The sequence below is a fragment of the Dromiciops gliroides genome, chromosome 6 (assembly GCF_019393635.1).
Source record: "Dromiciops gliroides isolate mDroGli1 chromosome 6, mDroGli1.pri, whole genome shotgun sequence".
Lineage (NCBI taxonomy): Eukaryota > Metazoa > Chordata > Mammalia > Microbiotheria > Microbiotheriidae > Dromiciops > Dromiciops gliroides.
In genome coordinates, this window is record NC_057866.1 from 1,660,021 (window position 1) to 1,883,021 (window position 223,001).

The window sequence follows — 223,001 nt, forward strand, 5'->3', positions numbered from 1 at the left end:
TCATCTCCCACTAGGCCAAAGCCCAGACTTCTCCATCATGCCCCTCACGGGGCACCCTCTCTACTGTGAGTGAGCGGGCTGTCTTCCCCCATTAGAAAGGAAGCACGTTGAGGACAGGGAATGTCTCTTTATTTGCATTTGTATTCCCAGAGTTGAAGATAGTGCCTGGCACACAGTAAGTGTTTAATAAATGCTTGTTGATGCTGGGCACTGGAAGAGGGGAGGGGAGGCTCTGCCACTTGGGCACTGGGGCATTTGAATATTTCTCTGTGACATTTCACCCAAAGAGGCTTCACACCAGCATGAAGACACCACAAAAACTGCCCCCGGGACAGCGAGTCGGGCCAGTGCTGCTTCCTGCTGAGGACACCAGGAACCTAGGAAGGTGTGGGTGTGGGTGGATATGTGTGTTTGTGTGTGTGTGAGCATGAGTGTGTGTGCGCGTGTGTATGTGAGCATGAGTGTGTGTAGTCATGTGCGCATGTGTGTGTGCCTATTGTGGGAGAGTGTGAGTGTGTGTATGTGAGCATGAGTGTGTGTACGCGCATGTGTGTGTGTGTGTGTGCACGCCTATTGTGTGAGAGTGTGAGTGTAAGTGTGTGTAGCACCAGGGCATGGCCATAAATTAAGGATCATGGAGGTGAAGAGCTGCATCTTCTCCAGCATAGTTCTTTTCCTCCGTTATGTCTCAGTGGACCTGTAGAGACAGCCAATGGAGAAGCCAGTCCATCCAGAGAGCTAGCAGGAGCCTCAGGTGCCATGTGGCCCATCGCTCTCATTTTATAGATGAAGAACTTGACAGGCAATAAGCTTGGGAAGTACGATTTGAACCCAAATCCTCTGTCAATGACCCTGGGGAAGTCTCCCAACCTTTCTCTCTGCCTCAGTTTCCATCATCTGTAAAACAGAGATTAAAAATAGCACCTACCTCCTAGAGTCGTTGTAAGAATTAAGTGAGAGGGGGCCGCTAGGGGGCTCGGCAGTGGATAAAGCACCAACCCTGGATTGAGGAGGACTGAGTTCAAATTTGACCTCAGACACTTAGCTAGCTGTGTGACTCTGGGCAAATCACTTAATCCTCATTGCCCACCCCCCCCCAAGAAAAACAACAAAACAAAACAAAAAAGAATAAAATGAGAAAACACATGTTTTCTGATCTTAACTTCTAGTTTATTTGTGTTCTCCGGAGCCAGAGCCCTTCCTCTCCTGTCTGTCTTCTCATTTCTCTCCGTTCCCCAGAAAGTGCACTCTATCCCCTCCTTTCTAAGGCTGCTCTGACCTCAGCACCTGTCTGCTCCAGGACTAAGGTCCCTTCACAGTCTGAGATCTCTAGCAGGGAATGTTTTCTCCCTGAGCTCCTTCCCATCTGCCTGCAGGTCCTCCGGGTCCTTCCTGTCTTGAATGCTCCTTTGCTTGAACCTGATGGCCCCTCTAGCTTCTGTCTGGTTTCCTCTCCTTTTATGCCAAGCTTCTTTTTAAGTTTTATTGATTCACTTATTAAAAACTTCACAGACACACCTGCCACGGGCCCTTTTTGCCACACATACATCCAGTAAACCTTCCCTTTTAACAACTACCAAAAAACCCAAGTGGTCAAGTCAGCTCAAGCAAGAATCCTGGTGGAAGACCCTGTTCAGACCAACCTTCTGACCACCACTTCCTGTTCATGGCATCATAATCGCCCTGAGTTCTCCTCTTCCAAGCAGAGGACCTACCCTTCTCTTCTTCATTCCTCCTCTTCCCCCTAACCCCCAGATGTATATATTCCCCAGGATCCAGTCCTCTACTCTTTTCTGGTCTCTACTTGCCTTTCTTGGGGGTCTCCTCCACTCACAGATTCATTACTCACGTGCCTATGGGATAGGCAGATACCTTTGTCAATGCAGGTATTTGGGTCTGTTGGATAAAGTGAGTCCTGAGGCAAGGAGTAGAGGTGGCCTGGGGGGCGGGGGAGAGATGGAAAATTAGTCAACCTCCTCCTCTTTCAATGTTTCTGCTGGGGAGAAGGGAGAGTGGGCTGGTCAGAAAAAAAATACCCATGAATGAAGGAATGAAGGAAGGAATGAAGGAATGAAGGAATGAAAAGATTTATTAAATGCTCACTATGTAGTGGGCATTATAATGGACATTGTACTTCCTGTATACTATGTCTTGAAATGGAGTTTAGACTCACTCCAAACTTCAGTCCCTGCATCTTGGTCTGAAGCAGTGACAGAGATGACAGGGCTACTGGTGTTTGCTGGAAAAGCACGAAGTCTAACTGAGCTTACCTGGGAACTCCTCCATCTGCCGGGCATCCTGTTGGATCAGATCGGTCTCAACTCTAGTTAATTGCCTGAAGGGCAATCATCTATTTCCTGCTTTAACTGTCTATTCCATCTACTGCCTCTACCTCATCAGAGCAGCTGTTTTCTGAATGGGGAATTTGGTTTTCTGGGATCCCAGTGTATTCCTGTGTCTCGTTCATGGCCAAGCTGGATCAAGGAAGCAGTTGCTTTCCATCTAAAAGAAGCCCCATAGGGAAATCAAGGGGAGTGTGTGTGTATTGAGAGCCATCTCAAGCTTGGGGCATCATCCTGGCTTTACAGGTAAACAAAATCTAGTTGTTCATGACTGGCTCTCAAACGTTTCTTTTTTTCCTTTTCCATTCCCATGGCTACCAACTTTGTTTGGTTCCTTCCCAGCTCAGACTTGACCATTTCACCAGTTGCTTAGCTGGTCTCCCAGCTGCCAGTCTGTTCTTCTCTAATCTCCTCAATGTGATCTCTTAGTAGTGTCACAGGGGACAGAGGTTGGGGGGAGAGTCCTTAGATAGTCTTCTTTAAAGAATTACACCCTCTTGCACACAATTCAATTAGAATAAAATAGTCTTTTATTTTGGGTGCTTAGAGAAAGGGACCAAGAGCAACGTCTCTCAAGGGGAGGATATATCTTAGAGACATTTTGGTCATCCAAGAGAAGAAAGGCCAAAGCTTTTAGAGACTATAGATAGGGTGACCACCACCTGACCATCCCTTCAGGGGTGAGGAAAGCTTGAGTGAGGTGGGGGCCCGGACTTCTGGAGTTATCTCTGTCCCCTGACAGGCAGCAGCCACATCTAATGGGCTTATCTCTCTTACTTTTCAAGGTATGTCCATCCTTTAGCTAGTAGGCCAGTTTAAACTTTAATAGTCCCAACTCCTATGTCAATAGTCACCAGTCACCTGCCAGTGGCCAAATCATTGTCCTGTTTCAGTGTGTACCTTCCTTGACCTCTTCCTCCCTCCCTCCCTTGCTTCCTCCCTATACTCTTTCCTTCCTCTCTCCCTTCCTTCCTTCTTTCCTTCCATCCACCCTTTCCTTCTCTCCCTCTCCCCTCTCCTTCTGACCATATAAGGAATCATACCCTTACCTGTGGGTGCTCTTCCCAAAGAAATATAAACTTTGACGAAACCTCACAAGATATCTTGAGGTTTATGGGCTAGATTTCTTTTTTCTCTCTCTCTCTCTTTTTTTTTTTTTTGGTGAGGCAATTGGGGTTAAGTGACTTGCCCAGGGTCACACAGCTAGTAAGTATTAAGTGTCTGAGGCCAGATTTGAACTCAGGCCCTCCTGACTTCAGAGCCGGTGCTCTATCCACTGCACTACCTAGCTGCCCTAGATTTCTTTTTTAAGGACCAAGTCTTAAACCTAAGTCACTCACATGCTCATCCAAGCCTTTTTTGGTTATTGTGCTTCCAATGACGGCAATTGCTTCTGTTTTGAACAGAAGCCCTGAGGGGCTTCCCTTCCCAGATTGATTTTTTTAAAGACTAGGTAGAAGAGGCCATTCTTTGCCTCATTTCTTACCTAGCCTTCATCATTGAATGGGTGTTGCCTCAGTCAAACTGAGACCTAGGAGGCCAAGGTCTCCCACTGCATCAGGGTCATCTCCAGTTGTCCTATATGTATCTTGAAACTAGACCCAGATGGCTCTGGAAGAGAGAGTCAGGTTTGTGACCTTGCACAGCCCTCCCTCACTTCAATCCAATCCACTGCAAATTATGACATCACCCCGATGTCCTGGTCTTCTTTGAGAACAAAGGACAAACAACAACCACAATAACAACAACCCTAATAGGAGATTATTGCTGCCAGGAAACATTGTATTCAGTGGATTTGTGCAGTCATTTTAAAATGTAGAAAGAAAAGTGATTCATGAAAATAACCCCTCAGTGAATCCCTTTGTAAAGGGGGGAGAATGTACATAGTCCCTAGGGCCCCCTCATACATGTGCCCCTAGAGATCCCAGTTGTGAGGTATTCTATGGGTGTGTATTCACAACCATAGCTCACAAGCCCCTACTCATGCATTTCCTTTTAACAATCAGCCAGAGTATGTGTTAGCTCAAAAGTAGAGACTTTTAATTAAAAAGCAAAGGAAATAAAGCTACAAGATACACATGCACATACCCTAAGGGTGTGCACCTTCTGAACCACACCTAGAACACCTAGAAAAAGAAAGCATGTGACCAAGGAACACACGTGATGAACATGTGTGTAGGCCTGGGATCCCATTGAGAGGTTGTACCCCAGGAAATGTATGGGTGACACGCACAGAGGGATTTGTCTAGCCAGTGCACATCTGCAGTCACACCTCAAATGTCAAAGGACTGCCTGTATCCTCCTGCCGAATCAGGCTACTTTCTGTAAGGCACCAACTACTGTGTGATCTCTTGGGCTCCTTCCTGTGTGGGGCGTCTACTAGGACTATCTGTTGCTTTCCCTGAGACCTCCTGTTGGGGTGTAATAGCTAGAAATCCTCTCCCTGAAAGGGGCAGCTCTGACTGTCGAGCACCATTGGAGATTGGGGGCCACCACACACTGCCAAGCATGCAGCAAGGACCAGAAGAAAGCCAAGATTAAGTATGTTTTTTAAACAACTTTTCTCTGAGGGCTTTGGTTCCATCGCCGAGTCACAGACCCACGATTCTCAGAGACAGAAAGGACCCTGGAGGCTGTCATTTAATGCCCTCCTCTGTACCATGTCTGACAAGGGGACATCCAGCATCAGCTCGAAGACCTCTGGTGAGGGGAAAACAGCTCCTCCATCCCACTCCAATCCTCCTCTGTGCCTTCTACCCATTGCTCCGCCCTCTGGGACCAAGAATATCAAGCCCTCTAATCCCCTGCAGACATCTGATGGCAGCCCTTAGATCCCCACTTCCTTCAAACAATTTTCATGTTGCGTGCTCTTGGAGCTGTACTGTTACCCTCCTCTGGCTACCTTCTGGCTGTTCAGTATTGTTCCCAAAATGCAAAGTCCAGAACCAAGCACACGGAAAGACCACACCGCACTGTGGCAGGCTGCTTCACTTAGGTTCCCCTTCCCATCATCCCACACTCACACCACATCCCCGCCTTCATGGACAGCTCCCTGGACTCTGATTGAGAGAGGAAGCCCACCTAGTCTAATGGCAGGGTCCAAGACCATGGATCTTCTTTACTCTAAGGCATCTTAAAACCACGGGAAAGAAAAAGTTGAGAAGGAAAAACCCCTCTTCTCCTACCAGATGAGAGAATGTAGTTGGGACACCCCCCACCCATGTGAACTCCCTCTGGAGGAATTAGGGGTGAGATGCTCAAGAACACAGCCCAGGCTATGAACCGAAGTCCTGGAAGGACCTCCCTCCAAGGGCAGATGGGCCACATAGCAGCACACTTATTGTCCTTATTTGCTGCACCCACAGAGTCACCTTTTTCATTTCTCAATAGATAAACAAAGGCTCCCAACTCTCATTCCTCAAGACTCCCTCAGTAAACATGACCAACACAGACTTCCAAAGGAATTAGCAGGTGCACATTTGCACTCTGAGATTTCTGTTTGCCTTACTCCACTGGAGGAGAAAAGGGCAAACTGCCCCAGTGTTTGGAACCCAAATGTGGTCACAAAGAGTCAAACATGACTAATCGACTGAACAAAAAGAATAAATGTTTGTTGACTGATTTCCATTTCTCTGTCCTAATCTAGTTCTCCAGGATCTTAGATCCTTCCTAGACTCCTCCATCCCAATGGCAAACCACTTTGGTTCCTTGTAGGAATCCCATGGGGTGCACCTGTTATCAGCCTTTACCCTTATTCGGTCTGTTTGTCCTGTGTTCTGCATTTTGAGAGCCAGTCAGTCAGCCATTGAACATCGATCCAATGTCTCCTCTGTGCCAGGCACGGAACTAAGTTCTAGGGAAATGAAGAAAAGCAGAAGAGAACTCGGTCTAATGAGGGAGGCTCCATGCAAGCAAGATGGATGGGAGGGAATCTCTGAAGGAAGATGAGGGCTGACGTGGGGCTTAGGACATATGGAGGAATCCAGGGACTATTAAAGTTTGGATTCAGAACAGACACGCCTGAAAAGTTGGGGGAGATAAAATCCCACAGCAGGAAAGTCAATGAGGTGTAGCTACTACCTGGGGCAGGGAAGAGACAACTCCAGAAGTCAGGATCACTGCCCCCCACATTCAAGCTTTCCCCACCCCACCCCCACATCCTCCAGAAAAACTTCAGCCTTTCTTCTGTTCTCGGAGGAGAATGTTTCTAAGTCATCTCCTTTCCTTAAGGCAAGGTCTTCTACTTCCTTCTGTCACTTTCTCCAGTGCCCAAATAAAAGACCATTTTATTCTAATTGGATTGTGTGTGAGAGTGCAATTCTTTACAGAGGAATACCTAAGGACCCCCACCTTTACCTGGTGACAGAGGGATGGGGGAGAAGGGCTGCTAGGGACTTGTTTTCCTTCTAGCTGATGGATCCCAGGGGTTGCTGTTGTTTCCAGGGTTGTCCTGGATTTGGTCTCAGGGCCCCCGGAGGCTCAGCTTTGTCACCTTGGTTGGCGTACCCCTGCTTTGCCTATCACACCACCATGGTACAGACAACAGACTGGTCTTTGAGGTGATTGTTGTGGCTGATTTGTTCATATTTAATGGTGTTAATGTGATGATGATGAAGGACATTTTCCACATGGAAAATGTGGAGGGGCGTGCTGCCGGGTTGGGAAGGACATTAGGCCCATGCCAAATGAGGATCAGTTAAAGGAAAAGGGGGATGCAATCCAGGGAAGGGAAAATGCAGCATGTCTAAACTTTCACAAGGAAGAGGGACGTGCCTTGTTTTATGGGGCCCTGAGGCAGAGCTAAAAGGGGAAGAGCCAGACAAAACTTTGGAGTGACTATCCTTGTCCAGAGGCGAAGTAGGAAGCAGGTCCCCAGAGGCCTGTAGACAGAGATAGCATTTATGAAGCTCTTGTTCTGTGGCAGGCTTGTGCTACCTTTTCAGGCTGGATACTAACTTCTCTGAGTCTGGGGAGGGGATCACTGTTCTGGGGGTGGAGGGGCAGATGCAGTGACCTCTAATTCTTTCCCAGATCCGTGCTTCTGTAATTCTGTGATGAGGGAGGGTCTGGATGGGGTTTGCTGGGGTGGTAGTGTGGGAAATGGAGAGCCCTGGGGGACATAAGGGAAGTGAGGGTATAGACACACCCCTGACAGAGGCCTTGCTGAGTCTTGGTTTCCCCATCTGTAAAATGTTAATTTCTCTGCATGGGTGATAGCAATGCCCTGGCATCACATCCTCATTTTGAGGTCCAAGTGAAAGGGCAGAAGGATCTGAAAGAGCTAACAGCCCAGAACCAAGGCCTCCTGGGGCCCAGGATCCCGCATTTTAATCAGTAGGTCTATCCTATTAGAATTTAAATCCGAAACAGTCCATTGGATGCATGATTTATTGGGTAATGGAGACTTCCCTTCTTTATTAATGGGTCATTGCTGAGAACACAAAGCGTCCCCTCCCCATTTCTACGTGCCCAGGGGCTCAACCTGCCCCCTCCCAGAGAGGGAATTAAGTCTGGGGCCCAGCTGGAGAGCTCTGATGGGCTTTTAATGACAGGGCCAGTGCACAAGGCCCAGGGAAGATGGGCCAGAGCACCAGCTGGCTGCTTTGTCCCTTTTGTTTCCTAGGCTGCTCCGCCCCCCCCCCCAAAGTCATTTTCTTGGGCTGCCAGGCCTTCCCAGTGAGAGGCAGGTCTGGGAGGGGCGAGCCTCTTCGAGCTGGAGGAAATTAGAATTTCAAGTGGGAGGGGGGCAGACAATGGGAAGTGAGGACACACTTCTCTTTCCCTGACCCTTGTTGGGGAAGCCTGCTAAGTCAGCCACACACCCCCCCCCCCCCCCGGCCCAGGCTGCCCAGGTCATTTGGGCCCCAGGGTAGGCCACATTTCCTTTGCCCCTCATGACCACACATAGACTTTCATTTTGGCTTCTTGGTCTGGAGATCACTGTGCTTGTGTCCTCTACTGGGGCCTTGGTGGGGGAGGGAGGTGGGTCCTCAAAAGCCACACCAGCAGGGCCCAAGATCAAGACTTTGGGGTAGTTCTTGAGGCTGGTATGGGCCTAGCACCCCAGAAGTTCTCTGGGGTCTATCACAGAATCCTCTCCTGGAGAAATTAAACCATACATAGGACAGACACACCTACAGAGATAAGTGGAACCTGATCAGGACTGAGTTAGCTCCAGGACCCCCACCCTTCATTCCAGTCTCCCTCACCCCTGGAGAGACAAGATTAGGTGTGGCTGCTGCCTTTGTAGTGTGAGGAGCAGAGAGATGGCTTGAGAGATCCAGAGCCACCCCTCACCCAACTCCCCCAGCCACCACCAGTGGGGGATGGTCCTCCCCCAATAGGGGAACTTTCCACAGTCAGATGATCACCTCATCAGACCACGATCGAACCTCTATAAAAGTATCTGCTGGTCTCCTGCTTGAGGAGGCCATGCTCTGTGCCATGCCTTCTCCCCATGAGAAGTCCAGAGATTTCTCTCTTGGTTTACCCTAGCTCCTAAATATACTATTATTTTATTCTAATTGGCTTTGTGTGCAAGAGGGTGTAATACTTTAGAGGAATTCCTAAGGACCCCTACCCCAAACCCCAATCTATTTTCACCATAACAAGGTTATGCCCAGAACTGGCCACCAGGGGATACCCATAGCACCAGGATTGCCAACCCAGGGCTGCACTGCCAATGGAGACCACAAGGGACAGAAGTCGCAGGGGTGGGACTAGGGGTGGAATCTCAGCTTGGCAGATTGTTTCCCACTCCGGCCTCAGCTTCCTCACTTCAAAACAGAGGGGATTAGGGGCAGCTAGGTGGTGCAGTGGATAGAGCACTGGCTCTGCATTCAGGAGTACCTGAGTTCAAATCCAGCCTCAGACACTTGACACTTACTAGCTGTGTGACCCTGGGCAAGTCACTTAACCCCCATTGCCCGCAAAAAACAAAACAAAACAAAACAAAAAAACAGAGGGGATTAAAATAGATGACCTGCAAGGGTTCTTCCCAGCTTTAAATCTTACAGCAGAGATGGAACATTGTTAGAAACAGGTAAACTGAGGCACAACTGATTCCTGTTCTGGTGTAAAGAAGGAAGGCCATTTTATTCAATCTTGCAAGAAAGGGTAGGCACTCCAAAGGAGTGGTGCGACTTGCCTCAGTGAAGTTCCCCTTTTTATCCTAGATCTAATGCAAGGTCCCTCCCCCATCTGGGTTCACATTCTTTGCAACACTTCTAAACATGTAGACCACCCCCCCAGATGTGGCACCACTGGTTCCCCCACCCCATGGGACAACCAGACCCTGAGATTTTACGATTCTTTGTTCTCTAACTTTAGAAAACCTCTGTTGACTCAGCAGGGAAAGGAAGGAAAATTTTGGGGAGTGGAGATAAGCCTTTAGGGCTCGAATTACACAGTTTGTTCTTATCTGAGAGGAACATCCTCTACTGGTTAACTGGGGTTTTTTTTTGTTTTTTTTTGGTTGGTTTTGTTGGTTTTGTTTTTGTTTTTGCAGGGCTATGGGGGTTAAGTGACTTGCCCAGAGTCACACAGCTAGTAAGTGTCAAGTGTCTGAGGTCAAATTTGAACTCAGGTACTCCTGAATCCAGGACCGGTGCTTTATCCACTGTGCCACCTAGCTGCCCCCAACTGGTTAACTGTTAACTCAGCAGGAAAAAGGAAGGAATGGTGGAGATGGGGAGAGGGAAGAAACTCCCAGGACTTGAATAATGTATCCTGCCTTCTGAGGAGGACACACCATTCTTCTCACACATGTGGGAATTCTTCCTCCTCCTCTCCCTGCTCCTTCTCCCTCTCCCCCTTATGCTTCCCCACCCCCTCCCCTCCCCTTCTTCTTCCTTTTCCTCCCCCTCCCTTTCCTCCAATGCCTTCCCCTTCTCCTTCCTCCTCCCCTCCCCTTCCCCTTCTTCTTCCTTTTTCTCCTCTTCCTCCTCCTCCTCCTCCTCCTCCTCCTCCTCTTCTTTCTTCCCAGATTCTTTCAGTAGGCCATCTCTCCTCTACCACTCTTGCTCCTTCAGAGCCTTCCATTTACTTGCCTCCTCCATGAAAGAGCTGCCTGGGACTCTCATCATGGTAAGCAGGTGGTCTCAGGCTCTGACCACAAGCTCAAGAAGCTTCCTTCAGTCAAACTGGAAGAGCTTCAGGTGGTTACTCCTGGTAACAGATCGTGCCTCCTGCCCCAGTGCCAGGCTGGAGCCACTCCCCACCAGCATCAGGCACCAGGGGGTTTATTGTCTGTAGTAACTCAGGTAACGAAAACTCTTGAAGACAGCTCAGATTTGAGGTAGCCCCGGGGCTCACAGGGTTCAGCATGGAGCAGGCATTGTACAAATATCTCCTAAATTGTATCACTGACCTGACTCCTGGCTTCCATTGTGCCTCATCATGCCATCCATTTACCTTACTATTTCCCTATTCCTTCCATCTCAGGTGCTTCTCTCTAGCTGTGGAAACAAGGCCCCAACTGGTCTGTGGTGACACTGCCCTGTGCTAGCCTAACAAGTCAGCCTTGGGAGAGAGAAAGACCTCTTGATTTGGAGGAAAAGAGACCACTTACTCCTTGTTTGACCTCAAACTGGGCACTCTCCCCTCCTGAGCCCCATTTCCCTTATTTGTACAATGGGCCCAATAATCCTGGTCCTGCTCCTCTGACAGGGAAAAAGAGGCTCAAACAGTTGTGATCAGTCCAGTCCCTCACAGCTGGTCGGCACCTGAGGTCAGTTTTAAATCCAGGTATTCCTGACTCCAAGTCCGGTACACTACCCACTATGCTGTGCTCTTCACTAAGTGAATGACTTATAACCCAATTCTTAACACTCAGCTTAAAAACTCCACTCCACAAATGCAAGATACCCTAACCACCCCAGTGTCCTCAGTCCTGGCCAGACTACCTCTGAAGGCCTGTGCTCAGGTCTGGGCACCACAACTTAGGAAAGACATTGAGAAGCTGGAGAGTGTCCAGCAGGGGCCAGCAGGAGAGTGAAAAGCCTCTGGCCCATGCCCTATGATGATCAGGTGAAAGAAAGGGGAGTGTCTAGCCAGGAGAAGAAAAGGTTCCCTGTGGTTGAAGGGCTATGATGCAGAAGATCAGGTGTAAAGGGATAAAGGTGCCAAGAGGCACTTTGAGGTATGATGGAAGGAAGCACTTGCTAGGGAGCATGGCTGTCCCCAAGCAAAAGTGGCTGCCTCTGAGGTAGCAGGTTCCCTGCCTGTAGTCCTTCAGGCACAGGATGAGTGGATGCTTGTCTGACATGACAAAGAGGGGAGATGGGACGAGGAGCCTTCCAGGTCCCTCCCAGCTCTGGGGGTGTGTGATAATAGAATGATTCACACCCTCAGTATCCCATCTTATGAGAAAGCTCATCAATTTCCTTTCTTGACCTATGTTTGTTTACATGATGCCCACTGTGTCTTGGACTTCTCAGGTCTCTTCATGAAACAGCTATTCTGGGTATACAGGTGGGAGGCTTCTGACTATGGGGACCAGTATTTGGTCTTTTTCCTTTCAGATCCTGAACCATATTTTCCCAAAGTTTTTCATTACCTTCTCCTGTGTCCGCCTGGGTCACTAAATTATTTTATTTGAAGACCTCATTGAGTTCTTCCTAACACTGTTCCTTAATTCTCTAGCAGAAGGGGCCCATGAACAGCAATTCTTTCCATGCTAGTCCCCTCACCTCTGCTCACCATGAACATGGCAAGAGGCTGACCACCTGCTCCACAAAATCATTGTTTCTCATCACCTACCTGTGGGTGATGAAACCCACTCCACTAACTTTTTTTTTTTTTTTTAGTGAGGCAATTGGGGTTAAGTGACTTGCCCAGGGTCACACAGCTAGTAAGTGTTAAGTGTCTAAGGCCGGATTTGAACTCAGATACTCCTGACTCCAGGGCCGGTGCTCTATCCACTGCGCCACCTAGCTGCCCCTCCACTAACTTTTTTATTCCCACCCACCCCCAGAAATCTGAGACCATCCTTTCCATCCATATGTGACTTCTTTATGTGTTCTAGATTCATTAATATTGTGAGGCTAAACCATGGCCTTAGTAAATCAGGAAACACTCACAGATGGAGGAAAAAGTCTTGGAAATAGATCAAAGTAAAAGAACCTGGGGGGAGAAAGAGAAGGGGATAAAATATGGAAGACAGAGAGAGAGAGAGAGAGAGAGAGAGAGAGAGAGAGAGAGAGAGAGAGAGAGAGAGAGAGATTTTAATATAACTTTTTATTCATAGCTTCCCTTTCTGGGGTTCAGGACCATGGCCAGAGGATTTCAGTCTCTTCTCAAACCTCCAGAGATACGCCCTATCCTGTGTTTTAGCTGTGGCCAACTTGGCTTTTTGGGGATTCCTTGCTCAGTTTCCCCTACCTGTCACTTCCCTACCTTCAAGGACTAGCTGAAGTATGACCAATTCCACAAAGCCTTCCCTGAGAAACCCTGCTTGAAAGGCATCCCTCCCCTGCCCAAATGTCCTGATGTGCTGTTCTTCTGTGACACCCTGAGCATATTCTAATTTATATTAAATTCCGTTTATCTGCAGCTTCCTCCTCCTCCTCCTCCTCTTCCTCCTCCTCCTCAGACTATTAATTCCTTTAAGTCAGGGACTTTATCAGCCAGGCCTTGCACATAGAAGACATTTAGCAGGTTTGTTATTCATTGGGTAAAGAGAAGAATGGTGGCCTTCTCCTCCCTCACAAGGGAACCTGCCACTCCTCCTCCTAAAACCACTCAATCTCACCTCATGACTGACAGCACCGAGGTACACAGTCACCTATTCTTTGTCTACTATGGGTAGGAGGTGGAGAGGGGTAAGGGAGGACACCGAGGTGGCACACAGAAGCAAAATAACAGTCCTCATATCTCAGGGGTTTGCTGTAGGCTGGGGTAAGCAGGGAAGGCTTCATGGAGGTAGCACTGGAGTTGGGCTTGGAAGGACGGGCACCATCTGGGGAATGGAGCGCATTCTAAGTGAGAGAACAGTAGAAGCAAAGATCCACAGAAGAGCCAAATGAGGTTGGCCACTCACTGAATCTGGCATAATCTCACAGTGTTGCTACCCGTGTGATATAGTGACTAGAAGTTTGGACTGGGGATCAAGATGACCTCAGTTCAAATCTTCCTTCTTTCCTTCCTTCCTAGCTGTGTGACAAGTCCCTTCTCCTCTCCAGCTCGGTTTCCTGATATGTAAAGTGGGGGGGGGTGTTGGTGGTGTCTAATATTCTCTGATCCTATAAGCCTCTGAGGTATGGACCCCTCCTGGGTCTCTCATTCAGGAAGGGAATGGAGGAGCACCCATGTTCATGCCACTGACTCCATTGTAGATGGGGTTTTGTGACTCTCATATGGTCAGACATTGCCCTTTATACTGTAACTTATAGGCTGCACAGTTTAGTGGGCAGAGAGCTGATCTTAGACTAAGTAAGCCCTGAGTTTGAATCCTACCTCAGACATTCACTACCCGAGTCACACTGACTGAGACCTTAATGTTTGTCTGCCTCAGCTTCTTCATCTGTAAAATGGTGAGAAAAACAGCACCTATCTCCCAGGTGGTTTGTGATGCCCGAATGAGTTAATATATGTGAAGTGCTTTGCAAACTTTAATGTGCGATATAAATGCTAGCTATCATCACCATTGTTGATATTACTGCCACCACCACCACTACCACTACTACACTAAACCAGCCTGAAAAATAACCACTTGTTTCCATGTCTGAGGGCAAACACATTAGCACCAGTTAGAGGAGACAAGGTTGGAGATCCACTCCCAACACCAAGACAATGAGAAACCCCAAGGCTTCAGGGCTGGAAGCAAAAAGGATGGAACCTTGGAACATGAAGGGAAGTGAGAGGTCACTTAGTCCAAGGAGAATCCCCTCTACCACATCTCAAACATCATTCATCATATCCCACCTTGAACACTTTTCAAGATGGAGAACTCACTACCATAAGAGAGGACTCTTTTCTTTCTTGGTAAGCTCTTGTGGTTAGAAAGTTCTTACTTATAGTAAGCAGGAATTAGACCTCCCCTATAACTTCCTCCTGGTCCTCTCCCTCACCCCATATCCATTCAGTCTTGTTGGCTCTGCACCTACCCAACATCTCTCACATCCAGCCCCACACATTCACTCACACACCTCCCACCTTAGTTCAGACTCACACCACCTCTTCCCTGCCCCCAATTGGCCTCCCACTCTTTGTCCTCCTCCTGTACTTCTGCATGGCTGTCAAAGTGATTTCATGAGACATGTCTGACCTTGTTACTTCAATGAGCCTCAGTGGTCCTCTGTGAGCTCCAGGATCAAATGAAAATTCCTTTGTTTGGCATTGAAAGCTCTGGAGGATCTGACCCTTTGCTCCATCTCTCCCCTTCACTCCCTTTCTGTTATTCCTCCCACAGGACCCTTCATCTCTCGTGTCATTAACAACCTTTGTGCAGGCTCCTCCTCCACGCCCTCCTTCTTCAGCCTCTCTGAATCCCTAGCTCCCTGCCAAGCTTAACTCAAAGCCCCTTTTCCTCCATGGTAAGCTACAAAGGTGTACTGAGCATGTAACCCCTTGGACGTCCTGTCCCCCATTCCCAGTTCCTTGCATCTCTCCCTTCAAATTACCTTGTATTTACTCTCGGTGGGTTTTGTATTTCCTGATGTTCAGGTACTTTGAATAGAAGGTAAGGTCCTGGGGGGGGTGGCATTTTCATCCTTGCATTCCCAGAAGCAAGGCCAGTGCTGGCATAAGGTGAGGGCTTAAAGGAAAGATCAGTTAGTCTTCAGTCAGTGTCTGAAAAGCCAAGTGTTCAGGGGTGCTATATGAACCCTGTGACTCCATTCCCTCTTTGGTTATATTTAGCTCATGATCTGAGGCTACTCTCCTGATCCCCCATTCACACTGGCAGGCTGGGTCCCCAGAGGGTAGTTACTAAGTGTTCTCAGAGTTTCAGGGGATTCCTGAGTTTTTGGAGGGTTGTTTTCCCACTGCTGTGGCTCACAAGTCTTCACCAGCATGTCTCTTTCCCCTGTGATTATCAGTTAATATTAATCAATCATCTAGACTTTAATTAGCTATAATAATAATAATAGCTAGCAATTATACAGAACTTTTTGGTTTGCAAAACTCTTTTCAAATATCATCTCATTTTATCCTCACAACAATTCTGGGATGTAGATGCTATTATTTTCCCATAGGAGGGAGGTGCTTCTATTATCTTCATTTTACAGATGAAGAAACTGAGGCAGACAAGTTAAATGGCTTGCCTAGGGTCACATAACTAGTGTCTAAGGCTGCATTTGAACTCAGGTCTTCCAGGTTCCAGGCCCAGCCCTCTCTCTAGTAAGCTACCAGCTGTGTTTTAGAAAAAGGGACATATTAACTTGGTGTAACAAGAGCAGCTGATAGAAAACATTTTCCAAAATTCTGTGGGTACAGCCTCCCACAAGTACATACAGAATCCAGGGAAGCATGTGTTCAAATTAAGAGAGCATAAGGGATAGGGTGCAGTTCTTGGTCTCTGGAAGAGCTTGCTGCTCTTCATGGGGTGCTTCATGGTCATAGGGTAACTGCTTTCCCCAGAGAATCTTGAGGCTGCTTCAGCATCCCTTTTGTCTTCTATTCCCAGTGCTATTAGCTGTCCAGGGACATTCCTAGGGTTAGGACCCTGATTAGAAATCCAAAGTTCTCCAAGCCTTGACCCTCTGAAGTTCATATAAGCGTGGGGGTCATCCTACACAATTATTCCCCCTTCACTTAAAATAAATGACAAGATTCTATACCTTAAAATGACAACACACCTCAGTTGTTCAGTAAGGGTGAACAGCAAGGTTCACAGGCACCTTGGTTATAACATCTATGAAAAGTCCTCCATCAATTTGGAATTTCTTCAAAGTAATGGACAATGAGTAGCGCTGCACAGTAATTCTGTTTAGATTAGTTGAAAGACTTTGTTGTGCCCTTTGAGTGATCCACAAGATAGAGACTCAATCCAGAACTCAAAGATTTGAATGGTGATCCAGGAGAGAGCAGTTCTAGCCAAGGCCCTGGGAAGGGGGAAAGTATTTTGGTCTCAGCCTTGGTCTACTCTCCAATGTGTAGGCCAGCGAAATGAGGATTTTGTAAATATGAAGGGCCAAAGGTTTTTAAAAAAAATAATAAATATTTTTACTTAAAGTTTTGAATTCTAAATTCTATCTCTTCCTCCTTCTCCTCTCCCTCCCTGAGGCAGTAAGCAATCAGATATAGGTTATACATGTGCAATTATGTAAAACATTGCCATATTAGTTATTTTGTATATGAAAATGTGAATAAAAGAAAAAATTGAAAGAAAGTGAAAAATAGCCTGCTTCAATCTGTGTTCAATCAATATAGTTCTTTCTCTGGAGGTGGATAGTATGCTTTATCATTAGTACTTTGGGATTGTCTTGGATCCTTGTATTTCTGAGAAAAGCTAAGTCATTCACAGTTCTTCATCAAACAATATTGCTGTCTGTGTGCACAACATTCTCCTGGTTCTGTTCACTTCACTATATATAAGTTCATACAAGTCTTTCCAGGCCTTTCTGAAATCACCCTGCTTGTCACAATAATATTCTGTCACCATCATATACTACAGCTTGTTTAACTATTCCTCAATTTATGGACATTCCTTTGACTTCCAATTTTTATTTTTTAAAATTTTTTTTGTTGGTGCCACAATGAGGGTTAAGTGACTTGCCCAGGGTCACACAGCTAGTAAGTGTTAAGTGTCTGAGCCCGGATTTGAACTCAGGTCCTCCTGAATCCAGGGCCTGTGCTCTATCCACTGCACCACCTAGCTGCCCCTCACATATCATTTCTTATAGTCCATCACAGTGATATGCCACAATTTGATCAGCAATTCCCCAGTTGATGGGCAATTTTCAATTCTTTGCCACCACAAAAAATGCTGCTATAAATATTTTTGTACATGTGGGTCCTTTTCTTTTTATCTTGTTGAGGTAAAAATCTTAGTAGTGGTAAAGCTGACTCAAAGAGTATGCACAGTTTTATATAGGTGTTTTTGTGTACTTCAACTTGTTCTTCAGAATGGTTGGATTAGTTCAAAGTTACTCACATGCCCTCCAACATTTGTCATTTTCCTTTTCTGTCATCTTAGCCTATCTAATGGGAGTGAAGTGGTACCTCACTCAGTTGTTTTAATTTGCATTTCTCTAGTGATTAGTGGTTTAGAACATTTTTTTCATATGTGTGATCTTTAAAATCTAAATGTGTGGTTACCTTAAATTAGAAGCTTTAGCACCAGTCTTTGGGCATTAAGCATTTATTAAAGCATACTAGGTATTACTAAAAGGAGAATATGTAGAGTTCAGAAAGTTTAAAAAAAGGCCTATTTAGCCTACAATTCCAGCCTGCTCTGGTTCTTCCTCAAGTCCTCCACCATGAGCCTGCTTCAGCCATGAACTGCCCAGCAAACTGAATATAGAAGCTTTTTATAGGTCTGGAGCAAAGGCAGCCTTTACACACTGCTTCAAGCTGATTGGTTAGCATCATCCAAAACCATTGGTTTACTGGACTTGAAAGTGGTCTCTTGTTGAGTTCAAAGTCCTTAGCTTCTGAGAACAATACATTCTTAAGTGCCAGCCAGACGTGGTTACAATCTAATTAACTTTAAGTAGGATAATAAGCAAAGTTAATCATTCTCACTTAATTCAGTTTAGATTAATCATTAATCTCCAGGTGGGGCCTTTGAGTATCTGCCAAATCCCATTATTTTCTATAAAACTGTGCATACACTTTGATCAAGCAATACCACTGCTAGATCTGTATCTCAAAGACATCCTCCAAAAGAGAAAAAGACTTATTTGTACAAAACTATTTCTAGCAGATCTTTTTTTGGTGGCTAAGAATTGGATACCAAAGGAATGCCCATCAATGGGGGAATGGCTAAACAAGCTATGCTATACGATTGTGATGGAATATTATTGTGCTATAAGAAATGACAAGTGGGATGATTCTAGAAAGACCTGGAAAGACTTGTATGAACTGATGTATAGTGAAGTGAAGAGAACCAAGAGAAGATTGTGCACAGTGACAGCAATGTTGTCTGATGAAGAACTGTGAATGACTTAACTATTCTTAGAAATACAATGATCCAAGACAATCCCAAAGGACTAATAATAAAGTATATTATCCACCTCCAGAGAAAGAACTGATATTGATTGAACACAGACTGAAACATGCTATTTTCCCTTTCATTTTTATTCAAATTTTCTTATACAAAATCACTAATATGGTAATTTTTTACATATTTGCACATGTATAACCTATATCTGATTGCTTACGCTTCAGGGAGTGGGCAGGGGAGGGAGGAAAGGAGGGATAGAATTTGGAACTCAAAACCTTAAATCAAAATATTTATAATTTTTTTAAAAAGTTATGCTTTTGTTTCCTTGATGCCTATTCTTATTTCTTTGATTTCTTTTTCTTGTTTTATTAATATAGCCAACACTTCTATTATGATGTTGAATAGTAATAGTGTTAATGGGTATCCTTGCTTCATCCATGATCTTATTAGGAAGGCTTCTAGTTTATGTCCTTTAAAATAATGCTTCCTCTTGGTTTAATATAGATCCTACTTATCACTTTAAGAGAAACTACATTGATTCCCATCCTTCCTAGTGCTTTTAATAGGAATAAGTGTGGTATTTTGTCAAAAACATGTTCTTCATCTATTAATCATAGAATTTTTGTTGTTTTGTTATTGATATAGTCATTTATACTGATAGTTTTCCTAACGTTGGCAATCCTACATTCCTGGTCATAGTGGATGATGTTTGTGGTAAAGGTCACAGAGGATTTTTCATCAGTGTCCTGGCAACATTTCCAGTGACTGTAGATGGTGCCAGCATTGGGAAGAGAGTTGGGACTGTGAGTGATGAACAGATGCAGATTCAAGAGTTTGCAGAGGTCCAAAGTGACACTAGATTTAAGGGGAACTTCAATTGTACTCCAGAAGAGGCTGCTTGTATTCTAAGTTTGAGCTCAGTTTTCCCATTCTGTCAATCAGTGAGAAGGAGAGCAGGAGAAGCCATGAAACAGAGGAGAGAAGAAAGATGCTTGGCTCTGGAGTCATCCATATCCCATTTCTCATATGCACTATCTATGTGACCCTGGGCAAGTTCCTGGGCCTCAGTTTCCTCCTCTGTAAAATGAGAGTATTGGCCCTTGGCCCCCAATGGATTTGTATGGCACCCTTGACTCTCTACCTCCCTTTGTCTCTCTCTCCCTCAGTCTCTCTCTGTTTTCCTCAGTTCTGCTCAGATGAACTCAGAAGTGATGGTCTATTAATCCTGGGTTATTTTTTTTTCTTTCTCGCCAGTGGCTTATTTTCTTCTTGTTTAAAACCAGTTAGAGAGCATGTGGAATTGCAGGACAAGCTGCATGGTCAGAACAAGGGTGGTGGTTGTTTTTTTTTTCTTCCCATTGCAGGCTTCCTTTGGCCAGTTACATAATCCCCTCCTTCTGAATCGCTTATTCTCCCATTTTATGCTGTTCTACCATGAAATTACTAAGCCCCATGCGTCAAATTAGGTCCCTGTAGCTACAGCGGGCACATCAATAAGGCCAATTTTGCCTCATCTCAGGAATTGCCCAAAGCTAGTGCCACCTGAAGTGGATGTCCATAAAAACCATGGAAGGACAAAGGCAGAGGGGTAGGGGGGAGAGACGACTCAGAAACAGAGCAGAAATGAGGCTCAAATTAACTTCTGCTTAAACAAGTGCAAGGTTCATATTGCTCTTCAAAGTCCTTTCAGAACACCTTCAGAATGTAGGTCAAAGAAGAGGGGGTTCAACACAGGATGTCATCACAACCAAGGTGGGGGTAAAGAATAGGGCTTGAACCTGGGGAATCTCACCTTCAGTGAGTAGAAATTGTGCCACATGCCTAGGTAGCCTGGAGGAGAGGCAGACAGCGGTGTGCCCCTTCTTGATGATGAGGCATGAGGAAACTGCCTTGTAAAGCCTCTCTCTCATTTACCAACAGCTTGGTGATGCCAACTCTCACTGTTCCCACAAGCATGCAGGAATAAGCAGGATGTTTCCCCCAGACATTCATGATGCCAGAGGTCTACAGAGCAAGGAGCATCCTTAACACCCATGCCAAAGATTGGGGATGGGGAATGGCCCCGCTAGAACTCATAGGGATGGTACTAAGGGAGGCAGATACATCCTCATATCCTGGATCTAGAAGAGAGACAGTCAGAAGTAGATACATGGATAAAAGGTGTGAGAAGCATGACTGACCAAGAGAGCTGGGACCACGGAGAGAGGGATGCAGTAAAGACAGAGACTCTGACAGAGAAGCAGACTGCTGAGGACTGGTCCTCATGCTATTTAACTAAAATTCATAGAGTCGGGTCACTGAATACCTCTCTCTGAACTCTAGTTCCCTTCTGTGCCAAATAGGGAGAGTAATCTTCCACTAACCCACTTAGAAGAACTATGGTGACAAAAATGCTAGGTGAAAGTCCTTCAGAAACTCTCTAAACCTGAGCTTTCACCATGTGGGTGTTGATATGTTGTGGGCTTGCAAAGCACAGGGCTAAGTTGGCCCGGGGGGCAACGAACCTGGGTTTCACCTGGGAAAGCAGGTTAATAAAAGGGGGCTGACAGAGACGGAGGGGACAGATATACAGAGCTAGTGAGACAGTGAAGCGGGGACGCCAGAGGACTAGGAGGACGCAGGGAGGCCAGAAGATTGAGAGAACAGAAGGACGTCTGAGGATAGAGAAAGCGAGAGGAGACTAGAGACCCTGAGAGGTCTGTGAGAAGGGGGTGCTAGAGACGCTGAGGAGGAGACGGAAAAAAAAAAAACTAAGAGCAAGGAAGGAGAATAGAACAGTAAGAGCCTTTTCAGGGGGGCGGACAAAGTGAAAGGGGCTTGGAGTTAGAAGAAAGCAGCTAAGCAGTGAAAGCACAGGGAAGCTGGAGTGAAGGAGAAAAAGAATGAAAGTTGGAGAAAGCTGGAGCATACCCTAAGGCAAGAGGCAGCAAAGGCCCTTATTATATTAAAAGAAGACAGGTTGTATAATTTGCATTTCTTAACCCTTATCTCTTACATTTATTTTTATAAATAAATTCTGCTTTGATTATTTAATTAAGAGGCTTCTTAATTGTTTGCTTATCAATTTTGGGAGTGGAGCAGTGTGGAGAAATTTTATAAATGGCTCATATTAAATTAATAGCAGTCAAGGGGCAGCTAGGTGGCACAGTGGATAGAGCACTGGCCCTGGAGTCAGGAGTACCTGAGTTCAAATCCAGCCTCAGACACTTAACACTTACTAGCTGTGTGACCCTGGGCAAGTCACTTAACCCCAATTGCCTCACTAAAAAAAAAAAAATAATAGCAGTCAGATAGCCAGACAGTCAAAAGTCCCCAGATTAGCCCCTGCAGATAGATTAGTCCCCACAAATTAGGCCTAGTTAGCAAAAATATTCTTATATTTGAATGGCGACCACGGCAGGACTCATGGCCAAATTATAATTTTTCTAAAGCTATATTTTTTCATATAATTATAATTTTTCATATAGTGCACAATTATAAAATTTTCCAGATTGGATATAATAATTTTTTTACAACCATACTAATATTCTGATGATTTCTACTAGCTCAAGCCCCACATCCCCCAAGCCAGGGACTCCCATGAGCTAGGGCAAAGTCAGGAATTCTTTGAATCATTCTGCCCCCTCACAGTTATGCTGGAAATCTCCCAACATGCTCATCCAAGTTTCCACAAATATGGAAAGTAGCCTCCCAAGCTCCTGTATAAGTGCATAAGGAAACAAATGCATGCGAGATCGAGGAAAGTCTTTATTTCACCCACAGAAAGAATGCAGAAGGTGCAAAGGACTCACAAGGTCCCAACAAATACAAAACATATATTTCCTTAGAAGGGAGCTGAACTAGGGTTGCCAGTGGGGAATCACTCAGACACCCTAGGGAAACCTCTCTCGTCAGGTCTTGTATAGTCCTCCCAGGACTTGTGGTTGTACCCTTGTTTTGGCATGGTTTCTATGGGTTCAGTCCAAAGAGGGAAAAGCAAGACAATGGAGGGGCAGAGAGTAAGGTGACCAAGGTGGGTAGATGGCTCATTGAGTTGCTCCCCTGTGCTGTGTACCCTGCCTCCTGACAGAGACCTGGGGTTCCTGCTTTCATGCATGGATCAGCACCGTTGTCTGCCCAGCCCAGGCTTCTGTGGCCAACAGAGTCCCAAGGAACATGCTATGGGTTGGGGAGGGGGATGGGTCAGGGGTGGTAGGGACTGGTTGTCTATTCTTGTGCCAGTCTAAGAGGTTCTCTCTCTTTAAAATGTTTTCCCCGTTTATGTATAATTTTATTTTTCCCCAATTATATGTAAAAACAATTTTTTCAATTTTTAAAACTTTGTGTTCCAAATTGCCTTCCTCCCTCCCTCCCCCCTCACCCCTCTTAAGAACACAAGCAATTCAATATAAGTTATGCCTGTGTAGTCATGCAAAACATTTCCACATTAGTCAGGTTGTGAAAGAAAACAGGCAAAAAAAAAATTAAGAAAAAGGAACTAAAATAAAATTATGCTTCAATCTGTATTCAGACACCATTAGTTCTTTCTCAGTAGATGGGTTGCATTTTTCATAAATCCTTCAGAATTGTCTTGGATCGTTGTATTGCTAAAAATAGCTAAGTCATCATCTTACAATATTGCTGTTACTTTGTATACAGTACATTTCACTTTGCATCAGTTCATGTAATTCTTTCCCAGCCAGGGCCCTTTCCATGGCTCCGAACCAGGGCCCGACAAGGAAGCTGGTCCCTATCTGAGGAGCAGCTCAAGAGATGAACGAGCTTTCAGCTGAGTGAGGGATTAGCACAAGGGATTAGCTGACAAACCTCCAAGAAAAATTCACTTATTAGGAGCAAATTTCAGGAGGAAAAAATAATATTGGGGAAATAGAAATCTCCCAGTGACTTAAATAGGGGCATTGATTTATTGGCCAACAGCACGATGGGGCTGGCAGATTCCAAGAACTATCATCTCAATTCATTGAACTTGAGTTACTTTAATTATTAACATTCCACATAATTATCAGATATTTTTCTTGGGCTTGTAAGGAAGGAGCAAGCATGGCTCTGCTCCCCATGCTTTCCTGCCCCGTGATCTGGAGGTGGGAACGCATTTGATGTACTACTAATTTGGAAAAACAAATAAAAAATAAATTGAAAACATAAATAGTGAACCTGTTATGGGAAAGAAAAGAGATGGAGCTGGGGACAGGCTGGGCTGGGCTGACCTCAACCTTTCTTCCTGCCCAGGCTCTCAGGCCAGGCCGCTCTCTCAGGGCTTGGGAGCTATATGTTTCCTTAGACAAGTAAATGCAGACGGTCCAGCTCAAACTGCGTGGAATATTAAATCCCCAGTCACCAGAGTACAAACATGATTAGGTCTTGATATGCCCATTATGAATCAGATGAGCATGCACAACAATGTTTATTTTCTGCTCAATTGAATTTTTGATGGTTCCTTTGGACAGCAGTTCTGGTGGGAGGCTTAGAAAGGCATGTAGGGGAATGTGCCTGGACCTCGGCATTTCCCCTGAGGACCCCCAAGTAGGCCTGCAGGTGGACTGGACAGCCCATCTCCTGTGCACCTGCTCAGATCTGTCGCTGGCTCTGTGCTGTAGCTAATGGCTGCTGGTTTCCAGAGAGAGAAAGTCTGGTTGCCCAGCAAGGAAGGGGATCAATGCGCCCCAATACCAGGCCCAGCCCACAGGCCACTCTCTCAAACCAAACCCTGCTGCAGAGCTCCCTATCCTTTGAGCCAGGACAGAAAAAATGCCCCTAGTGAGGGCCCAATTCTGCACCTCACCCTGTGTCAGCTTGAGAGCCGGAGGCAGGCCAGAGATCAGGAGGCACAGGCCACAGAAACCCAGCTGCTTACTCTGGCCCAGGAAAACCTGCAGCCCAAACAGCCTGTCTGTGGCTGCTTTGCCAAGGGGCAGACAAACACCAGAAGGCTGAGGAAGGACGGGGGGGGGGGGGAGCCACCCCCAATCTGCTGCCAGATTGATACTAAGGCAGCACCAAAACAACGAAAGCAGGATCTTTGACCTCTTCCCAGAGCTAGCCCAGCTGAGGGCACTCTCTCCCAGCTTCCAGATACAAAATCGCTTCTGGGGCTGGAGGAATGACCTAGAATTCCTAGACCCTCAGTGTTGAAGGCAGCCCTGTGGGTCTTCTGGTGTCAACTCCTGATCCACACGGGGTTTCCCTCTTCAAGTTCCATTAGGCTTTCCTTGAATCTCTCCAATAACAAAGAGGTCCCAACTTTTTAAGGCAACCTATCTCATTGTTGGGACTCAAAGTATTAGAAACTTTCCCCCACTCTTGAGTTGAAACCTCTCTCTGCAATTTAGGGATGTAGATTGAGAGCTGAAAGAGGCTGGAGAGCTCCTTTGGTCCAACACCACATTTTGAAGATTGCAATTTTTTACAATTGACAAAAAAAAAAAAAGTTTCACTCCTCGCACTCAATTGGAAAAGGGAGAAAGAAAAAGAATGCCTTGAAATAAATTGGTCTGGTCAAGGAAAACAAATTCCACATTGGCCATGTCCAAAAACCTATGTGCCATTCTGTTCTCTGCGTCTACCCCACTTGGTCAAGGGGGGAGAGGTATATTCCATCCGGAATCCTCTGGAGGGATGGTTGGCTGTCACCTTGGTCAGACATCCTCAGTCTTTCCGGGCTCTTTATCTCGGCAGCATGGATGCTCTAGTATATGTTTTTCTCCTGGTTCTGCCCTATTGACATGTGGTGGTTTGTTCAGATCCTTCTCTGCCACCCCAAAAGAGCTCCCACAAATGTTCTTGCACATCTGGGTCCTTTTCATCTTTCGGTGTTTTCTTTGTGGAATAAGCCTAGGTTGGTATCCCTGGGTCAAGGACACATGCAGGGCGGTACCTTTGTAGGGACAGTCCCAAATTGCTCTCTAGGATCACTGGACGACACCACTAGGTCTCCTAGAGCCTCACCCCTGCCTGCCCGTCTGAGAATCAGGACCATTCTTCCTTTCAGTGGGGAGGACCAAGGCTGTTCTCCATCTGCTCTGCACAGGCTGGGATGGGAGATGGGCTGGAGGCCTTTCTCAGGGTTTCTCTATCTGGGAATTGTCCTTCCAGGGACTACAGTCCCATCTTCAGATGAGCCCCAGGCCAAGCCGAGCTGAGGGGACCTTCCAAGTTACCCAGCCCCGCCCCTCAGTTTATAGATGAGGAGAGGAGGGGCCCTTGCTCTGGAGCTAGGAGGCCTCCTGAGACCATCTGATCTCCCTCTTTCTCCTCCTGGTCTATAGATAGATAAGGCTCAAGGAGATTGACCTTCTTAAATCACACAGGTCATTCAGAAGCAGAGCCGAATTCAGTTATAAGTGTGTTTACTCCCAAAAGGAGATTCCTTGACCTAAAAATGTTGGAACACAGAATAGTCTTACTTAATTACTGCCCAGAGACATAAAAACATTGTTGGTAGTGCAGGTGCAGGATCTCTGTTAGAAGCCTCACTTTGACTTAGAACTAAAATTTCCTTGTGGTTCCCTGCTTAATCTCTGAACTGCGCCAAATCAACAAAAGGTTAGGGGGTGCTCTTCCTATAAACTCTTAAGGGCTCTCAGGCTCCAGGGTATTCCATTTTGTGACTCCCAAATTCCTTTGGTTTTCCATGCAAATGAAAAAGAGAAAAAAAGATAAAGACCAAATGCTAAGCCCAGGGGGCAAAGTCATTTTTTCCCCCTATCCTACCTGGCCACATTCTTGCCTTTATTACATTGTAGGCACTACCCTTGAAAATAGCTCTCCTATCCCAGTGATTCCTCTTGTCCAGGCTCCACATACCAAGTTCCCTCAACCAGTTTGTTTCTGGCATAAACTTGAGGCCTGTTGTCTGCCCCTCTCTGGATGCCTTGCAGCTTGGCCTTTCTAAACTCTGCAGGCCTCCACACAACCCTCTGGATGTGGTCTGGCCAGGGCAGAGGTCTAAAGAACTCTCTCAATCTTATCTTTGGAAATCTTTCTTAATCAGCTTTTAAAAAAGGCTATGACATCACACTATTGACTTATATTGAGCTTAGAGTCCACTATGAGGCCCAGATTTTTTTCAAATAAATTAATGTCCAGCTGTATGTACTAGTACCAGTGAAATTGACTTCTTCACCCAAAGTGTAAGATTTTACATTTATTTCTATTGAAATGCATCCCACCTTTCTAGCACATCAAGATCTTTTAAAACACTGGCTCTGGGGCAGCTAGGTGGCACAGTGGATAGAGCACTGGCCCTGGAGTCAGGAGTACCTGAGTTCAAATCCAGCCTCAGACACTTGACATGTTGTAGTTGTGTGACCCTGAGCAAGTCACTTAACCCCAATTGCCTCAAAAAACAAAACAAAACAAAACAAAAAAAAGCCCACTGGCTCTGCCTTACAGCATATTATCTCTTCCTGCCAACTTTGTGTTATTTGCAAATTTAAGAATCATCCTGCTTATGCCACATGATCAGAGTTCTTGATAAAAACTTTAAAGAGCCACACACAGATTCCTAAGGTACTCCATTGGGGACCTTCTGCTAAACTGACGCTGAAGCTGAATCATTAACAGCTGCCCTTGAGGTCTGGCCATTCACCCAGTTCTGAATTTACCTAGGTTTATTATCATCTGGTGCAGCTTTCCCAAACATTTTGGAGTTGATTCTTCTTACATTCTTAGAAATAATTGAGGACCTTCCAAAGAACTTGACTTTGCGAAGGTTATAGTGATTGGAATTTACTGTATCATAAATGAAGCTCTTTTCATATGATTAGACTAAGTTCTGACCTCACGGACCCCCTGACATGGCAGAAGGGACCCTTAAGTGTCTCCAGACACCACCTGGAGAACTGGAAGGATGTCTAGTCCACATCTCTTCAGCCTCTGGAATAAGAGCATGAGGGACTGTGAGATACTTTGCTAAACTCTAGGTAAACTCTACCTACAGCCTCTCTTCCTCTCCCTCACCTCCACCTCCCACTTTTTCTCCCTCCCTCCATGTATAGTTGATTTAGCCACCCTGGCAAAGATGGGAATAATATTAGTCTGGCCAGATGTGTTCTTGGCAAAACCATGCTGGATCTTGGTGACCACAGTCTCCCTTTTTTCTTCACTAAGCATCCTTTGGATGATATGTTCTAGAATTTTGCAGAGAATCAATGCTCTTTAGTTTAGAATGCTCAGTTGCTTTTAGTTTGCAGGTTCTATTCTCTTCCCATTGTTTGAAAAGGGGACATTTACGCTTCTTCAATTCTGTAATATCTTCCCTTTTCTCTTACAATGATTCATTTTTTCCTTTCTTTGCCTGTCTTCCTTTTAAATTGGTCTATTGATTCTCCTTTGTTCACATCCTTGGCATTTCCCAGTGACTCTACCATGCCTCCCAAATATCCACCCCTCCCTTGTCAAATAAGCACAAACAAAACAATCAACTTTGGCCAAGTCCAAAAAGGGTTCCTGCATTCCTCTTTCACAGACCTCATCCTCTCTGCTAAGAGGTGGCCAGTTGTCTTCTTTGTCAACCCTCCAAGTCCCACAGTTGTTATTGTTGAGTTGTTTCAGTCACATCTGACTCTTTGTGACCCCATTTGGGGGTTTTCTTGACAAAGATCCTGAAGTGGTTTTCTGTTTCTTTCTCCAGCTCATCTGACACATGAGGAAACTGAGGCACACAGTCTGAGGCCAGATTTGAACTGACAAAGAGAACACTTCCTGACTTCAAAGACTTACTGTAATAACAATAATGACTCATTCTCCCATAGTGTGCTAAAGTTTGCAAAGCACTGTATACAGATTGTCTCTCTCCTTTGACCTTCACAATAACTCAAGGAGGTAGGTCGTATTAGTGATGTCCATTTTACAGATGAGGAAACAGAATCTGAGAGAGGTTGAGTCACTTACCCAGGGACATACAATGAGCAAGTGCCCAAGGTGGGCTTTGAAATTGTGTTAATTAAATTACTGGGGGGCTAGACTGGATTTTCCAAAATATTGCTACTTATAAATTAATCAATATTGCACTCATTTAGGCAGTAAGCATTTATTATTAAAGTATATTAAATATTAGTAAAGAATTGACTGCATGGCTTTTAACAGAAGCAGAACCATACCGCCCCCTTCCCTGCCCCCACCCCTGGAAGGGGCTAAAATTCTAGCTAGTCTGTCTAAAATATCTAATGACTGGTCACCAATAAATTATAAGCTTTAACAAGAGTTTAGACCTTTTTTTTAGAGATTTTTTTTTGGAGGGGGGCAGGGCAATGAGGGCTAAGTGACTTGCCCAGGGTCACACAGCTAGTAACTGTCAAGTGTCTGAGACTGGATTTGAACTCAGGTCCTCCTGACTCCAGGGCCAGTGCTTTATCCACTGCGCCACCTAGCTGCCCAAGAGTTTAGACTTTTAAGCATTTATTAAGGAGAATAAGAATTTGATGAAGAGAGAAAAAGAGGCCTAGGTGCCTACATCTGTCTATCTCAGGGAGCGTGCATTTTAGCTCCGTTCTCCATGAGAGTCCTGGTGAAAGAGAGTGAGTCCAAACCTTACCCCCTTCTTCATCCCACAAGCCTCCTGTGAAACTGGGAACATCCCATCCACATGCACACACATCTCCAAGCTAATTGGCTGGTAGCTTTGATAGACAGTACCCACGAGCAAATGTCACTTCCTGATGCCAAGGAAAGCCGAATGGTTTGCTCTCAGATGCCTTCTCCTCATGGCGGAGCTTTCCTACAGTAACTCTCCAGCAGGTGTCATCACTCCAATCATTACACCCCCCTGCCAGCACTATTTTGTCTCTAATTACCCATATTGGCCTGAGAGAAGAGTGCTCACCAACAGGACAGCACATTGAGCCTAGAGTACAAGCCAAGAATGGTGACTGCCTTGCGGTCAGACTTTTTCCTCCTTTCCTTACACATGGGTCAAAGCTAATTGACTAGTATCATTCAATTCCAATGACTGATGTGACTTGAGGGTGGTCCATATTAAAATGAGCTCTACAGAGATGACATCAGGGTCTAATGGGAGACAGAGCCCCTGAGGGGCAACTTGAATTTCACATAGGTGTGCCTTAATCTTCTTAGTTCATTGAGCTAGTCAAAGACTATTCTCCACCTCTACTGGACACCCTGCACAGGATTAGAACTCCCTCCTAAAAAATTGCCTCTCTAAAGTTGGGGGGGGAGAGAGAAAGGGTCCCCCCAAAATCCATTATCAATAATTTTCTCACAAACTCAGATCTTCATGACTCCATGTTCAGCATCCTTACCCATTGTATTACCCACCTGTTGAGATACTTTGACTAGTGTTCTGAAGTTTTGCATTGTTCAGTCATTCTTCAATCGACTATTACAAAAAATGTACCTATCAATATTGGGTGGGGGGTACCTAGGACCTTTTCCTCTCTCTTTGATCTCTTTGGGCTGGATGCCTTGCAGTGATATCACTGCATCAGAGGCTATATATAATTCAGTGACTTTTCCAGTTGAATCCCAGTTTGGGTTTCAGAAGAGTTGGCCCAATTAACAGCTTTTGTCACAGTGCATTCATTCATCATGGATTCCATGAGTTATCCAAGATCCCTGGCAGTGTTAGTGGCTCGGAGATCACATCTCCCAGTTCCTTGTGGATAGGAGGGAGTAGTTCACCTGGCCAGGTGACTTGAGTATATCTACTTACAGCTAGCTTGTCTTGCTTTATCTGATTATTTATCTTGGGCATCAATGATTTTGCTTTTCCTCTTCCCCTGTAAAGTGTGGGAAAATAATGGGTTTTGGAATGCCCAAGGGGATTGATTGGATTGACTGAGATTGACTGATTTAGCTGATTAACTTAAAGTTAATTCAATTAAAACCACACCTGCCTGGCTCTCAAGAGGGTGTGTTCTCAGAGGCTGTAGACCTTGACCTCAACAGGGGATCACCCTCAAGTCCAGTGAACCAATGGATTTGGGTGATGCAAGCCAATTAGCTTGAAGCAGCAAAAGGACCAACTCTCCTTGGGATGCAGAAGGAGCTTCCACAGCAGTTCATCTCTCAAATAGGCTGGAGATGGAGGACTTGAGGAAGAACCAAGAGAGGCTGGAGCTCTAGGCTAGAGAGGCCTTTTCTTAGCTTTCTGACCCAGGTGTTCTCTTTTACTAAGACCTGTCATGCTTTAGTAAATGCTTAATGCCCCAAAGTGGTGCTAAAGCTTCTCATTTAGAAGTAAACCCTACATTTGGGACAGGAATAAGGTGACCACACATTAAATTTTAGACATCACAAAAGGTCATTATCCTTGGCAGAAAAAAAAGAAGCAAAATAAGCAATGAGCAGCTTTATCTTGTGTTTACACACAGTTATCATCATTCCACCCCCTGTTGCAGAGTCAGTGCCTGACACATAGTAGGTGCTATAAAAATGCTTATTTCCATTCCCTCCCTCCTTCCACTTCCTAAACAGTGGTTCATTTTCTTCTTTGTTCCTCCTATTTCTCCCAAGGTAACTTAAATAACATTTGTGTTCACACCTTTTCTCACCACCCTCAGCTCATTTTGAGCTTTACAACCCCTGGTATTTTTTTTTAGCATTAAGAGACAAGGAGATGTTTATGTATTTTGTCTAATTTTTGACACAGATTATACCATATTTAAATAAATACATTACATTTAAAAGCACTTTTGATTTCAATTTTGAACCCTAGACATGATGTCAAATACTTGTCCACCCATAATTACTTCCCTAGATTGTTCTTTCACTTATCTTTGTTAAAAATGTAGGGGAGGCTAGGTGGCGCAGTGGATAGAGCACCGGCCCTGGATTCAGGAGTTCCTGAGTTCAAATCCGGCCTCAGACACATGACACTTACTAGCTGTGTGACCTTGGGCAAGTCACTTAACCCCAATTGCCCTGCAAAAAACAAAACAAAACAAAACAAAAAGGTAGGGGCAGCTAGGTGGTGAAGTGGATAGAGCACCAGTCCTGGAGTCAGGAGTACCTGAGTTCAAATCCAGCCTCAGACACTTAACACTTACTAGCTGCGTGACCCTGGGCAAGTCACTTAACCCCAATTGCCTCACTAAAAAAAAATGTAATAAACATTTTTATTTATAGTTTTGGGTTCTGTGGTAAAAAATGAAAGTTTTTAACTAAAATTTAAGAGTTGAATGCACATTACTGAAGGACCGCCAGTTTTTGAAGGACCGCCCTTTGGGGAGGAGACCATGACGAACAGGCGTGCGCCTGCTGCTGTTCGGGAGAGTGTGACCAAGCACGTGAGACTTCTGGGACTCAAGCTTAAAAATGAGGAGAGAACGGAAGTGGGCTCTGGCTCTCGGCACACACATGCTGGCTCAGGTTTGATGGGTGTTCGGGTGATCGGCCCTGGTCCTCGGTGGCAGCACATGCTTGACGCCGTTCTCAGCCTGAGAGGTAGCTTTGGGATTCGGTGAGTTTTATAAAAGAATATAGACTAAGCTTAGATCTAAGACTATTTATTTGAATTTCTACTTTCCTATTTCTCTAATCAGCATCACCTGTTTGTTGGCTAATTAATTCCCAAACAATAAAAGCTAAGTAATCCATCTCTAATTAAAGCTCAGAGGTTCTTTCTCTTACTGGTCTGGGAGATATATAAGGGAAAGGTTAAAGGGGAGTTAATGCTCTTATATCCAATTTTAAATCTCACAGTTCTAATTTTTATCCCTCCTCTCCTTCTCCTGCCCCCTCCCTGATGAGGCAAGCAATAAGATATGGGTATTACATGTACGATTATATAAAACATGACCATATTTGTCATTTTGTACAAGCAAACTTGATTAAAAGAAAAAAATAAAAGTAAAAAATAGCCTGCTTCAGTCTGTGTTCCATCAATATCAGTTCTTTCTTTGGAGGTGGATAGTATGTTTCATCAATAATCCTTTCAGATTGTCTTGGATCACTGTACTACTCTGTCACTTTTTAAAACAAGTTACAGATGACAAAGTTTGACAATTCACTTGTGAAATATTTTCCTTTCTGTTAACACTTCATAATTGAATCAAGTACATACTTAACATGTCATAACATGAAACTTGACTTACAAAAAATAATAAGCTCATGATTTGAGAGTGTTCCATAACTTTTTTGTTTCTTTGTAAGGTAAGAGTTCTTACATTTCACCTAAGAGGTATATTCAGAAAAGTTTACAAAATGATATTACAAAATATTGGAAGTGAGCTGTCAAAACAAAATGCCAAAAACCAAGCAGAGGTTCTATTGAAAATCAAATCTTTTCATTGTTTTAAATCTTCAGTGTGCCCAAACTAAGAAGAAAAGGAGAGGAGAGGAGAGGAGAGGAGAGGAGAGGAGGGGAGGGGAGGGGAGGGGAGGGGAGAGGCTCCAAAAAATCATTCTAGAAAACCCCCAGCGATTCCATGGTGCACAATGTTTTTCTTCAATGATAGCCTTTAAAAAAAAAGCCACATGGATGCAATCAGAGCCAGAGGCCAACCTAAACCCAATTAACAGGGCACACTTGAGCATCTGTTTGACCCAGGTACCCTTCATTATAACTATCACCATGAACCTGACTGTTGGACACTGCATTAATCATGAGGAAGGCAAGAGCTGCTTCAACCCCACAGGCATGGGAAGAGTGGTGGAAGTCTTCCACAGAGGGATCAATAACAGCTGCACCTATGATTATACACCAACCTGTAAAAAACAAGAATCCAGCTGCAATAGTACTACACATTTCCCCCCAATCAATGCATTCTGAGCATCAAATGCCTTCCAGCTATCTAGACATTTTTCGGAGTATCTAGGAAAGACACCCTGCCCTCCCTCCCCACATCCTCAGCAGGAGGCATGGACTTAGCCAACCATCCACTACTCAATTCAACAGTCTGTGGTCACTCAGTGACTCCAGATATTATTCTAACAAGAATGCTTTTGTATTATTCAGCTTCTGTTACACGTCCACATATCCCTCTCCTCCACATATCTTTTATGAATTTTTTTTGGGGGGGGGGTGAGGCAATTGGGGTTAAGTGACTTGCCCAGGGTCACACATCTAGTAAGTGTCAAGTGTCTGAGATCAGATTTGAACTCAGTTCCTCCTGACTCCAGGGCTGGTGCTCTATCCACTGAGTCACCTAGCTGCCCCTCTACATTTCTTTTAAAGTGGAAACTGGCTGCTGAGTTCCACAGGGTACACATATCAATATGTTTAGACAGCCCTCTTCCTCATCAGTATTTTTGTTTACTTTGTGTCTTGAGAATTTCTTGATTGGATACTTTGCATCTCTTTGGACTTGGCTTCTCTGTTTGAGAATTTTAGTTCAGAGATCCTACCTACCTTTCTTCCAAAGCTTTTGAAACCCTCTCTGCTCAAATCAAGGCTGTATTGGGTTTCCTTGTCTTCATTTTTATCACAAAGTCTAAGATGATGTGGCCATCCATTTCCTTAAGGTTCAAATTATTGTTTTCTCAGTGACCATTTTGTCTCTGTTGGTGAGAGTCTGATACAACATAGAAGTTCTCCTGTTTGGTATCTCTACCTCTTGAAGGTAAAAGTAATTTTAATAAAACAATGGACTGTTATGCTGGCAAGGTTGCAGAGAAAAACGGTACACTCATTTATTGCTGGCAAAATTCCAACTAGTAGGATCTTTCTGAAGAGCAATCTGGCTCTGAAGCCTAGTATGCAGTGAAAGTTACAGAAATAATCAGACCCTTTGACCCAGTAATTCCATTTGGGGAAATAGACTCTAGAAGTGTTCTTCAGGGGAGCTGCCAGTGAGGAAAGACCGAGTATCTCACTTTCAGTGTGTATGTAGAGCATGAAAACTTTTGCATTGATCTGCCTTGAAGGAATGATAACTGTATTTTCTCCACAGTTAACTGATTTCTATTGATGCTCAAAATGCAAGCTGGCCTCCCTGCTAGATAAGAAGGTAAAGGGCCTCAAGGAATGTTTCTTCACTCTCAAGTTGTGGGGGATGAGCAAGTGTTCCTTTAAAGATGTGTAAGAGGCAATTAATATAACTAACAAGATGCTCTAAGCCCTGATACCTTTATCCGGTGAGAACACGTCTTTTATTGAGTTATAGAATTAATCAAGAATCAAAACTGTAAGCTAGTGAGAATAATTCCTCGACACCTGTACTAAATCAATCAGCCAAAGGTGTAAACAATGTGGAAGGAAACCACATTGTGTTTGACTAAAGAGAATCATCGCAACTTGTCACTACAAGCTAAAACAGCAAGGCAGTTCAAAATGGTGCAACACCTCCAACCAAGTCCCTGAGAAGAAGTCACCGGTGGGAGGAGATAATCCCTGTCTTTTCTCTCTACTCCAACCGCATTCCTACCAGAGCATGACCTTGTGAACTTTGAAAAAGTCAGAACATTGGGGTTTCCCAACAGTGTCCCCAAAAAGCATTGTTTGATGGCAGTATTTTCACTAGGAGTTGAGGAAAAAACTAGACAGACTGAAGACAGATTGTGTCAGACTCTACAAGAGCACCAACCCTCAGAGCTTAGAAGAGAGCTGCAGAAATGTTGGGGAATTTCATGAAGACACCACTAAGACAGAAAAAGAGTCTATGCCCTATGCTCTCTCTCTGCTCTGTCCACTTTCCCCAGGAATATTGAATGCACCAAGTAAAAAGTGGAACAAAGACTTCTGAGGTTGTTCTAGTACGAACCGTTCTTACTTTATTATCTTAATAAATTCCCCTTTCTAAAAGATAATCTAGTCTGGCTTCATTATTCTCCACGGGGAATACCTTGCTGGGAGAACACAAGAAAACACCTTAAAAGCTACCATCAGATCTTGCTTGTTGACTGACTGCCAGAAGAACTCTCAAAAGCATTAGTAAAGATTGCAAAGTTTTGGGCAAGAGACCGAAGACTTCAGGGGCAGAGGTGTTGTTTCTATCATTACTGTCCCTCAGAGCTGAGGCACGCAAAGAAGAAAAACAGACATGGAAGGGAACAGTTAGTTAAGAAGAGTGCCGTCCACATCATCAATGGAATATAGGAAGGGCAGGTTCCTGACAAGGGCTGAAGGACACACAACAGGCATTCATAAGAACTCAGCTTTTAGATGCCTCGTGAATCAAGCCAAAAGACCTTCCAACTGAAAAGGAAAGTGGAGGGGAAAACTGCCTATGGATATTCACTGAAGCAATTCAATTCAATAAATAGTATTTGGCTTACTAAATGAAAGGCACTGTCCTAGGTACGAGAACAGAAAAAAGACAAAAATGGCACAACCGTGTCTTCAAGGAACATATGTTCCACTTGGGAAAGACAACAGGCATGAAGATAAGTAATACAACATGTAACATGTAAGTATGTATGTATGCATTATACACACATGCATATATATCAGGGAGCAGCTAGGTGGTGCAGTGGATAGAGCACTAGCCCTGAATATTGGGAGGCTCTGAATTCAAATTTGACCTGACACATACTAGCTGTGTGACCTTGGGGGCAAGTCACTTAATCCCAATTGCCTTAAATATCCGGGGCCACCTCCAGTAGTCCCGATGTCTATCTTGCCACTGGACCCCAATGGCTCTGGAGGAGAGAGGTGAAGTTGGTGACTTTGCACAGCCCTCCCTCATTTAAATTCAATTGACTGCAAGTAATGACATTACACTAATATCATGGTCCTCTTTGAGAACAAAGGACAAACAACAAAATGTATGTATGTGTGCATATATGTAAAATACTGAGTGTGATTATATACAAAATGCAGAGTAGTTTTGCTTCATGTTGTGTGGGGAAAGGGCTAGCAAATAGAGAATGAGGAAAGACTTGGTGTAGGAGGGAGGACCTGAGTTGAACCTTGAAAGAAGAGGGAGATTGATTCCTAAGGATGGAGGGGAGGAGGGAGAACAAAAGCACAAGGTGGGAGATGGAATGTCATGTATGGGGAGCAGCAAGTGAGCCTATTGGGCTAGAATGCTTAAAGGGAAGTGACATCAAATCAATCTAGAAAGACAGATTGGAACCAGGCTGTGAAAAACTTTAAATGCCAATAAAGGCAGTAATTTCTTTTTAAACATCAATTTCAATGACATTTTTTTGTTTCTTCATCTCCTGTATTTCCCACCATATTCTTCCCTCAGGAAGGGAATGACCATCTTTATGATTAAGAAGAACACACAGCTCAGCAAAAGTAGAGCACTCATCCACAAAGCACAATGAAATCTGTAGTGTCCAGACTCAGGGTCCTCCCCCCCCACTGCCAAGGAGCGGCCGCAGAGGTGTTCCCAGCTCTCCTTTGAGGCCAGGCTTGGTCCTGATCATCTGTCAGCACTCAACTTTCTCCTATATGTCATGGTGGTCATTGTGGCAGCAAGGTGGCCCAGTGGACAGCGTTTGACTTGTGTTCAAGGAAACCTGAATTCAAATCTTTACTCAGAGACACTAACTGTATGAACCTGAGCAAATCACTTGATTTCTCTCATCCTCAGTTTCTTCATCTATAAAGTGGGAATAATAATCATCTCTACCTCCTAGGGCTTTTTTCAGAGGTTCAAATGAAAGAACATATGTAAAGCCAGCCTTAAAGGGACAGATAAATATTGGCTGTTGTTGTTACATCAGGTTCCTAGTTCTGCTCTCACTTTGCCTATCAGTCCATATAAACTTTCCATATACCTCTGAATTCATCCTATTCATCTCTTTATTCACTACAGAGACCATGAAAGATCATCAGGGCAACTGTATCAATAGGAAAGAATGCATCCAGCCTAGAAAGGGGAAATGCACTGAGGACAGACTCAGAGGTGGAGATAGGCACCTGAATGAGCTAGCAGCTCAAGGAGAGTAACCCCTTACAGCAGAGAAGAATGTCAGGTATGGACCCAAGAAATATGTGCATCCTGGGACACAGATAAGCAACCAGCCCATACAAACCTCATTGAGGAAGTAGGGAGAGTGTTCTGTGGATTTATGCACTATGATAAAGGATAATCCTCAATTCTTGCTACTAGAAGGTCTTTCTCTCTTTGTCAAGTCCTCACCCAGTTCCCCTTGATCTAACTCTCTGATGAGCTGGCTACATACATGTTGATGCTCAATCAATACCCTGACTTTTCAATTGCTTGAGCTGCTCATTCCCCATGACTTGTTCCTCCATTCTGCCACACACACACATACACACACAGTTAGATCCTTTGGTCTTGCTATCACCCACCACTGTCCCATGTTCATAAACTCTAAAAAACCGTTATCTGATCCTACTTGTTTATCAGTCCTTTCCTTTGTTATTGCAACTCATATTCTGTTCTTTATCCTCCATCTGCATTCCAATTCTTGTACCCCTCCGTCCTTTCCAAGTCCATCACCTGCACTGGCCACCTCTCCTACCTTTCGTATCTAGGTAAAGTGACTCAACTTTGAACTCTTTTACCACTGAGTGAATCCCTTGCCTCTGCTCTTTGGCAGATCATGCTTTGATAAATTCCCAATCCTGCATTACTCCCACATTTCACCTCCTCTGTACCTACTAATGAAGCTGGAGAAAGTCACAACACTGCATGTGAATACAAATTTACATTCTCTAATCTTAAACCAGGACCTCTCTATAGCGAGACAAATATTGTAGGTGTAACAGTGAATAGTAAGGGGGGTCTAGAGTCAGGAAAATTATAGTTCAAATACAGCCTCGGACACTTACCAGTTGTGTGACCCTGGGTAAGTCACTTAATGTCTGTCTGTCTCAATTTATTCATATGTAAAATAGTGATTAATAATAGTGTTTGTTGGTCAGAGCCAAGATGGCAGCTAAATTCTTGCGACATTTCCCTGCAAACAACCTTAGAATAACTGCTCAGGTCAAATTTTGGAATGACAGAGTCAACGAAAGGCAAAAGGAAAGCATTTTTTCAGCCTCAGACAACTGAGGTCAGAAGCAGAGGCCTTGGACCCTGAGCTGGGCCTTGGAGGCAGCTGCAGTAGCAGCAGGAGCCCCGCTTTGGGAGCTCTCAGCCCAGAGATGAGAGTAAGACAACTGGACAACTGGTTAGAGAGAGATGACAGGGGACCCTTTGCTGGCACTGGGTGCAGCCTTATTGACCACAAGCAATTCTGGGTCACAGTGCCAGGGCAGAAAAGAACACTTGTGATTGGTCACAAAGGAGCAAGGGCCCTGGTCACAGTTCCTCGGCAGAGAGGAGCACTAGCTCTTGCAGCTTCAAGAGGTACAGTGGACCTAATCATAGTTTCAAGGCCAGGAGGAGTGCTAGCGCTTGTTGCTTCAGTGGATGAGGGGGACTTGCTGGGTAAAAAGCAGAGTGCACACCAGGAAATCAGCAACCATACCTCTCCTTAGATCACACCACCTTGGAAGCACCCAAAATTTGCAGACCTCCAGAACTCACTCTGAAAATAGCAGCACAAAAAAGCCTCAAGTTTGGGACAATGCTTCTCCACTCTCAAGAGAGCAGATCCCAAATTTAATATAAAGTTCAATGGAAAAAAATAGGATGAAAAAATGAGCAAGCAAACAAACAAACAAACAAAAGAACTCCTCCAAAAATGCTACTATGGTGACAGGGAAGATCAAGACATAAAATCACAAGAAGACAACAATGTAAAACCAGCTACAAGCAACACCCCAAAGGAAAGTTAATTGGACCAAAGTCCAACATGAATTCCTGGAAAAAAATTAAAGAAAGAAATAATAGTGGTAGAGGAAAAATTGGAAAAAGAAATTAGAGTGATGCAAAAACATTATGAAAAAAGAATTAACAGTTTAGTTAAAGAGGCACAAAAAATACTGAAAATAGTAACTTAAAAACAAAAATTGGCCAGATAGAAAATGACATCCAAAAATTCACTGAAAAGAAGAACCCTTTAAAAAGAAGAATTAAACAAATGGAAAAAAGGTGGCACAAAAGCTCACTAAAGAAAATAATCCCTTAATGATTAGAATTGGACAAGTAGAAGTTGATGTCTCCATGAAACATCAAAAACCAATAAAACAATATCCAAAGAATAAAAAAAAAACAAAATATCTCATCAGACAGACAGCTTACCTGAAAAAAATGAGGGGAGATAATTTAAGAATTATTGGACTACCTGAATGACATTATCATAAAAAGAGTCTGGACATCATCTTTGAAGAAATTATCAAGGAAAATAGCTCAAATATCTTAGATCCAGAGGGTAAAACAGAAATCGAAAAACTTCACTGATCACCTCCTGAGATTGCAAAATGAAAACTCCCAGGAATATTATAGCCAAATTTCAGAGCTCCCAGGTCAAGGAGAAAATACTGCAAGCAGCCATAAAGAAACAATTCAAATATCATAGAGCCACAGTCAAGATAACACAAGATTTAGCAGCTTCCACATTAAAGGATTATAGGGCTTTGAATATGATATTACAGAGGGCAAAGGAGCTAGGATTACAACCAAGAATAGCCTACCCAGAAAAACTGAGTATAATCCTTGGTGGGGGGGGGATGGATATTTAATGAAATAGAGGACTTCTAAGCATTCCTGATGAAAAGGCCAGAGCTGAATAGAAAATGTGACATTCAAACACAAGACTCAGGAGAAGCACAAAAAAGATAAACATGAAAGAATAAACAAAAGGGACTCAATAAAGTTAAACTGTTTATATCCGTATGTGGGAAGATGTTATATGTAACCCCTAAGAATGCTACCATTATTAAGGCAGTTAGAAGGAGGCTACATAGACTGAGGGCATGAACATGATGCCATTATGTTGGTATGATCTCCAAAAGAAATGAAGGGGTGATTGAGAAGGATGCACTGGAGGAAGGGGGAAGGGGGAAGGGGGAAGGGAAAGGTAGAGCAGAGAAAAGTTCCTCACATAAATGAGGCTTTTATAGAGAAGGGAGAATTGAAGGGTGGCAGGCAATGCTTGAACCTCACTCTCATTGGAATTGATTCAAAGAAAGAAGAATACACACACAAAACACACGCGTGCATGTGTGCACACACATATGTATATGTGTGCATGTGTGTATGTGTGTATGTATATGTGTGTGTATTCAATTCAGTATAGAAACCTATCTTACCCCATAGGGAAATAGGAAAGAAAGGGAATAAGAGAGGTGGGCCAGGGGATGATAAAAGGGAGGGTGGAATTAAGGGAGACAGTGGTGAGAAGCAAAACAGATTTTTGAGGAGGGAAAGAAAAAAAGAGAGAGAAGGATAAACAGAAGAAAATGTGATGGAGAGAAGTACACAATAATCATAATTGGGGTTTTTAATGGATGAATATTTACTTTTAATATATTTTATTTTCCCAAATTAATTTTTAAGCAATTTTAAACTTTTTTTAACATTTTGAGTTCTAATTCTATCCCTCCCTTTATTCCCTCCCCATTCCCTGAGATGGGAATCAATCAGATATAGGTTAAACATATGCAATAATGTAGAACATTTCCATATTAGTTGTTTTGTATAAGAAGACTTGAATAAAAGAAAAAAAGAAAGAAGGTGAAAATAGTCTGTGTTCTATCAATATCGGTTTCTTTCTTTGGAGGTGGATAAGATATTTCATCATTAGTCCTTTTGGAGTTGTGTTGGATTTTTATTTCTTAGAATAGCTAAGTAATTTAGAATTCTTCATCATAAAATATTGTTGTTACTGTGTACAATGTTCTCCTTGTTCTGTTCAATTCCCTTTGCATCAGTTTATGTAAGTCTTTCCAGGTTTTTCTGAATCATCCTGCTTGTCACTTTTTCTGATATTCCATCACAATCATATACTACAACTTGTTTAGCTATTCCCCAATTGATCACATCCCAGTGATTTCCAATTCTTAGCCACCACAAAAAAAAATTTGCTGCTATAAATAAGGAATCACAATTGTGAATATGAAAGGGATTAATTCACCCATAAGACAGAATTGGATAGCAGAATGAATCAGACACCAGAATCCAACAATATGTTGTTTATAATAGACACACTTGAAACTGGATAGACAGAAAGTTAAAATAAAGGGCTGGAGCAGAATCTATTATGCTTCAGTAGAAGTTAAAAAAGAGGGGATAGCAATCATGATCTCACACAAGTAAAAGCAAAAATAAATCTAATTAAAGGGGATAATCAGGGAAATTACACTTTGCCAAAAAGTGCCATAGAAAATGAAGTAATATAAAAAATCATAGCAAATTTCGCTGATAAAGTTCTCATTTTTCAAAAATATAAGGAACTGAGTCAAATTCATAATAAGGGCCATTCCTCAATTGATAAATGGTCAAAGTATATGAACGGGCAGTTTTCCGAAGAAATCAAGGCTATCTATAGTCACATGAAAAACTGTTCTAAATCTCTATTGTTTAGAGAAATGCAAATTAAAATAAATGAGATAACGCCTCACACCAAGTAGAAATGACAGATGCTGGAAGGGATGGGGGAAAATAGGTACACTAATCAACTATGTTGAGTTCTGAACTGGTCCGAGTATTCTGGAGAATAATTTGGAACTATGACCACAGGGCTATAAAAACTGTACATACCATTTGATACAGCAATACCACTACTGGATCTGCACCCCAAAAAGATCAAAGGAAAAAGAAAAAGGCCTATATGTATAAAAATATTGATAGCATCTCTTTGTGAGGGGATGCTCATCAATTGGGGAATGACTGAACAAGCTGTGGCATATGATTATGATGGAACTCAATTGGGCTATAAGAAATGATGAAGGGGTGATTTCAGAAAAAAATGTCAAACCTATATGAACTCATGCAAAGTAAAGTTAGAATTGGCACATCTTTGAGTACAGTCAAACAGCAATGTAAGGATGATCAACTGTGAAAACCTTGATTACTCTGATCAATGCAATGATCTTAGGCAATTCCGAAGGATTTATAATGAAAAAAATGCTACCCTTATCCAGAGAGAGAATTGACAAATTCTGGTTACCAATTGAATATAATTTTCTTTATTTTTGTTATATAACTAATAATATGGAAATGTTTGGCATGATTTCACATGTGTAGTTGGTATTTTGCTTGTCTTCACAGTGAGTGGGGTAGGGGTAGGAGGAAGGAAGAGAATTTGCTTTAAAAGAATGCTAAAACATATAATAAGCTGGGGGAGGGATAAAAATAATAGCACTGATCTCCCAGATTTCTTAGGATGATAAAAATGAGATAATAATTATAAAGCTCTTTGTAAACCTTTAAGTGCTATACACATTCTAGAAAACAACAACAATTACAGTAGATTTACTATCCCTCCTCCCAGGGGGATTGTTCCAAATTTTCTCATGTCTCTCCCTCTTCAAGCATCGGAGAAATTTGTGTCGCTCCCTCAGCCCTGTTAGCCAAGGATTTTGTCACTTGTTTCACCAAAAATGTTGAAGCTACTGGCTGAGAGCTCCCTTTTCTCCCTCCTTGTCATTGTATAGCATTCAGATATCTTCCCCCACCCTCTCCTCTTTCACTGTTCAGAGTCAATTCTTCTACATATACCCTTGATTCAATCCTCTCCTGACTTCTCCAGCAGATGGCTCCCATTATCATTCCCAAACACTCTTCGATTGCTTCCTATCAATTGTCTGTTTTCCTGCTGCCTACAAGTATGCCCATGGTGCCCCATGCTTCAAAATAATAATAATAATAAAACTTGTCCAACCACCCCAACTAACTATTGTGCTATATACCCTTTCTCCCAGTTGTGGCTGAACCAAGGAACTTAGAGAAATCTGTCCACTCTACTCCCTCTCTTCTTTCTCCCTTTTAAACTCTCAGCAATACCCTTCCACATCACCATTCAACTGAACCTGCTCTCCCCAGTCCAGTCAACAAGCATTTATTAAGTACTTACTATATACCAGGTATAATTCTAGGGGATAACCCAATAAAGGCAGCCCTGTCCCCTCAAAGTCTGGTAATGGTAAGGGCAGGGAACAAAGCTAGTGATATGTAAACCCTCTCATGCAAGAAGAGGCTGAAGCAGTTTTGCCTTTTGGTCTGGGATATACCACCAGTAAATGGAGAGGAATTGGAAAAGGAATAAAGGGGCTAAGACACTGAAGATTTTAAGAGGGAGAAAATAATAAAAACTCAGAGCAAAAGCAGACAAACAAGTAAACCTGCCCCTGACCTCAAAGAGCTTACATTCCAGTGGGGACAGCAACACATGACAGGGTATTGGAAAGAAGGAGGCACCTTTGGGGACTGTGGCAGGGAGGCTTCCAGAAGCCATGTGGAGACCCGTGCCCCAACAAGACAAGACAAACAGTTTACCTCTCAGAGTTGGAAGGGGCCAAGGGGCCACATGGATGATAACCCAGTGATGGAGGATGAAAAGGACTAGCCACAATTAGGGAGAGAAGCCAGAGAGAATCCTGTGTGTTACAAGAGCCAAGGGAAGTGATAGCACGTAGGAGAATGGTTAAAAGTTATAGAGATGTCAGACCCCTGGCTTCTCTCTAGACTGCGGCTTTCCACATTTGTGATATTAGGCAGCTCTGCATGGAGGCTCCTAGGATTTAGAAGAGGCCACCGGATTAAGCAATTAAGAGATCACAGGAAAGCTGGGAGAGGAGTTTCAAAGAGTGGTTGGGAAGGTCAGACCACAAGTTTGAGAAGTCAGGAGGAGAGGAGCCACGACACAAGGGGATAGAAGTTCACAGTGTGGGGACCAATTTTTAATTGGGGAGTGTTAGCTAAGCTGCTCACCGCAATATTGGGGCAAGGAAGAAGACTGGCAGCCTCCCTCAAAACAGAACAGGATTTATTTTAACAAGAACAAACTTAAAAAAAATACAAACAGGATCAGTAGGATCAAGGAAAAGGAAATAAAATGGGGAAAGGGAAATTATACAACCTGAAAAAATACCACTGCCCAGGAATCAGCTGAGAATACACAGCAGAGCTCCTGTTTCCTTCCAGCTTCCAGCCAGAATGCCGGAAAGAAAAAAAACCTCCTTCCTCCCCGCACACTCCACACAGTCCTCAGCCAATTGGATGGCTGCTCTAACAGTCACATGACTGCCCTCACTAGGCTTCCAATCATTATAATTTTGCCAGGCCCATGTAGGTGTCGGTGAGTGGTGATGAGGTGAGGTGCCAGTGCCATGGCAACGGCTACAACCAGTGGGTAAAGCACCGTGTGGTTTGCAGAGCCCCAGGCCAGTGTGCGCCAGGCATAAAAACCTCAAATAACAATTAATTCTTTACAACAGGGACACAATCTAAGAAAGGAGCCAGCACTCCAGCCCATGACCACCTATGTTGATGCAGAGATGTACAAAGCTTGGACACAGAAAATGCCAATCAGCAAGCCTCTTGCAAGAAGACAAGTCTTACCTGCCACGGATCTCACAGACTTGGTGAGAAGAGGCCCCTGGCCAGTGTGGCTCTGGAGGGGTCCGCCTCACAGGAGGGCGTGACTGAGGGTGGGTAGACAGCAATGGGAGTCAGGGATCATCACTTTAACTCAGGCAGTAAAATCCAGGAACCAAAGGGAGTGTTGGGGGTTGGGGGGAGTCTGGCAGAGGCAGAAACAGAAACAATATTGCTCTTTACTTCTACTTCAGACAACCAGGACAGAAAGAGGAAATGGATGCTCAGTTCAAGAAAGAGATCATGAGACTGGCAGGGGTCTAATGGATCTAGAGATGGGGAGCTTCCATTATCTGATCATCTCTGTGCAAAAAGTACAGAAGCAAAGAATTTCTGAACTCGCACTGAAGGAGACCTTGTCTCTCGGAAGGCAAAGGAACCAGTGAGGAAAAATGCTGGTCTCCATCTCATTCACTCAAAGGAGAAGCCGGTCAGTGGAGTGAAAACAATGGGAAATGTTGGAGATGGGAAGTGACACTCCATCTAACTGTCTGGGAGAGAAGAGGAAAGGAAGGTCCAGGTAATTTGCTAGAGTTTAGGACTGGAGCCAACGGATGTAAATGGGTTCAGAAAAGGTAGGAGAACACAGCCTAAAATCCAAAGCCAAGCTCAGAGGGACAGAGGAGTGCACAGGAGCCATCTTGAACCCGCTAAAGAATCAAGAGTGATTGTTACACATAGGAAATCGACAAACAAATCGCGCTTCGTTTATTGTTTTGTTGATTGTCTAGACCTAAAATAATGAGGGGATGAATGTTAGCAATGCAGATTAAACCTAAAAGTGTGTCAAGGGCACTCCCCCTGCCACTACCCTCTATAGGTTGTTAAACAATGGAAAGCTTGAGGTTGAAATTCTAAAGACACAAAGAAAATTTGGAGCAACACACATCAAAGACTTGGAAGGGGTAGGAAGTGATCACCAATATCATCAGTTCTCACTTCCTCATTGTACAGTATAGGGGAGAGGAACGCATTCCACACAAAGATCACACCAAGCTGAAATCTGAGCCCAGGGCTTCTGACTTCAAACCCAGGACTCTCTATGAAGTGGGAACAAAAATAGGTAGCTGTTTAAAGAGACAGCTGTGGCTGCACAGGGAACTCATCCACCAATTTGGATCTTAAAAGACACACCCAGAAAATGGAAGTCATGTAAACAGGATGAATAGAACTCGGGTCCTGGTCCTGGGTAGGGAAGTAGGGAGGGGAGGGTCAAGCTCAGAGAGCTGAAGCTGCCGGGGAAAGTGACATTCATCCAAAGCAGGGAACTTTGGCAATATTAGGAAACACATCAAAGAAGATACAAAATGGCTTAGCACTCAGAATGGAAAGGAGGATAATAGCTAACCATGGAGCAGAGGCAGAACTGATCCCATCTATTGTGGCTCCTGTTTTGTCTGACTGCATTGGAAAGGATAGAACAAATGGGGCAGCTAATAGGGAGTTAGTACTTGAGTCGAAAGATAGGACCTGGCTACCTTTGAGAAATTCAAGTACTTTGTCCCCAAAGAGCTCCCTTCTCAGGTACTGAAAGAACTACTGGGTGTGAATCCTGAGTCTCTCTACATGAATAGAGAAGTATCACACGTTCAAAAAGTGGAAAATGCTGCCTTCATTTTCTGAGAGACAGACAGACTGAGACAGAGACCAAGATAGGGAGAGTGAGACAGAAAGAGGGAGATAGAAAGGGGGAGAGAGAGAGGGGAGAGAGGGAGACACACAGAGAGAGGGGGAGGGCGGTTCCTGGCAAAAATCCAGACTGTTATTTAAGTGAAAGTCAGTGAATTTCTATCTAGAAAAGGAAGCAATGGTTGCAATGTGTCTTCCTGAATTCATCAAGTAGAGGTCATGCCAAATGGATTTCATTTTTTTCCTTCCTTCCTTTCTTTTGACAGGATGATTAGACTGGTTGATTAGGAGAATACTGTACATTTAATTTGCTTAAAATTTGGAAAAGCATTGAACAAAAGATCTCTTGTGATTCTTGTGGACAAGATAGAGAGATTTAGGTTAAATGATGATGCAATTAGATGAATTTGGAGGTGGTTAAGTAGCTGGACCCAAAGAGGTCTCATAAATGAGCAAATATGGACTTGGAAGGAGGTCTCCAATGGAAGATCTGAACTACTTGACATTTTTATTGATGACTTGGATAAGTTCTAGATGGTGTACTTAAAACTTGCTGATCACTTAAATGCTGGGAGGGAGAGTTAATGATCTAGATGACAAGGCAGGCTTTTGACACTTAGAGAAGTGCCTGGCAGAAATGGGGCTTTCAATAAAGCTAACTGACTGACCAGTTGACCAAAAAGGCAGATGCCCATGTTGAGCTAAATCTAAAAGATGAAATTCAATAAGTTTAAAAGCCCAGTTTTAACTGCAAGCTCAGTGTGAGTTGATGGTGGGACACAGCTGCCCCAAAGCTTGCAGAGCCTTGGTCTTTACCCAGAGAGGCTGGATAAGGCAGGGATAAGGAGGTGATCTGCTCTGGACCACTGTGGCCCATTCTGGCCACATAACCAAGGAAGGGAGTTCGTCAGCTGGAAAGCCCCAGAGAAGGTCAATTGTGCTGGGAAAGGGCCTGATATCTTGCTAAAAGAAGGTGGGTGACACTTACTAGCTGTGTGATCCTGGGCAAGTCACTTAACCCTTATTGCCCCAGAAGAAAAAAAGGAAGGTAGGTTAAAATGCTTAATTAGAGGAGATTCTTGGTGGGGGCAGGGTTGGACAGCAGAAGGGAGAAGATGAAAAACTGTCTTCGAATATTGAAGGCCTAATCTGGGGAGGAGAGATCAATCAGCCTTGTCTTTCTTGGCCCCAGGGGGCAAAACCAGGAAGGGGCGGGGGAGACACACCAGGAGGCTGGTGTGGTTTCGGCTCTTTCAGGAGCTGGTGAGCTCCCTGGAGGTCTGCAAACAGAGACTGGAAGACCAAGGGTCTGGGGTGACACAGAAGGGATTTTTGGTCAGATCCAGGCTGGACTCATTGTCTCCCAGCTCCACTTGAGCCCAGAGAATCTGGGGTTCTGTGAATTAGCATCACAAGGCAGATGCATACAGGAATATTCAGCCCTGCCTGGCAGCAGACCCCAGATGCCTCTGACCTTAAGAGGCTTCCAAGAGAGTGAGTGTCATGAGAATGAGGGGGATACCAAGTCCAGAGCCCCCACTTATCACCCCCATCTCTCCTCACCAGAGCCAGGGCTACCAGAACAGCAAACAGCTCCCCCTTTAGGGCTGATGGTCTGTGGTTGCCTCGAATGCCCGGTATGTTGTCCAGTACATCCGGGGCCTGGGCTTCAGCTCTGCCTTCCCTTCAAGTCCCAACCTCTCCTCACTAGCCACCAGGTTTCCCCCAGATATACCCCTCCAGCTCCCCCAGGCTGCAACCCTAATCAAATCAGCTCTGTCATTGGTCCTGGGGCGGTGTGTGTGTGTGTGTGTGTGTGTGTGTGTGTGTGTGTGTGTGTGTGTGAGTGAATCCACTCCCTTACAGCCCCCTGGCTACAACTCTCCAGGCAATAATACTCCAGTAAGTTATTTTCTTTGATTAGCATGTAAGATGCTTGAGGACAGGGACTGTCTTTTTATATTAATGATAACAATTAATAACTAGCACTTACGTAGCACTCTAAGCCTTGCTGAGCACTTTACAAACTTTATCTCTCTTTTTCCTTATCACAACAATCCTGGGAAGTAGATGCTATTATTAGCCCCATTTTAAGATTTAGTCAAGTAGCAGTTAAGTGACTTGCCCAGGGTCTCCCAGCTAGTGTCTGGGGCTGGACTTGAATTCAGGTCTTCCCACCCTTGCATTTGTAGCCTCAGTGCCTGGCACACAAGAGAGTTTGTTTTGTCGGGGAAGGACATCCCCCATAATGGGAAGCACAAAGCATCAGGTGGTGTAGGGGTGGGGAGAGCAGCTCTAAGCTTGGCTCTATTCCTCAGCCTTCTCCACAAATAGCTTCTTTCTCACCTGGGCCAACCCTAGAGCTGTCAGGATGCTGCAGCTCTGGGCTACCATCAGCCATCCATGGTGTTTCGAAGCTGGAGGCCCAAAATGTATAATTATCTCACCCAGGGAAGGACGCACCTGTCTGGATAGTATTTAAAGGGCTTCGCACCCTAAGGAAAGCCTTTCTAAAAATGCCAGGCTCACCCTCCTAGCCTCTCTGGAATAGCTCCTGCCTCCAACAGGGTCTCCAAGGAATAGGGGATGCTTTCTGAGGCAGCCTCCTGTGCCCTGGGCCAGCCCTCTGAGGGCCGGTGTTTTCTTCCTCCATCAGCCTGATGGCCGCATCCACAGTCTGCCCACCCCAGGCCCTGTGCCTCTACAAGGGGCCCTGTGGTGGAGCTAAGTGATTCTCTGCTCTATCCACAATTATCTCTGGCCCAAGACTTCCCAGCATCCATACATGAAGCAAGAATTAATTAAGTGACTGTTGTGTGCAGGACACCAAGACAGGCACAGAGAAAGCTCTTCAGCTCAAGGAACTTGAGTTCAGATGTGGTTGAGAGCATCGAGGCATGAACACAAGAAAAGGAGAGCTCTGACATTGTTACCGGAGGGTCCTGGGTGATGGAGAACTCCCTGTCAGCTGGGGCCTCATGGGAAAGGGCAGCCCTGAGCTGGGCCCTGGAGGGAGGGCAAGATTTTGGCACTAAGGCCCTTGGGAGGACCCCCTTCCAAGCACAGCACATGAAGGCAGAGAGGGCAGGGCATGACTGGGAAAGGGGATGGGTCCCATGGGCCAGAGCACAGCCTTCATGAAGGGCAGCAGTATGTGCCAAGGCTGGGAGGACAGGAGCCATCTTATCCAGCTCTCTCATTCTGCAGATGAGATGGCTGAGACCCATAGAGGTTAGGCCATGTGGCCAAGGTCACACAGGGAAGAGGATTGGAACCCACATCCTCTCATTCGAAAGATAGTGCTCCTTCCATCCCACCACTTGGCCTCATAGCCAGACTGCAGAAAGCCTTGAATGTAAAGTTAAGTTAGATCACCAGCTCCATTCATAAGCAACAAGGTGCTGCTAAAGAAAGGAGAAATACCTGATCAGACAATGCACTGAGAGGATTCCTGCACATGGGTGCAGAGGACAGAGAACAGAGGCAAAGCGACAACACAAGGGTCTGTTTAATAGCCAGGTAAGACATGAACTGGGAAACAATCTTACATCCAGGGTCTCTGAAAAAGGCCTTGTTCCCCAAATATATAGAGAACTGAGCCAAATTTATAGGAATACAAGTCATTCCTCGACTGAGAAATGGTAAAAGAATATGAACAGGCAGTTTTCAGATGAAGAAATTGAAGTTATCTACAATCATGAAAAAAATGTCCTTAATCACTACTGATTAGAGAAATGCAAATTAAAACAACTCTGAGATGCCACCTCATACCTATCCAATTGGCTAATATGACACAAAAAGGAAAATGATAATGTTGAAGATGTGGGAAAATCGGAACACTAATGCATTGCTGGTGGAGTTGTAAACTGATCCAACCATTCTGGAGAGCAATTTGGAACTATGCCCAAAGGGCTTTGGGACTGTGCATACCCTTTGACCCAGTAATATATATCATTACTAGATCTATAACCCAAAGAGATCATAAAAAAGGGAAAAGGACCCACTTATACAAAAATATTTTATAGCTGCTCTTTTTGTGGTGGCAAAGAATTGGAAATTGAGGGGACACCCATCAGTTGGGGAATAGCTGAACAAGTTGTAGTATATAAATGTAATGAAATACTATTGTGCTATAAGAAATGATGGGAGGCAGTTAGGTGACGTGGGTAAAACACTAGCCCTGGATTCAGGAGAACCTGAATTCAAATCCAGCCTCAGACACTTGACACTTACTAGTTCTGTGACCCTAGGCAAGTCACTTAACCCTCATTGCCCCTCAAAAAAGAAAAGAAAAGAAAAGAAAAAAAAGAAAAAAGAAAAAAAAGAAATGATGAACAGGCAGATTTCAGAAAAACCTGGAAAGACTTATATGAACTGATGCTGAGTGAAGTGAGCAGAACCAGGAGAACATGGTATATAGTATCAACAACATTGTGTGATGAGCAACTGTGAAAGACTTAACTCTTCTCAGAAATACAATCATGCAAGACAGTTCCAAAAACTCATGATGGAAATTGCTCTCCACATCTAGAGAAAGAACAATGGAATCTGAATGCAGATCAAAGCAGATTATTTTCACTTTTTTGTTGTTTTTTTTTTCTTTCGTGTGGTCTTTCTCTTTTGTTCTGATTCTTCTTTCACAACATGACTAATATGGAAATAGGTTTAACATGATTGTGATGTATAACCTATATCTGATTGCTTGCTGACTTTGGGAGGGGGGAGGGAAGGTAGCAGAAAAGTTTGGAACTCAAAATCTTACAAAAATGTATGTTGAAAATTATCTTTACATGTAATTAGGAAAAATACTATTAAGAAAAAAATGCTTTTTCAATTGAATTCAATTGAATTGGCTCCACTCAGCTGCTTGTTTTCTGTGGGGTGTGAGGGAAGAGTGAGGATGATCCCCAGTAGTATCTGGGTGACTAGCAGGATACTGGTGCCCTCCACAGAAACAGGGAAGGAGGAAATAGCATTTATTAAGCATCTACTATATGTCAGGTGCTAAGTGCAAAGTGCTTTACAAATACAATCTCATTGGTAATAACTCACAGAAGTGAGTTCCTATCTGGAGCCTTCACTTCCAGAGTCGATGCTTGGAATTAGGGTATTCTGACCCCCTAAGGCATTCTCCATTCTGATTTGGTCAAGGTGTGTCCACTTCTCCCATCCCAGAGACAGAGACCAGATGAGGCAGGGAGCTGGCTGCCTGTCTGCCCCCGGGTAACCCTGAGGGTCAGGATCACCTGCACTTCCCACCCTTTTTTCTGAATGGCAGATGATACAAACATGTTCTGGGTTAACATCTGCACATCCACTCTCTCATCCCTCTTATAGCACAATAGTATTCCTTCACATTCATATCCTACAACTTGTTCAACCATTCCCCAATTGATGGGCATCCCCTCGATTTCCATTTTTTTTTTGCCACCAGAAAAGAGCTGCTATAAAATAGTTTTGTACATACAGGTCCTTTTCCTTTTTGTCTTTTATCTCCTTGGGATACAGACCTAAGAGTGGTATTGTTGTGTCAAACAGTATGCATGGTTTTATAGCCCTTTGGGCATAGTTCCAAATTGCTTCTCCAGAATGGTTAAATCACTTCACAACTTCACCAATAGTGCATTAGTGTCTCAGTTTTCCCACATCCCCTCCAACATAAGTCACTTTCTTTTTCTATCATAATTAGCTGATCTGCTAAGTGTGAGGTGGTACCTCAGAGTTGTTTTAATTTGCATTTCTCTAATCAATAATGATTTACAGCATTTTTCATATGACTATAGATAGCTTTGATTACTTCATCTGAAAACTACCTCTTCCCATCCGTTGCCCATCTATCAATTGGAGAACAGTGCTTATTTTTACAAATTTGACTCAGTTCTCTTTGTGTTTGAGAAATGAGGCTTCTATCAGAGAAACCTGCAGTAAAAATTTTTCAGTTATGACTACTGTTTTTCCGTCCATCCTATTTTTCCCCCATTTATTCTACTCTCTCTCCTTTCACCCTGTCCATTCTCAAAAGAGTTTTGCTTCTGACTTTTATACCTCCCAATCTGCCCTCTATTACTCCCCATCCCTTTTCTTTTATTCCTTCCCCTCCCACTTTTCTGTAGGGTAAGATAGATCTCTACACCCTCTTTGAGTCAATTCTGATGAGAGTAAGGTTCATGTCCCCCTCTCACTCCCCCATCTGCAGCATCTCCCATATATGCCCCCTTCTCTCTTCTGACCCTTCCCCCACCCTCTTGCACCTGGACCACCATTATGGCTACTGGGGGAGGGGAGGTCTGCTGGCCTCAAGGCTCTCCCCTTTCCAGTCCATCTTTCATTCAGCCACCAAAGTGAAGATCCAACCATGTCACCCCTACTCAATGGACTCTACTGATTCCCTCTGAGCCCCAGGGTCAAGTATACAGTGCTCTGGCTCTCAAAGCCCTTCAGAACCTGCCCCTTCCCTCTTCCTAGTCACTGCTGAATAGTGACACTGACCTTTTGGCTATCCCACCCACAAGACCCCTCATCTTCCAATCTTCCAGGCCTGCCATTTTCTCCCTCCCTCCTCATCTTCATTTCTAGCTTCCCTCAATTCCTTCATATCTCAGCTAAAATCTGAGCCTCTTCAAGATTTTCTCGACTTCTCTTCATGCCAATACTTTCCCTCTGTGGATTATGTCCAAATTCACCCTGTCTGTATCTCGTTGTATGTAGTTGTTTACATGTTTTCTCCCCAATAGACCATGAGATTCTTGAGGCAGGACCTTTCTTCTTATCCCCAGAACCTAGTCGAATGCCTGGCACATAGTAGGTGCTTAATAATGATGGCTGACAATTTGGCTTTTCTTGATTACCTTGGCCCTGGGACTTACTAACTAAATAAGCTCTGAACAGACATGGCCTTTCTTCTCATGGGTCCAACCTCTCCCCTTGCAGAGACACCCCCCGCCCCCGCTTAGATCCCTTAAAACCTGACGACACTGGGACTCAGTGAAATCTCAGGCTTTGGGATTCCCAAGGTGGGCACCTGCTGACACATGTTAGGGGCCTGACAGAACCCTTTGTCTGCAGATTGCACAGACCTACACTTACAATGCAGCTTGAGGAAGACTCTGAGTGGTCTTGTGGAGGGGGCGAGGCCTTTTTCTCTGCTGGGATGGCAGTAGCTCATTTTCTTTTTTGTGGAACTTCAAGTTTCTGGGACAACTGCCCTGGGAAGGGGGTAGGGCAATTGTTTTGATTCATACTATACAGATGAGGAAACAGGCTTAGGAAGTGAGGCTTGTGCCTAAGGTCTGTCCCACAAGGGAACCTAGGTCTGCCGGAATAGATCCCAATGTGCCAACTGATCTGACCTGTTGCCCAGCTTCACAAGTCCAAGAGGGAGGTGGCAGGGGCTGCAGAGGGGCGCTTCTGGGAAAAACCTGTGGGGTTTGGTGTCCTGTGAGCCTGTGGCAGAAGGTGGTGTGGTCCTTGGCTGTAGACGGCCATTGTCCCTCTGTCCTCTGCCCTTCTCAGGCCTCAGCTGAGTGTGAGGTTCTCTTCCAGCCCCACAGGCTAAGAAGAGATTGGGAGGCTGGAAATTATCCCAAGGAAGGTGACCAGGCCAGCAAGTGGCCGGCCCAAGGCGGGGGAGGGCATGATGGCTGCCCTGTGGGGGAGGAGGGGCAAACGATGGGGTGAGGTTGTAAAGAGAGGTCCCAGCGTGGAAGAGCCTGACCCAGGAGGTGGTGGCCTCCCCTTCTTGGAGGCCAGAGGGCAGAGGCCAGAGGGCCACGCATCAGATCTGGGAGAGATGGGATTCCTTTCCAGGAGACGTTGGACTGGAGGCTGCTCAGCTCCCTCCAAAAGTCCATTTCTGTAAATCTGTAATTTTATGAGATGGCTTAGCCCTGGAAGAGAAGGGCCACCTCTCCAGAGAAACTGCTACAAAGTGAGTGAGAGTAGAGGGGGTGATGCTGAGGGGCAGAGGAGGGGAAACGGCAGGGAGCTCATGGCTTTGATGTTCTCAGCAAAGGAGCAGCAAGATCCTTTGTTGAGAGAAAGGTAGAGGTCTTTCAGGACACAGAAAGAAGGTTTGGGATGGCTGTTGAGTGGAGTGACAGAGACACAGAGGCAGAGGCAGAGACAGAAAGAGAAATACAGAGAGATCGAGACAAAGACACAGAAACAGAAACAGAGAGGGAGAGGAAGGGAGGGAGAGGGGGAGACAAAGAAAGAGAGAGAGAAAGAGACAGAGACAGACAGAAAGAGAGGGGGAGACAGAGAGAGAAGAAGGGGAGGAGGGGGAGAAAGACAGAGAGAGAGACAGAGACACAGAGAGGGAGGGAGAGACAGACAGAGGAAAGGAGGGAAAGAGAGACAGGACAAAGGAGGAGGAGGAGGAGGAAGAGAGAGAGAGAGAGAGAGAGAGAGAGAGAGAGAGAGATCAGCTGAGATTAAATAAAATAAATGTGTGGGCACAGCTGGGCAACTTCCTTCCCTAGAGTTCGGCAGCATGAGAGAAAGCAGGAGTGGGGAAGTTGGTGCTTAGGGTAAAGGCAGTTGGAGAGAAGTTTCTTGAGGCATCATGGGGCACAGCATCCCAGAGCAGAGCGCTGGGGATCCCTAGCTGTGTGTCCAGTTTGGGAAGGGAAGAGCCTTAGGTCAGAGCAAGGAGGGACAGACAGATGGGAGGCCCTGGAGAAGTGAGACACAAAGTGATGGGGAGACAGGAGGTTGTGATCAGAGGGGAGATCCCATCTCTCTCCCTCCTCCACCAATGAAAACAAAATGAAAAAAACAGAGAGAGGCGTTGCTAAGTTCCAGATCATGGGAAGCAGAGAGTTACAGATGATGGTGCATCCAGGATCCAACTGTTCTTGTGTAACCAGGAGGAACAGAGAGTACTTGGGAATCGAGACTGAGGAGCTGGGAGGCCAAGGTGTGTGTACTGAACTCACCTATTAAGATCTCCAAGTCTGAGGACAGGGGTTGGCTGTGGGGGAGGAAGACTGAATCCCGGGCACTGAATTCCCTGGGAGGAAGAAATGACCTGGGTCATGGGAGTCCTACCCCCAGGATCTGGATGGGGAGGGGCGGGTGGAGAGGACCAGAGAGTGAGCAGATTCTTCCTCTTCCTCATCTGTCCTCTTGGGGACACTAGAGAAGGAGTCTTAGAATCAACATGTATGGGTTGGAAGGACCTCAGAGGGTGGGCTAGTCCAGCCCATGCCTGAACAGAAGCCCCAATAAACTCTCCTGGTGAATGGTCAGCCAGCCTTGAAACTCTCTGGGGAGGCCAGGCCAGGGCCCCAGCAAGCCTGATGCCTGCCTCCTCTGAGGACATGGGGGGCTCTCAGTGTGGAGTTGCTGATGGGCTCAGATCCAGTCACTGAACTGCTTGGGTTTGCATAACAGAATCACAGAATGTTCAAGCCAGTGGGGATTTCCGTGACCCCTAGCCTAAGCCATATGTTAAGGCATCCCCACAGTGACACATACCTCTGAAAAGTGGTTAAAGGCCTCTGAGCCAAGGCTCTGAATGGACACAGTGCCTGGAATCTCGGTGCTTTCCAGCTGGGGGCATCCCAAGGGCCAAATATGAGCAAGGCCAGGGAGCTTAGCATGGGGTGGGCCCCACCTGGCCCAGATCTGTTCATTTTGGGGTGATCTTTATCAGTGCCAGCCAGGCCCCTTCCCACACCAGATGGGCAGTGTCCTGGCTATTCCTGTGTGACCAGTGGCCACCTTTTGTAGCTGTCCTCAGTAGGGTGACTCATTCCCATAATGAAGGATTGAGAGAGAGGCAGGGCCTATGATTCATGGACATAGGTGAGGAAACCACATTTACCAATGATGGCCAGGCGCTTTTCTGCGACAAATAGTCTTAAAAACTTCTCTAGAGCAGCGAGAAGTTAGGGAACTCGCCCTAGGTCACACTGTGTGTGTGTGTGTGTGTGTGTGTGTGTGTGTGTATCTGTGAGTGTATATTTGTGTGTGTATGAGAATGTGTGTCAGTGTGTGAATGTGTATATGTGTGTGAGTGGATTTGCGTGTGTCAGGGTGTCTGTGAGGGTGTGTGTGAGTGTGTATAGGTGTGTGCATGTGCATGCATGAGTATGTATCAGTGTGTTAATGTGTGTATGTGTGTGAGTGGATTTGTGTGTGTCAGGGTATGAGTGTGGGTGTATGTGTGAGGCATGACCTAAACCCAGATATTCCCGTCTTTAAGGCCGGCTCTCCATTCACTCGGGAATATTCCTTTACCTGAAGAAGCCTTTTGCTTAGTGATATTGAGGGTTAAGCCCTGAAATCATGGACTTGAGCAGTTTGCAGATGGGCCGGCTCCTCCCCAAAGAGTCCATGGGTGCTGCCCATAGTTCCCGGCACACAGCAGGTGCACCATCAATGCTCCAAGACCAGGAGGGACGTGGGCAAGCAGATATGCCCGGCAGTGACTGTGTCCATGAATGTGTCAGAATCGGCCCCTCTCCAGCACTTTCCTAATCAGACTTTAGCCTCTCTTTCTTCTCCACTCCAGCCAACCCAGGCAGACTGGCCTCATGGTGGTTCCTCCTCAATGACCTCTCATCTCCTGTCTCCATGTCTTTGTGCAAGCTGTGCTCCAAACTTGGAAACCTCTCCCTTCCCCACTCTGGCAGCTGGAGTCCTTCATGTTCTCCTCATCGCACAAGCAAAGCAAACCGATTCCATGTGTACTTGGTTTGTACAGTCCTCCAATATGGGTCACTTCTTCCTTATCAAAGGCAAGCCTGCTGTAGGCTGTAACGGTTTTTGTCCTGGCAGCTTCTCCGAGCACCAGACGTACAGTATTGTTGTTGTTCAATCATTTCAGTCATATCTGACCCTCCATGACTCCATTTGGGGTTTTCTTGCCAGAGATAATGGAGTGGTTTGTTTTTCCTTCTCCAGCTCATTTTATGGATAAGGAAACTGAGGCCAACAGGGTGAAGTGACTTGCTCAGGGTCACACAGCTAGGAAGAATCTGAGGTCAGATTTGAACTCAGGAAGAGGAGTCTGTCCGATTCCAGGTCCAGGCCTTGTTGATTGTGGTGCCACCTGATAAATGACACGCATCCATCAAGAATGACTTTTTTATGATGCAGACATGCTTTTCTCTAGCTAATGTTAATAGGCCCTGGCATTCCCTGACTTCAGGCTGAGGAGGCTTGGGAGTGAGCTGGCTGGCAAAGGGAAGCCATGAAAACGACCCACATGCCATGGTTAATCCTTCTGTGGATAGTTGAGCCTTCTACCGAAAAGCAACAGTCGTTTTGCATTCACCCACTGGTCAAAGATTATGAACACGTAGTTTCAAAAGAACTATGAACTTCAAACCACCACATGAAATACTGCCCTAAGTCAAGAATACGAAGAGGTGTATAAATCCAGACAACTGTTTCGTTACCTCACACCCATCCAGTTAGCCAAGATGTACAAGGATGGGAAGAGCTAATGCTGGAGGGGCTGCAGGGAGACAGGCACATCAGGCATTTGAGTGGAGCTAGGGAATGGCCCGACAACTTAGAAGACCCTCTGATGGGACTACTCTATCACTACAAGGCAGGCTCCCCAAGGAAATCAAAGGCAGAGAAAAAAAGGTCCAGATTAACAAAAATACTTTAGTAGCATATTTGTTGGTACCTTCATTTAGGGAGTGGTTGGCCAAGCAGTGGCCGGTGCACATCATAGTTTTAGTGTGAGACAGGTGGTAGATTACAGTGCAATCCAAGGCATAGGAAATCAGGTACAGCCAGTGTGAGGACTTGTTTTGCTGAATGAAATCAAATCAATAAGAGCATAAGCATTTACTAAGTACCTCCCCACTGTGTGCCGGACACTAAGTATTATGATATGAAGAAAGACATAAAGTAGCCCTTGCTCTTAAGTAGCCCATTCTAATGGAGCAGGAAGAACAAAACAAAGCAACTATGTACACACATACACACACAGGATAAATTAATATCCATATCTCTATATCTGCATGGACATATAGATATTAGACAGTCAGATAGATAGCCAGATAATAGATGGACTGATGGATGGATAATAATGTTCCCTACAGTCATAAGAAAGGTAGGAGGTAGGGATGGTATAGATATAGCTGAAGATGTCGGAGAGGCTGGAGGTCAGGAGACTAGGGCTGGATAATAGATCTGAGATTCACCTGCATAGGGATGGTAATTGAATTTAGGGGAGTCGATTATCTTATCATGGGGGATAATACAGAGCATGAAAAGAAGAGGGCCCAGGGCAGAGCCTTGGGAAACTCCCTTTGGTTATCAAGTTGGATGAAGATTCAGCAAAGGAGACAGAGAAAGAAGAGTTGAGTAGGCAGAAGGAGAACTAGGAGAAAAGTGTCACACACAAAAAACTGGTGAGAAGAGGGTATCCAGGAGACAAGGCTGCAGAGTCAAAGACTTCCAGCATCAAAGGCTGCAGAGAGGTCAATAAGGATGAAGACTGAGAAAAGCCCATTGGATTTGACAATTAAGAAATCCTCAGTGATTTTAGAGAGAGCAGTTTCAGTTGAATGATGAGGTCAGAAGCCAAACTGTGGAGATTTTTAAAAAGTGAGAGGAGAAAGAGTGGAGGCAGTGACTGTAGATGGACTTCTCAAGGAGTTTGCCCACAAAAGGGAGGAGAGACATGAGACAGTAGTTAGTGGAGATAGATGGATCAATGGAGAAGGTTTTTTAAATTGTTTTTGAGGACTGGGAAGATGTGGACACATTTATAGGTAGGAGGGAAGCAATCAGTAGACAGGGTTTGATTGAAAATAAGGTATTTTTTTAAAGTAGGGATAGGATTCAGTCAGGTTTAAAGCCTGTACATATTTAATAGCAGAGTAAGATTTTCAGGAAGTAGCCATGAGGCTTTTTAAAAGTATCGATTTAAAAATTTGCTAAAATCAAATCCGCCCCAATAAAATCAAACTGTGCCTCCCCTTTGACTCAGCAATACCACTGCTAGGTCTACATACTAAAGAGATAAAAGAAAAATGTAAAGGACCTGTTTGTACAAAAACCTTTAGAGCAGCTCTTCTTGTGGTGGCTAAGGATTGGAAATCGAGGGGATGCCCATCCACTGGTGAATGGCTGAACAAGTTGTGGTAGATGAATGTCATTGAATACTATTGTGCTGTAAGAAATGACAAACGGGCGTATTTCAGAGAACCCTGGAAAGACTTAAGTGGGCGGATGCTGAGTAAAGTGAGCAGAACCAGGAGAACATTGTACACAGTAACAGACCCATTGTGTGGATGATCAACTGAGAGTAAACTTAGCTTCCCTCAGCAATACAATGATCCAAAACATTTCCAAGGACTCATGATGAAAAATGTTCTCCCCATCCAGAAAAGAACTGCGGGATCTGAATGCAGACGGAACCAAGCTCTTTTTTACTTTCTTTTTCTTTTCTTTTTTGTGGGGAAATGAGGATTAAGTGACTTGCCCAAGGTCACACAGCTAGTAAGTGTTAAGTGTCTGAATCTGGATTTGAACTCAGGACCTCCTGAATCCAGAGCTGGTGCTTTATCCACTGCGCCACCTAGCTGCCCCCACTTTCTTTGGTTTTTAATGTGTGGGTTGTTTTTTTTTCTGGTCTGGGTTTTTCTTTCACAGCATGACTAAAGTGGAAATGTTTTGTGTCACTGAACATGTCTAACCTGTATCAAATTGCTTACCATGGTGGGGGGAGGAGAGGGAGAGAATTTGGAACTGAAATTTTTTAAAATTAATGTTAAAAATTATCTTTACAGGTGATTGGAAGAGAAGAAAAGATTTTTTTCAAAGCTTCCAAAGCCCTGTACAAACATTCTCCTCACAACAGCCCTGGAAGGTGCGTGTGAATATGATTCCCATTTTACAGATGAGGAACTAAGGCAGAGACTTGCTTTGGGTTCCACAGCTGATCCCATCACTTAGCACAAATCCAAGCACATAGCAAGTGATTAGTAAATGTCCTATTGAATGATTGAAGTGTTCGTGCTGGATTTAAATTCAGGTCTTCTTGACTCCAGACCCAGCACTCTGCATTATGGTGCTCCTAGTTTTCTTTCAGGAGGCCATTGCAATACTGTTTAAAGATGATGAGGGCCTGGACTCACAAGAGGTGATGAGTGTGAGGAAATATCAGGGTGTGGGATGACTTGGGGATATGGGGGAGATAGAGCAAGCTTTCTAGTTATGAGATGTCTATGGAAGGACCTTGTAGAGGGTGGCTGGGGCCAGTTGACAGTTTGGGGCTGGATGAGTAGATCTAAGAATCATGGGCATCAAGATGATAATTAAATCCACAGGAGCTAGTGAGATCTGAGAGACAGAGAGACAGAGACAGAGACAGACCAAGAGAGAGAGAGACAGAGAGAGGAGGAGGAGGAGGAGGAGGAGAAGGAGAGGACCCACAACAGAGCCTTAGAGGACACCCATACACAGGGGCTGGGACATGATCCAGCAAAGGAAACTTGGGTTGTCATGACAGCTTGGAGGACTGTGTCTAGGAAAGAGGGATGGTCAGTAGTGTCAAAGGCTACAGAGCTTCCTAGAAGGAGGAGAGTTAAGAAAAGGCCTTTGGAGTTTGCAATAATGAGCTAGATTATTGGTAACTTTGAAGAGACCAGTTTTTTTTTTATTTTTTTTTTTTAGCGAGGCAATTGGGGTTAAGTGACTTGCCCAGGGTCACACAGCTAGTAAGTGTGTGTTAAGTGTCTGAGGCCGGATTTGAACTCAGGTCCTCCTGACTCCAGGGCCGGTGCTCTCTCCACTGCGCCACCTAGCCACCCTGAAGAGACCAGTTTTATGGGTGGAGGGGGTAGAGGCCGGGTTGCAAGGCACTGACAAAGTGGAGATCAAGAGCAGAGAAAACTTCTCCTGAGTTTAGCTGTGAGAGTAAAGTGAGAGATGGAACTATAGCTTGAAGGGATGGCTCCATTTTTTTTAAAAGATGGTGGAGACCCAGGCATGTTTGTAGGGAACAGGGAAGAAGTCAGTGAATGGAGAGTGATGTGAACTTGGAAAGTGAAAGTGAGCTGTTCCAAAGAAGAGCAGGAATAAATGGCACCATCAAGGAATCCCGGGATCCATAGAAATGGGTTGATGGGGCAGCTAGGTGGCACAGTGGATAGAGCACCGGCCCTGAATTCAGGAGGACCTGAGTTCAAATCCGGCCTCAGACACTTAACACGTACTAGCTGTGTGACCCTGGGCAAGTCACTTAACCCCAATTGCCTCACTTAAAAAAAAGAAATGGGTTGATCATGTAACAAAAGCAAGAGATGATAGGGTGGCTAGCCAGAGCATTCTCCTGGCCCCTAGTTCACACGTGGAGGCTATCAGAAAGCCTTGACCTGTTGAATTGGATGCCGCTAGAGGGAAACACTTGGGAGGGCATGATCGAGACTAACACAGGATAGTCCTTTTCATCTGTATCATTGTAGAAACCTCTGAATCCTGGGGGCAGCTGGTGGCTCAGTGGGTAGAGCACCGGCCCTGGATTCAGGAGGACATGAGTTCAAATCCGACCTCAAAACACTTGACCACTTACTAGCTGTGTGGACCCTGGGCAACTCACTTAACCCTCATTGCCTGGAAAAAGAAAGAAAGAAAAAGAAAGAAACCCCCAAATCCTTTAGAACATGGGTGTGTGGGGGCAGGAGGGAAAGAGATGATGAGAAGGACAGGGGGCTCTGGGAGGATACAGGATTGGATGGGATCATGGGCACAAAGAGGGAGATGAGAACTTCCCACAGCTTTACTGATGCTGATGCACAGGAGGTGAGGAGAGAAGAAAATGTCAAGGTGACTGGAAGAGTACCATTGGGTAAGAGAGGGAGCTCTCCTGCCCAGGGTCCCCTCTGTCTCCCAAAGCTTGTGCACATGTATACACACCCCTCTACTTCTGGCATTGTACATTGGTGGCAGAGGGAAACAGGTCTAGAGAACAAATACTGGCTGTCTTCTGAATCTGCCTCTGTTCCTTTACTATGACATGGTGGTGAGCCCAGGCTCCTGTAGGCTAAGCCAGTGGGGTGTGAGTTCTAGCAAGGAAGGAAGGATCTACTGGGACAGTGTTGCCGTTGGGACCAGCTTGGCTAAGTCTGGAGGACAAAACCAGGCTCCTCAAAGTCCTCAGCAGCTTCATCTCCTGAGGTGAGGAAGGGTTGGGATCTGGGCTGGGGTAGGGAGAGCGCCTTCCCCCACCAGCTTAACTGTTGTAAGATGGTGCTGCTGTTTGTTGGGAGACCTTGGGCAAGCTGCCTGATGTCTCTTGCCTGGGTCCCTCCCTTTCTTCCTTGTGGGAGAGAACTGTCCGTGCCCTCCCTTCTGAAGCCAAACAGGCAAAATGCTCCTGCGGGAGTTGGGACCTCTGTCGTAGTAGCTCTCTCTCCCTGCGACAGCCTGAGCAGTGGCGCTGATCGCTGGGGATTCTCCTCTTCCAATGGCATCCCTGTTCACCAGAACTGAACCAAGCATTCCTTCCAAACAGGCCCCCCTGGGCTATGAAGGTTAGGCTGGAGAAAACACCTCTGTGTACCCAGTTCTCGTGCTGGACGCTGAGCCCAGGGGCCAGGGATCCTAAGGATACCCAGCTCCCCCCAAGTCTGTGCCAGCAGCTAGGAAGACTTTCCCAGTCCTACTGGTTCCTCCCTGGTAAGCCTTCAGCTGCGGTTGGGCAGGGGCAAGGCTGCCCAGGGGTCCTCCTTCGGCTGAAGCCCCGGAGCCTCCTCTTTTTATACCACGGAGTCGGCCCTGGCTGGCTGGCTGGGTGCCCGCTAGTGAAGATTCTCTGGGCCCAGGCTCAGTGGCCCCAAGACAGGGGTCAGGGCCTTGGCAGAGCTGCCGCTTCCAAGGGCGCTCGGGGCCAGGCCAGGGAGGATGCTCAGCGCTCTCCCTCCGTCCCGGCCCCTCCTCCCTGGGTTGGAGAGCTCCCGGGCCGGGCGGGGATAGAAGAGCAGAAGCAGGGAGAGGAGGGGGGTTCAGGGGAGGGAAGAGGGGGCAGGGGGAGGGTGGAGGTTGGCACTGATTGGCTGACTCTGATGCCTGTCGCTGCCTCGGTCCCAGCCGCTTCCGCCTGCTCGCGCTCTCTGGCCCCCCCTCCTCCGCTCTTCTCCCCCTCCCTCTCTCCCTCCTTCCTCGTTCTCTCTCTCTCCCTGGCTCTCTCACGCTCGCTCCGCGCTCGGGGAGCAGCTGCCGGGCGGTGGAACAAGGAGCGCGGGCGGGCGGGCGGGCGGTGCGAGGCTCCTGTGTCCGGTCCTTGCGGGCGTCCGCCAGGGACCATGCAGCTGCGGGAACATCACCAGCAGCAGCAGCAGCAGCGGCAGCGGCGGCAGCATCACCAGCAGCAGCAGCAGGCACAGCAGAGGAGGGGGCTTCTCGGCGCCTAGGCGGCCCCAGCCCCGCGCTCTCCCGGGGAAGGAGCCTTGGCCACCTGGGCTGGCCGCCGGGCGGCCGTCCAGCAAAGCTTCTCCAACCAGAGCTTTCGCGCGAGGAGGAGGAGGAGGAGGAAGAGGAGGAGGAGGAGGAGGAGGGCGAGCGGAGGAGCAGAGCCAGGTAGCAGCCCCAGCAGCAGCCCAGGCCCCGGCCCCAGCCCCGGCAGCAGCCCCAGCCGCCCCAGCCGCGGCAGCGGCCGAACGCGCCGCGCGTCCGGGAGGGACGGCGGAGCGGGCTTACCAGGAGGAGAAGCCGGGGGCCCCCCGCCCCCGCCCCGCAGACGGGCCCCCGCCGCCGCTCTCACCCCAGCCCTCGCCCCGCAGCCTTGCCGGCCAGCGATGACATCAACGGGGAAAAGAGGCAGCGGGGCCGCAGCACGCGCAGTATGTGGGACCCTACCGCCTATGAGAAGACGCTGGGCAAGGGACAGACAGGTGCGTGGGGCCGGCACAGGGATGCACGGCTGGAGGGCCGCACTGGTTTGGCTGGGGGGGGGGGGGCGGACGAGGGATGATGCGGCCTGCCTGCGGGGCGGGGGCAGGGGGGGTGGGGGTGGGGGGGGGGGGGGGGGGGCTGGATCCGAGAACTACCGGACTGCTGGGCGTGCGCTGACCCGGGCGGGCGCGACGGCCGCAGCGGGAATGCGGGCAGGCGGGCCGGCCCAGGGGCGGGCGTGGAGAAGCTGGCTGCGGCGGCATGGGGGGCCCGCGGTGCCCGGCGCCCCATCTGCATCCGCCAAGAGCGGCGCGGCTGGGCGCGGGTGGGGGTGGGGGAGGATTCAGGCGGCGGCGGCGGTGGCGCAGCCCGTCTGTCATGACATCATGATGGAGAAGGGTGTAGTCCGTCGTGAAACCGAGGAGCAGTGGGATGCGGACGGATGGCCTGACAGCCGGGCGGGACGGGCCCAGCGTCGGGGGGCGGGGCTAGGTCTAGGCCTCCCCCCTCCCCCAGCTCCGGTCCCGAACCCAGGCCCTGGCGGTGCAGAGGCCGGGCTGCGGCACGGCTATGTTTCCGCAGGCTTCCCCATCTCCCGCGCCTCCCCCCCCCCCCCCACGCCAATCTCCTTCTCCTTCTTCAGGTTCCCTCGCCTCCTTTCTCCGGAGGGTGGGCGTGCAGGCAGGCTGGCGGGCGGGCGGGCGGGCGGGCAGGCGGGCAGGCGGCAGGCCCTGCGGCAGGGGAAACAATGGTCTGGAGGCGAGGTGGCGCGGTGGTTCAATCCGTCTGTTCGTCCACCCGTCCAGCTGCACAGGGCCGGCCTGGCATGGGAAGGGGGGAGGGGAACGGGCTGCGGGCAGCTGGGGCGCGGCCGGGCCCAGGGCCCCGAGGGAGGGCAGGCCGAAGGGGACTGTGCTGCGCCCTGTGGGAGGACGGAGCATGGACGGATGTATTCGGGCACCCGTCAGCACCGCGAGGACAGGTGCAAACCGCAGTCGGTCATCCGGCTGGAGAAGGGACGGGCCCACTGCTCTGGTCCAACACGCCCAGGCCCATTGTGCGGGATGTGTGTGTATGGCGAGGTGTGGGGGGGCGGCAGCCGGGCTGGGATGGGGCTGAGCCCCCATCTGCTGGAGGCAGCTTCGCTATAGGCGTGCTGGCCCCGCAGCTGCGCCCCCTGGGCCCCCAGCGGCCTCCAGCACCTCCGCCCAAGCAGCCCTCCCCTCTCCTCGGCCAGCTGGGTGCTGGCTGAGCCGTTGGGACAAAGATCTGGAGGGACAAAGGTGAGACCGCCTTCCTCGCCCTCCTCGGGCTGCCCGCTCGCGCGCTGCGGTCTGCTCAGCCCCAGCCCCCGGCAGGTTGCCCACCGTCGTTCACAGGGCCACCAAGGCCGTCCCGAGGCTCTGTCTGGGCGCCGCCGTGTTCCTGGGGTGCTCTCTGAGAGCTATTAAGCCGGGGTCTGGCCTTTGTGTGCGTGGGGGTGAGGGGGAAGGAGGAGCCACGAGGCCCCCTTGGAGTCCAGTTTATCCCTGGAGTGGGGTTGATTTGAGCCCCAGCTCCACCCTCGAACGGAGATGAGGCGGATGTTCCTTTAGTTTGGGGCTCGGAGGGGGATTGGCAGATCATTCTATTCATTTCATCACCATCTATTCAGTGCCCACGGTGATTGGAGGTCGGTTCAGGGCCTAGGAGACCAAAGCAGAGAGCCCTGTCCTGGGGGAGCTCCCAGTCTGGAGGGGTCAAAGGAGAGATCCCCAGCATCTCCAGACCATTTTCCTATCCCTGACCAGAACTCCCGAGGGGGGCCGGCAGGCAGGCCAGAAGGAAGAAAGGGATCTATTGTACCACCAGGGGGTCTTTGAGGGGTCTCGGCCAGGGTCCAGCCCCAGGCACACAAAAAGCACCTGGTCCGATTTTTGAGAAACAGCCAAGCCAGCACCTCGTCGCACAGCCCACCCACCTGCCCCCGGCTCAGATGCCCCTTCCTCCGTGGTTTCCGACTCAGCCATTTTGTTTAAGTTGAAAACCACACACAGAGCTCTCTCGCTGGTAGGCATGTTTCCCCCTACTCAGCAGAGCAGGAAAGCCTGGCATTTTCCTTAGTATCTTCTGATTCCCCTCCCCTCCCCCACCACTTAGCCAGGCTGGCAACCCCAGTGTCATCCTCTGGGTCTTCTTACTCATTCAACCGCTTGCTGAGGATGGTGGCCTCTATCACCCATAGTCTCCCAACTTCTTCATGCCCAAGGCTCTAGTCTCCCTCACCACCTGATTCTCCCAATAGCCCCTCATTGCTTACTCTGCCTCAAGTTTGCCCTCCCCCATCCCACCCTCTGCATATAGTAGCTACTGAGGTGATCTTCCTAACACCCAGGGTGACCTTGTTACTCCCTGCTCAAGAATTGCACCGGCTCCCTCTTGCTGATGCTCCATATAGCCCCTATGTCTCTGTGCCTGGCAAGCTCTCCCTCCTCTTTTGAGCCCTTCAGCGCTTGCCAGGAGGCCTTGCCTGTTTTCAGGTCAGCTCAGTGGTTGGTGTTCCCCATCCCCCAATGACTGCGGACACACTTTGTAGACATTTTGAATGTGCTGCCTATGTATGGCACTTTCTCCCAATAAGTCCCTGTTTTCCCATTTGGTTCTGCATCACTTGTTCCTAGTCCAGTGCCTGACACCCCTTTCTATGTGCAATGGATGTTTGTTCGTTTCAAACCAGGAGATCCCCAGGCCTGAGAGGAAGAAGAGAGGAGTCACTCATCCTTGTGGGTACCCGCATGCAGCCTGGTCAGCTCCAGGAAGGCTAGCAGCATCACTGGATTCCATTCGTCCAGCATCAATCCCCATGCTTCCCCCTGTGTGCCAGGCTCTGGGTGAGACCTGCAGAAATAAAGTGCCCCAAACCAAAGCATGCCACTCCCCTCAGAGATTCCTGCTTGGGAGGATGGGGTGGGCATCTGCTTCTCCTCCTCCTGTCTCTCTTCTCCTCTCCCTCTCCCTCCTCAATGTTCTGGGCTCTCTACCAGGAGAGGGCTTTGGGTAACTTTGGGCCTCCCCAAATTGGTTCCTTTCTGGCACATGCACTACCTCCCAAGCTGAAAAGTTGCCCCTTCCATGCCCTGGCTTGCCCTGAAGCCCTGATTGCCATAGGCCAGCCTGATAGCACCCCAGTGCCAGGCAGCGGAAAGGAGAGACAGAGAGAGGGTAAGGGCCCGGGAAGCCCACGGCACCCGTCCTGTTCCATTCCGCAGCTCCCATCAGTGATCTGTTTGTTTCCGGCAGAGCCCCGAGGTGGGGGTGGGGAGCAACGAAGCCCCTCCCAGGAGGGAGGCTATGAAATCATCTAATTATCTTCCGATCAAATTGTATTATCAGGAAACATCCCCGTCAAGGGCTGCCGGCTGCTGGGAACGGGGGCGCTTCTTTAAGTTCCACTGAATCCCACTGTACTACAGTTAATTATAGGAGGGTTCCACTGTAATTAACAGTAATGAACAAGAAAAGATGTGCCTTGTGTTCCAATAACATACTGCAAGGATCATGTTTAGAAAACATTGGATTTGAACACAAAGCAGACAAGAGTCTTCCCTCCCCCAGCCCCTCCCTTGCCTGGGCCTCAAACTCCTCCTTTTGGGGTGCCAGGAACAAAGATTCCTGCCTTTATTTTGGCTTCATTAACCCGGAGGACTTTAGAAATCGGCTGTCCTGGGATTCTGGCGCACTAACGAGAATAGTGAGAAGGGAGCTTTGCTTGTGTGTAGTCCAGGGGGAGACTGCACTTGGTCCTGCTGGGTACCCAGTGAAGAAGTCTGAATGTCCACACACCCATTTCCCCATCTCTCCATCTGTCCGTCCATCGGGCCCCTGGATTAGCTGCTCTGTTGATTTTCAGATAGCCTGCTACATCACATTGTGTGTGTCTTTAACACCAAGTGCTGGGGGACTTGTATTTTCCCAAGCTGGGACTGGGCCAGTGACCACAGTGAGGAGACTTATCTCCTGACCTGAAAGGCCCTGTTCACTGCCCTGACCACCAGGTTTCTCTCTTAGGCTCTTCCCTGATCCATTGGGCGGTGAGAAAGGCTCAACTCTGTGACCAGAAAGCGCCAAGGAAGTTACCGAGTGCCAGGCCAGGCTAGGCCAGAGCTGCATCTCACAGGGGAGGAGGGAGAGGTAGCTAGCACCTCCACCCCTCATTTTTGCCTCTGTGACACCCCTGAGGTGCCACCAGTCACAGATGTTTCTGTTGTCTGCTCCTCCAGTTCTTAAGATGTGGGAAGTGACCTTCCCTGTAGCCACTGAGAAGGAAGCTTTGTGGGGAGCTTCATGTGCTAGAGAAGTCTTTCTCAGCAGAGGCTCAGAATCTCTGGGAAGTCTTTATTAAGAGCATCCTATGTTCCAGGCATTGTGTTGAACACTGGGGACCCAAATACAAGCAAAAACTCACAGACGTCCCTGCCCTCAAGGACCTTACAGTCTAATGGAAGAAAACAAAGACAAAAGGAAGCCAAAAAGGGGGTGGGAGTGGAAGTAAGCCGGGGCTTGGTGCAAGGTCCAAAAAAATCAGAAGCAAGGGGAGAATGAAGGTTGGCAACCTTGGCCCATGCTCCAATAGGAGACTCCAGGAGGAGCTCACCAATAACCAAAGGGGGCTGGAGAGACCCAGGTGCTGAGGGCAGTCCCAGGCAGGGGATGCAGCTGAGGTGTGTGGGAAAGTTCAAAAAGGAGCCGAGGAGAGGACCTTGTTTGGTTCCTGCTGGAACCTCTTTGGGGGTGCCCACTTATTAAAGTGGACAAGAGACTCAGCAGAGGGAGGTACTCTGTGAGTTGGTGGTGTGAGAAGTAGTGACTTGAGGCTACAATTCCAGCCTCTTCAAAAATGAGGTGTAAAAAGGGAAATTTGCAAATCCCATCTCTTCTCATTACTACCTGTATGACCAAAGATACCTTCTTTCTGGGCCTTTGCCTCCCCATGTCTCCACACATCCCTCCCAATGCCAAATCTAGGATGTTTTTGTTGTTGTTAATCCCTCCTCAAGAAAGCTCAGACCCAGAACCTCTTTGTAGAGGCCCATGCCCAGGTCCCATCAAAAAGGCCTCTCTTCAGGGAGGGCACAAGCAGAGGTCAGCCTGGAATCTATAGGAAGCAAAGGATCTCTCAGGTATCAGTTTTGCTGGACAGGTGAACTGTATGCGAAGGCCAAAGGGACATCTGACCTAGGTACCTGAGGTGGGGACTTCAGCTCGAGGTTCTTGCTCTCTCCCAGGCAGGTCAGCTGTTTGACATGCACGAGGCAGATTCAATTATATATTTATATCCAAATAGTTACATATGCATTCCCTATTTATACCCAAATCTTGCATCGGCGGGGCTAGCAGAACCCAAGTTGTTCCCCACTCAGCTCCTTCATAGTGCGTCAGAGCTTGGGTGGCGTGTTGGTGTCACTATAGAAGGAGAGAACCGGTGGGCAGGAGGATGAGGAGAGAAGCACAAAATTAAACATTTTACAGCAACCATTTTTCTCCCCCCATATTTATTCCTGGCTTGAGTCAGCAAGGGCCCCATTGAGGGAATGCTGATCTAGCCCAGATCTCGCCCCGAGCATGTGTGTGTGCTGTGGGTGTGTGTGGTGTGGTGTGTGTGTGTGTGTCTGTGTATGTATGTGTGCGCACTGCTGCGCAGAAGGACTCGTGTGTTCCGTCCCTCTCCTATCTATTCAAGCCGTCAGCTTCACATGGTCAGTCACCAGAAGAATCCCTCTCATCAATCCAGGAATACTTCTTGCCAAAAAACTGTTTTCTTAAATTCGTCCTCCAACTTAGCAGGTATCGTAGGGGGGGTGGGGGTGGGGTGACGCAGCTCCATCTGCCGAAGCAGCTCCCAGGCGTGAGAGTGAGAGTCCCTTCTGTCCCACCCTGCCTTGCAAGTCAGGAGGCGTCTAAGCAGGCTCTGTCCCCTCAAGGACCTCTCCCAGGGTGCTGATGGACCTCATTCAGGCATCTACACAGTTGAAGTCACATTGTTCTGTTACGGAGGGAGACTTGTGATTTCACTGATTAAAGAGAACTTCAGCGTGAAAAACTCCCTTATTCCAACGAGACACTGACAAGTGAAACAGCTGGCCAATGGTCAATCACACAGCCGAGCTGAGCTGAGTGGAGACAGGGCGTGAGACCTGGGTTCCTAACTATAACCACAAGGCTACACTGCCTCCCAGCATACGAAATTAAATGAGAGCCCCCAGCCTACTGGATGAGTGCCATGGAGTGTTGCCAATAGGAAGGGCCAATGGCAGAAGTGTCTTCTCTCTCTAATAGTGAGAAATAAGAGTGCTTCATTCATAAGATGGTGGGCGATGATCCCTACCCCTTTTTTCAATGACAGATGGACAAACTGCTGTAAACCTATAGCAGACAAGACTCCTGGGAAGGAGAGGGGGGTGGGCAGGATTTTTAGAGATGCCTTTAGTTGGGCAGTGTGCCAGACAGAGGGCACAGTGTTGTCAAAGACATGGAGGTGGGAATGAATACAACATGCCCCCTGGGGAGGTGGCTGAATGGAATCAGGGATAATGTGTGCTAGAGAGTAGTGAAATGTGAAGTAGGATGGAGGCCTCACCCTCCTTCTGGGAGAGCTTCTTGCAGGGGCTAGACATCACTTCTCCAGCATGTTGGAGGAATTCCTTTCCGGTATGGGTGGGACTGAGTGTCACAGGGATCCTTTCTCAATCTCAGATTCTGTGAGTCTGTGAATGCCAGGCAGAGAGGATTGGGGACTGTGCTGAGACATCCAGGTGGCTCACTGGTTAAAATGCTAGACTTAGCATCAGGAAGTTTTGTTGTTGTTCAGTTGTTTTCAGTACTGTATGACTCTTCTGTATGGCAGATTCTGCAGTGGGTTGCCACTTCCTTCTCTAGTTCATTGTACAAATGAAGAAACTGAGGCAAACAGAGTTAAAGGACTTTCCCAGGGTCATACAACTAGTGAGTATCTGAAGCTGGATTTGAACTCAGGTCTTTCTGACTCCAAACCTGGCACTCTATGTACCACCTACCTTCCCTGCTCTCAAGAATACCTGAGTGCAAATCTAGCCTCACTATCTGTGATACCCTGACTGTTGATTGACTCAGTTTCCTCATTTGTAAAATGGAGATAGTGACAAATCCCTCTCAAGGCTGTAGTGAGGATGCAGTTAATGCAGATGAAGCACTTTGCCAGCCTTAGAATACTATAGAAATGCTAGCTATTGTTATCATTATTGTTATTATTGTGAATAAACAATTTATTAAGCATCTTCAATGTGCACAGCATAAGGAGCACAAATGGGAAATCATGACAGTCCCTGCTCTCCAGGAGCTGCCACGTAATGGGCAGACAGCGCCCAGAGAAGAGTCCTGGGGTGCTTAGGGTGCAGCAGCACCGTATTATCCTAGACATAATACTATCTGTTATTCCGTAGACACTGCAGGATTTTGAAGGGGGGAAGCCTGGCATCCTGAAAAGCTTCCTAAGGAAACACTTGTAAGGTATTTCAAAGACAGGGAAGACTGGAAATGGGGAAGGGAGCTGGTCAGGGAAGATTTGGGGGGCATGTCTTGGTGAGGCAATAAGGACCTAGACTGAGCTGCTCAAGGGGTCGTTGCCTGGGGAGGCTGATAGGGGCATCGCAGTCTCTCAGAAGACAGCTAGTTGCCAAGACCTCAGAAAGATGCTTCGACATGCCTGGGGACTGCTGCCCAGAGGGAGTAGTCCAGGAGCAGAGGGTGGGGCCCCAACAAACTGACAAAAATGCAAATAGGTCATGGGAAAGCTGGAGACAAAGTCATTCCCACAGTGGCAAGACTTTCTGGAGAAAGTAGCTTTAAGTGGGGGTGCTGGGGCAGGAGATCAGTGGGCAAAGATGGGGAGAAGGGGAATTTCTGAACAAAGTTCTGGGGGTGGGGTAGGGCGCAGGGTATAGGTCATAGGTCATGCTTAGGAGTCAGAGAGAATATGCAATCGAGAATGGGTGGAGGATTCATGAGACCAGATTGGAAGGGGGAGCCCCAGATTGTGGAGCGGTTTCACTTTCAAGGAAGGAGGACAGTATAGGGCAGCTGAAAGACCTGAGGATGTGAGTTCAAATCCTGACTCAGGCCCTTACCACCTCTGCAGCTCTGGGCCTCATGTCCTCTAGCCCCTCAGGTCCCTTCTAGCACTGAGTTTATCTATGGCGTTTGTGGCTCTTCCTCCAGGTCATAGCCACTAAGCACAGTTGACCTCCAAGGTTGAGTCCTGGACCCCCTTCTCTCCCCCTGACCTATTTTATTTGCCAACCTCCTCAGCAAACACAGATTCCATGATCATCCCTATGCAGATGAATCTCAGATCTACTTGTCCAGCCCTAATCTCATCCTGCTCGCCAGTCTCATCTCCAGCTGCCTATTGGACGTCTCAGACTGGATGTCCCAGAGACAGCTAAACTCAACCTATTCAAGCAGGACTCAGCATCATCCCCAAACCCTCTCCTCTCCTCACTTCCCTATCGTGGCAGAGATGTCATCCTCACCTCCTCTCTCCCACCCCCACGCCCCCATTCTACTGTCACAACATCCTGGACTTCTGCCCTTCTCTCCTCTGTCCCTGGCCTGCCAGCCTAGTGCAGCTCCTCATCTCTTCGTGCCTGGACTGTGATAACTGAGCTTGCTGGTCGGCTTCCCTGCCTCAGTCTCTCCCCACTACAGCCCACTCAGCTATCTGTGAGCTTCCTAAAGCACAAGTCTGGCACTGTAACCCCACTACTTCGCCATCCTGACTCACTTGTCAAACCTCTCACCACGCTCCTTTCCTCCCTTTCTGGTCTTGCACCTCATTCACCCTCACAATCGGCCTCTTTACTGTTTTCTTCTCCCACTCTCTTCCCTGCCTTCCCCCATGCCTGGAATGTTCTTCATCTCTTCCTCCTGGATAGCTTTGAGTCTCATCTAAAATCCCATCTTCTACCAGAAACCTTTCCTAATCCTTAGTCCCTAACCCTTGACCTTAGTTCCTTCTCTCTGAGGTCATCAACTTATCCTGCCTGTACCTTGTTTGGGCATAAGGTTCACACATTGTTTTCCCCATTGGACTTTGTAGACTGAGTGCTTAGCCCAGTGCCTAGCATATCATAGACACTTAGTACATGGTTATTGACTGACTGAGTGATCAACAGGGAGCCACTGAAGGTTTGGGGGCAGAGGAGAGGAATTCAATTCCAGTGACTAACCTTTCTCAAGTCCCTGGGCCACACCAAACACACCAGGACTGCCTGGAGCTTATATTCCCTTGGTGGAGGCACAGAGAAATGCAAAGCAGGGGAAGTGAAAAAGGAATATCGGGCATCAATAGTCAGTCAGTCAGCATTTATTAAGCACCTCCTATGTGCAAGGCATTGTGCTAAGTGCTGGGGACACAAAGAAAAGTGACAAAAGTCTCTGCTCTCAAGAAGCTCCCAGTCTAATGAGGGGAGGGAACCAATTTGCCAACAACCATGGACAAACAAGACCTATGCAGCATAAACAGGACAATTCAGGGAAGGAAAACACTAAGATGGAGAACCACAACAGGTTTCCTGTGGAGGATGGAATTTTGCCCAGGACTTAGAGGAAGTCAGGAAATCCAGGCAGCATCAAGGAAGAGGAGGGTACTCCAGGAACGGAGGGCAGCAAGGGAAAGTGGCCAGAGTCTGAAGGTGACGGCCGGGGCCAGTGTTGCTGCCCTATAGGGTATGAATGTAGAGGGGAGGGAGTGGAAGGCCTAAGACTGGAAAAATCAGAAGGCTGGGTGATGAAGAACTTTAAATGCCAAACAAGAGGACTTTGTTTTGATTCTAAAGGGCATAGGGAGCCACTTGAGTTCACTGATAGGAGATGGGAGCGTGCTGCGTGGAGGACCGTGGAAGGCTAACCCTGGAGGAAGAAGAAGATTCTGAAAGGCAGGGATGAAGGCAGAGCAGATACTCTGAGCCTGGGCTCCATCTTCTAGGGGCAAATTGAGGAGGGATGTGAAATGTGAAGTTTGGGGGGTAGGGGATGGGCCAGTGTGGTTAGAACTTGGAGCATATGAAGGGCAGCAATGTGCAATAAGGTCACCGAGAAGGATGGATGGCAGATGGCTTAGGGAAGGCTGCAAATGCCGAGCTGAGGAGCTTGGATCAATCTGACAGTGGGCGCAGTGGTTAACCTCTGAAGCTTTTTGAATAGGGGAATGATAGGATCATATCTGTACCCTTGGAATATTTTTTTTGGCATCTGATTGCAGAATGGATTGGAGTGGGGAGAGACTGAAGGCAAGGAAACCAGTTAGGAAGCTTTTGTAATGGTCTATGTAATTAGTTGTGACCCTGTGCAAGTCACTTAACCCTGTTTGCCTCAGTTTCCTCATCTGTAAAATGGGCTGGAGAAGGAAATGGCAAAGTCCTCCAGGATCTCTGCCAAGAAAACCCCCAAAATGGGGTCACAAAGAGTCAGACATGACTGAAAAATGATTGAACGACAACAGGTAATTAGTAATTTGGTGTAACCCTAATTCCAATCAAATGAGACAATATTTGTAAAGCATTTAGCACAGTGCCTAGAACATAGCAGGTACTTAATAAATGTTTTCTTCCTTCCTTTCCTCCTGCTCTCTCTCTCTTTTTTCCCTCCTCCCTCCTTCCTCCCTCCCTCCGTCCCTCCTTCCTCTCCTTTCCTTCTTTCCTCCCTCCCTCCCTTCCTTTATCCCTCCCTCTGTCCCTCCCTCCATCCCTCTGTCCCTCCCTCCTTTTCTTCTTTCTTCCCTTCATCCCTCCCTTCCTTCCTCTGTCTCTCCCTCCTTTCCTTTCCTTCCTTCTTCCCTTTCCTTCCTTCCTTCCTTCCTTCCTTCCTTCCTTCCTTCCTTCCTTCCTTCCTTCCTTCCTTCCTTCCTTCCTTCCTTCCTTCCTTCCTCCCTCCCTCCCTCCTCCCTCCTTCCCTTCCTCCTTTCATTCCTCCCTCCATCCTGCCGTGCCTCCCTCCCTCCTTCCTTCCTCCCTCCCTTCCTTCCAATGATGATGGCATGAGCCAGGGTGGCTGCTGTTTGAGTAGCATGAACAGAACAGATGTTAGTGAACTGATGCAGACAAGTCAGGGACACCTTTGTTCAAAACAAGGAGGGCTCTGGCAGTGCTCTGCTGGAAGGGTTGGAAGATGAGAATGGAGGAAGGGATGTCTGTGAGGAGGCCATGGCTATGCATGCCCTCGGCCTGGGAGAAGAGAAGCTCCACCTTGGAGGTGCCGCCAAGACCTCCCCAGGAGGGCAGGGCCAGCTAGCAGGGCGAGAGCTAAGGCTTGGCCACAGGTAGACTAGAGCTGAGCCAGGAGGGAGTGTGACCAAGGATCGCGGTGAGGATACTTGGCCACCAGGGCGAGGTGAGAGATGAGAGGGGTTGGGAACTTTGTGGGTAGAAGGTTTGAATGAAGGACTTTTTGGAGCGAGGAAGCCTGTTTGGAAGAGAGTGAAGGTTGATGGGACGGAACTGGAAGGGCTATAAAGGATGGAAGAGGGAGGAGAGGGGACCCCCGGGTTATGTGCCTTGGAAATGAGGCACTGGATGCATCACCACCAAGAGGGTCTGGAGGGGAGTTTGGTTTGAGTTCCCTCAATTTGGGGGTGATTGTGGCACCAGAGAGGAGATGGGTCTGGCAAATACAAGAGAAAGGATATTGGAGACCCAGAGTGAGGACCAAGGGCAGTCAGTCACTGCCCTGACTTCGAGGCAAGAGGCTGCCCATGGGCCTGTGTCAGGGCAGCTTCCACACCAAAGGACAGTTGGCTCCACTGGCTAGAGCAGAGCATGGGGCTAAAGAGAGTGAAAGGCAATTTGGCTGGGATAGAGGTACAGTCTGACACTTGGCCCCAAAGCACCTTCAGTATAGGAGGAGGTGGCCAGGCACACTGAAAGAGGAAGACCCCGGCCCTGAGGAACAACCATATCTAGCCTTTGGGGGCCCAGAGCTTGATCCCCTCCCATCATTTCCCCAACCACTTGGGGGTGGGGTATGTGGCTGCAGCAAGACCATGTCTCCCTGTATGATAGGCCAAAGGAGGATAGAGGTTTGCGGGTCTTGGGGACAAGGTGGGGAGCCATGCTGACTTCAGGTCGGGGGACGATGGTATGGTGGCTCAGTGTCAGTGAGGCAGGAGGTTTCGGGCAGGCTGAGGACTGCAGGGATGTGTGCTCTGGGAAGGGAAGGCAGAGATGGGAAAGAGAGCAGGGTCCCTGGATGACCAGCCTGGAGCCCCAGGGGTGTGGTGGCCACTTTCCCCAGCTCTGTCTAGCTCCTGGGTCTGGACAGCCGCTGGCCTTGGGGGGAAGGCAGGGCAAGACCCCAGTTTGGGAAAGTCTCTTCCCCTTTAGGCCTTTTATTGTGTATCTGTAGCCACTGCCCCTGGGGAAATAGGAGCATTCTAGGAAATTGGGGAGCTGGGTATGGAGGCAGGTAGACCTGAGTTCAAATTTGACCTCACACTAGCTGTGTGACCCTGGCAAGTCACTTAACCCATTTGTCTCCATTTCCTCAAGCCTCCCAGGTGAAAATAATTGTAAAGTACCTAACACAGTGCCTAGCACATAGTAGGCTCTCAATAAATATCATTATCAACTTATATGGCAACGCTCTACATAATTGCACGTGTATAACCAATATCTGATCGCTCCCCGCCTCAGGGAGGGGAGGATAGACTTTGGAATCAAAACTTTCAATTACAGTGTTTATTAAAACAAAAACAAATAAATATTATTAACTATAAAGGCAGTTGGTGCAGTGGATAGAACTCCAGACCTGAGTCAAGAAGATCTGATGCCAAATCTGGCCTTAGACATTTACTAGCAAGTCACATCACCCTTGTTTGCCTCAGTTTCTTCACCTGTGAAATGGGGATAGTAACAAAACCTACTTCCCAGGGTTGTTGTTGTATCATATTTGTAGAGTGCTTGGCACTGTGCATGGCACACAGTAGGTGTCACATAATTGCTTGTTTCCTTCCCTATTAAGCCCCACCTGTGTCCAGAGCACTGTGCTAGGCATAGGTATTAGGGAGCCACTGCATTATTAGAGAAGAGGCTGGAAGGTGTTGGGCAGGGGGGTGGGGTAGATGCCTGGGCAGGCCCAGAGGCACCCTCTGTCACCTGCCTCCACAGAGGCCCTCCCTGGATTCAGTGCCTAGTGAAGGTGGGTCTGGGATGGGGGCAATGGAAGGTCAGAAGCCCCAGGACCTGCTGTTCCATCACCTGGGTGACCTTGGACCTGTCCATTCCACCCTCTGGGCCTCCTCAGTTTTCCTACCCATGAACAGAAAGGGCTAGAAGAGAAGCTCTGAAACCACCCCTCTCTCCTCTGCCCAGTGTTGAGGCCAGCCTGGGGAGGGGCCCAACTTGCCTCTGCCCGTGAGACCCTTCCTGGGGGCAGGAAGATGGAGGGGCCTTAGGCCTCCCCCAAAGAGGGCAGACAGAGAGGCCTACTATGGGACCTGGGCGAGGAGGGGGTTCCTGCTTTCTCCCTCCTTCACTCCCTCCCTGCCCGTGTCGCCAAGTCCCCAAGACAAAGCAGGGGATTGTGCTCCTGCTTGGCAGCAGTGGCCGGGCACAAGGCTGCTTCAACACAGGCATTTGTTCCTCTGGCCTTCTGAGAATCCCTGTGTTCTGGGACCCGAGCAGCTGGGAGCCAGCCCCTGCCCCCCCCCCATGGCCTCTGAGACCAGCGGCCCTGGAAGGACATCAGCCCTGAGAAGAAGCAGGCCGGGACCTTTTCTTCCAGATTTTTCTCTTGGTCTCTTGTCCCTGAAAAGGGCTCAGTTAGAAGAGGCTGGTGTGGGCCTAGACCTGGCTCCCTGGTCAGTTCCTGAGACACCAAGGAGTCTTTCTCTTCTCCAGCCGGAAGAATCCTTGATACCTCGCTGCCCCTCTGGCTGTTGGAGGCTGGGGTGGAGTGGGGTTGGTCCACAGCTAAGAACCCCGAGGTAGACTGTGCTCCCATTTTATGGGTTTGGAACCTGAGGCCCAAGGGGGGCAGGGACTCTCCACTCTCCCACCGCCTCATCAGGAAAACATTCGAAACGTGTGGATTATTTTCCTTTTGCCCCTAATCATTTTTGGAAACAGACCAAGTAGGGTATTGTCGGCTCACAGGGTAGTTTCATCAGTAGAATCCACAGCTGGGGCCAAGCAGGGATCCAGCTATGACTGACCCAGGCCCCAGAGAAGGGCCCATCCCACTGCTGGAGCTTGTCTTCCTGACTCCCAGCATGACCTTGGCCTCCATGGAGGCGGCTGGGAGGGACGCCCAGTCCCTGAATGCCAGAGTCAGTGCTATGACAACCAGGCACCCTGTCAGAGGGTTTGTGTGCCCCCAAATGTCACTGGGGCAGGGTGTGGGTGTGCAGGCATTTGTGAGGGGAAGAAGGCTTCGAAGATCACACAGACTGAGAGCTGGGAGGACCCTAGACATTGTTGAGCTCAACCCACACATTTTACAGAAGAGGAAATTGGGGCCCAAGGAGGCTGAAGGGACCTGCCCCAGCCCCACAGGTAGCAACTGGCAGAGGTGGGATTAAGGATTTGGACAGCGAGGGATCACAGAGTTCAGGATTGGGAGGCAGGGCAGCTGATTTAGTGATTTGTCTGAAAAAGATCTGAGAGTCTGAGTGGACAGCAAACTCTAGAAGCATGAGCAGCAGGGTGAAATCCCAGGCAAAGAAACTCATGAATTTGAAGTGAGTCCTACTGTTCTCACCTTGTTGGCCACACTAACCAGTCCTTAGGAAGGTTTTCCTTAGAGTAGCCCCACCTCCCCTCCTGATGCACCATCTCATCTCTTACCTTCTCCTGGCTTCTCTGTCTTTTCTTCCCTGCCTGGTCAGCCTGCACTTCTTCTGCTACTGCCCTGGCTGTTGGGGTCCAGCCTGAATAAGACCTTGTCACTGTTTCCTCTGCACACTCTTTCTGGCCCCCTTTCTGGTCTGTGCTTGCAGCAGGAAGGTAGGCTGGGAGAGTAGCTCCACAAACAGGAAATGTTTCCTACATGATTTCCTTCTGTAACCTCTTCTGAGCTGGGCCAAGACCTGGGTGCAGTGCCACCCGAGGAGGTGGAGGGACTACTGAGGCAAGACACATGGTGAAGCAACTCTTTTAGGTGGACCCGCTTCGGCACCGTCATGAGAACATGTGGCTGGTGCTCAGGGTGATTCTTGAGAGTCCCTGGCTCTAGTCTCAGAGGGGGAAGCAGAAACCAGGCTCGCCACCAGACCAGTGCTTGTGGACTTCGGACTGGTTTGGGGCCCATCAGAGACAAGGCCATGTGGCCCCTGGGAGAGCCAGGGCTGTCCAAGACAAGTGTGGTGCTGGCTCCTTGTTGGAGCTCACATGTCTGCCGAGTTCCACTGTCACGGCTGCATAGCCCATCTTCTGCCTGCCCCTTCCTGGGACAGGGGTTGCTTGGTCTCCCTGACGGGTGTCATGGCTCTTCTTTCAGCATCTTGTGAGTGACAGGCCACGTTGGTGCCTCTGGACCCACCCGTGGTTTTTGCATTGGTTTGGAAGCTCCGAGGAGTGTGTGTATGGAGTGGAAAACTTTCTTCATGATCGATCTGGAGGAGCTCAGGGAAAGGACAGGGACATGACCACTATGACCCAGGTCTCCTCCCCAGACCCTAGGCCAGGCACCAGTTGGAGCTCAGAGAGGGGACAGTTCTTGTGGGTTCCTGGCTCAGCTGTATGGACAGTGCTCATATTGATTTACATCTCAGACTTCCTCCTCTCCATCCATTTAGTGTAGTTGTCAAGGCTTTATTGACTGGAGCTGCAGAGACAGCTGGCAGAAGCTTCTAGATGGATGAGAGACACCCTGGGCCTTGGGCTGGTTGGGAACCTTTGGGAATGTGGCTGTGGGTCCAGCCCTGAACTCCGTAGGAGGAGAGAACAGCCTCCCTCTTACGCAGCCAGGCCATGGCTCAGATGGCTGGAGACCTGGGGCTGGGGACTCTTAGGATCCAAGGTCATTGGCACTTGTTAGCTTTCACTGAATATTTGCAAGGAAGGATTCCTGCACAGTAGTGTGGCACAGCCTGGGAAAGGATGCAGGTGTACAGCTAACTGGCAGGATGGGATGCCAGGCCTAGGGCCTGGCGAGGAGACCCAGGTCACCATGTTCTTGTCACTGCCCTCACCTGGGCTGTTCCTCTGGCTCCCTAGCTCTGGGCATTACTTTTATATCGCTTATGTTTTTTGGGGGGGGGCGGGGTTGGTTTTTTGCAGGGAAATAAGGGTTAAGTGACTTGCCCAAGGTCGCACAGCTAGTGTCAAGTGTCTGAGGTCAGATTGAACTCAGGTCCTCCTGAATCCAAGGCCAGTGCTTTATCCACTGTGCCACCTAGCTGCCCCTGGGCATTACTTTTAATGCGCCTCATGTAAGGAGGCTAGACCACGCCCTGTGAGGCAGTCAGCTCAGCTCCTGGAGGGCAGGGCCACACCCAGGGCTGAGCTCACCCCCTGTAGCCTTGGGCATGAAGAGGGAGTGAGAAATAGGGAGATCCTGAGCTGGACATCTAGAAAGAACAGGCGCCTGTGGCCAGGACAGTGGAACATGGGCAGTGACTCGGGAAGGCAGGCAGCAAAGGTCAGGAGGAGACATGAATGTGTGGGTATTTCCATCTTCTCCAGAGAACCATGGGTGGCACACAAAGCCCTGGGGATGCCAAGGCACCTTGGAGAAAGGTGCCTGTTCTCAGAGAGCTTCCTTCTATCCAAGAGGGGAAAACCGTGCTGGGAGGGTGGGGGGCATGTCTGTGTGTGTGAGTGCGTGTCTGCATGTGAGTGTGTCTGTGAGTGTGTGTGTCTCTGTGTCTGTGTGCATTTCTGTCTCTGTCTGTGTGTATATTTCTGTCTGTGTGTGTCTGCGTGAGTGTGTGTCTCTGTGTCTGTGTGTGAATTTCTGTCTGTGTGTGAGTGTGTGCATGTGAGTGTGTGTCTCTGTGTGTCTGTGTGTGAATTTCTGTCTGTGTATGACTATGTGTGTGTCTGAGTGTGTATGTGAGTGTGTGTCTCTGTGCATTTCTGTCTGTGTGTAAGTGTATGTGAGTGTGTGTCTCTGTGTGTCTGCTCTGTGTGTGTATGTGAGTGTGTGTCTCTGTGTCTATGTGTGTGCATTTCTGTGTGTGAGTGTGTCTCTGTGTCTGTGTGTGCATTTCTGTCTGTGTGTGAGTATGTGTGAGTGTGTGTATGTGAGTGTGTGTCTCTGTGTCTCGGTGTGTCTGTGTGTGCATTTCTGTGTGTGTGAGTATGTGTGTGTATGTGAGTGTGTGTCTCTGTGTCTATGTGTGCATTTCTGTCTGTGTGTGAGTATGTGTGTATGTGTGTGTCTCTGTGTGTCTGTGTGTACATTTCTGTGTGTGTGAGTATGTGTGTATGTGTGTATGTGTGTGTGTCTCTGTGTGTCTGTGTGTACATTTCTGTGTGTGTGAGTATGTGTGTGTGTGTCTCTGTGTCTATGTGTGCATTTCTGTCTGTGTGTGAGTATGTGTGTCTGTGTGAGTGTGTGTCTCTGTGTGTCTGTGTGTGCATTTCTGTGTGTGTGAGTATGTCTGCATGTATGTGAATGTGTGCCTCTCTGTATCTGTGTGTATGAGTGTGTGTCTCTGTGTATGTGTGTCTCTGTGTGTCACTCTGTGTGTGAGTGTGTGTCTCTGTGTCTGTGTGTGCATTTCTGTCTGTGTGTGAGTATGTGTGTCTGTGTGAGTGTGTGTCTCTGTGTGTCTGTGTGTGCATTTCTGTGTGTGTGAGTATGTCTGCATGTATGTGAATGTGTGCCTCTCTGTATCTGTGTGTATGAGTGTGTGTCTCTGTGTGTCACTCTGTGTGTGAGTGTGTGTCTCTGTGTCTCTGTGCGCATGTGTCTGTGGAGGGAGGACAAGGCACAATGACACACTTGAGGACTTTGAAATGGAAGAGGTCTTCGAGGTCATTTGCTCCAACTTCATTTTACAGTTGAGGAAACAGAGGCTCAGAGCCAAGATTGGAACCCAGAACTCCTTCCGCCACCGGGTCTGGGTATCACAGGGGCTGTGTGGCCCAGCTCTGTCCCAGCCAGAGAGCATCACTGTTTAATGGCTCTGCCCTTCCTTTCCCTCCCCTCTGTCCTTGCTGCTGCAGAGTTCTGCTGGCATGGGCTTGGCCGCTGGCCAGCCTGCAGCCCCGGGTAGCCTCGTTCTGAGCTCACATTGGCAGGAGGGGAGGAGAAGAGTGTCCCCAGACCCACTGGCCAGCACGACCTCCCCGTGGTTTAGGCCTCGGTGCTCAGCCCAGACCCCTGCTCAGCCTTGCGTCCTTCCCCTTCCTCCCTTTGGGGGGGCCTTCCCCAGAGGAGGGGGTCCCTCCCCGCCCCGTTTGTCATGAGGGGCCTGTGCCCTGGGAGGAGAGTGCTGGGCACCAGCACCCTTCACCGCCTGTCCTTTGGCCCCAGTCTTGGCCCTGAGGTCCCAGGCGCATGGAGCCTCCATCCTGGGGTTCTCTGTTATCATTGCCCTTCCTCTGTCCCAGCTCACTCTGAGAAGCCTGTCTGCCCCCCACCCCGGGCCCTGCACAGGCTGCTGGTCACCTCTTCTTCATTCCCGCTGATGGCCTCTGCAGACCCCTGCCCCGAGCTTCCTCCATTTCCCCTCCAGCCCACACTCTTCCACACTGGCTCTCCCAGTGGCCTGGGCCACCCTTCCCTTCCCCCCTGCCCGCTGTGAAGGCTCAGAGGGAGAACAATCTCTCCTCCCTGCCAGGGGGGAGGACAGAGCTGAAGAGTCATTAGCGGAACCCACAGAAGGGTGAGGGGAGGTCACATGTCCTTAACCTTTCTGACCAAGGATGGGGCCCGATGGCTCAGTGAGCTGCGTGGTCAGCTATGTTCCCTCAGTGAGAGGCTTCAAATCAGAGCTGAGGGAGCCCGGAGCCTTTGGCTTGCAGCCTTCTGTCGGCGGGGAGCTCACCACCTTCTGGGGCAGCTCCTTCCTCTTCGGGGCAATTTCTTGGTGTTCTAGACAGCGCCCAAAGACACCCCCCCAACCATGGCTCATACCTTCCAGGGGCCGGCGGCCTCGTCCAGCCATCCCCAGCTCCTCCTCCCCATGTTGGTCACTGTCCCCAGCCTCGGTGAGCCACGTTCTCCTGAGCACGTGTTGGCCAGGACCAAAGGCCACTCTCCAGATGCCGGTGCAAGAAGGTGCACAGAGGGAACTCTTCTCAGGAAACTGCTTCTGTTGATTCAATCCACAATCCTTGAACTGGGGGGGGGGGCGCGGGGAAGGGGTCTCCTGTTAACTCACTGAGCTGGTAGTCCACAGCTACCTCAGCAAGTCCTCCCTCAGACGTGAGTAGCTGATTTTTAGGCCCCCAAGGGTAAGCTATCCCCTGCATCTCTATTAAATGTTGCCCCCATTAGATGCAATCAATTCATCCAGCTAGGTGATGCAATGGCTTAGTGTTCCACACTTGGAGTCAGGAAGATCCGAGTTCAAATCTGGCCTCAGATGTTAGCTGTGTGACCTTGGGCAAGACACTTAACTTGGTTAACCTTGGTTTTCTCATCTGTAAAATGAGCTGGAGAAGGAAATGGCCCACCACTCCAGTGTCTCTGCCAAGAGAACCCCAAATGGGGCCACAAAGAGGGCAGCCACCACCACCACCACCAAGTTGTCGGGCTGTTGAGAGCTCTTGGGATCCTAACCCAGCTCTGCTGGTTTGCTGGTGTTTGCGCCCTAGAACCCCAGAGAGATTTTACAATATTTCTCCATCCTTGAAGGCCGCGTGGGGGCCTCTGGCCCAGCCAGGGAAGGGAGATGAACAGGTAGGCCATGGCCCTCTGTTAAATGCCCACCGTTCCAGGCCCTGTGCTAAGCATGGGCAGAAGACAGGCCCTGCCCTCACGGAGCTCCCATAAATGGTGGCAAACAGTGGGCGCACAAGCCTAGGCAGGATAAACAGCAATAATGACCAGAGGGAAGGCACAGGCATGGGGGGCGGGGGCTGGGAATGTGAGGCAGTCCCAAGAGCGCCAGCCTCAAGGGGATGGGGGCGTGTCCATCCATGCCCCCCCCCCACAAGGCGCATGTCCAGACACATGTGGGTCACTCTGGGTCTGGAGCGGACCTTTGTGGCTACCCTGAGCAGCCCCCTCCCCCGGGGCCCCTCAGCATCCCTGGAGCATTTTCACCAGAGTCCCCGGCATGGACAGGCGCAATAGTATATAGTCCCACTGTACACAGGAGAAAACTGAGGGTATGCGGTCAAGGGACTTGCCTGTGGCCGCATAGCTAATAAATGTCTAAGGCAGGACTTGAACCCAGGACTTTCCTGACACCCATCTTAGCTCTCCTGACTCATACTACCTTGTGTTTGGGGTCTGATGCACCTTAGCCCAAAGGTGTGTGTGCCAGTGGAGGTGCGGTGCTTGGCAGCAAGGTTGGCATCAGTGAGTGCCTGCTCCAGACGACCCCTCAGTATCTTCAAGCACTGTGCCCACATGTGTGACTGGCTGGCACGTGCCAGGACCTACCCCAGGGAAGCCTCCCATGAAGGATGGGGCTCTACATCAGGTACCCCTTGGAGCTGGACGATGACCTCTGAGGGTGGGGCACTGTGGCAACAAGGTTCTGACTTTTAGTCACCGGATCTGGGGAAAATCCAGAAGCACCTCCAGGCTCCAAAGCTTCAGGGCCTTCTTCCTGACATTTGCCTAATGTCCGGGACAGCAAGCAGAGCTGGGGTGCAGCCAAAGCCCATCCACTGACCTGCACCCCGTCTTTTCCCATCCCACCCCCCACCCCACCTCACACACACACCCCACCCACCTCACCCATCCCATCCCAACCCTCTCCTGTCCCATCTCCTGTCACCTATCTTGTCCCCTCCTATTCCATCCCGGCCCATTTTGTTCCATCCCATTCCATCTCATCTTGCCCAGTGTGTCCCCATGCCATGGCCAGTGCCCAGCATAATACCTAGCACACATTGAATCTGAACTTGCTCATGTGCTTTGTCAGGATGATTGGTGATTCCCCAGCCTCCCTCACAGGAAACAGCAATGAAAAGCCACGTCTCTGAGGAAGGATTTCCATGCCCAGGGAGAGAACACTCCAGAGCGGGCCAGATAAGTGTTTGCACACCAGCCCATGTGGCCAGCTCTGTGCTGGGGCTGGGTGGGGGGAGCAGGAGTCTGGAGTCCAGCACAGTCCGGGCTGAGTCCCAGATGCTGGGCTTCACTGGCATCGACCTTTGACTTAGGAAGGAAGGGTAGTCATTGATGAAGGAAGGGTGTGGGCAATGCCAGATGCATCTACCCACCTCACTCAGCTGGCTGACCCCAACTAGCGGCCAGGCCCACTCCTGTGGAGCTCAGGTTAGGGGTCTGCTTCACGGCCGGTCTGGGGCTCATTCCTTGGATCTCCACTAGTCAGAAGAACAGATGACCAGATGCCAAAGGCATCCAGGAAGAGGGTCCTGCCCGGTATGACCACAGCAGAGATCAGATCAGGGACTGGGAAGTTAACCCGGTTAGGTGAGAGCATGAGGCAAATAGCTATCCAGGAGGGTGTGGGGGCAGAGAGGGAGCTCATGGGGTCATACTGACCCATGCCCTGCTACAAACCACCCCAGCTGGGGCTGGACCCGCCACCCATGTGCCTCCCTTCAGCCTCCCCTCTCTCCTGCTGAGCTCTGGCGATGAGGGCCTGGCACCTGGGTCAGAGGGTTTGTCTGGGGCCAATCGGGGGGCAAAGGACCAGCAGGCAAGACTGAGTCTTTTCCACTCCACTAGCCTGGGCTCCGGAGCAGGACTGAGGGTCCTGGGGCCCATGAGGGTAGGGCTGTGGTTGGCCTTGGCCATGCTCAGTGAGCCATCCAGCCCCACAGAATGGGCCGACCTCAGATTACCGGCTGGTGCCTGTCTGCTCCATTCTGCCCTGAGGGCAGATGTGGGAGAGGCCGGCAGGCTTGTGACTGGCTGACGAGCCAAGCTCTCTCGGGCTGTGACACCTGTGGGAGAGTCTGGAGGCCCGTGAGCCTCAGAGATGGCCACCATCCCATCGCCCCATACACACTGCGGCAGCTCTTCCCCTTACAACCCTGTGAAGGAGCCAGCACGGATCATGACCCCCTCCTCAGAGAGGAGTAAGCTCAGACCCAGAGGGCAAAAGGGATTGGGTATGGGTTACACAGCTGGAGCAGCAAGCTTGGAGTCAGGAGGACTCAGATCCAGCCCCAGACACTCCCTGGCTGTATGACCCTGGGCAAGTCACAGCATCCTGCTTGCCTCAGTTGCCTCATGTGTAAAATGAGCTGGAGAAGTAAATGGCAAACCACCCCCACATCTCTGCCAAGAAAACCCCAAATGGGGTCACAGAGAGTCAGACACAACTCACCACCACCAACACAACTAGAAGGTCAGAGCCAGGATCAAAACCCAGGTCTTCTTATCTCCAAGTTGCTGGTCTTGTATCTTGCAAAATACCACAGATGAGTGGGACCAGTGGGATGAGGGAAAGAGCCCCGGCTGGGGTGTCCAACCCTCACTCACTGAGTTATGTTGCCCTGCTGGGCCTCAGTTTATTCATCTGTGAAATGGGGGCACTGGCCTCCCCAACCCTAAGAAGACGGATTCCTTGACGTAAGAAATCCCTTTGTCCCCATGAGCTTGTTGTGCTGCACATGTTGAAGGAGGAGCTCAGCAGGCATCTCTCCACTGGTGTCTAGGCCACAGCCAGAAAGGCTGCCCAGAGACGTCTCCCCGAGGCTGGTCTTGGCTTACCCTGGCGGGCCCAGGGCGTGATGCTGATAGTGGACGGGGCTGTGATCTGCCTATTGTGAGACCTTTGATTCTGTGTGCAAATGCAAGTATGTGTGTCTCTGTGTGCACATGTGTGTGCAAGTGTGTCTCTGCGTACACACACGCGTGTGTCTGTGCATACATGCGTGTATATGTGTGTGCATGTGTGTCTCTGTTTGCACATGCATGTGCGTGTGCATATGTGTATATGTAGGGAGGTGTGGTGTGCATATGTGCATGGGTGCCTGTGCGTTTGGACTCTCTGCAGAGGATACATGGCAGTTTTCCTTTGATTTAGTTGTGTGTGCATAAGGCAAGTTGAGAGAAATAAATCTCTGTCTCTCTCCCCCCTTGTCTCTCTGGTCTTTCTGTCTCTGTCTCTCTCTGTCTTTCTCTCTCCCTTGTTTCTCTGTCTCTCTGATCTCTCTCTCTCTCTGTCTCTCTCCCCCCTTGTCTCTCTGGTCTTTCTGTCTCTGCCTCTCTCTGTCTCTGTCTCTCTTTCTCTCTCCCTTGTTTCTCTGTCTCTCTCTGATCTCTCTCTCTTTCTGTCTCTCTCCCCCCTTGTCCCTCTGGTCTTTCTGTCTCTGTCTCTCTCTGTCTCTCTCCCCCCTTGTCTCTCTGGTCTTTCTGTCTCTGTCTCTCTCTGACTTTCTCTCTCCCTTGTTTCTCTGTCTCTCTCTGATCTCTCTCTCTCTCTGTCTGTCTCTCTCCCCCCTTGTCTATCTCTCTGTGTCTCTCATGGTGCAAACATGTGTGCAGCATCAGTGGGCATGGTCTCCACCCCCAGACGTTCTACTTGCTGTCCAGGGTTCTTGAGCACTTAACTTTCTTGACTCTATCCAGTTGAGGCTGACCTCTTTTTCGGTGACAAATGGCTTCATGTCAGTTTGCCTCAGTTTCCTCATCTGTAAAATGGAGGTGATAACAGTGGGCCTCAGAGCTGAGCTCTCCCTGCCCTCACACAGCCCACGGGCCTTTTTGGAATTAGAGATTTTTTAAAAGGGAACATTAGCATCCGGGCCCTTAGTAAATGAGCCAACGGAAGTGGAACAAGCTCCGACTGGCATTTCGGGAGCACAGAGACCCAGCAGACCCCGGCAACCAGGCCGCCGTGTGCCCCCATGATCCAGAGATGCCCCCCCGCCCAGGGCAGCCACCTTGTCTGTCAGGCAGAGAAGGGAAGTCCAGGGGAGAAAGGAACTTAAAGGCCCCTGTGCTGAGACTCCAGGAAGAAGGGGCCTTACAGAAGCAAGGTAGCCCAGCTAAGATCCATTCAGCTGATCTCTAAGGTTCCTCAAGCCCCAGTCCTGAGGACCCCCCACGCCCCCCTCCCCCACGGGCCTCTCGTGAGCTGCTCCCCGGAAGGTGTGGGTGACCCCTCCCCAGCCCCAGCTCGTCAGCATCCCCACGAGGGGGTTTTCTGGGGATAGGAGAGCGGGATGCAGGCGCCCTGCCCGTGGGGAAGATGGGGAGGAGGATGGCAGCCCTTCTGCTCCTGCTGGCTGCCTCCTCCCCAGCCTGCCGCCTGCTAAGCAGGTTCTATTATTAACCAGCTCGAGGAGATTATGTCTAGAGATGCACCCCACCGAGAGCCCGCCTCGGTCGTCCCTGAGCGTCCTGGGCCAGAGCAGGGCCCCCAAGCGGGCCAGCCCCAGGCTCCGGCCATCTGCCCCTCACCAGCTCCAGCTTGTGGGGGCTGCCCTGGGGACCGTTCTCTCTTGACCCTGAGGCAGGGAGTTCAGAGGATGATCCCTGGTAGAAGGAAGCAGCTCCCCACCCCCGCCCCTCTAGGGAAGTTGGAGACCTATCTTGGCTGAGGGATGGGGGTGTCCGGTCACTTGGAGCTGCCTCTGTGTCCTCATGCCCCCTCTCAGCGAGAGGCCCAGGGAGGCCACATCGGGGTGGGGTGGCCAAGGGAGACCAGCAAGAAGAGAGAGTCCCTCTGCTCTCTGCCCCCTGCCCCCCAAGCCGGTTAGAAACTGTCGTGGCTTCTGAAAGCGCCATTGTGGTGGTGGTGGTGGTGTGATGTGGGGGGCCCTCCCCCATCGTCTGCAATGAGAGCCATCTATGAATCATATTAGATGGAAATGGGGGGGGGGTGAAACAGGACAGAACTGAGCTGGAACGAGGCCAGGAGGGGCAGGGTCTTGGCCCTAGAAACATGCAGGGCTTCTTCTACCCCTCGCCCACACCCCCTCTCCCCCTGCCCCCGCCCAGGCTGGGAGGGATGGTTCTGAGAAGCGGACCAAAGGCAGCTGCTGGTGCTTATTTGTCTAAAGGATTTCTATTTTGACGTATTTAAGGAAAATGTTTTGAAAATCTAATCTCTGCTTGCCGCTCACAGGGGAATGTGCTTTAGATTAAAAACCATGATTTGTGCCGGTCCTAATGAAGCACTAGCGCAGAGGGAGGAGCAGGGGGGCTGGAATGGGCCTGACCTGGCCTGGGGCTCTGCTGGGCACCTGGAGAAAGGGGCCGCACTCTCGGGGGAGGGGAGAAGAGATGTTCCCCATCCAGCCTTCCTGCCACCCTCTGGCTTGAGCAGATTGGGCTAAACTCGGGCCAGACTCAGTGCTCGTGATGGGCTGCCTCCACTCTTCCCAATGAGGTGACAGAGACACCGGGTGGGGCCAGGCCTCCCTCTTCCAGGGGTGCCGTCCAGAGCCAGAACTACCAAGGGAGGACAAGCCGATGGCTCCCGTCTGCAGGCGTTCTAGGCTCGGTGGGTGCGTTCTCCCAGGGGATTTCCGGGGAAGGAGTGACGCAGGTGGGGTTATCACTGGTTTATTCGACAAGCATTGATTGAATATCTCCTACATACCCATTGTGAGAGACAGAAAGAAGGAGCTGGCATTTTCCTAGGGAATCCCCACTTTCCAGATAACAAAAAGGAAATACAGTAAGGTTAAGTGACCTGCCCATGGCCATACAGATATCGAGGGCCAGAGTTGGAATTGGCATGCAGAGCTTCCTGACCCCAGATCCAGCCCACTGCCCACCGGGCAGCCCTGCCTCTCGGCAGTGGCACCATTACGAAGCATCCTAAACAATTTGGGTGCTTTTGCCTGGGTGGCCACAAATGATGGAAAGATGACTCCTGGGAGCCCGGGGTAGCTTTGGCACTCCTGGGTGGGGTGGGTCATCTCTACATGCCTGTCTTTATTCTACAATTCAATGCCATAAACATGTCTAAAGCACCTACTATGTGCCATGCACACAGGATCCAAAGACACAGATGACTGGGGCCTTGACCCAGCCACAGAGGTGACAATACAAGGTCAAGAGTGACATGAGGGACCAGGAGAGGCCCAGGAAAAATGCTTCAGGAGATCTGAGGAGGGCGGGCAGTCAAGGAAGGCTAAGTGGTGGAGGAGTGAGATGAACCATGGGAGGAAAAGCATGATTCTAATGGGAGGGATGAAGGGGGGCACCCCAGCTGCAGGGCTGTGATGCTCAGTCCTTATTTTGAGCCTTTGCTGAGGAAATGGTGCGGCTGTCCTGGCTGGCTCCTGTCACTTGGGCCGGCGCCTGTGGCGGGGCGGGGGGGGGGGGGGTGGCTCCTCCGAGGACTGTGGGCAGCTAGAACAATATTGCAGAACCAGGGAAGGGCAGATGTCCCACTTTCCCAAAAGAGAGTCTTCAAACTCCAGCCCAAGTTCTTAGATACATGGTTCTGAAATGTTAGGCAGAGCTCTTGTTTTTAATGTCACTTCAGTTTCTAGTTATCCCTCCCCAGTCAGCTCCCAGCTAGCAAGAAGAAAAAAAGAATCAAACATGTCGGCCAAGTTTCCTACATTATATTATATACCCATAGCCCCCCACCCACAAAGAAAGGAGGGAGACGTATTGTTTCTTTTCTTTGGGCCCAAGCTTGGTCATTATAATTTCACAGAATTTTGTTGTTTTGGGATGTGGATAATCTTTCCCTGGTTCTGTCTAATTCAAACAACAAAAATAATTATTAGTAGAAATAACGACGATGGCATTAGTTCTTCATTTACTCTGCGTTAGTTCTGAGGGCTGTTATTAGTTTTGTTTTGTTTTGAATCTTTTATTATGTGACTGCACCTGTATAAACGATATCAGATTGCTTAATGTTGCAGGGACGGGGAGGGAAGGGACAGAGGCATAGAATTTGGAACTCAAAACTTGAAGGAGAACAACAAATCTCAATTGTTTTACATTAATTGGGGGAAATAAAATATTATTTTAAGAACATCTTTCTTCTGAGCCTAACCATCAGCAAAGATGAACATTTCACTTTACAAAGAACAGGAAAGAAGGAAACACAAAAGTGCCGCATAGGGTGGTAACACCCCCCTGTTTCTGCCCTCTCCTCGGCTTTCCATGCTGTTTAAAGCACACCATTGGCCCTTTCCTTTGGCATCTCCACGATTACCCACTTAGTCACTCCCACCTCCCACGCAAAAGTTCTTCCTCCCTTTCCGCTGAGGAGAATGGTCTCATCCTGCACCTCTTGTCCATCCCTCTAGTCTGGGGTGGGCAGGTGGCTTCCTCTCTCCCAATCATATCCACGGCTCCCTGTACCAAGCCAAGGTCTGGAGCCCCATCTACACCCCTTGGCACTCATTGATTCTAGAACATGGTTGAAGTGCTGGCTGGACAATGTGCAGAAAGGAAAGCCAAGGAGCTGGCTCATCTCTATCCAGTCCAGGCCAGACCCGACTGGCCTCATTTCCTCTTTGGACAGTGAGAAAACTACTCTTTGACTGCAGAGGATGCTGGAGATAGAGCTGACTGGGATTTTGGTAAAGCACTGGACCAAGACTTTCTTTTTTAAAAAAATATTTATTTCATCATTTCCCAATTATATGGAGAAAATTTTAACAATAACTTTTTTAAACATTTTGAGTTCCAAATTTGCTCTCTTCCTCCTGTCCCTCCCCCCTCCTTGAAAGGCAAGCAATTTGATATTGATTATACATGTGAAGTCATGAAAACCGTATTTCCACAGTAGACATGTTGCAAAAGAAAACAAATAAACTGAAACCGTCCAAATGAAGAGGTTTTTTACAATCTGCTTCCCTCTGCACTCAGAGCTCCTCAGTGATTTCTCTGGAGGTAGATAGCACTTTTCATGGTGATTCCTGTGGAATTGTCTTGGGTCTTTGTCTTTTTTTTTTTATGTATGAAGTATTTTATTTTTTCCATTACATGTAAAGATAGTTCTCAACTTTTGTTTATACATGCTTTACAATTTCAGATTTTTCTCCCTCCCTCCCCTCCCTCCCCCCTCCCCTAGACAGCAGGTAATCTGATATAGGTTATATCTATATATCTCTATACATATACATATATATACACACATATATATACACATAATAACATTAATCCTATTTCTGCATTAATCCTGTTACAAGAGAAAGAATCGGAGCAATGATGCAAAACCTCAAAATAGAAAGAAAAAAAAACAACAGCACCCAAAACAAAAGAAATAATATGGTTCAATCAGCATCTATACTCCACAGTTCTTTCTTTCTTTTTTTTTCTTGGATTTGGAGATCCTCTTCTATCATGAGTTCCCTGGAACTCTTCTGTACCATTGCATTGGTGAGAAGAATCTAGTCCATCACAGTAGGTCAACACTCAATGTTGATGATACTGTGTACAATGTTCTTCTGGTTCTGCTCATCTCACTCATCATCAGCTCACGTAAGATTGGGTCTTTGTCTTGATCAGAAGAGCTAAGTCTTTCACAGACGATCATCCTTACAATATTGTTGTTACTGTTTGACCAAGACTCTCATGAAATTCTTGTGGACAAAGTGGCATGGTGCAGGTCAGATGATTGAGTAGCTAAGTGGCATCGATGGTCCCAAAGAGCGGTTGGTTATCAATGGCTCCATGTTAGCTTGGAATGAGGTCTCCAGCAGAATGCCCAGGGATCTGTGTTGGGCCTTCTTCTCACTGATTCAGATAAAAGCATGGAGGACATGCTGGTGAGGGCAGCATGGTGGATAGGAGAGTGAGAATCTCAAAAGACCATTGTCAGCACTGGGGTTGTGACGCAGCGAGTGCTGGACCTGGCCTCTGACCCTGACAATTGGTAGCTCTCGATGGACCTCAGATTTCCTCTTCAAAGATGCCTTCTGTGGTTCTTTCCAGCTCTGAATCCCATAATGACCAGACACCCAGGGAACTGAGTCTGGATTCACATAAATAGAGGAAGCAGGGGCAGCTAGGTGGCACAGTGGATAGAGCACTAGCCCTGGATTCAGGAGGACCTGAGTTCAAATCTGGCCTCAGACACTTGACACTTACTAGCTGTGTGACCCTGGGCAAATCACTTAACCCTCATTGCCCCACCAAAACAAAATTTAAAAAAAAGAACAAAAAACAGGAAGTGTAACGATTGGAATGACACTACCTGCTGGATACTTACTGTAGAAAAGCTCAGCCATGAGGTGAAGGTCTCTGAGGGCAAGACCATGCATCTTTTCTTTGGTGTCAGGAAGTGACTACTAGTGGGAGGAAGAAGGGGGAGCCTGGCGCTCTGACTCTCGCTCTTTCCTGTGGATTCTGGTGGAGAGCGGAGCTAGGAATACTCTCTCCCTTTAATAGATAGATGAATGTAGGCCTTTCTCTCTCTCTTTACCAAATTCTTATTCTACTTAACAAATGCTTAAAAGCCTAACTCTTGCCAAAGTTTATAATTTATTGGCGACCACTCATTAGATATTTTAGACAGACTAACTAGAATTTTACCCTTTACAGAAGCAATACCACCTCCCTGCAAGGAAGACTCTGTGGCATTGTCTAACTTCCTTCACCATGGGCTCAGCCTCCCTCCTTCCTCCACTGTCAGCACTGACAGTCACAAGCCCACTCTGAGTCTTGGTGTCCTCATCTGTAAAATGGGAACAAGATCGATTTCCTTTCAGGGTTGTTGTAATACTCAAATAAAAGAGGTTGCATGATACAGTGGAGAATGTGCTCTAGATTGGAGTCAGGAAGACCTGGGTTCAAATCTCACTCCTAGCTATGGGACATTGGGCAAGTCCCTTAAACTCTTTTTCAGTTTCTTCACCTGCAAAATGGGGCGTAATGGCGGCTGCAGTGCTGCAAGCACAGTGAGAGTGTTGAGGGTATCCATGGACAGGTCCTGCCTCTGGTGGACCTGTATTTGGAGGAAGTAGACAGGAGGGAGTTTCTCGTGCAAGCCTCTGGCTAGATTATCATGTCCTTACCAACTGCAAAGGCAGAGGGCAGGTCTCCCAAGGAGCCTCATGTAGCCCAGAAAGAGGGTGAGAACAGAAGAACTAGGCTTTATCTTAGTGAGGGGCTTTGGGGCCCTCTTGTTTGTCTCCCCAGTGAAGCTCAGAATCACTCTCTCCTCACCCTCTCTCTAAAGCATCCAGTTTTGTAGACTATGGGTTACCTCTCTCAAACTTGGCCAGGACTCAGTCTTGCCCACCTGTGTACACCTTCTATCTGCTGACCACCACCTCCTCTCCCATTGTGTCACCTACCCCCCAAGATTCAGCTCTTATTCTATATAGGAGTACCACACTCATGGGATGTGGCCAGGTGGGTCTGAAGGTCATGTATTGTGGGGGTGGCCCTGGGATAGGAGACCAGGCAGACCCCAATACCTGAACTCACTCATGATGTTGCTGAATATGATACATATAATCCAAAGTCAAGCCCAGAGGGTCCCCAAGTTGGGTAGAGTGGGAGGGCTAGGCCAGAGAAGATTAGGTCAGAGCTGGTGGAGGGCAGGACCCCTGGAGTTAGTGGGCTGCTCTGACACTAGAGGCAGTCCAACAGCCTCAGTCCCACACAGGACTGTCTTAGCAACGGGGATAGAAGCCCAGGCCCAGGAGGCCATACCCCACCCCAGGAGGCTCTGGCAGGACTGGCTGCCTCTCATGTTGTCCAGCTTGGTACAGCTTCCTTTCTGGCAGGTCCAATACTCCTGGACCACAGGTAGGCTGGGAGAGCTCTGTCCAGCCCCTCCTTCCACTCCCAGCTGGTACTTAGGAGAGGGTGTGTCCCAGGTTAGGTTAAGGTAGAGGCCGAGCAGTCCTCACACAGATTAGATGAAGGACCTGGGTATTTGGAGTGCAGTCTGCTCAGGGGATGGGGGGCAGATCTGAAAGCGGTGTCCCATATGTGAAGGGCTGTCTTGTGGGGAAAGGATGGTGGAGCCCTGTTCTGCTCGGCGCCAGCAACAGCAAGAAGAAGGTGCAAGAGACTGAGTGATAGAAGCCTGAGTCTCCTGTGAGGGCTGTTGGGGAGGCTGCAGAAGGGCTTGTTGGACCCTTCCTTGCAGGATTTGCCTTGGCAAAGTCAATTACATTCCAGAAATATTTATTAAGTTCCAACAACAAGCAAGAGGGCGTGAGAGCTCAGAGACAGAAATGAACCAGGAGCTGCCCTCAAAGAACTTCTGCTCTACTGAGAGAGTTCAATTTGGATCCAGTTGATTCCATGTCAAACTATTCATGTAGAGAGAGCCTATGAAGAGTGTCTTCCCAGAGAAGGCAGCAGGGGAGTGGAGCCTGGAGGAAGGCAAGCCTCCTAGAAGGAGGGAGCAAGCACGGAGGAGTGCAAACACCCTGAGTCAGGCAATTCTTGGTAGGCAGCTGCTGGTCTTCCAGGGGAGGGGGTCAAGAGAGCTGGAAAGGCGGGACTGTGAGGGTCTTCAGTGCCAGGCAGGGATGTTTGCATTGGATCCTAGACAGGGAAGGGAGCCACAGAAGGCTTTTGAGCAGGGACAGGACTGGATCATTTTTCCTTAGAAAGGTTATTTTGGCAGCTATGTCAGGTAGATTGCCAATAAGCAAGACAAGAGGGGCAGCTAGGTGGCACAGTGGATAGAGCACTGGCCTTGGATTCAGGAGGACCTGAGTTCAAATGCGGCCTCAGACACTTAGCACTTACTAGCTATGTGACCCTAGGCAAGTCATTTAACCCCAACTGCCTCACCACAAAAAAAAAAAAAATGAGCAAGACAAGAGTCTGCTGAGAGAGTCCAGGCAAGGTGGGAGGGTCTGCAACAAGTGGGCAGCTGTGGGAAATGATAAGAAGGAAGAGGGATGCCAGAGAAATTGTGGAAGAGATGCCCCACCCAGTGCTCTTAATTAGAGCCTGCTCCTCTGCGGCTCAGGGGCAGGGTCCTATTCAGGAGGCTTTCCCCTTAGTCTTGGTGCTTTGGCACCTTCTGGGCTTCTCGCTGTCAGTCGGTCATTGACTCTTTCTTGTAGTGCTTGGGGATGTGGCTGCCTAGGGTAGGCGCCTGGTCTCATTGTTGTTGGGCTTCTGCAGTGCCAGAGAGGTTGGGGAGGGGTCCAGGATGTGTGGTACTCAGGTAGCCTATGGGAGTCATTCATCTTGATCGAAGCCTGACCAACAGCCACTTTGCCAGTATCCCCTGACCTCAGTCCTGAGAGGCAGAGTCTCTTCCTGGGACCAAACCAGAGTGAAATCTGGCTGCCCTTGGTGAGCCCACCTTGGGTGAGGAGAGAACCTCACTGGTGCTCTCCAGGCAGGGGCTGAAAACCCATGTGTCAGGGGCTGTGTGCAAGGGACACTTTAGGGAGGGACCAGACTGGAGTTCCCTCCATCTCAGGGCAGCCGGGATCATTGGCAATAGGCTGGACTCTGCTTCTCATTCCAGAGCTTGTGCCTTTTGCTTTTTAATAGAAACAGGGCCTCTGTTTTTGATGACAGAGGGGCTAATCTTTGTGTGCCTGGGGGGGATGATGAGGTGCAGGAGACATAGCTCATGAGAGCTGAGTGGGGGGGGGGTCTCAGAAACTGGAACAAAGGGAGATGGGGTATTTCCCCCAATCAGTCACTATGTATTCCAAGGCTCTTGTCAAAGGGGTAGAGAGCAGCCAGCACATGCCTAGCCCAATCCCAGTCTAGGCACAGGAGGAGGAAGCTGCCAGCCTGGTGTGAGCATCCCATGTAGCCAGTGCACCTTTTAGCCATGATCCATCCTTTCTGGTATAGTCTCTGCAGAGTTCATGTGACCCATCTCCATCCGCACCCCCAGCTCCCTCCCTCCCCCCCATCCATATCCCCAACCCCTTCCCCATTCCCATCCCTGCCCCCATCCCCACCTCCACCCCATATCGATCCCCAAACCCATCCCCATCCCCATCCCCATCTCCCTCCCCACCCCCATCCTCAAGCCCAGCAGGATCTGAACCTTTTGGGCTGAGGGATCATCTCCCTGTGACTCCTCCTCCAGGAACCCTACCTGATAACAACCAAGTATAGTCAGGCCACCAGATCCACATACCTTGTTCCCCAAGGTGGTGTGTGCCTCACCAGAAGTCCCCTTCACCATGAATGGCTGCAGCATTGATCAACCTCTTGATGTTTTTCAATGCTATTTTCCTTGACACGTCTGTGGGCATTGGGTAACTCCTGGCTCTGCTTCCTTCACTCTGTACCCAGTCTTCCCAAGTTCCTCTGAATTCTTTGTACCCATTTAGTGCAGTTCCATTGTGCTCATCTGCCAGTTTGTTCAGCAGTGGTCCAATCAATGGGCTCTCTCTCTTACCCCAGAAAGGGCTCCTCTCAGCATTTTGGCCCATCTGGACCCTCTCCCTGGCTTCCACCTCTGTGCAATATCTTCCTGGCTGTGGTAGCTCTGGATCAAAGGGTTTGGACAGTTTGAGGAATTTTCTGGAGTAGTTCTAGAATTTTTCTAGATTGGTTGGACCAGTCCCCAGTGCTTCTGGGGGCACATTGGTATTGGAGCACCCTCATCCCACCTGACTCCTCCATAGACCAGGGAGCTCAGGAATGAGTGTTACTGTCCCCAGGTTACAGATGAGGAGCTGGGGGCTCAGGGAGGTGAATTCCCTTGCCCAGGGTTGTATGACTTGTAAGTGTTAGAGCCCAGGCTAGAACACAGAGCACCATACTGCCTTTTCCCAGGGTGGCTGTTGGAGACAGCTACTGAGGATGGAAAGCAATTATCAGCACACTGACATGGATTTACTCTGCACCTGCTGGGCCCAGCCCTGTGCCAAGCCTGGGGGAGACATGTCAGACAAGGGCCAGCACTGGCACCAGTGGAGTACACACACTGGTGAGGACCAAGACAAAGATACATGGGGAATTAGGAAAGGTCACCCAACAGGCAACAGGGGAGCTCAGACCCCATATCGCCAGAGTATTCTAGGTCATAAGAGAGCAGTTCATGGGTGTGTTTTCTATAGAAAAGGGGATTCATGCTGGATCAGGGGCTGACAGGACCCGAGGCTGGGTCCCAGCAGGGTTTTCCACAGTGTGACTGGACTGTGTCCTTGCTCCTAGGAGCCTGTTCACGAGTGGGTGGGCACAGTTTTAGAAGCTGATCCCATTCACTGGAGGCAGCAGAGGTATTTGACCACCGGCCATCCTTGTTTACCTATTGGTAACGGGGGAATCTGTGACTCATAGGAGACAGGGATCAATACAGGGAGGAGACCTGGTCCAGGGGTAAGGTCACCTAAAAGATATCTCCTGGTTTGCTGCTTTAGCTTAGCATGGGGGTCAGACTAGCAGTCAGGAGGTAGAGTGGGGCTGTTCTGGCCTGATAGATGGGTATGTCAGAAGGATTCAGGTGGATAAGAGCTGGTGATTCAGAGCAATGCTGGATTAGAGCCCTCCTCTCCTCTCCTCTCCTCTCCTCTCCTCTCCTCTCCTCTCCTCTCCTCTCCTCTCCTCTCCTCTCCTCTCCTCTCCTCTCCTCTCCTCCTGGGGAAATTGCAGAGCTGGGTGTGGTGGGGCAGCCCAGGAACCCCCCCTGCCCTCAGCTAGAAAAGGGAATCAGCACCACTGGAACCCAGTATCTGGAGAGAGGGATGAGTGAGACAGGGTTGGAGGAAGAATGCTCACCATGACCTAGAATGCAGAAAAGTCTGTGTGAGCTGGTGCCCAGCAAGAAGGACTAAGGAGCAGACAATAGGCAGCCACTTGGACATCTAAAGACCGTGTCCAGTTCTAGGTGCCACCATTGAAGAAGGTATTTGATAGTCCAGAGAGGGTCTAGAGGAGGACAACCAGGCTTGGAAAGGCCTTAGGTCCATGTCATGAGGAGCAGGTAAAGGACTTGGGAGGGTGAGCAAGAAGAGGAGGCTCAGGGAGCAATAAGGGCTATAGGCAAGGATCTGAAGAGTGGTCTTAGGAAGAGTTAGTCCAGCTCTCCTTGGAATCAGGGGACTCTTAATTAGACACTGGCTGGACTAGACCCTGACAAGGCTCCTTCCACCTCTGGAATTTGGGGACATCCTATGTTGGAACCTTGAATTCTCATCAGCCAATGTTGAGACCCCCAAATCTGTGAGTCCAGGCTCTGGGTCAGCAGCCCTTGTGTCAGGCTGGCTGCTCAGGGGCTAGTCCTCTGTGAGGGAGCACAGAGAGAGGCTTCTCAGGCATAGCTCTGTTCCAGTCCCAGACTCTAGGATACATACTTAGGGAAGCAGCCATTGCCCTGATGCACCACACCTAGGGGATATCTTTGGGAAGGAGTAACCACAGCAGGGACCTCGCTCCAGTGATAGCCAGCTCCCAGGGCTGTGCATTCTCTTGTTATCTCCAACAGTCTCACCTTCTAGAGGAAATTCTTGGCAGCCAGGTGCCTCAGTTTCCCTATCTGTAGTCAAAGAAGGTTCTAGTACCTACCCACACAGAATGAAGGCACTGGCTGTTCAGATTCTCAGCTCCAGGGCTGCCCTGGAGTGTCTTCAAATGACAGCAATACTTATAACTCCGGACTGGGGCATTCCTCCCAACTGTACCTCCATGGTCCCTTGTAGGAGAGAGAAGCTGCTGAGTCTTCACTTTGTACTCTAACCACTGAGCCACTTTGCTCCTCTCCTACAGACCACTTCAGGGACCTTGGGGCCAGAGGTAGTCCGCTCATACTCAGGAGACCTTTGATAAGTAGTCAGTTTTGTGCCTTCCCTGAAAGGCTAGAGATGCAGAGAAGCTTAATTGGAAAGCACCAGAGCCAGTGCAGCTGAATACCAGCTGGGAGGACTAGGGGCACAACTGCCCTTGGAGCTAGGAGCTCATTGTCCTAGGCTTCCTTCCAAGGCAGGAGCTGGGAGCTGGGTCAGGGACTGAGGCTGGGAGAGGAGAGACCCTGGCCCGCGATGCTGAACAGAGGGAGGGAGCCTCTTCTCAGGTGAGGGGGCAGGATCTCCTGCCCCTGCTGCTCATAGCTGGGAGAGGACCCAGGCCACTGTAAGCTCCAGAGGAGCAGGGAGTTCTGAAGGGGGGCTGGACTTCCCCAGCCTGAGCACCGTGGCTGGAAGAGAAGGCTCACCCTAGACCATTCCCTATCCTGCTTGCCTCTTTTAGAGCTGACAGGGACCCCTGAAGTCATGGGCCCTTCTTCCACAGAAGAGGAAACTCAGGCCTTGAGAAGGGCAGGGGTTTGCTCACCCAGGTGCTCGGTCACAAGGACCGAATCGGAGGCCTCTGGCTTCTTCAGGCCTGTGGCTCTCTCCCCTGGATCCTGGGTGCCTGTGGACCCTGGCCTTCCTGACCAGGGACACAGAGCTCTTCTAAAACTCTGTGGGGTTTGGGGCAATAACCACCATCATCATCTCAGGAGGAGGAAGAGAGGGTGGGGGTCATCACAGCAGGCTTCACACAGAGAGGGCAGCACCTGAGCTGAGCCTGAGGAGCCCAGAGTTCTCAGAGGTGGAAATCACAGCAGGGAGGCCGCTGTGTCTGAAACATAGGGTATGTACAAGGCAGCTTGTGAGATAGAGATGTGGACCACGAAGGGCTTAGACACAGGGCAGAGGAGCCTGTATCTTGTGCTGGAGACCACAGGGAGCCAGGGAGTGATGTGGTCAGCTGTGGCAGGGCCAGATGGATGATTTCTGGGGCCCCTCCCAGTTACAAATCTTGTCTGTACATAGTTGTCTGCATTTTGTCTCCCCCATCACACTGGGAGCTCATTGAGGTTGGGCTGTCTTTTGCCTTTCTTTGTATTCCCAGCCCTTACCACAGGACCTAGCACACAGTAGGTGCCTAATAAATGCTTGCTGACTTCACTTGAAGATCCAGCAGAGGGACTAAGAAGAAGTGGTCAGACATGGGGGAGGGGCCATGGTCATTGGTGGGCTTTCTCCCCCATTGGACTGTGAGATCCTCGAGGGTAGGCTGTGTCTTACCTCTTTGTGCCTCGAGCCCTTAGCACAGTCCCCGGCATGCAGTAGGCTCTTATAATAAATAAAAATTGACTGAGTCAAAGCAGGAAAGGCCACCTTGGCATGAGCTTCCTCAGAGGGCATCGGCTACCCCTCCCAGAGACTTTCAATCAGAGATTGGGGGAACTTCTTGTCAAGAATAATAGTGATAATATTATCATTATAGCAATAATAGCTGGCAGTTATGTAGCACCTCAAAGGGTCTGAAGTGCTTTAAAATTATTATCTCAGGAAAACTTCCCAATAATCCTGTGGGGCAGACTATTATTACCCCCATTTTACAGTTCAAGAAACTGAGGCAAATAGAGGATAAGCAACTTGCCCAGGGTGACAAAGTCAGGAAGTGTCTGAGTAAGGATTTTAATTCAGGTCGAGCAACTCTTGTGCCACCTCTGATACTATATCAAGGATTCCTTAAAGGGTATACTTTGGACCAGAGGCCACAGAGGTCCTTTTTGTTTCTGGAATTCTGTGTGGGATTAGGTAAACACCAGGTACACTGAAGAGGGAGAGAGTGCTAATTAGCAATTGGGCGGGGGGGGGGGGGGCAGATTCTAGACATAGTTTAACCAGAGACAGACAGACAGACAGAGACAGAGAAACAGAGACAGGCAGAGAGACAGAGAGAAACAGAGAGAGACAGAGACACAGAGAGAGAGCTAGTGCAGGCATGCACTTGATCTAGTATTTTCAGCCTATTTCACAGATGAGAAAATTAGTGCAGGACTGATCTGAGGGTGATCCCCTTACTGCTTTCAAGAATGGGTGAGACCAGGCTTCCATGTGAGGTGGGCGTGGGGAGGAGAGGATGAAGTTCCTTAGGGAGTGACCTCACTTGTTGCCCAAGGGCCAGCAGAACAGGAAGGGAGAACAGCTGAGTATAGGAAGATGCTCCTAGATGCCTAGAAAGCTGAGCCCCTCTCCAACCATCCCTGTCTCCTCTTTGCACCATGGACAGCTCACTAGCTTATTCCAGAGGAGAACTGACTTCGACCCTTCTGGGTCCTTGGGTTTGTTGCCTCTTAGCAGGGGTGGCCCCTCTGAGTACCCAAGCCCAGTGCTGCCAGGCAGGTGCCTCACACTTAGAATTGGCCGCTGCCGCTGCTGGGTCAGAGACTCCCTTGACTTAAGAGCCAAAATTCAACTCCAGGTTTCTTCCAATAAGGGAATAAAGATGGAAGCCCATAGCAAGTAGTTAGCATGAAACGCCACGAAAACACAAGGGGTCGTCATTTTCACCACCCAACTCCATTCTTTAGGATTTATGGAAATATGCAAGAAATGCCCTTGGCGGCCAGTCCACACTGGCTTTCTGCCATGGCCCAGACATGCCCGGATTGGGGAGAGGCGTTAAGTCAGCTAAAAGTCTCTTCTGCTTCCCAGAGCCTTCCACTGGGACTCCAGATTGTTTGTGGGGGAAGGCTGTTGGACAAGCAAACAGGACCTGAGGTCCCACCACATGGGAACCTGGGGAAGGGGTTGTTCCGATGGGGAAGCAGGGGCCCCAGCTCAGCCCTTAGAAAGGAAGAGGGAGGGCAGAGCAGGACCTTGGAGAGCCCTGGCATGTCTGGGCAGGCTCCAGCCATGCCCCGGGAGCTTAGCTTGCTGGGGGAGGATAAGCTGCTTGGGCAAATCACAGGACGGGGCACCACTGGGCCTGTGCTTCCCTCCGAGACCCTGGGCCTCTTTCTCCCTCTGTGTTCAAATCCTTCCAGCCTTTGCCTAGTGACCAGTACCTTAGATCACAGGCCATGGGATCATAAGAGCTACAGCTGGGGGAGGGGGACGCGAGAGGTCCCTAGCCATCACCGGCCAGTGTTTTACAGAGGAGGACACTGAGGCAGGCCAGAAAGGGGAAGGGACCCTAGAGGCATTGAATTCAACCAGGAATGGAATTAGAATCCCTTCTATTATGTCATTAAAAACCCACAAAACTCTGCTTGAACACTTCCAGGGATAGGGAGCTCACTGCTTGTCAAGGCACACCAGGTCACTCTTGGACCCCTTCACATTGCTAAGTCGTGGTTTGTTTTTTTTCCCTAGACACTGAACCTAGAGTCATTTCGGTGCAGCTTCCCTTTGTTTGTCCTTGGCCTCTCTGGGGTCACAGGTTAATACTGCCTCAAATATTTGAGGACAGTTATCAGTCCCCTACCCATCCCAGGGGCACTGAGTCTGCTCCAGGTTAAACTTCCTTTAGTGATCTCCAGACCTGAGGAGGCTGGTCTCTTCATGGCCTAGGGCTAGGATTCCATGACCTCTTCCTCCCATTCCCTTCCTCTTTGTGCTCTCCAGTTTATTCACATCACTTATATTTTCAACAAAGTATTTCTTCATCAATCAATGTTTCTCAAGCACCCCCTGTGTGCCAAGCACTGTGCTAAGCCTGGGGGGTGGTTACCAAGAGAAAAATGAGGTATTCCCTGCCCTGCAGAAGTTTCCATTCTATTGAGGAAGCCACCCAGACCCAGAGCAGCAAAAGCCATGTGTTGGAGAGGGATTGAGTGGAGCCTTGAAAGGACTAAGGTTCCTAGTGAAAGAGAAAATAGGCCATTGCTCTTAGGGGCAGGGTTCCTCTTTATCAGCCCCAACCCACTTCTGTCTTGCCCAGAATCCCACAGAGACTTGGTGGGAACATCAGGTCCAAACCCAGGTGCTCTGACCTTACATCTACTGTTTGTGACTTTCTTATGGGGCTTCTCTGCCAGCATGGGTTCTGTCTCACAAGGGTTAGTTAACCTAAGTGAGGCTTAGCAGGAAAGAGTAGCCTGGCACCCAAGGGAGAGGTGGGCCAGCTCGCCAGAGACCAAGAGTCAGAGGATCTGAGGGAGTCAGCTGGGGCTCCAAACTCTTCTTCCTTTGGTAGTGGCTGAGTCCCCCAGGTCAGTGCAGATTCCCTCATTGTCCTTCCTTCCTTCCTTCCTACCTTCCTTCCTTCCTTCCTTCTTTCCTTCTTTCCTTCTTTCCTTCTTTCTTTCCTTCTTCCTGTCACAGGGGAAATAGGTGGTGGGGGTTCTTGAGTATTCCTCTGTAAAGAATTAGAACTCTCAAAAAAATTAAATAAAATTAAATTAAGAATTAGAACTCTCACACACAGTCCAATTAGAATAAGATGGTCTTTTATTTGGGCACTGGAGAAAGTGACCAAGAGGAAAGTCAAAGACTTCACTTCAAGGGGAGGAGATGACTTAGTGACATCTTTCTCCTCCAATGGAAGAAAGGCCAGAGCTCTTATATAGGGTAGATGGGGTGACCACCTGACAATTAAAAGTTCCTTTTGGGGGTGGGAAAAGCTTGAATGAGGGGTGGTGGTGCTGACTTCTGGGGCTGTGTCCCTGACAGTTACTTATCTCCCCCTACTTCTCATGTGTGTCTGTCCTTCAGTTTAGCTTCTCGAGAAAACCTCTGAGTTAGCCCACACCCATATCACCTCCTTCCTTCCTTCCTTCCTTCCTTCTTTCCTTCCTTCCTTCCTTCCTTCCTTCCTTCCTTCCTTCCTTCCTTCCTTCCTTCCTTCTTTCCTTCTTTCCTTCCTTCCTCCATTGCCAGGGTTTTCCACTCCCCAGCCCAACCACCAACGGTCTCCACTCAACTCCAGCTTGGCCTTTTCTTCAAGATTCTTTGGGTGTCCATATGTGTCTTTGCAGCCCCTTCATTCTCTGCTTCAAGGGCCCTCCCCCTCCTTGCCTACTCTGATTCTCCAAGTTCTGTTCAGCCTCAGCTCAAACCCTCTGGCTCACTTCTATCTTGTCACTTTCTTCGACCCTCTCACTGCCTGTGACTTCTGCTCTCAGTGTGAGTCTTGCTCCTTGCTGGACTGGGATCCCTGAAGGGAGGGCCTGGGTCCGATTTGGCTTTGTGTTTACTACAGCTGCTGGTCAATGAGGCCTCAATGGGGACAGAGGTGATGTTGAGCCTCCCCAGTGGTGCGGGAGCACATAACCTGCCACCTCTTCACTTGAGCCACTGTGGTGGGCTGACCTGGCCATGGCTGGGCCCTGCTGGATGCCAATCTAGGGTAGTAGGAAGGCTGCCTTATGTGGGCTGTTGCCCAGAGGCCACCCGGGGCTTTCTGTGTGAGTGTATTTGTGTGAAAGAGATAAAAACAGACAAAGAGAGCGACAAAAACAAAGAGACAAAGAAGGAGGGAGGAGAGGAATAAGAGAAAGGAATGGGAAAAGAGGAGAGAAAGAAGAGAGAAACAGGAGAGAGAAGAAAAAGAAAAGGTGAAACAGAAGAAAGGAAAAGGAAACAGGAATGGAAGGGAAAAGAGAGGAAGGGAAAGGAATGAGCACTTATATAGCACCAGCTATGTATTATCTTCATTCTACAGTTGAAGAAACTGAGGCAGAGTCAACATATTGACTTGCCTAAGGTCACACAGTTAAGTGTCTGAGGTTGGATTTGAACTCAGATCTTCCATCTCCCAATCTCCCCTCTTGGGTGAAGGGAACCGAGGCGAACAGAAAAGGAAACATTAGGGAAAAGCTTCTAGGCTCCCAGCCTGCCCATCTGCATCTTCTCTGGTTCAAGTCCCTGGCCCAGGGCTCTGAGTGCAGAAAGTGAGCTTGGTGCTAAGAAGGAAGGAAATGAGGGAAGGAGGGAGGAAAGAAGGGAGGGAGGGAACGGAGGAGGGAAGGAGGGGGGAAGAATAAAGATGACAAGGAGGGACACAGACCCACACAGTGTGCCTAGGCCCGTGCCGCGCTGGGAGCTGGGAAAGTGCACAGAGATCATCTCTTCCAAACCCCTCAAGTTACAGATGAAGAGACCTACAGCCAGGCCCCCACACCCGCGGTTAGGAGGAAGCAGGGCCGGGAGCAGATCCCCAGCTCCGGCTTTTCCTTGTCTGCTCGCATCCCGCCCTCTCGGTGCAGGCAAGTGGAGGGGGCTGGGCGTTCAGACCCTGGGCTTCTTCCCCGGTCCCTGAGCCTGCACGTGGACGGAGCGTTGGCAGTGGGGGGACGGAGGGAGGCCGCAGCCCCCAGGACGGACGTGAGGGGAGCGTTCCTGCCAGGCTCGGTCTCCGTGACCCGTCAGTCACGCTCACGTCAGAGCCATTAGTGCCCGGACATCTCTCCGGCAGAGAGGGCTGTGGCTGCTCGTTCTCCAGGGCCTGTTTTGGTCTCCATAGCAACGGACTGGCGTGATTCCTGGGGCCCCTGCGCTGCCGAGATGCTGTGGACGGCTCGGCTGCTAATTTTGCAGAAGCAGGAAAGGGGGAATTCCACCTGAGACGTTTCAGGCCGTGTCCCCCTCTCTCCGCACGAAGGCGGGACAGGGGCCTCGGGAATGCGGATCGCTTCCCCGCCCGCTCCGGAGCAGCGAGACAAGGAGGGGGGAGGGGCTGCGCCTGGCCAGGGAGGGCCTGGACCTCCCGGTTCCCTCCCACCCCATTGGTTGTGCTTTTCTCCTTTTGGACACCCCGCCCTAGTGGCCTTCCTGGGACCTAATCCGCTCTTAACCTCCTGTGCTTATCTGTAGCTGGCCCTAGCCCAAGTCTGTATGTGATGCCTCCCTGGGCGTTAGGCCCAGGGGGGTGTCGGCTTTGTGGGCTCCGGTCACTCCTGTGGCGGTTAAGAAGCAAAAAGGAAACACCCTCACCCCTACCCCAGTAGAGATGAGTGAGAGGAGAGTGTGTATGAATATGTGTGTGTATGGTGGTGGGGGGGTGTCACTCCCATCCCCCTTCTTGGATTTAGAACCCCTCCAAATATCCACGTTGATCCTTTTTCTTTGTCTGAGGAACAGGGGCAAGGGGTGGCAGAATCTAAGGCAGGCTGGGCCGATAGAGAGACAGAGAAAGCTGCCCTTCCCCCCCCCAATCCCAGGACAGGGATTCTTCTCCGGAAAATCCAAGTTGGCGTCTATTTTCCTGTTACCCCACTCCTCCACTGTGGGGGAGCTGTGCCAGCCTCCAAGGCTGCCCTGGCCAGGTGGGATTCTCCACCACTGGGGAGGGACTGACTGGGCTCAGAGGGCCCAACAATTGACTTCTCCTGTCCTTCAGGACCCATTTGCATCCTTTTTAACCTTCCAAGCTGTAAGTTCACCCTTCAGTGCCCCACGAGAGCACTGGTTGAGCTGTGGGGGGATATGGAGACAGGAAAGAACATCAGAGACCAGATCACTGAGTCCCAGCTCCCAACCAGTGCACCAAGGCCTTCTGAGGAATCTCTGCACAGCCTCTGAGAGACCATTCCCCTCCCCTCCCAGCCCCCCCACCAAAGCTTGCTCTGAACTCCTGTAAACCTGGTCCCCAGAACCTGAGCTGCCCTTCCCAGAAGCCCTTTCCAATTCTGCTGTGGTCTCCAAAAAGGGACCAGTGAGTCCAGTGACATGCATTTGCTTAGGATTAGCAGTGTGCTCGTAAGCAGCTAACTTGGGCAAGGAGGCAAAAAAGAAATCCCTTATCCCCACCATGGGAGGCAAGACACCCACTGTTCACTTGCCACAATCTGAGCAGGGCAGGGCGGGAAGGGGTTTGCCTTTGGGTCCCCAGTGCTTATCACCAGTATAGGCAGAGAAGTAAGCCCTCAGTAAATGCTCGGTGCCTTGGCAGGAATTTCTATCGATCCCTCTGGGGTCCTTCCATCTCTGAGAATCTTGGGATGCTGATGCAACTCTTGGGGTTTGGCAGACTGGGGAGCAAGAGAGGCTGAGGAGCCCACAGCTTGTTGGATTGCTCACTCTGGTTTGACTTGGACCAGATTGTCCTTGAGTCTCCTTCTAGCCCTAAGATTCAGGTGCTGAGGAGCCCCCTGACGGAGGCAAAGGAGGGGTCCAAGCAAAGAGCTGGGAGGAAGCAGAGGCAGGAGGGATGATAAGCCCTGTCCTGGGGAGCTCAGTCTGTGGAGGGGGGGGGTCCTGTCAGGTCACGCTATAAGTAAATGCTGAAAGAGAAGGAGTTCCCTCAAAGCAAGAAGGAGCCCTAGGGGGAACTCACTGAGGAAGACTGTTGGGATAGTATTCTGAAAGGGTCAGGATCATGAGGCGGAGGGGCAAATGCCCAGAGGTGGGAATATGGCCCTGAGTGAGGGGTCAGGACTGGGATGAGGGGGTCTGGCATCTCTGGGGTTTCTATGCAGGAGAGGATGAGGGAAGAGCACTTGGGTGGGGTCGTGGAGGCTGAGGGTCCAGGCTGGGCCGGGCCTCCGCAGGAGGAAGCTGCAAAGAGGAGAGAAGAGGAGAAGGGGGCGGGAAGAGCGAAGGACACAGACTGCCTTTCCACTCCAGTTGCCATGGAAACAGATGGTGGCTTGGCCAAATTAAAAAAGGGAGGGGAGGGCTTTGTAAGGACTGTGGCTTGGGGTTGGCGAGCGTCCTGGCACACACGACCACTCCCCAGCCTGTTCCCCCATGGAGACCCCCCCTTTAGATGAGGCAGGGACAAAGAAGGCTGATGGCCCAGCCCAGTGCCGCCATTGTGGACGGGCACGCTGGGGACCTTCCCCCTCCCTGCTAGAGGAAGGCGGCCCATGTGACCAGGGCTAAGGTTCCAGCCTGGGGCTATGGTCACTGTCCTTCCCCTCCCCCCTGTAGAAGTAGTCTGGTCTGTTCTCCTCAGGCTCCTGTCTGCCTCCCCACCTCCCATCCCAACCAGAAAGCCAGCGCGTGGGGGCTGCCCCTGTGAATGATGCAGGAAGAGCGCAGGGGGCTGAGTGGCCTCCAGCAGCCTTCCCCCAACACTCAGGAAGGAGGGCTTACTCTCCTCTCCTCCCCTCCCCCCCCCCATCTCTGCCTCCTCTCCTCACTCTTTCTTGCTCCCTGTACTTATTGCTTAATCAGCTGGGCACTGTCCTACATTCTGCACGTTGGAGCCCCTTTGCCACCCAGCCTATCCCCAAAAGTAGGGGGTATGAGACAGCCTCCCATCCACTACATCTGGATCAAAGGGCCAGAGGACTGAAGGGTAGGGTGTAGAGCACAGCTAGCCAGCACTGGCCACCCTTGCCCACCCCAGCCAGTCACCCTCTCCCCAGGCTCTGAGATTTCTCAAGTTGGGAGCACTAGGGAGCAAGGAGAGTAATCTGGCCCAGCCCAGCCCCCTAAAACAACAGACCCACCTTGACTGATCCAAGGCTGGATGTGGTGGTTAGTCTGAGCACGGGACAGAAAAGAAGTCAGGTACTATGAGGCTGAAAGACCACACAGACTGGGGACACAGTGTGGAAGACCGGAAGGGCCAAATGGAAGGATCCCTATGTATTTCTGGAGGCAATAAGGGGCCCCTAGGGTTTGCCGAGTGTGGGGTGGTGGTGCCAGGATCAGAACGGCACTTTAGGGAAATCACATTAGTAGCCAAACAGACTGGAGGGAGAAGAAACTTGGGACAGGCAGACCCCCACCCCAACAGCTATTGCGGTAGTGCAGGTGTGAGGGAATGGGGGGAGAGAGGAAGGAGAGGTGGATGCCAGGAATGAGGTGACTGGTTCTCCTAGATTTTATTAAAAACATTTGCAAAGCCTTTCAGGCCCTCCTTTGCAGAAAAGATGGAGAAACCCAAACTGGAAAGTATCACGGGGCAGTGAATCCAACATAGTCATGGCTTGAACCTTGGGGAAGGAGGCCTCCTGGGGAGAGATCCAGGGAACTGCGGGGGGCCTGGGCTATTTGGCATCATCTCTCCATTGTTTGGCATCTTCCTTTCCAAAATGTACCTCCTCCCTCCCTCTCCTGCAGGTCCATCCCTTATAACAAATAACAAAAGCTAAGCACCATCTCAGTCATGGATGGTGTCAGATGCATCCCTCCCTCCAGACTGTTCCCTGCCCCCCAGGAGAGAGGGAGGAGCCCTCTCACCTTCGGGGCTGAGCTTTGTCACCAGAGTGATAGCCGGCACTCACATAGTGCCTCCTTTAATCCTCATAACCCCAGGAGAGAGGGAGGTGATTCTTCCCACTTTACAGCTGAGAAAATGGAAGCAAAGGATAAGTGACTTGCCCAGACTCATAGAGCTTGTAAATGCCTGTGGCTGAATTTGAACTCAGGGTTTCCTGACTCCAAGCCCAGCGCTCTGTGGCGTCTCCTCTCAGCCACTGTCACGATGCCTTATTTGAGGATTGGGGGTGTTAGGGGCTTGGCCAGTTGGTGTCCTGTGTTCTTGGCTCTGCTCACTTCCCTCCACATCAGTGCATGGCTGTCTTTCCGGGCTTCTCTATTCATTGCCACACAGGAATATTCTGTGACAGTGACAGACCACCATTCGCTCCCGCTCTTTGATACCACAGAAAGTGTTGCTATAAATATTTTGGTGAATAGGAAGCCTTCACCTTTATCCCTGACCTCCTTGGAAGTGTAGATTCTCTGAGAGTCCCTGGGTCAAAGCCCCACCAGTGATGTGCGGCAGCATGCCCCGACTCTCACTGGTGCTGACCCTGCCCATCCTTGGTCATCCCAGCCAGTAGCGGGGTGAAGAGAGAGTTTGGGGGACAGTTGCCCATGCAAAGGCATGGAGGTGGGAAATGGTATCATGGTCCTGCCTATGTTTAGACACATAGTATCCCTCACTGAGTGAATGAACATGTGGCAAAGATGTCTGAGAGGCTAGAGTGAAATGTGTGTGTGTGCCTGTGTGTGTGCACGTGCACGTGCAAGTGTATGCGTGCTGGGGATAGGGGCCTGGGAAGGAATCTGTGCCATGTTTCCCTAGCCCTCCTTCTCCAGGACCCTGTCCCCCTCCCCCACCCCATGCACACACCCCTAACTACAGGTCCCAGCCTCAGAGTCAGCACGAAGCTTTTTGTCACAGCAACCCCAAGACAGACTCTGGAATGTAGAGCCCCCCCACTCCCTTCAACATCTATTTGGAGTTCTCCCCCCAATCCAGTGTAGCCCACTGTGCCTCCGGTGACAGTGGGGAGCAGGGCAGAGGGGCTGGGAGCAGTAACACTGATGCTGAGGCGGGGAGGGAGATGGAGCTAAAAATAGACTCTCTCCATCTTCAGCTCCCCAGGGCCTGCTGCAGCCGGCCCGGATTAGGAAGACCAAGTAGAGTGGATTTCTCCATGACATCACCAGCAGCCAAGGCTGAGGTCTTCTGGTGCCCCTGGGAGAAGGCTCTGCTTGGCCTGGTGGCTGGGAGGCCCCCCAGGGTCAAGGGAGGCTGCAGAGAGGAGGAGGGCCTGGCCAGACAGCTGAGGTTACTGCCTTGGGGGCCTCCTTGCCCACTGTGTGCCTCACTCTTCCCATTCATACTGTGAATGCTTTGGGCTGGAAGACATCCCTCCCAGGCACTTCTCAGGCTCCCAACGGTTCATCTTTGACCTCACACTTTCTCTTTCTGCCCATTTCATCTGCTCATCACTGGCTGGGCATGTGGCCCCCAGACTAGCCAGAGCTCAGGTGCCACTGCCTCCAAGGGGTCCTCCTATCCTTCTAGGCACAAGGGCTCCCTTCCGCCTCTTCCAGGACCTGACCTGGGTCTCTTCTGTGTACTTCTCATACTCCTGACATTGTCATATCCCTGAGCTTTTCCAACTGGTCAGGCAATGACTCTGGCAGCAGCATAGATGTGCAGTGGCCAGTGCTGGACCTGTATTTAGGAAGATGAGTTCAATCCAGCCTCAGACCCTTATTAGCCATGGGACCTGGAAAGTTATTTGACTTTCTCTCTGTCTCAGTTTCCTCAACTGTAAAATAGGTGATAATCTAATCTAACCTCTCAAGTTAGTTGTGAGGGTACAATGAGATAATATTTGTCCATTGCTTATCCCAGCGGTTGGTACATAGTAGGAACTTCATAAGTGCTTGTTTCCTTGCTTCCTTCCAGGACTCTGCACACAGTAGGTGTTTGGCAACTGTCAGGTGCCTGTGTACAGTGCTCACCTTGGGGGGAAAGGGCTCCCTGAGGTTGGAGGCAGATATTTCTAGGGAAGAGGAAGGTGGGAGGAAGCCTTAGGGAGCTGCCCCCAGGCTGTGCCACAGTTGAAGAAGAGCTATGGCCTTCTGCCTTTGGAGAGCTCCTGTCTAATGAACAAAGTGTAAGCATGTTGACATTCATTCATTCATTCATTCATTCATTCATTCATTCAGGAAGCATTTACCCAGAGCCCGGATTTCAGGCATACTATCAAGGCCTCAGTTTCTCCCATGCATCCAGTAAGTTCATATCAGTTGTAAAATGCAGAGTTTCAAAGACTTAGCCAAGGGATTTAAGATTGCAGTCACCCATTCTGCACATGGACACTGCAATTATCAAAAAGCACTTTGGAACCTTTTATCTCCTTTGACCCTCTGAACAAACCCAGGAGGAGGCTGAGCAAAACGTCAGAGATTAGGATCTATTTCTGGATTTTCAAGTGTGGAGGGCTTTAGCAGCTGCCTCCCCAGCTCTTCCCCATCTTTCCCTCCCATCCTCTGCTAGAGAGGAGCCCCAAACAGGGAGAGTGGGGGCCACCTGCCTGTGGGGGCCATGCCATTGGCCCTGGCCTGGCTGAGATGAGCTGAGCTGGACTGGGCTGCCTGAGGGGAGAAGGTCAGGCTAATGGCTAATGGTGCAGCAGTCAAGGCACATGGAGCTGAGCCACTGACATGCCCATCTTTCCCCATATACTGCGCCTGAGACCCGATGCAGGCAGGGCTAGGAGCTGATAAGGCCTCAGGATGGGTTGCAATCTCCAGAGATCACAAACCAGGTGGGTATGGAGCAGATAAGCATTAATCTGTCCTGAGAGAGAATTAATCAGGCAAAAGATGACGACCTCTAGGCAGAGGGAGAGCCAGCTGGGGCAGGGTGCCCGGTGCGGGACTGGGGGAAGGGGGTGGGGGTGGGGCTGTCACCGAGCAGCTCTCTGGGTGAAGGCTAGAGGCGCTTGTCTCTTCCACATGGGCCGCCAAGGGCTGCTTCCAGTGTCTCCTGGAAATGGCTTCTCCTTTGTAATCGCTTCCCCCACCCCAGCTGCCAGCTTTATCTCCATGGGGTGAGGGAGGAAGAAGAGGGAGAAGCTCCCTGAGCCTCTGGGCTAAGGGGGTGGGGAGCGCACTTGGATCGGGTCCCGGCGTCCCAGGGGTCCAAGAGGTCCCAGGTCCCTAGGGTCCCAGGGCCAGCCTCTGAGCCTCCTCCCTTTCCCTGGGTCCCCTCAGCTTTTTCCTGTGTACACTGAGGGTGTTTGCAGTCCTGGCCTCTTCCAGCTGCATCCTGCTCATGGGACTGTGCCTGGAGGCCCCGGGACCCAGGCAGAATCCTTCCCTCTGGGAAGCCTGGCTCTGGTTTGCAGGATTTACAGGTCTCTCACCACCCAGCCACTGTCCTTGGAGCCCTCCTGGATCTCACTTGCCTTGGCCAGGGGCGCCTTCGCTCTCCAAGGTACTGACCTGAGCTTCCTGCCGTGCTCTTTGGCCCAGAGCTTCGCCTTCTCTTCCAGGGTCTGGAAGACAAGGGCCGGGGAAAGAAGCACTGGAAACACTGGGTTATTTAAAAGCCAGGGGGGTCATGCTGGGAAAATAAATTACCCCCAGCATAGCACCAAAGGAGAAACTTTGTAACTCGCTGACTCTCTGGGGGAGGGAAGAGAGTGCTGGGTTATGTCTGGTGCATCCTACGGGGTGGAGGTTTGGCACTTACACCAGATGGAGAGAAGGAAGGTACTGCGCCCCTCCTCCTCACCCGGCTCCCCTCCTGACATCTTAGCAGACAAAAGGCATGGGGTGGGCCATGGTGGGCAGATCATAGAACTAGAGCTGGCAGAGATCCTCTCATTTTACAGCTGAGGAAATGAGGCTCTGTGGCCTGATTCCAACCTTGTCACTTTACAGAGGAGAGAAACTGACGGTCCCACGGAAGAAGGGACTGAGTCCGTGGCAAGCTGGGGACTGGAATGCAGGGTCCTCTGCCTCTGCCCCAGGCCGGTTCCCATCCCTAGCCAGAGGATCTGGCTCTTCCAAATCATTGAGTGGGAAGTCAGTCCTCTTTTGTGGCCTTCCCTGCAGTCAGCTAATAAACATTTATAAAACAGGTCCTGGGTTCCCGGCACTGTGCTTAAGTGCTGGGGACACAGAGGAAGGGTAAAGGACAGGCCCTGCTCTCAGGGGGCTCACCAGTCTAATGGGGGAGAGAACCTGAAGGCAGCTGAGTACAACAAAGCTTGGTGTAGGAGGAGTAGGGATGGTCAGAGAGAGGGCTTGGAAATTGTTGGGGGGGGTTGGAGAGGCTTCTTTATAGGGTGGGATTCTCACCCAGGGCCTGAGGGAAGCTGGAGGCAGACCAGGAAGGAGAGTGCCCAGGCGGGAGGGACCGATCCACAGGACGGAGGTGAAGGGTCTTGTCCACGGAGTTTCAGAGACCCCAGTGTCTCAGAGCCCACATGGGACTTGGGGGCCCAGGGACAAGATGTCAGAAGGTTTGGAAAGGTGGCACTGGCAGGTTATGACAGGGTTCTGAATGACAAACAGAGGAGTTTGCATTTGATCCCGGGAAGCATAGGGAGCCACTGAAGCTGAGTGAGTAGGGGAGAGGACATGGTTAAACCTGTACTCTAGGAAGGTCAGAGTTGACAGCTGATTAATGGACTGAAGTGAGGAGAGCTGTGAGGCAGGCGGATGCAACCCAGCAGTAGCCCAGGCATGAGGTGGTGAGTGTTTGGACCAGGGTAAGGAAGCTCCATCCCCTCTGCCCCCCCATTGTCTGGGTGAAGGGGCCCAGCAACTCCCAGCCGGGAAACTTAGAGCAGGTTCTGTTGCTGGGCTGCCCTCCCCCTCCCTGGGTCTATGTCCCCCTCTTTCAAAGAGCCTCATCCCCTCCAGAGGCTGATGGCATCCTTGCCCATATCCAGGGAAGCAGAACATCCTCCCAGTCATGTTCTATGGGCCATAATGACTGCTCCAGGGTCATTCTTCCTTTCAGGGTCCCCAGGGGTCCTCAACCTTTCCACGAGCCCCCAAAGACTTGGCTTATACCCATGCCCGATCATCTCTGCCTCGGGCACCAACTCCCTGCAAAGAAAGGAGCCCAGGAGGAATTGCCTGGGAGAGGTTAGTGACTGATCTCGGTGCCTGAACACTAAGCCCAGTATGAGGAGGGGGATGGGATGCACTGTGGGTTGAGCCCAGGTTCCCAGTGGGCCACTCTTCCTTCCCAAGACTACTCTGCCTTCGTGTGTCCAGTATGCAGTTGACACAGCGAATGTTTCTCTCCAACCTTGTCTGTCTCAGTCCTGTCTCTCTATCATCCCACCTTTCCCTTCTGTCTGTCTGAGAGACATTCTCAGGGAAAGGCCTGGCCTAGTAGAGGCTGGGGGAGGCCTGGCCTGAGTCCCTTTTCGAGGCCCACCCAAACAGGCTTATATCAAGGGGGACAGTGCCCCCCAGGAGTGGCTCTGGACTCTTCTCTCCCATCATTTTTCCTCAGGCCATTGTCTGTGGGTTTCTGACTCCCCCTGGTTGGAAATGTCATGTTGGCTACTTCTTAGCAATGCTCCCCTCACTGGGTTAATGCAACAGTTTCTCAAGCAAAATGAATTTCATGGCTGGCTTGTAAAATGCTCCCATTTTATGGGTAGCTTTAATTGGACTGTTTTCTATTTAAGAAAATTGTTTTCAGAAAGCAGGGAGGGAGGGCACTCACCATGTGGGAAGGGGGCACAGGAGCGTAATGCCACAGAATAGAGCCAGGAATCCTGTGTCAGGGAGGCTGATGTTTCTATGTTGTCTCTAAGAGAGTTTGTCCATGAATCTAGACTGTGCCTGGCCTTGGTGCCCCTCTCATTGCCACCAGAAATGCCAGCTACTTTCTCACCAGATCCTGAGGCATCCCTTTGGGGGGGGGTGTACCCTGCCCAGCCCAGAGGACCCCAAAGTCCATCATCCCCCAAGGTTTGTCGCCATGTCCTGCTGCATGCCAGCTGCCTCCTTCCTTTCTCTCTTTGTTCTCTGCCTGGAGTATTTGGGAACCCCAGTTACGGGGAGACAAGTCCCCTTATAGTTCACTGGTGCCCCAGCAGGGTACCTTCTCAACCCTGCTCAGCCAGAACCCAGGAACCCAGATTGATGTGAATGGAACTTCAGCTGCAAAGCGCAGTGGGTGGAATTGGCATCCACTCCGAGTGTGTGTGGTGGCTCAGGGCTCCTGGTCCGAACCATTTGGTCAATCACGTCACCCTCCACCTCCCACTTTGGATTTTCAGGGCTCACTGAGCACGTTAGTCACTGTCACTAACATCAATGACTAAGGAGTGTGGTCCTCAATGCCCTCCCCAGAACCACTGTCCCATAAGTCAGATCCCAACCCCAGGTTCTGCTCCTGCAGGTTAGGAGATACCCCATCACATTTTCTGTCTTGACTAGTTGGGATGAGTCCTTCCTCCCATGGGACCAAGGAAGGCCCCTGGCTAGGAACACCTTCAGGGCTCCTAGAAGGGACTTTAGGCTCTGTTTTCAGGTGGCAGGGATGGGGGGCAGGGAAAACAGGGGAGCGGAAATTCCCATTGAGCATGACCTCAGCACCTCAGAGAGATGCGTCCAGCAGGTCTCTTTCCACCACGGACAATCTCAGTCCCTTTGGTCCTCAGGAGACAATTTCTTGAGTTTCTGAGGTAACAAAATCATGTCCTTGTCTATCTATGGCCCATCCTAGGAAGCCCCGTCCCGTTCTATGCACCACTGGGAAAAGCCCCCCCTCCAGGGGCATGGCCTGAAGAGCCAGGGGCACTGGTTGCCGTGAGGCATCAAGGGAAGGCATGTGGGAGGGAAGGAGGCTAGCTTTGGGTCTAAGGAAATTCTGGTGGCTTCTGGGTCCAGAGTCAGCAGTGCCCCTTAGACATACCTGTGGCAGATGGGACAGAGAGCCCAGGGAGTTTGTGACCAGTGCTAGGTCCCTAATGGGCTGCTGTCAAAGGTCATGTGTGGCCCTTGGGGGGGGGGGTGTCTCCTCACATGTCCAGGCAACCTCACACACCAAAACCCCAAGAGCTTCCTCTATCCACCAGGATGCCCTCCCTGCACCAAGCTCATCCCTCTCCCAGGGCCCTCTCTGAGGCCCAGTTCTGGTCCTGCTGCCTCTGGAAGTGTTCTGGGCAGCCCTAGTGATGGGTTTCCTTCTTCCACAGACCTGTCTGTTCACAAACTCCAATATTGGCACTGCCCATCTCTGCCATCATCCATCTGTACTGATCGGACTGATGCCCCTGCTGGAGACTTACTGTAGGAAAGCTCCACCATGAGGAGCAGGCCTCTGAGGGCAAGGGCCATGCGGCTTTTCTCTTGGTGTCAGGAAGTGATGTTTGCTTGTGGGAGGAAGAAGGGGCAAGGCTGGCACTCTGACTGGCTCTCTTTCGCCAGGACTCAGTGGAGAGCAGAGGAGGCGAAACAGTAGCTCCCCGAGATCGATAGATGAATCTAGGCTTTCTCTCTTTACCAACATCCTTATTCTCTTAACTAAATGCTTAAAAGTCTAAAACTATTGCTAAAGCTTATAATTTATTGGTGACCCACTCATTAGATTTTGGATAGTATAGGTAGAATTTTAGCACTTACACATGGAGGTACCTCAGGATGAGAACCAAGGCTTTGGTGATGAGAAGCTGTGGAATAGCTAACCCCCTTACCCATCTGATGTTGTAGGGCCCCCACCCTTGGAGTATGGGGGTTTGGCATGAAGATCGGCTTTCTGAAGGGGAGGAGCAGAAGGCATTGTGGCAAAGGGCAGGGAGAGCAGAAGCTATGGATGTGATGGTCGGCTTATGGGAAAAGACATGCCTTCAGTCCCAATTCATTGAGCCTTGGCTATGGGTCACCATGTGCTGGGTGCTGGGCCTTGAGAGGCCCCCCGCCTCAAAGAGCTGCCATCTACTGGGAGCAGGGGAGGAACAACCATCCATAGAGAGAGAGATGCAAGTGCTTCCAGTGGCCTGAGAACAGGAATGAGGGGAGAGGGCCTCCTGGGGAGGCTGAGCATCTCCAAAGGCAGAGAGACCAGGACAGAAGGCATCCTGGGCATGAGGAGCAAGCAGAGGCATTAGGGAAGAGATTGAATCATCATAAATTGGTGAATTTGGCTGTAATTCAGAGTGAGTGAAGGGCAATCTGGGAAATTAGATTAGAAAGATCATTTGGAGCCAGGTTGGGAGCGGCTCTAGAGGCCAGGCAGCCTCTGGTACTGTGTGATCTTGGACAAGTCATTTGTCTTCCCCGGGTGCTGGCTTCCTTATCTGTAAAAGAAGAGGTGGGAGGTGGATAGGAGCCACGTTGGCAGAGGAAGAACCCCGAGGCTCAGCCCCCCACTACGCCACAGGTCTGGGGGGGATTAGGCAGGATAAGCCTTTACGAGCACCATGACGACCTGGATGGCTAGGCCAGGAGTCATGATCTGGGGTAGCACTAAGGGTGACTGCTGGGCTGGGCAGCACTTGGCAACGCCCGAGGGAGTTCCTTCCCTCCTGTTCAGACCTCCTGGGTGGGCAGTCTGGCCAAGCCTCTGGGCCTCTTCTCACAGGCTTTTAATCATTAGAGGCAGTGCTGAGTTTGACTGGAGAAGACAGATATCCTATTTCCTCTCTCATCTCAGGCCACAGCGTCCCCGACCAACCCTCCAGAGCCCCCTGAGGGGGGGGGGACTCCACTAAAAGATGCTGCTTGAGATGGGTCGCGGGTAGAGATATTGGGGGGTAGGGAGGTGGGCTGAGGCTGTTGTGGGCAGGAGATTCAGACCAGTGGAGTGTGGGACCTCAAGCCAAGCTTGTCCAGAGCGGGCCATCCACCTGCACCAAGCCACTCTTCTGAGCCTGCCCAGGCTGACTCTCATTCAAGAAGCCTCCTGTGCTGGCTGGTTAAGGCTAACAGCTTTTGGGACGAGTTCATGGCCTCTGCACCCTGGAGACTGGAACAGCAACAGGCCTTCTCACCAGTGAGGCGGGGCCTGGGGCTGGGCCGAGGGTCCGAGGTCTTGTCTCGAGTAGGGTTCTTCCCCTTGTGTCACATATCCCTTAGGTGGTTAGTCCCAAGGACCCTTTCCCAACATCAAGTATTTTAAAATATACGACCATAAGATTGTCAAGAAATCTGCTTTGATTGAAATAGAATTGCTCAAATGCTTTAAATGAGCTCCGGGCCCCAAGGTAAGACTCCTGGTGTGACGGGAGGACCCCTCCTAACTATTTGTCTGGTGGATGGAGCCCTCACCCACAACTGGCGCAGACCTGGGGTTCTTTCGCGCCCAACATTAGGCTCGGGAGCACAAAAGGATGCCGGAGGTGTGCAGAGCAGCGATGGGGAGCAGCTCTTCGCTTCTTCCCACTGCCCAGGCTCGGCAGGAGCCAGGTCCCCGGTTCTCTTCCCTTTCCCCCCTTCTCCCTGCCTTTACTTCTGCCTCACCTTCCTATGGCATGGGCCACCCCGAGGAAGCTTCCCCCTCATCCCCAGGATGCCGAGTGCTCAAAGCTGGACCAGGGTCCCCCCCCTCGGCCCAGCTGGGAGCCTAGGCGTCTGAGGCTGCTGGGCTTATGCACCCTGACTCTCCTTCCTCTGCCTTCCTCCCCTGGACCCCTCACCGGCCTCTGTGTCCAGCTGGTATGTATGGGTGCCAGGCAGGGAGGTGCAGCCCTAAGCCGGCACATCGAGGCCAGCCCGGCTGCTCTAGCCAGGGCCGGTACTCCAGGCCCAGCGTGTGTGAAATATTTCCGGGTATAATTAATTAATTTGATAGGTTCCTTCTCAGAGTGTGAAACAGTTTTCTCCAGGGGACACTCCCTCCCGCCTGCAGCTTGAGGGTGGAGGACGAAGAAAGAGGCGAAGGCATGGAGATTGAGACTCATTCTGCCAGCCCGGGAGGATGGTTCTCCCTGTGCCCTACCCCGCCCTGGGGGCGCTGAACCAGAGGTAGAGGTAGATGTACTGGAGAACCATGCTGGGGACTGGAGCCGGGAGGGGCCCCCCCCCTGAGTCCACACCCCTTAATCGACAGAGGAGGAAACTGAGGCAGCTGAGCCAGGATCTGAACCCGTGGTCCTCTAAATCCACTGTCCTCTTCCCAATAGCACAACTTCCTCCCACTAGCACAGCCTCCTCTGGGAACGCTTGGGGAGGCAGGGACCTGACCTGCGGGAGCTGCTGCCCCACAGGAGGGCCCAGGGAGGCAGCGAATCCCATCCATGTCCGTGTCCCCACCCCGCACTCCAGGGCTGGATGACTGTGTCTGGAGGTCAGCAGCCCTTGCCTATTCTTAGTTCAGAAGTGCCCACCTTCCTCTTTGGGGCCCTCGACCTCCTCTTCGTCCCCTCTCTCGGGCACCACCCCACCTTCTGCCGGGTTCTAGCTGCCACCACCCCCAGACCAGGTCCTGAGGCCCTTGAGGAGGAATAGAAGGAAGCATGAACTCTGCTTGGGACAGTCCCTCCTCCCCCCTGAGCCTCAGTGTGCCTCCTGTTCCTCGAGGAGGCCTGGCCCTGCCGTAGGCCCAGGAGCAGCTGTGCTCAGGATTCCTGGACACCGCCGCCTCTCTCTGCTCCTCCCTCACTCCATGGCCAAGGCCAGATGGAGGGTGCAGGCTGTGGGCCGGCTTCCCCTCTTCATTGCCTGAGCTGAAGGCTACTCCCTTTGACACGCAGCAGCCACAGGGGCAAGGGAGGGCCACTGTCTGAGACCCCGTCAGGAAGCTGGGGCCACGCCCTCGGTCCCCCTTCCCGGGCAGGGTGAACACTGACATTGGCGCTCTTCTTCGCGTGGGGGCTGGCAGGGACTGGCTGCTGATCCGGCCCCTAGCACAGTCCCAGCACGTCACGGGACCGTGTGGTCCCGAAGTGAGTGGTGGGAACACCGAGGCCCAGGGAAGGCAAAGGAAAGATCAGAACCTTGGCTCCCTGAGTCCCAGGTGTCGGCCATTTTTCAGCCATCGTGTGTCTGGCTCCGGAGGTAACTGGAGCTCGTGAAGAGCTTCCTGACTTGGAGTCAGGGAGGTAGGAAGGATGAGGGATCTGAATTTTGCTCTGGCGACCTGCCGTTGCTCTTAGCCACCTGTGCAACAACACTCGACCTCCGTCCCCTGTAAATAGCCTGACTTTCCCTCTCTTTGTGACCCGTTCTCACCTTGCACCCGCACCTGGTTTCGCGGGGGCCATCTGAGGCCTGGGTCATCTGCCTTGTGGGCAGCTGGGAAGGGAGGACTGGGGGAGGGGCAAGCCCAGCTGGGAGGACAGCATCGTGCTGCCCTCCCAAGGTTAGTGTATCCTGGTGGTTAGTAGAATTGCACAGCTGGCCGACAGTGTGGTGCTTGTAGGGGAGGGGGGTCGCAGGCCGGACCCTGCAAATACACTGTGACATAAACAATCTGGAAGGAGGCAAGGTCTGCAGGGGCCTCCTCAGCATGCTGGGACCAGCTCAAAACCGTTTTGCCCACCACGCTAATGATCTGGATACACAAGTCGACCCCTTTGATGTGGAGGAGACATCAAAAGCATAGCCTGGTTTCTCCGAACTCCTGCTGCATCCAAGCCAGGCCGCCAGGCTGGGGTGGGGGAGGAGTGGGCAGATCTGATGGAACTACAAGGGAACTTAGGAAGATCATCTCCCCACATGGCCTGGGCCTGCAGCCCTCCCCCATGCCGCCACCCCTGCTGCAGGAGTCACTGTGGGAGCTGCCCTGGATCAGCCCCTTATCAAAACCCCACAATTTCTGGCTTTCTCCCTCCTTGAGAGTTGGGGCTCCAAGATCTCCCATTCCACCCGGCCCTTTAGAAGTGCCTCCATGCTCCAGGCTCTGGGTTTAGGTGGGGGCACTGGAGGTGCACAAATGGAAGTAGGCCCCCAGACCTCACTGTTCTCTGGGTAAGGGTTTCAGAGAACACCCCCTGGGCAGCAGGAATGGCTGGCCCCTCTGACAACTTTAGAGAGTTAGGGGGCCAGGCCTTAGGCACCTGCCCCTAGTCCCAGCCTTGAGGTGGCCAGTGCTGCCTGCTCCCGCCTGCAAAGCTCTGTCCCTCCTGCAACCCCCTTCCCACCGCCTTTCCTTACCTCTGAAAGTCCCTGGCCATTGTCCTGCACACACGTGAGTGCCCATGTGTGTGTTCATTGTTTCCCTGACTCAAATTGTGTGCTCCCTGAAGGAAGCTCGTCTCTCATGCTGCTTTCCTTCTCTATAAGGTAGCCCAGCCAGGGCTGAGTGTGCAGCAAGGCACTCCGTTAAGTCTGGCATGTGAGTGAATGAGTGATGACTCTGATTCCAGGGTGCTCCGGGGTAGGGGACAGGTAAATGCCTCCTCTTCAACCTGGGAAGCTGTACCCTTCTGGCCCTACCTGGGGCCTACCTTGCAGGGTGGTTATATGGATGAGTGAGCTGGATCTGAAGTACGAGGAGCTGGGCTGGGACCCCAACTCTGGTACTTACTAGCCTTGTGTTCTGGGGCAAAGGCAGCTAGCCTCACTTGGCTGCCTCTTTCTTCATCACCAAGGGGGTTGGCCAGAGTGTCTCCCTTTGGGCTCACCATCCCTAAGATCACCACTCCCCTACCCATCTTCTCCTGTCTTTGGTGCTCCTTCAAATACATGTGCAGGAGACATGTTCACATGCACACACCCATGCAGAGTGGGCTCCAGCCGCTCCAGCGGGGCCCTTCCTGCGAGGAAGGCACAGTGTGTCCTGGGGCCTCCGAGGTCCTGATGGCTCTGGGCCAGTGAGCTACAGGACCCCTGTTATCTGCCTGGCTGCATCTCTTGGCACTCACTGAAAATGTCACTGCTTCTGCCTGGTGAGGGGAAAAGATACCCTTCATGCAAAAGGCTGGTGGCCACGCTCCATAGCCCCCAGCTCTGTGTCTGACAGGAGGGGTGTGTGTGTGTGTGTGTGTGTGTGTGTGTGTGTGTGTGTGTGCCCCCGCATGCGCATGCCCAGGCACACTGACTGGGGAGTTCCAGCCCCTCCAGGACAGCCCCCAAATCAAGCCAAGATGTGTTTCTCTGTCCTGGTCAGTCTGTCAGTCTCTGAGGTCACAGAACCCCAGAAGCTGAGGGCTGAACAGGACTTCTGAGCCTATACTTAACAGAGAATCCCTTCTACAAAGCCCCTTCCCCCATAAGTGGTCCTGGAGGACTTTGCATGAAGCCCTCCTGAAAAGGTGAGCCACCAGCATCTTGGGCAGAACCTTTCACACTGGGATACCTTAAACCATTATGGAATTTTCCTGATATCAAAGCCAAACGTATCATCACTTCATTCTGTCTGAAGAACGGTCACCTTCTCCTTCTGGAAAGCTTGGCCTCTCTCTGAAGTCAGTCTCAGGTGACCCTAGCATTTTCTCACTGCCAACCAACATTGTTGATGTCAAACAGAACACTGGAACACCAGATTTTACTTAAATGAGCAGCCTTGCCTATAATTTACTCATGAAGTAGGTTTATTGAACCCAGGTGTGAGACTGTACGTCTATTCCCCACTGATTCATTGGCAGTAAATCTGTAGCCCATGTTATGGCCCACCAAGTTCTTCATGACCTTGACATTTAGACTGGAGCTCCTTGGGGGTGAGCACACACCCTCTGCCCATGCTGGGGACCCGAGAGCCATGGAATCTTGGTGCTGGCTCTTGTCAGCTCAGCTTTCTTTTTGAGACATTCAGCAAACCTCTCTCTCAGACTATTGTCCAGAAATTTGCCCCTGAATCAAAGCAAGACATGGGCTTCTAGTGTGCAGACTCCATTCCCTTTCCTTTTGGGGAAAGCAGCATCCACTCGCTTCCTTTGGTGTGTTAGCCTCTCCCCCTTCCCCCAGTGCTTCAGAGATCTCTGCTGTTTCCCTCACACACCTTGGGCTGGTGGTCATGTGGACCAGGCATCCTGAGCTCCTCCGGGCACTTGCTGCTCTCCTGATCTCTTGGCTTCTCTTGAGTATCCCCTTCCTGTGTCCTTTCCAGTCCAACAGATCTTTCTCTCGGCAGTGGAACTAGGCACACAATAAACAGCAGCGCCGCTTTTATCGTTGTCCATTGAGCATGGGAGTGACGCGCTCCAGACCTCTGTTATAGGAATACTAATTTGGCAGCTGTGTGGAGGACAGATTGAAGAAGGGGGAGGCCTGGAGGGCTGGGAGAGCTACGAGGAGTTAATTTTAGTTACCCCGAGCAAGATGGGATGGAGTAAGGACTAAGGTGGGGGTGGGGGCTTGTGAATTGAGAGGAGGGGACAGGTGCAAAAGATATCGAGGAAGTAAGATTGACAAGACTTGGAAATTGATTGAATAGGGAGAGAGAAAATGAGGGAAGAGTCAAGGATTATTGAATAGTTGTGAGCTTGGGAGATGGGAAGGATGATGGTGCCCTCAACAGACACAGGGAAATTGGAAGGAGGGATGGGTTTAAGCAGGAAACCTAAGTTCCAGATTGGAAGTGTTGATTGGATTTGAGCCACCAATGGAACATGAAGGTGGACCTTTTCAATGGGCAGGAGTGCAAAAGGAAAGTGCAAATTGACTGTAGCCTTGGGAGCAATCTACAGAGCAAGGATATTTGGCCCCTTGGAGATTGATGAGATCCTGGAGAGAGTGAGTGTAGACAGAGCAGAAGAGGGCAGAGGGCAGAGCCTGGGGGAATACCAGCACCGAGGGTAATGATCCAGCAAAGGGGACTGCATAGGGGTGACCAGACAGGTTCGAGGAAAGCCATCAGAGAGTCACAGAGGCAGTGGCTTAAGGGGGTCTCTGGGAGTCAGGAGGCGTTACGTGTCCGAAGCTGCAGAGCAACTCAAGCCGGATAAGCAGTGAGAAAAAGCTTGTGATGCCTCATAGCCTCGCCGCCTCTCTGCTGGGCATGGAAGGAAACATTTCCCTTATTTCAGTGGGGGAAGAAGCAGATGGGCATCAAACTCCCATCACACAGACTGGATGGACAAAGGCATACAGGCTGTGTTGGCTCCCAGCTCCTGCTTCTGTTTATATATGGACCATCTCCCTCCCTCTTTCATCTATTCCTCTCTCCTTCCCTTCCATGCATCCGTATTGTCATCTATCCAGATACCACCGTACCTGACTACATAGCTGTTTTCTATCACTCTCAGACTTGGTGACTCGGTTGTCCGCACCATGGACGCCAAGATCCCAACCCCTAGAACTCCTAGACAATCCTGAACTTGGACCCTCAACAGCACAACCCCTATGGCATAATCTGGAGCCCATTTCCCACACCCCCACCCTTAATCCTATCTTGCATTCTCTGAGTCACTCAGATGAGTGGTCAGTGGCCAGCATAAGCCTGTGGGCACATTACCTGGCCCCAAGACCCTAAAGAAAGTCTTCCCCCCTCCTTATCTTCTTCTTCCCATCCCTTTCATCCTCTTTCTCCTCCTTTTTCCTCTCTTCCCTACCCCTCCCCCCGACTTGCACCACATTTGTGAGCTGATTCTCAACATGGTCCAAGGACAGTGGGATCAGCTGTGTAAAACACCCCATTGTTGGCAAGCTCCCTGCTTGGTGGAGATGCAGCAGGGGGGATGCTACTTCAAGAGGACACCAAGAATCATAGGATTTAAACCTAGACGGAACTCAGACAGCTTGAATTCTACCACCCCCTTACAGAGATAAGAAAACTGAGGCACTAGAGGGGAGCTGACTCACTCCCAGGTCACACAAGAAATAAGTAGCAAAGCCAGAATTTGCACCAGGTCTTGACTTTTTCCACTACATCATCCCTGTTTCTCAAGACACTTCCCCTGCAACCCCTGAGATTCTAGGATTCGAGAATTTTCCTTATAACTCCTACCTTGAAGTGCCTATGTCTACCCAGGGAGCCTTTCTAGGAGGACAAGAGATAGGAAGTAGGCTCACAAGCTAGGAGCACTTATAGCTTGTGGCTTTCTAGACAAGGTCTGAGCTTTTTCTCTCTTGCAGATTCTTTGAGAGCCCCATGCCCCCAAGCACACCCCACACTCCCACCTCTCCCATCCAGACAGCTAGATGGTGCAGTAGATGGAAGTGCCTGACTTGAAGCATCAGGAAGACTCAAGTTCAAATCTAGCCCCTGAGTTTACCTAGCTGTGTGGCCTTGAGCAAAGCATTAACCTCTCTGAGATGCACAAATTTAACAGAATCCAATCCAAAATTCACATGGATTATTTGTTCCCAGCCTGTGGTAAAGCCCTTCTGAGTTTGTCTTGGTCCAGCAACCCACAGATGGACACACCGGACCTTGACCTAACATCGCGATATCATTATGGTCCCCTTGGAGAATGAAGGACCAAAACACCCCACCCACCCAACTTCTCTCTGATCAGTTTCCTCAACTCTAAAATAATAATAGTATAGGATCCTAATAGGCAATCATTACATGCGTATAATACATAAATAGGGGATCCAGATAGTACCAATTCCCAGGGTGATGGTACAGATCACAATCTGATAATCTTTTACACAGCCACAGGCATGGTGTCTGGCATACAGTCGGCACCTTGCAGAATGTTTATTCCTTCTCCTTTCCACCCACGTATTCTTGGACCCCTCCATAGCCTCAGGCAGTCCCTGGAGAGGACCACACCATTCCCACAATGAGTATAGCAGACACCTCTCCATCAGAAGGACGTGGCCAATTTCCTCTAACTCCTGAGGTCACCAGCTGTCCCGCCAGTTTTAGGCTTATCCTGAATCCAGCTAGAGAGGATAAGGGGCACTGCCAGCCTATTCTCTGTCTCCTGGCAGAGGGTGATGTACCAACATGCTAGAGTTCCCCCTCCAGACTTTGTGCAAATGACATTGGAGGGGGGAAGAGACTTGTATTTCGACCAGGCCACAGATGCTGTTTTTGGCCATTGTCTCCATCCCCACCCTCCCCCTGCCCAGTCTCTTTGTTGGGCCGTGTGGATGAGTGAATGGCAGGTGGGCGGGCATAGCCAGTCACTGAGACCAAGGGCTGATCTATATCCCTAGCTTGAGCAGAGGCTGCTTTGAGTGTGGGGCCCACTTCCCTGGGGAAGGGGACAGCAGTGATGGAGGCAAAGGAGACCTGCTTGGAATCCCTAATCATCTCCTCCCAGCCCCAGCTGTTGTCTGGCTGCCAACGGCCAAGCCCACATGCCGGGCAGGAGAGACCCTCCCTGGCATAATATCACCCCCTCCCCACCCTCCCTCAGTGCAGACCTAGGATGGGTCACCCTAGTGAGAAGACATCCCTGCTTTCTCCAGTCCTTTAACAGACTCACAAACCATCTGCGAAATGGACTCCATAGAATTTCAGAAGCCCTTTGACTCAGCTGGAGGGCTTTGCTCTCAGTGACTCTGTCCTCAGAGTCTGAGCCTTCTCTTCTGTCTTCCAGAGGTACATGAGCTCAGGCACTCTGGCAGACTCCCCCCACACTGGAGATGGGGGCTGCCGGTGCAGCCCATGTCTGAGGCATCGCCTCGCTGAGCCCACATACCTGTCCCGCTACCTTCTGGAGGCTGTTTGGCAGGGCGGATGATCTGCCATCCTGGAGGCCCACCTCACATGAAGCATCCTTATCAGGGCATGCTTGGGTTTGGAAATGGAGATCTCCAGGATGACTTCCTCCTTGTAACATGTCCACGGTATGCCCAGGACGGGAGTGTCAGAGTTGGGCCTGTGACTCCACAACATGGATGCCCTTGACATCAGCCACATACTTCTGGAAGGATCAGTCAGTAGGCTGAATGACCTAGAGGGGATCCTCAAGGGGGTGTTACTGAGGAGCTGCTGGGAGGCGCAGACGAAGCCCCCGACACTGGGCCCTGGAGTCTGTTCTACGGCTGGCTTGCCTAGGGGTTCCTGTGGTGTTGGGTTCAAGTGCCCGTTTGGGCTATTTATACGCTTTGTGACATTGGCCAGTCTCTTTCTGCCTCTGGGCCTCAGCTTTCTCTTCCCAACCACTAAAGGAGCCAGACCAGAGGGTTTCCAAGGTCCTCTCAGCCAGATACTCAGTTTTGGCTATTCCCCCCACAACACTTCAGACCAGGGTCGAACTGCCCTCCTTCTATCTACCCCAACCCCAGTGCGGAGGGATACGCTGACCAGAGGGAGGCTGGGGAGCGGATGGGAGAGACACTCTGTCCCCTCCAGTCCGCTTTGAGAGTCTAGGATCCTGGGTAATGCATTCATTCCTTGGTACTTTTGGCTTCCTGAGGAGGCATGCCACTGCTAGACCCATTGGGAGAGAGGTCCTTGCATGAGAGTATAGGAAAGGGGGCTAGAAATTATGCTAAGCTCTTTACAACTATAATCTCACTTGATCTTCACAATGATTTTGGGAGGTAGGTGCTATTGCTACCCCCATTTTAAGATAAGGGTTAAGGTTAAATGAGGTAAGCAGAAGTTAAATGACTTGACCAGGGTCACATAACTGATAAGTGTCTGAGGAAGGATTAGAACTCAGGTATTGGGCAAAGTTAGGTGGCACAATGAATAAGGCACCAGCCCTGGATTCAGGAGGACCTGAGTTCAGGTCCAGCCTCGGACACTGGACAATTACTAGCTGTGTGACCCTGGGCAAGTCACTTAATCCTCATTACCCTACAAGAAAAATAAAGAACTCAGGTCTTCCTGGCCTCAGGCCCAGCATTCTATCCATTGCACCATCTAGCTGCCTAGGAGAAGTAGCTCCTTCCCTTCTGCTGCTATGGTTGTGTGGGTGACAACCCAACCTCAAGTCCACAGACCTAGGAAATCAGCAAATAGTAGTGGTCTGAGAAGGCCCTACCTCAGTTGCAGAGAGAAAGCCAAGATCTAAACTAGCTCAGTGACTTCAGGTTTTCCCATAAATAGACAGTTTGGAGGAAAAGAAAGCTAGCCCAGAGCCAAAGCTAGCCCAGAGTTGGGGGAGGGGGGCGGAATGAGAGTAGCCAGGAAAATGTCTGTGTGCCCGCGTGAGGCCACGTGCTGATCTCTGCTTCCTCCCACATGTATATCTCGGTTTGTACGGCCAAATTATCTCTACCATCTCAACTTTGTTGCAGTGGGGGCGAGGGGAAGGCTTTTTCAGCTTAACAACGCACAAGAATCTGAGGAAGGAATAAAGGATGTTTAGCCTGAAGAACAGAAGTCTCAGGGGGTTGATAAGCTGTCCTCAAGTGTCTGGAAGCCTGGTATAGGAAGAAGAGTTATGCTTGTCCTGATCTGCCCCAAAGGAGAGAGCAGAGATCAATGGCTTCAAGCTTTGGAAAGATCACTTTTTGGCTTAGTTTAAGAAACCAGCTTCAACAATTATTGCTGTCCCAACGTTAATGGACTGCCTGTATGGTGAGGTGTTGAAGCAGAGGCTGGTTGAGCCCTTATCTGCAAGCCTTCTGCCCTGAGTGGGCAGATAGGCCAGGAGCCCTCCAGGCTCCATTCCAGCTAAGAGCTCCTATGCTTGACAACGTACCTGCAGATGACGGTCCAGGAATGCTGACGGCCAGCCGTGCCATCAGAGCTCTCTGTGACCAAGTGCAGGGGGATGGATGGTAGGCGAGCAGGCCAGACTCATCATTACCACTACTTGGAGATCACCTGAGAGAGTTCAGTATCCAACCACTCCTCAAGTGCTCTTGACCTGTTCCACAGAGGGGGAAAGAAGTCCCAGCTAGGAGATGGGAGATCTGGGCTCTCGTTCCAGCTCTGGAAGACCTTGATACTCGGACCTTGGGCAAGCCCTCCACATCTCTGACCCTCAGCATTACACCTAGGAAATGGTTCCATCACCCCTGCCCTGCCTCCTCATGGCTTAGTGGGTGACCACATGAAGGAGAGGATTGCAAAGAAGGCACTTTGTACCATTTGGGAATAGGGGGAGAAGGTGATTATATTCAGGTAATTCACAATAATTAAAGTTCACGTCCTACCTCCCTGATTCTGCCACACCTCCATACAGACTGGAGATGGTGGCCGGGGGGGGGGGGGGGGGGAGCGAGAGAGACGGAGAGAGATGAGAGAGGAGAGAGAGAGAGAGAGAGAGGAGAGCGAAGATGCTCCTGCAATGAAGGAAGGGAGCCTGAGGCCCTGCGAAGGTGGGGTAAGCATGATGGGGCACCCTAGGTGGAGAGCATTTCAGGAACTTTCAGGACCTGGAAAACGAATCTGTTCCCTAGAAATCCCTTCCTTAATAGATTGAGCTCAGGCTTGAAACAAGAGACTAGGTACTTTCATTACCATAGAGGGACCTTTTCTGTGTGCAGGGGTGAATGGGAGAAAGGACAGAGAGCAAGGGTCCTAGGGTGAGACTGAGAAGTGGGCAGTAAAAGAGCGGTTCCTGATGTTTTGGGACGTGACAGTTTTGCACTGAGGATTCAATCTGACTGCATGGGGCTTCTGTCCGCGGTCCTGAATGGGACCTTTCTCCTCCTCAGCATACCTGCTTGTCTTTCCAGAGCTTCCTCTGCAGCAGTGACTCCTTCCGGGACTAGTTCCGGGACAGCATGTTCAAGACTCGTGAATCCCTAGGACCATAGGACTTTAGAGCTGGAAGGGACCTTAGGGAGCCTGTGATCCAGCACCCCTTTTTACAGAACAGAAATCTAAAGGTCAGAGAAATGAGGAGACTATCCCAAGGCCATCCAGACAGTATCAGAGCTGAGATTTGAAGCTAATTCTCTGATTCCAGATATTATTCTCGGAAGCATCTGTAGTATTTAGATTTTGTGTGGAGGATAGATGATAAAAGGGAGAAACTGGAGGCAAGGAAACCAAAGTGGAAGCGATTGCAATGATCCAGGTGAGAGGCGAACGGTGCGAGAGCTACGTGGAGGCCTCGTGACTGGAACAGAGGGACCGAGACAGTACATAAATGGGGGCATCAATTTGACAAGATTTGGCCCAATGGTTGGGCTAGCAAAGCAGGGGCGAGGGAAGAACTGGGTATTCCTCCAAGACGATGTAGAGAGCCAGGACCCCTCTACATCTCGTTTGATTCAGATGAACCCTGTGCTAACATAAGCAGAGAATCTCTGAATGGCCATAAAGTTCAATCCATACTGACCCCAGAAATCCCTAACAATAAGTAGGCAGCGGACTTCACGGGCAGGGACACTTCTACATATCAAGGTAGCTTATATCTCTCTCACCATAGCTTTGATTGTTGGGACATTTTCTGTCATGGATTGGAACTATGTACCTTTGCAACATCCCCACTTACTCCTAGTTCTGCCTCCTAGGTTCAAGGTTATTGCCTCTTCCCAGTTAGGCCCTTCAGATTCTTGAAGACAGTTATCATGCCCACCTTCCCTGTATCTTCTCTTCGCTAAATAGCCCTGGTTCCTTCAATTCTCTTATTCTTGTGTGACATGATTTCAAGACCTTTCTTTATCCTCATCACCCCTCTAATAATCACCCTTGGGATTCTGCTCCAGATACAGTCAGCAGAGGCAATTTTCAAGTGGGGCTCAAGGAATGATCCACTATACTGAAAGCTGAGAAAATGAGTCCAAGCTCCCACTGGACCCAAGAGCCAGCTGGGGTCCCCAGTCAGAGCCCTCAGTGATCCAAAGGGCTTTCCAGAGGTCAGTAACCACCAGAGACTATTCCTCTCTTTTTCCATGGCTCTCATGTGAGGACTGCCTTCAGACCTACTTCTGCCATGACAGGCTGAGCCAGCAGGGAAATGCTAAGAGATGTATACTGTATGCTCATGATAGGAATTTGAAGCTCCTCTGACATCATGATGAGTCCTACTCCCAGGGAGGAAGATTGGCACAGACACTGCTGGCCCCAACATCAGAGCCCAGATGCCAGCTGACTCGGCAACCCAAACGTGAATGTGAGCAAATGAGATAGGAATCCAGTAGGAAAAGGAATCTAGTCAAGCTGCAAAAAGCAGTTACTGTCTCCCTGAGTGGGGTGCATGGACAAAGGGGTGTGCAGGAGATCGCTTTTGCACCCATGCCAAATTAACCTCTCTTTTCCCCAAAGACCTATCTCTAGCTTGTCCTCCACTAGGCATGTGGTCTCTAGAGAGAGAGAATGCACCAGCCTGGAAGCCACAGTCTTCTTGCCCTCATCCATTTCAGAACCATGGACAATCCCAGTGTCTTGTCCAACTTCCTCTCCAGCCCCATAGGTGTGATGTGTCAGAAGGGAAATGGGATGTTCATCTTGTTCATCCCCCCTTTCCCATGCCTGGGCTGATAAAGGCTTTAAAATGAGACTCAGAATTCCTGAAACTTTGAATCCCTCCCCTGTCCCAACATCTCTGACAAGTGGGAAACCCATTTCACTTTGGGATGGTTCTACCTTACAGCATCCAAAACTGCAAAGTCGGAAGGACTTCATTGCACCATCTACTCCAGCTCATGCCCCCAAGAGAATCTACACTGCTATCCTTTCCCTTTTACATTATCCCTACAAGGATCTGTGATCTCATTGCTTTGAGGATTCTCTCCAAACTGTTCTGTTTCCTCTGAGTGCTCCAGGAAGGGCCTGTTGGTTCTTTTTTTTTTTTTTTTTTTTTGCACAGGGCAATGGGGGTTAAGTGACTTGTCCAGGGTCACACAGCTAGTAAGTGTTATGTGTCCAAGGCTGGATTTGAACTCAGGTCCTCCTTATTCCAGGGCTGGTGCTGTATCCACTGAGCCACCTAGCTGCCCCCTTGTCGGTTCTTTCTTAAGGCCAAAGTTACATGTCTGTATTCTGATGCTGGGGTTTCCACCTGCTCCTGCAACCCTAATCATGCTTCTCTGTGTAGCCTTTCCATATTTAGGTTTCCCACAGCACTTTGCATGTCCTTCTGCTGGGCACTGCTCATACCTGGTTTTGTGTTAGGCTGATTTGGGTTTCTATCACATTCCTCCCTCACCACCATCACCACTATTTATTCTGTAAGTGCCAGAATTAGATTGGGTTTAGGCTGATTGGAATGTGTTTAGAGAAATATTGTTGAATTCTTTTGGTGGTGGCCAACTCTCCGTGACCTCATTTGGGACTTTCTTGGCAAAGATAGTGGAGTGATGTGCCATTTCCTTTTCCAGCATATTTTACAGAGGAGGAAACTGAGGCAAACAGGGATAAGTGACTTACCCAGGGTCACACAGCTAGTGAGTGTCTGAAGCCAAATTTGAACTCAGTTACTCCTGACTCCAGGGCCAGCACTCTATCTACTTTGCCACCTAAATGCTTCAGAACAAATAGTGACCCAAAATTCCATAAGAAACTTCAGGGAAGAGAGCTCTCTTTCAGGTGGAGAGGGACAGGGAAGAAACATCTAGCACTGCAAAGAACCTCAGAGGTCATCAAGTTCAATCCCCTCACTTTGCATGTGAGGAAACTGAGTCCCAGAGAAGTGAAGTGACTTGTCCAAAGTCACACAGCTAATGAGGGTCAGAAGTGGCATTCAAACCCAGGTCTTCCCACTTTAAGGTTCCTGGAGGAACTTTAGGACTTCGATTAGGACTTTAACAGAAGAGAAGGATTTCCTCATGGGGACTAGAGGGAAGGGTCTTCTGAGCAATGAAAGGTAAGGGTTTGATGATGACTTGGGGGATCTGGTTCAGCTGGAATACACAGTGTGAGATGGAAAGAAATGGGAAAAGGGATGGCAAGGTAGGCTGGGTCCTGAGCCAGGAGGGCCCAAAGGACTGGGAACTATTGTTGTATCTTAGAGGGGATTGTGCAGCACTAAAACGTATAACAAGGTCAGACTGTGCCTTAGACAATTATTTTGGCAGCTGAGTGGAGAATGGATTAGAAAGTGAAGAGGCTTTATGCAGGGAGAGCAATTAGGAGACTATTGCAATGCTTCAGGTGAGAGGTGGTGAAGTCCTGAATGAGGGTGGTGGTTATTGAGTGGAGAGGATACCAATGGCAGAGATGGTGTGGGGGTACAATTGACAATATTTAACAACTGATTGAATATTGGAGGTGAGAGAGAGGGAAGATTCAAGGAAGTGCCCAAAGTTGGGAACCTGGATGACTGGAATGAAGGTGGTGCTCTAGATACTAAATTAGACAGTTTAGAGAAAGAGGAAGTTAGCTTATGTCGGAAGGTAATAACTTCTATCTTGAACATCTAGAGATAGAGATGTCTACAGGATATCCAGTGGAGCTGGGCCTGCAATATGTAGATCTGAAAGTGTCTGGGCAGGCGCTCCTATTTAACCCATAGGTGATGAGACAAGTGTGAAAACTGTGTAAGAGGGAAGAGAGCGCCAGAGAGGCAGATGGCGACAGCGAGAGAGAGGAACACAACAGACATGTGACTACTCAGTAAGTAAACTGAAAAGGTGAGGCAGAGAGACATAGAATGGGCGCAGTTCCCAAACTGAGAAGAAAAGAGAACGTGTCTCTAGAGGGGGACGACGGAGCGGAGGGGTGAGAAGGAAGCAGAGAAGGGAGAGGAGGAGAACGAGAGGGAAGAGGAAGAAGAAGAAGAGGGGGGTACAAGGGGAGGAGGAAGAGGAAGAGGGGGGGGGGAAAGAAGAGGAGGGGAGGGGAAGAGGGGGAGGTTAAGGGGCGAGGAGGAGGGGAGGAGACAGAGGAGGAAGAGGAGCGAGGAAGAGGGGCGGAGGAGGGGAGGTAGTGAACAGTCTAGGTCCATTGCATGGAGGCAGCTTAAGAGATCTCATGGCCACTAACCTGGCCCTAGCTCCTCAGTCCAGGTAACTTCCTCCCCTTCTTCCTTCCCTGGTGATGCTAGATAGCCATAGTCCCATGCAACAGCAGAGATGCACTGAGTGGAGCCCTGTCCCCTGACCACAGATAACAGAGTTATGGAGTCATTGGTGTAAAAGTTAGCTGCTTCCTTTGAGCGGTCATGAGACAGCTGTGTGGATGGCAACTGACATCCCTTTTACATAATGTAGCTCCTCCATCTCCTGTCCTCTCCCTGCCTTCCATTCCCAGGGCTCCTTGTTCTGCAGGTACAGTCTGGTGGCAGCAGTAGGACCTGGAGGAGGCAACCCTAGGCTACCTCTCTGACTGGTGGCTAGGGTTGCACCTGGATTACTCCATATTCCTATGACTAGCAAGATTACTAGGAATCCAGATGTACTAGAGAGACAGAGATAGAGAGACTGGAGAGAGACAGGGATAGAGATGGAACGAGACAGAGAGATGGAGAGACAGAGACAGAGAGAACCAGAGAGAAACAGAGAGAGAACAGACCCAGAGAAGGAGATTCAGCGTGGAAGAGCTGAATTTGAACCCTACCATGGCTACTTCCCCCCAGATGACTTGGCTGCAGCCCCCAGCCGCTTCTCTGGTTTTCAGTGGTAGAACTAAAGGTTTGCCCTGGATGGCCTCTAAGCTCCCTCCCAGTTCTCCAATCAATGATCCGTAAGACTCTGAACTGATGCTTCAGATGTTCCGAATGGTCCCCTTTGGCACCATAAAGGACACTCACCTGGGTGACTCCCCCGACCCAGCCCAAAACCCATTGTATCCTGGTGGTAGAAGAGATCACAGACTTAACATCTGGAGCGGGGAAAGGATCTTTAGAGCTTCTTTGGGCCAAGCCCTTCATTCTCAAGGGAGGATACTGAGGCCCGCAGAGGGACTGGGGCTTGTCCAAAGCTGGTCAATTGGGCCTTGAGTCAGCTGCTCTGCCTACAGGTCCAGACCTATGTGGTCAAGCCCCTGGTTGATAACTAATATCTGTTTAGAATGTGTCCCCCACCGTTGCTACTGTCATTTAATGAGGAGGGAAGCAAGTCATGGAACTTCTTTTCATTTAATAATTAAAGAACCCCAGGGGAGTGGAGGGAAATGACTGGCCCTAAGTCATGTCTGGAGGACTCAGGAGTTAGACTCCTGACTCCCAGGCCAGCACACTTCCTGGGCTTCTGTGGGGCTAAGAAGGCCCCAGGGGTTCTCAGAATGCCCATGATTTGACTGGTTTTAGGCTAATTATGGGGCATGCATCATCAATGTCCAGGCTGCTAGATGACAAATTGAGGACCATCCTTTGTCTGCACCCTCAGAGGCTCCCCCAGACTCCCACTCCAGCCTTCTCCTCTCTTGCTTGATGGCTCTCAGACTGCGGCAGGCTTGGTGGGCAGCCCCCGCTCCTCCAGGGAAACCCCAGGGTAGAGACTTCAGATGGGTTCCTAGGGACCAACATAGACCCATTCTCGTTATCTGAGATGTATAAACAAAGGCCCAAGAGAGAAGGAAAGAGCCAGCTCCAGGGTCATGCAGGCATTCAGTTTGGGTCCTATATGTTCGGTAGCCTCCCCTAAGATCAGCAGACCTGGTGATTGCTGTTTTGTGCCACTGCAGGAGTGACACTTTGTCCCAGAGCCGCCAGTTAGACCCTTCCCAGATGTTCATGCCCACACAAGGAAGACTTAACTATGGAGAAGGCCACATGATCTGACAGGAACAGAGAAAAAGAACAACAAACCGTCCCTGTTTTCCAGGGAATTTGCCTTTTGCTGGGGCAGGGAGGTCCAACTGAGGGGCGAGGAGGAAGTGTAGGGGCCAACTGGGTGGTGCCATAAGAACACTGGCCCTGGATTCAGGAGGAACCTGAGTTCAAATCCAGCTTCAGACACCTTAACACTTACTAGCTGTGTGACCCCTGGGCAAGTCACTTAACCCTCATTGCCCCCTCAAAACACAAACAAAATAATGCAGAAAAAAAATAAATATCCAGCAGGCATCAGTGACATAGGACAGGACTCAGGAGAGAGACTGGGACTTGGTCAGAGAGGCCCAGGAGTCATCTGTACAGTTAATAACAGGCCCATGGGAGCTGATGATCTCACTAAGGAAGGGGGCAGAGGGACCAGGACAGAGCATGGGGGCACCCAGCCTGGGTCACTAATGGGACACTAATCATGACCCAGCAAAGTCCGCTGAGGAGTCTCTCCCTTAGCAAAATAGGTGGCCAAGTCGCCCTGATTCAGCTAAACAACCTCCAGCACAGACGAAGCCCCATGAGAGGCAGCCCCCGCCAGGCCCCCTTGGCGCCAGCCTATGCTCAATGAGGTGAGGGGAAGTACAGCCCCTGCCCCCATGGGGCTTCACAAGCTCCTGGATCTTCTCCATGGAGCCTGTGGTTTGCCCATCCTGAGCCACAACAGCTACGCTGCCCAGAGGCAAACGAGCCCCCCAAGTGGCTCCTGGAAAAATGAAAGGGTCCGGGCCCTCTGGGGAGCTGCTTTCAACCCCTAGGGGCCCCTGATTCTGGCTCTTGGGTCAAACTGGCCCACCTGCTATGACCTATACATGACTCTTGCAGCCCCTCCCCTGGCTTGGCACCAGCCAGCGCCCCCTCCTGGCCTCCGCCTCTCAAAACCTGATTCCTTTAAGGTGGGACTCAGGAGTCGCCCTCTCACTTGAAGCTTTTCTTAATGCTGGGGGAGGCTGTTGCTCTCCTCCCCCCTCCACAAATGGGCACTCCTTGAGATCAGGTACTGCTTCATTTTTGCCTGTGTCCCCAACACTAGCACAGTGCCCTACAAATAGTGGAGGTTCAAGAAATGCTGGCTGGCTGGCTGGCTGGTTGTCTGGATGAATGAACGAATGAACGAATGGATGAATGGATGAATGAATGAATGAATGAATGAATGAATGAATGAATGAATGAATGAATGAATGAATGAACGAACGAACGAACGAACGGATGAATGAATGACATGAATGAACGAATGAACGATCGTGAACGAATGAACGAATGAATGAATGAGGAATTGGTCCAGCATTCCTCACTTGTCTGTTAGAGAGAAGACGCTAAAAGGAGGACCAGCTGGCCAGTGTAGTGCAGAACCTTGGCCCCACAGCTAGTAGCTGACCACACAGCAGCAGCAGCTGCCTCCAGGAGGCCCCCTGCAGAGGTGCAGCCCCCTAGGCATCCATCTGGGCAGTGAAGGCTGTACTCCCTGCACTTCGTGCTGGTCTGTTTGTTCTAAGACAATAATTAGAGATAAAGATCACAATAGGAAAATAAACCATCTGTTTAATTAGAGGACTGAGTCATTAAAGAAATTATTCGTTTCCTTAGCATCAGGCCTGACAGAGCCTCTCGAAATGTAGCTCAAGGAAGGGGGGAGGGATGGAGGAGCTGAAATAAAGGAAGCCTGCCAAAGTCATCTCCATTTCCCACCCCTAGAGCTGAAAACTATGGCTTGACCCCCAAGGGATCAGTAAATGGACGTGCCAAGATGGGAACCGAACTCAGGCTCCCTGAAATAACGAATCACAGGAATTGTCTTCAACAGCACCTCATCTATCGTTATTATACATCTCTCCCCCAATCACTTAGTCAGTCAATGAGCATTTATTAAGCACTCACTGTTCCAAGTGGGCAGCTGGGTAGCTCAGTGGATAGAGCACTAGGCCTGAGTCAGGAAGACCTAAATTTAAATCTGACTTCAGACACTTACTAGCTGTGTGACCCTGGACAAGTCACTTCACCCTGTTTGCCTCGATTTCTCTCATCTGCAAAGTGAGCTGGAGAAGGAAATGGCCAACCATGCCAGGATCTCTGCCAAGAAAACCCCAAACAGAGTCATGAAGAGTTGGACAGAACTGTAAATGACTCCACCACCATCACCACCACAAAATGTTCTAGGAACAGTGATGAATTCTGGGAATACAATGAGAGGCAAAACACAAAATTCACAATCCTTGGTCTCAAAGATCTCGTTGTCCCATAGGTGGGACTTAAAGGAAACCGGGGAAGCTTAGAGGTGTCAGGGAGGAGAAGTGGTGGCAGGGAGAGGCAGAGAGTCATGGGGGGAGGCAGAGAGGCCATGGGGGGAAGGCAGAGAGTCATAGGGGAAAAGGCAGAGAGTCGTGGGGGGGGGGAAGGCAGAGAGTTATTGGTAGGGAAAAGGCAGAGAAAATGCCCGGGGGCAGGAGATGGAAGGCCTTGATTAAGGAACAGCAGCCACAAAGCCAGTGTAGGGGAGCACTGGCATAAGATAGGAGGAGCCTGGAAAGGTAGGAGGGGGTCAAGTCACTGAATTCCCAACAGATATTTGCTCCTGAAGCTGATCGTCATGGGGGAAGGGGGCATTTCCCAGGATGAGAAGACAAAGATGGGTTGTTTCTGCCCTTACACATCTTATTACATTCTCCTCCCCACCCCCAACACACTCACACACTTTCTCTTTCCAACTTTTTCCATTTTTATTAAGGGAGCCCAGCCTTCTGGTTGCTCAGGGTCATCCTCAACTCTTCCCTGTTCTTTATCCCTACCCTGGGTCCAATCAGTGACCAATTCTAGTCATTTCTATGTTCACATAGCCATCCCCTTCTCTTTACTCACCCAACCACTACCTCCTCATTGGTCTCACTGCCTCAAGTCTCTACCCTCTCCTCCAACCAATCCTCCTAAAGAACAGATTGGGCATGTCACTCCCCTCCCTCATTAAACTGCACTGGCTCCCTAGTTACTCTAGGATCAAATTTTATGTCAATTGGCATCGCATCCTTTTTATTTTCTATTTTCTGCAATTGAATACAACAATTAGTAACTAGTTCATGTATATAATTCATAAATAAGTCACCATATACGTATGGGATACAGGCACAATTTCTCTACTGATGAGGTACAAATTAACCATTGTTCTAGAACCTCCAGGGAAACTGTCCCAGACCCCTAAATTCTTTCTTCTTTTCTTCCAAATGGGGTGGTGGTGGTTCCTGGAGCTGTTTGGTTGAGGGGAGGGGAAGAGGTAAATATCATAAAATCTCAGAACTGGAGGTACCACTGCTTGTTTACTGGGATGGTGAGTGGGGCCACAGAGTAGCTTGACACACCCCATCCATGAACAATGGTTTGATCTTGGTTCATGGTTCTAGAACTGGAGTTGGAAGGGGGGAGGGAGAAAGTAGCCAGGTAGAGGAAGGGGGTGAACTGAAGTCTGTCTTGGACTTTTCTGAAATAGGATAGTGGGATCCTTCAGGGCATTGCTCTCTGCTTTGGGCTGCCAGGCAGTGGTAGTTGGCCAGGTGGAGGAGGTGGACAGAGGAGAGGGAAGACCTTTAGTTCTCTTCACTGGCATCAGTCAAGGTCCCCTCCCTCTTCCCCATGAATGCCTTTGTCTACACAGTGACCGTGCAGTCCCATCAACTCCCCTCCCCCACCAAGTCACTTCTTCCTCTGATAGGGAGCGTTGAAGATTCTTTTCCCTTTGGTCTTGGCTTGACCCAAACACTCAGTAACACTTCATTGCCTGCAGCCCCCAGATAAATCTCATCCTCCTGGCAGCATGCCTGTTCTCTTTCTCTGCCCCATCAGGGACAATAGTATCTTAGCCATCTGCCTACAAGCCCCCAGACCCAAACTGGGAATCATCCAGCAGATTCCCAGTCTCTAGCTCAGTCAGAGAAGCTTGTTTAGGGCTGGAAGGAACCTTCGGGCTACACAGTCCAATCATTCACCTCATTTTACAGAGGGGGAAACTGAGGACCAGATGAAGAAGGAGCTTATTACCTAAGGTCACACAGGCAATAAGGAAGCTCTGGGACCACTGTTTCTTCCATCACGATGAGCACAAAGGAACCAGAGGAAATTGCTAGAAGTCTATTTATAGCCCCCCCTCCCCAGTCCTGGCCCAGGCGTTAGAAGGAGTCTGGAGAAGAAGGTGGAGCCCCTATACTCTGAGGGCTCACAGTTCAGTCAAGAAGATTCCCAAAGAGCTTCGGGGACAGCTCAGTGCTGACGTCTTCTACTGTCCGTGAGAGGCAGTCAGGGCTTAGCTTTCAGGGCAGTGTGGCTAAGGGTTAGTGCCCTAGAAAGCACGCAGGACACTGCTGGGCTGGCTAAAAGGTGTGCCCTCCCCCTCCTACCCTACACCCCAGCTGCCCCTTGCCCCCATTGGCCTCCAGTAGGTGGGCCCCACCCACTCCCCAGGCCCAAATTCCCAGGATCCTCCCAGCAGCCTCAGCTCAGACCTCCTTCTTGCCAGGAGTCAGTCTTTAGAGCTGAGCTCTGACTCCAGCCTCTCATCTAGTGGGCCCTTTGAATTATAAATGAAAGATGTCGCCTGCCTCCCACCCTCAACTTCCCCTTGGCCCCGCTTTTCTGCCTCTTTGCTGCTTCTCTGACCTGAAATCACAGGGCTCCTGCACCAGGATCAAAGGCAGCTAGGAAGCTGGCCCCAGGGAGCCGCCTGTCTGCAGCAGGAGCCGAGAGGAGTGCTCTTGCCGGGTAGAGCTGGGGGCTTGCGGGTGGGGCTGCACTTTCCCCTGCTTGGGTTCTTCCTCCCCACCCTCCCCCACCCTCCCCACCCTCTCACCCCTGAGGCCGAACAAATGCTCTCTGCCAGGAAAGCCATGGGTGTGGTTCTTCCAACCCCCTCCCCATCCCACTCTCTGCCCACTCTCCCTTCTTGATCCCAATACTCTTCCTGCCTGCTCACATCAAGTCTCAGGAGCTTCTACAAATAGTTGTCTTTTATATGAAATTGGGGGGGGGGGGGTAGTGGACCACAAGCTTAATATGAGTCGGTTGTGTGATATGGAACTCAGTTCGTCAATTGACATACATTTATTAAGAATCTATTATGTGCCAAGGGAAGGAAGGAAGGAGGGGGGGAAGAAAAGAAGAGGAGGAGAGGAAGGAGGGAGAGAAGGAAGGAAGGGGGGGAGGGAAGGGAAGAAGGGAGGAGGAGAGGAAGAAGGAAAGGAGGAAGAGAAGGAAGGGAGGGAGGGAGGGCATTTATTAAATACTGTGCTAAGAACTGAGGATACAAATATTAAAGCAAGGCCCATCTCTGTGTTCAGGATGCTTATTGTCTATTCTTGGAGCCAGCACATAGTAGGGAGGGTGGCTTGGTAAGTGCAAGCCCCAGGGTTCTTGAAGGTAATGACAGAGCAACCCGGGGATGTCATTTCATAAGGTAAAGGTGGTGATGGAATGGCAGTTTTCAGAGGAAGAGGTGGTGGAGGGGGCAGAAGTTGGTGGCCAGACTGAAGGCTCAGTTCTGGATGTCATGTTGAACCAAGGGAGAGAGGCTGGTTAATGGGGAGCCAGGACAGGGAAGAACCCTGAGATCAGCCCTATGAGTATCCATGTGAGAGAGCAGGTGTGCTTAGCTGGAGAAGGAAAGGCTGGGGGTCCGAGGGGGGATGGAACACCCTTGAGAATGCTGCTGCTAGGTGGTGGCAATAACCATAACTGTGGTTGCTCCCATTTCTCTGCACTGGGATTTTTACAAGTCCCTTTCCTTCCTACTTGACAAATTAATAGACTGAGGCTCACAGAGTGAAGCCACTTGCTCAAATCCCCACAGCCGGTTCATGTCTGAAACAGGATTGGAGCTTAGGTCTCCGACTAGAAGACCCAATGCTCTGTCAGTCCATTGTTATGACTACTACTAGGACCTGCCTGTCCTGGAACAGTACAAGCAGGCTTGGGTCTAAGCCCCAGACCTTCTGGCCGTTCCTTCTGTGGCCTTGAGCACACCAGCCCCTCCCTTGCCTCAGTTTCCCCTTCTGAGGGCCCTTCCGGCTCAATCTCAGATCCCTAATTCTGTGAGGATCAGGTGGGGAGTGCTGCTGCCCAGTGGGAAAAAGGGGTTCTTCCAGAGGGGATGCAGGAGGCCTAGGGACATCTTTAACCTCTGCCCTTTCTTCTTTCCTCCACAGGGCTTGTAAAGTTGGGGGTTCACTGTGTTACATGTCAAAAGGTGGCGATCAAAATTGTCAACCGAGAGAAACTCAGTGAGTCAGTGCTGATGAAGGTAAGAGCCAGTTTGAAGGCCCAAGATGGCACCACCCCTGACCAAGGCAGCCCGATGGCTTCCAGGATCCATGAATGTCATCATGAGTGATGTGGGTGGAGGTCAAAGGGGGCAGTTGTCGGTGGGAATGTACCAGAATCTGAGCTGTAGACCAGCTCCCTCTGACCTCCCTTATTGTTGCCTCCAGGCCCCAGGGAAATGGGGATTTCAGCAGAGACTCAAAAAAGGGGACAGCCTCTCTTTCCTCGGCCTCCAGGGGGCACCGTCCTGGCTTCCTCTCTAAGATACTCTGTCTCCTTGCATGTCTCCGCCTCCCCCTCCTCCCCGAGTTCCCCCTCCCCCTCCTGTGTGCATTACCAGGTGTTCCCAGGCTCTGTCAGGCCATCCTCTTCCACAGAAGCTTCATTGCTCCCTTGAGACAGAGGACCCCCACACCCCCTGATCTAGTTTGGACCTCTCTCCCAAGCTCCAGACCCAGTCTCACCTGGCTGTGCCGCTGGCTCACCAAAATCATCTTGTCCAAACTAGACTCCTTCCGGATTACTGAGGGTGGTCCCTGGGGCCTTCCACATTTGAGTCCTTGGCGTTTAACTCTTCCTTCTGGCTCCCACCTAGCCTCAAACTTCCTAGTCATGTGACCCTGGGGCAGGGGTCTTCAACTCTCTCTGCCTCAGTTTCCTCCACTGTGAAATGGGGATAATAACAGCACCTCCCTCCCAGGGTTGTTGTGAAGATCAAATGAGACTACAGTTTTAAAGTGCCTAGCCCAGTGCCCAGCATACATTAGGTGCTTAATGGGTGCTTGCTTCCTTCTACCTTTCCCTGCCATGGTGGCTCTGCCCTCTTCCTGTAACCCATCCCTCAAACTTTGATTTCCAGCCCAGTCCATATACCAACAAAAACAAAGAATATTGGCAGGGACCTTTGCTTCTGGTGGCTAGGGGCTTGTGTGATGTTGATGGGGAGCCTGGGACCCCCACAGAGTCAGGGCATCCACCTGGCCCCCATCTCACTAGCCAGGCTGGCTGGGGCCAGCAGAGGACAACCCTTGCCCCAGCCCTGCTCCTGAGCTCCAAGCATGACCGGACAGAAGACCAGGTGTTAGTGGGGATCCCCACACAGAAAAGCCAGGGCCGGAGCCAGACGAATAGAGCTCCATCCTTGGGCCGATGGTCAGTTTGGGGGCAGTTGCCTGAGCAGTGTCTTGGGTCACAACAACCTGGAATTGGGAGGACAGCAGTAACCTCTGTGGGGCACGGCACAGACTGGAAGCCCCAGGGGAGGGGAGGGGAACCTTCCTGGTTAATTCCTTGGGGGCCACATTCTCCCCTCTCCAAGAACCTCAGCAGGAGCCCAGGAAAGGCTGAGCCTCACATCTGCCTCCCGGGAAGCCCAGGGCCCTTGCTACTGGACTCCTACAGCTCTTAGGACACCTCGTGCCACCCAGTCCCACCTGGAGAGCTTGGCCATCAATAAAGGAGCCAAGGCCAGAAGGCCTCAGAGCAGCAGGCAAGAAGAGGGCCACTTCTCTGCCCTTCAAGTGTGAGCCCCTCGAGGACGGGTCTGTCTTTTGCCTCTTTTTGCACCCCCCCCCAGTGCTTAGCACTATGTGCCTGGCACATAGTAGGTGCTTCTAAACACAGCCCCAGTGCCACCCACACAGGGCACAGGCTTACCCAAGGGGCCCAGCCACTGCTGGCCAGCCCCCAGTGACTGACTTCCTTGTGCAAGCCCCTTGCCCATCCTCTGCCAGCAGCTGCTCCCTCCCTTCTCAGAGCCACCTCCTGAAGCCTTCTGCAAAGTGCTTGGCAATCATCACGTGAGTCGGAGCCATCGATATTTAAGGAGCTAGGCCTTGAAGGGAGGCAGTTGGACTCAACAAAGGGAACCTCAGCCGTGCCTCAGGAGCTGCTGCTGACGGCGGCAGGAGCGTGGCACAGGCTGGAGCCCCCTCCAAGAGCCAAGACCCATGGGCAGGCTCAGGGCTGGGCGGGGGTGGGGGGGGGGAGGGACCCTGCCCCGGCCTAAGCTGCAGCCACTCCGGAAGCTGAGGGCACCTCTGGGCCCTCCTCTAGCACACCCAACAAATGGGCACCCAGTGTCTACCTGGAGACCTCCAGTGAGGGGCTCATCCCAAACATGCCCTTATTCTCCCTTAAACAGCCCTAACTCAAGGCAGCTTGTCAGCACCGAGCGAAACCTTCCAGAACATGCTCAGGACATGCTCCCTCCCCCCCCACCGCTCCCCAGCCTTTTCCCTTTCAGGTGAAACACTCCCCGGTCCTTCATCAATCCTTTGCGGAAGGAAGGGAGGAAGGAAGGGAGGAAGGAGAGAGGGAAGGAAGGAAGGAAGGAAGGAAGGAAGGAAGGAAGGAAGGAAGGAAGGAAGGAAGGAAGGAAGGAAGGAAGGAAGGAAGGAAGGAAGGAAGGAAGGAAGGAAGGAAGGAAGGAAGGAAGGAAGGAGAGAGGGAGGCAGGGGAGGGAGGAAGGAAGGAATGAAGGAAGGAAGGAGAGAGGGAGGGAGGGAAGGAAGGAAGGAGAGAAGGAACAAAGGAAGGAAGGAAGGAAGGTGCTGAGAGGCAGCTTTAGGCCTGGTGCCAGGGAATCTTTCTCAAACAAAAGCTGTCCCAGTGTGGAAGGGTCTTCTCTGAGAGGTGTCTAAGCACAGCCAGAGCCCAGCCTCATAGGGGAGGACAGGGCTGAGGGATCCCACCCATGTGGTCTGACCACCTGGAGCACAATCGGGGCAGGGCCAGCCGCTGCAGCTCCATGTCTCTCAGCTGCCGCCCTCCTTGTCCAGCTGCTGATTGCCCTTTCTCTTCCTCAAGCCCCATGAGGACCAAAGGGCCTTGGAGTCCCTCTGGAGGCCAGTCCAGGGCCTGAGAGAGAACAGAGGGGCTAAGGGGGGAATATGCATTTATTAAGCACCAGGCCCTGCTGTTTTACCAATATTATTTCATTAGTAAATGGAGCCCCCCCCTCTGCCAACCCCCCCCCCCCGAGGCCATCTGAGGGTCCTTCTTCCAAGGAGTGTCCAGAGCCCTAGTAATGCCAGTGTGCTCAGATGCTCCTTCTTCCCTCCTCCCCTCTGCCAGGCCCTGGCATCGCTGGCACCCACTGGCTTTGGGGACTGGCACCCTGCAAAGAGGACACTGCATGATAATCAAAAATCTCGGGCCTGCAATGCAGCCCCGAGCCAGCCAACGGGGGAAGGAGGGAGGCAGCTGAAGACGCTCCTCTCTGCACCATCCTGGGGAATTTGGAGCCTGAGACGGGATTTGGGTCAGCTGCCTCTTCCAGCATCATTCCTGCCTGGTCTCCTTTTCTCCACCAACCCACTTTTCAGTTTGCTCACAGCAGAGGTAGGGACCTGGACCAGTCTGAAAGCTGGTGGGAGGAGCCAGCCCGGGCTAGAATCTGGGTGCTAGTCCCACCATCATCTCCTTCTGGGCCTGCTCTTTTGTCCTTTCCCCCCAAGACTGCTCCGGGCCCTTCGAAGGGGCATCCTAACAACCCAAGAACTTAGAACTGGCAGAGTTCTACAGCATTTGTTCCAGAGCTTTCATGTTACATAGAGGGAAACTGAGGCTCAGAGAGACACATGGACATGCCCAGTCCATCTCATGTCTAGAACTAGCAGAGGTGGGGAATGGGGGTTTGAGGGTGCATGGGGGGCAGTGGGGGTGTGGGGTGGGGGTGGGGGGTTGGGGGTGGTCAGTGACCATGGGTGGGAAAGGGGAGGGCATAAGGGAAAAGTAGGAGCCAACACAATTTATTCAGGATAGGGGGCACCACAGTGGACTGAGCACCAGACCTGGAGTCAGGAAGACTGGATTTCAAATCAAGGTGACCCTGGGCAAGTCATTTCACCTCTGCTTCAGTCTCCTCATCTGTAAAATTTTAGCACCTACCATGCAAACCTTAAAATGCTATAGGCTTGCTGGCTGTAGTAAAGGATGAAAGAGACCCTAAGGTTTGCAAAGAGCTTTCTAACTGTATATTCACCTGATCCTCACGGCAATCCTCTGGGCTATCACTATCTCCATTTTACATGGGGAGAAACTAAGACTTAGCAAGGCCAAGTGACTTACCCACAGTCACACAGCTGGTAAGTGTCTGAGGAAGCTGGTAAGTGTCTCGGGTCTTCCTGACTCCAGACCACGTCTTTATCCACTGAAACGCCCAGCTGCCCCATAGTTGTTTACCCATAAGTAAAAGCAAGGACTTTGCGGGGGACAGTGGGGAAGGTGACTCCCAGAGGAGGCAGTGGTGCAGGGCAGAGCCTGCAGGAAGCCAAGGGTTCCTGGAGCTGGAGATAAGGAGGGAGAGGAGCATTGCAGGCAGAAGGGAGGGAGATGGAATGTTGAGCTTGAGCATGGCTGAGGAGTCTGTGGGGGCTGGAAGACAATGAGATAAAGTGGGAGAGCTTGGCTGATTGTGAAGCATTTGGCACAGGGCCAGGCACACAGTAGGTCCTTCTGAAAGGGCTGTCATTGTGAGGCTGAGGAGTTCACTAGGGAGCCCCTGGAGCTTCTCAGACAGGGATGAGACACAGGCAGAGCCCCCTGGGCTTTGGGAAGGTCACCTGGCAGTTGTGGGCAGGGTTCAGATAAAAGCATCTGAACTAGGAGAGGGCAAGGGAGGGAGGAAAAGGGGGCACAAGAGCTGCTGCCCCATCAAAAGGACTTGGCCACAAACTGGGAAGAGGAAGAGGCAGGGACCAGGATGACTGGGAGGATAGCAATGCCCTCTGCAAAAGGAGGGACGTGGGAGAGGGGGTTCAGTTGGTCAGTCCATCAACAAGCATTTCTTAACCCTTACTACTCACCAGGCATTGTGCTAAGTGCAGGGGATAAAAGAAAGGCAAAAGACAGTCCCTGACCTCAAGAAGTTCACTCTTTGATGGGGGAAACAACCTGCCGAAAATCAGGTGCAAACAGCTACATCCAGGAAACATAAGAAACAGGGAATGGAGGGGGATGCTGGAATGGATAGGGGTGGGGGGAGGTTTCCTTAGAAGGTGGGGTTTTAGGTGGTACTTAAAAAAGCTGGGAAGGTCAGGAGTCAGAGGAGAGGGGAGAAAGTGTTCCAGGCCTGGGGAAATGGCCAGAGAGAATGCCTAGAGCCCAGGGATGGAGGGTCTTGGAGTGAGCAGGAGGGCATGTCACTGGAGTGAAGAACTGGGGAGTAAGGAAAGGTAAGAAGCCTGGAAAGGTAGGAGGGGATGAGGCTTTGAAGGTCTCCGAAGGGCAAAGAGAGGATCCTGTGTTTCATCCTGGTGATAGAGAGCCAGCCGAGGTTACTGAGTAAGAGCATGACGTGGTCAGACCTTCACTTCAGGAAGATCATTTTGGTGGCTGAATAGAGGATGGAGTGGAGGGGGAGAGACTGAGGCAGGCAGCCCCCCACCCTGGCAGCTCTTGCAATGCCCAGGCATGAGGTGATGAGGGTCTGCAGGAGGGCGGGGGCTCTATCAGAAGGAAAAGGGAGTGTATTCTATTTGAGAGATGTTTCAAAGGTAGTCAAAGTGCCTTGGTGACATACTGGATGGGGGTCTTGTCGCCATATTGGATGGGGGGAATCCAGAATGACTCCTAGGTTGGGAGCCTGAGGGACTGGGGGGATGGGGGGGCCCTCTCCAGTAACAGGGAAGGGAGGGGTTATGGGGCACATAATTAGTTTTAGTTTTGGACAAGTTGGGTATAAGATATCTACTGGCAGCCAGTCCAAGATCTCTGAAGAACAGTTGGAAATGCCAGACTGGTCAGCAGAGGCTGAGGCAGGAGAGGTAGATTTGAGAATCCTGAGCAGAGATATGGTCATCAAGTCCACAGGAAGTGGTGAGATTCCCAAGTGAAGTCGAGTGGAGGGACAAGAGAAGCTGGGACAGAACCTGAAGGACACCTCTGGCCCAAGGGAGTGATGTGAAGGAGGATCCAGCCAAGGAGGCTGAGGAGGAGCGGGCAGAGAGGGAGGAGGAGAGCCAGGAGGTGGAGGGACATCTCAAAAACCTAGCAAGAAGCCAGGCTCCCAGAGAGGGTGACCAACAGCTTTAGGGTCCATAAAGAGATCAAGGAGGATGAGGATTGAGGTAGCCCACTGGGTTCAGTTTTCAGGAGGTTCCCTGTGTGTCTGGAGAGAGCAATCTCTGTGGCCCCATGGGGTTGGTGCTGGATTGTAAGGGGTTAAGGGGAGAGAGAGGAGAGAAGGTGGAGGCCCCTGGAGGCCGCCTCTTCTAGGGCTTTGGCCACAAAGGCAGGAAATGGATGGTTCAAATGAGGGGTCCCTGAGGCTGGGGGGAGACATGGGCATGTTTGTTGGCAGGAAGGAAGGAGCCAGGAGGCAGGCAGAGATTCAAGAGAAGTGGCAGAGTGGAGATGGCAGAGAGGGGCAGTCTGCTGGAGGAGAGGGCATGGAGCCTGAGTGGACAGAGGGAGTCGGGGCACCTCATGAGGTGGAAGGAGGACATGGGGCAGATGGGAGAGGAGGAGGAGGGGAGGAGAGGGCAACCGCAGCGAACGGCCTTCATCCCTTCAGTGCAGTGGGAGGCAGGGTCTCAGCTGAGAGAGTGGGGGAGGGAGAACACTTCAGGAGAGATGGAGTAAATGAGAGTAAATAATATCAGAGGGAAGGCATTGGCAATGGGGACAATGAAGAAAGACCTTCTGCAGGAGGGGGATGGGAGCCGGGTCTAAAAGGAGGCCTAGAGGCGGAGAGGAGGAAAGAGAATTCTAGGCTCGGGGAGGGGGTGGGCAGCCTGTGAAAATGCCTAGAGTCGTGCTGCCAGTGTGGCAGGATCCCAGAGTACACAGTGCCTGCAAAGGTGGGAAGGGACGGGGGCTTTAGAAGGAAAACAGGCTTTGCTGTCTGACCGGAGGGGCGGGCCTTCAGGGCACTTTGGCGTCCTCTGACAGATGCCGCGGGACATCCCAGGGAAACGTCCAACAGAAATGGGCCGAGGTCTACGTTTAGGAGTCCTGAGTGGAAGTTGCTAAGATCACTAAAGGAGAGACCCCAGGACAGACCCTCGGGGAACCCTCTCCCTGAGGGGTGGGAGGTAGAGAATGATGCAGCAAAGGAGACTGAGAAGGCACAGACAGGAGCAGAGGGCAAGGGCAGGAGACCCAGCGAGCGTCCAGGAGGGCAGTGGGCAGTGTCCAATGCTGCCAAGGTCAAGAGGGGCAAGGACTGAGAACAGACCCCAGGTCCTTGGCAGTGCGGGGAACAACGTGGGAGGAACCAGACTGAGGGGCGGGGGAAGTGAGTGCGGATCGCGCCTTTCAGAAGGCAGCCTGTCAATAGGAAGACAGGCTGAGGCCAATGGGAAGGAGACCAGGTCAGGCGCCTGTCTGGCCACCAGCTCTCGGCCCGGGTAGATACGTCTTGGGAAAACCCTCCAGCTCTTCCATCCCCTTTGCAATCTGCTCTGAGGTTCAGCGGCCTTCCCGGCCCCCACCAGAGCTGTAGCTAGCGACTGTGGTGCCCAGTCCTTCATGTGATTGAGAAAGGGAGGAGTGACCTCGGACCTAGAGGCAGAGGGAGAGACTCAGTGGAAGTTTGCACCAAAAAGAGACAGACTCTCCAACGGGAGGGAGGAGGCGAGGGGCACGGGGTCCCCCGGGCCTGATGAGCCACTTCTGCAGATAATTCACACAGGCTGCCCAGGGAAAGATAGCTACTGTCAGGGTCCCTGCCAGCTGGTACCGAAGGAACAGTGAGGGGGATCACAGGGACATAGAGAGGCCCACAGAATGGAAGCGAATTGTCCAAGGCCACACAGGAAGTAAGTGGCAGACAAGGCTCGAACCCAGGTCATCCAAACATTGCACCAGGGAGGATGGCTCCTTCTTCCTTTCCCAGATATCAATCGTGCTGAGCCTAGACTAAGCACTGTCAGGCACTGTAAGGGGTGCTGGGCATATCAAGGGGAGCTTCATGCAGAAGGTGAAACCTGAGCTGAGGCTCAAGGCAAACCAGAGATGCTCAGACACAGGGGTGACCAGGGAGAACAGCCCAGGCATGCAAAGGCGTGGAGATGGGAGGTGGGAGGCAGGAAGGGGAATACTGTGTGTTGTGCCCAGGAAAGGAAGGTCGCATCTTACATGCCAAACAGTTTCTGGCTGAGCCAGGAGGCAAGAGGGAGCCGGTGAAGTTGACAAAGTAAGGGAGCAGAAGTGCAGTCAAACCTGCGCTTCAGGAGGATGGCTCGGGGGAAGGAGGGGTGGAGGCAGAGACGCAGGTGGCAAGGAGGCCAATCAGGCCCCTGCTGCAGCTGTCCCCGTGAGAGAGGGTGAGGCTCTGAGCCAAGGGGTGGCTATACGAGCCAAGAGAAGAGGATGAATATGAGAGACATTGTGGAGTAGAAACAGCACGATCTGGTGATTGATCCAGTGGGGTGCTCCGGAGTGAGGGACCACGGAGGACCCTGAGAACATGGGGATGGCTGGAGAGCAACAGGGGAGTCAGAAGGGAGGTACAAGACAGTGCTTTTGATTTGAAATAGGGTGAATCTGAGGTGCCCACGGGACATCCCACTGAAAATGTCTTAAAAGGTAGTGGGTAATGGGTGACTGGATGCAGGAAAGAGGTCAGAGTAGAGGCATCTAGATGGTGCCGTAGTGCACAGAGCGCTGGGCCTGAGTTCCAATCCAGCCTCGGACACTTCCTAGCTGGGTGACCCTGGACAAGTCACTTCACCCTGTTGGCCTCAGTTTCCTCCTCTGTGAAATGAGCTGGAGAAGTAAATGGCAAAGTGCCCCAGTATCTCTGCCAAGCAAACCCCAAATGGGGTCACAGAGAGTCGGATAGGACTGAAAACCATTGACCTGACATGTAGAGTCGTGTGCATAGGGTTGGTAGTTTAACCATGTAAGAGCTGATAAGGCCCCTGAGAGAGAGCAGAGACTTGGGACAGTGCTGAGGAAGACCTCCAGGTAGGGCAAGGAGAGGACAGAGGGAGCCAGTGAAGACTTCGGAGAGGTGAACGATGTGGTCAGACTTCGGCAGATTAGCTTGGCAGCCAGCTATCTGGACTGGGCAGAGAGGCCGGTGAGGAGGCTGCCCAGGGGGCCCTCCCCTTAGGGAGTGGCCATGGGGGTGGCAGGAGAAGTTAGGTCATTGTGATGCAGTCCTTCCCAGGATCTCCTTCCTTGTCCACTGGATCAGCATCCCAGGCAGCTGCTGCCTTGGTCAGGGTCTGGGCTGCCCATGGCCAGGAGGAGACAAGGACGTGAGCCATGCTGCCAGAGGTTGGACAGCTCCATCCCATGTGGGCTGGCAGAGAGTGGGGCAGAGGGACCAGCCCCTCAGCCAGGTGTGAAGGGAGGCAGCCTTGTGCCACCCTTCATGCAGCGAGACTGCTGAGCCGGGCGGGGCACCCAGCCTCCCTCTGCGCCCACAGCCTGCAGACTGCTTCCTCTGGGGCGCATTCCACGCAGGCCTGGCCTACTTTATCACCAGCAGCATCCCTTCCCCCGCCCCCAGGAGCATTTCTGCCTCACGGAGGCTTATTTTTGGAAAGGGGAAGCAAGCAGGCGTCAGGGCCCAGCAGCCCAGCTGGCCCCTCCGTGGGGGGATGAAAGCTGCCGAGCCCCTCCGTCTAGCCCCTTTGTCAGGTGGTCAGAACCACCTCCATCCTCCCATGCCGACTTTGGGGCTCCACTGCTGTGACACAGCTCCCGTCCAAGACAGACGGAGGGCAGGAATGTCCTGGCTGCAGCACCAGCCCACCCTGGTGGGGCAGCCCAGACCCCTTCCCATCTTCCTTCTCTGCCTCACAGTACATCGGAATGTGTGAGATCAAATGGAGGGGGCAGAGGCCTCTCTCCTACTTAGGGGATGTTCTGCCTGCCCCCCTTCCCTTCCCTGGATGAGGTCTCCCAGGATGCCTCTGGGGATCAAGGACGACCCTCTCCCCACTCTCAAGATTAGAACAGCCTTTCTGGCTGCTTCCAGAGCCCCTCCTCAGCCATAACCTTCTGGAGGCAGGGAAGAGGGAAAGGGGGTGCAGGGAATATTCCCATTTGCCGAGCAGGAAACTGAGGCTCCAGATGACAAAGTAGGGTTTTGAACTGGCCAGTGCCCCCTGCCTGGCCCATCCCTCCAAGCTTTCCAAGCTGACAGCCCCACAAACTCTGCCCTTGCTCAGGGGGTGTCCCAGACTCCCCCTGGCATAGCCAGGGGACATCAGTGAGAGTGAGAGGGGCTGTGCTGCCACAAATGCACAGAGGAAATCCTCCAGACCTCAGGCACGGTTTCATTTGCAGTCCCAGTGGCCAGCCAGGATCAAACAGAGCTCGCCTGAGCCAGCCATTGGGCTTGGGGTGGGAATACCCGGTGCCCACTCCCTCCTCATCTCCTTCCTGCTGGCCTGGCTTCAACCAGCGGCCTGAGCCTATTCAGAGGCTGGCATGAACGGCTCCAAGCTCACCTCCTCAGTGCATTTGTTCACGACATCCCTGACCTCCAGGATGAGACTGAGAGTGCCTGCCCTTCCAAGCCAGAAGGTGTGTTGGGAAAGCAGCCCCGCCAAGCCCCCTGGGAGGGCCCGGCCCAGGCTGCATCACCCTGCCTCGTGACTTTTTAAGAGCTCCCGATGTCCATGGCGCTAGAGGGAACAGTTCAGGAGCAACACTCTGTGTGAAGCCTGTGCTCCCACATCGAGACCAAGGCACTGTGCCAAAACAGCTCCTCACTCAGCAGCCCTGGAGAAATCCAGCTTCAAGCCATGTTGGGAAGCAGACGTCCCAGAAAGGGGCAGTTGCAGCTGCCTGGAGCCCCGGCTGCAAACCTCAGGACCCCCGATCAGTCCAGGGCCAGGGCTCCCTCACAGGGGACGGGCCGGTGGAGTCCTCCCCAAACAACCTCGTCTCTGTTGGGCCTTACCTCCCAGGGATGAGGAGCTTTCCTTGGAGACACTGGCCTGAGAACTTGGGCCGGGTCTCTACACCCATGATCCCCTCGAACTTCTCTTAGGCTGGCCCAAGAGCTTTGTCCCCCCTGTGTTGGAGCCTCCTGTTGCTTCTCCATGTATCTTCAGGCTTTAAGTATGTTTCTTGGATGCCCCAAATTGTTGGGCTCTATCTTGTAAAGTCTTTTCTACCATCTTTTATGGGAGAATTCATTCTGTTCACCTTCAAGGTTATAGTTGTTAAGTTTTTGTTCCCCTAATAAAACTTTGGCAGACAGGACGGTGCTCCAGGGGAAGTTCAGGGGGAAGATGTGGAGAGGACCCTTGGTGGCTGGGCCCCTGAATTCAATGGAATAGCATGGAGAGAAAGGAAAATGGTGGTACGCTCTCTGGAGAAGAATGGGGAACCCTTTGTCATCCTCCCCTGCCCCTCAAGCCCAGCTGCCACACAGGGCTCTTCCCCCATTGGGATGACCTTGAATGGTTGGCAAGGCTGGCTTCATGCCCTCAAATGACAGAGGTTCCCATGGGCTCTGCCCTATTCCTCCCCCACCAGCAGCCTGCCCACTGGCCCTTAGAGGGGGCGATGTATCTGTGCAGCACAAAGTCCTTTTGCCCCCAGCCTCATTCAGACCCGCCTGGACAGTTTAGGAAAGACAATGAGGAGCCAAAGGGAAGGACTTGGAGATCAGGATACATAAGGGCCCACTGAGCATGTTCGTCCTGGGGAGAGCTGTGTTCCAGTGTCTGGAGGCCATCCTATCAAAGGGAAATTGCAGGAGGACCTGAGTTCAAATTTGGCCTCAGACACTTGACACTTACTAGCTGTGTGACCCTGGGCAAGTCACTTTACCCCAATTGCCTCACTAAAAAAAAAAGAGGCCAGTGTGGGATTAATATCAGGATGAGCCCTCCGCAACCATTAGGGTTGTCTCAGAGTAGAAGAGGCTACCTCTGGAGGTGACATGCCTCCTGGCTCCATTCCTCGTCTGTCCTCCCTCTCCATTAGCCACCATCTCTCTGTGGTGGAGCAAAGTGAGGACCCCAGGAGAGCAACGGAGGGGAGGACTACCTCATCTCCCTTTGCATGATGCTCCTCTTTAGCCCAGGCCTGGGGAGTCTGACCATGGTCCAGGAAGAATGACCCAATGTGTAAACGAATGAATGAATGAACGAATGAACAAATGAATGAATGAATGAACGAACAAACAAATGAATGAATGAATGAACGAATGAACAAACGAATGAACGAACAAACGAATGAATGAACGAACGAACGATTGAATGAATGAATGAACAAACGAATGAATGAATGAATGAACAAATGATTGAATGAATGAATGAACGAACGAACGAATGAGTAAATGAATGGGTCCAGGTGGAAGCAGTTGCTGGGGTTGGCCCCAGCGCCTCTCTAAGTGTGCTCTGGAGGGAAGGGACTGAGGCTGCTGGTGTGATGCACTAATGGGCTTCCCTCTCTGTTTGTCTCCTCTGTCCAGGTGGAGAGGGAGATAGCCATCCTGAAGCTCATAGAACACCCGCATGTTTTAAAGCTGCACGACGTTTATGAAAATAAAAAATATTTGTAGGTATTACTGGGTCCAGGAGCTGGGGCAGGAGGGACCGGGAGGGGCTGGGAGGGGCTGGGAGGGGCTGGGAGGGGCTGGGCTTCGGAGTGGGCCAGGTGAGAGGTCACCTCGCAGCTGGGAGAGGCGAGGATGAGGATGGCGTGGATGCCTTCCTCCTGCTCTGGCATGCCCACTGCATGGTCGGTGGCTCTGCTCAGAAGCTGCTCCTGGGCAGACATGCCCTTGACTCCGGGGCAGACATGCCTTAACCCCCCAGGTAGCCCCTCTGCAGAAGTTCATGGGTCTCCAGGTCAGTGGCCTGCAGAACTCATGCCCAAGAGGATCTCTGGAAAGACCCTCATCTCAAACCCCACCCCTGGGTGCTGTTCTATTTGTCAGCATAGCCTGCCAGCCCTCGGGGCTGAACCTCTCAGAGGGGCAGGGTGTCAGACCCACCTCAGGAAGGAACTGTGTGGTCATTCCCCTCCCTCAGTGGGCCTGATTTATATGGGGGTGAGAGGGAGCAGTACACGTGTGAGTGTGTCAGTCCTGGTGGGCTGATCCTGGGCTCCGGGGGGCCAGGGAACTTGGGGGATGCCTTGGTAGCAAAAGAGGTGCTGCTGTGCCCCAAGACTGGGGAATTCAGTTGTCCAGAGAGCCTGCCCCAGCCTGCCTCTTCTACAGGGCTCTTGGCCGCCAAAGAGCCAGAACGAGGGACGAGCTGGAGGTCGGGTCTGCAGCTGAGAGCCTCGCGTGGGAGTCCAAGGATTCAGTTGGCACTGGGGCTCTCCCTCTCCTTCATTCCATTACCCAAGGCACTCTCTTCCCTTCTCTTGTCTGCCTCAGTGGGTGTGTGCCCAGAACTCTCTGCTGCCAGTGTGGGGGCTGACCTGGGGACCCTCAGCCTGTCCCACAGCACTCACTTGGCTTGGGATCCAGGCCTTCCTTGACAGTCACATCAGGGCTGTGCTCCACTTTGTTGGTGTGAGAGCAAAGGCACAGGGCCCTAAGCAGGGCCTGGAGGCTTGGGTCCCAGATGGGACTAGCCAGAAAGCCCAGCTCCCCACTGACAACTTGTTGGTGCTAATTTTCTAGTTTTCTGCCTCTGGCTAACCAGGGAAGTCTGGAAGGAGAAGGGCAGGAGTCAGCCAGGAGAGAAGGAGAGAAGGGCTCCCAGGCCCCAGAAGACTACAGGGACAGTCAGGAATGAAGGCGGGGGTGGGGCTACAAGGTTCAGGATCTGTCAGAAGAGAGGGGGCCTGTGCAGCTTGCAAGCTCAGGCTGATGCTGTCACTATAGAGTGAAGTCCCTTGTGCCCCAGTTAATACATCATCTGCCCGAGCTCTTGACAGCTTCTTTGCCCCTTGTCTCCCTCCCCCTGCAGGGTCTGCCTCATAAGTTCTGTCCCAGTGCTCTCAGCTGCCCCACAGTTCCCAAAGAACCCTCCCATGGCCTAAGCTCATCCTGGTTCATGTGCATCCTGAACTAGGATATAAGGCAGGGAAGGGAAGAAGAGGAAGAAGAAAATAAGGAAGGAAGGGAAGGAGGAAGAGAGGGAGGAAGAGATGGAGGTAGAAAGGGAGGAAGGGAGGGACGGAAGGAAAGGAAGTAAAGAGGGAGGGAGGAAGGAAAGGAAGGAAGAGGGAGAGAAGGAGGGAAGAAAGAAGGAAGGAAGGAAGGAGGGAGGGAGGAAGGAAGGGAAGGAAGTAAAGAGGGAGGGAGGAAGGAAGGGAAGGAAGGAAGGAAGGAAGGAAGGAAGGAAGGAAGGAAGGAAGGAAGGAAGGAAGGAAGGAAGGAAGGAAGGAAGGAAGGAAGGAAGGAAGGAAGGAAGGAGGAAGGGAGGGAAGGAAAGGAAGGGAGGGAGGCTGGTTTAGTGCCTCCAAGTCTCTCCAACCCCAACATCCCACTGTGTGCTTAAAGGCCAACTGTGCAATGGCCCAGAGAGTTGGTGAATTCTGGACAATGAGAACATCATCCTAGGACCCGCTGGGAGTCAAAACTTTGGGATTTCCTGTGTAATGAGAGGCTCTGGCTCCTCATATCCTCAGGAGCTTTGAGTGTCCAGAATACCCTCCTTGCCCCTTAAGACCAAGGTCTTAAAAGGCAGAGAACCTCTAGGGTTGCCCCCAGTCTCCTTCCTACCTTGGGGGCCTGCCTGGATCTCCATGAAAAGAAAGCTCAGCCGGACATGCTTGGCCAGGTGTGCCAGGTGCTCCCCAAGGGAGCTGACTGCTCTAAACAGGGTGTGTTGCCCACATCTCTTGTGTTGGGTTAAAAGATGGGAAGGCCGCCCCTTGGGAGAAGGCTGGGCTATCCAGGAGCCTTCTGTGGTCCTCAGAGGCCAGCAGCCAGAGGCGGAGGTCATCACACAAGGGCAGCGGACCCCTGGCTGCTGGGTCTGAAAGTGAGCACAACGGGAAGGCAGGCTGGTGGCTCACGTGCCTCAGCAGAACTAGACTGCTGCCTCCCTGCTCCCATTAGCCTGGGGGAGACAGAGAGGAAGTATCCTGCACACAGACCTCAGCCATCCCAGGATCCCTGGAGCCACTTCCCAAGGACCCCTGTTGTGCTTGCCTTGTCCCCGTGTTACTGAGCAGCACTGCCCAGTCCGAGCTTCCTCTTCCCCTGAGTAGGCTCCGGGAGGAAGATTAGGAAAAGGAAGCTGAGAGAACTCGCAGGGCTCACTTCTCCTGGGCTCTTCATCCTCCCCACTGGCCCCTGGCCCTTTGTTCTAGAGGCAAGGTAGCCTGGGGTGGTGCCCTGTGCCTGGCTTGCCCCTGAGACCAAGTTGTGTGGCTCTCAGGCTCCAAGGAACCAATGCCTCCTACTGGGGGCCCTTCCATCCAAGTGGGCATCCAGATAAGGAGAGCAGGGCTGGACCCTATGGTCAGAGGAGGAAGGTCCCCAGATCACCCCCGGGCCAGACAATGGACAACACTCTTGGCGTCCAGCCAAATGCAGGTTGAAAAATTCATGCCCAGCCTCTGAATGGACAGTTCTTGAATAATGGATCAGCCGGCCTCAGGAGCTGCTTGGGGCTGGCTAATCGATAGAGAAGGTGGGCTACCAAGCCAACAGAATGACCCAGAGCTAGCTGGCCTGGCCCTTGGGGGTGAGGGCAGCCACCAACCAAATAGTCAGGGCCAGGGAAGGAGAGGGGAAAGCCCGGGGCTGGGGTCCTGGGTGCCAAAGGGAGGCGGTGAGAGAGCCCGCCATGGGCACCGTGCTCTCACCCTGAGACCCACACTTTGCCCCACCCCTTTTGAGCCTCCATTTGTCCAGATGTGGATGGGATTTCCAGAGTCACAGACAGACAAGGGTTAAGTTCAGGGCTGGCTCTGACCCCAGGTCTCAGGTCATTGAGAGCAACAGGAGAAGACTGGGAGGGGGCCCAAGGCCGGCCTTTGTCCTCCGCAGGGAGCAGGGCATGGCCAGACCCTGCTGGGGTCACCCTCCCTTCAGGCTGAGGAGAGGCAGGCCAGTGTTACCTTGCCTACTAGGGCTGATGCTGCCCCCTTTCCGTGAGAGATTTTGGCCACGGGCTGAAGAAGTAGGCCTGTCTGTCAAGGTGGGAAGGAGGAAAGAGGCAGTAGCAGCCCTGAAAAGACAGGGCGTAGATGACCAGCTTCCCTCAGCCTGCCTTGCTCTGAGCTCCTGGGCCAAGAGGCTTCACCCCAGACACAGTGGTCCTCTGGGACCCATGGCTGGGATGCCAAGCATTCTCCTGGAGAAGGGGAGCACCCCAGGCACAGCCCAGAGCTCCACTGCTGCCAACTCCACAGAAGCAGAGGCCTAAAGATTGGCTGGGTCTGGACTCTTGGCACATACAGACCCTGGGGGTAGGGGTGGGGGCAGGTATCCTAGGGGCCCAGGAACCCATCCCAGGCAGTCTGAGAGCCCACATCTTGTACCCTGCTGGACAAGGAGATGAGGGGAAGGAGAAGAGTCCATGGGGGATCTGGGGACCCAGAGGAAAGGGCAGAATGTGCTGGGCAGGGAGGGGGATGGCAATTAATCAGACCTGGCATCTTCCCCACAAGATACTTGGTGCTAGAACATGTGTCGGGTGGTGAGCTCTTCGACTATCTCGTGAAAAAGGGGAGGCTGACCCCCAAGGAAGCGCGCAAGTTCTTCCGACAAATCATCTCTGCTCTTGACTTCTGCCACAGTCATTCAATATGGTGAGTGTGGTGGCCCGAAGAGTGTGGGAGGATGGGTCCCAGGGAGGCTGAGTCCTGCTCCCTTTCTCCCCTGACCATCTCTGTCTGTCTCTGCCTCTGTCCCTACCCCTGATTCCTCTTGCCATCTCTCCTTCCAAGATGGGAAGCAGGCTTCTCGCTGGCCTCTTTTTCTGGGTGGCATTGGCTGGCAGCCCTCTTGGGCTTTCCTCCCAGCCCTGGGCCCCTCAGACCCAGGGATGTGGGCACAATAACTTCCATTGGTGGCTCCAATTTTCTCCTCCCCTAGAAGGACTGCCCACTTCTAAAGCTCCAGGCTTCCAGCCTGGGTCACTTCAGAAGGCCTGCCAGGGCTTTCTAAGTTGGTCTCTCTGGTGACGCTGTGCCATGCTGCCCCATTCTCTGATGCAGCCCAGTCTGCCCCAGGCCATCCCCCCTCTTCCCCACCCAAAGTATGCCAGGGATAGGTCTGTGTCCAGGAGTCCTTATAAGCTGCACTATTCCCGAACCTGGTTTGTTTGGAGGACACTCTCCATCAACCATTGGCAACTGTAAGGAGCAGCCCAGCCAATGAGGGGTGTCGGGGAGGCTGCGTATCCCAGGAAGACAAGGGCCTGTCCTGAGAAGAGGAAGCCGGATTCTTCTTATCAGGGATGATAGGGGAGCTCTGAAGACACACACCCCCCTCAGTCAGAGAGGACTGGCTGCTCTAAGGGAAAGAAAGAAGCAGCCCCTAGCCAGCCAGGAGACTTCTGATTGGCTGCCTGTGACATCACCAGTCTAAGCTGCCATTGGCCCCCATCTGTGTGTGGTTCTCTGTGTCTCTGTCTGGTGGGGAGTGGGCCCTGGGGGGTTCTGGGGTAAGAGGCAGGAATCAGATAAACCCATCCCTCTTAGGAAGCAGGTCTCTGGGACAAAAGAGCTATGCTCAGATTCTGCTAACCTGACAAAGCTTGGGACAGCATCTGTCAGAGAGAGCTCACTGTGATGGAAGAGAGGGATGGGGGAGGGGGGGAGGGCACGGGTGGAGGAGGGGAGCAGCCTGCCCTGATCAGCAGAGTCTCCAGGGTCCTGGGCACTCATTCTGGCCCAGGCTCAAGCTCCTAGGCTTCCCTTGCCTTGTTCTGCAAGTGCCCAGGGCCTGGGGAGATGAGCTGCCTCCTGGCTGGACCACTCAGCTTCCTTAGCTGTCTCATGCATCCTCCAGTCGAAAGGGGTGCTCAGGCTGTGGGAAAGGAAACCAGGAATTCTTTCGCCAAGTTTAGGATGCCATGTCCCCCTGGGACCCTGCTCCAGTCCATACACAGGACCTGAGATAACTCCCTGTGTGCCCTCCTAGCCCTGGGTCTCTGTTCCCCTTCCCTTCCTTTCCTCAGTCCTCTTCCTCCTCCTCCTTCCTTCCTTCCTTCCACTTATTCCAATGAAGAGTCTGGGAGACCTGGTTTTAATCCTACCAAGAACACTTACTAGCTGTGTGATCCTCCACAAATCCCTTCCATTCGCTGTGCCTCAGTTTCCTCATCTGTAAAAAGAGGGGTTAGCCTTATTGGCCTCCAAGGTCCCTTCCAGATCAACATCCAGGCACTTAGGATCCAGGCCCACCCGGCCCCCGGTTTAGACTAAATCGGGCTCCTTTGCCTACGTCTCCCCTGTGGGCTCGGGGCGGGGGAGGGGGGAAGGGGACTCCCCAAGTCCCTCGCAGGGGCCCTGGACTGCATCAGCTCTCCCTGCCCTCAGCCACAGGGACTTGAAACCTGAAAACCTGCTGCTGGACGAGAGGAACAACATCCGAATAGCTGACTTCGGGATGGCGTCGCTGCAGGTTGGGGACAGCTTGTTAGAAACCAGCTGCGGGTGAGTGATGGAGGGCCAGAGCTGGCTCAGTGTAGAACCGGCCCGAGCCAGACCCACGCCAGGGCTTCTGGCTCCCTCGAAGGAAGGTGGTGCGGGGGGCTGTGGGAGGTCATGAAAACCCAGGGGGCATCAGCCCAGCCGGGACGCAAGAAGACGGTGTCCTGACCGCGAGCCTTTCCGTACCGATCTACTCAGCCTCTGGCTCTAGTCTGTTGGGTCTTGGCGCCACCTCCTGGCCTTGCCGGGCACTGCAATCCCCAGTTCCGCCAGCCGGGCTGAAGGCGGCTGCCGAGGACAGGATTCCATAGACATAGGTGCAGTGTGATGGATTGGGGGCTGCCTGAGGGAGAAGGGGTCAGACTAAAAGCAGGCTCGACCGAGTTTCTTTCGAGAATTGTCCTGGTTCTAAACAGCAGAAGAGAATGGCTTCTGCAGGGATGGCAGCAGAGAGCAGGGCAGACCGGGCTAGCCCGGCCTCAGGTCTTTTTTGCACAGGGTGACCAGACCAGTGAATGGGAAGTGGGGGGATGTAGCCACAGCCTTTAGAATTTACCTAGAGCTCAGCAGATCCAGTATTAATGCGGGGGAGAAAGTGGAGCCAGACGGAGCAGATTGGGGATGCAGGAGTAGTTTAACAGCCTGACTTAAGGAGGAATCATTCCTTGTTTGATGTCAGTTTGGGAGAAGGCCTCTGGGGGAGTGCCCTGGGGGTCTGAGTTTGGCCCTGTTGGGTCTAGCATTTTTATCTGAGACTTGGTTAAAGGTCCATGCTATATTCTCACCAGCAACACCAAGCTGGGAGGGATTGCTGACTCAATGTATGACATAGACAGGGTTCAAAAACATCTGTACAGGCAACACCACTGCGCTGATGCTAAGAAAATGAAGCTTAATAGGGACAAATGTCAGCATCTGTCATACAGGGTAGAGCAAGCATGGCTAGATAGCAATTTGTCTGAAAAAGATCTGGGGATCTTGGTGGCTTGGAAGCTGAGTTCCCAATGTAACATAGAGACCAAGAGAATGATTGCAGTCTTAGATTGCACCTAGAGAGGCAGAAGGTCCATGACTAGGGGGAGAGGGGGGATGGTCACCCCACTGGTCTCTGCTCTGGTCAGACATTGGAAGGGTTGGGTTCAGCTCTGGCACCATAGTCAACAAAGAACCTTGATTGGCTGGAGCGCACCCAGAGGAAATCCACCAAGGTGGGGAAGGGCTCTGAGTCCTTTTCACAGGAAGGGTGCTGGAGGATTGTGATGTTTAGCCTGGAAGAGAGGCAACACAGGCATGGGGAGAGGGGTGATAGCACCCTCAGGATCCAACACCCTGTGCTGGGGAGGGGGATTTGATTTCTTCTACCGGGCCTCAGAGGGCAGAACTGGGAGCCTGGAAGGTGGGCTAGGCACAGGGAGGCAAAGGGAGGCTGGTTACTGTCAGGGAAAACTTCCCAATGGTCAGTGCCCTCCAGTAGTGGAGAGGCCCTTACTCTATAAGAGGGCTTCAGATCAGTCAAGTCAACAAGCATTTATTAAGTACCTACTGTGTGGCAAACACTGTGTTAAACTCTGGGGATACAGCGAAGGACAGAATCACAGTCCCTGCCCTCAAGGAGCTCCCAATCTAATGGGAGATGCAACAAACAAGCAAGGAATGCACCAACAAGATTCAGACAAGAGAAATAGGAAATAAGCAGCAGATGGGAAACACGAGCTTTAGGAAAGTTGGGAAAGGCTTCTTCTAGAACGTGGGGTTTTAGGTGGCATTTCAAGGGGCAGAGAAGGTGAATGAGAGTTCTAAGCATGAGGAACAGCCAGGTTCCTCTGGAATGACGCTCTAGAACAGTCTAGAGTCAGGAAATCAAGGAACAGTAGAGTTCAGGGTAGAGTATGGAGGGGTGCAAAAAGAATGGAAAAGGGGCAGCTGGGTGGTTCAGCGAATAAAGCATCAGCCCTGGATTCAGGAGGACCTGAGTTCAAATCCTGCCTCAGACACATGACACTTACTATCTGTGTGACCCTGGGCAAGTCACTTAACCCTCATTGCACCTGGGGGGGGGACAACACAAGAATGGAAAGGTAAGGAGGGCGACAGTTGTGAAAGGTTTTGGAGGCCAAATGGAGATTTTTATATTTGCTCCTGGAGACAGCTGAGAACAACTGGGATTTATTGAGTGGTGGTGACTATCCTCAATGCTCCAAGAGGACCCAGATGACATCAGTATGCTGGGGTCAAGGTGCAGTGCATCCAATACAGTTTGGGTTTTTGGGGGGGAGGGGGAAGCAATTGGGGTTAAGTGACTTGCCTAGGGTCACACAGCTAGTAAATGTCAAGTGTCTGAGACTGGATTTGAACTCAGGTTCTCCTGACTCCAGGGCCAGTGCTCTATCTACTGTGCCACCTAGCTGCCCCTATCCAATACAGTTTGGAAGGCTCTGCCTCAGGCCAGGCACTGGATGGGGCAGGGGAATGGTGTGATCACTCCTGAGCTTTGGCAGCTTCATGGAGGATGCACGGCAGGGTGGAGAGGCTAGAGGCAGGTAGGCAGACCCCCTAGCACCTACTGCAGTGGTCCAGGTTTGAGGTGATGAGGGACTGCACCAGGCTGGGGCCAAGGTCAAAGGAGAAATGCTATGAATGAATAAAGCATTTACCAAGTGTTTACCATGTACCAAGTACTGGGATTTTAAAAAGCTCCTGCTCTCAAATGGCTCATGTTAAGTGGAAGGTGAGATCAACAGTCCTTGGCACCAGCCTGGATGGGAGGAGGGGGAGAAGTGGAGGACGACTCCTCGGTTGTGAGCCTGGAGGCCTAGGAGGATGGGGTGCCCACAACAGTAAATGGGAAGTTAGCAAGAGGGAAGGGTTGGGGATTAAGGGTTCATTTTGGACATGTTGAGTTTAAAATATCTATGGGACATCCACTCTGAGATGTGCAAGAGGCCATTGAAAACCCTTGGTCAAGGGTCTTATGGAAGGGATTCCAATTTAGGATTCCCTCCTTGGGTCCTTAAACCCTATAAGCACGTGTTCAGCTTCATCTTTGTGCCAGAGTGGGTAGCTGCCTCTGGCTCCAGGCAAGAGTTGTAGCTGAGAAGGCTTCAGAAGCCCCCCCGCCCCGCCCCAAACACACACCTACAGCCATCTCTATACCACACAACACACACATACACACACGCTATAACTAATAATCTCTATGTCCATCCCCTAATCTGAGGGGGCTCATGGACTGCTACAGCCGATGAGGCTACACATGGCTCCTCTCGTCCAAGAGACACGTCCGTGGTTGCTGCTGCCACGCTGCAGAGAAGAGTAATCTGAGCCGGTCTCTCCTGGGCCCTAGCTACTACCTCAGACATGCTAAGCCTTGGACCCACTCCCTGAAAACTGTGGCAGCTGAGGGTAGGGCCCCAGACTTCCATCAAAGAAAGGCTCTTGATGCCCAGGGCCTTGTAGGAGAGTCACATGGTGGGGAAAATGAGGCCAAGCTCTTCCACAAGCCAGAGCTCTCCCAGGCCACCTCCATGTCCCCTCTTCAAATGGAGCTGGGGAACGAACCTCGAATCCAGGTCCCTCTCAGTCCTGGGGTCCCCGAAGGCCTGGACTGCATCCTTCTGCAGCATTCAGACAGGAGTCCGCATGCCTGAGGGCACATAGAAGGCTTTTCCTGAGCCACACAGGGCCTCAGACTGTACCATTACCTAGGCTGAGGACTGACTGCCCCCTGGAAAGTATGGGCTTCAGTCTTGAGGGCAGTGTGGTTCAGTGGGAAGAGCCCTGGGTGGGAGTCAGAAACCCTGCCTTCAGATCTCACTCCTTCCTCTCTCTGAGCTGCCTTTGTTTGGCCATCTCTAACTGGACAGTGGTGGCCAGACTGCCTTCCCAGGGTTTTCAGAAGAAGGCATGAGCAGAAAGGGAGTTGTTAGCTGCAGGAAAGGGGCCACCTCCCTCCCCTGCCCTCCTGGCCTGCCCTCTGCCTCCCTGGTCCGGTGATGGGTGGTGGCAGCTTGTAGATGGCTTCATGCAGGAAAAGAGCACAGAGGTACCCGTGGCTTTCCAACAGAGAACAGGGGTCACCTGCCCCCAGTCCCAGTCAGGTCCTTCCATCTGCCTCTAGCAAGGACTCCCAAGGGGTCTCTGCATTTTCCCCATCTCTTTTCTCCTATGCCTGGAAGCTGTAGGGAAGCATGTCCCCTCTACCCTTTAGGACCCATAGCCTCTATCTTGGAAATCCCTGGAGCTTGGGGGAGGAGTGGTTGAGACCAGGCCTGGCATGGCTTCAGGAGGCTCTACAGGGTGGTAAAGTTCTGTCTCATGAGTCAGTAAAGCCTCTATCCCCAGGGAGGGAGCAGAGCCAGAATGCATGAGTCCTGTCCCTGGCTACCTGACACTGTCTCTTTTGCATCCAGGTCACCTCATTATGCCTGCCCCGAGGTTATCCGGGTAAGTGTGCCTGACCCCTCACCCACTTTGAGTGCCCCAGATCCAGTTCTCCTTTCTCTGAACCCAAGGGGTGGGGTGGCTCACTACATGGTCTTCCCTGGGGGGTACAGTGAGGTTCCTGGCCAGTCTTAGCCAGTCTTGTCCTGGAAAATGTCCAGCACACTCCTGGCCAGTAGCCATCATGTTCAGGACTGCCCCTTTGATTAAGTAGATGCCAGCCTTTGGCCAACCTTGAACCCCAGATCTGCATTGTCTCCCAGGGTGAGAAATACGATGGCAGGAAAGCAGACGTGTGGAGCTGTGGGGTCATTCTGTTTGCCTTGTTGGTGGTGAGTATCCTTCTGCCCCTGGGCCACATACGCTGAGCTTGTACCTTACTCCCAAGGGACTACAAGAATCCACAAGGCCTGTCCTGAAAGCACTAGTGAGGGGCTCCTTGGTGGGTGGAGCTGTCTATGGTGCTGTCGCCTTTTAGCTCCAGGCTGGCCCCGAGGAGTTAAGGACAAAGTAGACCAGTACAGCTTGTATCACGCCACCTAGAGCTGAGCTGCATCTCTTGGCCCCTCCTGGCTACTCCTGACCCTGGTCCCTCCTGATCCCTCCTTCTGGGCTGGCCTGCTATCATCCATCCTTCATCCTCAGTCAAGTCACTAGACCTCTCCCTCCCTCCTTCTCTCCCTTCCTAGAAGACCTGGTGAGCCAGCCAGGCAAGGAGAGGCATGAAGGCATGGGCTTATAGAGTCTTGCACACACTGGCTCTTCTGTCCAGAATGAGTACCACTCACCCATGGCCAGCAGGAGTGGGAGGGGACGAGTCCCTTGTGAGAAGGCTGTGACCATCTCCCCCAGAATGCCCCTTTCACACGGCCTTTTCTTTCTTTCTCCCCTCTCCACCCCCTCCCCCCGGCTGGCCCTGGCCGTGCAGGGGGCACTACCTTTTGATGATGACAACCTGCGGCAGCTCCTGGAGAAGGTGAAGCGAGGGGTATTCCACATGCCACACTTCATCCCACCTGACTGTCAGAACCTGCTACGAGGCATGATTGAAGTTGATGCCTCCAAGAGGCTGACGGTGAGAAGACAAGACCCAGGGACCTGGGGAGCCCCGGCCTCTGGCAGGCAGTTTCACCCCACTCAACCCACGCCCTCCCCTTCCCTTTCTTTCCCAGCAACTAAAGGTGAAGTCAAGACTGACTCGCTGTGTGTGGATGCACAAACCTGTATTCCCGTGTCTCTATGTGTATGTGTGTGTGCACATGTGTTAGATGTGTGCATGAGAGAGTGCATGTATGTACACATGTGTGTGTGTCTGCACAGAGGCTTTCTATGCGTGCCCATGCCTCTGTGTATAGTGTGCATACATGCTTGCACATGTGAGTAGGTGTAAATGTGCATGCATCCAAACCTATGTGTATGCCTGTGCCTATGTGCATATGTGTGAGTGTGTGTGTGTGTGTGTGTGTGCGCGCATGCGCACGCATGCATGCGCACACACCTGTGGGGAAGGTGGGATGACCTGTGATGAAGGGATGAATGAGGCTGATATGCCTGCCTCAATGTTCATATCTCCTCTGGCACCTTGAGCCTCCTCAAAGCACCCCAGTGGATAGGGCAGAGGCGTGGAGCATCCTCCCCTGAAGGCCCTTGCTGCCTTCTTCCAATAGCCAAATTGAGGTGTCACTAATTTTATTGCTAGAGACAGACAGGCAAGGGCTCTGAGGACTGTTTATGGTTAACAAACATCCTGAGCCACGGATTGACTGTGGGAGATTGGCCCTCAATCCTCTCGCATGCCTTGTGGTCCCCTGTGCCTGCCGCTGGATCAGCTTTGAAGGTGACATTGACTAGCCTGCCCAGGAAAAGCCTCTTCTCACTTCCACTGGGCTACTCTGTCTCTTCCAGGATCTGGGCAAGCACTCTCTGAGAGCCCCTTTGGGGACTTTCCTCTCTGTCCCTCAGAGTCCAGGTCAGAGGCTTAGATGGGACTTGCCTTTTCTGCTCTGAGGTTGTTGTCCCTGAGCCTCAGTTTCCTCCTAGTAACTGCCTCTTTCTCTCTGCCCTATTCTCTCCCTTAACCCACCTGAGACACTGTCACTGCCCTGAGCACGGTCTTTCCACCTGCTGGCCTGCTTCCCATGGGGGTGGAGGAAGAAGGGGAAAGGAATCAGAAAGGCAGCCCATGCAGCCCTGCCCAAGCACCGCAGGAGGCAGCCATAACAATGGCCACCACCAAGTATGGGGGCATCCCCAATGGGCCTAGCTCAGCTTAGATCTCCCAGGTGCCTCCTACAACTCCTGAGTGGGCTCAGAGTGTGTATAGCCTGGGGGACTAGGTCCAGTGCTGGGCATAGGAGGGACTGTTTGGGCCCTCCCCACCCCACTGTGACCCATAGGGCCCAAGTGAGCAGGGCTTCAGTCCATTCCACACAGCCAGCCTTGGGCTTCTTAAGTGACTGGAAGTCAGGGTGGGAATACAGTGTCACTCCTTCCCTCCTTCAGAGTCAGCAAGGCCTAGTGATGGGGCCCTTTGACCAGCACACATTCTCTGGTCAGTTCCCCTTAGTCCAGATATGGAACGGTGTGAGGGAAATGGGGGAGACACTTCCTTTGCATCCCAGGACCAGTAAACTGGACCTCCTGCATATGGATACAGCTCTCAGTCCATCTCTCCACTCATCCATCCATCCATCCATTCAGCTATCCCTGCATCAATGAGCACTGATTAAGCTCATTCTATATGCCTGGTACCATGCTAAGCACTGGAGTTGCAAATACAAAGAATGAGATAAACCCTGCTCTCAATCAGGTTCCACTACAGTGCTTAATTCTCTCAATCTCTTGGTGTGACCCCCAACCTTTGGACCAAGCTGAGGTTCCCAGAGGACCATAGCCCAGACCCCAGGTCCCAGGGTACCCACAAGGAGAGGAGCTCAGTCTTTGGCTCTGTCCTGGTCACCAGTTTCCTTTTGTTCCCTCCAGGAGTCACTGTGGATACCACCCTGTCCCCACCCAGCCCAGCTGGCCCCTCCCTTCTCTCAGTGAGGAGACAGTGTTTGGGTCTCAAGGATGGGGCAGGAAGGAGGTTCTCCAGCTCCCCTCAGTTCCCTGGTCCACCAGGCCCTTCTGAGCCTGGGTCTTGTTCCAAGGGTAGCATCCTGAAGAAGACCCAAGAGGCTCCAACCCCCCAGGTTTGGGGATCTGGAATAAGCCCTGCTCTTGCTTCCTACTCTGGGTGTCAGCTTTCTCCTCTATCCAGCGAGAGGCCACCCTAGATCTCTCTGAGTCTGTCTAGCTCTGACTGATACCTGTGGCTATGCTCCACCCTCTTCCCCATAGCCCAGGCTAGGGCCTCAGTTTACCTGCAGCCTCCCTCCTGCCCCCACCTAGACCCACTTCTCCTACCATACTAACTCCCTGTTTTCTTTCCTTGTAGCTAGAACACATTCAGAAACACATATGGTATATGTAAGTAGCTTCAAAACCCCACTAATCTCCTTCCTTGACTGTGGCTGTAGCCTGGAGGACGTATGTGCTAGTGAGAGTGGGAGGAGAGCAGGGACCTGTCCGGCTGGGGCAAGAGCCAAGCTCCTGGGGAGCCTGGCCATGGGACTAGTCCCTTGGGGCTCTCCCCGGGGCTGCAGGGCATGGGCTGGATTTCTAGCCCTGGCCAACCTGACCTCCTCCCACCTCCTACCCTGGGGCTGAGCCCCTGGGGTGGGACAGTATCTGTGGTGAGCCCTGGAGCATTGTGGGAATGGGAGGGAGGCAGGAAAGGAAGGAAGTACATAGGAAGGCTGGCTGGTTTTAGGGACCAGGATTCCAGGGTGTCCATGGATGGGGGAGGGCCTGAGTCTGAGCCCAGGACACTCCTACCTAGGTTCACATCCACCATCCTAGCACAGGTGCCAAAAGCAGAATTTGCCCAAGCCTGGAAAGCCCTTGAGGGCAGTCAAGCTCAGAGGTCAGGGCCCCTCTCCTCCCCCCTCCCTGTCTTTTCCCCAGCCGACTCTGTGGGAGGGAGAAATCCAAAAGGTGGAGGGCCCTTGGTGAGTGGACTGCACCATCTGTCCACAGAGGGGGCAAGAATGAACCGGAGCCAGAGCAGCCCATCCCCCGAAAGGTGCAGATCCGATCCCTTCCATCCCTGGAGGACATTGACCCTGATGTGCTGGACAGCATGCACTCTCTAGGCTGCTTCCGAGACCGAAATAAACTCTTACAGGACCTCTTGTCAGAAGAGTAAGTCCCTGGGGCCCAGGCTGAGGGGAGGGGGAAGGGCGCAGGGTGATGCTGGAGAGGACTGGGACATGTAGAAGGGTCCAGGACTTCTCTTTGCCCTCACCTAGGATGAGGGAAACCCTCCTTAGCCTGTGAGGTGCTCCTTGCCCCCAGCCCCTTCACTTTCTGTCCCAGAGGGTTGGACTGGAGAGGCTGCTCTCTGATAGTACCACTCCAGGGCTTCGGGAGCCAATTGCTTTCTTTCTTGGTCTTGGCCGACAGGAAACAAATCCAATGTTTTCAGTACTCTTTTTTTTTTGGTGGGGCAATGAGGGTTAAGTGACTTGCCCGGGGTCACACAGCAAGTAAATGTCAAGTGTCTGAGGCTGGATTTGAACTCAGGTCCTCCTGAATCCAGGGCCGGTGGTGCTGCATCCAAAATCCAATGTTTTCCAAAGAAATGTTTACTGGTAAACCCAGGGAAAAGTCAGGATGACCAAGAGCTGACATGGCCTTCTCAGAGACCATGCACCACACCGGCCTGTTTTATTTTTGACAAGATTCCTAAACTAGTAGGTCAGTGATTGCTGGAGATATTTCCTGATGTTTTAGCCAAGCATCGAGCCAAGTGTCTCATGCTATTCTTGTGAACAATGTGGAGGAGTGTTGCCAGAGTGACAGCACTGTTAGGTAGACTCAGAGCTGGGCAGCACACAAGCAAAAACTCTCTGACAGGCCCTACCCTCAAGGAGCTTACATTCTTTTTTTTTTTAAACCAAAAGCAGTGGACATTTATTCCTCAGTTTTTTGTGCAAGGAGCTTACATTCTAATGGGGGGAGACAACATATAAAAAGGAGCTGGAAAGCTTGAGAGGTAGGTGGGGGTTAACAGTTCTTATTCAGCAGAAGGTGTGAAAAGTCCACAGAATCAGAAGCATAGCCAGGAAGAGAATGCAGCATAGCCTGTTTGAAAAAATCCATTCATAAGTACAAGATGATGAAGACATGGCTAGACTCTAGTTCATCTGAAAAAGATTTGAAGGCCTTAGAGGACCACAAACTCCCTTTGACTCAACAGTGTGATATGGAAGTCAAGAAAATCTTAGACTACATTATCAAATCTAGGGAGGTGGCCACCCCACTGGTCTGCCGTGGTCCGACCTCTTCCAGACTATTTGGGGAATCAGTTTAGAAAGCACATTGATGAGATGGAGGGTGTCTAGAAGAGGCAACCAGAGTGGGGGAGGTCTTGGGATCCAGATCATGAGTATCTGTTGAAAGAATAGAGCATTCTGAGCCTGGAGAAGGGAAGATGGCAGTGGGGGCGTGAGAGCCATCTGCAAATATCTGGGACAGTGGGAAAGGAACTCCAGTGGGCAGACTCGTGCCGATGTGAAGTTGCAAAGACACAGCTTTGGCCTTAATGTCAGAAACACTTTTTTTCTTATGATGAGTGGGCTGCCTTGGGAGGCTGTGGCTCCTTGATACTGGAGATCACCCAGCAAAAGGATGACTGTCGGATGGTCCCTGGACGAGCACATGCTGAGCTCCTGTCAAGGCAATGCTTGGTCAGGCACAGGATTAAGCAGGTGCTTTCAGAGGCCCCTTCCAGTGTGTACAAGCTGTGATTCCAAAAAGACAACTAGGAATGAGCATGTAAAGCACATAACCCTATCCTAGCCCCACTAATATCTGGCCATTTGGCTTGGCTGCTCTTTGGACACATCATCCATGACCTCTGTCTTCCTTTGGGCCCTGTCTTGGGTGAAAGGGTCAAGCCAGCATCTAATACCTTAACCTCAATGCCAGTCCCTTTCCTCAGAAGCAACCAGACTCTTGTCCATGGTCCTGGCCCGTGCTGCCCTCTGCTCTGTGGCTAACAAGTGCGCCACAGATCCTTCATGAGCCCTGACGCTCTAGAGGAAGAAGGTACTGCCCGATGTGGTCTCCAAGACTCCTCCCTTTGCTTTTCGGTTGTCTTGTAATGACTAGCAAGCTCAATGGCTCTGGCCCCTGGAGGTTCTCTCCCTACCCCAACTGGCTTCTCTGCCTTATTCATTTTGCCTAAAGCAAAGTCACTAGTCAGTAGATGATAAGAGGTGACATTTAAGCAACACTGTGTAGCCCATTGGAACCTTATAACAACCCTGAGAGGGAAGGAGTACAGGGATGAATAGCCCATTCTATAAAAGAGGAAACTTTAGGAGGTGAAGGGCCTTCTGGCTGGTGTCAGAGGCATACTTCCTTACCCCACCCCTAGGTCACTGCTTGCTATAACTTGCTATAACTCACTTCCTCTTGGGTGTCCAAGACCATTCTCTGGGGTCTAGATTGTTTAGGGTACTCCTCTGGTGCATCCCTCCATCCTTTGGAAATGGGTTGAGAGCAGAAAGTCTTCCTCAGACAAGAAATTCAGTGACTCAATAGGGTCAAAAGCATGAAGACAAGACAGGAAACTGCTTTCTCTTTAGTGGAGTGGACATGAGGCAGACCCAAAGTTGCAAGATGGGCCACATTGAGAGGCATGGCTTCCAAACTTGGGGAGGTGATGGCTTTTATGGCCTTGCCCTGGCCATATCTCATCTGTTAAGTCCTGAGTGCCACAGTTTAAGGACATTTGCAGGATCACAGAATTTGAGAGCTGGAAGTGACCTTGGCATCCTCTAGTCTCACCTTTTCACAAAGGAATCCCCACTATAAAATAGCAGACAAGTCGTCGTCTAGTCTCTGCTTGGGACCTCCAAGCAGGGGAAGCCCACCATCTCTGGAGTCAACACATTCCTTTTGGGGACAGCTCTCATGTTTAGGAAGCCTAACCCGACCTTTGCACTTCTCCCTTCTGTCTCCCTGCTCCTGGCTCTGCTGTCAGGGGCCAAACTAATCTCTCTTCCATGTGACAGCCCCTTAGATACTTGAAGACAGAACTCATGTGACCCCTGAATATTCTCCTTCCCAATTTAAACACTCCCAATTCCTTCAATTGATTCTCATATTTCATGGACTCAAGAGTTGCTTGCCCTCCAAGTTATCAATGTCCTTCCTAATCCTTGGTGCTTAGAAATGAACCCAATGGTCAAAATGAGGTCTGACTAAGGGGCAACACAGTGAAAAATCACTTCTATAACCCTGGAAGCTCTGCCCATTTTAAGGCCTCCTAAGATTGCATTAAATTTTTGGCTGCCACATCACCTTACTGACTTACATGGAGCTGACTTATGTGAGGAAACTCAGACACCCCGATATTCTTTCAAAACATCTGGTGTCTATCCATAACTCCCCCATCTTACTCTGGTAGAATTGGGGTTTTTGTGTCCAAGTGACATACTTAACGCTTATTCCTGTTTGATCTCATCTTATTAGATCAGCCCTATGCACTGGGTAATCCATCAGGATGCTTAGGAACCCTGACTAATATACACGGTGTCAGCTATGCCTTGCTCTCACAGCTTGGCATCATCTTCAGACTTGATGAGTATTTCATCTCTGCCTTTATCCAAGTCATTGATCAAGCTGTGAGGTAGTGCAGGGCAAAGCATAGTTCACTGGGGTCTGCCACAACAACAGTGAGTGATTAACTCCTCCTTGAGTGCAACCACCCGCCCAGTTCTAAATCCATATGATTTTGTGATCATCTACTTTATCTCTCTACCCTCTCCACAAGAATGGCATAAGATACTTTATTCAAAGCTTGGCTAGAACGTAGGTTGACTTTATCCACCATATTCCCTTTGTCAACTAGTAAGAAAAGGGAATAAGGTGGAGCTGGTGGCTTGTTCTACTTTTAATAAAGTCATCCCTACTGGTTCTTTGTAGTTTCTGCTTCCTTGTCACCAACCATCCCTCTAATGATCTGTCCCATCATTTTCCCAGAAATCCTAGTCAAGTTCACTGGCCTCTGGTTTGCAGACTGTTCTCTCCCACTTCTTTTTTTTTTTTTTTTGGTCAGGCAATTGGGGTTAAGTGACTTGCCCAGGGTCACACAGCTAGTGTCACAGGTCTGAGGCCGGATTTGAACTCAGGTCCTCCTGAATCCAGGGCCGGTGCTCTATCCACTGTGCCACCTACCTGCCCCCCCACACTTCTTTTAAAAATTAGAAATTTACCCCTTTCCAAACATGGTACCTCTCCCAATCTCCATGATGGTCTAAATGTCACTGACAGTGATTCATCTGGATAAGGTTACTTGACTTAATCCAGCTGCTCTCTCACTGGCTCCTTCCTTATCCTGGGGATCAACTTTTAGTTAATAATTTTTTTCTGCCATTTCCAGTGCATGTCAGTGTTCTTGACAGAGAAAACACACATTAAGAACTAAGCAATATAGTCTTCACTCTGCCATCATTTATCCTATCCCCTTTGATAAGTTGGAGGGAGACCAGAGCAGGGTAATTGGAATGGTCATCCCAGTTGGTGCTTCTAGTAAAGACCTGAGCTTGGATCCCTCAAGAAACTCCCTAGAAAAGAGGTAAAGGGGCATCAGCTAAGGCAATGAACAATGAAACAGAAAGGAAACTACTCCACCAGAGGTCTGTGAGTGCTCAGAACAGAAACATACCATAGGGCTTAAAGCTGGTGCAGTCTCTGGCAAACAGGGCATGAAGCCAGCAGGACTTTTGCACTGGACTGTCAAGCCACAGCAAGGGAAGAAGCCAGGTCCTGGTGGGTCACTGCACAAGAAGATAGAGGTGGGCACCTGTGCAGGGCATGAACACCCGGGGCACTCTTGAAGACACATGAGGTGTTGGATACCCAGTAAGGGCTGTTCAAGTCTCAGCAGTTCACAAAACCCACAGAGCAAGGAAAAGCAGACAGCAAAGAAGAGACAGAAATCAGGCCGAAGTCAGAGACCCCAGGAGATGGAAGGAGAAACAAGGGACTGAGCTGATTTATAGCTCTCTGTCCTAGACCAAGGTTCCATACAAGAGCTGAAGGAAACCGGATTCAGTTGCCACACCTGGCTCAGCAGCAGCAACATCCAGTTTGTAAAGTGAACAGTGGGGCCGGCAATGTGGAGCTATGTGAAGACTAGCTTCAAAGTCAGCCAATCTGGGTTCAAGTTGTGTTCCTGATGATTTCTACAGTGACTTTGGACAAGTCACTTCTCCCAGGCCTCAGTTTTCTTCTCTGTAAAATCAGGAGATTAGACTGGATGGTTTCCGAGACCCCTTCAAGCTCCAGATCTAGAATTCTTCGATGTGAGAAAAGAGAGTTGAGCCATCTCATTCAGGTGCCTAAGTGGGGCAGAGCCTGGGCCTGGCACCAACTCTTCAACCAGGAGCTGAAGTCCAGAGACATGATCAGCCATTGCTTGGATCAAAGTCCTAGAGTTTTTTAAGAGTTGTTTTTCTTTGTTGCGCTGTTCTAACTGCGTGCATTGATCTGGTTCTGCTCATGTCACACTGCATCAGTCCATCCTTGGCAGGATTCTCCAAAATTGTCTCTCATCACACAAGTTGTTCAGTCATTTCCCAATTGATGGGTGATATCCTTAGATTTTAGTTCTTTCCTTTCCTTTCCTTTCCTTTCCTTTCCTTTCCTTTCCTTTCCTTTCCTTTCCTTTCCTTTCCTTTCCTTTCCTTTCCTTTCCTTTCCTTTCCTTTCCTTTCCTTTCCTTTCCTTTCCTTTCCTTTCCTTTCTTTTCCTACCCCCTTCAGGATAAGCGAGTTTGTTTTGCTTTGGACTCTTCCCCTAATATGCAGCATTATCCTTGCACCTTCTTAATATCCTCCCCCCTCCCTGCCCTATCTCACCTTTTCTCCTGTTGAGTTTGGTGTCATTCTTCACCTAATTTTTTGTGTCGATAAATGTATGTGTGTATTTTACCTTCCTTTGTTTTGGATAAGAGTAAGTTTCACTTGATGCTTGTTCCCCCTACTTCTTCCTCCATGTTTGTTCTTCTTACCCCATTTATGAAAAATAGAAATCTCTCTTTCTTCCTTTCTACACTAGTATATTCCTTTTATTTTTCTTTCTCTCTTCCCTCTTAAAATCCTCAAAATAGAACAAATTCCCCTCTCCTCCAGAACCTCAGTTTTTCTGATTTAACTTCCTCTCTACCCTTTGAAGACATCATTATATAGTCCCTTCCAAATGTCCCACTTCTAGGTTTTTCTTGAGTCTTGTGTTTGAATTTCACAATTTCCATTCAACTCTGGCCTTTTTCTCCCCAAATGTTTGACAATCCTCAATTCTATTAAAGTTCCATTTTCCTGGTAGGGTTATATTCAACTTTGCAGGTTAAGTGATTCTTAGACATAAGCCTGTATCTTTTTCCTTTGGGAATATTGTATTCCAAGATCTTCTTTCATTTATGAAAAAACTTCTAGGTCTTCTATAATCCTTATAGTGGTTCTTTGGTACTGGAATTCTTTCTTTATGGCTCCTTACAACATTTTTTTTCCTTTGACATGGAAGCTCACTATGACTTTTCCTATTGGGTATTTCTTTCAGGGATTGTTGTACTTTCTTTACTTTCATTTTGTCCTCTGGTTCTAATATGCTCAAGCACTTTTCATTTACATTTTCCTGAAATATAATTTCCAGACTTTTATTTTGGTTTCCAGGAAGTCTGGTGATTCCTAAATGATATCTCATAGATTTTTTTAACAGATCAGTTGTTTTTGATACCAGATATCTTCCATTTTCTTTTTTTTTCTTTTGATTTTGTTCTAATCTTTCTTGTTGTCTCATGTAGTCACTGATTTCTGTTGGGCATATTTTAGTTTTCAGGGAGTTTGCTACTTGAATTAGGTTTAATACTATCTCTCCTAAGATATTTATTCCTTTTCCAACTTTTTCCTCTAGAGTTTTTTTTTTAATCTCTTGTGTCATTTCTTCTAGGCAGTCATGTAGTCCTGGTGGAAAATCCATTTTTCCTCTGAGTCAGTGGTTTGGAGTTAGTTACTCTTTCTTGCTTAGGTTTTTTGGTATCTTTGTATCCACAATAATTCTTTTCACTGTCTCTTCCTCCTCCTTTTTTTCTCCTCCTTTTCTTTCTTCTCCTCCTTCTCCCTCTCCTCCTCCTCCTTCTTCTCCTTTTCTTTCTTTTCCTCCTCCTTCCCCTTCTTCCTCATCTCTCTAGCCTTACTTCCTGAACTGGGGCATTGTTCCACAACCAAGATCAGTTCCCTACTGTGCTTTTCAGTGTGGCAGTCAGCCCTGGTTGCTTCCCTATCTTGGATGAAAGAATTAAGCCAGCACCTCACTCCTTCTCTCTGATTCCCAGAAGCTCTTTACTTTCATTGTCTCCAGCAGTGGGTCCCAGGCTCTTATCCCTGAGTCACCTGTGTTCCTGTGTTGACCTCCACCTTCAGGGCTCTCTGTGGTGTCTCAAGACAGAGTGATAGAGAGCTTGGGCCCCAGGTACCTGGGATGTCCCAAGCTGAACACTGCCATAAGGAAAGGTACATCACACTGCTTATTGCTGATATTGGTGGCTTCCAAGGTCCAAGCTATGGATTTCAACAACTCCTAGACTGCTTCAGGAGAGCTCTCAGCAATCTATGCCTCCAGATAAAGAGTCTCTGGCCTGTCCCTTGTATGCTGGGCAACAGCTTCAGGTGCTGATATTTCTGAGGGGTTCCCTTTGTCCTTGCCTGCCTTCTTGGCTGACTCTGTGCAGTTCTGGGTTGTGTAAATCACTGTTGTTTCTCATTGACTGTCTTGATCACTTTTTTATCTGGTGTCATTTTGAGGATTTTTGACTGGAGTAGGGGTGTGGGAACTGGGCAGTCTTCCTCCAATGAGGTGGCCGTCTGGACCAAAGAGAATGAGAAATATGAAAACAAAGGATTGACTGAAGAAACTGGAGAAGAAAATAGTCAAGGTGGGAAAGAGAGGGATGTTCAAGTAATTTGGGCTTGCTCCGCTTGGTCCCAGAAGGCAATCGATAGCTGCAAAAAGGAAGAGTCAGGCGTGGCATCAGGAGAAACTGCCTAGCAAACTCCATGATTTCCTGAAGGGTGTGTATGAGTCAGAAGTGCCATTTTTCTGGAATGCCGTGTGTGAAGGGGAGCTGGAAAGGTCAGCTGCAGGGAGACTGTGAAGAGCCTTGAATGCCAAACAGAGGAGTTTCTATTTTATCTTAAGGTGGAAATAACCAAACTCATTGTCAGCTGACTGGGTGTGGGGGCGAGAGAGAATGAAGACTTGAGGGTGGATGACACTGAGATTGTGGCCCAAGCAGCTGGAAGATCAACAGAGCTTCCAACAGAAATGGGATGTTGGGAAGAGGAGTCAGTGGGAGGGAGAAGAACCGTCTGAGGAACATCCACTCTGACAGGAAGAGTGGGAGAGCAGAGCTTCAGCATACGACAGGAGAATTGACTCACCCTGAGAACCCAGCAGGCAGGCAAGGGGCTGTCCTGTGCTCTCCACACTCTCAGCTCTGACATTTCTCTCCTGCCTATGATCTCTGCCACACTCCCAAGGTCACTGCCCCAGGCCAGACCCACATCACCATCCACCTGGACTGTTGCATCCTCTCCTAACACTAAACCTCTGTCTGCCTCAGTTTCCTCAACTATAAAATGAGGATAAGAATAGGACCTATTTTACAGGGTTGTTGTAAGAGATGATAATTGTCAAGCAAAGGAGACGACAATTGTAAAGCTATGTGCCTGGTCCCTAGTGAGCACTCAGTAAATGCATCCCTTCCCTTTCCTACCAGCCTAGGGCTTTGCATACAGCAGGGGATTAATAAGTGTGTAGTGAATTGAATTAAGTGCCCTAGCCTAGTAGAGAAAACAGACGGGGTTGGAGTGAAGAAAAAGGATGAGAGCTGGGCTTCCCAAGAGCATCATCAACCAAGCCCAGGCTGAGCCCGTGCTAGTTCTTGGGGTCTGGCCTGTACCTAATGCACAAGGACCTGGAGGGCTAGGAGGGCCAGGAAGGCCAAGGCTTAGCCTTCTTTCCAGCCCCAGGGCTGCTCAACTGGATCCAATTCCAGGGCACAGCATCCCTAGAGGGGGCACTAAGGGTCTTCCCTGACTTTGCTTTTTCCTATGTTCCCCTCTTTTCTTCAGGGAAAACCAAGAAAAAATGATCTATTTTCTCCTCCTTGACCGGAAAGAAAGGTATCCCAGCCACGAGGATGAGGACCTCCCTCCACGGAATGAAATAGGTACACACCCTGCCCCTCCCGGTGTGCCCACCTCCCCCCCAGCCCTCGCCATGGCCAGGTCTCTTCCATATAGACCCGGTTCTCAAGCAGGTCCCCTCTCTCCATCACCTCTGAAGATCACACTACAGGCAGGCACTGGGCAGTACCACCACTCTGAACCCTTCAGAGCCAGGGACCCCTGCCAAGGTCCATTCCAAGGATAAAGGGCAGCATTATAAGCTCCCACTGTCTTCTGTGGGTGCCAGTCATCCCCAGGCTATGGGCATCTGTCTGGCATCTGCCACAAAAATCTGGGCCCTAGAAAAACCTGTCCATTTTAAAGCCACAGTCTTCACAGCCAGGCTAGCCCAAGCTGAGCCTCCCTCCCTCTTCCACACCATTAATGGATATGGAGATTCTGATCCTGGGGAAGGAAGACTGACTTGCCCTCATCCCTCCCAGACCCCCCCAGGAAGCGTGTGGACTCCCCGATGTTGAATAGACATGGAAAGAGGAGGCCTGAGAGGAAGTCCATGGAGGTCCTCAGTGTGACCGATGGTGGCTCCCCAGTCCCTGCCCGCCGAGCCATCGAGATGGCCCAGCATGGCCAGAGGTAAGTGCCAGCTGCGGCTCCCCTGGACCCTTCCCTTCCCTTCCCTTCCCTTCCTCCCCGAGCTGCCCTCTTTGGTAGAATCAGGGCCATTCCCTGCCCTGCCTCACAGGCTGGAGAGTCAGACTGCTGGCCTGGAGGAGGCAGGGGGAGCTGGGCCGACTCCTGCAAGGAGCCTGGCCTTGGTGAGGCAGCATTTGGGGAATGCAATGGTGTTTGCTGGCTGAGCTTCTGCTTACTCAGCTTGGGGCTTGGCACCCCTGGGACAGGGAGTAAGGGAGGGGTTCGAGGGGTAGTTATCAGTACAGTACGAGGCTGGGGAGACACTGACATAGGACAGGAAGCCAACAGGCTGAGCAATGTCCAAGGAGATGGGGGGTAGGCATTGTCAGGGCTCTGCTCAATCCAAGGAAGACCTGAGCCTTGTCAGAGGAGCAGGGCCCGGGGGGCTTCCGTGTCTGATCCCTTTGAGTAGAGCCAGGGGGCCTGTTGTGTCTGATTCCCTACAAGCAAGGTTTGGGGTCTGCTGTCCCTGACCTTCATGAGCAGAGCATGTTCTGATCTCCCCCCCCCAACATGAGCTGGGGGCTGCTGTGTCTGATGTTCCAGGGGAAAGACCTGAGGAGCTGGTGTCCTCGACTCCCATGATCAGGGTCTGAGGCTAGTGTCTGGCCCTCCATGAGTCTGAGGCACTGCTTTTCCTGACCCCCAGAAGCAGACTGTGTAAATGGGGCTGTCAGCCAGGTACCAAAAGGACACTTTTTCCTCAGCCAAGGAAGCTTCCAGCCTTGTTCCCCGGCCCTGGGGGCTTGGGGCAGGCCCAGTATTCTGAGCCTCTGACTGGGAAATCAGGCCCCTGGCTCCTGCTAGAGATGGCCAGCCCACGGAGCCACAAGGCCAACCTGTCTTGGGCCTACTGGGAGAGGGTGATCTGCCTCAGATCGCCCCTCACTTCCAACCTAGGGAGGGCAGAGAGAAAGCTGGGTCCAAGCTTGAGTCCTGACTTGGGCCTTGGATGGCTCTGGGGCCTCTGTCTTGAGTTGCCAGCAGATGGTGAGAGAAGCCCAGGAGAAGGAAGAAGAGTTAATCCCCTAGAGCCCCCTCATCTGGGCTGGGCAGGGCTGGGCATTATGGAGTCAGGCAGTGTCGAGGGAGGCAAGCGATGTCTTCTGAAGTAGCAGACTCGGCTGTCCAGAAGGTCCTGTCTGGCAGACGCAGGGGGACACACTCTGATGTCCCCAGGGAGGGCGGGTTCTCTCTCAGGGGCGACTGCAGCCCTCCCCCAGGCCTGCCGCCACATGCACACACTTCCTTCTAGCAGAAAGAAAGCCCCACCCAGACTCTGGGGTGCAGGGAAAGAAGAAGGGGATTGCCTTAGGCCCAGCCATGCTTCCTGCAGATCCCCCTTGGGGTTCCCTGCTGAGCCAAGAAAAGGGCCCCACAGCTACTGGGGAAAATGTCAGGCCCCCTGGGAAGCAGGCTCCTGACACGCCCCATGCAAGAGCACTGAGCTTACCCGGGGCACATTGTCCTTCTGTTAGGGGCTCCCCGCAGGCATGCTTGGGATGCACCGGAGCCACACTGGGGCACATCCAGGCCACCAAACACACATTAGGGACATGGTGAGAAAGGTAGGCTTCTTCAGGGCAGCCCCAAGACGTCAGAGCCAGCCAGTCCACTCCCTGGGCCTTGGCTGTCTGAGATGTGCTGCCTGAGGGAGTCATAGACATAGGAGGCGAGAGCCTGGAGAGCGTTGTAACCGAAGAAGCGCCTCACTCCTGGGAAGGCCCTCCCAGCCTCTGATGTCCTGGGAAGTCTGAGTGGCCCAGGGATCTCAGCTCTCTGCCAGTCAGAGGTGCCTATCTTAGACCAAAGCAGTGGCCTCTCCCAGACTCAGTGACCCCGGGTGCCCAGCACATTGGGGCACCGATGAAGGGAGTGGGCACAGCCCCTGAGGGAGTTCCCCTCCGTGCCTCAGCCAGGCAGGAGAGCTGGTCAGTGGCTTCCCCCATGGAGGCCTCTGAGGGGATGCCCAGGCCAGGGCCCCCAGTCACCGCTGGGGACACCGCTTAGACGGGAGGGTGCCCCACCTGCACTCCTCACCTGTCCTCGGCCTCCATGTAGGTCTGGGGAGGAGCCTCTTGGAGCTTCTGCCTTGCCTGGCCATGGCTTGGGGGTGCCTACCCCTGTTCCCAAGGAGGCCAGGGCTGGGTCGGGCCAGGGGTGTGTCCAGGGGACCTGGGCCATCTCAGTAACTCTGTTTTCTCACTTTGTTCCTGCCATAGTAAAGCCTTGTTCAGTAAAAGCCTGGATATCTCTGAAGCCCATCCCAAATTCAGCAAAGAAGACAGGTATACACCCTGCCCAGCCTGTTCCCCTCTCCTCACTGCTGAAACCTTAAAGATGCAGGGCAGAACAGCTGTCAGAGACCCGGGGGTCAGCAGCCCTGGGCGGGATGGCTCGGGGCAAGCACCAGGCAGGGCCGCTCTTAGGCCTGCACATGAATCTGCTCTGGCAATAAAGGGCTGAGCCCTGCGAAGCTGAGCTCGGCCTCAGGGTGGCCTCTGCCTGGGCAGGCAGGCTGGCAGCCAGGGCACAGAGGGCAGGGCTGCCATCAGGAGGTCAGCAGGCACATGAGTGTGTAGTCAGAGGACCCAGCTTTGGATCCATTTCTACTGTTTCCTCTTCACTGGCACCCATGTGGCCGGAGTCACTTGGCCTCTCCGCACCTCGGCCTTGGTTTTGGTATTGATGAGAAGGGAGAGTTGAACAAGTGGCCTTGAAGGTTCCTTCAGGCTCCATCTATGAGCCTGTGAGTCCAAGCCAGAGCTCAAAGGCTCCATGGCTGTGCCCACACAACAAACATGCCACAGATGGCATCTGCCCACAGTGAGCACTGTGCCTTCAGAAAGGGGAGGGATGACCTCTAGTCAGAGATGGAGGGAGGAGAAGGGAGTCTGGGCCAGGTCTGGGCCTAGGGCTAGAGGCCTCCAAGGCCCTTCCAATCCAAGATGCCCGGGTTCTGATTCTGCTCTTCATGCACATGCGCTCTGTGTATGAACACCCAGCAGCACAGCCATGCATGCATGGGCACAGGTGTCCTCAGACATGCATCCTCCTACAGAAGCATGAGTCTTACCTGGCTGGGGCTGTGCCCCAGAGAGCCCTGCTCTTCTAAAGAGGAACCGAGTGTCGGGAAACTAGAGGTGTTACTACCTGAGCCCTGGGCTCTAGGCCCTCTCCTGCCTGCCTTCCTGGGCTGAAGGACAGTTATACTTGGGAGTCTCTGAGGAAGAGTTGAGAGGCTGAGAGAAAGCACCCAATTAAACCCCCAGAAGTCAACACTGTGGGGGGCCACAGCCAAACCCCACATCTAGACCCAGATGTGCTGGGTCCTGAGCTCTGGAGACACCTCCCTCCGCACCAGGGAGTAGGCAAGCAAGGGCTCCCAGGGGTCCCAGACCTTGGGCGCCAGGGATCCTGGAAGCTCCTTTCTGTCCCCAGTCTTGATCAAACAGAGCTCAGGACAGACAAGAAGGGGTGGGTGGATCCATGCCAGCCTGGCCTGCCTTTCTGGGGCTGCTGAGTCCCAGAGCTCCTCACATGGGACCTGTGCTTTGTGGGTTAGAGAAATACTGCATCTTTAAGGGTCGAGCCCCCTCCCCTGCAGGCGCACCCGGTTGTCTCGGTAGCTGAGGCTGTCTCTCTGTCACCTTTCCCAATGGGCAGTGGCTTTCTCTCTCTCCTCCCTCTCTCCCCTCTCACTCCCCACCCACCCAGCCTTCTTCTTCCCCTTCTTCTCCATTTCTTCATATGCTTCTCCCCAGGTACTGTTGTTCTCTGGTCCTGGGGCAGGATGCATAGCTCTGCAGTGCCCTGTCTCAGGATGTAGGGTGTGCCTTGGCAATGTGCTTCTGGGCTGGGGCTCTGTGGCTGAGCCCTTCCTTCTTCCCTCCCTCCCTTCCCCATGTCCCCACTCCTGACCACCACTCATTTCCTTCTGATTTGGAATCTAAAGATTTATCCATTTTAGTTTCACGTGTATATCAGGATTGAACAGGGAGCTCCTATCCCTCAGCCGATCTAGCTAGTCTGTGTCCTCTTGGGACTCTGCTGCTGCCAGGATAGATGTCCGGGGAGGGCCTCATGCACTTCCAGAGGAGCTCAGGATGGGATGGCTCAAGTCAGAGGCTGTAGCCTAGCTCACAGCTCCTGTCTAGAGCCTGTGGCACTATGTTGCGGCCCTGGGCTTCCTGCTCTAAATTGCCAAGACCCCCCTCTGTTCCTTCCCCTTGCCGTGACCCTGTAGGCAGTGGGGGAGTCAAGACTGGAAACTACTAAGCTATAACTCTAGTTCCAGGGGGTGGGCTGAGGGCATCGATTGGCTAAGGGCCAGGGCAGTGGGGAGGGAGCAGGCCCTTGGGCTTTCAGGGAAGGTTCTCAGGGGCACAGGGCACCTATGTGAGGCCCTAGAGCTCCCTCCCTCCCAGGGACCATTGTCCATGCCCAGCTGAGCTCCCACTGATTGGAGAAGGGGATTCCCCAGGAGCTTCTGGGTGGACCGAATGGCCCTTAAACTTTTGTCCCTGAAGGGACATCCCTAATGGCCCCCAGGGACAAACTGAGCTGAGGTGAACTGGTGAAAGGAGGCAGCCTTGTCTTCAATCCCTGCTGTGTGACAGGCACAGTGCTAGGCACCCCAGAGTGAAAGAACACCGCCTCCTTCAGAGGACTTAGGCTCAAATCCTAACCTTGATGTTTACTGACCACGTGACCTTGATTAGCAAACCACTCCCTGGCCTCATTTTCCTCATCTGCAAAATGAGGGGGTTGGGCCCAATGCCCTCTGGGGCCTCTTCCTGCTCCCTGATTAGACCACATGGGAGAAAGCCCCAGGGAACTGGGGTGGGGGCAGAAGGATCGCAGGGGAGAGGGCACCCTGGTCTCTCCCAGAAGTTTGGATGGGTCCTGGGATGTGTTTGTGCTGGGATGCGTTGTTCCCAAGGGGCGAGGAGACCCTGCGTGTCTCTGTCCACTCTTTCACTGTGCTTCTCATCCTCTTCTTCCCCTGCGGCTGCTCGGGGCCCCTTTCTTTCTCTCCCCCTCCCTTCCTTTTTTCTTCCTCCAAGGATGGCCAGTGCCAGTGCATTGGGGTAAGCAATTTGCATTCTTCCTCAATCAGTTGGTGCCCTCCGGGCCGTCGGGGCTCAGATTGGAGGGAGATCTTTCTTTGGTGGTGTGCGAGGGCACAGGAGGCCTTGGGCACTTCTGCGGCGGGTGGGGGTAGATAGATGCGGTTCTTCCAAGGCAAAAAAAGTTGCAGGATGCAGAGGCTGTGCATGAATGGAAGGGGAGCTGTCCTTCAGCCTTGGGTGCTGATTCCCAGCCTGAGGACTGGGACAGCAGATAGAGACACCTGCTCTGCACACAGTCCCGCTTTTTGGAGAGGTGTGAATTCTGGGTCCTCTGCCCCCCAGTCTTGCGTTGGCTCTCCTAGTGTCCATCGGGGTGGAGGGTAGGTAGAGGCAAGCCTCCCTCCATATTGGTCACTGAACCATCCCCATGACCTCCCCTGGCCCTTGTGCAAGTCCTGAAAGCAGACCTGTTTCTGACTTCTTTCCCTTCATCTGTTGCCCTCTCACCCTCCTCCCACCCCATAGCCCCAAGCCACATCCCCTTTGGCTAGCAGATGAGTCCTAGAAGCTGGAGGGCCAGTCTGGGGCTCCTGCAAGAAGCCCAAGGACCAGGGGCCTTGCTCTGTCAGAGCACAGCATGGAGGGGAGAGAAAAGGGGATAGGACACGGCAGGGGTGGGCAACAAGAGAAAACATGGTCCAGGTAATGTCCTGTTTGGGCTCCACTGGGGCTGGGGAGGGGGAGGGATGAGCTCGCCTCAGCCAGAACAGGGAGGGACTGTCCTCACTGCCCCTGTGTCCTGGGCCAAGCAGGACCCTGCCAGAAGTGAAGCACTATGGGAACGTGTCCCCTCTGGCTCTGCTGTCCACAGGGTTCAAAAAGGTGCTCAGATGGAGGAGAGTCCTCACATGTCCAGGACTTCCAATGTATGGCACTGAGGAGTCCAGCTCCTTGTGGGCTGAGGAAGAGGGAGAGAGGCCCAGGCTCGCAGGCCACAGAGGAGGCCATGCCAGCCGGGGCAGGGCTGGGGGGAGCTCAGGGAGAGCCCTGAGGACTTAAAGTGCTCCCATGACTGGGGGAAGGGAGAAGCCTCTAGGCAGCCTTAGAGTTCAGGACTCCCAGGGTAGTTTCAGAGGCCCCCATGCCCCATGGCTCCCCAGCCAAATTCTCAGGGAGATGGCCACAGCATTACAGAATCTCCCAGCTAGAGGAGACCTCAGGAGGACACCCCCCCCACACACACACACACACACAACATTCCAACAAGAGGTCCTTTAGCCTCTACTGGACAACATTCAAGGAGGGGAGCTCACCTCATCCTGAAGCAGCCTCTTCCATGCTGGGATGGCTATCATTCCAAACTCCATCCAGTCTCGGTCTGACTCCTTGAAGCAACCTTCCCCATTCACATCCCCCACCCATTGTTCCCAGACATCTGGTGCCAACCAGAAAAGGTGAGTTCCCTCTCCCACAGCAGCTCTCATGGTCCCCCTGCACTGAGAAGTCCCCACTCTGCAGTTTATCAAAGGCATTCCCAAAAGGCAACTCCCAGAAGAAACCCCAGCCTTCCAGATGTGGACTACCCAGGTTCCCAGAAGAAACCCCAGCCCTCGAGATGTGGATGATCCAGGGCAGCAGGGGAGGAGACCATCACTTCCTGAAAAATGCCGCCTCTCTCAATGAAGGCCAAGAGCCCTCTTGGCCTCTCATGGGACAGAACCACTCCACCCCCAGGGCTTTTTCCAAGCCACGCCTCCCCCAGCTCCCCCTGGTGCTTTCCACCATGTTATGTTCAGTCCTGAGGCACCAGCCCACCTGTCTCACTGGTCCCTGACTGTCATCCCATCTGTTCGAATGCCTTCTTTCAAGCTTTGCTCCCTCTGTCAAACTGCACAGACATCTCTGAGCCTGACATCTCAGCCTTTATCTGAGATACGTATGTCAAGGTCACCATAGCTAACATGTCTGGGGTTCTGTGAGCTTTGAGAAGCACCCTGCATAAAGGAGAACAGGCCCAACACAGATCCCCGAGCCTCCCTGACCTCGTCCTTCTTGGCCTCTCTGAAGCCTCGGACACTGCCGGTCCCCCTCTCCTGGGCACTTTCTTTTCTCTGGGCTTTTGGGGGACTGCCTTCTCCTGGTTCTTCTCCTACTTCTCTGATGGCCCCTTCTCTGCTTCCTTTGCTGGATCTTTGGGTCATGCTTACTAACTGTGGGGACCCCCCAGCTGTTCTCCTGGGCCCTTTTCTCTTTTCCTTCTATGCTATCTCAGCTACTGATCTCATCCCCTCCCATGAGTTTGATTGTCACCTCTAGAAAGCTGATTTCCAGATCTATCTATCCAGATGAAGACTTTACCCCAACTTCCAGTCTTGCATCACCAACTGTCTGTCAGATGCCTTCAGCTGAATGCCCCATAGACATCTTGAACTCAGCATGTCCAAAACAGAACTCGTTCTCTTTTCCCTCCCCCCAAACCTTTCTTTCTTCCTACTACTGTAGGACACCACCATCCTCCCAAGCCCCCAACCTCAGAGTTGTCCTCAACTCCTCATTCTCTCTTCCACCACATGCCCCATCTATTGCCAATTCTTGTCATTTCTATCAGAACAAGATCTCTCTGAGGTGTCCCTGTTGCCATCACTCACAAAGCCATCATGTCCTAATCATCTTTCACCTAGACTATTACTATAAGCTTCTAATTGGGCTCCCTTCTTCAAATCTCTTCACCTCCAGGCCACCCTCCACTCAGCTGCCCAAGTGATTTTCCTAAAGTGAAAGTCTTGCCATGTGCCCCTCTCTTCCCCTACTCCATACACATACACTCAATAATCTGTGCCTTCTTCTCACCTCCAGAATCCTCCATTCCCAACCCCCTCCTTTCCAGTTACCCTTTTCTCCTCTATGCACCCATTTGAAGATCCCCTGAGGACTGTGGCTTCCTCAACTCAACAGTCCATCTCCTAACTCATACCTTTATGCTAGAAGGTTCTCCCTTTTCCCCTCCCCCCTTTGCTTCCCAACATAGCAAAACAAGTAACTGCCCTATTGTTGTCCTCAAGTTTCCTTGTCATCCTTGGGTCACTTTGGGGGTCTTCCCTCTTGACACTGTTCTTCAGGACTTCCAGGCGTGTGTCTTCATCCTCCCTGACCTGCTGTATATGTCTCTTTAAAATCCAAATTGGTTGGTGAGCTCCCTGTGCAGCCACATCGGTCTCTGTACAACTCCGCCTTTTTTCTTCATCAGAATTATTCTTCTTTTGTGTCTTCAGGACTTAATTCTTGAGAGCACCCTGTCTCTTCTGGGCTGAACTCCCCTGTAGAATAAGGTCCTACTTATCCTTTCTCTGAACCCTCTTCCTTGGCCTATTCAATTCAATTCAACAAGCAAGCTTAGGCTAGAAGGAGGCAAGAATCTGCTACCCCCTCATCAGAATCTTCCTCTACATCCTGGACAGAATCCGGGCTTTAGAGCCCAGTGACCCTCGGAGTCAGGGCAACCGCAGGCACGGGAAGTGGTGAGGGAGCCTGCGGTGGGCGCCAAGACGACCCATGGGGCCTGCCATAGTTTGGACCACCCCTTAGGGAGGCTGCCTCCTGCCTGGCCTGTTGGCTCACTGTCCCCTGAGACCAGAACAAGCCATTCAAAGGGAGGACCCCGGAGAGCCCTTGACAGTGGCAGAACAAGGGAGTTTGTGGCATTGAACCAAGGGGCAGCAGAAGGCGGCACTGGAGGCATGGGTATGAACTGGCTTGGGTGCTGTGCCTGCCCCCACTCCCAGCTGGTGAAACAGCCGGAGGGGAGGGCAGCAGAGACTGGAAAGGAAAGGGGTTACCAGGGTCAGTGGGGAAGCTGACGCTGCCCAGGTCCTTCCTGCCTTCCCCTGAGGACTCTGTCCTGCTTGTGTTTCCCCAGGTCCCGGTCAATCAGTGGCGCCTCATCGGGTCTTTCCACCAGCCCCCTCAGCAGTCCAAGGGTAAGTACCACCTCCTGGACCCCACCACAGCAAGCATCTGTGGGCATTTCCCTGCCCTGTTCTCTGGACCCCAAAGACCTACTGCTTGGCCCGTGGCCTGTGGGGCTTGGCCTTCGCTTCATTCATGGCTTGTTTTGGCCATTTTTAGCAATCAGAAAGTTCTCTGGGCCTTCTCTGGGTAGGACAGGTCAAGGGCAATGCAGAGCAAGGGATGCTGGTAGCCAGGTGGGATGAGCTCTAAGAAGCTAGCAGGAGAGAAGCAAAAGAATGACTAAACCTGATAGCTCTCCATACACACACACACACACACACACACACACACACACACACACACACACACGTTTGTGCACACAAGTACATGTGTGCACATGCACAGACCTCTGGCCCATCAGAGTGCTGTAGCCCACAGGGCCTGCTTGCTAACTTAGCACACAGGCCTCTTCTCCCCCAGATGGTCCCAGAAACAACAGGGCCCAGGGGTGCATCTGTCCTGAACAGGCCAATGTCCACTTGGGGAAGGGACAGACCTGTAAGGAGAATAGCTTCCTTTCCCTTCAAATAAGCCCCAAGCGCCTGTGGGTCAAGGCCTAGAGAACCTGCCCAATGGCAGTGGTTGGCCCATGGCATGAACCTCTGGCCCCAAGTCCCAGGCTGAGCCCCCGGACAGTTGGGTGGGAGCGACAGCCGTGGCCACTTTCTTGCTGGGTCCCATTTATAGGAGATGGTGACTGGCTCCTTGACCTACAAGTCATTGGGGCAGCCCTGGAGGGGTCCCCTCTATCCCACCAGGGGTCTGCATTCACTGCCAAAGGTCCCCTTTCAGGAGGCTGGAGGCCAGGGCCTTCCCAGGCCCAGTGTCTGCTGGAAGGAATGGCTCTTTATTCAGTGGGTCACAGCTTGGTGCTGAGTCTGCCAATAATCCCAGCATCCAGGGCTCAGATCAGAAAGAACACCAGCCATCTTCTGGTCCAACCTCCTAATGTTCCAGAGGAGGACACTGAGACCCCAAAGGTTCATAGGTGCAGGAAATGGCAGAAGCAGAACTTGGCCCCAGGCCCACTGACTGCAGCCTGTTTTCCCCAGGCCAGAGCCCAGAGAAAGGCAGCAAATAGTTCTTCTCTCCACCCTCGGGGCTTTTCCTGGCCTGTGTGCCCACCCCCCCAACACTGGCTTATCCCTCTCAGGTAGTAGCTTAGGCTTTCCTTCCCCTGAGCCCCTCCCAGAGTGAGGCTGTAGGAGCCCCTTCCCCCCAGGGCCAGCCAGGGTCTTACAGATCCCTCAAGATTCCCTCAGCTTCTCGGATCTTTGGGGATGGATGGCACAGGGTGCCCATCTGGGAAATCTAGCTATCAAGGGGACCTAAAGGACCCTCCCAAGCAAGTGGGTGGCATGGAGCAGGATAGCTGAGAGAACTTCGATGGCCCAGCCTGGTGTGTTTGAGTTGGTCTGGTGCCTCCTGGGAAGTACAGTGGCCCAAAGAAGGCTTCCCTTTGGCCACTCTCCAGAGGGAAGGGGCCAGGCCGGGGGTCAGCAGGCAGAGGCTTTCTTTTCCCATTTCCTGGTTGGATGCCCCCTCCCTCCCACCGTGCTGGACTCATGGATTGTGGTGCTTTGCCCTGTGTGTGGCTGTGGGTGGCTGAGGTGGCCAAGGTCCGGGGCAACACTGGCTGCTGCTGCATTCTTTGCTAACTGCATGTTCTCTTTGTGTGTGTGTGTGTTTGTTTGTACGTGCGTACCTGTTTGTTTGTTTGTTTTTTTCTTTGCAATCCCCCTCACCCATCACCTGTGCCTCCCTCCTCACGGGGTCCTTGAGCCTCCTGGGGACTGTGCTCTGTTTTTTCTTTCTTCATCTGCCTGCGTTGGGGTGCATGTGGGTGCGTGTGGGTGCGTCTCACCGTTCTTGCTGTGCACGGACACTCCCCTGCTCGCTCTTGCTCTCTCTGTCCCCTCTCCATCTCCCTCTCCTCCTCCCCTCCCCCTCCCCACTCCCTTCCTCTCCCTCCCTCCCCTCCTCCCTTCCTCTCTCCTTCCTCTCTCCCTCCCTCCCCCTCCCTTCTCTGTCTCTGTCTCTTTCTCTCTCCTCGCTCTCTTGCACTCTCTCCTCTCCTCTTTGCCTCCTTCCCTCTTCTCAATCTTTCTCTGTGTCTGTTGTAGCCTATCAGAAAGTTTTTCATCCCTCCCCAGCCCCCTGAGCTCCCCTTTCCCCCCCGCCCCCAAATGTCCTTGGACCCCGAAGCTCGTAGGGACACCTCACGGCCCGGACCCGTCCTCCAACCAAAGCCAGCGATGCAGCCCAATCCAAAGACACAGACCTTACCATCCAAGGGCAAAGTGACGGACAAACCTCTCCAGTCCACCAAGTCCAACCCGCTCCCCGCCAGCACCATCGGCCCCGGCCCGGCCCCGCCCCCGCCTGGCCCCGCTGGCCCAGCCCGAGCTCTGGCTGCGGGCCTGCTCAGCCCCCAGCTGGCCGGGCCGGCGGCTCACCTGCACCCCTTGTCTCCCATCAGGCTGCTCCCTGCTAGTACTGACCCGAGCACCAAATCTATCCCCATCATACAGGTGACCCCTCACCCCTCTCCGAGGGGCAGCCCCCTCCCTACCCCCAAGGGAACGCCCGTCCACACGCCAAAGGAGAGCCCGGCGGGCACACCCAACCCCACCCCACCGTCCAGCCCCAGCATCGGAGGGATGCCCTGGAGGACACGCCTCAATTCCATCAAAAACAGTTTCCTGGGGTCTCCTCGATTCCACAGGCGGAAACTGCAGGGTGAGTAACTTGCCCCCTCCCATGGTCCACTAGAGTCTGCCCGAGCCACTGGGGAGGTCATTGGCCCCCCCCCACCTTCCTGGGCACTCCCTCCCCCTCTTCCCAGGTCAGGCTTGGGGCAGTCCTGCTGTTGAGAAGGGGCTGGGAGCTGGACAATGAGCTCACTCCGGGCATCTCTGGCCAAGGGAGTCCCAGTTTGTGTTCACAGGACAGAAGGAAAGAGAAGCGAGCTCCTGGCCCGGCCTTGTCTCTGCCCCATAGAAGTGAGCAAGGGACAAGGAAAGCACAGAATCTTGTCCCTGTTCCTGAGCCCTGCCCACAACACACGTGTGCACACACACTCACATTCACACTCTCTCACATGCAGGCAATGCACACACACACACAGTGTACACATATACCACATACACATCTGCACATACACACAGGAAGTGTACACATACATACAGTGTACACATATACCACATACACATCTGCACACACAAAGGCAGTGCACACATACATACAGTGTACACATATACCACATACACATCTGCACACACACAGGCAGTGCACACATACATACAGTGTACACATATACCACATACACATCTGCACACACACAGGCAGTGCACACATACATACAGTGTACACATATACCACATACACATCTGCACACACACAGGCAGTGCACACATACATACAGTGTACACATATACCACATACACATCTGCACACACACAGGCAATGCACATATACATACAGTGTATGCATATACTACATACACATCTGCACGCACACAGGCAGTGCACACATACATACAGTGTACACATATACCACATACACATCTGCACACACACAGGCAGTGCACACATACATACAGTGTACACATATACCACATGCACATCAGCACACACACTCACAGCACACCCTCACCTCCCCTGCCTGAATGAGCCTGGCAGCTCAGGCTCACCCCTGGGTTGCTTCACGCCACCAGTGAGTGCCCAACTGTCCCAGGGCCATTGCCTGATATCTGACCTGGAAGGTGGCATCCTCTGAGGCAGTGAGCGGGCAGTTTGTGTGCAGAGGCCACCTCACTGGAAGAACCCAGTGAGGCCATAGCTGTGTACAGAAGGCAAGGCCCTCTTTCCCAAGTGTGTGACTGTGTGTCATGGGGACTACTGGGTGTGGTCAGAAGGATCACTCTGGCCAGCCTGGGGCAGCCTCCATTTCTGGTCCATTTCTGGACCTACCCTGAGCCTAAAGTGTCTGTGCTAAGAAGTGGGGGTGAACCACAAGCCATGTCCAGCCATGGGCCATGACCAGGGCACTGGATGGCAAGCCTCAAGGAAGGGGGCACAGACAGGGAAGGGGAGGGGTTGGTTTCAGCCTGACTGGGCTGAAATATTCTTGTGGTTCTCTGTGAGCCTAACATTGAGTTTGTGCTGGCTCTGGTGTGACCCAAAGAGGCTCAGGACCCTCAGGCCCCGCTCCAGCTGCTGGCTGCTCTATCCTGAGCTGGATTCCAGGCTCCCTGACCATCTGCGTGCGCAGAGTTAGCAAGAGGCTCTTCACCAATCTCCCACCAGGGGTCTGCAGGGGCTTTAGGAACAATACTAGCTGTGGCAAGAGACCAGACAAGGTCACCAACTCACAGCTTTAGCTTCTAGGTCAAAAGCCCCCTGCTGAGAGTTTGCCAAGGTCAGAGCTGAGGCCAGAGGCCTGCCTCCAAGAGACTGGGGGATCCACCACGCTCAGCCTTGGGCCCAGTGGGGCCACTCTGGCAGTAACCTGTCCTGATGGGTCCAGTGACTGTATCCCAACTGGGAGCAAGTGGGCAGCAGAGATGGGAGATGGGCTGTGGAGTCACCGTGTCCTCTTTCCCCCCTCGGTGCCTGGCTGGGTGCAGTACCTACTCCGGAGGAGATGTCCAACCTGACTCCAGAATCATCCCCAGAGTAAGTGACCTCCACCCTGCTCCCCCAGACTTCCTCCATCTAAGTGGTTCTGAGACCAAGCAGAGGCAAAGAATGCTGGGGGCTGAACAGATCCCCACCCTGGGCTGAGGAGCCACATCCCCAGAGGGTCCAGGCTCTGGTCGGCTCAGCTCTGAGCCACCCCAGGATTAGCAAAAGCTGAAAAGATCACTTCCCTACTCTGACTGGGATCATGCTACTACTCTCCCTGTTCACTTCTGTCTTTTATTTTGCCTCTCCTGTCTCTCTCTGCCTATCTGCCTGCCTGCCCATCTGCATCTGTCTGTGTCTGTCTGTCTGTCTGTCTCTCTCTCTCTCTCTCTCTCTCACACACACACACACACACACACACACACACACACACACACTTTTGGAATCTCTCTCTTCTTTCTCCCTATACATTTCCACCTCTGTCTTTGTCTCCTTTCCCATCTCTGCCTCTTTGGATTTCTTCCTACTGGCATCACCAAGACTGGGTGGGTTAGGACTCAACTAGCATTTTCCCATGGCCAGGAGGGGAAGGGAAGATAGGCAATCCATGAGGAGTGTTTACATCTGTGTGGGGAGCTGGGGCCCCAAGTCTCTGGACAGTCCCAGACTGGTAAAAGAAGAGAGGTGTGCCCATGATTTCCTTGGAGGGTCACTGCTAACATCCTATTGTAGGACCCAGAGCCAGAGGCAAACTTCAAGATGCTTCAGCATAAACCACTCCTGCTGTACATATAAGGAAATTGGTGCCCAGAGAGGGAAATTTACTTGGTCAATCAATCAATAAACATTTATTAAGTGTCTACTATGTGCCAGGCTCTGTTCTAAGCAATGGAGACTGACTCAGCCCTAACTTACAATCTAATGGTCAACCAGCAAATTTAGAGCAAAACCGGACTAGATTTCAGGTCTCTTAACTCCAAATCCAGATTATTTCCCACTAACAGGTAAAGAGCCCCTCCCCCAAGCAATCAGCTGGGTGTCAAGCTCATGAAGGTATTCCTGACAGGCGACCCGGATGGGGAAGTCACGACTTCAGCAGATTCCCCTCATTAAACACTGAAGGAGAGAAGGGCACAGCCAAGATGGTGGATTAGGAGGCAGCCACTCAGCTGAACTCTCTCAATATTCTCCTCCAAACAACTTTAAAATAATGCCTCAAACAAAATTCTAGAGTGGCATAGCCAACAGCAGGTCAGAGTGAGACATTTTTCCAGCCTAAGAAAACTTAGGAGGTCAGCAGGAGAAGTCTATGACACCGGGGTGAAGTCCTATCTGGAGCCCACACATGCAGCTGCAGCAGCAGCAGAAGCTTTGGGGGCTCTTGGCCCAGAGATAGTGAGGAGGTCAGACAACTGATCAGAAAGATATTATGTGAGACCTTTTTTTTTGTTGAGGCAATTGGGGTTAAGTGACTTGCCCAGGGTCACACAGCTAGTAAGCGTTAAGTGTCTGAGGCCGGATTTGAACTCAGGTACTCCTGAATCCAAGGCCGGTGCTTTATCCACTGCGCCATCTAGCTGCCCCATGTGGGACCTTTTGCTCACACCGATTGGCAACTCTATTCCCTATATGCAATTCTGGGTTTCAGTTCCAGGGTGGAGAGGAGCACTTGTGGTTGGTTACAAGAGATCAGGGTCCTTAGTCACAGTTCCAGAGCCAAGAGAAGAGCTAGCACTTGTGGCTGCAGGGAAACAGGAGCCCTTCCTGTGTAAAGACCATAGCACAAACCAGAAAAGAAGTGACCACGTCTCTTCCAGGACAACACTACCTTGGAAGCACTGAAAACTTAAAGACCCAAGAACTAGCTCTGAAAACAGTAGCATGACGAATCCTAAAGATTGTGCTAATGCCTCCCTACTGCCAGGTAAGCAGAGCCCAACTTTAACATAAAATCCAAATTTGAGACATATACTGGAAATATGAGCAAACAACAAAAAAGAACTTGCCCAAAAAGGCTACCATAGTGGCAGGGAAGAGCAAAACATAAGATCAATATAAAAACAGCTACAAGCAAAGTCTCAAAGAAAAATGCTAATTGGACTCAAGCCCAACAAGAATTCCTAGAAGTGTTAAAGAAAGCAACAGGAGTGGTAGAGGGAAAAATGGAAAAATAAATGAGAGTTATGTAAGAAAGTTATGAAAAGAGAATTAACAAACTGGCAAAAGAGGCACAGAAATTCACTGAAGAAAATAATTCCTTAAAAAGAAGAATAGGCCAAATGGAAAAAGAGGTACAAAAGCTCACTGAAGAAAATAATTACTTAACAATTAGAATTTGGCAAGTGGAAGCTAAAAACTTCACGAGACATCAAGAAATAATAAAACAAAGTCAAAAGAATGGAAGAAATAGAAGAAAATGTGAAATATCTCATTGGAAAAACAACTGACCTGGATAATAGATCAGTTAAAGACTTATTGGACTATGTGAAAGCCATGATCAAAAAGAGAGCCTAGATATTGTATTTCAATAAATCATCAAGGAAAACTGACCCAATATCTTAGATCCAGAGGGTAAAATAAAATTGAAAGAATCCACCTGAAAGAGATCCCAAAAGGAAAACTCCCAGGAATATTATAGTCAAATTCCAGAGTTCCCAGATAAAAGAAAACATACTTCTAGGGAAAAGGGAAGTGCCCTGAGAGGAATCTTCCATTAAGTCTGTGTCAGCAGAGCCCAGAAGGATCTACTGATGATGCCTACGGCAGGGGCTTCCCCTCCTGCACACTCAAGGGATGGGGAGTTTGGTTTGGGATTCAGGACCAGGGCTTTTCACATTGTGCTCACTGGAAGTCTGCTAGGGTTTCTGTCTGTCTGCTCCCTTGACACACCTCACCAACATGGCCCAGGCCCAAAGTCACAGCGCCACAGGGCCTCCCCACTCCCAGCATCTCCTGCAAGTCTAACTCTGCTCAACACAAATGTTAGATGGGTTCTAGTCTTGCCTTGTGGGAAGCTTCTCTCCAAAGGCAGAGAAAGCAAGGAAGAGAGAGTTAGTATAACCCAAATTTAATTCTGACCTTCCAAGAAGTGACACACAAGTCCCAGGAACCTTGAAAAAAAGTGACCATGTCCCTCATCTTGGAGTTGGTCAGAATGAAGTGAATGTCTAACACATTGTGTACCATAGACTTTATGAAGTCAGAAAATACAGGCCTGGTCCCAGGACTAGAACTTTTGAGATACTCTGATGGAGGCCAAGGAGGAAGTTCTGACTTTAGACTCACAGATGATAGCAATGAGAAACAGGAGGAGGGAGGACCATCGTTCAGTATGCCTTCTCAAGGAGCTCTCCAATGTGCTGACTTTTCACAAACACATTCACTTCCTAGTGAATTGGTTCTGTCTTTTGGAAGACCCATCTGGCAGGGGCGATCTCAGCATTTTGCCACTCAACTTTAAGGACTTGTGCAGAACAGAAGATGGGGGGGGGGGAGTTTGGTTATGGAAACCACAATAACAATCTAATAGCTAGAATTTATGCAGCATCTATTGAATGCCAGGAAAGCACTTTAGAATTCTTATCTCAGTTGTTCCTCCCAATAACCCTGGGAGGTAGACACATATCGTTATACCCATTTTATAGTTGAGGTAACTGAAGTTAAATGACTTGCCCAGAATCACATTGCTAATAAGTGTCTGGGGTAAGTTTCAACCTCTGCTCTTCCTGACTGAAGGTCCAGCACCATATCCACTACAACACCTAGCCACTTTTATAGACAAGAAACTTGACAGCATTCCCTCTAGTGTGTGTGGGCACTTAGCAGAGAAGAGAGTGGTTTTTGCCAGGAGTTAGCCTGGTTTCACAAATCCAAGTCATACCAAGATGACTTTATTTCCTTTTTGGACAGAATTGTTAGGATCTCACTAAATTGTTAGTTGGCAAAATGCCATGGCTATAAGTGGAATGATAGGTACTGCAGGTGGATTAAAAATGAGTGTCATGATGACCACCCCCAAAGGCATGCCTAGATGGTTACCAAAGAGGGATTCCTAGTACTGGACACTGATTCCTCATCTTTGACTCTTGTTCAATGCTTTGACCAATAAGGTGACAATCTCTCAGCTCACTGGGATGCTGTCACTTGGGAATACCTTTCTCAGAGCCTGTTCCTATCTGTCTGTCTGTATCTGTTGCTCAGCATAGTTATATCTATGTTTGGTTGTTTAATTTTCAGCCTCTCCCTCTTCTCCCAATACTCATCCCAGAACTGGTTGTTGTTCAGTTGTTTCAGTCATACCCAACTCTTTGTGACCCCCTTTGGGGCTTTCTTGGCAGAGATACTGGAGGGGTTTACCATTGCCTTCTCCAGCTCATTTTAGAGATGAGAAAACTGCAGCAAACAGGGTGAAATGACTTGCCCAGGGTCAAATAGCTAGTAAGTGTCTGCAGCTAGATTTGAACTCAGAATATGAGTTTTCCTGACTCCAGACCTGGGACTCTATCCACTGTGCCACCCAGCTGCCTTCATCCCAGAATGCATTATTTAATTTCTCTCCAGTACAATTCATCCTTGAAAGCAAGCATTGGTCCAAGATCTAGGCTTAGGAGTAATCTGTCAGGGTCCTTAAAAGGTGGGGTTACTCCCTTGGTCTTCACTTTGTTCTCTCCTAAGGGGCCTTGTCTGAGGTGAGAAGTACTAAATATATTTGTTAGAGGGAAGCCACCAGGTTGCCTAAACAGGAGGAATGGGGGAAGGAAGAGGGGCTGGCACAGACTTAGTCTGGAAGGAGAATGAACTGAATTGGCAACCATGGGGAGGAACAGTGTGGCCAGAATCGAGATTTTGTGGTTGAGCCTTTGAAAATATTTTGGTAGTTTGGGGTTGGTGTTGGGGCTCCGTGGAGTGAGGCAGACAGGTCCCAGCTCCCTGTCATGATCCTGCCTGTCCTGGGTCTCATCCTGTAGCTGACACCCCCAGCCATCCTCAAAGGAGGGAACATCAGGGAGCCCTATATGATACTCTCCCTCAACAACATGCTCTGCCGTCTTCCCCTTTCCCTCCTCTTCCTCTCCACCCCACAACCGGCCCGGTCTTGCTCTGCCCTGCTACAGGCTCGCCAAAAAGTCTTGGTTTGGGAACTTCATCAACCTGGAGAAAGAAGAACAGATCTTTGTGGTTATCAAAGACAAGCCGCTGAGCTCCATCAAGGCTGACATCGTGCATGCCTTCCTCTCGGTAAGGGGCCAGGGCCCTGTTGGGGGCAGGGGGGTGGGGAGCTGATCCATGGTGCCATAAGGGCCAAATTTTAATTGGTCAGCTTGCCGTAATATTGGGGTTCAGAAAATAATGAGAGACCTCTAGGTCCAAAGTTTCCTCCCTTCCAAACTGCCTTTTTTAGTTATTTCTCCCAGACTAACAAGAAAGGAGATTAATAGCCTCTTTTCTACAAACAAACCAGGTTTTATTAAAGGGAACAAAATAGGCAACACAGGTGAAGTCCATAAAGTCAAGGACAACAAGGAAGGGAATAGGGGAAGAGAAAACAAATAAGCTCCCTGGCTCTAGCAAAGACTGACTCAAACCCCAAACTTTCTTGCTGCTCGGCTAGCTTAAAGAGCTGCCCTCACTTCCACAAACTCACCACCTAGGGTCTGTAGTTTCAATGAGAGTCAGCTGTGCAGTCCCTCTCTGGTATGCTCCAAAGTTCTCACTCCAGAATGAATGTCTCTTCCCTTCCTAGTTCTTCTCTCCCTCCCCCAAAGGGGAGGTCCTTCAAGCTGATTGGTTGAGAGTGGTCTCTTGCTGAAGTCAGTAGTACACCAACATGTCACGCAGGGCTGGCCAGGTGTGGCCTCCATCCAATCATCCTTAAGTAGGTACTTAGTCAGTTTCTCATTCTCACCCAATTCAAACAATACTAAATCAATCAGGTGGGGCCCCTGGGCATCTACCAAACTTCATTATTTTATCACATTCCCTTCTTTGTTTCATAAAGAAACATGGGGTGTTTCCTTGATGAAACAGTAAAAAATAACAGAATATCATAACCTATGCTAACAAACAATATACTAATAACAATATAGGAAAGGGAGAAAGGGAAAATTTTGTCCAGAGGGGCAGTCCCTCATGGACTCATGTTTTGACAATGTCTACAGAGGGAAGGCCTCTGCAGAAAATACATATTACAGATGGTATATATAGTAACAGAAGGAAAAAAACAAAAATGTTCATTTAAAGTCCTTGAAATCTTGTCTTCATTGAGTGTTAAAATGTCATCAGGGAGACTGGATTCTGGTCAGGATTCTGGATTCTGGCTGTCTCTGGATACTTTTACTTCTTTAGCTATTGAACTACTGGATTTCCACTAACCTTTATTAGGGCATTGTCAATGATCAAATTAAACAGTGAGAGTTCTTCAAAATATAACTCATATAGAACAAATTTAAACTTGATGCATATAGCATATGACAGCTGACCCGAGGAAGGGGACCCTGGCCCTGCAGCTGCTGACATACTCACCCAGAACAAGAGAAAATGGAGGCCAGTCTTCCTTTTCATCCCTGTTCCCAGGCTGAGCCTCTGAGGAGTGGAGCCAGTGGCCTCTAGCATGGGGAGCTTGTGGCTGGCCTGGCCACACCTGGCCTCCCTGGGGGCTGCCTCATTAATAATAACAATAGCACCTAGCATTCCTAGAGTCCATTAGGGCTTGCCAAGTTCTTTTACAGTTATTATCTCATTTGATCCTCACACCTTGGGTAGGGGCTACCATTACCCCTATTTTAAAGATGAGGAAACTGAGGCAAGACTTGCTCATGGTCACACAGCTAGGAAGTATGAGTCTGGATTTGAACTCAGGTTCTCCTGACCCCTGGGTTCTGTGCACTGTTCTGGAGGAGAATGGTTTGCTCATTGAGAAGCCTTCCATAAGCTCCCTGAAAGCAGGGACTCCATCTTCTCTGAACCTTGATTGTCCCCTAGCAGCAAGCACAGGGCTCTGAACATAAGACACCCAGATCAGTGCTGGGGGTGGGGAATGGGGAGAGAACAGGTCTGACTGGGGGGAGGAGTCCCGGCTCCCTGCTCTGTGGCCCTCAGAGTGGAAAGCCCTCCTCCACAGTGGTAGGTCTGGGTGCTAAGCGAGCATTTGGAGATCGAGTTGGGGTTGCCCCCAGATGGCTCCCCAAACTCTTCCATCCTCTCTTGACCCATAGTGGCATTATTTCCCTCGGTTAGGAAACTCCAGTTTCCATGTCCGCTAGTGAAGGAGACCTAGAAGTGTATTCATGGAGGATTAGATGTGTGAGGCTGCAGCCAGGAGGACCTCCTCCCACCCCAGATCTTGTTTGGGGAGCCCTCATAGTCACCAGCCACAAGCTGGGAGCCCCCACCTGAAGTCTGGCTCCTGAAGGCTGCCCCTCCTCTGGGGGGCTCCAGGCCCTGTGCTGCCCTCATTAACTGTCCTGTTTTGCTTTCCTGAAGCTTGGGCCTCAATGTCTCTCCCTGCAGCATCCAGTACCCTCCCCTGCCATATTCGTGCCCCCCAATTCCTTACTGTCTTCCAAGGCCAGGCCCGCCATAGATAACTTCCCCCCCCCCCCCGCATTGAATGCCAGTTGGGTTTTCTTTGAGGGAATACCTCTAGGTCTCAGCTCATTTGCAAAAATTGATGATCCTGGAGCCTGGCTCTTCCCCTTGGCTGGTGATTAGGCAACTTTGGATGGTCCCTGGCACCTCCCTCTCTCAGGAGTCACTTTCACCAGTCAGTTGGAGAAGGCTTTTGGCAAAGAGAGAAGCCAGGAAAGCGGACCACACACCCTCTTCTTGCAGGGGCCCCCTGGCCAGTCCCTGGGCCTCACCCCAATTCTCCCTCACAGATTCCCAGCCTCAGCCACAGCGTCATCTCGCAGACGAGCTTCCGTGCAGAGTATAAGTCAACAGGAGGACCGGCTGTCTTCCAGAAGCCGGTCAAGTTTCAAGTGGACATCACCTACACGGAAGGTGGGGAGGCGCAGAAGGAGAACGGCATCTACTCAGTCACTTTCACCCTTTTGTCAGGTGATTCCTGGAGTCCCAGGAGGGGAGCTGGGGGCTGGGGTGGGCGACCACTGGCTTGGCCACAGCCCTGCCCTGAAAGGGGAAGAGGACACTCCCTGGGAATCCTTGGGGCCCTGTGCTGGAGGGGGCTCTCTTCCCCTTCTTCCCATCCCTCAGGAGAGTGAGCAACCCTCCCTGGTCCTCCAGCTAAGGGGCCACAGGCAAGGAAGGGAACGGGGCTTCCCGGGGCCCTGGGCGGGAAACAGGCAGCCATTTTTGCCCTGTCACTGGCCCCACAGTAACCAAGCCCCTCCCCCACCCCACCTGCCTTCTCCAGGTCCGAGCCGTCGCTTTAAGAGGGTGGTGGAAACCATTCAGGCCCAGCTGTTAAGCACACATGACCAGCCATCAGTCCAGCAATTATCAGGTGAGCTACCGGCCTGCCAGGGAGCCCACTGACTCCTCCAGAGGCTTCCCCTCCTCAGGCAGGGGAAGAGATAGTAGGGTCCAGTGTGCTTCAGTGGGGAGAGGCCAGGAGAGTGGGGGCGAGCAGAGCAGAGCAGATCCCCCACCCCCCACTGCTGCTGTTGGACAGCCGCCACCCCAGCCCTCCCTACACCCCGCCCCGCTGCCGCTGCCTCATCCCCTTGCTCCTGGCTCTGCTTCCCCACCCAGCCTCTGCCTCCCTCAGTGCCCCGCTGTCCTGCCACACCTACTCCTGTATTCAGTGAGCAGAGTCCCCTCCCTGGCCAGTGCTGGGCCCAGCCAAGCCAAGCAGAGCCACCAGAGGTTCCAGGCATCGACCGGGGCATGCCTTGCCATGTGACCACACTAAAAGGAGCCCTCTTGTCCACTGTAGAAACCCCCCATTCAGCTCCAGGACTAAGCTGGGGAGCTGTGTTTAAGGGCCAGAAGGTGGCCACCAGCTACGAGAGTAGCCTCTGAGACTATAGCAGGTAAGGCCCTCCCAGCTTCGGCCAGGCGGCCTCTCTCTTGTCCTCAGTGGGGGAGCCAGGGAGGGGAGGGGAGGGGAGGGGAGGGGCCAGCCAGCTTTCCCCTCCTCAGGTCCTCTATCCCTCTCTGGGCCAGCCAATGGCCACAGTTAGGCCTGCCTGAACCTCTGCAGGGAGCAGAGATCCTGACCCTGGAGGAAGGGACTCAGGAGCCTTTCCCAGCCACCCAGGAGATGCTGAGTCCTCTGGTCTCCCCAGGTACACTGGTCAGCCTGGCCGGAGGGGAGAGAGTCCAGAAGAAGGCCTCTGCAGGGGCCAAGGGGGCACCCCCAGCCTTTCCTTTCTGCACTTAGGTTCCCTCTACCTTCCTGACTTCTCCCCACCCTGCTCAGAGGAACCAGCTGCCCAGTGTGGGGAAAAGGGGGGAGAAGGGAGGGAGACAGACCTCAGAGGGAGCAGGCTCAAAGAGTGGTGGTAGAGCCTTCCTGAAGGACAGCCCTGAGCCACAGACCAGGAGCCTTAGGAGTGCGCAGACAGATGGACAGACAGGCAAGCAGAGAGACAGATGGACAGACCAGCAGGAAAGCAGGAAGGCAGACAGATGGACAGACAGGCAAGCAGAGAGACAGACGGACAGACCAGCAGGCAGGCAGGCAGACAGATGGACAGACAGGCAAGCAGAGAGACAGACGAACAGACCAGCAGGCAGGCAGGCAGACAGATGGACAGACAGGCAGGCAGGCAATCAGACAGACGGACAGGCAGGCAGGCAGACAGATTAACAGACACCCAGCCTGCACACAGACCAAGTGAACTTTCTTTTTGAGGCACTCAAGCTGGGCATCAGGGTTGGCAGGAGAGGGAGCTCCAGTGAGGCCAGGCAGCCTCCTGCCTCCCTTGGTGCCCCAGTTCTTCCACTTCTGTTCCTGTGGCCCCTAGCTCCAACATACCAGGCTCTTACAATGGATCCCAGCATGTCTCTTCAGTTCCAGCAGATGCCACCAAAGCCTTCCTTCCATCCCTCCACCCAACTGCACAAGCATTTCTTAAGTGCCCACTGAATGCCTGACAAGATGCAGGCCCCAAGCCCCCCTGTCCCTGCCTGCCAAAAGCTTTCCTTCTGCTCCACCCTTCTCTTCTCCCCTCTCCCTCCCTCCATTCCTCCACTCTTCCTCTAACTTTCCATTCGAGTCAACCTTCCTGAAGCGCCTCCATTGTGCTCCTCTTCCATCCTAGTCCTTCCTAGGTGTCCTTTCCCATAAACCCAGTGCCAGGAGGAAGGAGGGAGACCAGGCAGTGGGGAAGGGCGGGGCCATGATCCAAAGGAGCCTGAAGCTCATGAGCCAGAGAGATGCGTTATGTGGAGGGTGGAGGTCATCTGCTGTGGCCAGAAGCTGCCCAGAGGGAAGGCCCTAAGGTTTGGGGTTGGGTCAGGGGAAGGAGAAAGCGGGGAAGAAAGCCGTAATCCAAGAAGGCTACAGGCCAATGAAGGCTGAGCTCAGAGGCGGGGCTATGAGGGAATTAATGAGGGGATCTCATGGTCTCAGTGCCCCTGGGTGGGAAGAGATGGAGGATGCATTCTCTCCATCAGCCTGAGCCTCTTTCCCTGACATTGGCTCCCTGTTCTTTCAGGGAAATAGAATTGTAATCAAACTTAGGTTGGAGACCACAGGCTAAGGAGCCCCGTGCAAAGTAGGGCGTGGAAATGAGGCAGCCTCTAGATCCCTTTCCAGCTCAGAGGTCCCTCCCCACCTCTCTGGGGGCCTGCCTGGGTCCAAGGTGGTCCCCCCTGCTCTTCATCCTGCTCAATGTTGTAGGGGGCTCTGTCTTTGTGTCCGTCCATGCCCCCTGCATGTGCCCCTGGCTGAGGACTGAGCTGGGCTGCTCCTGTCCCCCTGGTCCATCATCCTTCCTCCCCTGCTCTGCTTGGCTCACTCTATCCTTTCCCTGGCCCAAGTCTGATCTCTGAGCTGTGAGGTGGGCAGGCTCACACTCCCAGGACTCAGCTCCCAGTAGCTTGATGCTCACTCTGGGCTGAATCCCAGGGCAGCTCTGGCTGCTGTGAGCTGGCTGAAGGGCAGCTCCTTCTAGCACTGAGCCGCTGTGAAGGGCCTTTGCCCCCCTACAGGCTATCTGCCAATGGCAGGGTGATATGGCACTACAGGGATCTCGGCCTAGGCTCAGGCCTCTCTCTAAGAGCCCAGGTCATAACTCAGGAGAGGAGATGGGAGGCATGAAGACAGGTTTCTGGGACACCAGGCTGGCTGCTACCCTCTGAACCCCTCCCTCATACGGTACCTCTTGCCAAGCCCCTTAGGAATGAGGCCCCTGAAGAAACAACTGGCAGTCGGCCCATGGCCCAGGTTCAAACTCAGCCTTGCTGCCCATGCTCCTTGAGGGCCTGCTCCACCAGTCTGCTCTGTGGCTGGGAAGAGAAAGCAGCCAGCCATTCTTGGGAGGCCTTGTGTTATAGAGGCTAGAGCACTAGTCTGGAAGACCTTGGTTCCAATCTCACCTCATACATTTACTATCTCTATGACCCTGAGAAAATCAGGTTTTTTCCCTGTGAAATGAGGGTATTGAACTCGATAGTCCCTGAAATTCTTTCCAGCTCTAAATGTGTGATCCTATGATTCCTGGGGACCCAAGGACAGCCCAACACTGTCCTGCCAGCAGTGAGTGGGCTCAAAAGAGAAAAGACTAGCTAGGATTTCACTGTGGAAAAAGTGCTTTCAGTTCCATGGTAGGCCAAAGTAAGGCAGTCTCCTTAGGCATATTGGAGGGACTTTGCTTTTCCTAGGTGGGTGTTAACAAGATGTGAGCATACTGCCCAAGGCGGGAGGAGGTACTCACAGATGTGTAGTCCTATCAGAGACACAGACGCCTGTTCAGTTCTCCAGAGAATAGACACAGACCTAAGACGGTGCTTCTCCTGCCCCAGGCATCCCACGCCTACGAACAGTTGCTGGGCTCTAGGCTTTTTGCCAAGCAGTTCAGTGCAGTAACTAGGCCCTGTAACTTCATGTCAATCAGTCAATAAATGTTCATTAAGTGCCTACCATGTGCCAGGCACTGTGCTAAGCACGAGGGATACAAAGAAGGGCAAAAGACCATCCCTACTGTAATGGTGAAGCATGCCAATAAGGATGTACAATCAAGCTATGATCAGTATAAATCAGCAGAGGAGAGGGACTAGAAGGAAAGCAGAGTGCAAGAGACTTTGTTTGTTTGGTTGGTTGGTTGGTTTTGGTTTTGGTTTTGTTGTTTTGATGAGGCAATTGGGGTTAAGTGACTTGCCCAGGGTCACACAGCTAGCAAGTGTTAAGTGTCTGAGGCCAGGTTTGAACGTGGGTCCTCCTGAATCCAGGGCCGGTGCTCTATCCACTGTGCCATCTAGATGCCCCAGCAAGAGACTTCTTATAGAAGCTAGGCTGTTAGCTGAGACTTAAAGGAAGAAGCCAAGAAAGCCAGGAAGAAGAGATTAGAGGAGAGAGCACTCTAGGAATAAGGGACAGCTAGGGAAAATGCCTGGAGGTGGGAAATGGAGTGTCTTGTAGAAGGAATAGCAAGGGAGTCAGTGTCACTGGATTACCAAACACATGGGGTGGGATAAGGTGTAAAAAGACTGGAAGGGAGAGGGGAACAGATTGTGAGGGGCATGAAAAGCCAAACAACTTTTGTATTTGATCCTGGAAGTGATAGGGAGCCACTGGTGCTTACTGAATAGGGGGTGACATGGTCAGACCTGCCTTTGAGCAAGATCATTTTGACAATTGAGTGGAAGATGGGCTGCAGAGGGAAGAGACTCGAGGCAGGCAGACCCCACCCGCAGCTATGGCAATAGTCCAAGCATGAGGTGAGTCGAGCCAGCCCCAGGTCGGCAGCAGTGTACCAAAGTGTGCTGCCATATTACCAGAGTACACCAGAGATGGTCCAAAGATAGAAATCACAAGCTTAGACAGCTGATAGTGTCTGGGGCAGGGGTGGGCAGAGCGGTAAGAGAGCCTGAGGAGTCAGGGATGACCCCTGGTTGGTATCCTAGGTAACTGGGGAAGTGGTGGTGTCCTTGACAGTCACGGAGGAGATAAGAAGAAATGAAGGTTTCAGGGGAAGGATACTGAGTTTAGTTTTGGACATGTTAAGTTTAAGGTGTTTACAAGGCTTCCAGGATGAGATATCCAATAAGGATTTAGAGCTAGGAGGTCAGAAGAGAGGTTAGGCCTAGATCTGAGAATAATCAGCACAGAGATGATCATTGAACCCGTGGAAGCCTACGCAATCTCCTGGCGAAATAGGATCAAAGAAGAGGTTCCTAGATGGAGCCCTGGGAGTCACCTGAGGTCAGAGGGCGTGGTCTGGAGGAGGATCCAGCCAAGGGGACAGAGGAAGAGCAGGCAGAGAGGAAGGAGGAGGGCCAGGGGAGAGAGAAGGGTGTTCTAAAAGCCTGCAAAGGAGAGAGGACCAAGGAAGAGAGAGTGAACAACAGCATCTGAGGCTGCAGAGATCAAAGGGAATGAGAACTGAGAAAAAGCCACTAGATTTGGTGATACTGAGATCATTAGTAACTTGAAGGTGCCAGAGAAATGATAGTCCTTGCCCTCAAGGAGCAAATCTAATAGACTGACCCTCCTTTAGAGCCTCATGACAAATTTGATAAGTATCCAATTTTCTACATCTCTATCCAGATAATTGCAGAAAGGATCCAATAGGATAGGGTCAAGCACTGAGTCTGACAGCACACCACTAGGGACATCCAGTTTCATTTTATTTCACCAATAAATACTCTGAAGTTGGTCCTTCACTCAGTTCACATTGCTTCATTTTGTATGCAAAAATGAGAACTATGAGAAATAATTAGGTGGTGTAGTGGACAGAGTATTAGGTCAGAAAAACCTGAGTTCAAATCCAGCCTCAAACACTTACTAGCTTTCTGAACTTGACTAAGTCACAATCACTTTTTGCCTCAATTTCTTTATCTGTAAAATGGGAGTCATAATAGCACCTCCTTTCCAGGGTTGCTGTGGAGATCAAATGAATAAAACATTTGTAAAACTTTTTGCAAATCTCAAAACACTATATAAATGCTAGCTCCTGTTATTGGTGTTGTTATTACTATTATGCTCCAGAAAGCAGTGCACTTATTTAGTCTGGTCTGGTTTATTCAGGATGAACCACAACCATCTCTAAATGATCCCCCCACCTCCTTTTTTTTCCTAAGTGTTTCATCATCCAGCCTCAAGTCTTGCTGGAGGGTCTACATCAAGCAGATGTGGTTCAAGTTCAGTTTGCCAACCCACCCCCTTTTCCTTTCCCATCAGAGAGCTATGGCAGAAAGGGAGGAGGGAGGCCAGATATGAAGCCAAAGTGAGAGGTAACTGTTGGCTAGCTCATGTGCTCCATCAGTATCCAGGCAATATTAATGGACTGAGAGGAATGTCTCCAGCATGGGGCTGGGTGGATGGAGTGGAACACCTGTGGAGGGTTGCTGGGCACACAAAATGAGAAATCATGAATGGGTTTTGATCATACTCAACTGCAAGGAGTAATCACGTGGATCAGATCACATGTTACTGTCCCCAATAGAATGCAAATTCTCTGAGACCAGGAAATATTCCTGTATAGCACAGGTATAGGTGCTCAAGACATGCTTGTTGACTGGTCACTGATTCCTCAAGTGTTTCTGAAAATCAGTGTATTTGCCCCTTTCCAGTCATCCTGACATCTTTCTTTTTTCTCACTTTCTTCAGGGAGTCATCAAAGATTACAAGCATTAGGTCTGCCCTTTCTTTGAGGGCCCTGGGATGGGCTTTGTCTAGGCTTGGAAACGCAAACTCCACTATGTTCTTTTTTTTTTTTTTGTGGGGCAATTGGGGGTTAATTGACTTGTCCAAGGGTCACACAGCTAGTAAGTGCCAAGTGTCTGATGCCACATTTGAACTCAGGTCTTCCTGAATCCAGGGCCGGTATTTTATCCACTGTGCCACCTAGCTGCCCCCTCCACTATGTTCTCTTACTCTTACTTTACCGATTCTGGGGTTTCCTTTTCAGTGTGTTTGTCAATCCCTCTTTCAGTATGAAGACCTTGTTTCTGGGTAGGAAAGTAGGACCAGAGTACTTTGGCCTTATTTCTGTCTCCTGTCACCACTAAGCCATCTTCCCTAGACAACAGGTCCACTGTGCCTTCCTTCTTGCTGTGATCTTTTAGTGAGTTTCACAGACCTCGGTTTCTTCTAGGATTTCATCTTCTAGACCCTGTTCCACTGAGATATTTGTAAAGTACAGGGCCTAGCACATAGTAGGTACTTATTAAATGCTTATTCCCTTCTGTGTTTTCAAAAACCCATGTCAGTCTTTTGGGTGATAATTATAAGCTTCTTTAGGTCAGGGATTGTCTTTTGACTCTTTTTTTTATCTCTGGCACTCATTTGGCTCTTGACAAATGTTTATTAATTCCATCTAGCTCATGGAATAGTCCTCTTCAAATCAGAATTTATCTGAGAGGTTCTTTTGTGACCACATCTGACTCTTTCTAAATATTACTTCCTCTACTTTTTTCCCTTCCTCTACTTTTTTAATGGGATCATTTATACTCACATTGTCAGAATTCTGGTTTTGAGAGCCCTCTGTTCCTCTTACCATTGGATCTCTGAACTCTTTGAAATCTGCTTTTCTGAATTATAGGGTCCAGATCCAATGGTGCTCTCCTCATTGGTTATTAGGAACTCTCCAGATGACACAGTGACTTAGTCTCCCCCAGCTCAAGGTTCCCTGACCACCACTTCCTTGGTCAGAACTGAGGCCAGTGTAGCAATTGCTTTCATTGATGAAGAATGACATGTCAATAAGGTGGCAACAATGAGACTATTACAGAGGACATTTCAGTAATTAACACTATCCCACACTGCTGTGTTTCTCTTGGTTTGGTGTTAGAGAAGTATAATCCTTATTCTCCATCTGTTCCATAGGTATTTGGGTGTATTGCTATTTCTGACTCACTTTCTAGGTGCCCTTACCCAAACAGTCTCCACCATACTTCCCCCTCAGGTACAGGGATGGGCAAACAGATGGATGTCTTCTCAACTGATGGTGAGCTCCATCACCCTCCCATCACTTCTTTTGTCTTTGAACAGATGCTGACATTTCTGTGTTCTGGTCAGGTTTCTCATCCCAGCACTTTGTCCAGGGCTCTGGTGGCTGCCCCTTGTGCTCAAGCTCTGGGCTCACTCAGCTGCTCCCAAGCTCCAATATGAGGCTGCCCTACCCTATCCCTTTTCACTATGACTCACCAGGCACTCTCTCCTCTATTCCTGGTTTTTCTCCCACACAGCAGTTGTCCTCCTTGTCCTCCAGTCTTAGAGCTGCGGGGACAGTTTCCTCTCATGTTCAGGCTCACAAGCCCCTCAGCTCTGAGATTCAGTCTGCCCTTTTCCAGGAGCCTGTCATTCCAGGACTTCAGCTGTTGCCCAGAGAACCAAATTTTGTCATTTGGTGTGATTCACGGGTGCATAGCTCTAGAGCGGGAAGGGACCATAGAGACCAACCCACCCATTTTATAGATGAGGAAACAGAGAGGGGAAGTGATTGGCCTGAGGTCACCATATCCAACGACCTCCCATTATACCACACACTGTCTCTCCTGGTCACTTCCCAGGCAGCCTCTCCTTTCTCTATCAAGGGCTTGAGTTTGTCTTGCAAGGAGGGGGAAACACAAGAGACATTTTCATTTAGCTCATGAGCTCCCTGAGCTAGAGGACCCTCCCTCTTAAATCTTATACTCCCTCTAAGGATGGTGCTTCTTACATCAACCAGGACCCTCAGCCCCCAGAGTCAGGCTGGGCAGGCCACCTCTCTATTGGGGCCAAGTCAGTCTCCACCCTGCAATGGCCCACCAACCGGAACAAAAGGTCCTCCTAAACTCTCCAATGGCTCGTCTTTGGGGCCTGAGCCCCAGGCAAAGGTCTGATGGGCTTGAGGAAGAAGTCTTGGCTCCATCTAGCCCTGAAGCATCTTCCTCTCCACAGGATCTCTCAGGGCAGAGGCTCCTTTGCCTGGGGGCTCCATGATGAGGCCTCCATGCCCTCTCCCATTCAAGAAGGAAGCAGCCAAATTCTCTTGGAGGAAGGAATATCTTTGCTCTTGGACTCTTGGAGGTGGGAGGCCTTTGCTTCTGAGCCAAGTTCCTCCTTCAGAGACTCGTAGTCAATGCTGGGCAGGTCCTGGCATCTGGGTGTTGTCCCCCTTGCTCCCAACAAGGGTACAGGTGAGGTGAACCCAGGACATACCATCCCTCAGCATCAGGAGAGCTGCTTCCTCTGGGCACACACAGGTTGGCCCCTTTAAAGTCAGGGATTCTCATTCATTCATTCCAAAAGTAGAGTCTGTGCAGGTGGGGTAAGTGCTACCCTCAGGGAGCTTACATCTTACACAGATAATTCAGCAAATCTGTCCAAAGCCAACATGAAGTCATATATGGGGAAGAGGATGGGTGTGTCCTGGGACAAGGATCAGCAATGACTCCTTGTATCCCCGAGTCTTGGCAGGGTTTAGGGATTTGAGGACAGAGAGCATTCTAGGTGTAAGGGATACCCAAGCCTGGAGACAGAAAGTCACACGTGGACCGTGGCGAGGAGGCCTGCGTGGCTGTAACGTGTGCTCTTGGGGGACCAGTGTGTGAAGTCAGTCTGGAAAGGCTGACTGGAGGTATATTCTGAAGGGTTCAAAAGCCTGAGAGTGACTTTGTGTTTGATGCTAGAGGCAGCAGGGAGCTTTGCCAGCCTCTGCCCAGGTGTGTGACATGGCCATTGTGGGGAGGAAGGTGGAGAAATGAAGGCAGGGAGACTAATGAGGAGGTTATCATGTTATCAGTCAGGCATGGGCTTATGAAGCACCTACTAGGTGACAAACACTGGGCTAAATGCTAGGGATTCAGAGCTAAAAGAACAGTCCCTCATCTCAAGGAACAAAATGTACAAATATAAGCAGGCATAGAACATGTGCAAAATTACCCCAAGGTAGAAGGGAGGCTCTTAGCAACCAGAGAGTGGAGTGAAAGCATTCCCAGCATGGGGAACGACCAAAGCAAAGGTGTAGTGATGGGAAATGGGGTGTCCTGCTACTCAAGGATTGGATTGTAAAGTGCATGAAGGAGAGAAATGTGTAAGAACTCTGGAAAGGCCGAGTAATGAGGGCCTGGGAAAGGGGCACATCATGGAGGCAGCATGGGCAAGACTTGGCAACAGAGGCAAGTGAGGAACCTGAGATGTCACAGGGTGGGAGCCAAGGGGACTGGAAGGACTTGGTGCCCTCAATAGTCATAGGGAAGTCTAGAAGGGTTGGGGAGAATGTGTTGGACATGTCAAGTTTGAAATGCTTCTGGGACATCCAATTCAAGTTCCCCAAGGGGCAGTTGGTGATGCAGGCCTGGACTGGAAGAATCTGTATGGAGATGATGATTGAGTCCATGGGACTGACCAAGGGAGAGAGGAGGGAAGGGGACCCAGGACAGAACTTACACATAGCAACGGGGACCTGAATGAAGATCTAACAAGAGGCTGAGGAGGGGCAGTTAGACACATGAAGACAAAGAAAAGGAAAGCCAAGAGAGGGGTGTTACAAAAGCTCAGATAGGAGGGAATCTGGGAGAGGGTGATGGTAAACCATGTCAAAGGCAGCAGGGAGATAAGGAAGGGTGAGGAGAGAGAAAAAAGCAAGGAGAGGGAGAGAAAGAGAAAGAGAGAGAGGAGAGAGGAAGGAGAGAGGGAAAGAAGAGAGAGAGAAAGGAGAGAGAAGAAAGAGAGGAGAGAGAAAGGGGAGAGATAGGATGGAGAGAGAAAAGAGAATAGGAGAGGAGAGGAGAGAGCAGAAGGAAAAGGAGAGAAAAGAGAGAAGGAGAGAGAAGAGGGAGAAAGGAGAGGAGAGAGGGAAAGAGGAGAGAGAGAGAGAGAGGAGAGAGGAAGGAGAGAGAGAGAGAGAGAGAGAGAGAGAGAGAGAGAGAGAGAGATTGATTTAAATTTCCAGCCACACTTCCATGCTTAGTGTTAAGGGACCCAATGCTCCTTCCCACCTCAAGCAGGAAAGCTTTTGTCAGTCTCTCTAAAGACACCAGCCTTGACCACACTTGGTCCCCCTGCTCGGTGCACAGTGCTCCCAAACTTTCAGTTGGTCACCTGCTGAAGGCTTTGAAGCCAAACATACAAGGTGTCTACTGGCATCCCTACTTTCTCAAACAACTTGGGAGCCCATAGTGGAGACCACTGAGACAGGCCATTGCTAAGACCAATCAGCCAAACGTATGTTGGTCTCCTTCCTCCACCCCAAAGCAAGGGCCTGGGATACATAGCATGTATATCAAGAAGACTCTGGCTCTGACCCAAGAAGCCTACAATCTGGCTGCCAGTCCCTGGAAGGTAAGTGCAATTATTATCTCCATTTTACAGATGAGGAAACTGAGGCAAGCAGCTGGTGACTTGCTAGGTGGTACACTTCCGTCTGGAGTCAGGAACCTCTGAGGTCAAACCTGGCCTCAGATGCTTAGCGGCTGGGTGACCCTGGGCAAGTCACTTCACCTCTGTTTGCCTCCATTTCCTCATCTGTAAAATGGGAGTGATAATAGCATCTACCTAGTGGGGCTGTTGTAAAGCTCGAATGAGATGTTTGTAAAGCACATAGCCCAGTGCCTGGCACATAGTAGGTGCTTGTTCCCTCAGTCACTCATCTTTGACTTGACCTGATTTGGGTGGGGCAGGGGCTCCAAGGAGGCTGGACCCAGGCCTCTTTCCTTTTTTTGGCAGCTCTAAATGGCTCTGAAAAATGGGGAGATGTGGGCAGGAACGGCTGCAGAGGGAGGGGCCCCTGCAGAGCCCCCCCCCAAGGCCATAGGGCCCAGGGAAGGGCCCAGAGGGGCTGCCCCGAGGACCGAGGGCTGAGGCCCGGCAGGAACCGGCTTTTACATTTCTCCCCCCCTCCTCTCTCCGTTCTATGCTCCAGACACCACTAACTGTATGGAATTGATGACGGGGAGGCTTTCCAAATGTGGTAAGAATCTCCCTCCCACCTTCTCCCCCCCTCTGCCCTCACGGCCCTCCTGTCACCCCAAGTCCACACCCTCCTGGCCCGGCCCATGGCTGCTCTGCAGGCACACATGCGCTCACACCCCTTCTGAGGGCTCACCCTCGCCGGGCCTGCTGGGGGTCCCCGCTGCCCTCTGCCCCCACCCTACAGATGGGGAAGTTCACATGCCCTTCCCCAGGCAAGCAGTGGCCCCCCCAGCTTGCTCCCCTGGGAGCACTCGCCTGTGGATGGGTCATTGAAGGAGCCCAAATCACTGGGTGCAAATCTGAGATTGTTTTCTCCTCCCTGCCTTCTTCCCCTGCCCCCAGCCCGTATCACACTCACTCACACACCCACTCACACTCACATACATACATACTCATACAATACTCACACACTCACATTCACACACACATACAAATACATATACACACTCACACACACTGACACTCATACACATACACACCCATTTATACACATGCACACTCATACACATACACATATATACACCCATTCATACACATTCACACTCATACACATACACATATATACACCCATTCACACACATAGACACTCACACTCATACTCATACACATGCACCCCCACTCACACACATACTCATACATGTACACACACTCATACACATATACTCATATACAAACATATACACTCTCACACAGATACATACACACAAACTTATACACTCACACACTGACACTCATACACATACACATACACATATACACATATATACACCCATTCACACACATATACACTCACACTCATACTCATGCACCCCCACTCACAGACATACTCATACTCATACATATACACACTCATACACATACACATACATACACCCATTCACACACATACACACTCTCACACAAATACATACACACATACTTGTACACTCACACACACTGATGCTCATACACATACACACTCACACATACACATATATATACCCAGTCACACACATATACACTCACACTCATACACATACATACACCCATTCACACACATACACACTCGCACACAAATACATACATACTTATACACTCACACACACTGATGCTCATACACATACACATACACACTCACACATACACATATATACACCCATTCACACACATATACACTCACACTCATACACATACACCCCCACTCACACACATATACACACACATACACAGCTGCCTAATGCCCACAGGTCTCTCTGGCCTCCTGAAGTTCTTAGGAACAGGGCCCTGAGACCAGAGGGGGGACCATGGATAGTCAGGAAGAGGGAAGCCCTTGATGGAGTCAAGAAATAGTCATGCCGTGTTGCCCACTCACTCTCTTCTTAGCCCCTGCCCAATCATTTTCTGAAACTCAGCAGTGAAGTGTCAAAGGCTCTTTGATTTCTTTTTCTCAAGAAAGGACACCCACCTCGAGCAGTGACTCAGTGTGAGTGCCAAGAGTGCAAGCAGGCTCCTTTTGTCCTATTCCCCTAACACATGTTCAGTCCCTCCCTTGTTCACCATTGGCTGGTTACTAGAGTTACAATCTCAGTGAGAAAGTTAGCTAATTGGGACACAGTATTCTTTCTCCTAATTGTCCAGAATTCTTTTTTGAGTTCTTAGTCAATAAGGAGGTGACGCAGGAGCATTTCTTCAATCCTCCCTTATATGGACACAGCCCGGGAGTGGACCTAGTTGAGACCAGCTCAGGGCTACTTGAACCATGTGATCTGTCTGCCGAAGGGGAGGGGGACCGAGACCTAAGTCCTCAAACAGGTCCAGAGGAGTACAATTTGAACAGTGCTGATATGTTGGTTGTGTCCTCGTGAGACTCCTTTCCTCACATTACCCCTTAGGGCCTTCCCAGGGGCTTTCTAGTCTCTTGGCTCTTCAGGTGCACCCTCCCAGGCTTAATTTCTCCCGAGGGTGCCCCCATTCCATTCCAAGGGGAGTCTGAACAGCAGCCCCCTCCCCAAGCAGTAACTGAGTGTGGCGCTGCCCTCAAGGCCAGAGCAGGGCTTAGGTCCCCCAGCCTGTCCAGTCTCAGTCAGACCCCTCACTTAGGGTGGTGGGGGCAGCACTCTGAGCCTATGCTTCTCCTGCCCTTGTGCCTGGGGTCTGTGCCAACACCAAGGGGCCCATCCCCAAGCCTTATTCTCTCAGGAATCAATCTGGGGCAGGGCCCAAGGGGCTCTCATGTGTGCCCCCTCAGTGGGAGCTGCCTTCACTGTGAGACTGTTGTACTGGCAGGCCCAGGTTCAAACCCTTGGCAAAGGTAGGCAGGGAGGGAGGGAGACACACCATGGAAAGAGATGGAGGCCAGGGCCAGGCCCAGCCTCCATGGAGAGGAGGGGCTGAACTCCCTCAAACTTGGAGAAGGCAAAGTTACAAAAACTCTCCCAAGAGACCCAGAACCTTGCCCCTCCTAGCTCAGAGCCCCAGCTCCACAGTGGGGAGGCCCAAGGGGCAGGAGCTCCGGCCTCTGCTTTGGGCCCTCCCCTCCTCGGGGTCGCCAGCGCCTCTGTCCATCCCCACTCCCCACCCACAGCCTCTTCTCTCTAGCCCTTGTCCTAGTCCTCTTTCTATCTGCTACATCCATTGGCACCTGGGCCAGGCCTCCCTACCTCTCGGGTGGTACAACCCAGAGGGGTGGAAGGATCCCAGCTGGGGCTGCCCAGTCTGGGACATGGAGCAGGGATCTTCTCCTAGAGGGGAGTGGGCACATCAGATGCCAGAGGTGCCTGGCCCCAGGGCAGGGCCAGGCTGAGAGAAGGGCCCCGGGCCAGGGCCCTGCCTTGTCCACCCCCTCCCCAACCTTGGCCAGTGCTGACACAGCCCTCATCTTTCTCCTCTGGGGGCACTGACACAGGGTCCCAGGGCCTCCAGACAGCATGGGCCATTGTGGGGTGCAGCCTGGGGTAATGTGTCAGTCCTGGGAGCCTGACCCCCTCCTGTCATCCCCTTCCCCCCAAACCTTGATCTCTTCATCCATGAAATGGAAACGGCATCAGGTCTGCCTCTACATGCTCTTTGTGGGGGGGAAGCGGACATTCTCAGGAGTCTGAACCTGGCCTCCCCTGCTGCAGGCCTAGGCAGGATGAGGAAGCGAGCCAGGGAACCCACCCCTCCTCCCCTTCCCTGCCCCTCTTCCTCCTCCCCCACCCAGCTCTCGGTCTTGTGGTCCTCAGGCAGGCAGGGCCAGGCCTGAACCTCCTTCCTGGTCCCTCTAATCAAAGACCTGGATGGTCTCTGCCCCAGCCCAGGCCTCTCTAGAGCAGTTGGCATCCCCCACCCAGCTCCTCCCTGGCAGTGCGCTCATCTGCGGCAGGCAGGCAGGCAGCAGAGATGTCAGGAGCTCCTGGGAATGGCGACCAATCCAGGCCCTAGGCTGGCAACCTCATCAAGGCCTCCTGGGCTTGGTGGGGTCTGGAAGGCCCCGGGGGCCGAGCCTGCCCTCCCCTCCCCACTTTCTGGCCTCCCTTTGCCCCAGGAGCTCTGGCCTCCCTGGCCTCCCTGGCCTCCCTGGCCTCCCTGGCCTCCCTGGCCTCCCTGGCATCCCTGGCTCTGGGTCTCATCACATTTGTTTTTCTTCCCTTCCCGTAAAGGCCCATGTTCATTTGTTTGTTTGTTTTCTCTCTCTCTCTCTCTCTCTCCTTCCCTCCCTTCCTCTCTCTCTCCCTCTCGTTCTCTCTCTCTTTTTTTTTTTGTCTTCTGTTCTGTGTACCCAGGCAGCCCATTGAGTAACTTCTTTGACGTAATTAAACAACTTTTTTCAGACGAGAAGAATGGGCAGGTGACCCACCCCCCCGGCACGCCAACCAAGTCTAGCGCCCACAGCCAGCGGAGAGAGGCCGAGGCGCCTGCCGCCAAGTATCCAGGCGGCAGAGACAAGGCAAAGGCAGCCGCCGCCGCCGCCGCCACCCGAGAGCAACCTTAGAGACAGACTAACGGCCGCCCGCCCACCCCGAGTAGAGCTGCCCCTTTCCCTAAGCACAGCGCCAACACGGCAAGCAAGACCCGAGGCCTCCCGCAGAGCTGGCCTGGCTGCTGGCGGCCGGACAGAGCAGGCTGGCCCTGCTGCCGGGCGGCTGGAGAAGGGAGCTTGGGCTACCTGGAGGAAGGATTGTGCATATGTATACGACCACATAGATACTATATAGAGAAATATAGACACACATACCTAGAGATTTATAGTCGCGCTATGCTCTGGGCACCCAGGCAGGGGAACAGGCAGGCCCGCTGACGGACAGACAGACAGGCAGACAGGCAAGCAGGCAGCACAGACAGACAGGCAGCAAAGCACTGGCTAAGGCTGCTGGGCTCTGGCTTGGGCAGCTGGGCCTCTCCTCCCTCTTCCCGCCACCACTTCTCTGCTCCCTCTCCCAGTGGGGGCTTCAGGCCTTCCTGAGGTCCGGGTTTGGTCTTGGTTCACTCGGAGCGCTCTCTGTGTCTGCGCTCTAGCGCTCTCACTCTCTCTCTCTCTCTCTCTCTCTCTCTCTCTCTCTCTCTCTCTCTCTCTCTCTCTCTCTGTCTCCCTCTGTCTCCCTCTGTCTCTTCTTTCTCTGTCTCTGTCTCTCCTCTCTTTCTGTCTCTGTCTCTGTCTGTCTCTCTCTCTCCCTCCTCCCTCTCTCTGTCTGTGTGTGTCTCTGTCTCCCTCGCTCTCTCTGTCTGTCTGGCTCTCTCTGTCTCTCTGTCTCTTTCCCTCCTCTCTCTGTCTCCCTCTCTCTCTTGTCTGTCTGTCTGTCTGTCTGTCTCTGTCTCTCTCTGTCTCTGTCTCTCTCTCTCTCTCTCTGATGCCGTGGCTTGTTTCCGCTCTGATACCAGGAATTATCCCGCAAAGTTAACATGTCACCACCTGCCGCCCGCCGCCTTCTGTGCTTGGAGGACACTTATGGATGGAAGGCAGCTGCTTCGGATTCAGCCCCTCCTCCTCCTGACCCTCCCGGGGGTCCCCCCTCCTGCCTCGCTCCATGGCCTGTGGGGCTAATGGAACTCAGCTCAGTGAGGCCCACTGGAGGACCTCAACACCTCTTCTCTAGGGAGGGGTCAGCACAGCAACGGGCCTCCCAGCTACCTGCCTGAGGATAGCCAAGAATGGCCTCTGGATCCTGGGAGGCCAGCCCTCCGCCAGCACCCGAGGGTGGGAGCCAGCACCCCCAAGGAGCAGCATTAATGACCCTCCATCGTCCCAAGGCTCTCAGCCTGTCCTTTCTTCTCTTTGTTCCTCTGTCCTGTCTCACTTGCATCTCCCCCAGCCTCTCCATCTAGCTCCCCATCTCTGCCTTTCTCTCTCTCTTTCCGTCTCTCTGTCCTTTCTTCGCATTGTTTTTCGATTCAGTTTTATTTGGGGGCCTTGAGATCGCACTGGCCTCAGAGAGCCCATCCTAGCCATTGTGGAGGGAGAGGGGGAAGCGTGTGACCCCAGCGCAGGGAGAGCCGCTGCAGCCCCAGCCCAGGTTGGCCTGGCCCAGAACGTTCAGGAGCGGAGGAGCCAGACCGAGGGCGTCGCACCGCCCAGCTGGACTGCCCCCCTGCCCGCCCCGCCCCGCCCCCAGCCTTGGGCTCCCCGGGGAGGGAGAGAGCCCGCTTGGAGGCTGCTGGTGCTGCACTGAGATCAGTATCCATCCCTCGCTGTTTTCATTTACATGATTTCTTTGGTTCTCTCTTCAGGGAAGAGGCAGTGTTCTCAGTCTGTCTGCTTGTCTGTCTTGGTGTCTGTCTGTACGGGCTTTGGCCTCGGGCCGCGGCCTGGGCTGCTGGGGGCTCCACAGACAATGGCTCTCGGCAGAGCAGAGTGGAGGCAGGACCAGGGCAACACAAAGCTACTGTAAACTTGAAAAGAAATCCTGCAAGATATTTTTATAAACGTTTTTTCCTTGGTTCTTTTTGGAAAAGGGGAGGGGGCGGGCGGGGCCTAGCGCTGGGGACGGGCGGGGCCTGGCGCTGGGGGCGGGCGGGCGGGGCGGGCCGGACTTTGTGTTTCCGTTATTAGCTCTTGGTTATTTATATATACATATACATATATATATATATATATTTAAAAAAACCAACGCTGTTAGAGAGCTCTTCTGTTCTGTTTTCTTACCGTGTAGAGGCAACACCAAGTTCTATTGATTTGGGGGAGGGGCGGCCCAGTGGGAGTTTCGCTCCGGGTGGAACAGGGCTCGGGCTCCTCGTGACCTGGAAGCTCCCGAACCGACAGTGACTTAATCTGGGCTCAGGCCAGGGTGGGCAGGGCAGGACCTGGGCCGCTGGGAGACTGACCACTAGGCCAGTGTGCAGAACTGTCCGCTTCAGCACCGCAGGGTTTTTACAAAAAGGACAAAAACCAGGACAGTCACCACGTTTCTTTTCTACTGTGTTCTCTGTACATATTGCCGAGGAGGGTGGGGCAGGGTGGGGCAGGCCTCTGGATCCCCTCCCCAATTTGGCTTGGGTCCCCCCTGCCCTCCTCTGCCCTGCCCTCCTCCCCGTTAGCCCTTTTCTTCCTACTTTCCATGGCCACTCCCAGACTCATGCTCATCTTGTTCTGGGAGTGTCTCGCCTGGCTACTGGTTGCTTCGGAAGGCTGGGCTGGGAAGGGAAGGGCTGGGCGGGGCACGGTGCTGAGGGCTGGTTGGCGGGCAGGCAGGTGGCCGAGGACAGGGGCAGTTTTTAATTGCATGCCTTTACTGTAATTAGTCCATTTTGCTTTTGATGTCTTTCCTGCCTCCCCTCGATGCCCTCCCCATCCTCCTTCTGTATAGGTTTATGGCACCTCAACAAAAGGCTGGGATTTCAATACAGAGGAAGAGTCCCGCAAAGCCTGAAAGCAGTACAAGCAGGGCGGGGCTCCTCCACACACAAAGACATGAGGATTACCAAAAGCAATACCACTCGTTAGCCTTCCTTCCTTCCTTCTGATTTTGTACTTGGAACACAATGTATAAACACACACACACACACACACACACACACACACACACACACACTGGAAAATGGACAAAATCTCCATCTGATGTATCCCTTGTCAGATAACTAACTGTGAGCAACTTCAGTTCAGAACCAATAAATTCATTCAGTGAAGACATCAGCCGGCGGCTCCCGTGTGGGTGTGCCTGTGTGTGCGTGCTCGTGAGGGGGTGGGGGTTGGGAAGGAAAGGGGACCCTCCCCCGCCTGGGCCTCACCACTCTTTAGGCTGGTGGACAGTTCTGCTCCAAGGACCATGCCAACCTGTGGTCTAGTGCCCCTTGTGGCTGTGGAGAGACAAAGCCTCCAGTTCCCCATTGGCTAAACTGCTCTGTGTCTGGCGCTCCTGGCATTGGGGTCTTATGCTGTCGGATCCTGGAAACCTGCCCACGCTGACTGCTGGATTCCACACGTGCAAACAGGGTAGCTGGAGCATCTCTGCCTCTGGGCCAGGGAAGGCCTGAGGGCAGATCCCGGTCTGACTCTTCTTTTCCCGTTCATTCATTCGCTTAACCAACACTTATTTAGTGCCTGGGGAGAACAAAGGTCCCAGGTTCACCCATGACCCAGGGGAGGTCCTACCTCAGGGGATGCTTGTAATCTATGGTGGAGCAGAGGAGAAGGGAGACCTGTGACCACAGTCCCACCACTCGGGGCCCTCCTCAGGGCTCTATGGCAACTCCTCTTTGCCGGCTCCTCCCTAGGCTCTTTTTTGCCAAAGTTCCAGGTATTCCCTCCATCCGCTGAGATGCCTAGACTGTAACAGAAAGACAGAGACCCGCTCCCTTTCAGTGATGCTTCAGGTGAGTAGCAGGGACTCCAGGGCCACATAACATGCAGGACCTGATTGTGAGTTAGAATGGAAGGTTCTGAAAGTGAAGGCAGGCTTCTCTGCCTTTACTAGAGAAATGACAGCTGGTGGGTTTGAACCTCAGAGACATCAGAGCAGCTCTCCCCCAACCCTACACATCTATTGATGGTCCCAATCATCTCCCAAGTCTTCCCCTAAAGGCTCACCATTTCTCCTCCTTTTTTGGATCTGGTAAGAAGGAAAGGAAGGAAACAAACAAACCTGGTTAGGTGCCTTCTGTGGGCCTGATACGGTGTCTAATGCTAAGCATTTTACAATTGTCATCTCATTTGAGCCATCCAACAGCCCTGGAGAGAAGGTTCTACCCTTACCCTCATTTCGAAGCTGAGGAAACTGAAGCAGTCAGAGGTTAAGTGACTTGCCCAGGATCACACAGATGGCAGGTGACTGAGGCCTCATTTGAACTCAGGTTTTCCTGACTCCAGATGGAATGCGCAATCCACTTTACCATGGAGCTGCCTCCAGGGGTTTCTTCTCCTCCCCACAACGCACAAAACACATCCATCCACCCCTCTGACAAGCTCCCCCAAGCAAGGAACCAGAGGCTCAAAGGCTGGGGCAGAGGAGGAGGAGCATGCCCAGGCCTGGACCTCTCTCGGGTGTGTCTCAAACCGAGCAGTTAATTGCTTGATTGGCTTCCATCTTCAAAAGGGAGAGAAACCAACCTAGTCAGGAGAGATGACGAAATTCGAAGATTCTCACTGATGAGGACTTGGAGGAAGTGATGGTACCCTGGGGGCAGGGAGGACCGATCTTCCATCTGACAGCTGGCGGACAGGAAGGAACCCCTCCTAAGGAGCTCAGCCCAAGAGGGATGGGAGGCTCTCAAGAAAGAAACTCTGGAGGCAGCTAGGTGGCGCTGCAGTGGATAGAGCACCGGCCCTGGAGTCAGGAGGACCTGAGTTCAAAGCCAGCCTCAGACACTTAACACTAGCTGTGAGACCTTGGGCAAGGCACTCAACCCCAATCGCCTCACCAAAAAAAAAAAAAGAAAAGAAAAGAAAGAAAGAAAGAAAGAAACTCTGGAGAAACGAGGAGAATTCCAGGGAGAGAGTTCCCCAGGCATCTTAGATTTGGGGGAGACATGGAGAAAAGAAGGGAGCAGCCAGGTGGTGATGCAATGGATAGAGAACCAGGCCTGAAACCAGGAAGACTCATCTTCCTGAATTCAAATCCAGCCTCAGACACTGGGCAAGTCATTGAATGCTTTTTGCCTCAGTTTCCTCATCTGTAAAATGGGCTGGAAGGAAACAGCAGACCACTCTGGTATCCCTGCCAAGAAAACCCCCAATGGGGTCACAGAGAGTTGGCCATGACTAACCGAATGGAACAGAGAAGAAGGACCAAGATCACCCATGGAGGCAGAGCCCCGCAGGGAAGGGCTCAAGAGTCCTGACTGGTCCAACAGAAAATGCTGTTTCTATCCCCTCATTGCCCTGAAGGGGAGTGGAGGGCAGAGGCCCTCCAACTGCTCAGTACATGGGATAAGTTTCTGTTTTCTCTGCCAGAGAGAATGACTTCTGGACTAGGAGAGACAAAAGAAGGAGGGAGCTGGATGAACCCCTGCTAGTGGTCTGGTCCAATGCCTTCACTTTGCAGAAAAGAAAACTGAGGCCCAGAGAAAGAGAGGAATTCACCTAGGTTCAGGCGGGTAGCCCAAGGCATGATGTGAACCCAGGCTCTTCGAACATCCCTGAGGCCAGAACTCTCCATTGCAAGAG

The 223,001-nt window shown here is 50.9% G+C and overlaps 1 protein-coding gene across 18 annotated transcripts; it reads left to right on the plus strand.

Annotated features, from left to right (window-relative positions):
- Nucleotides 1-64,111: 64,111 nt before the first annotated feature.
- On the plus strand, nucleotides 64,112-219,356 carry BRSK2 (BR serine/threonine kinase 2). 18 transcript variants are annotated; one of them, XR_006353590.1, is made up of 23 exons: nucleotides 64,112-64,240; nucleotides 142,680-142,774; nucleotides 155,183-155,268; nucleotides 159,292-159,432; nucleotides 161,167-161,283; nucleotides 165,690-165,723; nucleotides 165,984-166,052; nucleotides 166,649-166,795; nucleotides 169,157-169,188; nucleotides 169,798-169,962; nucleotides 178,965-179,062; nucleotides 179,504-179,654; nucleotides 181,937-182,002; nucleotides 184,781-184,804; nucleotides 188,703-188,763; nucleotides 191,326-191,533; nucleotides 193,422-193,470; nucleotides 198,534-198,657; nucleotides 201,297-201,477; nucleotides 201,794-201,883; nucleotides 202,316-202,412; nucleotides 213,396-213,443; nucleotides 218,285-219,356. XR_006353590.1 is itself a non-coding variant. In XM_043971495.1 (22 exons), exons 1-21 carry the CDS (start codon nucleotides 64,192-64,194, stop codon nucleotides 202,399-202,401), a joined length of 2,073 nt encoding a protein of 690 aa, XP_043827430.1. In that variant the 5' UTR covers nucleotides 64,112-64,191; the 3' UTR covers nucleotides 202,402-202,412; nucleotides 218,285-219,356. The 18 variants fall into 18 exon arrangements, 15 of the variants coding, with proteins under 15 accessions (XP_043827430.1, XP_043827435.1, XP_043827425.1 ...); XR_006353591.1 differs by lacking the exon at nucleotides 218,285-219,356 and adding an exon at nucleotides 217,237-217,325; XR_006353592.1 differs by lacking the exon at nucleotides 218,285-219,356 and adding an exon at nucleotides 217,189-217,262.
- Nucleotides 219,357-223,001: the final 3,645 nt, after the last annotated feature.

Excerpts from the sequence above, each read along its gene's own strand:
- BRSK2 (XM_043971488.1), top strand. The coding sequence starts at position 64,192 with ATGTGGGACCCTACCGCCTATGAGAAGACGCTGGGCAAGGGACAGACA. Across the intron at positions 166,053-166,648 it reads TTCTGTTTGCCTTGTTGGTG|GGGGCACTACCTTTTGATGA; the intron begins GTGAGTATCCTT and ends CTGGCCGTGCAG. Across the intron at positions 182,003-188,702 it reads AAATTCAGCAAAGAAGACAG|GTCCCGGTCAATCAGTGGCG; the intron begins GTATACACCCTG and ends GTGTTTCCCCAG.